The sequence below is a fragment of the Glycine soja genome, chromosome 7, assembly GCF_004193775.1.
Source record: "Glycine soja cultivar W05 chromosome 7, ASM419377v2, whole genome shotgun sequence".
Taxonomy (NCBI): domain Eukaryota; kingdom Viridiplantae; phylum Streptophyta; class Magnoliopsida; order Fabales; family Fabaceae; genus Glycine; species Glycine soja.
Window position 1 is genome coordinate 45,518,537 of NC_041008.1, and position 252,496 is coordinate 45,771,032.

The 252,496-nt window shown below is 32.6% G+C and overlaps 33 protein-coding genes, 1 non-coding gene and 3 pseudogenes across 43 annotated transcripts; 26 read left to right on the top strand and 11 right to left on the bottom strand.

Moving 5' to 3' along the window:
* The first annotated feature begins 577 nt into the window (after nt 1-577).
* On the top strand, nt 578-1,598 carry LOC114420138. The gene has a single exon (XM_028386013.1). It carries the CDS (start codon nt 891-893, stop codon nt 1,344-1,346), a length of 456 nt encoding a protein of 151 aa, XP_028241814.1. The 5' UTR covers nt 578-890; the 3' UTR covers nt 1,347-1,598.
* A 1,268-nt stretch (nt 1,599-2,866) lies between these two features.
* Nucleotides 2,867-5,417, top strand: LOC114420137 (probable E3 ubiquitin-protein ligase LUL4). 2 transcript variants are annotated; one of them, XM_028386012.1, is made up of 3 exons: nt 2,867-3,528; nt 4,025-4,508; nt 4,783-4,956. In XM_028386012.1, the coding sequence occupies exons 1-3, from the start codon at nt 3,116-3,118 to the stop codon at nt 4,813-4,815; spliced, it is 930 nt and encodes a 309-aa protein (XP_028241813.1). In that variant the 5' UTR covers nt 2,867-3,115; the 3' UTR covers nt 4,816-4,956. The 2 variants fall into 2 exon arrangements, with proteins under 2 accessions (XP_028241813.1, XP_028241811.1); XM_028386010.1 differs by lacking the exon at nt 4,783-4,956 and adding an exon at nt 4,977-5,417 and having other exon boundaries at nt 2,870-3,528.
* Nucleotides 5,418-11,928: 6,511 nt separating this feature from the next.
* Nucleotides 11,929-14,487, top strand: LOC114420139 (heavy metal-associated isoprenylated plant protein 33-like). The gene is made up of 3 exons (XM_028386014.1): nt 11,929-12,345; nt 12,531-12,606; nt 12,804-14,487. Exons 1-3 carry the CDS (start codon nt 12,316-12,318, stop codon nt 14,168-14,170), a joined length of 1,473 nt encoding a protein of 490 aa, XP_028241815.1. The 5' UTR covers nt 11,929-12,315; the 3' UTR covers nt 14,171-14,487.
* Nucleotides 14,488-32,256: 17,769 nt separating this feature from the next.
* LOC114420140 (dual specificity protein phosphatase 1-like) lies at nt 32,257-35,164 on the bottom strand. The gene is made up of 4 exons (XM_028386015.1): nt 34,922-35,164; nt 34,710-34,845; nt 33,969-34,089; nt 32,257-32,648 (listed from the first exon to the last, which is right to left on the bottom strand). The coding sequence occupies exons 1-4, from the start codon at nt 35,006-35,008 to the stop codon at nt 32,483-32,485; spliced, it is 510 nt and encodes a 169-aa protein (XP_028241816.1). The 5' UTR covers nt 35,009-35,164; the 3' UTR covers nt 32,257-32,482.
* A 4,673-nt stretch (nt 35,165-39,837) lies between these two features.
* Nucleotides 39,838-41,155, top strand: LOC114417686 (annotated as a pseudogene).
* Nucleotides 41,156-43,364: 2,209 nt separating this feature from the next.
* LOC114420141 (gamma conglutin 1-like) lies at nt 43,365-44,994 on the top strand. The gene has a single exon (XM_028386016.1). The coding sequence runs from the start codon at nt 43,453-43,455 to the stop codon at nt 44,695-44,697; it is 1,245 nt and encodes a 414-aa protein (XP_028241817.1). The 5' UTR covers nt 43,365-43,452; the 3' UTR covers nt 44,698-44,994.
* Nucleotides 44,995-46,304: 1,310 nt separating this feature from the next.
* On the bottom strand, nt 46,305-47,478 carry LOC114420747 (annotated as a pseudogene).
* A 16,610-nt stretch (nt 47,479-64,088) lies between these two features.
* LOC114420142 (stem-specific protein TSJT1-like) lies at nt 64,089-68,198 on the top strand. The gene is made up of 5 exons (XM_028386017.1): nt 64,089-64,369; nt 66,826-67,066; nt 67,162-67,282; nt 67,443-67,552; nt 67,953-68,198. Exons 1-5 carry the CDS (start codon nt 64,167-64,169, stop codon nt 67,983-67,985), a joined length of 708 nt encoding a protein of 235 aa, XP_028241818.1. The 5' UTR covers nt 64,089-64,166; the 3' UTR covers nt 67,986-68,198.
* A 714-nt stretch (nt 68,199-68,912) lies between these two features.
* Nucleotides 68,913-74,005, bottom strand: LOC114420143 (ATP-dependent (S)-NAD(P)H-hydrate dehydratase-like). 2 transcript variants are annotated; one of them, XM_028386018.1, is made up of 12 exons: nt 73,905-74,005; nt 73,394-73,638; nt 73,231-73,307; nt 72,952-73,061; nt 72,747-72,861; nt 72,012-72,074; nt 71,743-71,906; nt 71,253-71,314; nt 70,806-70,872; nt 69,561-69,626; nt 69,311-69,439; nt 68,913-69,234 (listed from the first exon to the last, which is right to left on the bottom strand). In XM_028386018.1, exons 2-12 carry the CDS (start codon nt 73,614-73,616, stop codon nt 69,207-69,209), a joined length of 1,104 nt encoding a protein of 367 aa, XP_028241819.1. In that variant the 5' UTR covers nt 73,617-73,638; nt 73,905-74,005; the 3' UTR covers nt 68,913-69,206. The 2 variants fall into 2 exon arrangements, with proteins under 2 accessions (XP_028241819.1, XP_028241820.1); XM_028386019.1 differs by lacking the exon at nt 73,905-74,005 and adding an exon at nt 73,823-73,903.
* A 1,520-nt stretch (nt 74,006-75,525) lies between these two features.
* Nucleotides 75,526-79,562, top strand: LOC114420145 (protein trichome birefringence-like 10). The gene is made up of 4 exons (XM_028386020.1): nt 75,526-76,343; nt 77,426-77,815; nt 78,473-78,631; nt 78,809-79,562. Exons 1-4 carry the CDS (start codon nt 75,895-75,897, stop codon nt 79,164-79,166), a joined length of 1,356 nt encoding a protein of 451 aa, XP_028241821.1. The 5' UTR covers nt 75,526-75,894; the 3' UTR covers nt 79,167-79,562.
* Nucleotides 79,563-81,207: 1,645 nt separating this feature from the next.
* On the top strand, nt 81,208-84,711 carry LOC114420146 (NEDD8-activating enzyme E1 catalytic subunit-like). Its single transcript, XM_028386021.1, has 9 exons — nt 81,208-81,426; nt 81,498-81,661; nt 81,734-81,936; nt 82,328-82,560; nt 82,631-82,693; nt 82,792-82,848; nt 83,055-83,176; nt 83,244-83,361; nt 84,221-84,711. The coding sequence occupies exons 1-9, from the start codon at nt 81,334-81,336 to the stop codon at nt 84,506-84,508; spliced, it is 1,341 nt and encodes a 446-aa protein (XP_028241822.1). The 5' UTR covers nt 81,208-81,333; the 3' UTR covers nt 84,509-84,711.
* A 1,318-nt stretch (nt 84,712-86,029) lies between these two features.
* LOC114420147 lies at nt 86,030-87,334 on the top strand. The gene is made up of 2 exons (XM_028386022.1): nt 86,030-86,438; nt 86,745-87,334. Exons 1-2 carry the CDS (start codon nt 86,310-86,312, stop codon nt 86,973-86,975), a joined length of 360 nt encoding a protein of 119 aa, XP_028241823.1. The 5' UTR covers nt 86,030-86,309; the 3' UTR covers nt 86,976-87,334.
* Nucleotides 87,335-89,472: 2,138 nt separating this feature from the next.
* Nucleotides 89,473-90,827, top strand: LOC114420149 (NADPH-dependent aldehyde reductase 1, chloroplastic-like). Its single transcript, XM_028386024.1, has 4 exons — nt 89,473-89,663; nt 89,739-90,115; nt 90,208-90,566; nt 90,640-90,827. The coding sequence occupies exons 1-4, from the start codon at nt 89,538-89,540 to the stop codon at nt 90,660-90,662; spliced, it is 885 nt and encodes a 294-aa protein (XP_028241825.1). The 5' UTR covers nt 89,473-89,537; the 3' UTR covers nt 90,663-90,827.
* A 691-nt stretch (nt 90,828-91,518) lies between these two features.
* Nucleotides 91,519-94,569, bottom strand: LOC114420148 (E3 ubiquitin-protein ligase RHF1A-like). The gene is made up of 8 exons (XM_028386023.1): nt 94,278-94,569; nt 93,471-93,517; nt 93,290-93,352; nt 93,077-93,188; nt 92,656-92,924; nt 92,444-92,551; nt 92,011-92,347; nt 91,519-91,774 (listed from the first exon to the last, which is right to left on the bottom strand). The coding sequence occupies exons 1-8, from the start codon at nt 94,425-94,427 to the stop codon at nt 91,748-91,750; spliced, it is 1,113 nt and encodes a 370-aa protein (XP_028241824.1). The 5' UTR covers nt 94,428-94,569; the 3' UTR covers nt 91,519-91,747.
* Nucleotides 94,570-96,877: 2,308 nt separating this feature from the next.
* On the top strand, nt 96,878-102,190 carry LOC114420152 (DEAD-box ATP-dependent RNA helicase 58, chloroplastic). Of its 3 annotated transcripts, XM_028386027.1 has the most exons (10): nt 96,878-97,166; nt 97,253-97,346; nt 97,417-97,530; nt 97,663-97,785; nt 98,949-99,053; nt 99,487-99,645; nt 99,721-99,789; nt 100,017-100,106; nt 100,914-101,054; nt 101,847-102,190. In XM_028386027.1, the coding sequence occupies exons 1-10, from the start codon at nt 96,907-96,909 to the stop codon at nt 102,108-102,110; spliced, it is 1,419 nt and encodes a 472-aa protein (XP_028241828.1). In that variant the 5' UTR covers nt 96,878-96,906; the 3' UTR covers nt 102,111-102,190. The 3 variants fall into 3 exon arrangements, with proteins under 3 accessions (XP_028241828.1, XP_028241829.1, XP_028241830.1); XM_028386028.1 differs by lacking the exon at nt 100,017-100,106; XM_028386029.1 differs by lacking the exon at nt 96,878-97,166 and having other exon boundaries at nt 97,251-97,346; nt 97,421-97,530.
* An 831-nt stretch (nt 102,191-103,021) lies between these two features.
* Nucleotides 103,022-109,713, bottom strand: LOC114420151 (glucose-1-phosphate adenylyltransferase large subunit 3, chloroplastic/amyloplastic-like). The gene is made up of 15 exons (XM_028386026.1): nt 109,353-109,713; nt 108,430-108,543; nt 108,012-108,185; nt 107,712-107,804; nt 106,912-106,995; nt 106,752-106,807; nt 106,277-106,370; nt 106,089-106,201; nt 105,866-105,938; nt 105,710-105,790; nt 105,371-105,457; nt 104,940-105,044; nt 104,298-104,404; nt 104,166-104,226; nt 103,022-103,303 (listed from the first exon to the last, which is right to left on the bottom strand). The coding sequence occupies exons 1-15, from the start codon at nt 109,569-109,571 to the stop codon at nt 103,202-103,204; spliced, it is 1,563 nt and encodes a 520-aa protein (XP_028241827.1). The 5' UTR covers nt 109,572-109,713; the 3' UTR covers nt 103,022-103,201.
* LOC114420748 lies at nt 109,667-114,255 on the top strand (annotated as a pseudogene).
* A 1,725-nt stretch (nt 114,256-115,980) lies between these two features.
* Nucleotides 115,981-120,029, top strand: LOC114420150 (beta-glucosidase 46-like). Its single transcript, XM_028386025.1, has 12 exons — nt 115,981-116,253; nt 116,382-116,448; nt 116,560-116,618; nt 116,935-117,010; nt 117,120-117,194; nt 117,292-117,379; nt 117,547-117,799; nt 117,983-118,098; nt 118,844-119,081; nt 119,167-119,269; nt 119,337-119,445; nt 119,602-120,029. The coding sequence occupies exons 1-12, from the start codon at nt 116,056-116,058 to the stop codon at nt 119,882-119,884; spliced, it is 1,665 nt and encodes a 554-aa protein (XP_028241826.1). The 5' UTR covers nt 115,981-116,055; the 3' UTR covers nt 119,885-120,029.
* A 2,481-nt stretch (nt 120,030-122,510) lies between these two features.
* LOC114420154 (beta-glucosidase 46-like) lies at nt 122,511-127,119 on the top strand. The gene is made up of 12 exons (XM_028386030.1): nt 122,511-122,781; nt 122,922-122,988; nt 123,088-123,152; nt 124,658-124,733; nt 124,823-124,897; nt 125,117-125,204; nt 125,294-125,552; nt 125,643-125,758; nt 125,845-126,100; nt 126,187-126,289; nt 126,367-126,475; nt 126,689-127,119. The coding sequence occupies exons 1-12, from the start codon at nt 122,650-122,652 to the stop codon at nt 126,915-126,917; spliced, it is 1,575 nt and encodes a 524-aa protein (XP_028241831.1). The 5' UTR covers nt 122,511-122,649; the 3' UTR covers nt 126,918-127,119.
* Nucleotides 127,120-133,371: 6,252 nt separating this feature from the next.
* Nucleotides 133,372-135,306, top strand: LOC114420155 (cytochrome P450 77A1-like). Its single transcript, XM_028386031.1, has one exon. The coding sequence runs from the start codon at nt 133,495-133,497 to the stop codon at nt 135,007-135,009; it is 1,515 nt and encodes a 504-aa protein (XP_028241832.1). The 5' UTR covers nt 133,372-133,494; the 3' UTR covers nt 135,010-135,306.
* Nucleotides 135,307-138,300: 2,994 nt separating this feature from the next.
* LOC114420156 (adenosine deaminase-like protein) lies at nt 138,301-141,300 on the top strand. The gene is made up of 11 exons (XM_028386032.1): nt 138,301-138,462; nt 138,539-138,609; nt 138,913-139,004; nt 139,100-139,159; nt 139,246-139,485; nt 139,568-139,644; nt 139,732-139,801; nt 139,879-139,992; nt 140,313-140,379; nt 140,814-140,918; nt 141,010-141,300. The coding sequence occupies exons 1-11, from the start codon at nt 138,386-138,388 to the stop codon at nt 141,126-141,128; spliced, it is 1,092 nt and encodes a 363-aa protein (XP_028241833.1). The 5' UTR covers nt 138,301-138,385; the 3' UTR covers nt 141,129-141,300.
* A 1,813-nt stretch (nt 141,301-143,113) lies between these two features.
* Nucleotides 143,114-152,750, top strand: LOC114420157 (phospholipase A I-like). 2 transcript variants are annotated; one of them, XM_028386034.1, is made up of 18 exons: nt 143,114-143,913; nt 144,397-144,544; nt 144,934-145,012; nt 145,088-145,241; nt 145,324-145,533; nt 145,615-145,860; nt 145,943-146,105; nt 146,194-146,454; nt 146,556-146,677; nt 146,976-147,137; nt 147,273-147,465; nt 147,581-147,717; nt 148,239-148,377; nt 149,098-149,301; nt 149,391-149,859; nt 149,955-150,171; nt 150,264-150,353; nt 151,967-152,750. In XM_028386034.1, the coding sequence occupies exons 1-18, from the start codon at nt 143,353-143,355 to the stop codon at nt 152,408-152,410; spliced, it is 3,999 nt and encodes a 1,332-aa protein (XP_028241835.1). In that variant the 5' UTR covers nt 143,114-143,352; the 3' UTR covers nt 152,411-152,750. The 2 variants fall into 2 exon arrangements, with proteins under 2 accessions (XP_028241835.1, XP_028241836.1); XM_028386035.1 differs by lacking the exon at nt 144,397-144,544 and having other exon boundaries at nt 143,808-143,913.
* Nucleotides 152,751-156,124: 3,374 nt separating this feature from the next.
* Nucleotides 156,125-157,178, top strand: LOC114420158. Its single transcript, XM_028386036.1, has one exon. The coding sequence runs from the start codon at nt 156,185-156,187 to the stop codon at nt 156,575-156,577; it is 393 nt and encodes a 130-aa protein (XP_028241837.1). The 5' UTR covers nt 156,125-156,184; the 3' UTR covers nt 156,578-157,178.
* Nucleotides 157,179-159,649: 2,471 nt separating this feature from the next.
* On the top strand, nt 159,650-162,484 carry LOC114420159 (cardiolipin synthase (CMP-forming), mitochondrial). The gene is made up of 8 exons (XM_028386037.1): nt 159,650-160,187; nt 160,264-160,330; nt 160,426-160,500; nt 160,565-160,616; nt 161,092-161,177; nt 161,270-161,344; nt 161,978-162,072; nt 162,149-162,484. Exons 1-8 carry the CDS (start codon nt 159,799-159,801, stop codon nt 162,237-162,239), a joined length of 930 nt encoding a protein of 309 aa, XP_028241838.1. The 5' UTR covers nt 159,650-159,798; the 3' UTR covers nt 162,240-162,484.
* Nucleotides 162,485-166,500: 4,016 nt separating this feature from the next.
* Nucleotides 166,501-166,572, bottom strand: TRNAW-CCA. Its single transcript has one exon. It is a non-coding gene; the product is annotated as a tRNA-Trp (tRNA).
* A 1,810-nt stretch (nt 166,573-168,382) lies between these two features.
* On the top strand, nt 168,383-173,083 carry LOC114420160 (tobamovirus multiplication protein 1-like). 2 transcript variants are annotated; one of them, XM_028386038.1, is made up of 11 exons: nt 168,383-168,532; nt 168,602-168,692; nt 168,774-168,826; nt 168,923-169,015; nt 169,189-169,260; nt 169,888-169,960; nt 170,109-170,154; nt 170,274-170,337; nt 171,378-171,431; nt 172,385-172,462; nt 172,548-173,083. In XM_028386038.1, the coding sequence occupies exons 1-11, from the start codon at nt 168,473-168,475 to the stop codon at nt 172,638-172,640; spliced, it is 777 nt and encodes a 258-aa protein (XP_028241839.1). In that variant the 5' UTR covers nt 168,383-168,472; the 3' UTR covers nt 172,641-173,083. The 2 variants fall into 2 exon arrangements, with proteins under 2 accessions (XP_028241839.1, XP_028241840.1); XM_028386039.1 differs by having other exon boundaries at nt 168,416-168,532; nt 168,616-168,692.
* A 1,583-nt stretch (nt 173,084-174,666) lies between these two features.
* Nucleotides 174,667-185,223, top strand: LOC114420161 (abnormal spindle-like microcephaly-associated protein homolog). Of its 4 annotated transcripts, none has more exons than XM_028386040.1 (22): nt 174,671-175,449; nt 175,547-176,015; nt 176,124-176,209; nt 176,411-176,524; nt 176,635-176,823; nt 176,938-177,003; nt 177,332-177,388; nt 177,938-178,060; nt 178,140-178,256; nt 179,211-179,318; nt 179,412-179,547; nt 180,115-180,246; nt 180,634-180,810; nt 180,897-181,732; nt 182,056-182,233; nt 182,314-182,543; nt 182,985-183,048; nt 183,168-183,406; nt 183,713-183,902; nt 184,322-184,547; nt 184,645-184,800; nt 184,911-185,223. In XM_028386040.1, exons 1-22 carry the CDS (start codon nt 174,796-174,798, stop codon nt 185,035-185,037), a joined length of 4,674 nt encoding a protein of 1,557 aa, XP_028241841.1. In that variant the 5' UTR covers nt 174,671-174,795; the 3' UTR covers nt 185,038-185,223. The 4 variants fall into 4 exon arrangements, 3 of the variants coding, with proteins under 3 accessions (XP_028241841.1, XP_028241842.1, XP_028241843.1); XM_028386041.1 differs by having other exon boundaries at nt 183,264-183,406; XM_028386042.1 differs by lacking the exon at nt 177,938-178,060.
* A 653-nt stretch (nt 185,224-185,876) lies between these two features.
* LOC114420162 (polyadenylate-binding protein RBP45-like) lies at nt 185,877-189,761 on the top strand. The gene is made up of 6 exons (XM_028386043.1): nt 185,877-186,314; nt 186,668-187,139; nt 188,783-188,838; nt 188,913-189,043; nt 189,149-189,245; nt 189,338-189,761. The coding sequence occupies exons 1-6, from the start codon at nt 186,057-186,059 to the stop codon at nt 189,515-189,517; spliced, it is 1,194 nt and encodes a 397-aa protein (XP_028241844.1). The 5' UTR covers nt 185,877-186,056; the 3' UTR covers nt 189,518-189,761.
* Nucleotides 189,762-191,540: 1,779 nt separating this feature from the next.
* On the bottom strand, nt 191,541-192,722 carry LOC114420750. Its single transcript, XM_028386557.1, has one exon. It carries the CDS (start codon nt 192,720-192,722, stop codon nt 191,541-191,543), a length of 1,182 nt encoding a protein of 393 aa, XP_028242358.1.
* A 5,845-nt stretch (nt 192,723-198,567) lies between these two features.
* Nucleotides 198,568-199,241, bottom strand: LOC114417832. Its single transcript, XM_028382868.1, has one exon. The coding sequence runs from the start codon at nt 199,126-199,128 to the stop codon at nt 198,775-198,777; it is 354 nt and encodes a 117-aa protein (XP_028238669.1). The 5' UTR covers nt 199,129-199,241; the 3' UTR covers nt 198,568-198,774.
* Nucleotides 199,242-200,946: 1,705 nt separating this feature from the next.
* On the bottom strand, nt 200,947-201,790 carry LOC114417667. The gene has a single exon (XM_028382766.1). The coding sequence runs from the start codon at nt 201,594-201,596 to the stop codon at nt 201,210-201,212; it is 387 nt and encodes a 128-aa protein (XP_028238567.1). The 5' UTR covers nt 201,597-201,790; the 3' UTR covers nt 200,947-201,209.
* Nucleotides 201,791-205,293: 3,503 nt separating this feature from the next.
* On the bottom strand, nt 205,294-206,024 carry LOC114417701. Its single transcript, XM_028382791.1, has one exon. The coding sequence runs from the start codon at nt 205,875-205,877 to the stop codon at nt 205,497-205,499; it is 381 nt and encodes a 126-aa protein (XP_028238592.1). The 5' UTR covers nt 205,878-206,024; the 3' UTR covers nt 205,294-205,496.
* Nucleotides 206,025-211,750: 5,726 nt separating this feature from the next.
* Nucleotides 211,751-213,654, top strand: LOC114420163. The gene is made up of 2 exons (XM_028386044.1): nt 211,751-212,004; nt 212,096-213,654. Exons 1-2 carry the CDS (start codon nt 211,867-211,869, stop codon nt 213,299-213,301), a joined length of 1,344 nt encoding a protein of 447 aa, XP_028241845.1. The 5' UTR covers nt 211,751-211,866; the 3' UTR covers nt 213,302-213,654.
* A 10,415-nt stretch (nt 213,655-224,069) lies between these two features.
* On the top strand, nt 224,070-225,110 carry LOC114420165. Its single transcript, XM_028386045.1, has one exon. It carries the CDS (start codon nt 224,090-224,092, stop codon nt 224,729-224,731), a length of 642 nt encoding a protein of 213 aa, XP_028241846.1. The 5' UTR covers nt 224,070-224,089; the 3' UTR covers nt 224,732-225,110.
* A 6,562-nt stretch (nt 225,111-231,672) lies between these two features.
* Nucleotides 231,673-236,161, top strand: LOC114420166 (calcium-dependent protein kinase 2-like). Its single transcript, XM_028386046.1, has 8 exons — nt 231,673-232,507; nt 232,818-232,961; nt 233,084-233,236; nt 233,652-233,767; nt 234,652-234,819; nt 234,929-235,056; nt 235,528-235,627; nt 235,701-236,161. Exons 1-8 carry the CDS (start codon nt 231,802-231,804, stop codon nt 235,773-235,775), a joined length of 1,590 nt encoding a protein of 529 aa, XP_028241847.1. The 5' UTR covers nt 231,673-231,801; the 3' UTR covers nt 235,776-236,161.
* A 4,810-nt stretch (nt 236,162-240,971) lies between these two features.
* LOC114417707 lies at nt 240,972-243,587 on the top strand. Its single transcript, XM_028382793.1, has 2 exons — nt 240,972-242,514; nt 242,837-243,587. The coding sequence occupies exon 1, from the start codon at nt 241,051-241,053 to the stop codon at nt 241,738-241,740; it is 690 nt and encodes a 229-aa protein (XP_028238594.1). The 5' UTR covers nt 240,972-241,050; the 3' UTR covers nt 241,741-242,514; nt 242,837-243,587.
* A 2,428-nt stretch (nt 243,588-246,015) lies between these two features.
* On the bottom strand, nt 246,016-248,332 carry LOC114420167 (peroxidase 42-like). Its single transcript, XM_028386047.1, has 4 exons — nt 247,992-248,332; nt 247,674-247,862; nt 247,270-247,435; nt 246,016-246,826 (listed from the first exon to the last, which is right to left on the bottom strand). The coding sequence occupies exons 1-4, from the start codon at nt 248,223-248,225 to the stop codon at nt 246,405-246,407; spliced, it is 1,011 nt and encodes a 336-aa protein (XP_028241848.1). The 5' UTR covers nt 248,226-248,332; the 3' UTR covers nt 246,016-246,404.
* Between the last annotated feature and the right edge of the window lie 4,164 nt (nt 248,333-252,496).

Genomic DNA, 252,496 nt, shown 5'->3' on the forward strand with positions numbered 1-252,496 from the left:
AATAATTTGATTATAATTTACAATAAAAAATCATCACATCATTTGATTCATATAGTGAATTCTATCTAGTGAAAGATCTTTGGTTGCTGTGGTTATTGTACATTTATGAAGCAAAGTATATAAATAATTTTATATAGAAAGAAATTATTAGCTTAGCAATGTTAATAATTTTGTACAAAGTCTGACAGAACATGACTGGCAGCAACCAACACTAACTACCCTATATATCTATATGTTTTGTTCCAACCGACAACAACAGCCTCAGGTCATACTCGTTACCAGGTTCCTTTTCTCACTGAGTAATAAATAAAGGTCAAGAACTTGACCCAGGAAAGTAAAAAGAGCTCAATGCACAACTAAGACAAAAGAAAAACATTTCTTATCAAGGGTAATGTTATTTATTCAACTTGGATTAAATCAAAAGCAACCCGCCCTCGCTATAAAGGCGAGGCAACATCATGAGACCTCATCATGAATCTTTGAATGCGTACTACTGTTGCCAAATGCCAACAGCATCTTTTTTACGTTCCCAAATAAACAAAGGAAAAGCAATTCTAGCAATTTTATATAATTTTGTAATTACCAATAAGCTTTTCCACTGTCTTCTTGTTGAATCTTGGCGTCTAAGGACCGTATCACTTCCTTGATGGAAGGGCTAAACAATATTCTGTCCTTGTGAGTTGTCTAGTGTGCAATGCTACTACACATTCTAGTCCATAGTCTCAGAATTGAGAGACCCCTTGATTTTGCGAAGTAACTAAACTTTATCATAAAAAAACATAGTTTATGTGTTGGTTATATTTTATTCCTAGTGAAGTTTCTATACCACAAAAACATATATTGCTTGGAAGTTAGTGATCAAAGAGCAAGAAGCAGTTCAAGTATCCCTCATGGGGAAAGTGCAAGGCTTTAGCCTTCGATCCTTTGGTGGCTGCTTTGATAGTTGTCGTGACCATAGTCAAGGCTCTGGTTATGGGACAAGGATATGGAACCTCAGTGATCGACCGGTGGAGCTGCAAATAAGGGTGGGATCAATACTGAAGAAGATTCACACGTTGAAGCCGGGGTCTTCTAAAAGACTGAAATGTAAAAGCATATATAAGGCTTATATTCCTGGAGGGAGTGGCAGTGTTGGTGGGAGCTTGAAGAGCTTATTGTATTACTATGATGAAACATGTCAACCTTATATTTTGATTCGTGACACAGGGTGTCAATCCTTAAGGATGGCTAAGCAACAGTATATTAGCCTTGAGGATCTGAGGGATTCTTCTGAGATTAAAGTCTTCTGGGATCATCTGAGAGGTTCTATATCAGTTCGTACGAGAACAAGGCCGGATTTCTGCTGAATTTGAATTTCACTCCAAGCTTATTTTTCAAGTTTGTTTGTCATGAGTTAGAAATTCAAGTTTTGTATCTTGGTTTTTTATTTCATTCTGGGTTTCTACTTTCTACCTCCCCACACCCCTTTCTTCCCCATATTGTGTGCTACAATGGGTCATGATCACGCGTTTCATTATCGTATATTGATACCAATAAGAATGAACTTCCTGATCACACTTGATGTGGTTTTTGTTAAAATGTAGTTCTTTTTTTCTGTTGTTCTGTTTATCAATAGGGGAATGTTACAGATTGAAAGAAGACGATTTGATAGACATGAAACAAGATCAACGAATAATTGCTGAAACTGAAATATTAATTCATATATTGCGCCGATGTCTTTGTACTGTAGGCAGAAATAAGAGATTGAGTAATGAATAATGACACTTGTATCTAGTTGTATGTTAATTAAAAATTTGACTTAGGATTTCTAATCACTTTCTTACTTTTGTAAATTGGTTTGTTTAAAAATAAATACAGATGGGTTTATGGACAACAACAAAGTCTTATGACTCTTATCTCACTAGGTGATTGGCTAAGATAGGATATATGTTAAAAAAGTAAAAATTATCAGCAAGGTAATTTAAATGTGCCTATGAAAATTTAGTAGTTATTGTAGTAATGAAGAAGATATATGCGAATTGGAAAAAGTTAAAGGCAGATATATACTCATACAAAACCAGCCCAAATAATAATTTACAATATAATATTAAGATTTGAGTTTGGTATTGTTGTTATATAAATAAGGTATGAAACAACATTCTCAAATTTGGGGATCCCGGCAACTATTCCCTGATTTAGTTATCACCCAAAGTTGCAATTATTAAAATTAACGTGCTTAAGATAAAAAAAAATGGATTCATTCATCGAATTAAAAAAAAATAATTCAAAAAAAATAATCAAATAAATGGGCATTAAAGTCAATATGCTCAATCACTAAAATTATTATTATTATTATCACTATTACAATCACTTTCACCATATTTTTTGTTATTATTATTATTGTCACTATTGTCAAAAATTTATTATCATTATTATTATTATCTTGAGCGTGGTCTTTTTCAACAAAAAAATTTACACAAAAAATCAATAGGTAATTTATGTAATTTAGATCTAAGATTTGAAATTAAAATGTTGTGGATAACTATTTTTTTTTATTTAAAACAAACAATCAAGCATAAACAATCCATTTTTATTATTCATAGGTAATTAGTTATTGAAAAACAAAGCATAAAAAAGTTATTTAAAATATGAATTCAATTGGTGTGGCTCAATTGGTAATAGATATTAAGCTTAGAGGAGGATGAATTCAATTTTCACATAACATTATTAAAGAGAGAAAAAACTTTAAATGCAACTAAATCTTAAATCAAATATTAATCCCATAGTCTATATGCTTGGTTAGTTGGTTTACTTTGCAAATAAAATATATTCAAACTTAGGCTTACAAAATCCAGATGCACATTAAAAAGGATCAAAACTTTAATCTGAAGACAAAGTGTTAATGAAGTAGTTACAACAAAAACGATTAAAAATACGGATAGGTGGAGTTGTATATGATCCAAGCAAAGAAGGTAAAAGAAAGTATTAAAAATTGGTGATTGGTTGAGGAGAGAATAATGTGAATGGTGGCAGCAATGGCGGCTCCTAAGAATCATCGGATCTGCAGCTGACACCTACTCTATTGTATCCTTGTTTCTCTGTTTCCCGAAAACAACAACAGCAGTTTCTGGTTAGGATGGGAATTTCATGGAGTAATAGTAACAGTAACAGAAGAAGAAGAAGAATAAATACTTACTTTCACCCTCCACATCTTCCACCCCCATACTATTACCATCCCCCGCCACCGCCACCGCCACCGCCACAAGGTTACTTTATTGCCTCAACCAACCCTTATGCTTCCACCACAGGCTACGTGGGTCCTCCTCCTACTCAGTATTACCCAAATGGTGTCAATTCTGTGATGCTTCATCAGCAGCCCTTAGCAAGTGGAATTCTTGCTTCGCCACCACCCTATGTTGATCATCAAGCTACTAAGAAGATAAGGAACGATGTCAATTTGCATAAACACACTCTGCGCCTCCACCTTGATCCTAACAATTCAGATCACCACTTGATTTCCTTTGATTTCGATGCCCTCTATGATGGCAGGTAATCCCACTTCTCTCTCTCTCTTCCTAAGTATTTTAGATGTTTCCTACGTTATTTATTTAATGTCTTGTTCTGGGGTGTCTGTTAACCGTGTAGTCAGAGTCCCGTGTCATTCAAAATAGTGTCGATTTACTTCATGCGTGTATAATTCATTCTTTTATTTTAGTTAGCTCATTGGCAATTTACTTACCTATGCATCATTCTGTACAACAACATTCACAATTATAATTGTGTATGCTTTGATTATGACAAGTTTCTTTTTAAAGTATCAAAAACAATGTTGCATTGTCTGACTTAAACTAACAAATTCACATGCCAATGAAAGAACTGTTTGAAACCACAATGTATGGTTTAGAGTTGCAATCTGTTTGATTGATTATTTTAAATTGATTGCTCTGAAGAAACTATGTTTGAAGATGGAATGAATATCAAATGTATATGATGTAAGATTTTCGGCTTGTTTAACCTTTATACTCCTTTCTTTTGTAACGGGCAGCATTACAATTTTCTACTTGGCCAAAGAAGAAGAAAAATGTAGGTTTATTCCACTATTTCCTGATGTGTTCGAGCCAATCACATTCCCCTTTCAAAAAGGAGCTGGCCAGAAATTTTGTCAGCCTTCTGGAACAGGCATTGACCTAGGTTTTTTTGAGTTGGATGATCTTTCTCTGCCCTCACCCGAAGAAGATGTGTTTCCCCTGGTTATATGTGCTGAAACTACTAGTAATTCCGTAATAGATGCATCTCCTCACATGCAAATTACTCAAGCTGTCTTAGAGAAAAGCAATGGTATTGGTCCTTTCCAGGTAAAAGTAGTTAGGCAGATTCTGTGGATTGATGATATTCGTTATGAGCTGAGAGAGTTATATGGAATAGGAAGTTCAACAGTAGCAGATTTTGATGATAATGATCCTGGGAAGGAGTGTGTAATATGCATGACTGAACCCAAGGACACTGCTGTCTTACCCTGCCGACATATGGTATGATATCTTGTCAAACCAACTTATATGTGTTGTTGAATGTTGATACTCAGCTTCAACTTTCTAGCAATAAATACATCTTAAGGTCATAGTATTATGTACGATGATCCATGCACACAACCTTACCATCATTCTGTATCTGAAAATAAAGGTCGTTGTTAATATTTCTAAAACACTATCATGGTTTTCCTGTTGATCCCTGTATTACCTGAAATTTCTTTTCTTCCTCTCCCTAGTTGTCATCTGATCATTCATGTATTGTTTAAAACTGTAGAATGCAATGTTATTTGTCTGCACTCTGCACTAAAATACTTGTTCAGATGGTGAGCAGGAATGTAATACTTGTTCGGTACAGATCCTTACAGAGAGAGTTGTTAATTTCACTTCATTTGTTTGTGTGTATTATGCTGCATTATATTCATTTTACTACTTTGATTATTCTCGGATTACATCTGTTGTATTTTCCAGTGTATGTGCGGTGATTGTGCCAAAGCTTTGCGGCTTCAATCAAATAAATGCCCTATATGTCGTCAACCAATTGAGGAACTAATAGAGATCAAGATAAACAATGGCAACGAGTGACAGGTTTTTGCCTGATGCGAAGCTGAATTTCATGGTATTTTTATTTTGTCTTTGTAAATTGCAGTCAATAATCTGTTTATAGTTCATATGTTTGTGATCAAAGAGAAAAAAGATCATATGTGCTTTTACTATTATTGAATGCTACTCTCGTGTCATCAATATTGTACAGATTATTATTTTTTATTTTTCTGTGTGAGTGATATTTAAGATAGGATCATTTGTAGGTCTGATTTGGTTAGCCGGAAAACATTCATTATGTATCTTGAGGCTAAAGGTTCCTCTAATGAATTATGTTTGAAAATTATATATGAAGGTTAAATTTAATCACATAAAGTTATAGTGTTAAACGTTCTTGCTCTTCCTTTATGCTCTTCATCTTTCCAGGGGTTTAAAAATTTAGAACGTCTGATATTAAGTTCCTTTGATGAAATAGTTGGCTTATCTCATGAGTGTGACGTAGGGAGTATAAAGAAAAAAGAAAAGATTCTAGGTGTTGGATTATTGTTCTTCTTTTCACTATCAAGAAGAAGAAAAAGGTCAAATAATATTGCCATACAAGGTACCGTTAGTAGATGCAAAATCAGAATCTTTGAAACTTGGAGAAGGCTTTCAGACATGAACTTTTGAACAAATGAAGATGTAAAAGTAAAACCGATGTAACAAGTCATTTTATTTGTAATTTATTTGAGATCAGTTTTCTATTCAGCTTTCACTGTTCCAGTTCGGCTTTCACACTGCAGTACATTATATGGTATTATAGTCAAGTAGCATAAACCAACTGCTTATTTTTCATACCTTTACATAAAGAGATAAAATTAGAATCGGTAACTAAGTGAGTAACAGATACATTCCAGGTATAAATTCTGAACTGCAGATTTGCTATGATTTTTGAGATGGGAAATTGAAAACCAGGGAGTCAAATCAAACGAGTAAATTGATTTTTTTTTTCTTTTAATTTCCAGAAGGAGACTGGACTCTTAACTTCATGTTCTCCAAATTTTCATCACAAATACCTAGAATGAACGGAAATCCTGCAGCGGGCCAGATACAATAGAAACTGCAAAGAACGTATAAATCGTGAGGCCCATAATTTTTAACAAGTGTTTATAAATTTTATAAATGTATGAAATACTAATTTTGTACACTTGAGATCGTCTATTTCAACTGCAGAGGATCATAACTCATAACCCGCCTAGATGTATAATTGTATATTATAAGCTTTAATCATTATAACTCATTCATTCAACATTTCAACTGTTAAAGCTGCGAACGAGGAAGCTGTGAATAAGTTAAGATAGTTTCTGACCAAAAAAAATTTTGTTTCAAAATTCCTACGCATGTACATTCAGTTTAGAAATGATAACAACTGAAGATTTGAGCGGTTCAAGAAACATATGGTTGTGGGCATCATAATCATGTTCGATGCCCACAATACTCATTATTGCGTGGAAAACTGCCTTCCTTGCAGTACACTTCTCAACCTTAAGTTAAGGTGGTTTATAAGGCACCACAAGTTTGTCTCTAATCATCAATTTATCTACAATCAGTAGCAAAAAAATTGAGATTAAAGGAGAAATGAAGCCCAATAAAAGGTTTCCATGGATGATTAACAGTTTAGCCTAATTGCCACTCATTTGATTCAGTATAAAGAAACTTGAATTTATTTACTTATTCCCTATGATAACCGAGAGAAACAAGGAAGTCTAAACAGCAACCTTACGCTGCCAAACCTTTATTTTTCTTTTCTTTCAGAGAACAGTTTTCACTTGTGGCCTGATAAGATTTTCTGTGAAATATTCCTTGGATATTGTGGTTAAATGCAAGAGCTTTTTCTTTGTAAAACACATGCTTTCCTAGTACGTGCTATTAGTTCTCAATGGGGACAAGGCCGGGGGGGGGGGGGGTGACCAACACTTTTACATATACGAATTAATAGACCTTTTCAGAGCTGTGGTCCAGCAAAAGAGAAAAGTTAAAAAACCAAGAAACCGAGTAAGGTACCACCATACCATCCAAAGTTCATCAAAACTTGCCTACAATTTCAAGACACCGACTCAATGTATTTTGGTATCTTCTGCAATCTTTTACGAAGAAAGAACCAGAAAGTTAACCTGGTCCAAGACCTCACAAAATGCCCTGAATATACAGACCAAGGAAAATGGATGCATCTAGATATTCATATCTGTCCTTCAATTTGTTTGCCTGCATTTGCTTTCTTGTAATGTCTAACTGTTTGGAATAATAGTAATAATTAAAGTGTATGCATTGCATGATCTCTTCCAACTTGCGAGTAAGTAGAACAAAGGGTTGAATAGTACAAGAATCAAAACTTTCCCTTGTGGTCAAAGCTTCTCAGCACCTACACTCCATTATTAATTTCCCATATCACACTAAAATCTAAAGCTATAGAAAAAGAGGCCATGTGTGAGATGCAACTAAAACTGCCACTGTACTCTTTCTAGGTGAGGTTCAATAAATACTCCCTCCTCAACCCACTTCCTCTCAGTGTGCAAATTTTTAATATTCTCCTTCTCTCTTATCAATCACTGTCCAAAGACCATGTGGTCGATCATGTGAGGCCTTCGGCATAAATATGGTAATGGCTTTTTGCAAGGCTGCCCAAGTCATTCCCCAATCGAACTCTTGGTGACAGAATCCGTAAAACCCACATTCCAAATATAGATACCCCTATTAAACTCTCAAAAAATTACCCATCATTCCTTCACTTATATAAAAGTTACGATATCATAATCGTGCCAGTCACAATCATAAATACGAAAGTTCTTTTACATTTTTTTTTCCTGGTGGGATGAATTTGGTGGTGTTTGAGGTCAGAAAAAGTCCACAATAGATCCACCATGACCATATATCAGCATTTTATGTTCAAATTAAGCTCTTGGTGCTTCTAGTAACACTTAATAATAAACTATATGCACAACTGGCACTCGTAAAAAGGCCTATGCCTTGTTATAAAATTAAGTCTGATGTCTCTTTCTTTAAACCAAGGGTGAGGAAAACCAATTTGCTATGTTTCCTTTGTCTGTCTCCACCGTTCTCTCTCTGAAGGGTAAAGTGACATGTTCAAAGAGATAAAGGGAAAAAAGCCACAAGGACTTGATCACGATTTAGGCTTTTAAGAATGGCAACAATAATTTGCTAGGGAACAGAATGAAGAAAAAAACAAGAAACCCGGAACGTGATTCAACGAGAGCTAGCTAGTTTTTGGTTGCTTTCTTTCACCTAATTTACAGCTAAAGTAGTGCTTGCATGATTTAATCAGCTTAAATTTTTTATTATTAGTTGCAAACATGCATGACCTATATTTGCTTTTTAAAAGCCCATAAAACGTGACCAGCTACAACTCCATTTTCATTTCACACAAGTTTGGCTCCAACACAAAGGAAAAGGGTCCATAAATTCTGGCAGTCCCACGCTATTCCATATGCGGCGGTTTTTACTTTTCCTGCCAAACATAATTATAACACTCATAATGTGTATTTCATTTTTCTCCTTCCAGAGTAACATACATAACTGTCTTCCATTAGGTTGAGGCCACCCTTCGGATAAAACATAGCAAATATAAATTCACACTGAATATTTCCTTCATTTGTTGATAAGCAAGTACTAACAAAGGACACTCCATGTTTAAACATTTAAACCTTTTTTTTTTCTTTTGGTACGTAACATTAATTAGATTCTTAAAACAAGGCGCAGTTGCTTTTGCAGGTCTGCTCATTATAAATTGAGGGAGTACTGTAGTTAACTCATTTTAAATAAATACTTATTTATTATAATTAATTTGTTGAAAGAATTTTCTAACAGTAAGTGTTATTTTTCTTGCACAATATAGATAGAAGTCTTTTACTATGCCAAAAGATATTTACATGTTTAATTAAAAACATTTATAAATCGCTTTCCCAATGTAAGGATTAAAGAGAGAGACCCAATCGAAGGCAGTTAATGGATGGCACAGATTTCGGAATGAGTAGAAAAACTAGTTAAAGCCTAAACTAAAGTATAGACAAAAAAAAAAACGCAGTTAATGGATGGTAGAAATAATTATGTATTATTTGATCTTTGATGATGATGTTAGTAAATGTGGAAATAATTAAGTATTTAATGTTATTTCAAGGGGAATTTAGTACAAGTGTCTACTGGTGCCTACTAGTGTTTGATAAGGATGTTAATCAGTTAAAAACGAGTATCTATGATGTATTGCGGATGTGTCATATCCTTCATGTTCAGTACCTAACCAATAATATCAAAAGGGAAGGTCAAAAAATGGTTTAAGTAAAAAAGTAACAGCCATATGGTGAATGTTAATCAGACGGATTTTGTATAGGATAATTCCGATAAATTACTAATTCCCCAAAAGATAAATTACAGCAACCTATTAATGGAGGTATACTGTTTTTTTTATAATTTAAGCTTAGTTGGAAATATTTAAAGATAATAATATTAGAATACACAATATGAAAAGAATAGTTTAAACTAAAAAATTAATTCAAATAATTGATATTTAAAAAAATGATAAGAATTCAAAATTAATTAAAAACTAAAAGTATAATTTTGTATTAATAAAAAATTATATAAAAATATCATAGTACATCCATTCATGTTATTTTATATTTACCGACTACTTCAATATATAATTTTAAAAAAATATAATTTAATAAGTTAACTTAAAAATTTTCAACTAAATCTTTTTAGCTAGCTACTAGCTAATTTTTTAAATTTTAGTTATTTTTTAAAACTTTTGACTGATGAGCTATTTTGTCAAATAGTAGTATAATCTTTATGTGTGCTTTTTCAAGTAGGAAGACGCAAATCAAGCTAATTTTAATCACTATCGACTCTTTTATTAACAAAATGGACAGGAAGTTTTTTCTATTTATTAGCTTTATAACTGTGTGGTTAATTACAATTAATCATAACGATTTTTTTATGAATGTAGCTAATATTAATTATTGTATTTGATATCTTTGTTGAATAATTTTAATTGATAGAGAAAGTTTACTCATAACCGATAGAATGAATGTAAAAATAGAGGTATACTTTAGTTGACTTTTTAAAGTGAAATTAAATACTGACATATTAAGAAAAAACACGGACATAGAAATGTCATATTTTGGGGGGAACATAATAAATATCATGGTCATGTGTAACATGACACTTGAAAATATAAACTTTGTTCAATGTTTTTTATAGAAAAAATAAAATAAGGAAAGACATGTTCCTTTTTAATGTTAAAAAAAACTATCAATCTCAACAAAAAGATAAATTTATAATAAAATTTACATATCATTTGTTAATAAGAAAATACGACAGTCGAACTCAAGTCACAGTTCATTTGAGCAGTAAGCTTGACTGTATGTGACATCTCTCCTGACGCATACGGTAATGCTGTTACATATCATATCATTTTCAACATATTATTGTATGAAGGCAATACTATGTGTTTAGAGTATTTATAATGATATTAAAAATTATACACACATTTTTTTATTCGGGTGGGTTAAAATAATTAATATACAATTAATTTACACTTGGTTTATCCACCGGACAACTTTAAAAAAAGTGGTGAAATACTACTACTATTTCTAGTTGAGTGTTATATTGTTTCAGATAAGATAAGATGAACAGATCCCCCTCATTCTTTATAATGCATTTCCGTTGTTTGTCAAAAATAGAACTTTTGTTAGGCGAATTGAATATGGAATTCAATCTACAATAAATAGATATACTATCTAACCGAAGCAATAAATATACATTTTCTGATACTTAATTTATTTAGATTCATGAAATAATATCTGGTTCTTATAACTTTTTAAAGTTATTTTAATAATTTTATGTATGACATGAGTTTATTTTAAAAATACGATAGGAGAATTTATTGAATAAACTATGAACCAAATTATTTATTTAAATAGTATGTGTTTATTTTAAATTAATTTTTAAAATTATTCTAAACAAAAAATTATGAAGAATTATTAAAAGACAATATTTTTTTAAAAATGTTAAAAAACAAACCATTAATTACTTATTCACTCCCATATGTTTTTGCCTATTTTACAAAACAAAGATAAATATACGTTAATTAGCATTCTAGAGACATTAGTTAAGAAATAGAAAATAAACATATTGTTTTTATTACAATATACAAATTTTAAGATAATTTTTAATACATTACCCATCTAGTATTTAATAATAAAAAATATTACTCAAGTATTAATTTCTTAAATAATATACTTAAATGCAAGTTAATAAGACTTTTAAAGAAATGTTAGACCGGATGGAGATTGAAAATAGACAAATTCTAATGTTGTTGTTTAGCTGAAAAAATCACTAATATGCAAAAAATATTTTTATACGGGAGTAACTAATAGGAAGAAAAAAAGCTCCCTAGAAAAAGAAAAAAATACTGTATAAGTTTAAAGAGTTCAGAATTGTTGGATTAAATTCAGGGGACGTTACAGTTTAGTTTGAATCACTAACCTTGAACAACTAGTGATTACTTTTATAATTGATTTTGGATCTATAATTAATTTTATTCTTAACTTAATTTTATTAAAAAAAACATTTAAATATAAATGACATGACTTCATAATTAATTTTATCAAAATACATCCCACCAAACGTTAACTCGCAAGAAAATACAGAGCAAATTGAGCTAAGTTTGGAGAGAAGTTGTGCAAATGTACCAGAATACAGTTATAGAAAAAGGTAGCCACTCCCCATTATATGTGATTAAATTAATTGTATGATCCCTAAATTGGGTTTAAAAATCTGACAAAGTTCATTCAAATTTGGTGATAATTATTATACGAGACTTTAAAAAAAAACAAATCTCAGATCAGATATACTCGCGCACTCTCCTTAACAATTACAGAGTCTTCTTCGTAGGTAGATTTTCGTAGCAAAATACCAATAAATAAAGGCACCAAACAAAGATCAAACGCTTGGAGGAAACATTCACCATTTTTCTCTTTTCCGTTCTGTTCTGTTCTGCTTTGCCCCTCTTTTCTCCCAATGACTACTCACCATTCTCTCTCTTTCCAACTCCTCTGAGCCTCGCTCGTTAGGTTCTCTGTCTCTTCTCGGAGACCCACAAAACAATTTCTTATTTATTTCCTTCTCAAACAAAGAACCTCTATTTCCCCTTGGCTGCTCAGATCTAGTATTCCTCAAGTCACAACCTTTTTTTGTTCCGTTAGCGGTGTGAGACATGAGTAAAGAAGAATTCTTGAAGATACAGGTAACCAATCCATCGTCGCATCCTCCATGTTTTTGGTTCCTAATTGGTGTGGTTTGTTTATTTGCCCTTGTGTTTTGGACATTTGTGATAAAGTAACTAGTCTTGTCACGTTTCAGTTTCTTTTTTGTTGAATATGAAACCTGTGTTTATTCTGTTTCGGATTGTGGGATTGCTTGTGCATGCAGAAATGTGTTCTTAAAGTGAACATACACTGTGACGGGTGCAAGCACAAAGTGAAGAAAATCTTGCAGAAAATTGATGGTATATCAATTACTAACACATTAGTCACTCGCCCTTTTGTGATTTCACATTTGCTTTTCTATTTTTTCTATTACAAAAAAGAAGAAAGAAAATCGGTGCTTTTCATTTATTATTATGTGAAGAAAAAAAATAAAATCTCATATCATGTTGTCAACCAAGTCTTGAATATGCGGTGTGTTTGTTCGTTCGTTCACCAGGGGTGTTTACCACAGAGATAGATGCTGAACAAGGGAAGGTGACGGTTTCAGGGAATGTGGATCCCAACGTTCTGATCAAGAAGCTTGCAAAATCTGGGAAACATGCAGAACTCTGGGGTGCACCTAAACCCAACAACAACAACAATAATCATAATCATAATAACCAGAACCACCTTGCCGACCAGCTTAAGAACATGCAAATTAACAACCATCCCAAAAGTGGTGGTGGTGGTGGAAACCACAACAACAAAGGTCAGAATCAGAACCAACCCAAAGGTGGTGGTGGTGGTGGAAATAGCCAAGCCAAGGGTGGTGGTGGTGGTGGTCAACAACAAGGACCAACTCCTCAACAACAACTTCAGCTGCAGCTCCAACAGCAGCAACGGCTTCAGCAACAGCTGCAACAACTTCAGCAGATGAAAGGGCTTCAAGATCTGAACCTTCCTCAATTCAAGGACCTGAAACTTCCCCCTCACAATCCCAACCCCAACGCCAAAGCCGTTAAGTTTGATATCCCAGAGGAAGATGACGACTACACCGACGACGAATTGGACGATTTTGATGACGATGATGACGACTTCGACGACGAGTTTGATGATGATGAAATGGACGACCTTCCTCCGAGTAAAATGAAACCACCGCCCATGATGATGGATGCTCCTCCCAAGGCTGCCAACAATGGCGGTGGTGGAGGCAATAACGGGAGAAAAGGAGGAGGTCCTGTTCCTGTTCAAGTGCATGGAATCCCCGGCAATGGAGGAGGAAAGAAAGGTGGTGGTGGTGGTGGTGGAAACAATCAGAATCAAGGTGGAGGTAACAAAAACAATGGTGGTAAAAGTGGAGGTGGTGCCCCGGAGGGTAAACATGGTGGTGGAGGAAACAAGAATGGTAACGGTAACAACAACAACAACAACGGGGGTAAAAAAGTCAATCCAATGGGTGGAGTTGGGGTTCAACCTATGAACGGTGGATTCCAAAACATGGGTGGTGGTCCCCACGTTATGTCTGGGCCTAATGTGGGGCCCATGAGCATGCCTATGCCCAACATTCCCGCCGTTCAAGGGCTTCCGGCCGGCCCCGTCAACGGCGGTGGGTTCTTCCAAGGCGCAGGTCCGGATGCGATGCCCGGTAACCCTTTCCAGCAGCAGCAGCAGCAGCAACAACAACAACAGTTACAGCAACAGTACATGGCTGCTGCGATGATGAACCAACAACGCGCAATGGGTAACGACAGATTCCAGCCAATGATGTACGCGCGGCCCCCTCCTGCCGTCAATTATATGTATCCTCCTTACCCTTATCCTCCTCCAGACCCTTACACCCACTTTTTCAGCGATGAAAACACCTCAAGCTGCAATGTTATGTGATCGATGGTGGCGGTGCGAGCTTCTGATTTCAGATCTTCTAATATTATTATTATTATACCAATGCAAATGAGTTTTTAATTTGTAGTATCATTTTCCATTTTTCTTTCATCCCTTTTATTCCTCTTAAGTTAAAATTAGGGGTTTTAGTTCACCATAGGGGACTAGTTTATAGATTTTATAATACTATCATTATTATTATTACTATAAGATTTTGAGTAGTAGAGGTAGTAGTAGTACTGTGATAAGGTAATATGTCTATATGTGTTTATATGTTGCAAACAGAAATAAAAAAAATTGTTTCAGAACAGTAAAAAAAATATAGAGAGAGAGAGAGAGAGAATTGGATGGATGTTAACGCAATTCCCATCTCTCTTTTGCTCAGTTATCTTCGGAAGCACTTTTTATTTATTTTAATATGTCTTATCTTCTGGCAATGGGGCATGTGTGTGTGGAAATCATGACCATTCACCGTCAAGGATTTTACTAGGGTATTTGTTTTGTTTTGTAATGCGAATGGGAGGAAAATCATGGATGTTTGTGTGGTGCGGTGCAGAGAGTGAGTTAGGCAATTACCCATTCGGGGCTGGACCCACACCAATACAGTATTTTCTAATCTATTGTGATTATCAATTGGAGTGGGTGGGGGGCCACAAATTGTGATTTACGATAGTAAATAGTGAGGGAGAGATTAGCATTATTAGGTGCAGAGCATATAAAATGTGGGGTTGAGCAGTGTTGTGTTATTTAGCAAACTTCACCAAATCTATTGTAATGTAGTGAGAGTGACGTAAAAATGTGGTAATGGTAAGTTAATGGAGTGTTAGGGTGGCTGAGTCTAGTCTAGTGATGAAAGTTGAGACTAAACAATGCAGTGTCAGAGAAAGAGCCCGGAAGAAGGTAGCGACACAGGAGTATTGGTTGTGTCCTGCGTGCGATATTATCCGGAAGCGTAACAACACGTAGCCGTAGCCGTAGGAGGCTTTCTTGATACAGACAACTTAACTACTTTATATTTCCGAATATCTAACGGCGTTGACACTTTGCCACCAATTTTGGGAACTGTATAGTCTTTTCACCACTGCACTGCACTCACAAGGCGGAAAGGAAAAGGGTGTGAGCCGCGGGTCCCACTCCATCATCATGTGGTTGGTCACATGATGATGATGATGGGGTCATCCCATCCATCCATCTATTCTCCTTCATGTGGGTTCTACATTCAACTTTAATTATAATTTTAAGAATAAATATATTCAAAAGAGTATAATTAGATAGTGTTTCTCAATGTAGCAATGTTGAGTATTTGATTGATGTTAGTTTAGTTAATTGAAGTGCTCCACTTGAGACTAGAGTTGTTGGGTGGGTGGGTGAGGTGTGAATTGGATGTGGCAAGGTAAGGTGTATCTGGGCTTATCTTATCTTTCAATTTCAGTGTTAAAGCGTGTTCCATTAGATTATAGGATTTGGGTGTTTGGTGTGCTTACGCCAACTAGCGCTACAGACGAGTGCTGCTGCCTGAGAGAGCATTTAATGTGGGGTACCTCTCTCTGCTCATGCTCGGGATCCAAAATATTTCCCCCCATTTGTTTGTCTACAAGGTTAGGATCATCCACGTTTGGTTTAATCCTATTCTTCTTCTCGTTTGGGTTGGGATGAGGAGTCACATGAAAAATGCACGCAGATGAGGACACGACACGAGCTATATGTTGGGGCAGGGTCTGGATCTATGTGGACGGCGCACAGTTACATAAAAACCTAACAACATATTGCCTTTTACATTCCATTCACACATAATTTCTAACTTCACCTTTTGAGTTTACATCACATTTTTTGTGTTCGTTTCCTTTTCTTTAACATGAAAAAAAAAAAAAAAGTACCACATGAATTTAATTAATCCTCACATGATACGTAATTAAGTTTATTAACATATATTCTTGTAAACTAAAAAACCATATTATGTATTATATAAACATTGATCTAAACCATGACCTAATCATTATTCTAAATTATGTAATAGTATCTTGAGAAATAAACTCTACTAAAACTTAAAAAACACAACTAAGAATGTGTTTGATTTGGTCGATGATTACTATTTCTAGTGCATTTTCAATATAATATTTCTTGCACAATAGATTGATATTGAATATGACCAAATATGCTTTCAAACACATCATACCTTGATGGAAAAATTAATTCAACAAATCATATGTAGGTGTTGGAAGCAGTAAAAAAAAACAGTATGTGCGTTGGAAATGAAACAATTTTTTCAACATCATTAATGTGTGAAAATATCATTGTTTAAACATTAAGCTTACATAACCAACAAAAGTTGAGTCTAATCGAAAAAACTAGTCTTGCATAACATGGTGACATCTAACGTTTGATTGTGTCAGAAACAAGATGATCACGGAAAAACATTAAACATATAGAGATAATTTTTTTTTGTTTTGAATCAATTAAAGATTATTTGAGAACTAAATTTTAAAGTTATTGTTACAAACACTAATTATTTTACAATATATGATTGATTGCATGCAACGTAAAGGATCTTTTTGTATTATACTAAATTTTACATGACTAAGTTTTTATCTTTTTTAATTAATATATACCAAAAACAATATATCTTGCATTCAAAGTTTTATATACTTTCTTCAAGGGCTTATTGTTTGCTATTTGAAATTTGGAATACTATTATCTTTGCTTTGATCCATATGAATTAAGAAATGTATAAGGAGTTTTATAGCAACTCGAACACATGTTAAATCGAGTTATTGCTTATTCTAACTCTGCTTATGCTATCTCTCTTATCAATGCTACCAATATTTTTCTCATGTACTCCAACTTATTAACCCTTTGAGAGAAGAACTTTGAATGGGTAGTTATTAACATAAAAATTCAACATATTTTTCAACTTGAATGGGTAGTTCATCTTTGATGTACCCTTTGAGAAAATAACTTTTCTGCTTAATTTCTAGCCAAAAAAGGTTCAATGCAAGATCTTACTTTTGTCTGTTGGTCTTCAGATTATGGGTCAATATCTGAAAATGCCTAAAATCCTTAAAACTCGCGTCGACCCAAATATTTGACTAACCTAATAAAATACCAAGATAATACACCTGCGAAACATTATTAAACCGGAAGTCTAAAATATATCAAGTAATGATTCCCCATACGCATCCTGAAATGTGAAAAAGTAGTGTATCAATTCATTGCAAATGAAAATGAAACCACCAGCCAATGAATGGAACAGTATAAAAAGAGTAGGGAACAAAATTATAAAATAATCACCCTCAAATTTTCTCACCTCTTGACTCACTCCCATATGTACTTAAACGTCGAAGTTCTTATAAATAATACTCCTGTCATATATATAAACCATAGCAAGAATATTATTATTCCTAAGCCTACTGTCACTCTGACCATCTCTTTCTTGCAAAGGAGTACAACCTCACGAGTCATTAAAATTGACGAGGAATCTTCACTTCCATGGGTTGGTTGCTGCTATTGAACTCTTTTTAATTACTTGTTGACCAGCAAGTAAACTAATCAAGTGAATGTTGGAGACTGAAAAATATGGGTGGAGATGTATTTTTTATTCATAAAAAACAATTAAGAAAAACTAAAATTAAATTTAAGATATTTTTTTCCAGAAAAATCCATTTTTTTCTTCAATTCAATTTTTTATATATTTCGAATCAATTCCAAGACAATGATTAAGGAATAAACAATCAAACTTTTTTTTTAATAAAAAAAAACATATTCGTGATATATTAAAAAAAATACTGGTATTTTGTTAGGAGTTTGACAAGTGTATCAAATGTCCAAGTAATAAAGTCTCGAAAGTCTGAGTGTTGAATTCAATAGAGATTTTGTGTTATACTTATCTTGGATATTTTTTAATTTATAAGAGGAAAAAATAATAAAACAGAGGGGTAGGAGAAAGAATTGAAAGAAATAATAATGAATTATAAAAAGCAAAAGAATTAAAAGCAAAATAATTCAAGAGGAAATTCAATGGAATGCAAGTGTTAGAACCTAACATGCCCTATCTGCCTAGGATGTATGATTTTATGATTTTTTTTTATCAATTTAGGTGATTTTATTTTACCTACATCTATTCATTTACTTGTCTCTGATTTCTCACGATGACAACCTATTTTATTTATCTATCTCTCAAATGCCTTTGAAAAGATTAACAAATAAAATGCATGAAGTCTGAATTCTAGATGTTTTGCAAAAAAATGCATGGACATAAAATTATCATTCTATGTCTTGCAATGACTTTTTTATGAAATCTTTTCTTTTTGTTCTATTAAAAGTTACTCTCTTTCGAGCATCTAACACCTAAAACTAATGCATGCGTATTTTCTTTAAATCTTATTTAGAAGTTACCTCTTCAGAGCACCTAACCCCTAAAGGAATGAAAAGATGGATAATGCATGAAAAAGATAAACAGAAAAGATAATAGGGTAGAAAAAATCTGGTATTGCATTGATAAATAGTGAGTACATCATGCATTGCTTGACTTTTAGGCCTGTCAAACCCTAACTAAGGGATTAGTCACTCATGACCATGAGGGCTTTACAATGAGAGGGGTGAAAGAAAGAAAAGAAAAAATGATGAAAGAGAGAAGAGAATTCCCTAAAGAAGAGTTCTCAAGCTCTAGGTAGTATTGAGAATGTTGTGAGACTCGGTGTCATTTCCCCTTGGCCTGACTCTTTATTTATAGATGCTAAAGTGGGCTTTGGACCTCCCTTGCTTAGCATGTGTAGATTGTGCGCTTAGCGGACTCCTCGCGCTTAGCGCGTTCAATTCTGTTGGATCGCACGCTTAGTAGGCTCCTCTCGCTTAGCGCGTTCTGTTTTTGTTGCGTGCGTTTAGCGCGTGTTGCGTGCTAAGCGCAAGTTCTGACTCTCATGCTTAATACCTCGATTAGCACCTGTGCCTCCTGTCTCGCTTAGCGACACACTGGATTGGGCCTTGTTGTTGATTCTTCATTTTTTTCGTTATTTTTTTCAATTTTATCTTTTAGCACCTCTAATTTTTATGTATGCAGCCAAAATTAAATAAAACATCAATTCTTAACAATTACACGTAAATAATTGTTAAATAATTATTTTTGAAGATAATTTTATTTTATTTTCTATTATGAAAGTACAATTAATTATTTGATAGTTATCATATTTTTTTATATTTTTCCTTAACCGGAGCACTAAAAGTAGTTATTATCATTTGCCTGGTAAAAGTCATTAATGTAATCCACCATCTCATAATTGATGATTACATCATAAATCCAATATTGAATAATTTTTTTTACATGGTAATGCCATATGGAATTTTAGCGTCAAAATATTTATCCTCACTTGCTCATAATGGCTTTTATAGATGCATCTAAATTAAGCGCATTAAACTTAAGCTTAAAGAACTTATTGATATTTTTTATCTAATTTTTAATGATAAAAAGATTAATTACTCGCATTAATTTGTTTTGCTGTAAGAGCCTGAACTGAAGACTCAGAATTTATCGGTTGCATTATTTATTTATTGCATGTGTTTCAGCTGTAGCCATTAATTGCCGAACATGTGTTTGTGCGTGTCTATAAAATGGAATGGAATTTAGTGCCAGTTGCCAAGTACAGATGAGAGCACACCTCACCAAACCGTGGCAGTTAAACTTAATTAGGCCCATACTCCAATCAAGATAAGGGGACACATACCCTAAATTCCGAGTCTCTGTTCCCAACTTCTAAGCAACCAAACCCATGATGAATGATTTGAATATTTTAGTGGGAAATACTATAATTCTTATAAATGAAAAGAATAATTCTAAATCTTCTTAAAATATTTTTAACTAATTCTTCCGTTAAATATTTTTTACGCTCTTTGTTTCATTATAATTACTGTTGTAAGTTATTTTACACAAAAAAATAATAATTTTATAAAACTAACTTTAAAATCATTAATTAATTTTTAATCTTTATTGTGGAATGATGTTTATAGTATACCCACACGAACCTAAGTAATCGAGAACCCAGTAACCACTTAGGTTATTCCTAAGCAAACCACCAAACCTATAATGACCAGGGTTTCCAATGAAATTGTCATCAGTATTAAGCTTGAGAAATGACTCCTTGGGAGCAATTGGAGAGCACTTCAACTTGATTTGAGGTATTCCAGCACGACCAAATATCATCTCTAAAGACATGTTGCACCATCAAAGTTTAACAACTTCCAAGTATGTGTAGCTGCAAGACAATCTCGCAAGGTATGGATCCAAGTATCCTCCTTCGCTCCACACCTATGTCAAGAAAAACATGTCTTCTAAAAAGAAAGTTGTTAGTGGCAAGGCTGGCATGGCAAGTCATCCAAATAATAGTATTTGATATTTTTAGATAATTTCAGGTCCCAGACCCAAGATCAGCTTCCAGCGCATGAAAGATGAATGACAGGCTAACAAAGAAGTCAACAGTAAATACACTTAGTACTCAATTGTTTCTTGTACAAAAGAAAAAAAAACTAAAATATTTAATATCTTTCAAATATTAAATACTTTTTTTTTACAAAAGAAGTAAGAAAATGCTGTAAAACATTAAAATTATTCTTTCATTTAATACTTGTTTTATAAGGTAAAATAGGAGAATTTGTAAGAAAATTAATAAGAAATAAGATCATCCACATGCAAAATATATATCAAACAACGTGAATGTGCCAAGCAGTAGTTTTTACAAGAATGGTATAAAAAAATACTTTGAAAAGAAAATAATTTTTAATTTTGGTCTAATTATTCTAGAGTTTATATATTTTTACCAAATTTTTAATTAGATTCCTGGATTTTTATTTTTTTAAACGGGACACTAGACTTTTATTTATTTTTAATTGAATCCTCTCATCTAATAATTATTCTGAAAAAATTAATTACAAATTCTTAATTAGAGGTAGAAACAATGAATTTATGTTTTTGAAATGTGTTATTTTTTATTGACAAATTAATATTAATTTGTTATTAGTTGGAAATTTGAACCCGTGATGTGATCTAGCCATCCTCTTTTCTTCTTTCGTGCTTTTTCAATCACTAGACTAATTCCCTTTTTGAGAGATTGCTAAAAATTGCTATAGAAATCAATTCAACCCAAGTATTATTCCGGATCCATACCTCTCTCACAATTATCTGACTCTTCAAAATGACTGATATTGCGGCTTTTAACCATATTCCAAAATTTATCTCGTATTTGCGGTAGAAGCACAATTTTATAATTGCGTTTATTTTACATGGGGGCAAAAAGAATGCATTTGTAATTGCATTTGAATATTTAATGATTTTTTCTGAATATTTGAATATTTAATGGCCAACTTAATAAAATAAACTAGATAAACGAAAAGAAAGTATAGCGCTCTTAAAAAAAAGGAAGTATAACGAAGAAACATATTATTTTTATTTAAATATTCTATTTAGATAAACTTAATAAGATCTCTTAATTAACACAACTGAGTATAACATCAATGACATATTGGGGTTATCAACGTAAGCTCACTTAATTAGATGATTATTTATTTCTTTCTTTTTCATCTATCCAAAAGAAGGCTTTTTTTTAGAGAATAACCATCATCCAATGAAGTTTTTTTTAGAAGACAAATGACGTTAACTAGTATGCAGAAGAAAGCTTTTTTATATAGGAGAAAATAATAAAACAGGTTGTTAAACCACATACATTTCTTCACCCACTAAATATGGAAAGTTTTTTTTTACTGTTACTCTTTTTGGAACATTGGATGCCAAAGTCTAGAATGACCGAATAACAAAAGGTCAAAAATCAAGAAAGTAAAACAAAACTGAGTAAGAACACTCGCTTTTCAAAGCAAAAATGTCTCCAATTATATCAATGATACTTGTAATAATATTCCAAACCAGATACTAATAGTTCTTGGTGTGTTGACTGTTGAGTGGTGGATTATTTGTAAATTATGAGTAGAGATCAACTTATTTTAAGAGTATTTTTTGATAAAATTGTTTTATTTAATATTTTTATGTATAAAATAAATTTGTTAATATATATATTAAACTAATTATTTTATTAAGTATATATCAAGTCGACATCTTTCAATGGAATTCTTGGCCATTTTATATATGGCTTAAAAGGACTTGGAACTAGGGATTTAGAGGACTAAAAGTGTTACAAAGACTCTCAACTGACTATTAATTTGATCAATCATATCTTGATCCCTTCTAACCTTTCCATGAGTGTGCCATTATTCTTCAAAGCATCCATGACAGATTGAGTTCATGCATGTTGGCAAGTAACCCTTCATCACACTCTTCGCGAAGGCAATCATAGTGCAAAGTTCATACTAAGGATGTGTTTTCTTCATTCGTCTTGGTGTTCATAGTAGTCTGCTAGCAAACAACATAGGCATGATTATTGTTTTCCCTCGCCTGTAATTTTTGTTTTTTTTGTTTCTGTACTTCCCATTACAAAAGAAAAATAGTTGTTTCATTTTTTTTTCTTCTCTTTTTTGTAAGAAAAAAAAAAGTTAATTGTCGCACAGAACTTTTAACTTTTTTTTCCTGTGACACGGAGAAAAAAATAACATTATTTTAAAAGAGCTTAATAAGTTCTGTAAAAAAAAAAAAAGAAGAAGCTTAATGAGTGTATATTATTAGTATAAAAATTATACTATCAATCATAAATAATTGTTTTCAAGACTTTTTAAATCATAAATAATTGTTTTCAAGACTTTTTAAATTGTTAATGTATAGTCAATAAACTTACTATTTTCTAATTTCAAAATCACAACTCTTTTGTGTCTTATGTATGCGGACGTGCGCAGATGTGTAGCAAAATTTATTTTCTTTTATAACTCGTATTCTGTATAGGTATTTTAAAAAAATAACTTCTTGTTTTAAATTAATTTTAGTAACATGATACTTATAGATCAAAGTCTTAAGAATAAATTACATTTATACCATGCACCTAGCTTTTTTTAGATTGCACATAATTTTCTTGTTTTTTTATTGATTACAACAACTTTGTTTGTAGGAATAGAAGATCTAATATTTTTTAAATAATTAAGAAGGAAAGTGTTGTATATAATAAGTGTCAGTATAATGTTTTCCAAATAATTAAAGAGGTTAGTGTTAGGATTGAAAAAGAAGAAACTTCATATGCATTTTAAGAAAACAAAAAACTTCAAAGATGTCAGTGTAATTTTTTTTATCTATTATAATAATATGAAACATTTATTAATTTTATTGAAAATCTAATTTAGGAAATCTCTCATCCTAATTACATTTTTTTCGCTTACAAAATTTGAATTCAAAATATTGCTTTAAGAAATTGAGTTTAATATTAGTTGGTTTCTCAGCAAGAACTTATATGTAAACGTTAGTGTAATATACTGGAATTTTAAATAACCTTTTAATCTTTATAAATGTTTTTAAAAGGAATTCTTATATATATTTTATTGTTTCTTTATTAATTAGTAAAATTCCATATTAAATTACTAACAATATCATGATACAACAGCAGTACAAGTCAACGAAAATTTCAATGTTAGGCATACAGTAAGTATACATATGCTTAATCATTAGTTCGCCCAGAAAGAAAGAGTTCCTGTACGGGAGGCCCATGAAAAGAGAGCATGTTCGTCGTTTTGTTTGTGTACACGTGGCACGATGTTCGGTGTTTTCGGCGTCATGCGCGGAAACGACGGTGTGCTTAGCAAGTGTGAAGTCGTTTTATGTCAGAATATGGCAGTGGCTGACCTAAGCTTTTTGGGTTTTTGCATTATATGTATATGTATCGCCACTCGCCCTTGTTATCTCTATAGTACATCACTACTTGTGTTTCTCTAATGATTTTATTTTTTAACTAATTTTTCATTTGGTAAATGAGGATTAATATTTTAAATGTTTAAAAGTTTTTTTTATTTTTGTTTGATATTTTTTCTACCAAGTACTATATGAATATTTGAGAATTATATATATATATATATATATATATATATATATATATATATTCTTTTTTTAGATACTCAAAAACATGTTTTTCTCCTCTGCTAGTATGTCTGTTTACCAAAAAAAAAAAAAAACAATATGCAAGGATGATTTATAAACCCCATAATTAATTGATTGGAATACATGGAAATTTTTCGGCAATCAGTGTAGTTTGAGCATTTGAGCTATAGTGTATTATTGACAAATTTTGCTATTTTTTTAGTGTACAATAATAATAAAAATCGAACTTAAATCTTCATAGATAGACCAATCCTTAAATATATTTATTTGCTTATTGAAAAAAATACATAGGCCAATCCTAGTGAATTTGAAAAAATTTGCTATAGCTTCCTACTTTTGAGTAGAATAATTGTATTCATAAAATAATTTTTTATAATTTTTATATAATAAAGAAAAAAAAAGAAGAGAAAACAGTATATAATATAATAATTAACGTGATAAAAGTTTCTTATCTGTGAGAGGAGTGTACGAAAGTTCTGGTTGAATTTAATATATTTCTAGTCTAATTTGATAGAAATAAAATGAAAATAACTATCAGAATAAAATGTGCATAATTTTTTTTGGCAGCCAAAAAATGTTTTTTTTATATATATATCTAGTTCAAAGAAACATTAGTTTAATTGATGAGCTATTAATAAAATGACAGAGAAACTCTTAGTAGTAATTTGGTCCGATAAGACCAGAGCTTAGTGCTAATTATGTTATTACTTGAGAAGAAAAGAAATGGATGGTCCTAATCCTACTAATTGTAGCTATGAAAGAACACTGGTTCACATGTGCTTAATCAAGTAAAGTAGTCAACACTAAACAGTATTTGGTTGAAATTCAATCACCAAAACATCAACTCACAAGTCACAACCCTATTGTTCCTTAAACCATTTTTGGCGGGTTCTCAGTCTCACGACAAGGTCGCAGGTAAAGTGATTGAGATTTTGAATACAAACTAAATTAATTTATTAGGTTTGGGTTAATTTCGTAAATTTGTTTCTTTTGTTTTAAATTTGAATTAAATCAATTATGAATAATTTTGATTCTAGTTTTTAAAATCTTCTTTTACAATTAGGTTTGGATTATTTCTTCTTTGCAGTCTTCTCTTTTTTTATATATAATATTTGTAAGCGTTCTAATTTAGTTATCTTTATGTGATATTTTTTTATTATAATTTTGTGATACACAAATTGATTGTTATAGAAAAGTTAAATGTTAAATAAAATAAATAACTAATCTTAAAAAGATACTATATTTTATTTTGCGTTAATATAAATTTATAATTTATATAAAATCGGTAATAAATAGAGATAAAAACTTAAAAATATAATAGCTTTTTTTATCATAATTTGATTAACTGAATCAAACCAACATAGCCGTAATTAAATTAACTAGTTTCAAAATAGCTAAAAAAAATCAAAAAAAACTTAAATCAGACCAACTAATTAAATATAACCATTTAAAATTTAATTTTTTTATAAATCCAAACCAAATCAATCCATCCACAGCCAAATTGATATAGTACAAATAAATTTTAGTTTATTAATTTTGTTAAATTTTAATTGAAGGAATTTGAACCTACACATTCTTTTCGATTTCTTCTTCCTTCATTTTTCTCTTACTATCGGATTAAATTTATATCTCATAAATATGTATGATTTACACCCGACTTTCCTTGTTAACAGTAATCATAACACACTTTTTAGTGTGAGTTTTATAGTTAAAATAACTTAAATAAATATTTTAACTTAATAATTTAAAATTATTTTTATTCAAATTTAAATGGTCTTAAATCTATGTTGAATCGAATACACCGTTTTCACGTCATGTCATTTTAAATAGAACGTAGATAAACTCAATTAAAATTTAAGTCTAATAAAGAAATAATCAAAGATGATTAAATATACACAATTTACTGGTTGGTAGAATGGAAATAAATGGAAAGAAAGAGAAATGAGTTATTTTTTTAAATTAAAGTAAAATATAAAAATATGAGTTATTTTTTTAAATTAAAGTAAAATATAAAAAATGTTTCTTAGACCCAATAAAAAAAACTGTTTCTTAGACACTCGTGTTAAATTAAAAATTACAAAATAAAATGGAGAAAATAAAATTACAAATTAAATAACATAAAGAGACTAAAATCATGTTTGAGTCTAAAATTTATTCAGACTTTTTATGTTTTCAAATTTAATTGTACTTTATCTCTGTGGCTCTTTGTTGACCCGCTTTAAAGATTTTTATTTTTTAATAACTAAGATCTTTCTCCGCAACCCAATTCAATGATTGCGAATAATAATTATTACAAAATCACGGGTAAGCATATGGGAAAAAATGGAGTACCAAAAAAATAAAAAAAACTGCGACTGCACCGTGCTCACTGCTCAGAATTAAGCCATCTGTTTGTTTCAAAGGAAAAAAAATGACAATAAATAGAAATGTGAATGGAAAAGAAAATTAAAAAGTTTAAATTTTTATTCATAAAAATATGAATTATTTTCTCTTTAAAACAATTCACTTGCTTTAGCTATTATGAAAATTAATATTTATTATATATGTAAGTTTATAATTGAATAATAACGTAAAAAAGTTATATTATTACATACATTATACTTTTAAAAGTTAAAGAATCTATTTTAATTAATTGAGTAGGAATATATAAATTATTATAAATTCTTTAAAATTATGTTCGATTTTCATATATAATACTATTCTTTTAAAACATTTACTCGCTTTAGCCAGTTGCTTTTATTTTAAGTTTTTACTTTTATAAAAAAATGAGTTTTAGTCTATGCACACACATAAAAGTTAAGTTTTAGTACTTAACATTAATACAAAATAAGATTTTCTGACTTAAGTATATTTTAATTCTTATAATTTTTTTATTTTTAGTTTTTATAAATTATGTTTTTTTTTTGTTTTTTTGTTTATAGGATAATATTTTTTCACTATCGAAAGTATTATGTAAAATGTTTTAATTTTAAGGATTAAAAATAAAATAAATATAATTTAAAAAAATTATAAATAAAAAATAATTTTATAAGAAAAAAACAAAAAATATTAAATTATAGAAACTAAAAATATATTTAAACCTTTAAATAATAAACTGCCGTACAAAAGTGAGGAGGGACTAACATGTTTAATTTTCTCGCAGAGACTAAAACTAAAAATGAAAAAATTTAGAACCAAAAGGGTAAATTATTTTATTTTTCAGATCAACCATTTTGCAGGCATATATGTATCAATTGGGAGTAATAATTTAGAGAAGGGGCTGTGAAGAACAAGAATGATAGCAGGTTCCAAGACGAAGATGGAAAATGATATGATGTGTGAGAGTGCTGCCCAACAGTTTCTTTCATCATGCTAATGATAAAGATGAATTCAAAAAGGGACGATAGTTTTTGACTTTCGGCTCCATTTTTTGTTCTTTATCCAGTACCAAATACTATATTAAATATATCGATGCAGTAATATCAGATACAAAAACAAAAGTTAAAAATCAGGACAGAGAAATGAACAAAGATGCAATAATTCCACCAAGATTGGTAAAATCTTAAGCACCACGAAACCAAGATATTTTATCCATTGCGTATTTTGCACTTTCTTTTTTTGTTTTAAAAAATCTTGAAAAGATCCTCATTTTTGTCTTACAAAGTTTCACGCGTAGTGGCATTAATCTTACTAAAATTTTACTCAGCAAACTGGTTTTAAAAAAGTTTAAAATATTGCTACATTAATCTTCTAAATGACTGGCCTCAATTTGATTGTCTAAAGATATACCATATCACTAATTTATATTAAGTAGCGATAAAAAAACATTTTAGAAATTAATTTAGTAACATGTGACATCTTTGGCAGATTAATTTTGATGACACTTTGGAAAATTACCAATTCTCAAATGTCCAGGGAACTTATTCTAAAAAAAAAAGTCTAAGAATTTTACTTTTCTTTAGGTAAAATATTTAATTGAGTTTTGTAAATAGAAAAAATAGGTATCAAGAAAAGAAAAGAAAAACTTAAATAGGTCCAATTGTGTGGTCTAACGTCTCTTCTTAATATTGAGTTAAAATAAAAAATTTAAAAAACTAATACAGTTTAAATTTTTTAGAAACCTTACGACGACCAGAACTTTTAGAAGACTAATATAATTATCCATTTAACTTTAAAATATATCAAATTAAGAATTTTTTATTTTTCCATAAAATATATAGGCAATGTAAAAAAAATAATGTGAAAAATATTTTCCTTCACATTATGAGGTTAATTATGAAAGATCGGTGACACAATTTTTGATATTGTTTAACAATAAGGTCACACCATCCAAACAGTAGAGTTTCAAATTATAATTGTAATAGTCGAAATTCTTTAATAATTTAGTACCATGTAATCAAACAATAACATAAAAAATTACGCTTAAAAAGTTAAGATTAAATGCGTTATTATATACTTATATTATCACCCGTGATATGCCGAGGAAGGAGACATTTCATTTATCGACAAATCAAAGGGGAATAAAACCGAGAAAAGAAGTAAAGGGTTCAATCATATGGGCTTTGATTTGACCCAAATAGAAATAGGAAGGGACGCGTCTTCTTCAAATGATTTATAGGAACACGACAAACTTTGGGCCAATATGTTTAAACTTGAATGTCACAATTACAGGATGGTGATGTAATGGAAATAGTTGAGTTGTGCAATATAAATAAATGAAAAACTTAATTATAAGCATAGTCAATTATTCAATAATTTTTTTTTGCCACAACTAGTTCAAACATCAGTGCTTGGGTGCAGATGTAATGATGCAGCATGTTATGTTTTGTAATGAAACCTAAAAATTGACCCTGACCCAACTACTGGCAAATGGAAAATCCGTAAACATGATTTTGGAACCATTACCTAATATATAATATGTTACAACCTGTATTTTTAAATCTTAAAACGTTGATTTAAGCAACACGTGTATGTGGTAGCCATTTTTTTGTTTTGGGAGAAGTTTAAGTCTTGAGATTTTATTTAGGCAAAGCACGTGTATGTGGTAGCCTTTATTTTGGAGGGTTGGGTTGCGAAAGTTTTGAAACGTTTCATGTGTGACAACTTACAATTTTAAGTCTTAGAATGTTGATAGGGTAGGCTAAAGGATAAAACAAGTGAAGTTCGAATTTTAACTTTTAAGTTTAATAATAAAAAAAAATTAGACAAAATAGATCATATATGTAAACAAAAAGACTATATAATTTATTTTAGTAAAAGTAAAAAAAGTCTATCAAATTTTATTTTAGGTCTTATTTATTATTGGACTGTTCCTAAATGTTGACTTAAGCAATGCATGTGTATAAGATAATATTTTTTGTTTGTATGTGTGTGGAAGAAGGGGGTGGGGGGTTATCAAGAGAGGTTTAAGTCTTTTCGTTCATTTAGGCAAAGCTTGTATTTATGGTAGTGTTTATTTTGAGGGTTTGGATTGGGAGAGATTGAAAATGTTTGATGTGGTAATAAGGCTTCCACAAGTCTCTTGGGTTGTTACAATTGATTATCGCTCACAATAACTAAAGGGTGACTTACAATTTGCAAAGATAATTCTAAGAAGAACTATAAAGAAAAGTTTGGATTTGTTTAGCTTGAAGAAAATAGAAATTAAAAAAAATACAAATAAAGAATATTTTTTGGACTTTCTTTTTTAGAAAGTAAAAACGCAAAAGAAATTTAATTTAATTCAAATAGAGTATTTAAGCCTATTTTAAAATTCATTTAGGATAATTTTTAAATTTTTTTGGATAATTTGCATTTTAGGTCCTCGTGATTTGATCGAATTTGATTTTGATCTTTCAGCATTTTCTTAATTTTTTAAATAATCAAATATCTTATGAATTATAATAAGTTGGTGTTTGCTCCATTACCTTCAATGTTAAGAGTGTATTGATATATATTTTTTTTATCCTAATTTGATAAAACAAAATAACTATCTATATGTTCAAATCATATCATACGATCAACAAGTTATTGATCTCTTCAAGTAAGATTTTGGGTTCAAGTCTTACAGATGAAAAATACGTGATGGATACTCATACCATGATCATGGTAACAAAAAAATCATATCATACATTAAGTTAGGATTTATTTTTAATGGTATTTTAAATTTTATAATTGCAAAAAATTCTTTTTAAAATTTATTTCAATTTTTTAAATATTAAATATGAAAATATAAAGTATAAATTAATAGACAGCAAAAGTAATCCTAAAAGTCATTTAACAATTAAAAACAACAAGATCCTAAACAATAAGTCATAATCTATTCTATATAACCTATAAGGTGAAAGTTACAAAATGGTACCCATTAAAATATAAGACACGTTGGAATTTACCTAAAATTCTATATTGTTTGAAATAGAATTTTTTAGCAATGAATTTTTTAGTTTTTATCATTTGAAATAAAAATCACTTTAAATTTTGTGTGTGAAACTTCTATTTTTTTTTTCTAGAAGTCAACAACAACAACAACAACAACGCCTTATCCCACTAGGTGGGGTCGGCTACATGGATCAACTTCCGCCATAATGTTCTATCAAGTACCATACTTCTATCCAAACCATTAATTTCGAGATCCTTTTTTATAACCTCTCTTATAGTCTTTTTGGGTCTTCCTCTGCCTCGAATTGTTTGTCTTCTCTCCATCTGGTCTACTCTCCTCACTACAGAGTCTACCGGTCTTCTCTCTACATGCCCAAACCACCTAAGTCTATTTTCCACCATCTTCTCTACAATAGGCGCTACTCCAACCCTCTCTCTAATAGCTTCGTTTCTAATTTTATCCTGTCGAGTCTTACCACACATCCACCGCAACATCCTCATCTCCGCTACACCTACTTTATTCTCATGTTGGCTCTTGACCGCCCAACATTCTGTTCCGTACAAAATCGCCGGTCTTACCGCAGTCCGATAAAACTTTTCCTTTAGCTTGATCGGTACCTTTGCATCACATAACACCCCCGATGCTTTTCTCCATTTCATCCATCCTGCTTGAATGCGATGATTCACATCCCCTTCAATTTCCCCATCATCCTGTATTACAGACCCAAGATATTTAAACCGTGTGACTTGAGGGATAATATGGTCTCCTATTTTCACCTCTGAGTTAGAAACCCTCCTTCTTTTGTTGAACTTACATTCCATATATTCCGATTTGCTTCTGCTTAGGCGAAAGCCATGTGTTTCTAGAGCTCGTCTCCAAGTTTCCAACCTCTCATTCAACACCTATTTTTTTTTCTAGAAGTCATTATTCAAAAATAATTATTTATTAAAAATTTGATATTTAAATAACTGGAAGGAAAAAAAAAGTTATCAACCATCCCTTTAATACATTTATGAATCTGTCATTGATGGAAGCTTAATTCTTTATGGATTGAGATCAAAGTGCATTTGACACTTATATTTCTACTATTTTCACTATCAATATTGCGTTAATTGGTTGTGAAAAAAAGATCCTTGTCCAATTAATAAGATCGTGTAATGCCTAATATATTCGTAATCATCTAATGGTTTAATGGTAAAACAATTTTTTTTTTTTTTAAATAGGTTAAACACCTATTACAATTGTGTAGAAATGCAATCTAACTAAAATAAACTAAGATTATGTGTTGACTAGAATTAGGTTTCAGAAGTCTAATACTTTTCGGTTATAAAAGATTACTAGAAATTTTAATATGTCAACAGGTGAAAATAAAACATTCCCATATATAATTGATTGTAAAATTACTAAACATTCTCGTAACAATAAACAATTTATTCCTAAAAAAGTTGAATAATAACTCAAATTTTATAAATTTCTGCAGGAATCATATTATTAAATCTTAATATCCCATTCCCAAAAATAAATAATTTAGTTGGAAATAAAGCAGTTTTTATTCCAAAAGCCGCCTATGCTTAATCATTCATAAACGTATAACGAGGTATCATCGGTTCATCGTTAGTTGAAGTATATGTGATTGTGTGTTATGGTATGCGAAATGTTTGGCAATTAGTAACAATAACGAATAATTGAAGAAAACCTCTTCACTTTCTTTATCATGCACATTCTACTAGATTAACATAGTGTACAAGTAAACTCTTCTAGTTTAAGCTATCATTACAAATTTCACTTCATTACATGAAAGATCTTTCACGTGTAATTTTACAATTGTAAATGTGTATCTTGATGGTTTCAGAGGTATATCAGTTCAAAATATATTTAAGACGTAAATATATACCATTTTATGTAGATGATTTATGATATGCGTTTATAAATAATGCACCAAGCTAGGTTGCAATTGAAAATAAGACTAATGCAATTTATTGGCACCTTGAAGAGACTTTTCAAAATCCTGCAGCTGACAAATGAAACCCTGATTGGGACCTGCTGCTGGTCGTATACTCCTTACATGTTGCAGAGCTTCAAAAAAGCTCATTCCACGAGTCTTCATCAGATATGCCACAACTATAGTCACACTGGAAGGTGCAACATTATTAGGATCACTTTTGTCCAGTTCATCATATGAAAAGGGAAATAACCAAAAGAGCAATGAAAATGCCAAGATCTTTTTTAAGAAGTTCAGATATGGGCATTAAAAAAGTAGTAAAATGCTGGCATGAGTTTCACGCAGAACTGAAGTTACGGAAGATAATTCATCACTCTTGAAATTCAAGCACGTCCTTAATTCTCTACTTTTCATATGCTAACAAAGTTAACGTCTAAATTAGCTTCTTACTGATTAAAAATTTGATAGCATTTCACAAATGGAAGTCAGAAAAATAACAATTTGATTCAACTCATGCTATATTGAGTTTTGAACTTCTATTTCACTGGGAGGATAGTCAATAACCTTGAAGCATGCACTTTTATTATTCTTTCAAATTTTCAATACATGAAACTGGAAAAATCCACACAAAAGAAGATTCCGGAAAAAAGAAAAGAATAATGAAGCAGGGAAAACAAATAAATGATACCTATAATTTTCAAGGCTACAATCAATTTACAAATTTCAATATGAAAACAATTTCACATTTAGCACAACAGTCATATACTTAACTTCAAGACAGCAACACATATATGATAACAATACTTATTCAAAACTTCGTTTTCTTTTATCGACAAATGATAGTTGTTAATTTGTTAGTTTTTTGTTAGTGGAGAGATTCAAACCCATGACCTCTTCCCCCTCCCTTCTCCCTTCACCACCAAGACAAACTTTTAACTCTTTATTCAAAACTGTGACAATAGGTTTCATGAAATATTGTCATATAATTAGATACGTAGAGATATTTCACAAACAAAATGAAGATTAGTGTCATGCCCAGTTCAATCTTTGTTACAAAATCATACGCTTCACAGATGTTTACCAGACTTTTCAAGTAAAACTTGTTACTTCGACTCATGGGCATGCTATTTTCTATGTTATTACCAGTAGAGGAAAAAGGGTGAGCCTTGGAGCAACCTTACAGTAAGATTGATGCCTTATGACTTAGGGATCATGGGCCCAAATCCTAGAACTAGTTTCTCCACTTGTGGGATGTAAGGCTGTGTACATCTACCCTCTCCCCCACCCTTCAAAAGAGCCTTGTGCATTTGGCTACCTTTTATTAACTGGTATAGGAGCCAGCATCCAAAGGCTGTTGGATGATGAACTACACGTTACTTCTAGTTTTTTCTCTCTTGAGAAACAATACTCCAGATAATTTAAACCAGAACACAAAAATGCATGAAATTATCAAGAACAAGAGGTGATCACATGTAAACAACTAAACAAGAGAGAAAGGAATGGAAGTTACCTCCTGGATCTTCCAGCAAAACAGTGAACCAAAACACCTCCATCGTGTCTTTTGGCTTCATCAATAAAATCAAAACACTCATTGAAGTATTGTTTTAAGTCTTCATCATCTTTGTCAACAACTGCCTCAATTTTTCCAACAAAACCATATCTTTAGTATGGATGCAGTACTAGATGCTCAAGGACAATAAGCATCATGCTGTCAGTTCATTCAGTAGTTTTAGTAAAATGCATATTAAAAAAAGCACGTGAAGCAATGTTACAAGCAACATGGTTCGCAAATGCGGTGCAGTCTCCTTTATTAGAAAACAATACTATATCATACCCAAGTCAGTTAAAAGACACTTGGCATTCAGAAATGTAACATTTCTGATATGAAGCCATCTGGTTCTATAAAACACAATTTCTAAGATACAAGAAACAAATTATTGTCCCCTAAAACTGTTAAGACCAAAACATGAAATATTTCAGAATTGCAAACACACAACTGTTATCCTAAAGGCTAAAGGCGCACAAAGTATACATGCTTCAATTCCAGCCACGAGTTTAATCCCATTTATAGTGAACTCAATTACAAGTCATGAAGCCCCTTTTGATAGCTATAAAATGAGATGCTCCCCAAAACCCAATCAGAATAGCCCTATATCAATGTCAAAATCCGTTTATTGATCATCAGTCAAACACATTTGTAGATCGACATGAAAAGTAAATAAAAGTTTGATTTCTATGAAAATTATCATACCGTCTATAATTTTATAGACAAAATCGTGAGGATGTGCAGGTGGTATTCTACCAGCCACAGTCAAAACGTGAGTAATATTACAGTCTTTCAAAGCAGGCTTGTTAGCTGCAGTGGCAATCGAACCCAAATAGAGACCCTGCTTAATGCAAAACAATAATGGAATAACAGCCTTAACATAAAATGAATGCACTGAATCAACGTGAGGATTGTACCTCGTCGATTTTGCACGGAATATTGTCCTCTTTGTAGGATTGAAATAAATGCAAAACTCGCGCAATTGCTTCTACTTGCTTCTTCATGCAATTGTCAAATTGTTCCGTAACCGCTGATACCCTCTTACGATAACAGCGGAAGAATGTGATACAGAGCTTTGCGAGAAGAGAAGAACTCACCAACGAAGCGTGGAATTTGATTGCAGCGAAATAATTGCAGTGTCAAATAGAAACTGATTATTATTTTCGTTTTGTATTTTTTTCCTTCCTCTTCGAAATAAAAATAATATATATATATATATATATATATTGGGCCTCGATGGTAACGGGGCAGGATGGGCTAATGCGATAAGTCTCTGTGTTATTTTTCTTACACCTAATATATTTTAAGAAAAATTAATTTTCTTTTTTTTTTTACTTCTGTGTTACACATAATATATTATATCAAAATTAAGTTTTACAAGTAAATTTATATGCGTATTAAATATATATTAAAAATCATAATGTTATATATAATGATATTAATTATTTTTCAACATAATTAATTTATTAATTCATTTAATTAAAATGACATGCTAATAATAGATTTAAGACCAGGAAAAAAAAATCTTATAAACAAGAAAAATGATGACAGTCTCTTAGGAATATTGATAAAAAAGATTAAAGCAAAAATATTTTTATTAAAGGATACAAAATTATATCATTTATGATTATTTATGTTTTTTTATAATTTATATAGTAAATATTTTTTTAATTTTTTAATCAATGCCGTAAAAGATACTAACTAGCGAGCTCCTATAAATAATTCGCGAGACCAGGGCCATTAATGTGGATATGATCCTTAAGGAGTAGCGTTTATAAATTGCTCGTCAATTTAAAAAATCAAGATCAACTCTTAAGGAGGAACTAGTAGTCATCTTTTAACCCGTTAATTTTTTGAGGTTTGTGTTGTGAGTAGTATTATCTTTTCTTGACCAACTAAATGTTTTAGAAGAAGAATATTGAGAATACACCGCTCTATAGGAGGAGAGGAGAAGAGATTGACTTACGATATTTGATTCGCCATAAAGTCAATCTAACTTCAAAATCGAATCTTTCAACGTTGTGATTCGTCACATGATAGTTATCTTTGTTGTCACTTGAAATTGTACCTTTCACATCTTACAATATTATCATAATTTTTATGTCAATAAAGTCAATCCAACTTGTTGACAACAAAGATGTAAAAGGTACAATTTAGTTGTTCGCCAAACTAAGATTCTTTAATGTTGCGAATTGTATGTAAACATCGAGCGCAATACAGTTTCCACCCTAAAGCTTGAACCAAGACCTTATCAACCACAATATTATCCTCTGTCCCATTATTCACAATTACCATGTGCTACCCAAGACACTTTACCTTTATCCCAACAAGAACAAAATATATTTGAATCAAACATATCTTATTTCACCCAACTTTTTTCTACCCCATTTTCCACCAACTTTTTTTACTCAACCATTTAACGCTACTGAGGATCTTCCACACACATACTTCAGTATCCTTGTAATAGAGCCTTTCTCATCAACCCAACCAAACGAGCTTGAGTTCACAGCATAGTCAGGCTTACCTAATGAAGAACTTGGTCCCTTTAGTGAGGACGAAGACGAAGTTCTTCACAATCAACCCTAAGAGGAAGATAATGAGGAAGAAGCCCGACCTGTCTCACCAATCACAACCGTACCACCATGCTTCATACCACCCCATATGCAAAATTTTGAAGAATCTTATTTTCAAGATTTTGAATACGGGCATAGCTTGAATCGTGAAGAAATCCAACATCCAGTGAGGACTCTCTTCGAAGGGATGCATTTCCTAACAAAATAAGATGTACAAAATGCTTTGTAGCAATATCATATGAGCAAAGGATCTAACTATAAGACACAACTATCAAATCCAACAAAGCTAATTATCATTTATAATGACGATAATTGTGCTTGGAGGTGTAAGGCATCATACATCCTATCCTCCAAGCAATAGGAAATAAGAAAGCTCTAAGAACCCCACACATGTGTAAATCCTTCAATCTCACAAGATCATGCAAAGTTGTCGTATTCGTTGATTAGTAAAAGCATCCATAACCTAATCGAAAATGATCCATCAACTTCAGTGTCAATCTTGATAACACACATCAAAAGCATTGAAGGATACACCACCACATATTGCAAAACAGGGTTGGTAAAACAAAAAAGCTATTGAAGACATCTACGACAATTGGAAAAGATTATACCACGATCTATTGAGATTTTTGCAAGCTATGCAACAATTTCTTCTTAGTATGGTGGTGGAGAAAGAAACATTGTTAATGCCACCACAAAGAGGTCAATCAATAGAGGGTTTCATCACGTTCCATCATTTTTTTTTAGTTTCAAACTATGTATCGATGGGTTTCAATATTCCAAGCCCATAGTGCATGTCGATGGAACATGTTGTATAGTAAGTACAAGGAACCCTCCTTGTGGCAGTTGCATAGGATGACAATAATAAAATCCTTTCGATAACCTTTGTTGTTGTCGAGAATGAATCAGTAGGAGCATGATTGTTCTTCCTCCGAAACCTAAAAAGGCATGTCACCCCACAATATGATCTGTGTTTTATTTCAAAAAGCCACAAAGTCAATCAAAATTGTCTATTCAAGATGTGATAATGGGTGGGCGACACAAAATTTTGTGCATGTGTTCTGTATTCGACACATTGCACAAAATTACATTAGAAGGTACAAGAAAGACAAACAAAAGAGGTGAGAGAAGCTGCAACAATACTTGCATCTGACCAATTTTTTGCGAAAATACTAAACAAGGTCATTGAAGACACACTTAGAAAGGCAAACATTCACAATATTTTTGAGTTTGATCGACGCGACACATAGTTCTTGGTCCAAGGAACAATAAACTTGAGAGGGATTAGGCCCGTTGGAAATTTCACAGTCGGGTTGGATGAAAGGTGGCAAATTCCAAAAGTTACACATACATTGTTCTTATGTTGTTGCTGCTTGTAAGCATGATCATCATGAATATAAAAATTACATAGATCCTATGTATATGTTGGAAAGTGTGTCCAACGCATATAGATGATTGTTTGGAGAATTGCGCAAAAAAGCCTATTGGCCACTATGTCACGAGCTAATGATTTCCCCTGACCCCGAAAAAAAAAGAAGTACTAAGAGTCGTCTTGTCTCCACTCGTATTCTCATAGAAATGGATATTCAAGAATTGGGTCAACCACATCGATGTTTTGTGTGTTGCATCGCAAGTCATAAAAAGAAAACTGTCCCTCATCGTGTAGGCTTAAACCAACAATGTTGAATGTATGCCATATTGTTTTTATTTGTAAAATGTTATTGTATTAATTTAAATTTAAATATTTTACTTCAATTGAATTTTTTTTTCTATATTTTTAATCTTCTTTTAATTGTTTGCTACATGCTCCTTCTCTTTTTATTATCATTTACATTTTTTTCACTTATTTTTAATAAGCTAAATGTTTTTATTAAATTAAATTTTGAAAATCAAATGAAATTAATTTTATCATTAACTTAATTTTTTTTTCTAATTTAAAAAGTGACTTTTAAAATTTAGTGTAATGCTACTCTCTTCTGAGTAATTCAAAACATTTGATATGTATAAATGTCATAAATGATATCATTTCATAAGAAAAAATATTTGATGAACATTTACAATGTTATTATCAACCATCTAGGGAGAAAGAAAAAAATAATTATAAAAAATATAACTTTTATAAGATTTATGATATAATAACAAAACAAACATGTAAAAGAAAATATGTTAATAAGTAAGTAAAATAATGTAATGATTGAGTTTGGTCTATAATGGGTTATAGATTTTATTTTCAGCTTTGATTTAATCTATTTAAAAATTTAACTTGATCTATTAATCAATTTAAACATGTATTTTATATTCAATTTTTACATAAGTGAAGATAAATTATATTCTTTTAAATTAATATATATGTATATATATATATATATATATATATATATATATATATATAAATTAGTAAACTAAAAAAATTAAAAAAAAACACTCAATTTTTTTAAAAATAGTTGCAACAAAAAAATAAAATAAAAAATTATTTTAGAAAAACAAAATAAAAAAATGAAAAAAAACTCCTGACCTACGTTTTTTTTAAAATGCCTTTTTTAATAACAAAATATATGAATGAAAAAGTACTTATGTTTTTCAAAAGTATTTTTTTTAATAAAATAAACAATTTTTTTTTCTTATAATCTAATAGAAGTATTTTACGTTGGTTTGACCAATGTTAAACTTTTTGTGCATGGTATTACTTTAATATCAAGCATCCTTTGGATAAACATGTAGTTATCATCAGCTTGGTTGACACTAAATTTAAAAAATAATATTTTACAACTTAAAATTGGAAAAAGAAAATAAAAGAGAGATGATAAATCGGTTTGCGGAGAATCAATTTCTTACTTATATACCATAGTAATTTGTATTATGAATGTAAATAATAGTTGATTTATATCATTTGGATAAATAATAATTTTTTGTATTATTTATGTGAAAAATTTGAGAATGTGATGATAATAGAGACAGAAAAAAAAAAAGATGAAAAAAGTATTGTGGAATTAAAAAAAAAAAGGAACACACTACACACTCTCAGTACCTGTGAATCTGTGACGGAGTATACAAATGGCTTTTTCTTTTGGCCATGAGTTGCCTTATTTGAAAAGCGTGGGGACTGGACTCAGAGATTACGCGCATCATCGCTTTTGAGTAATTTATATTATATGGTCACATTTCCAGTAATCAAGATTAGATCTACTCTGCATCCATCTTCTATATAAGTCAGAAGTGAGAAGAATGAGTAATGCTACATATATACTACATCTTTCACAATGGCAACTTGTCCAGTTGCCCTAATAATCCATTTCTTCCTCTTTTCACTGTTGTCTTCTTCATCCTCCCCATCGAGAAAGACCCTGCAACCCTTCAGTACTCAACTTCCATCGACATGGGTACCCCTCCACTCACACTGGATCTAGTCATCGACATCAGAGAACGCTTCCTATGGTTCGAGTGCAGCAACCACTCCAACTCCTCAACGCACCACCCTTTCCGATGTGGGACTAACAAATGCATGCAAGCAAGCCAAGGGCACTGCTTGCATTACCTGCACCAACCACACTCTTAAAACAGGATGCACAAACAACACGTGTGGTGTCGATCCATTCAACCCCTTGGGCGCGTTCTTCGTAAGTGGAGACGTGGATGAAGACATCTATCTTGTCCTCCGTCCACTTTACACGTGCCACGCTTCATTTCTGCATGTGTTGGGGTTGATGGCTTTCTGCAAGACCTCGCCAAGGTCAAGAAAGGGGTCTTGGGCCTTGCAAGGACTGCTATTTCCTTACCAACACAACTCACACTTTGTTTACCTTCAACTTCAAAGTATAACAATCTTTGATGATGATCCTTCCAGTGAGTACTTTATTGACGACAAGTCAATCAAGGTTGACGGCAAAATTGTCAACCTTAACACCTGCCTGCTTTCTATTGACAAACAGGGAAATGGGGGCAGCAAACTTAGTACCGTAGTTCCTTACACCAAGTTGCACACTTTAATATAGCAGCCTCTTGTGAACGATTTAGTAAAGAAAGCAGCGGTTAGAAAAATAAAGAGAGTGAATCGGTGGCACCATTTCGGGCGTGCTTCGATTCGAGAACCATCGGCAAGACCGTTACAGGACCGAATGTGTCAACGATTGATCTGGTTCTCAAGGGGGGATTTCAATGGAGAATCTATGGGGCCAATTCGATGGTCAAGGTTGCTAAAAATGTGCTATGCCTTGCATTTGTGGATGGAGGTTTTGGAGCCATGAAGTTCCATTGCAACTTCGATTGTCATTGGTGGGTATCAGATGGAGGACAATCTTTTGGAGTTTGATCTAGTTTCCTCAAAACTTGGTTTTAGCTCCTCCCTTTTACTCCACAATGCTAGTTGTTCCCACTTCAGAGTTGTTTGGCTTTTTCACTTTACTATCATTCAGCAAAGTTTGATTCATTTGGTGATGACCGATGAATAAATTTTATTTGCCATTGTAATCGTATGGAATACGCCCTCATTTCACTCAAACTCAGTCTGTTGGGATAAACCAAACTTATTAAATTTGTTGTGTATTTCATTATAAACAGTAGTCAGTAAGCATTTTAGTTTCTTCCCATCCCACTTTTATATTAATCATTGTTTACCCTTACATAAAGTTACTAAGAAATTAAAATAGCTCTTAATTTTTCTCAATATGAACCTTGTGAGGGAGGTTAGTTGTCACCTTAGCTAACCAACCTACTGCATAAGCTAAAGTACTTCACCATTTAACAGTTTTTAGCTGTGAGCTATGGTTTTGTATTGCTTAGTTAGTGTGGTCACTGTGATCCATGGATACAGGTATGCCATTTAGTGTTAAGTGAACTTAGTTTGCAATTGTCATTATTTGTTATCTTTTCTCTCCATCATCAATAAGAAAATACAGAGAACGTTAAATAATTAAATCCACGGAATTTTTATATTTACAATGGAAGCCAAAGTTTAATGCACAAGGACCAAGGAGCCTAGTATGACTGTAGAGGCAGGGAAATTACATGGGTCAACGGCCCATTCTGGTTTGGGTTTAGGGAAATTACCGTGGTCATACTTTTTTTTCTAATCATTAGTAATAGATATATATTACTTTTTGAATGCATACATAAAATATTTATAAAAAAGTAATATATATCTATTACTAATGATTAGAAAATTATTAAATTATTTGTACTTCATTTTAAATTTTATATAATAATTGGAAGCAATAAAAATAAAATATTAAAAATGTACATTTAAATTTGAAGGTGATATTTTTAATTATCAATAAAAATGAAAAATCTCAAATCAAATAATTTTTATTAATAAATATAGACACTAATCATTGATGCCCGTCAATCTAAATTCTTATCACCCTTAATCTATTGCGACAATGAAACATATATTTTATATATGCACGTAACGTAGAACTGTCCAGCTAGTCTCAAAGCAAAAGCAAAAGCAAAGTTGTTAGCAGATGCCCTAGGAGTCTTGTTCCTGAGGCACTGAATTATATTTTCTGTTTCTATCCTTTATTTTTATTTCTGCTGCATAAAAAACATTAAAAAAAACACACATGAGGGATACAAAGTATTAAATAAAAGATTGCAAATGGGCTTTAACGATAAGGAATTAATTTAGTGGAAGAGAAGAATATTACCTTGGTCCTTCCCTAGCTAAAGGGAATGATTTGGGACGCGGCTGCCTGTAACTAGAGAAGATTAGATGTAAGGGGTGGATCATATTCCATCCGGAAAACGGTGTACCAACACCAACTGAGTGGCACACGTGCATACCCGTATAAAAAAGAAAGCATATTTTACCCTATTAATCACACTCATGATATGATTATGTTCAATAAAATTAATTGTTAAAATACATGAAAAGTGTTAATACCTTGTTAGGTAACTTCCTTTATATAAAGTAATTGATAATTGGCTGTATCATAAATCTACAAGAATAACTTTTCCTCTCTTTTTTCCCCCCAAAAAATTGTTGTTCAATCTTCTAATTAATTTATTTCTTGATTCCATAATACGATATATCTTCCATTTAGTCAAGTGAAACACATAATAAAATTGTATTTTAAACTCTTTTTGAACATAAGAAGGAAGCCAAATACGGAAATACCCAACAGTAAGTTGCATATAAATTTTTGAATGACGTATGAATACTTTTAATTTATACTGCTGTGAATTTATTCTAACCGGCCGTTCTATCAATACATCAAATATTGAGGATTCCGGTATGTTAAAAATAGTTTTTAAATTTTACAAACTAATAAATGTATCTTCAAAATACTCTAAAAGTCTGATTTTCTTTAAAGAAAAACTTATCTACACATTTTCTAAAAACAATTTGTTTAACGAAAAAGTGATTTTTTGCTTGAAAAAGATTAATATTGTAGTAGTATTTACTAATTCAAAGTTAGTCTGATTTTAAAATATAAAATTGACGCATGTTTTTTTTTTATATATATACCCACAGAGACAGAGCAAACACGCATTAGAACAATTACATGATGACATTTTTTATCATTGAGTAAATTCCATATTTTGATCTTTCAAAAGAAAAGAAAAAATCCATATCTTGTTGTAACAAGACAGGCATAAAAGTGTAATGTAAGTATTTTAAAAAGTAGGAGCAGGCCGTTAATTTTCTAGGGAGTGCATGCAGCAGCAATAATGGGAGAACAAAAAAAAATAATAACTTTAGTGACACTGGAGTGGCCCGCCACAAAAAGAAAGGCGACGTGTCCACGCCCACACAGACGAAGGAAGATAGAAGATAAGGACACCGGCCACAAAAATGCTGAAGCCAAGCAAAGCTTATTGAGTCTTCCCTCCTTTGCATAACAATTATTCCTCTCTCTTCTCTTCTCTTCTCTTCTCCCATGGCTTATTCCATTCCTCTCATCATCACCTTCTTCTTCTTCCTCTTCGGCACTCTCTCCCACGCTCAAGCCCCTGCATCTTTCCTAATCCCAGTCACCAAAGACGCTTCAACTCTCCAATACATAACAACACTTTCATATGGCACCCCTTTGGTTCCCACCCCACTGGTGCTTGATTTAGGAGGTCCTTTTCTCTGGCTTCACTGTGCATCACGCAACACACCTTCATCTTCTTCCCTCACCACCCCTCACCGTTCCCTTCAATGCTTCACTGCCAAAACCCACAAATCCACCAACTCCTTTCTCTCCAGCCCCGTCGACGAAGTCGACCAGTACCAACCATGCCAAGTGTTCCCCGAAAACAGCATCACCGGAACCATCGCCGCCGAAGGAGAACTCGTGGAAGACCTCATGGCCCTTCAATCAGCCAAAGAAAAAGGACAACTTGTGGAACACCAGAGCCGTTTCACGTGTTCCCCGACCACCCTCTTACACGGCCTCGCCAAGGGTGCCAGAGGCATGGTTGGTCTCGGTAGGTCCCGCAGCTCGCTTCCTTCTCAGGTTTTCGACAACTTCAGCACGCACCGAAAACTCACTCTCTGCCTTTCCTCCTCCAAAGGCGTTGTCCTCTTGGGCAACGTGGCAACCTACGAGTCCGAGGTTCTTAAATCTCTCACCTTCACACCCCTTGTCACCAGCTTCCCCACGCAGGAATACTTCATCAACGTTAACTCCGTCAAAATCAACGGTAAGAGGCTGTCCAACGAGCATGAGGGTGGTGGAGGGGTTTTAACTCTTTTGAGCACAATTGTGCCCTACACCACCATGCAGAGTTCCATCTATAACTCTTTCAAGACATCTTTTGAAGATGCTGCTGTGGCTATGAACATCACCAGAGTGGCCTCGGTGGCACCCTTTGAGCTTTGTTTCAGTTCCAGGGGCTCGCAAGTGGGGCCCAGTATGCCGGTTATTGAGTTGGTGCTGCAGAGTGAGATGGTGAAGTGGACCATACATGGAAGAAACTCCATGGTGAGAGTGAGCGATGAAGTACTGTGCTTGGGGTTCTTGGATGGAGGTGTGAACCCCAGAAACTCCATTGTGATTGGAGGGTATCAATTGGAGGATGTCATAGTGCAGTTTGATTTAGCCACTTCCATGGTGGGATTTAGTTCCTCCCTTGTCGCCAAAAATACCAAGTGTTCCGATTTTAAATATGCCAGTTCCATAACTGCAGACTCGATTTGAATATTTTAACCCACCGCTTTGAGGATGGGCTTTCTAGTACTAAGTACTAAGTTTTCTTGCTTGATTTTATGTTTTTGAAGCTTCTCAGATCTCAATTACTAAGTTTTCTTGTTTAATTATGTTTCTGAAGCTTCTCAATTTTGTAACAACTTGATTTTGGGTAGTTTTTTTTTTTCTTTTTCCTGCACTATTGGTTGTATATTTAAAATATCGTGATGAGATATTATGATCTTATGATTTGATGGCACTTTTGCGCCACTGTATTTTTGACATTGGAATGAAATACTTATCCCTATATTTTATTTTGGCTAAATTGCTAAATCGAAAAAAATATCGTCGTTAGATTCGTTTTCTCTCCCGTTCGATAAAAAGAGCATCTGATAGTGGGATTTGGACAGTAGTGAAAGGATATCATCCATTATGTACGTCAAAAAGAAAATGATATGGTTCACATAAATTCTCTTTTTTTTTTCCTTTCTTTTTATTACAAAAGCTTGAAGTTACTTCACCGGCTGAAAAACAAATACATGAATGATGATGCAACGTGAGAAATTATTAGGTGTTCTTACATTGGTGCTTAAAGTGGGAAAAAATTTTAGGTGGTTTGAAATTATTATGATTCTTACTATTTTCGCATGTGATAAATATTATATTTAGCTTGATAAATAAAAGTAAAATGAAATTAAGAAAGGGAAAGGAATGAAAAAGAGTATTATGATTCACATAAATTGGTTTTTTATTTTTATTACAAAAGCTTGTAGACACTTTATCAGTTAAAAGTATTGATCATGTATTTGGTAGGAGAAATTATTAAGAAGTACAAGATAATAGTCTATTAATTTCTACATGACAGATGTTATTTTTTGTTGATAAAGAAAAGGTAGAAAGAAAGAAACAAATGAAATGAAAAGATTTTTTATTGTTTTTTTATTTTGGACACGCTTGCATTGCTTTGCAACCAGAGATATTGGGTTTTTAATGGTATGGCCCAGTCTTCCATCTTTAAAGTTGTTTAGAACTAGAGGGTGATGCTTTTTAACCAAACAAAAACAAAAAACAACGAAAGAGTGATGGGCCTGAAAAGATTATCACACAAACAGTTTTATTAGATACGTACTGGGGAATTTCTCGTGCATCCAGATTTTTTTTTACATCCAACACTTTTTCGTTTTTTTCCAAAATTATTTCTACTCGTAATCTATAAGAGACCCACGGATTCGTAATCCATAAGAGTAAGCTTACAGATTCATAATCCATAAACTTATAGATTCGTAATTAGTTACCGAATCCGTAAGCTTATTCTTATAGATTACGAATCCATTTATTAGTAGGGATAATTTTGAAAAAAAATAAAAAAGTATTGGGTGTACAAGAAAAAAGTTGGGTGCACAAAGAAATTCCCTATCCTGTGTTTCATATGGACTGATTCAGTTCGGTTCAATATGTTTATTTTACTCACTCCTGCAAAATACTATGGCAAAAAAATCATGAATTGGGGTACAAATTATAAGTATAATTAAATTTTCAAGTCACACTACACGAGCCTTTATCATTATCATTCAACAATGGTAATTCATACAAAAATATTTCAGGGTCTAATAAAAGACTCAAACATGGGAACATATTGCGTTGCGGAGCAAAAGCGAGGAGCTGAAGCTTAACTTTGAGGAAGCCACATCAATGACCAAAAGATTGTCCTCCAATTGATTCCCCCCAATAACAATAGAGGCTTCAACAAAAGACATTTTTGGCTTCATCCCTCCATCAACAAATGCAAGACACGCCACATTTTTAGTTGTCATCTCACCATTGAATTGGCTCCATAAATAGCCACCGCACTCCCCCAGGTAGCACTAGATCAATAATTGGCACAGCTAGGCCAGTGACAGAATTCCCAATGGTGCTTATATCAAAGCATGCATCAAAGGGTGACACTGATGTCACTCTCTTTATTCTTCTTCTTGCAGCCTTATTGACAAACTCTTGAACAAAGGGTTTGTAGAGTGAACTATGTAATTCAGTCCACGGAGTCGCGGTACTAATTTTGGTACTCCCATTCCTCTTCTTGTCAATGGACAACAGAGAAGGGTTTAAGTTGACAACATGGTCATCAATCTTAACTGCTTTGACATCAATGAAGTATTCGATAGAAGGAGTGCCGTATATAGACACTGCACCGGTGGCAACGGGGTTGACAACAAGTGGGGTGGTTTGGAGAAACTTGGATTCAACTTGAGGATTGCCACCACCACCACCAACTCCAATGAAGATGTTACCAAATATTTTCAAGTTATTTGAAGAAGAGAAGCAGAGAGAAAACACGGGAAGAAGCTTATTTGCCAAAACTAGCTGTGAGGGCAATGCAAGTTTTGAGCTATGATCCCTTTAGTGGTTTTGGGTAAACCTTGTAAAGCATGGCCAGAGATGACATCATCCACCAAGTCAACGCAGCCAACAAGAAAGCCAAGGATGAATGTATGAGACAAGAATATGGCATCCTCGACCATTGGATAGCTGGAACTGAATTGAGCCAATGGGTTGGTTACTGTGATATCACAGTCGTTGGTTGCGCAGCCTGATTTATAAGGGCCAATGCAACCAGTGCCACTGCATGCAGCGCCTTTGGGGCATTTCTTATGACTCACAATCGACCTTACGTTTGGACGATGAATTGTAGCGTCTGGTACTGCATTCATGCCAGAGGTTTTCTCCTCCAAGATCAATGACTAGATCCGTGTTGTGTTAAGGAGTTTCCAATGCTAATTGTGGTGTAGAATATGTTAGTTCCTGGGTCTTTCCTAATGGGCAAGATAAAGGGTTTTGTTTTGGAAGTTGACTTATTTGGTAATGGTAAAAAGAAAACTGAGAAAAAGGTTATTGAGAGGAGGATGAAGTGGATGGTGGCAGAAAAAGAAGATGAAGCCATTGGAAGCATAAGCTAGAGGATTGCTCTATATATGCATGCAGTTCAGTGTGTGGAGTTTCATTTTTATTTGCAAGATGTAGCATATTAATCTTAATGACCATATCTATGACTCTTTGACCACACCGAGTCAAAAATGGATTGCCTCATTTGTGTGGCCTCTATTTTCTTTCATGAAAGAGACTGCTCTATGTTATCTATGTTAGACATTTGTCAAGTGTACCAAATGTTCAAGTAATAAAATCTCGAAAGTCCGAGTTTCGATTTCCATAGGAATTTTATGTTGTATTTATCTTAGATGATTTTCAATTTATAAGGGAAAAGAAAATAGTAGAAGAAAGAATAGGAAGTAATAATAGTGAATAGAGAGTAAAAAGCAAAGATTTAAGACATAATAATTAAGGAGGAAATCAATAGGATGAAAATGTTAGGACCTAGCATGCCTTGTTTGTCTAGGATGTATGAGTTGATGATTTTCTTTATCAATGCGATTAGATTTATTCTACCCACATCTATATATGTATTTGCCCCTGATAGCTCACGACGACAAGTCTATTTTATTTACCTATCACCCAAATGTCTTTGAAAAGATTCAATAAATAAAATGCATGAGGATTAAGTTCTAGATGTTTGCAGAAAATGCGTGGGCATAAAAAGTGTCATTCTATGTCTAGCAATGATTTTTTTTATGAAATCTTTTCTTTTTGTTCTATTAGTGGTTACCCTCTTCCGAGCATCTAACCCTTAAAACTGATACATGCATATTCTTTTTAAATCTTAATTAGTGGTTATCCTCTCCCGAGCATTTAACCCTTAAAAGAATGTAAAGATGAAAATGCAAGATAGAAACAGAAAGGATAATAGAATAGAAAAAACCTGGAAAAAATCCTTTTGCATTGATAAATCTGAAGTACACCATACATCGCTTGACTTTTTAGGCTTGTCAGACCCTAACTAGGAGATTAGCTACTCATGGCCATGATGACTTTACAATGAGAGGGGGAAAAGAAAGAATGGATACAAAAAGAGAGAAGAGAGGAAGAGTTCTCAGACTTTAGATAGTAATGAGAGTGCTCTAACACTCGGTGTGTCGTTCTCCTTGGACTGACTTTCTATTTATAGCTGCTGAGTGGGTTTCGAGTCTTCGTAGTCTTGCTCAGCACGACTACCCTCGCTTAGCACGTTCAGATTGTGCGCTTAGTGAGCTCTTCTCGCTTAGCGCGTGCTGCTTCTGTTGGATCACGCGCTTAGCGGACTTTACTCGCTTAGCGTGCTCTTTCTGTTGGATCGCACGCTTAGCGCGTGTGGTGGGCCTAGCGGGTTATGTTTTCTGTTGTGCGCGCTTTAACACCTCCAGTTTCCATATCTGCATCCACAATTCAACGAAACATTAATTCTTTAACATTTAAGTACGAATAACTGCTAAATAATTATTTTAAAGACAATTTCTCTTCATTTTCTATTATGAAAGTACAATTATTTAGCAATTATCACTCTAACATAAGGATAATGAAGAGTGGACTCCACTGGTATTGGATAAAAATTTGAGTCAAACAGAAGCAATATCCGTCATCCAGTCCATATACATCATTCGTTTGTTTGCCTGCCAACTTTGCGACTCTGAAAAGACTCTGAAAAGTATCCACGAAGATCAGCTTGTTCATTCAAAATCAACTCATGTAGCTACTTGATAAATACAAATCCCTTTTGGGGAAAGAAATATCAATACATTGCGTACACCTTATTATGAATTGAAATCGAAATAAAAAAACAGCAACAAAATTCCATCACACTCGAGCCTAATTGCCATTTATGATATATTCATATCATCCATCAAGATCTGCATATGCAACTACAAGTTGGTACGGGTACGGGTACGGATACGGATACAATCACTTAATATCATTTACTGATACAGGCCCCACACGAAAACATTTGGTTTCCTGTTTTGCAACCTCAAAATTTTAAGGCATAGGCCAAGTAGAGAGAATAAGTATCAAGAAAACATGATAAAAAAAAATGACATAATAAATAATACATGTTCCTATTTATAAATCTTATTGGTTAACCATATATATCTAACTTCTTAACTAACAAAACTATTGTCTCCAAATCATGATTTGAGGCTTTCCAAAAAAAAATAAAAATGCTAGAAGTGGTATTAGTTGGATCATGGCCCCCTCTGCTATGCGTGGTAAAGGTCCCGATAAGAAATTAGAATTCCCGAAGTGGTATATTTATTACTCAACCAGTTCAGCCTTTTCTTTGGTAACAACTCAACCTACCCACCTGTGTTTCATCAAAAGTGCATGGTCCCTCGCATAATCGCATTGGCTTAAGGCTAACATGCCATAAAATTAGAAGAGAGTAGACAACTTCACCTTATTAATTGTTGGGCTTGGGCCATTAGGCCACGGCAAAGTCAAAGAATTGGCTTTCGGGGAGTGGCCATGACGATCCAGATCCAAGCCAGCATCAATTCTAAGTGAGGTATGGTGTTTTTTTTTTTTCTTTTTCTGAACCTCTACAATAGAGCACAACCTATATATTTCTTCAGGCTATTTGTGCTTATCCATTGGGCATCATCCACTTTGATAGGGTGTGTTATAGAGAAAGAAATATCAATATGCACACAGAGCAAACTGTCCATACAAATCAAGCATTCCTTTGTATCCATAATGCATCGATTATTATGCATTTAGGATATAGATTAAACTGAGAGACAAAAACTGTCCTAAGAGAAGTTCAGCTTCCTGCCACTTTTCATCTCTGCAAAGAAGTCCTATGGTTGAACAAAAACTGGCCACATTTGGAACCATTCGACTGTGAACCATTTCATTGAATAGCCTAAGAGCCCTATAAGAGCTTCCTTCTTTGCAGTAACCGTGAATCATGGTATTATATATGACACTGTTTGGTTCGAGGTGCAGCTCACCCAATGATTTTAAGAGTTTTGACGCTTCTTTCATGTTACCATTCATACATAACCCATGAATTAGGACACTGTGCAAACATCCGAAACCAAACCAGACTTCTCCATTAAAGAATGCATCTCGCAAGTTTTTTTCGTATAATTTAGTCTTGCAAAGGCATCAATTAGAATTGTATGTCACTTTGGAAGGAGGGATGCATCTCTCTTCCATTTCCTTGACCAAGTCAAGAGCTCCTGCTAAATTCTCAACCTTAGAATATCCTGCAATCAAAGTATTATAGGTCACTAACGTAGGCGATAGTCCATTTGACTTCAATTGATTGAATAATCTAACAGCAGTGTCTATTTTTCCAACATCACAGAACCCATTGATCAGTATGTTGTATGTAACTATGTTAGGACTAAGGCCAACTTTGTTGACTTGATGAACTATCTTGACTGCTTCCCCAAACTTCTTCCCTCGACACAGCCCACCTATTATATGTTATAACCCCATATGCAATACCTTTCTCACGCATTTCAGCAAACACGTTTAAAGCTTTATCCACCATCCTAGCGTTACAATATTCACTAATCACACAATTGTAAGCATAAGCATTAGGCACAATTCCACTTGGCTTCATATTCTCATACATTTAAAACCCTTCCCTTTGAAGGCCTTGCTTGAAAAAGCCGTTCATTAACACACCACAACTATGGTGGTTGGCAACCAAACCCAACCTATCCATCGTGCAAAACAACTTCTTTGCCAGCCTAACATCTCCACTCTTGCAACACCCATAAATCAACGTAGTGTATATAACAACATTCAGAGAGAAACCAAACTCTTCCAACATGGCCAAAAGCCGAAACCCTTTCATCAAGTCACCAGCTTCACAACGACCCTTGATCATAATCCCAAAACTGTAGGCATCCATAACAACTTTACGCTTGAATTCATTAAATACCCACCAAGCTATATCGAAACAATTTGACCTAATGAGTAAGGACAAAAGATTATTGAAGGTGTTTGTTACATGCAGCGCTTGTTTACTGACTTCGAGGGTCAGCACCTCCAGAAATAAAGAGGTAGAAGGAGAAGATAAGCTGGTTTCGAGGGTGCCAGTGCCTCTAGAGGAAAAGGGAGAAAGGAAGCTTTGCTATTTTCATTCATATCCCCAGCAAGTGCCATTACAACGGATTATATAGCTACGAAGGGGACAAGGGCCCGACAAGCACTAACAGAAAAGATAAATACAAATCACAATATCCTGACAGCAAATATTCTGTTATTACACTACACATCTTCGAGAAGATACGGTGCTAGCCTAAGGTTTGCTGGTTTGCGCTTTCTATGTACTGATGCATGAATGCATGGGTCACAGCTAACCATATTGGGCTGAGGTTGTTGCCTTCCGTTTTGGCCTTATACTTCTTGCTTCTTGTAGATCCTTTGCTTCCTGCAGTACTATCCCTATCAGTGTTTGATCTAGGAACATGACCCCAGTGAATCATGTGGTGTAGAAAAGTGAGGGAATGAACATAAGCATTGAAAATTGCTTCATAGAGAGGAGTGTTGTAGGTTGAACAAGAGGTGAAATGGGGGTTGTATTAGTTGAAGCATTAAAGAGGAGGGTGAGATCATAGATGAGGGGATTCGACCAGAGATTAGGCGTAGGATGAGAGATTGAGCTTGGAGTAGCATGTCAGAGGAAAGGAGAAGGTTTAAGATGAAGGAGATGGAGTGGGGAGTGTGGTGAAGGCCTTGATAGGTTGCGGTGTTGAACAACAAGAGTGCTTTTGGTGGAGGCACTTTCACCATCTTTTGGATGAGAATCAGTGCTTCGTGCGACTGTGACATGCTTCTTCTCTGACCCCTCCGACATCTGAAAATCAGCTTCAGAGGAAATGCCAAATTGGTGACTTCTTGTGTGGCGGTGGCATCAACATATGGAGCCACACGTCAAAACCTTAACTAGCCCCCCATTATGAGAATATTTCATGTTCCAAAATTACCACAAGTGCTTCATTATAATTTTTTAAATAATTTGTACTAGGTCTTAGGTTCACACTATTCTCATTGTAAAAAAAAAGTACAAAATTAAATCAGTTATATTACAAAAGGAAATGCTAATTATCATTAGAGAACAATACTCGCCCTCGTGTATTTCAATGTTTAGATTTGTCGATAAAAAAACCGGCCCAGAGGATACAAACACTAGCCCAACACTAGCAAAAGCCATACACTGGTACAAGCCAGCAAAACGAAAATTCCAAACTACACAAACCAATCGTGTTGTTGACCAATAAAAGAAAATACTTAGATGTAGTTTCTATGTATCTCTTGATGTTATTTTCAAATTAGAATTCAAATTTTACTCAGTAATTTGTATAATATAGATTATCATATATTACAATGAACATGGGCAAGGTCGATCTATTGATTTTGTTTTGGTCAAGAGGGTTCATCTACAATGAACATGGGTATTGGTTGAAGAGAGAACTGGACTTTATGACCGACTATCACCTAGCATTCGAGTCCGAAACCCAAATTGTTTAATGAACTCATAATATCACTGATTTTTATTCGAATTGTGTTTAGGTATCATATGGAAATATTATATTATACAATTTTAAATGAACTCTTTATTTCTTAGCATCTTTAATGATCAATTTGTTGGGTAGGATGAAAATATGAATTCATTGAACTGAAGCTGAAATTGATTGCCTCGAAACTACTACGTCCCATTTTTTTTATAAGTTTTGGCTGGATTTCCAGGAGACAATAACATCACGGAGCCTCTCATACATTTCAGATCATTTTTTATTTGAGTGTTGTTTACTAAAACACTTTTTCCTATTTTTTTATTATGTTATAAGTAGAAAGTATTTATTGTCTATGTGATAATTAATTTTCATAAAATAAAATTTGACTAATCACTTTTAGAGTCTTATTTCTTGATCACATTTTTTATCCATAATTTTGATACCCCAAGCGTCCTTTCTCAAGTATAATTTTTTTACTTTACAACTGATTGGGAATTCTGTTTTTTTAGCTAATTAATTAAAAAAATATTTTTTGGGGGTAACTTCAGTGCATGTTGGATCATAACCTCAAATCAATGATATTATACTTACCAAGTAATGATGTCTTGCTTCAAATATAAAGTTAGTTTTAAAACTTGTATTTCTGCTACTAAATGTCTCCCTAAACAAATGCTTAAATCCTTCAACATTAAGACTTGTGATTTTATCTTTCATATCGTGATATAGTGAATCTTGTGATTAAATTGAAGAAAAATGTTAGACTGTTCGCGGATAAAGATTCCGTGATAGCAACACATAGTGAATCTTGATCTTGCAAGATTTCCGATAAATGAACAGCTACTAATCATACCTCCATTCCACTCCACAATCCTTTGGAGAGAAAAATCTAATAATTCTATAATTTGATATGACATGGACCCTTCAAAATTCAAAGAATCCGAAACCTATGATCGAAGTTAGGTCTTCCTGTCTAGTTTTTTATTCCCTTCATCTTTTATGCCTCTTCTTTGAGACCTCTTTAGGTAGGCTTCTCATCCTTACTGGGGGTCCATATTCATGCATAAATCCTACACAAAGAGCATCATTAAAAAAAACTAAAAAAAAAAAAACTCTACAGAACAATATGAACACTTTCAAGACTATACACAGACAACTGAAGAAGATAATTAAATGTCATACTCATCCATCGTTTCAAGCGCAAGGAGTGAAGAGAATTAGTGAAACATGTATTTCTGAATGATGGATTTAATTTATTTAAATGGCCGAAGAAGCAAATCAAACAATGATGCTACGTACGAGTGACTCTTTGCTGTCATTAGTCAATCTTGAAGTTTTCTTTATACAGAACAACCACTTTTTTCCTCCAATCATATTTCTTTCATAATCACACACAAGGCCAAGTATACGCGAAGTTCAACTTTGCATATATCTTAAATTTTTAAAAAGTTGATTAAAGTGATAAAGACATCAATAAAGTAATATGAGTTTGTGATCAAGATATGATATCTTTAAGTTCAACAACAGACATTCATATATGCTGTTTAAAAAAGAAATCAGTTTAACTATTAATCTGGTTGTATTATATTTCACTCATCTTGAACCAACTTTGTCTAGTTCTTTACCGTTGTATTATATTAATCTGGTTGTACGAATTAAACAAGCCAAGCATATAATCGACTCACAATATAGATATCTCAGTTAAACCAACAAGCTTTTTCATCAATTTGATATCGTTGTCATCTCAATCCCAAGCTTCCAATAAATGAGCATATTTGTGGATCATTAGAGTACAAAAAGAAAGAGCTGGAGTTCCTTTCTATGCTGAGTCAAAAATGAAATTAAGTAATGAAGTTGAATCCCCAAGTTACGAAATCAGATGGCTACTTCATTTGGAGTACAAAACAAACCAATTTACCAAATCCTGCTTACCAATTCACAATATGATTAATTATTTAATTATTTAACTAAAAACACGAATTTTATAATATGATGTAATTATTTCCTCTTTAAAATCATTTTTTCGAAGACAAAGTTTAATTATAAACTGTTCGTCTTAATTAAACTTTAGATTTGAAGCAGGGGCTGTCTGAAAGTTCACAAATTCTCACCCGTATATGCTAGAACTATATAATGATGGTTGAACCACATTCAAACGTGCCGTGATCAATGAGTCTTATTTAAGCATACAAAAAAAATGTTTTTATTAACAAACTTGACTTTCGTCTTAATTAAGAGCCCGCTAAAACCGTTTGTGTTTTCTTAAGGAAAAATACTTTTAAATTTTAAAACATATTACGGTATTTCATTCTTATAAGTTTATCATAGTTTATTTTTATATGAAACTACCAATATTTTTTATGAGACAATCTTATTTTACCTCGTAGGTTTTAGTTTAATTTTCTATTTTTTATTTGAGTTATTCTTCTACTTATTTTTATTATGCCATGTTTGTTTCCCCATTAAAAACTTCTATCATAACTGTAAGAGTACAGTATATCTTACTGTTAATTGGCTGAAATCTCATAAACAACTTATTAAAGTCAGACTCGATAATTATTCTGCCCTATCTTTACATGAAAAAATTTAGTGATAGGGTGTTCTAGACCTATGAATTATATGATTATGGCCGGGGCACATGCTAGAACAAGTCACAACCGTGTTCGGATTTTTGTTGTGGAAGTAATCACACACTCTTGATTAAAGTTTGGATTAATAGTCACACTCGTGTTAATCATAATGCTAATTTGAGTATCGGTATTTTTTATGGGCATAATGATATCCTCCGTCGTTATCATCGCTCATAGCTACTAGCAGACACGAGCGAGACTAGTCATAAATCACCACCCCCACTATCCAGTCCAGGTACTACTGAACACATAAACAGGCAAAATGATTTTCAAACAGCATTTTAAAAGTTTAAAAATTTCCTGATTAATAATAATAATAATAATAAAAGTAGACTTATGCAAATAGTTGCTAATTTTTGTGGGAGCATATACGTCATAAGCAATTTTTAACCAGACTAAAAGTTATAAACTCAAGATAAATAATTCTCTAGAAAAGAAAAAAGAAAAATAGTTCCTATATGGGTTGGTAAGAGTACGACGGCATCTTAGGTAGATGAAATTTGACGTTGTCTTCTAACTATATAAACTCTCGCACTATAGTTAAACTCTTCTTTTTAGTACGCTGATAAGAACTTAACTCTTAATCGATTTTTTTTATATATAAAAAAAACAGAATTTAGTTCTTAACAGTTTGTATGGAAGGTAAAACTTTTTTAAAAGGACAAGAATCACTAAAATACTTCAAAATATTCATTTCCAACTATCAATAAGAAATCCTCTTATTTAATATATAAAATAAAAAGATTTATTTAGTGACTATATATTTATATTTGGCACCCTCCAATGGCCTTTGAGCTCAGATTTGCATATATTTAATTTCTTTGGCCTACTAGTACTTGAGGATCAAGAACTGTGTATCTTTCAGTATCTTCCAATCGCCTTTGAACTGAGACACGCACATATTTAGTCTCTTTGTGTTATTAGCGCTTGAGGTTAAAGGATTTTGATTTTTATTAGGTCGATCTGTCCCAGGCTCATTAATCTGGATTGTCTAATGATTTAACTCAAATACGATATTATTATATACCTTATACTAGACATAGAAGGAAAGACAAATTACACTGGAATGCTTATGATCTAGGTCTCTTTTCATCGAGATACAACTTAATTAGTAACAGGAATAATATTTAATGGAATTGCAGAAAATTAAGGTGAGAATATAAATAGCGATCATTTTTGGATATCCAAACAAATAAAAAATTTCAATTTAACTCCTTTAATTATTTTTTTATCAATTACTTATATTTTTTTCTCTTCGTTTCTTTAGGAGTAGACAGATCTTAGGTATGCAAATGTTTTATATATATATAAAGTGATAGATATTTTTAATGTGAAAGTGAAAGATTGCTTAATTTCCATGATAAATATACTCTACTATAAAAGTCCACTTAATTTACTTGATAGGGAGATTGAAAGGGGGAAAAAATCTGGCAAAACTGAAAAGAGACAATCAGCAGTGATTGAAACCGACGACCGGGAGATTTTCTTCCATACACCCTGGAAGGACGGCAACAAATCTCAATTTTGGTCCCCTCCACTCAACCACTCAACAACTCTATTCACATCTCACTTTCAATTTTCCTCTCTAATTAACAAAATTCCATATTAACAAATTCATCGTGTGTCTTTCGTAGTGATGCAATTTATCACTTGTTTAGTCTACCGGAAGCCCATTTTAGAGGTTTCGGAAATAAAGTACTTTGATCTCAATTTCTGAATTGCGTCAATTGAGTATCTTTTTTATTGAGTTGTATTCCTGTAGTCTACTACCGTCTACCAAAGATAAAATAACAATCTTTGCTTATACTATATATAATTCGTTCTACATGTTAACATGTTGATAAGTGTATTAATTTTATCACAAATAATAAAAATTAAAATGAAAGTTTAAGTGTCAAATTCACAGGAACTTTAATTTAGGGTAAATTTGGAGTAAGGCAAAGAAAAAGAAGAAAGATAACAAGAAAAATAAACAATAATTTAAATGCAAGAAAGATAGAATCAAAATTGCAATTATTGTGGGACCTAACATACCTAATTACGCTTGATGTAATATTAATGATTTTCTCTCTTAAATGTTTTTCCAATTTTCACCCACATGTTCAACCCAAATCCCTCACGTTGAAGAACCTAATTTATGTATTTTCTTTCCCAAATTACTTTGTAAAGATAGAATAATAAACAACATTAAGTATAAAGATGTTTGCAGATACACAATAAAATAACTCTATTCCTAGAAATACAATGTTGAGATGTCTTTTCCCAGTTCTTTAGACATTACTATTTCCCAGTGAATAATCCCTGAAAACAAATGCATGAGTGACCAAATCACACAATAACAATGAAAAACAGGAAAGAACAATAGAAATTGAGATTGAAGATCAGTTACATTTCAAGGGGGCTTTGGCTGAAATAGAAATTGAGGGGATTTAATTTCTCATTGTCATAAGAGACTTTTACACATTAGAGGATTGATATGGATGATGACTAATAACGAGAAAAGGGAGAATAGCTAAAGAGAGTGGATTTTTCATGAGAGATAGATCTAGTGTGTAGGTTATGTCTTTTTCTTCTGTTTTCTCCTCCTTATATAGGCACCAGATAACTTATTTTTCACGTTGACTTCGCGCTTAGTGCGGGCTTTCGCGCTAAGCGTGCCTTTAAGCTTCTTGGTGGGTCTTTTTTGTGCAGGTTAGACTTGTCTTGCGTGCTAAGTGGACTTTTCAATTCTTCAAACTTTTTTCTTCAAGGTTTTTTCTTCTAATTTTTGCTTCAATTTTTTCTCTAAAGCGCTTGAAATTTTCTTCTTTTGCATTTTACTAATAAAAAATAGCAAAGATGTTAATTTCTTCATTATGTCATTAAAAATAATAATAAAGTAAAGAAATTACACTCACTTATTAATCCAAATTAATTATCAAATTAGTTTATATTTTGTAGTTATCAACACACGATATCTCCTCTCTTACCATTTAAAACAAATATAAATATTTTTTTCTCTCGATATTGAATATTTTACGTGGGTGTGTATTTTACTATTTTTAATATATAGAATATTACACTTTCAGTGTGATGTAAGCATGTTGATTTTCAAACCAATATTGAAGTGGAGGTCTATTGTACATGGTGTCAATTTGAAGAAGAACGCATAACCTTAGCTTCTGTGTGGACGTGAATTGAGTGTTCCATGACGTAATTAAACCAATTAACAGGCACTCAATATAGCTAGATCAGCCTGACCCATGATTTAACTTGATTTCTTGTACACATTTTTTTATTCTGAAAGCATTTACGTAAATTAAAATAAATCATTTTATATAACTCTTTCAATTTATAAACAAGTACAATAAATCTATTGCAAGTCGAAGCCATTACGAGGTGATAAATTCAAATTTTTATAATGAAATCCATTCAAGTCAGCTCGATCACTTTGAATTAGATTAAATTTGACTGGTTTTTATTTATCAAATTTAGATAGTTGAGTAAATTAATTATTTGAACACTTATTTTTATACCAGTGACATGTCAAGAAGTTCCGAAAGTGGAAATTATGTATCTTGTCCCATCCTAGAGGTGTTTTCAGACTAATTACATTGATATTACAATATAATGAGCAATCGATACATCCATGGTCAATGGAAGAGAAAGAAATATACGTGGCTACGACCCTGCCTCAATAAAATGAGTTGAAGCTCTCCGCAATGGTTTTTGATTTTTTTAAAACTAGGACTAGAGCTAGTGGTTATGGTAGGTTATAATAAAAATGACAATTAGGTTGGTGGAACAGAAGGAAATAAAATCCATTTGTCATTGTCGCATGTTCTTCATCTCACCTTTATTTGTTTGGTTATTTATAGTTGCTTTGCGTAATTGTAGCCCACCACGGCGTGTTTGTTCGACTCTTCATTCCTTTGAAATCATCGTCACAATAACTATTGTCTATTGGTAAAGATCCAACGTGAAATGTACACCAATAGGAATTCCAGACACAAGAAAATATTTATTGTGGTATTGATATGATACACGTATTTATATCAGATGTTTTAAAATGATTGTCCTATTTCTATTGGATATGTATTTATATTAACAATTTTATTATTTGAGTATTAAATAATTAATATTATATTGTGATATCATGGGTCTAACATTTTCTTCAATTACTACGGATCAAAAATAAAATTTATAACAATTTTTATACATAAATTTTAAAGTATATCTTTGATAATTTATGGGATTTTTTATTATTATTTCTAAGGAAATTTTAAGCCGCCTACTTTAAAGTTTTGTTCATTTTTTTCTTAAATAAATGAATTTTAGAATATTAGAATATGGAATATGTCATCTGTTTCATTTTCTAAAATTTGATTATGATTTTTATTTTGGTTTGAATATGTTTTTAAATCATCTAAAATTAACATATTTTGATTTTGATTCCTATAAAAAAATTATTTATTTTTCATCTCTTTAAAATTTAAAATTATTGATTTTAGTCCCTATAAATTAATCAAATTTTAATTTTTGTCCCTATATAATATTTTTCTTTGGTTTTAATCCCTCCAAAATTTAAAATTACTATTTTTATTTATAATTCTTTTAAGGTATTTGGTGTCAACATTGTACCATTGACACCGGCCATAGTGGGTTTTACTTAAGATGGTTACTTAACCTTCATCTAAATACATAAGTTATTAATAAGTGTCACATAATAGTTGAAATCAAAAACAAATTTTCGATTTTAGGGATGAAAATTAAAGAATTTTTTTATAAGAATTAAATTAAAATTTGCTAATTTTATATGGACTAAAAATATATTTAAGATCTTTATTCTTTATTTGAGTTTTTATTTTTAGGCAATAAAAAAGGAATTTTATAAGCTTTTATATATATGTGTGTTAAAGATAATTTTCAAACAAGATCAAGATTCCTTATTTCAACATCAAGTGTGAGTTCAACCCATTATAAACACACTCAAATCAAAATTCAAGTCCTAAGCGGCCGGATAATGTTTTGTAACTTCTTCTCTCTTATTCATTAGTAAAAAGGAATAAGTAAAAATGCTTTGTAACTTCTTCTCAAAAAGGAATAAGTAAAGTTTCAATAAAAATTATTTTCATTAAAAATTAAACTCAAGTATTAATGATTCAATATTAACTTTAGTATATTAATTACTTTTACCTATTCACTTAATTAGTCGAAGTACCCTTTGTGTCCACATATTAATATTTATTTGCTGATTAAAAAACAATTCTTAAGTCCAAACCTATACTAATTAATAAATTAAAGATGAGAGATCAAATTATTGTAACATTAATTTTATAAGAATGATTCTTTATCTCTGTCTTTCATTTTTTACTAATATAGTGATACTAGCTAATTTTTATCATACATGAATATTCTGATAACGTTTTTTTTTGCTAGTCATTAATCATTAGTGGGATATTATGGTTCAACAATTCAACAAATAAATAGTAAGTTTTACTTTATTTGTTTGATGAATTTTGATTTTTTTTATAAAGTTTAAAATAAAAAAGTCATGAAATAAAGATTAAATATAGTACCATATCAGTAAACTGTATAAAATAATTTATAAAGTTTATATAAAGATTAAAAAAGTTGATGTGAGATATAGATACGTTCCCCCCCTAACGTGATGACTATTTCATTAAAAAGATTAAAATGTAAAGAAGAATTCACGACTAAAATGCATTATATGTAAAGCATAACACACGCTAAATAAAATTCTCAACAATTCAATTCCGTAACCTTTAATCTGTGGGGCATCTGAGAAACCGTGGGCGTCTCCTTCACTAGAAGTGAAGAAGAAGAATTCTTCGATTAGAATATTATAAAATGAGGTGTGTTTATCCAAAGAGAATAAACTTTCTTAGTTTTTTATTCGACTTACTTAATTTTAACAGGACCCAAGACTCGTTCCTTTTCCACGATTACTCAACTACATCATTGACAATGCGCACGTTCCCACCACGAGACTTCACCATCTTTTCTTTACCACACACAAGCATGCTATGAGATGGTTCTCTCTTTTCATTTAAATTTTTGGAATAATTAATTTTAAAATATTAAGCGTGATTCAAAGATATATAAATAAAAATTAATTTCAATTATAAATTTTACGTTAAAACATATATTATGGTTTGGAGAATTGATATTAAACTAAAGGAGCACTTAATCAACCTTATAATTAAATATTAACTTCTTTTTCATGGAAATGTTATTTTCAATCATCTCAGTTGAGGAGGTGAGGTAAATAACTAAATATTAATTCCATCCAATCTTATACTTATTCATCCAATATTTTCTTACGGCTAATGTGAATAAGGAAGTTTTTTTAGTACAGTGTGTTGACAAACTTAATTATTGATGTATTTTAAGATATTTTTTTTATTATAACTTGTCCTATTAAAAAAAAGTGTGTGTGATAACAAATCTCACAAGCATTTATTAAAATATACACTCTTATTTTTACTATAAGTGTATTAACGAATTAGGTTATTGTGTATTTTAAAATATTATCTAATTATATCTTATTAATGCATTATTAAAAAAAAAACAAAGATACATACGTTAACAAAATCCTATACGTTACATTAAATACAATTCTTGTATTGTAAGCGATGAATTTTAATTTAAAGATAGTCTAGTAAAAATGAGAACAAATTTGCACAAACAAAAATAGAGGATCAATTTAGTTTCTTAATTGACTTATTTACTGATCATCAGACAAAGAATTTTAACTTGATCTCATAAACTGGGGAAAGTAACCATAACTTTTTTTTTTTAACTAATCTCGTGAAAGCCAGTATTATGTTTTTGAAAAAATTAAAGAAATATTAATGATATTCTTTCTAATACCTTTTTTTTTCAACACTTGATATGTGATTAACTAAAATTTATTAAAAATATCAATTTAGGTTAAATTCATTTATTATTTAATAATTTTCTCTTTTGATTTAGATATGAAATTCACCAAAATTACTAATCATTATCAATAAATTCTAACCAATCAAACATACATTATTGAAAAAAATTGATAAAGAGAGTGTTGTTAGAATTTATTAAAAAAAAAACATAGATGACTCAATTGCACGAGCTCCCTTAAGAAAATAAACAAAGTTTATCTTCACATGTTCAAGTTAACTAAAAACAAGTAAGAAAATAATAGATTATGTTCGCTTGAATTGGCATAATTAGTATTTAGATTATATAACTGAAACCACCAAGGGCGGAAATCAATATTAAATAACATAATTAAAGTATTAAAATATTTTAAATTAAAATAATTAGATTATTTTTAAGTGCATAATTCAATTAACTAATATTTTATTATTTTATATAAATAAGGCAATTACACATAATTCACTTTTATAGTTTATTTATAGTTTTTAATATATTATGAAGAATAATTTTTATTGTTTAATATTATTCTTATTTTTCATTGGATAATTTATTTTTAATATATTACTTTTGATATTATAATTTGATTTTGAATGATTGTAATGTAATTTATTTTTTAATATATCACAAATAGTAGTTTTGTCTCCAAAGACAAAAATAATAAAATTATTATAAATATGTTTTATATTTAGGCCATCTAAAAATATCGTTGTCAGCATCTAAAAATAACTTTCATAAGGCTTGAAGCTTAAATGCGGTGCTTAAAGTTGGAAGTTTAAAGCTTTTGAAAAAGAATGTGAAAGTTTGAAACTTGGAGGTGGAGGCCTGAATGCACATGGATCTTAAAGGTGGGAAACTTAAACTTGAATATAGAAGTTTGAAGGAGAATAATGGTCGCATGGTTGTTGCAGAGGTTGGTTAGTGGTGGCGTGAAGGTAAGCAATGGAGCAATGACAAGATAATGTGGAAGCTTAAAGGAATCTTCAATTATAAAAAAATATATTTCATATTTATTAAAAAAATTGGTTAACTTTATTGTATTATGTTATTTTAATTAAAAATAACCATATTTTTTAAAATTATTATTTATTAAAATTTAATATCAAATTTCAAATATAAAGAATATCTCTAATCTTATTAAATCAAAGATATTTTAAAGAAAATATTACTAAAAAAACATAAATAATTAAAATTTGCTTATAGTAATAATAATGATATTCAAGAGCGGAGTAAGTAGGGTAAAGGAGGGTAAGTTGTCTTGGTATCTTATGAAACATGTGATTAAAAAAAGTGAATGAATGAAGCTGGTGGGGTCCACTCGATTGACGTTGTCCGATTCCATTAATCGCCCGATGTGATCCCACGTGTAACCTGTCTAAATTCCAGAATTCTGAAGAATTATTATCATTAGATTACGATTGAAATGACTAAATTGCCCTGGTTACATCCCTCTATAAAATGCAATCCTGGCTCCGCTTTGTATCCCATTCCTTGAGAAGATTATCGTGAATGCGTATAAAAGGAAAATAAAGAAATTAGCGTCAAAATGTTGGGTGTGTTCAGCAGCTCCATAGTGTCGCCGCCGGACGAGCTCGTGGCCGCCGGCAGCCGTACTCCGTCGCCGAAGATGACGGCGGCGGCGCTGCGGAAGCGGTTCGAGGAGAAGAACCCCTCCGCCGTGTCGGTGGAGGTCGGAGAGCATGTCCAGCTCGCTTATACCCACCACAACGAGTCGCCGTTTCAGCCCAGGTAAACTAATTGACATCAACATGATACCATTACACCCTTACGACGTCGTTATGTTACACGTTATCATCCTTCTTTCTCTCTGGAGTAGGTGAAATTTTTTCGTGCTTCAGTGCTTGCTAATCACTGAACTTAAATAAGTAAAAAAAATATTATTAGAAATTTTAGAAGAAAACAAAATTTAAATATATTTTTATTCCTTTAAATTTGTATAATTATTTTTTTAGTCTTTCAAAATAAAATAAGTTTTTATTAATATCTTAAATTTTGAAAAAATATTTTTAGTTTTTTCTTATACTTTTCGTTAATAGTATCATAATTTATCATGATTTTTTTTCCGTCAAAAATATTTTTTAATTTATTTTTTTAAAATAATTTGTGACAAATTAAAATAGTCAAATAAAAAGATCTTCACAATATTAATGTTTTTATTTTTTATTCTTTAAAACCGTCAAAATACTTAAGAAAATCTCATTAAACCATATCATGAGATAAATATTTTGACAGTTTAAAATCAATAAAAATCATTTTTTATAAGATTAAATTAAAAATAAATAAAAGTAAACTTTTGAAAATTTGAGATATTAATAAAAAAAATTAAAAGACAAAAAAGCAATTACGCGAAAATCATATATAAGAAAAAAAAATATAAATTAAGAAAAATTGTGGTACGGAGAATAAGGGAAAATGGAATTACCGTGAACGTGTGATGGTTGAGATTCAACAAATCGGATCGTACGGTTGATGATGGTTCCCAATCAGTGTGGCTGGTTCTGGTTGTCGTGAGTCGTGACGTATAGGAATATTCTTAGGGAGGAAGGGGTCTCCTTATGTTATGTGGCTAATTTTACAAAGGGACCATATGGCATAAATGATGGTGCAGATCCTTCATGACCAAGAGTGTAATGTTCTCCACTTTATTTTTATTTTTAGAAAGTAATAGTATAAGTAATGTAAATTGATAAAGCTAAAATATAACCAATAAAATATATATATATATATATATATATATATATATATATATATATATATATATATATATATATATATATATATATACTATGACAATACTAGTCATTTTTGTATCAATAAGTAAAATATGTAAAAATAATTTATTATTCTCACTAAAAAGAGCGAAATCATTTTTTTAAGGAAACAAAATCCAACGTACGAAGTAGGAACTAATATTCGGAAAGTATCTATTTAATCCTGGTGGTGATTAGGCTGATTTGAGTCAGGCACTTAGCTCAGGTTAACTTCTTTAACGTTTTTTGAAAAAGTTTTATAATATTGAATTTATGTTGATTTATATTAAAATAATTTTAAGAAATATATAAATCTAGTGATTTAGTTCGCCTGCGTTACAAAATTCACACTCAAGTGATTTTTTCGGATCTATGTTTTGTTTTTATTCAGAATTGACAGAAAACATCGTATGGATTTTTAATTTTTAAAAAGAATGAAAATAACAAAATTTGATTTTTACAATTTTTTTTATAACATCTCCTGATAAAAAAAATATAACAATAAGATAATATCTTATAATTAAATAAAAGTACAGTATATAGAAAATAAAGGCCACTTAAGATTTAATTGAGAGTTTATTTAGATCAACTCATTTTTAGAGTGAATTTTTAAAAATTATTCAAACCATTTCTGATCATGCATTGAGTGAGTTGTTTGACAATGAATGGAATTTAACTATAGTTTACGGATAGTTTTCGATCCAGTGAACCTGACTCAATGAGCCTTTCTGAAGTTTTTGGTTTCTATCGTCGAGAGAATCCTCTAGTTTAAATGGTTCTTATTTGACCCAATGAAAGTCGGGTCTAATAATTATTGGTCAATTGATCTAATGATTTTTGTGATCCGATATTACATCGGGCAATTCAGACGAGCCCAGTGGATCTAGTGTCCTTTGGGCCCGAGATTATGGCCCAACGTACTTTAACTAACAGGTTATTTCCTTTGGGTGAGTACACAGAACAATGTTTTAGCGCCTGGATAAATTAATTTAGGATGGTTTCAGCTTAACTAGAAGGATTATTTTAGCTTAGTAAGTGATTTCGAGTTGAACAAAACAATGTTTTTATATAGTTTTCTAATCAAGATTAGATATTTATCTCAGTAATCTACACATTTATACGAAATTATCAAATGAAACTTTAATTTTGATTGAAGATTTTGTCCTTAAACTATGTCAATGCAGTCTCACCAATTTAACATATGGTTTAGTTTTTTTAAACATTGTAATGAAAACATGAGAAGATAGTTATTAACTTACCATGAGACAGGCTTTATCTGACGCAGCGGTTGTACTTAGTGGTAGAGTAACCATGGATGTCTGACATAGTAGTAATTAAGATCTGTGATGTCCTTATTAGCTAGAATGCAGTGTGCAACCTTATTAATTTCACCTGACTTACCTTGTTATCTAAATATTGAGTGTATAATGGCAGATCCTTTGCTGTCAAGGATGAGGTGTTCTGCTTGTTTGAGGGAGCCCTTGACAATTTGGGAAACTTGAGACAACAATATGGACTGGCCAAGTCAGTCAATGAAGTATTGTTGGTCATTGAGGCTTACAAAGCTTTGCGTGACCGAGCACCCTACCCTGCTAATCATGTTGTTGGCCATCTCAGTGGGAGCTTTGCTTTTATAGTTTTTGACAAATCTACTTCTACCCTCTTTGTGGCATCTGTAAGTAATCATAATCCTACCTACCAAATGTCATGATCCACCACCATATAAGCTTTCATTTATTTCTCATTTTTTGCATGTATTGTTCTTGACAGGATCAATATGGTAAGGTACCTCTGTATTGGGGAATAACTGCTGATGGCTACGTAGCATTTGCTGATGATGCAGAATTGCTTAATGGTGCTTGTGGCAAGTCACTTGCTTCTTTCCCTCAAGGTGGGTTAACTTCTATTATGTTAATGTGTTTATTATATTACATAATATGTGCTGCAGGTTATGTAGGGCAGAATAAGATTTTACAATGACATTAATTGTCTCAGTTTTGTTTCTTTTTCACCTAAATCATTGTTGACATTTTTGCTCTCTAATTGGACAGGATGTTTCTACTCTACAGCTGTTGGAGGATTGATGTGCTATGAGAATCCTAAAAATAAGATTACTGCAGTTCCTGCTAATGAGGAGGAAATCTGGGGAGCCACTTTCAAGGTGACAAAATGTAACCTAGGATTCCCATCTTGTGATGTCACGGTTCATAAATTCTCAAAGTCTTTTAAAGTTAACCTTAGAACTCATTTGAACGAAATTTCACTGAACCAAATGGTAGTTGTCCTATAGAATATCTTTAAAACTAGAGTCATATAGGATGCCACCAAGATTGTAATTAAATTCCATTTGGGTAATAATCTCAGGGAATCATCCTCGTGCTCACTTAATGTCCTTTATTTACATGTAGGAAGCGCTTCTATTGTCTTTTAATCTAATTAATTTCTGTTTAATTTTCATACCACTTGGTTTCCAGTATTTCTTGCATGCATAATCTTGTGTATTCAGCTCTCCACTTCCAATTACTTTTACTGATTTTCAAATTGGTGAGATGATATATCAGGTGGAAGGGCCAGTTGTCGCAGCCAGACAGTAGACTTTCCTTTCTGCTGGTGAGATGCTATATGATGATTAGTGGAGACTGTAAAAGGTATGCATGAGGGGCAATGTAATTGAATTGGCACGGGGAGTCATCACTGGAATGGGGATTGTAGGGGGGTAACTCTGTTCATCAGATAAAGGATTTACTGTTTCTATCAATGTACAGTTACGCTTTTCAATCTAATAAAATCTGGTTTTGGATTCTCTACCCTCACTCTGTATTAAAATTTTCAAATCAACAGACAATTAGGCTGATAAAAATCAATTCCATAGAACGCACAAAATAATGAACTTCGTCATGAGTCATGAGGAACTCTCTCAACCACTTCTTTGAGATTCACACCAAATCTCAGTTTCCATAAAATATACATAACAAAACAAGTAAAATTAATTAATTTTCTTTTGCAAATTAAAATAAACTTATACTACATCAGTACATCTTTATCTTTTTTTTAAATTATGAAGGAATTTATATTTGGTCTCCCAATTTCTTAAGTTTATCCAAATTGGACTTACCTATCCTTCACTTTCGCTATCATCTTACACGTGAAGAGATTCGTCATGTCTGTATAACATGAAAATTATGTAGGTTTGGCAGGCAGTTGAGAATGCGACAAAGCGTGATATTAAAGTTACATTCTGTGATTTTTAAAAATGGAACAAAACAAAAAACGAGACAAATAGAATGGTATATTTTAGTTCCGAAGAGAACAGGGTAAAACATTCGGTTTTAAAAAAAAATCTTGACAAAAATACCATAAGTTAATTTTCTATTTTCTCCTCGTAGTCGCACACTTCTCTCTCCCATCTTCTCCTTTGGCAAATTTACTTGTGTTACAAAAATAGTGTACCAAAATTATAGAAAATCATGGACACTTTACTTTTATATTATTAAAAAAAAACATACCAAATTACCAATGTATTGGTATTAAATAACTTGATGCATTATGCAGCTTCAACGAAAAATTTTAACTGAGGCTATTTTCGGATAAACTCTGTTCCGCACACTAATACTTTAAATCTTTAATAGAGAGTCTGTCATGGCACAACAAACACACTTTACATATTCAAAGTAGACTATGCAGACCAAACGGGGAGAAATGAACACAAGAAAGGAGAAAACTCAATAAAGAAGGAAAACAGCCAAAAAAAAAAAAGATTCTCGTAGGATATGTAGATTTGGTTGCCTATCTGTAGACCAAAGGCTCAAATGGAATTAACTTGCAGGAGAAATGTCTTCCAAACTGCAACAAAGAATGCAAAAGCTTAAAAATAACTCGGTCACAATCATGCAAATAATTTAATTCCAGAATACGCTACCTTTTGCCCAAACATTCAATAATGTCACCAGTGACTGTGGATCTTTTCTTATTCGAGAAAGCAAGTGATGCAGCCTTCCTCAATATAGCGGACCCGGCTATGCATCCCAAAACTGTTGGATTTTTAAATCTGAAACAAAAATATAATTATGGATATAAGAACATAAACGGTATTTAAATATGGGCCTGCATAATTGAGCACAGAACAGAAAAATATTTATCGTTGAATGTGGAAAGTTGTGACTCGGAACCTGATATTCGAATTTGAATCAGCAGCCAAAATATGTTGACGTGCCCATGACAAGAAGACAGCTACACTGCACCAATTAAGATAAGCATACTTAAGAACATTTCATGTTGCGCTTAGTGACCAATTGGTCTTGGACTCAAATAGAGAAATAATCTCTTTGCATATGCAAGAGGAAGACTGCGTAAAATTATCCTCCCCATACTTTCACAAAGCGAGGAGCCTCTAGCACTGGGGTACTTTATTAGTTTATACTTAAAAACATTTCATGTTTCAAGTTTCAACTGAATAAATTAATGGTCAATGACTCGGAGAAGAAAAGGTATATAATGGAGTAGAATGGGAAGAAATGGATTAAAGATCTCACACCCTTGTCTGGATATCCAACGAGGAATGCAGTGAAGTACTCTCTTCAGTCTCTTGTTAGAAACATAATTATAGTAGAAAAGAACTGAATAGTGAGAATTATAAACTTTTGTTCCCATATTACCCTTACCTTTAATACACTAAACATTGAAACTCACTCATTGCTATTAAGGACAAATTTATAATTTAATTATATTCTATTAACTAAAATGTAAGTGGGTTCCATAATCCCCAAATTTTGTGGTAGTAGTGGGGTGTGGGACGAAAAGGATTCTACTATGTTTCATTTTATTCCATCTTACTTTTGAAAAACGCAAATAATGATTGATAGCAATGTAATTTCATTTGCTCCCCATAAATACAAACATTACCCAGCAGCACAAGTACTTGTACACTTTCTATTTTCTGCCAATCAGTAATTGAGTTGCTTTATTCTAATATCAATTTATCTCAGAGCAAAGGATAGTTGAAAACTGCAGTATGCATTAACAGCATTACTATCACAATTTCCTTCCTAAAGTATTTTTAAGTATTAGATCATGAGCCTGTTTGGATACAAGTCACAAGTGCTTTTGAGATCTTTTCTACTAAAAATATAGAGCTTTTTTCAGTAGAGAAGCTCTTAAAAGAGCTTCTAGCCTTGTATCCAAACAGGCTCCTAGTTGAGTCCAGCCAAAAGATGATCATAGAATTTATTCATTTAAAGACAAAATCAATATTCTACTTGAAAGTACATCAGTGAACTATGCAACACATAAATAAATGATTGAAAATAAAGAAAATTCCATCTCACAAAGAGAGGAACCCTCTAAACATGTAGCATAAAATATGCTGGCAGGAAATTTCAGACCCACACACACTCAAAAAAAAAAAAAAGACTTGCCTTCCAGAAAGGATATCACCTTGGCCACCACAACGTCTAGGAGAACCATAGACGCTCACTGATTTGACTGCATAAATGATAATATGACCACAATCAAATGATTTCCTAACATTTGCAATCTCTATTATAATATTCTTTATACTGGTATAATATATATACTGAAGTCTATTGTACCATCACTAGATTTTTGGTCATGCTTAGTAGAACATTTCTGTTTGTTCCAAAACCTAAAGGCCTAATCAATTTAGCTGTAGGAGACACCCGACATGTAAACCAAAATAGACAAATTTGGAATGAGAGTTCTTTATTGCAATTGCAATATAGTATTCTTCAGGCAAAAGAAGGATGAACAAGAAACTAAGTTCATCTTGACACCCCCTATTCCCCCCCCCCCCCCTCCCCCAAACAAAAAGGAACAAACAAGACTTAAATTTGTGAAAGACCTGCCTGTGTCACCATCGCTTATGAGATCAGAATTTCCTTTCCTTAGGATAGTAACACCACCAATCCTGCCCATTAACAGTCCAAAATTGTCATGAAAATGGAGCATTGAACGCATATAATAATGAGAAATAAGTAAGCGTTTGGGATAAAAGCAAATTACTTAGTATTATGCCATTATCTAATTTCTTTTATTGCTAAAAGATGCTAATTTTCTTTTCGAAAAACATCAAAAGGATTATCATTTGTTTTTACATAATCTGATTATAATATGCTTTGACACAGCACCTTGAGAGTTGAGCAAGGAAATTTCAAAACACAGAATGGAGACAAGCAACAGATACTTGTTTACTTCTCTAGTACAGGTGTGGAGGTGCCAAATTTGCATGCTCAAACTGACTATCTAGATACACATTTCATAAACTTCAGAATACACAAAGATCAATTGCTTGAAAGCATTGACAAAAAAACTGGTAAGTTGAAATGGGGAACTTACTGTTTGGCAAGAGATAGTAGTTGTTGAGGAGCATCTATGTCATTTACTTCAGAACTTAGTACTTTCTGAACAAGACGCTTATATTCATTGACATTTGGTGTTAAAACAGCTAAGGCATAGCCACTAACAAGTTCAAGATTATTTGTAACAAGAAAAAGTCCATCCTGAAACAAGGCCCAAAATTTTATCAGAACAAGAGTGAAAAAGTTAAAGAATATGCACATGTTAATCAGACCTTGTGCCAGATGTCTAAAATTCTATATACATACCCCATCTATAACTATTGGGATATTTGACTGTCTTGCATGTCTCATGATTTCACTCACACAGTCCTGACAATATAGTGCAAATATTAGAATTAAAGATGGTGAACATTGGCAGAAAGAAAGTCACAAAAGCATACAAAACAATGTCATAGAACTGAAATGAGAAAAACGAATTGTCTGTACCACAAGTGAAGGAGAAAACCCCTATTATAAGAATTACATTGCAAATTAGAAATGAGTTTCAAGAATTATGTTTTATCACATTTTAAGCCAAATGAACTTTCAAATTTGTGACAACAAAAATCTTGGGTTCTTCTCCAATAGCTAGTTTCCTTATAAGACAGTCTTCTAGTCATCACTATCCCATAGTTTTTTCTATAGAATAATTCATGGTTGAATTTAACATTACATGAATAGATTAGATACATGCTTAATGAAAAAAGAATGGGTGTGGTTTACCATCCAACATATTAACATGCTGCACATATGAGGGATGGTGTAAACTATATTTTAATAGCTAATCCCCCAACCTAAGGTCAAATCTCGTATGGTCAGAAAAAATATAATGAAGAGACTCAATGCATATGCCTCTGTTAAATTTAGAAAGAAAAGTTAAGGATTTAAGATAAAATTCATAATCCTTGAGTAAGCACAATACAGTAAAGATATGCAAAATATATCCATGAGTGTAACAATAACAAAAATGGTACTCGGTGAAGCATTAAGGAGAAAGCATACTAGAAGAAATGGGTCTCTGCCAAGGCCTGGGCCAACAACAAGACAGTCAAATCTTTCCAACCATTTATCAACTTCAGCAAGAACCTTGCTTGCTATGGAACTCTTGTGTTCCTCCCTGAAATTAGTCTCTCACTAAAAAACATCGACTTGGTTTGAAATGTTCATACCAATAGATGAAGATTAACTAGAAGACTTGAAGTTATACCCAACATTATAAGATTCTTCCAAAACAGGGTGCACAATCAACTCAGGACTGTAGCTTTTGATGACAGGAGCAGCATCTGTTGTACAAAAAACATGGGACAGATCTGCACCCTGCACGGGTGGGAAAATAATAGGATAATTTTGTTTTTGAAAGTGAACAATAATAATAGGATAATCTGAATTGACAAAACAGTTTTTTTTTTCTTTCTTTCGTGGTTTCATGTAGAGAATTCAGTATGAAAGGGAAAAGGCTAAATATGAAAGTTGTGCAGGTACTAACAATTTTTAAGGCCGAAATTGCAGAAAAATATGGAGCACCTGTGTATTCACGGCAACCTCCAATAACAGCTATATTTCCTGATTTAAAACATAAGTGAAGGAAACATTAGACGTTTCTTCTTTATCTTGAGCCCAAAAATAAAAGAAAGGATCATATGTTATACCTGCCTGGCCTTTATGTCTGGTAGGATCAAGGGCAGGAGTAATTGCTCGAATAATACTCTGAGAGTCAACCTCAAGAGACCTTAGGGCTTGCATGTCTCTTTGATCAGTGGAGCCTCCCACACACCTTATCAAGAATTGTTGCCTTCTGAAAACAGGAGAAGAAGCCAATATGCAACTTTTTGCAGCGTCCAGCAATATACGGGAATTCATGCCATCTCTCATTAACTTGAGCAAACACCAATCCCTATCCACAGCACAAGCAGGACTATCTCTTAGATATTCGGATGAGTTGAGAGATTAATTTAAAAATGTTCATCTCATAAGCACTGAATTGCGATGTTAATTCCTTCTTGATGCCACACGCAAACGAGTAATAGTAAGCAAGTCGATATTGCTAATTTCTTCGACTAACCAATTCAATTTCTTACCAGCAATGTTTCAGAAACACATAGTTTGACTGAAGCGAGATAAAAGGTTTTGAAATTGACGCAGACTTAATAATACCATTACCTGCAACTCCAACTTTTGAAGATTCGAGGCTCAATCCCACCGTTTTACATTTCATCTGGCTTCGCTTCGATGACTATGGTTATGACTGAGCTCATTATTTAGATTATTAATTAATTGGGCCTATGGAATTTTGAGTGGAAAGACTATTCAAACCATCTGTTTTCTCTTCACACCCCTAAGGCGGAGTTTGTGTCATTGTGTATTTTTGCATTAAGAGGAATTATATTCCTACGTAGACCATATTGCCCCCATACTTATGGGAAGGATTAATCGCTTGGAGTTGAAGGTGGTTAGCCATGGGAGCAAGATATTACCCTAACATTAGCATGACCATATTGCCTCTTATACATGCATGTTATTGCATTGTAGACAAGAACATCTTGCTTGCTTTTGTTGAGCGATAACACAAGCACACCAACTTCTTCCGCCTTCCACCTTCTATGGAGATGATCCTCACACTAAATAATGTGTCATCTTTCCTACATTCACCTATAGTAGGGAAGCTATGGAGATTGATGTTGCACCATGTTGATGCACACGACTACATTCACCTGTAGTTATCCCCAATGTTGCACCATGTTGATGCACACGACTACATGATGTAGATGCTAGATGTGACTTTCGACTAAGCATACTTTTTTTCGATATTTGGGGATAACTACAGAAAACCTAAGGCGCTACAAAGCGCTTGAAAACAACACCCCTAGCCTCTTCTGCCATAATCAAGCGCAGAGGAGGGGAAAAAGTATCAATAATAGTCACTGCAAAATTAGTCCTATGATCGAGATTAGCAAGGAAGTCTGTTTTTCTATTGGCTTCCCATACACATGAACCAGTGAAGAGAGCAGCGCACGTGTAATTGGCCTATGTTGAGGGGGTTTATCATGTAGAAATTAAGGCTAAAATGTCATCTTTGTAGTCATAACTTTTTGCGTTATATTTGATTGATTGCACGATATTTGTTTACAATAGTTTCCAAAGGTATAGATATAATTACTAATTTGTGTAGATTTATTTTAACAATATATAGTATTTGAAAAACTATACTATTATTAGCTATATAATAACTTATAGATGAGATATTTAATCTTTTAAACTATTTTTATCATATATTTTACCATTTATTTAATAATTTTTATAAAGAAAAAAAAGTAAGACTAGAAAAAAATAATTTAATTTAAATAGTTTTAAATTATTACAAATTTAAATTTTAAACTAAATCAATTCAATAATAAATTAAAAAAATAAAACAATTTAATTAGATAATTTCTTTTCTTTAAAATTGATCTAAAATAATCTGCTTACATCCGTTTTATATAAAGACTAAAATCTCAAATAAACACAACTATAAAGGAAATCAATAATTTTAACCTAAAAACTTGTTGATAGCATATATTTTAAAATTGATCTAAAATAATCTGCTTACATCCGTTAAAACGAAGCCACGTTAGACCTTTTTTCGCGCGTGTGTTCACGATTCAATATGACGGACGCCAATTTTTGTACTCTCTCTTTGAAAGTTCAAACGAACGTGGGACCGTGTCCTCTCTACCGTTACCGCATTTTCCTTTTAATTTCGATAGTGGGTTGAACTAGTTGAGATTTTTTAGGAGTCCTCAGTTGCTAGAAGCAGCAGAGCAGACCCTGATTGTGTTAATCAATCAATACGTCACCAAATTTCACTTTGTAGTGTAGAAAATAAATTGAATGAATGCTCCTTTGCTTCCTCTACACCCATCCTTTTCTTTAGGCTGTTCCTCATTGATGGTATTTACACCAAACTGACCTACCAAGCAAAGTTAACAAAACATGCTTCTTCTGTTTAATTGGAATTGTGGTGCGTGGCATGAATGCTATCTTGCTTGCATGCCACCCTTCTTCTGCTATGCGCTTTTAAGTTCCCGTTTTTCTCTCGGTCTCGTCTCGTTATAAGTGTCCACCACTGCGACCGTTAAAGCCACACTCAGAATCTAAAATTTTGAATTTTTTAATGTCTTCTCCTAAGAGCTCATCATCACAGCATGAAGCGGAATCAATGTCAGTTTTTGAAGCTATTAGGAAGGCTAAGCGATTAAGGTTGTTTGAGCCGTCTCTGGGTGTTCTTGGGTTTGTTGTTGTAACTGTCTTTGTGATTTGCTGCTTCTTCTATTCGGATAACGGATACCTTGCTTCAAGAGTTGGGTTCTTTGAGCAACCACAGAGGTTTGCTTGGTTGCGGATAGAAGGGTCTACTGCGCCACCCAGAGTTGAGTTTCTTGGAGAAAAGGGTGGTGGGTGTGATTTGTTTGATGGGGAATGGATTTGGGATGAGAGTTACCCTTTGTACCAATCAAAAGATTGCAGGTTTTTGGATGAAGGTTTTCGGTGTTCTGAGAATGGACGACGTGATTTGTTTTACACCAAGTGGAGGTGGCAGCCTAAAGGTTGCAACTTGCCCAGGTACACGTTTGATGTTTCATGTTTGTTTTTCCATGGTTTCATTTAATACTTTCCAAGTTTATTATGTTGTTAATGTTTTTCTTCAGTGATCGTTTAGTTTCTGAGAAAATGTGGATGGAGATGGTAAATTCAAATGCTGGCCTAATAATTTCCGTTGAATTTTTAAGGAACAAAACCATTGGTTATCACGCTGCCGGCAAAGAATGTTCATGCTTAATTTTTAGTATTTGGAAAATTGGAATGATAAAAGATAAAAAAAAAAAATACTCGTTTAATCCGGCATCTTGACAGAATGACAGCGACGGAACATTTGGTTGCAATTGGCTATCCGATGTCTCATTATCTCCCCTTTGTAACTTTCAGCTATTGGGACATGCAGCTCTTTTTTTGTACGCAATTTCCACGCAGAAACTTGAGTCTTTCATGGATGTCTATATTGAAAAGCATGTTGAAATGTTCGATTCCTGTTGTACTTGATATTGCCTTTTATTTTCCACAACATTTTCATTTTTCAACATATTTTTGGTTTGTCTTTTCCTTCTTTTGGAGGTAAACCATAACCCTCGTTTTATTTGTTAGTCTTGATCGCTTCTCTTTTGCATGGTAGCTGGAACCCTTGGCCTTTAGTTGTAGTCTTAAACTACATTCCTTATGTGCCCTTTATACATGTTGTGTTTAATTTTACTTAAGAGTTTAATTTGTATACATTGTTAGTATTAAAACAGTATTAATTCATTTTATTACAAAGCCAAAAATCTTATCATATATAAACTATGACTGGATGACTATGTAACCGTGTCAACTATCTAACCATATATATCATATATGACTATCTATAATTGGATGACAATGTAAAAAACCTTTAGAATGTCAATCCATCCTCATTAAATTCTTTTTCTTAATGCTGCCGGCTTGTATTTGTGATATGTATGTTTGTAATGTTGGTGAATTTCAACAATTTCATTTATACTCAGTAGCCTACATTGCAGTGTTTTGAGACTATATAACTTTGTTTTTTTTCTGTTTAAATATAAAGTAAATGAAGTAAACTTACACCTTTGGTTTGTCCCAAATAAAAACAGATTCAACGCAACATTGATGTTGGAAAAACTGCGAAACAAACGCATAGTGTTTGCTGGGGACTCAATTGGGAGAAACCAATGGGAATCACTCTTATGCATGCTCTCTTCTGGAGTTCCTAACAAGGAATCAATCTACGAAGTGAATGGAAGCCCAATTACAAAGCACAAGGGGTTCTTGGTGTTCAAATTCAAGGATTTTAACTGTACAGTGGAATACTATAGAGCTCCATTTCTTGTATTGCAGAGCCGGCCTCCTACTGGAGCTCCTGAAAATATTAGGACAACTTTGAAAGTGGATACAATGGATTGGAACTCTAAGAAGTGGAGAGATGCAGATATCCTGGTTCTTAACACAGGGCACTGGTGGAATTATGAGAAAACAATAAGAGGGTATTTCAATCCTCCCCATATTTTTATTGCTTAAACATTTCCTGTCACTAGGTTAGCTTGAAAATGTGAAAAAACAAATAGAAAAAAAGTTCAAACAGGATGATATTTAAATTTGAGTTGCATCGGGCGTCAGCTCTTCCTAGTGGTAATTCAGATCTATAATCTCTTAGTGGTAATTAGACAGTTGCAGAATGGTGACAAAGGGAATTGAAATTAGGATGATGATTAATTGATTTTGGGAAAATGGTAGTTTTAAACTTATGGTTATAGGAGGATTTTTTTTTCCTGTATTGTGTTTGCTCTCCCTTTTTCCTGTCCGTCCTTTCTTCGAGAGTTTGTGCTATTGTTTTTCAAGAGTTAAGCTTACCCTTTCCTTTGAGCTGAATTCAAAGTTCTGTTGGTTGGATTAGGATCCCCAAGACGTCTCTGATTTGATTTTCTGCTGATATTGATTGTTGTAAGATATAAAGTGTATATTTTGTCAGATTTGAATTAGACCAAATCATGGCATTAAAACTAACCGTGTGCTTTCTTAACTATAGTATTTCAGTGATGCCTAACTATAGTATTGGTTGCATCACTCTTAAACAGTATGTGCCATTTATCTGTGATTTTTGGCCAGGAAAAAGGAATATAATTTTTTTAATATTTTTTCAGGGGTTGTTATTTCCAAGAAGGGATGGATGTTAAGTTGGAAATGCAGGTAGAAGATGCATACAAACAGTCCATTCAAACAGTGTTGAACTGGATACAAGACACGGTGAATCCTATCAAGACGCGGGTTTTCTTTCGTACTTTAGCCCCGGTGCACTTCAGGTTGGTTTGACAGTTCAAATGATGAGTTCCCTGCACTTTAATTATATGACTTTACAATGAAGCACCACTACATTGGCATTGTCCATAATTATATTTCGCAAGTATCTTGTTCAATACTACAAATTATTCCACAAGCTTGCATGCCTTTAGAAACTAAATTGGCGAGATATGTTTCAGAGGCGGGGATTGGAAAAACGGTGGAAACTGTCATTTGGAAACACTACCGGAGCTTGGATCTTCATTGGTGCCTAATGACAACTGGTCACAATTAAAAATAGCCAATGCTATCTTATCTGCTGCACACACAAATATTTCTGAAACAAACAAGTTCATGGTGTTAAATGTAACCCAGATGACCGCTCAGAGAAAAGATGGGCATTCATCTATCTATTATCTCGGTCGTAGTGCGGGCCATGTGCATCATCATCGCCAAGATTGCAGCCATTGGTGTCTACCTGGTGTACCTGATACGTGGAATGAGCTGCTTTATGCACTGTTGCTTAAACATGAAACTGCTCACAGAGGGAACTTGTAACACGCATCAGTATGATTTGCTGAGAAATTGTTTAATTCTGCGCAAGAATATGCCAAATCTTTCCTGGAAAAGTGTTACACAGAAACAACAGGATACATTTTACATAGGAGATCTGCAGCCAGGGACTAAAGTATCAGATTTTGTTGCTGCCAATCACCAGTGACTGAGAATTATGTGTCTTAAGAAAACGTTCTGGGGACAATAACATGGATTTCAGTTTTCAAATATAAACCTGCTGGCAGCAGAAACCATTAGTTTCTCACTTTTGGTTATCTTGTGACTAGATGAGGGAAGGAACAATTGTATCATCAAATTCTTTTGTAAGGTACTATGAACACATTTTTTATGCAAAATCAAAGATTATTTAAGGAAAATGCTAAGTTCAATTTTGTTCTCGGTGAATTTTTAAAGATACTTTTTATTTATTTAGTATATAATATTCGGAGCTCCCAGTGCCTCTTGACCATTCCCGCTCACATTGCATATGTTAATATAGTTGTTTGATATATAAAATTTTGCACTAACTTTTTTTTTTTGTTTCGTGAATCTTATGCACACTAACTCTGATTATGTGTCTATTCAGAAAGAGAATGAAGCAGTTTGTAAGTTAATTAATTAATTTATTTGACTAAGAACAAGTTATTAATAATACTTGATTAAGGAGTTATATATATATATATTGAAAAAGTTGTTGGCTAAAAAAATTTCTGATTTGATAAGCTAAGAGAAATAGAGCATGACTTATACATTAAGAGTTACCGAATTTTTCTTCTAATTTTATTGATGTTAATTTTAAGAAATTCACAATCTTTTACCTCGAATTATGTACTGAAAATAACACACTGGTATTAAATTACAAACAGTAATTTCTTATTGATTGGCAATGTAAAATACGCAAAAAAAATTTATATTGATAGTATATATTTTTTCATCTTTTCCTATTTGATTTTCTTCATTTCAATGAATTATATCCATTTTTATTTTTTTACATGAAATATACTTTATATAATAGTAATGAATTTAAATTTCTATATACATTTTATTAATATTGCAATTACTGTACATAAAAAAATTTAACATTATTTTTTTTATATATACATTGAATAGTTATTAATTAGTTTTATCACACGCTTCTAAATTTATAAATTTCTCACATTTTTGTTTCATATCTCAATTTTCCAATTTTTGATATTTTTCAACTTTTAACTAAATTTTAAAACTGAATACTATCTATTATCTTAAATCATTGATTAAGAAATTTAAAATAAAAAATTATAATAGAATGTTATTAATACACACTTAAATCGTTTTCTCCAAAAGAGCAACTGAGTTTATGGAATAAAGTAGTTTTAATGATTGATAAAAACATTAACATTTTTTTTTGACAAAATAAAAGCATTAACGATTAACATTATTATGTATATATGTATGATAAATCAATATTAATTATTGATTATTTTATTAATGATCGAGGTTAGTTACTTTACTCTTTTTTTCTACTGCACAGTTACTTTACTCTTATTCATCGTTAAATAGTCATTTTTTTATACACACACCATCACTCTTAATGGCAGTTTTAATTAATAAAATAATTATCAATTATTTATATTTATTTAATAATTTTAATGTTATTTATATATGATCAGTTTATTAATTGTTACAAAGAGAACCTATCATGACTTCTAACATATTGATATTGAAATTTTTTTTATATTATTAGTTCATAAAAATAAACTCTTAAATATATCTATCTTGGTGGTTTAAAATGCATTTTCACACTTTAAAGAATAAAATAAAACACCTTTAAAAAATAAAAGATAAAATAAGTATCCATATTTTAGAAACCTGGTTAAAAAAAGAAGTAAAGAAACCAACAATTGTAATCACGAAATTTTATAATTTGTTTTATTAGAATCACGAATGTCAACTTTTAAATCAAACACTTATTTCCATCAATTTTAAAAGTAATTTGATCGAAATAAATAAAAGGCATGGCCTAGGCATCCAATACAATTAAAGCTAGCTTAAAATTAAAGCTAAAAGAAGAAAAAGAAAAGGAAAAAGCTGCGGCAATAGAGAGTAGAGAGTAAACAGAAAATCTGAGGCGCGAGTGGCTGGTGAAGGCAGCGACTGCGAGGGAAGGGAAGCATCTTTAGCTCCAAATCCAATGGCGGATACCTCAAGCCGATCAAGAGACCTCGACAAGCTCCTTCTCCGCCCTGGCAATCTCGTCGGTCCTAGGTTCGAACCTGGCCCTGAGGTACCTACTCCTTCATCTATTCCTATTCCTACTCTCTCTCTCTCTCTCTCTATACCTTTTCTCTGTCGCAGTTGCGAGATGACCTTCAGGCCTTCGCCAAAGTGTTGGTGGTTGGGGCTGGTGGCTTGGGTTGCGAATTGTTGAAGGATTTAGCCCTCTCTGGTTTCCGAAACCTTGAGGTCATTGACATGGATCGCATAGAAGTTACCAATCTCAACCGCCAATTCTTGTTCAGGTTAACTTCATACATTTCTTTTTTACAACATCATCTACTGCTTTTGTTGTTGTTAACTTGCTTTGCTTGTAGACTTGAAGATGTTGGCAAACCCAAAGCCGAGGTAGCTGCCAAGCGTGTCATGGAGAGAATTAGTGGTGTGGAAATCGTGCCGCACTTTTGCAGGATCGAGGACAAGGAAATTGAATTTTACAACAATTTTAACATTATTGCCCTTGGTCTTGATTCCATTGAGGCCCGCAGTTATATCAATACTGTTGCCTGCAGTTTTCTAGGTCTGTTTTCTTTACTAACCCTTTTACTTACTCTCCTTGTTATTTGCCTTTTATGATTTGAAATTGCGGTCGTGGTTTCATTGCAATGTTATAGGAAATTGTGCTTAAATGCAGCTGATGAGGCCACAATTGCAGTTGCATTGCAATCTCAGACACCACAAAAACCTTTATGTTGCGGCCGTAAATGCGGTCGTGGACTGTTTTTTAAAACCTTGGTTTTATATATCCCGCATGCTTGTTTCATTACTTGAATTGTTGTCCTGCATTGGTGTTTTTAGCACTATATGACCCCTATTATGTAGAATTTCCATCTCTACATTCAGTCCCAAAGATTTGGTGCAGACTGCTTATGCTAATTTTCAGTTTCTTTTCCTTTTACTGATAAATCTAGAGTACGATTCTGATGATAATCCACAAGAAGAGACAATCAAACCTATGGTGGATGGTGGGACTGAAGGTTTCAAGGGCCATGCTAGGGTTATCATGCCAGGGATTACACCATGCTTTGAGTGTACTATCTGGCTTTTTCCACCTCAAGTGAAGTTTCCTTTGTGTACCCTGGCTGAAACCCCTAGAACTGCTGCTCACTGTATTGAATACGCCCACTTGATTAAGTGGAATGAGGTAAATCTTCGTTCATTCTTTCTGTTATTTTTTATAATGTCCATTATTTCAACCAAAATTTATTGTACAGGTTCATGGCGGAGTGGCTTTTGATCCAGATAACCCTGAGCATATGAAATGGGTCTATGACGAGGTAACCACTATTTCATTGTGAGTTTCTATTTCTAGACAGTGTAATCTACATTTTTAGCCCATTGATCAGTTACAAGTTTAACTATTTATGTTTTACAGGCTGTCAAGAGGGCTGAGCTTTTTGGCATTCCTGGGGTTACTTATTCTCTTACCCAGGTATGTAGATGATTTGGGATGATAGTTAATCCGTAGCAAAATTCATAGTTTTTGTGTGGCGTGTATAGCTTTGTTCTTTGGTTTTCTCTAAATGATGAATTCCTATGAATTGTTTGATGTTTATCTCATTTATTGTGTTTTCCCTTGTGAGGGTCAACTGTATTTTCATTTATTCCTTTTTCACTAAAAATTAATTGTTTTAATAGGGTGTCGTGAAGAACATCATACCAGCTATAGCTTCAACAAATGCAATTATATCAGCAGCATGTGCACTAGAAACATTAAAGATTGCAACAGAGTGCAGCAAAACTTTGTCGAACTATTTAACGTATGGCCTTTATCTTATTATTATTTGCCTTTTGGTATAAATATTATTGATTGGTTAATACCTGTAGGTATAATGGATCAGAAGGCCTCCATACTGAAGTTGCAGAATTTGAAAGGGACAAGGACTGTCTTGTGTGTGGTCCTGGTATACGAATTGAACTAGACCCTTCAATCACATTGCAAAAGGTTATTTTTCAATTATTAACTCCTCAAGTTCTTTTTTTTTATGTATATAATTATATATATCAGTTTCTGATCAGCTATGCAGAAAATGTCAATTCCTTCTGTCTTTAGAGGGTCCAAATACTCCTTGATAAAGATTAAAGAATATTGGAATTGTATTTTTAAGTTGTTTTGGTTGCTAGCTCTTTATAGTTTATACTTTAAAGCCATACTGACCTTGAAAATGGCCATGGATTCCTATTGCATACAAGTCTCTTCAGCTCTCACTAGTCTTCATTTGGTTTTATAGTCTACAGCCATTATATTGCATTTTAAAAACTTATCATTAATTTTGTGCTCTTGTGGAGAATTTACAATGATATTTTGGGGAGATTAAAATTTCTGTGTCAATTCTAGAAGGTTTCATTGTTAGTTTATTTCAATCCCTGTTCCCACCCTCCTTTTCCTCGTTTTCCCTTATTGGTGGCTGTACAAGAAATTGTTAGAATGTCGAATATGTAATAGGAAGCATTAATCTTTGGAATTCACTGTGTGAAGAGTCCTTCCTTTTACTGGCAGGTCCTAGCCTTTTTTTTTTATCAGCAGGACCTGGCTTGTTTATTTCATGAAATGCACATTCATTAGGAAAGGTGCAATAATCTTTTTGTCACCTATTAAATGTTTTGCGTCTTGACTTCAGATCAGTGAAATTAGTGCTGTATAGAGCTAGTGTGTTTATGATATATATATATATATATGTGTGTGTGTGTATTTCAATGAGTGAACTGATCTGTGTTATTTGTGTTTTTAAGCAAATCATATCTTGATGCATCTTTAGCATATTCCTTTCTGATGTGTTTTCGAATCAAATTGTGGTTAACAGTTCATGGATCTTCTGGAAGAACATCCTAAGTTGCGATTATCAAAAGCTAGTATTACACATCGAGGAAAGAATCTGTACATGCAAGCTCCCCCTGTATTGGAAGAAATGACTCGATCAAACCTGAATCTATCTCTTTTTAATCTCATGGGTAAATTGCCCAAGGATGTTGTGCATGTGAATGGTACAACAATCAAGAACGACCAAAAGTTTTCCTGTTTGAGAAAATTACGTGTTGTTTTCAAGGGAGTTGACGGGGTTACAGATATGGATACAGCTGGAGGAGCATAACTTACCACATCCAAACATGTTTTGCTGCTAGAATTTTTTCGGCTCTATATGCATAGTTTATGTTAGATATCATAGCTTGTTTCCAATATTGGTCAGGTAAGGTTTTACAGTTTCTACCTGTCAAAGTTATTCATAGACGAGCAAAACTGTAACACTTGATACCTGTTTCACTTAATGATTCGTGACCTTCTCAATGCTCTAAATCTCCAAGGTATCATTAAAACTGAAAATTTCCTTGAACAAAACTCTAGCAGCTCAGACGGATAGAGAAGACCTTCCCAAAAAGTGCTTGAACAACTAATTTTCTCTTCAAAGCCTTGTCAATGTAACCTGGTTTATCTATCCATCATAATAAAATACGAATAGGACCTTTATCTAGCACAATTCGTCGTGAAATTTTTGCTAAGTCATAAATATAGCGGCAATTTTATAAACGGTGGTTTGTCTTGTCACTCCGCAATTGGTGCAGGTTCATCGAAAAATTGAATCTCATTAACTGGAAAAGGGGGAAAACCTTAGTTGAATAGCCGAATCTTCCATGGTTTCACTTACACACTTGTACTTGTGTGATGAAGTCCAAAAGAACAGAGGAGTATTAAGAATAAATAAAAAATGATTGTCGCTTAAAAACTGTCGTGTCATTAATACCAATTATGAAAAATTTAAAACTACATGGATTTAGTTAAAAGTTTAAAATTATCAAAAACCTGTTTAACAAAGTTAAATATAATACAGCAACAACAATTACAAATGCTTTTTTTTTTTTTAATTTATTCATAATTTCTATAATTGCAACGCAACTTTAGACGTAATTTAAAACTATGAATAGGGGAAAAAGAAAAACACACACTATGGCTATTGCCTATTATGAAAACAACCCTCACATGGACCAAAGAATAGTAGTGCTTCTTCCACATAATCAGGAAGCACATTTCCTTTGGTCAGGGGTAGTTGGGCGAAAAATGAGATAGATTAAGTAGCATCCAGATTATAGAAATTGTAAGACTCACCGATCTTTTACTTATGATGTTCAATAAATTTGAACCAATTATAATGTTAGAAAGAGAGTGTCACACAGACTATTACTAGTATTTTTTTCAAGGTTTGATCAAGGGCAACTGTCTGAACAAATTGACCTGCCTTGTCCTCTATATTATATCTCTGCTTAAGTTGCGACTTGCGACGGTGACCCTTATAGTAGTATAATCGATTAATCATACACATTATCCTTGTCCAACTATTACTCGAAAAAAAAAAGGGTAGCAAATACACTTTTGATACTATTTGGGTCCAATTGCAAGTTGTTTGAGATGAAGATCCACTGACGGTTACATGCAGGATCTGTCTCGGTGGTTCAATCTTAACCAAGAGCAACCGCTACAAGCATACAAAAGGGATAAGAACCATTGGGGGGCAAAAATTGATTGTTTACTGAGCTATGAATATGATGAGCCATAACATAATATAACTTTATAGGATATGAGGGTGGACCATTCACAACCAAGTATATATCATGAATCTACAAATCTTGGATTAGATATCTGGACAATAGTTGTTTCCTGCTGTTCCTCATCTCCTTTAAGATCAACCGGATAAAATCGCAATACACTTGCATGATTCTAGTGGGCCTTAGCCAGATTGGCCAACTGTGTCTGTGCCCATGACCCCACCAACCCACATGCCCATCCCTTTACATTTCATGCTTGCCCTTTTCCCCCTCTATTAAACCCCCTTACTTTTGGGACAACAGAATAAAAGACACATCAAAGTTCAACTCTTGATACTTAATTTAACTGGTTTCATGCTTATGGAGGTTGCTGTGGAACTGGAAGATGACCTATTTTTTGCAGACTTGAGCAAGCAAATTTCTCAACTAATTATGGATGAAGATGAAGACCCCCTTCCTACTTGTCCTCCTGATTCTCTTCAGGTTTTTCACTACTTCCACTTGAATCTCCTCAAACACACCACACATGCATCTTTCTTTTTATTTAGGTTCTGTTTAGATGAATTTCTCGATAAATATTTATAAAAGAAGAAAATAAAAAATAAACACGAATTAAGATTCTCTCTTAACTTAAGTGTATAACTTATATACTTTGGAGAAATTAAAAGTTAACTGTGTAACTTTTATGGAAACATGGACTTAATTTTTTCTTATTACAATTACATATAGCATTTTTAACAGAGGTTTTACTCATTATGCATGTCCATGGTCATTTTATCTAATTTTCAGACTTTTCCTGGATCAATCTATCCTCCTCCACAGTCTGGTTTCCTCTACGAGCAGGCTTTGATAAGACAAAGCAAAGGGACAGGGGTGTTTATCCCCCAATCTACACAGCCTAGAAGGAAGCACAGGAAAGGAAGATCAAGCTCAAACGCTAAGTATCAAAAGCAGACTCAAGATACAAAAACGGTTTCTCAAGTTCCTATAACAAGTTCTTTCAAACCCAAAAATGGTTGAGGATATATATATTTTCCCACAAATTAAACTGCATAAGTTCTATTGATTAATTACTTTGCCAAGTTTAATTACTTACGGGTCTAATTCTTTAGTCTTTAGGCAATAATGTGTGGTTATATAGTTTGAAGGATTGATGTATAGGTCAATATGCGTTGACTAATGAAGTGGACAAATTAATGTACATAATTAAGTGGGGGATAACCCCTATCTTGTGAAATAGTTTTCGGAATTGCCATATATACTTGCTAGTCTTTATAGCAAGGTTTAGTCAAGGTCTTGTAACCCTTCACCGTGTGCACAAGCACAAGCGTGATTTATTGTTATCTGGTTTGATGAAATTATCTTAGTTTTCTATACTATTTCTTTCGAATTTTCTTTATGTTTCGCTGTGTGTGTGTGTGTGTGTCAAAACCAATGTGTTTGCTAACATGGCAATAACTCAGAAACATAATACGTTATGCTTATGACTAGATATTTATGTTTGTTCACTGTTTCCTTAGTCCTTACATTTTTTGGATTTAATTACATTTGTCAACCTTGTTCTTGACATATATAGATAAGCTGCGCCAGTTGCCTTAAAGATATTGGCAATTTGATGACCCAGAGAACATATTTATTGAATTTTTGCTGAGATAAAATACTATAGTCACTCGAGCGTTAAAACATATCGATCAAAAGCACTTTATACAAAAACAGAAGCTTTTGACGTGAAATAATAGAGTCACTATATGAACAAATATAAGTGAAGTTACTCGAATCTTGGTGGGTCATTCTTCTTAAAGCTGTTCAACTTTTTGGTTTTGTATTAGAAATTTATTCCTGAATATACGGCTAATAACGTGTGTAAAACCCTTTAATCATAAGTAACTCTGGTTAAATTTATCAATCTCGAAAATTTATCATGAGAATAAATTGTAAATAAAAGAGAAAATAAATGTGAGAGAGAAGAATAAAGTAACTTAAAAAGGATTGAAATTGAAACGACTAAAAGCGTAAATCAAAAGTGAATATATCTTTTTTTCATAGTAAAAAAAGAAGAAAAGAAAAGGCATCCAATGAGATAAAACTAAAATTCAATTAATTAATTTTAATCTTGACCATCTATTTAAATTTTATATATACAATATATCTAATAAAAAAATAAGAAATTAATCTTAGTTATATATATAAATAAATAATTAAAACCATTTTAATTAATTTTAATCTTTGTTAGTATTGTATTCTCATCTCTTCTACCTTGCATGCTTCCTGCATGTATTGTATACTTGATTGATCTCATCACCGGTAAAGCGGTGTAAATGATTGCAATTGCATACGTAAGTTTTGGGCCATGGCAATTTGCCTTTAGTCATCAAGTGTCAATCAATTATTCTATTCATGCCCCACTCTCGGCGTTATGATTTATTTGCTGCTGTTTATTGAGCTTCATTACATTATCCTTTCGCTAATCTTTTTTTTTTTTTTTTTATTGACGGCTTTCTCTAATCTATTTAAAGTTGGAATAAATCTAATTTTAATTTTCTAACAGTATTTTTTATTAATCTTTTAATTTATTATTTAAAAATATTAATTTATTATTTTTTTGTAAGATATTTGGAATTAATCTAATTTATTTTTTTTATTATATAAATTTCTGCAGTTAATTTGGTTTGTCTTCGATGTTAGACTAGTTTACTTCACGTGACTTGTAAGTGGTTATTAAATAATAATGCTTAGGTGAAGTAAGTTAATCTTAAGTTAGCCAAATTAATTGCAAAATGTAAATGTTGAAGTATAGAAGAAAGTTTTTAGTCTCATAAAAAATAAAGCAAATTATTAGACATGAAATCGTCCATATAATGAATTCTGTGCAATTGAGCAAGCAATCCTCAAGAAGAACATACCATACCATTTGGATGGAGGACATGGCCTGGCCAGTATAGAGATGGGCGAATATTTATAAATAAAAGCTGAATAGATACATGCCCAGCTTGCCAGCTAGTTACTATTTAAGCTAATAATCAAGTTTCAAAAACTTGGAGCAATGACTGATTATTATTTAATTGATAAGTCAGAAGAACCTTAATCATGCATGTATACTCAAATTCTTAATTAGACTGAATAACGAATCAGTTTTCTTTCCATTTTTGTTCAGACATTCTTTCATTTACTTTTATGAATTTTCTTTTCGTTTAGGTAGGCAGTTTTATTCCACCCCCCACGAACCATCATATAATAGTGTACAAGTTCTCACCTTTGATCGTGATCTCTATCACACACACATATGATGGTGATGACTATCAATCACACAAGCTTCTGAATTCCACCGCTTGGTCCCGTGAGTTTGAAACGTTGGCAGACCCTCTTTTACGTGGCATGCCATCACATTTGACTTGGCAGCCATTCCTTTCCTTGGAGACATTACTCATCCCTACAAAAGTACACGTCCACTCATCACAACAGCACGTAAATATATTCCAACTCAAAACGTGTATATATATATATATATATATATATATCCTCATACCATATACAATTGTAGCACCGATCGAAAAGTTTCCTTGACAATCTAATTCTGCAAAAATGGCAAGCAATAAGGAGTCTAAGTTCCCAGCACAGAGCCAGAAAACTCAGCCAGGAAAAGAACATGTAATGAATCCACTCCCACAAGCCACAAATCCTGATCACAAGGCCGCCAATAAACTCCAGGTATATTTTAGCAAACACATTATTATGATGGTTACTATTAGTGCAAGTCTTTGTAATGCATGTGAGGTTATACAGGGAAAGGTGGCGTTGGTGACAGGAGGTGACTCAGGAATTGGCAGAGCGGTTTGCCTGTGTTTCGCAAAAGAGGGTGCAACCGTGGCCTTTACATACGTAAAGGGCCATGAGGACAGGGATAAAGATGATACTCTGAAGATGCTGCTTGAAGCTAAGACAAGTGGTGCAGACAATCCATTGGCAATAGCAGCGGATATTGGCTTTGATGAGAACTGCAAACAGGTCATTGACCTTGTTGTCAAAGAATATGGCCGCCTTGATGTTCTGGTCAACAATGCAGCTGAGCAGCATTTGACAAACTCTGTTGAGGAAATCACACAACAGCAGCTTGAGAGAGTCTTCGGAACCAACATCTTTTCTCAGTTCTTTTTGGTCAAGTACATCCAAGATAACAATTTTTTATTTTTATTTTTTACATTAATTAGACTAGAGTGAAACATATTACATATCCTGACACAAATGAGTGCAGGCATGCTCTGAAGCACATGAAAGAAGGGAGCTGCATCATAAACTCTACTTCAGTTAATGCATACAATGGGAATCCAGAAGCGTTGGACTACACTGCTACCAAGGGAGCAATTGTGGCCTTCACCAGAGGTCTTTCTCAGCAGCTAGCGAGTAGGGGAATTAGGGTGAATGGTGTGGCACCTGGCCCAGTTTGGACGCCAATACAACCAGCTTCAAAGCCTGCTGAGATGATTCAGAACTTGGGGTGTGAGGTGCCAATGAACCGCGTGGCTCAGCCTTGTGAGATTGCACCATGTTATTTGTTCTTGGCAACTTGTCAGGACTCTTCCTACTTTACTGGCCAAGTCCTCCATCCAAATGGTATTCCTCTTTATGCCTTTTACATTAACAACTCTGTTCAACTTTGCTTACACATTTTTGGACTTGCTTGCAGGTGGGATGGTCGTCAACGCTTAAGCTATAGTGTGCCTTCACCTATTTCCTATTGAACTGGTTTTTCTAGCTTACCCCTCCTGAATAAGCAGTGTTACGTTCGGATGCATATTTTACGTTGAAATACATTGTGTTTGTAGCATATATGCCTTGAGATGAATAAACCTTTACGTGAGTTATTTATCTTCATTTGTCTTCTCACAACCGACAGAGACAATCTGCTAAGTAACTGCTCATATTCTTAGTCTTCTGAAGAAGCCATTACATTTACTTACATCATAAAGGGCACTAAACCAATCAATTGAAACAACAATATGTCGAGAAACAACATATCTACACCAATTCAAATTTAGATCGAGACTTATTCTGTCGTTTCACTTAAAATTAAATAATATTTATTTTATTTTATTGAATTCATATAATTCTTTCCTGTTTCAGCATAACAAGCTGAGTTCAAATTTGAAAAAAAAATTCATATAAAATTTACATCGAGTTTAAAGCCTAACGAATTTTATCAACTCGTCGACTTAAGTCAAACCAAGTTTAACTCGTCATGTCTAACTTGAGTCATTTTGGCCATCTCCAATGGAATTTCTTAGAATAAAAAATGGTTCTTTTCTTTTGTTGTTGGACATAGTAGGTTTCTTAAGTCTTAGATGACATGGTAGGATTCTTAAGTCTTAGTATGAGTTTCTTAAGAATAAAAATTAATTTTTCAGACACAAATTAATTTAATATACTAAGATACTAAAAGTAGGTATCTGTTGGCCACCGGAGATGTCCTTAACACGTTCATTTTCAGTCTTTCAAATTAAATTCAATACACAATCTTACGTTTTAATATTAAATAATTTTAAAAGTTTACATAAAACGGGCCGTCTGGAATCAAATGAAAACAGAGAGCATCTATATTATATCATTAAAATGTATAGCGACAAACATGTAAAGAACAAAGCAGAAGAAGAAAGGCTGGCTCAGTAAACTACTTAGAATTTCTACAACTTATTTGACCAAATGCAGGACGCATACCAACAGCCACGTTGGTTATTATCAAGTCGTCTCTTGCATTGCAGGCCTCTTCCTTAATTAGTGAGACAACACCATCCGAGCTAAGTCATCACAGCATCATGTCCACTCTGAAGAAAGCATCACATGAAAAAATATTAGCCTCTTTTAAACAAAAAAATCATTTAAGATTTCAAAATTAACCCCCAACTTCTCTTCGTTTCATTTCTATGGTACCCCTCCCTTCTTCCTATCTAAGAATTGTTTTTATACTTTTACTGTTTATCTTGTGTACATGATAATGGACTGTGCCAAAAACATGGCATATAATCAGTTAAATTTCAAGGATTAAATGTATGAAGTAAACCTGAACACATGAAGGAGGAATTTCTACTCCAACAGCAACCAAGCTAGAATCGAGTGAGGCAGCATTAGATGTAACATCAGCAACCAAAACTCCACTCTCCTCTTTATTAGGAAACTGCTCAACACCATTCTCTTGGACAGACTTCCCTTTTACAGGAATGAGAGGAGACGAGGACCGTTTCGAGGTGAGATCAAGGCGTTCAACCATCCTTGCAACACCAGCAATGCCTGCATTCATCTCACGCTGAACACCTTTACTCAGCTCTTTCACTGAGGCATTACGTGCAATCAACTTCTCTTTAAGACCACGAGTATTTTTTGAAATTGATTCCTTACATCTGTTACAATATTTCATATACATACATATTAGCACCAAGGGGATTCTGAACATCTAACCAGAGCATGCAAGAATCCATATGCACAAACACGTTTACCTGGCTGAAGCAGCAGAAAGTTTGGATTTGAAGGACTCAGGGAAGGAGAATATCTCAGAAGTGTTTAGTCTCCTTGCATTCTCCGGTGATGGCTGGCTATAAATAACTCTGAACGTGCAAAGGAAGACAATGAGAAATCAGTGAGTGAATGGGATTACTGGTTAGGGACAGCAAAAGCTTCCTGGTAAACAAATGAATGCACTCCTTAATACCTGGGTTTGCAAGGCATGTCACTCTCAGAAGAAGTATTTGTTGTAACCATGCCAACAGAGGAAAAAGCAGATGTTGAAGGCACACCAGAAGATGGTGAAGTTGTAAGTGTTGATTGCATCCCTGACGCATGCATAGAAGAGTTAAAAACAAGAACCTCTGAAGGACCTGCTCCAGGGGATCTCTGCCTTTCCCCTCTGCAGATATAACGAGCTCTACTTGCAGCAGAAACTAGGTGCTGCGTAAGTTGTTCATCAAAATCAGAATCATCCTGCGACAAAATAATTTGCCTCACATCAAACAGTGATCATATATTTTCCTCAAAAATCAATGAAATGACATTCACATCAACATAAACTCTACAAATAAATATTAACAAAACAAAACAGAACAACACTTTCAATTCCTAGGTATATCACTCACTTGGTCATTGTTAAGCCGATGAAGGGGACTACGAGAATCAGTGAATGCATGTGAATATACAGTTCTTGAACTTAAGCGTTTTTCAGCTTCCACTGCATTTAGAAGCTCTTGGCTACAAAAAGATGGGCGGTTGATTAAAAGTTAAAATACAAGGAGACTATCAAAAGGTGTGAGGAGAAAGAAGAATGGAGATTTCCAACAAAAAATAAATACCTGGCAGGGTCTTTCAAGATAAGTAACTGCCAACATATTGGGCATTCTTTGCTTCTCTGCGACCTTAAGGGGAGAAAAAGAAATTTTTAGATGAAAGCAAACAATTCACATCACTTTCCAAGGCTTCAAAAAACTAAAGTTAAAAGATCAAACAAACCACCTATTGAGGGATTAGGCTTACCATTCAAGAATACAGTGCAGATGATATTCATGTTTGCAACTGGTAATCTGGAGTTGAAAAAGAAACATGTCAATGTTTATCTTCAGATGTTTATACTACTACCTAAAGACTACAAAAACTTCCTTTTGGCATTCTACAGACTTAGACATGGGATGAGTGCTTACGAAGTTCAACACATGAAAACAAAAGGCATCTCCTAGATTTAAAAAGGTTAAACACTCAATCACAGGTTTAAACAACAAACTTAATCCTCAAACTCCCAACTAGATCAGGAAGTTAAACTAATTGGTGCAAGAATGAGATAAAATAACACACTGCAAATATGCACATTGTTTGTAAATTCATTTCTTGTTTCTTCAACATTTATCATTCCTTATGCTGGGTTAATAAGCACCATGGCATGGCAAAACAGATCCACATATCACATATGAATCTCAAAAGAGTAAAATAAAATAAAAACACACATTTTATTAAAGAAAAAGGACCCACTATATAAAATGTTAAGTAAAGTAAATATATATGAAATTCCCAACCATACCAATCTTTTAAACCTACAGATTAGTAACCCATCAGACACACAAACCTAAAACCAGATCATGTTTAAAACCCCCCAAAAAAAAATCGCACGAAGCAAACCTATGACTCAGTTCCATCTGATGAAAATTAAAAAAATGCAGAACCAATAAGCCCAGGGAACGGGATCATTCATGCAAGTTTGTAACTTTCGGACAAACCCAGATGCACAAAGTGACAATAGAACAATTTGATGTAATGAGTGAGGAAAAAAAAAGTTGCGGTGGATCATACGGTGGCAGGGTCATGGGTGCTGAATGGCTCTAGACATATGCTGCAGGCATCCTCGGAACTGTCGTCGAAAGCCGCAGAAGATGACGGAGTTGAAATGTGTGACATAGTTAGAGTTAGAGGTAAGGGAGAAGAAGAGGTGAAATTCGCCATAAGTAGCGGAGAACAGAAGAGAAGAAAATAAGGAAAAGAAGCGTGGAAAAGTAGAGAGAGCGAGCTAGAGAGTGTCAGAGTGTGTAAAAAGGTCAAAGACAATAAATGTGAAAAGAAGAGAAAGGCACAAAATGAGAACGTAGGAAAGTTCCCATTCAGACGGTTTGATTTTCATGGAATCTAATCGATTAACCTTTATAATAATTGTGTGTTGTCTTTTTACATTGACGGTGATAACTTATTATTATTATTATTATTTGATAGCATTTTAATTAGGGTCTTAACTTACTCATATTTATGATATTTTCATAAATTTTGATTATTTGAGTTAATTACGAGACTAATTATTTAATTGTCTAAATCAAGTATGAAATTAATTATTAGTGAGAACTTAGTCACAAAGTTTCTTATTCTTTTTTAAGATTTATTCTATTTAATACCAGTTATACCCATTGGATATTGACGTGAATAATTGATATAATTAATATTTTTATTAAAATAATAAGAAAGTGTTGGGAGAATTTATCAAATATGTGTAGGATTATGAATATAAAAATGATTATAAATGTAAAGATGAGAGTATATAGGAGAGTCTAAATCACTTTAAATAGATAAGTTGTTGTGTACAAAGGAGATCCAATTAAATTTTTTATATTTTCTTTTAATCCTATTGCGTGTTAACTTTTTTTTTTAATTTTATGGTATTTTTTCATCATTGTTCGTAAAGAGATGTTTTTTTTTCAACAAGAAAATTTATTAAATTTGTGTAGGATTATGAATATAGAAATGATGATAGATGTAAAGATGAGAGTATATAGGAGTCTAAATCATTTTAAATAGATAAGTTGTTGTGTATATATGAGATCCAATTAAATTTTTTATATTTTCTTTTAATCTTATTGTTGTGTTACCTTTTTTTTTATTTTATGGTATTCTTTCATCATTATTCGTAAAGAGATGTGTTTTTTTTTCAACAAGAAAATTAACTTTAAAAACAAAATTAAATATATATTTTTTAATTTTCATATGGCAAAATTTAAAATGTTAATTTCTCTTGAAGTTTTTACATATCCTAAAATTTGTTTTTAATACATTAAAGGGTTATTTGAATTACAATTTCAAGTAATTAATTTTAAGAGATTTGGTATTTTAAAAAAGTTTTTTTGGTGAAGTATAATCATTTTGAAAATAACATATGTTGAGTTACTGAGAGTAAAAATTAGAGTATCCTAACTTCTCACTTACAAAAAATGATAAATTTGTAACTCTTCACAAGAAGGAAAATTAAACATGGGCATTGTTACATGCAGACTACTAAATGAAAAGGAAATAAAAGAGAAAAATAAATGTTTGCTCAACGATTTCGAAATCAATCTTGTTGAAAACAAGGAAAAGAGTGATGAGTATCGAGGTAGAGGAGGTTGAAGAAGATCAAGTTTCACACTAAAAAGATTAGATAAATTGTCACATGGATTTTTTGCATTTGATCTTTATTGAAATAATGTTTATTGCACGTTGGACTAAGGTACGAAATTATTGATTTTCGCATCACAATTGAAAAATTATTTCTAAGTAGTTGTAACATGGCAACCATAAATACGATTGACTAAAATGATATGCGTGAACGGCAAAAAATAAGAACCAACTCAGAGACATGTATTTTGTTTGGATTGACCAAATCAATCTACAGATAAGAAGGGTGCATGCCGATCGAGACTTGGGTAGTTGTTTTGAAATAAAATAATAAGAAATTTTCATTTAATTTAAATGTGAGAAAATAAAAAAAACATGTTATTAATAATGTAAATTAAATTTTGTCTTAAATTAATTCATTTAAAAATAATTATAATATTAAAAACACGTGTTATCAACCTACTTCACACTTTTAAATAATAAAAAAAACAAAGGGAATGGACCTGGTTTGTCTAAGCAACTTCCACCATTCCATTGTTGAAAATCAAATGCACGAACCACCGTCCAAGATTGAACCAAAGTCATCCTCAGACTATCCCTGAAGATCAAATGAGCTCACATTTGAAGTTTCTATCAACGATTTTTCCTGAATATATAATTTTTAACTCATTTAAAAGTTATTTAACCTACTTTAATTAACAAGTCATTAATCTGAGTGATATTAAAATCAATTTTCTTTAAAAAAATATCGATTTAAGTCTTGTAGATAAAAAAATATATAATAAGAGAGAAGCCTCCACAAAAGGTGGACCAATTAGGTTTTCCAATAAGATTCATCATCAGCAAAGCTTATAAATACTAATGTGAATCAAAGAAAAAACCTTCACTAAAAAATAAACTAATTTCAAAGGGGACCAAGTCAGGTGGGTCTTTACTGGAAGCGACTCGTTGCAGGCCGGAGGCCCACGCAAAAATAAGAGCAGCCCAGCCCATTTTGATATTTTTGGGATCAACTGTCCTAATATTGGTAGTTTGGGATAGGGGCGCTCATCATCATCAACAAGACATGGAGAGCAACACACTCTCACTGTTGTCGCCTCTTGCTACTTTGCGCGTTCTTTCATCTGAAAAGTTAGCTCCTACTAACTGTTACATCCTTCGTTCATACAACCATTTTCTCAAACACTTTTCCTCCTCCACCACTAACCTCAAGCTCGGAACTCCACAGGCCATTCTAAATACTTCTCCTATAGCCCCTTCAGAGGTCACCACTCCCACTCTCAGAGAATTATGCCAATCGCATGTTCCCGAACATATACTGCAAAGGCAAATCCAAAACCTCTCACTCCTCTTTTTTCTCTCCTAAGCTGCATTGCTTTGTGCTCAGAATTTGATAAATATGTTTCTTTCAGGATGGAAGAGATTGGTTATGTAATGCCTACAGATATCCAGAGGGAAGCACTGCCTTACCTTTTTTCCGGGCTTGACTGCATACTTCATGCTCAGGTTATTTTTATTTTGCACCTTTGTGTTTGTTTTATTTTTTATTTACTTCAAGTTCTTATTTCTTATTTAGACAGGTTCTGGGAAGACACTCACATACCTGCTTTTGATCCATTCCATCATCAATGCTGCAAAATCTTCCGTGCAAGCCCTAGTTCTGGTACCCACCCGGGAACTTGGCATGCAAGTAAGAATGTTTATGAGTTATTATGTATGATGTCATAGTAGGCAGTAGCATGTTGATTATCGTTAGTGCAACTTGTTAGGGTAATTCCTTGCAAAGGGTAACTACTGAGTGCCAAAATAATTTGATGACAAGGTCACCAAGGTTGCTAGGACATTGGCTGCAAAGCCAACTGGAGTTGATGGGGAGCAGAAGTCATGTTCCATCATGGCTCTGCTAGATGGAGGAACACTGAAAAGACACAAGACTTGGTTAAAGGTAGAACCCTTTCGTCTTGTTTCTTCAATGAGTTTTACTGTATTGTTTTTTTAACCAAATACATTTGGTGACTGACACATGGTTGCTCGCTGCAATTTTTGAATTCTACTTAACACTACAGGATATCCTTTCTTTTAATCTTTATGGAATTATTTGAGAGATAATGAATTTTCTTCTTGATTCTCATATTTTTCTACTAGTCTGATTAAGTTTTATTTACCCTTCTTTACAATATCTAATTATCTACTGTTGATGCAATTCATTCATACTCTAATTTCTTACTTTCTTATATTCTATTTTTTGGCAGCCACAAATATTTATGTATGCATAAAACTTTGAATTGTAGATACTCAGATGCCAATTAATTTTTGGGTTCTGAAATTTTGGTATATGACTACTAAAAATTATTCAACAGCTGAAAGTTAATTGAATTTGTTAAGCAGTTGTGATTTTTAAGAAACAGTTATTTAACGAGAGTAGTTGTTATCTAATCTTGTAGATGTGGCCAATTGGCCAGAACGAGAACCTATGCTCTTATGGATATTTTAAATCTTCTATTGACTCGCCTGTTTGGCCCAACAAATAAACTCTGAAACATACTAAAGTTTGTGAAATAGATCACATTCTCTATATGTTTATAGTACAAATGGTTAGTGGATGGGGGTGATGGGCATCACAGATTAGGCACCAATGATTAATTTCTTGTGTTTTGTTTGTATTTTTTTATACTTTAGACCTTTGTAGGGATTTGGTTTGATGTAGTCCTTAATTCTTATATATTGTAACGTAGACTATTTTATGCTTTGAATAATATAAATTTGTAATAACGGAAGTGTTTATTTGATCTTATGGACGTTGCTTATGACTTTCCTATAAGCTCTGTTTAATCTATTTTAATAAGCTTCACGGAAAAGCTTGTCAAAATAAGCTCTTTTTAGTCTATTTCAGTAAGCTTTAGTTTATGAATAAACTCTCGTCTGATAAAAGCTTATTGAATAAATTCTTCATTAAGCTGTTTTCCCAAATGCATCCCAAACCTATTACATATATGACATGATAATGACATTTCATTGATTTTTATATTCTCTTGAACTAGTCACTGGCATCTTTAAGTTGTATAGAGAAGACCCTTTTCCTGCTCATTTTGCTTTCTCAAATTTCAGGCAGAGCCTCCAACAATAGTGGTTGCAACAGTTGGGAGTTTATGCCAAATGCTTGAAAGACATTTTTTTTCACTTGAAACTGTGCGGGTGCTGATTGTTGATGAGGTAAATGTTTTAATCTTTAAAATTTAAATCAGTTAGTCTTTATGCATTTTTCAGTAAAATGTGAAAGCAAATTTCCAGAGTTGTCTTGTTTTCGTCATCTCCGTGTGTTTTAAAAGTCAAAACGTATGACTGAACCACCATCCAGCTATAATTGCTTTGAAAAAGTTATGTGGTTCAGGGCTCTGGCAAGCGAAATATATTATAGTTAGTTTAAAAGTGTTTTTTTTAGAATATTAGATTTCATTATTTTTGTTTCCACATTTTCACAAGTGGAAAACAGCATTCACACCTTTAGGGAATTACAAATTGTGAAATATGAAAATTACAAGACCTGGAATTATATAAGCCCTGCCAGCTTCTATTTTTCTTTTTGCCCCTCAGCAACTTCATAAATATTTATTTCTTATTTTTTTTTATATTATTATCTGTTTAGGTTGACTGCATTTTCAATTCTTCAAAGCAAGTGAGTTCTCTTCGAAAGATTTTGACTTCATATTCATCTTGCAATAACCGTCAGACAGTCTTTGCCAGTGCATCTATACCACAGCACAACCGATTTATTCATGATTCTGTGCAGCAGAAATGGACAAAGGTATGCTGATCTGATTATATGTTTGTCTTTGAGGTACCTTAAACTTTCTGTCTGACTTCTTTATTTGTTTTCCAGAGAGACGTGGTACATATTCATGTCAGTGCAGTGGAGCCTATGCCATCTCGCCTATATCATAGATTTGTAGTAAGGAATATTGATTATTGAAGAAACCTTGTGTATTTCTAATTTTCTACCATGTCAAAATTGATGTCTTTCTCTTTTAATGCTTTGTTTGCCTGCCACTCTTAGACCTTGGGAAGATGTATATAGAATTGTTTAAACTTCAATTGCATCGTTTTGGAAGTCACTTGTTTATTAAAGACATATCTTTGGTATTAGCTAATTTTTTTTAATGCTATTTCAATCATCAGATATGTGATACCAAAAGAAAATTACATACCCTGTTATCCTTGATACAATCTGATGCACCTGAGTCTGGCATTATATTTGTTGCTGAGCAGGTATGCATAGAACTTGCTTCTCCTCCTTCAATTAGTTATGCAATAATCGTTTTGCATCAATTGGATAATGCAATCAGTAGATCATGCCCTGGGAGTGGATGGAATTAACTTTAAAGTTTAAACATTTTACATTAGTGCATGACTTACTTTCCTTTACAATTTTTCAGAGCATTAGTCCCAGACATGAGAAGCAGTTATAAAGTGCATAATTAACATTCACTGATAAAATAATTCTGTCTGGTCTTGCATAACTATTATCCAATGCATACTTAACACGATGAATCTTTCCTATGTTGTATTGCTATTTTGTGCTGGTACTGTTGGATTAGTTATTTCTATTTTATCACTTTTGCCTGCATAACCATTTGAAATCTATACTCAAGTATTTGTGATTGTCATTAGTGCTTGAGCTGTTGAATAGTTTCTTGGATCAAGATCCTCTAAATTACAAGGTGCACTTTAGAGAGTAATTGCATTGCTGATGATCATTGATTGAAATTTTGCTTAATTATTGACAAAATACATGCACATGGATAACAGACTATAGATTTAGTAAGACTATATTTTCTCATGACAGGTTATTGCTTGCATTTTAGAGGATATAAATCCTTATTTTTTTATGATCATTTTCCTGAAACACTGCTTAAAATCCATATTCATAGGACTTGGTTGTTTGTATTGATCATTACTTGGCAGTCGGTGCCCTTCAAATGATTAGCCCATATATCTGGATTTAATGTCTGTTTGACTCAGTCAATGTATGTGAAATGTTATATATCATCTAATATTACATATTCTGTTTTGCAGTCTGAGAAGTCAAAAAAGGCTGGAAAGGCTCCATCAACATCCCTTCTGATTGATTTTTTGAAGACATCATACCAAGGTGATTTAGATATCCTCCTCCTTGAAGACAAAATGAATTTCAATTCACGAGCAGCTTCCCTGTTGGTAAGTGCCATTCAGTGGATTGATATTAGGAGGTTTCTTTGGTGACCCCCTAATTATCAGTCCTCCGTGCATTATGATCACTGTTTCTGCATCTAAATTCATTATAACTGTCATCCTTCAGTCTAACTCGTAGCTAGGTTCGAAATAAGTTTTGATTAACCAGTCAAACTCTTGTTCTGATAACCAAATTGTACTGGTTGGTCATACTGGATTAACTGGGAACCAGCAAGTATATTGGTCTAGATAACACAGTCAATATTTTAATAAAACCTTGGCATGAAATACTAGCAACACATTCTCCTTTCCTATTTAATGAAATTCATGTGAGTCCTACTAATATGTGTCTCTCATTCTCTCCATTTGGTGGTTCCCATTCCCAAACCTCTGGGACCCTCATGAATGTCAACTAATAGAAAAGAGGGTTGAAAACGGTGTTAGAATGTGTTTGTACCACTCTTCAACCTTGAAATCACTGCCTTGATCACCAGTGGGAAGAATTTATGATGAGTAATGGCTGATGATTATGACATTGATCACCAGTGGGAAAAATTTAGTGGAAGAGTTACCCCAGTCCTTTGCCTAAAATGTGCTAGATTTTTAATTCTTAATTTGACTGCTATTGTTGTGGAATTAAACCTTCTGATCAAAATTCTTAAGCCAGTACACTATCGTATGGCAGAAGTATGCTTGTTTGGACTTTGGAGACTAGTCTGTAGCATTGATTGTGAGTAAATGGCAAGTTAAGATTAAGGGGGAAATGGGTGGTAACATTTTGCTGTCTCTTTGATTCAGGAGGTTAGAAAAGGAGGTGGCTATCTTCTTGTGGCAACAGATATAGCTGCTAGGGGATTTGACCTTCCAGAAATGTCTCACATTTACAATTTTGATCTACCAAGGACTGCCATAGATTATCTTCATCGAGCAGGGCGAACTTGTAGAAAACCCTTTTCTGACATCAATTGTACTGTTACCAGCATTATAGTTCCAGATGAGCGATTTGTTCTGCAGAGATATGAAAATGAGTTGATGTTTAACTGTGAAGAGCTTGTTCCATAAACCTTGGCTAAACATTCACATATTTTAATCTGATCGACTATAATATAATGTGCCTCCGACTGACTCTATTTTCATAGTTACCTCATCTTTAAAATTGTTTTATATTCTGGATGATCTTCATCATGTTGACACCGATATAATATTAAAATATCAACAAGCTTCTAAAGAAAAGCAAAAATTCCGGAGTATACCAAGATGGATTGGGCGTGGAATTCCAGCCTCACTCTTAAGGAGAGAATTGAACTTTTAGAAAAGATAATTGTTAAAAGTATTTTTAGGATATGTTTGGAAGTGAGATTTTGGAGGGAAGGAGAAAGGAGGACCAAAGGTTTATTTTTAAATTAAGAGTTATGTTATGTATATAAAAATAAAGAAAGAAACTAGGACATTACACTTTGGAATGTGATTTATGGAAGAGTGATTTTGCTAAGACCGAAAAGAATGGGAAAACAAAATCTTCCTTTGTTTGGTCGTTTGTTGTTTGTAGGCAATGGAAGAAATTGTAGGAATGAGACTCACTTCTATTTTCTTTACTCTGACGTTGCGGTGGTAGCATTCGAACAAGAGACCACTTCATCATTCTCTGGTATGTCCTCATCTCTTCGTATATTGTTAGCCATTGGGGGAAACACGGAAAAGTTGTAATTAAGGACAAACTTGTCGTTTAAAAAAACTTTCTTTTTTCTGTTTTTACTAATTTTAAATGTATAATGCGGATAGTCGAACTGAGACATATGGGCTTTATACAGTTTGACTCATATTAAGGGTCCTTGAAGTTTAATCCTTTAAAGTTACCGAGACTTGAATTTAGAACCTGAAAGCTCATTCCTTCCTTCCTTTTGGTTCAGATTTCAGATAGTGTGAGACGTTCAAGTTTAAATAAAAAAGGTGTATATGTTTAACACTTACTGTATAAAAAATGTAATTGATTTGGAATATGATATGTATCATATGTGAACTTATCTCTATCCATTTCGGCAACACATTGACATTTAATGCCTTTTTTTACTAAAAAAAACATAATTCATGAAGGTCAAAACATTCCCATCCGCTCATGGCAAAACGGGGCAAACAAATCACGGGTGAATTTATTATATGATGAATCCATCTTCAATTACTGAGTTTTTCAATACAATGGTAACCCCAGAACGGATGTAAAACCCTTCCGAAGATCTATCAGCCTCTTGTATACCCTGTAATTAATTAAAAAAAAACAGATTTAGTACTTGTTTCATCATATAAAAATCATTGCCACACTTGTGGTGTCTATATAATTTATTTTTTTTTTTTTTTTTTGCTAACACTTTGAATTTTCTTTTATAAGTATTACTGAATTTTTATGACATCCCAGTAAAAGGAAAATAATTGCCTCACTTATTATTGTTGGGGCTGTAAGGTACAATATAAGTGAGGCTTAGTTGTTATACAGTGATTTACTGATTAATTGAGAAAAAAATTTAGGAGTCTCATAACTCTAAATAAAGTTGGGTATCAATAGATAGGTGTAGGAGTCACAATTAATCGAATTAACTCCAAAACAATTTGAAACTCGATTCGATAATAAGATCATTGAATTTGAGCTAAAAAATGAACCTGTTAAATAAATGAGTCAAATTTGACCTGCATATAATTTGACTCGTTTGAATCATGAATAAGTTATATATATATATAATTGATTGAGTTTTCTATTATTTTATATATTTTGAGATAGTTATTTTTATAGACTTTGGTTGTAATTATATTTTTTGTCTTTTTAAAAAATTTATACCTTCATTTTATCTAAAATCTATTAATATATTTAAAATTTGAAATGCTTAGAATTTAAAAATTTTGACTTTTGATTCATGTGATTTGAGCTAATGAGTTGAATTGATCTTCGTGAACTTGAATCGAGTTGAACAAGAGCCTAAAAAAAATTCATTTCAAATTAGAGCTCAACTAAATATTAACGAATCGAGTAGAATCGAGCTCCGCTCAACCGACTCATTTTCAGCCCAAGGTAGGTGTATCACATAGTTCTTTTTGTAATGCTATAGAATAGTTTTAAAAACATACCTCTGAGTTTGCTATTACAACATTCTTTCCGATTCTAGCGTTTTTGTCAATAATACAGTCCCTGCAGAAATGTGAGAAGTGAGCAAAGTGAGATAAAGTAGTGATTAGGAGAGTGAGAATTGCAATTCATACTTGATTTTTGTATTTTCTCCTATTCCAATTGGAACTCTTCCTTCAGCTAAGAGTGCTGCCACTTCTGCATCGGTTTCATAATAATCAGCACCAAGCATCACTGTATCCTGCATATAAGTGTAATGCGCTAGAAGTTATAGAACTAGATGAGGGCACACGTAAGAAACGTACCAAATTTATGTTCCACCAAGAATATTATTATATTTCCACTGAAGAAAAACTATTAAATGTTTAAACTACAAATTTGAGATTTGCTACAGTGCACAACAAATCAGGTATGTATGGCATTATAATGGCAATGTTGACAACAATATGCATTATCATCTTCTATAATTATTTGATAGTGTTTATTATCTTTTTACTCCATAAATTTTTTAAAACTTATGTTTTTTAGCTCCTGAACTTTTTTTGACTGGTTTTAGTCCCTTTATTTTTTTTGTCCTTTTGATCCTTATTAAGTAAAAGCAATGACAAAAAAAGTTAAGGAATTAAAAAAAAGATTGAAAAAAATGTTAAGAGATATTGATCAGTCAAAAAAAAGTTAATTACTAAAAACAGAAGTCCTAAAAAGTTTAGGAACTAAAAATAATAGTAATCTCCATCAAATATACATGGTTGTATGGTGGAATTGGTTCACCAAACCTTTAAGTGAATATTTGAGTTTATTCTGGATCTGATTCCAACAACACTGTGCTCTATGAAGGAATTATTCAAGAAGCTTCCATGTGATATAATTGAATCAACAATCTGCAGACAAAAAAAAGAGACAAATAACAATGTTGTAGTTTGAGATTTGAAAGTAGAAAAGAGCTGGTTGTCTAGTGTGGGATGGGGATACAGCAGGAAAGACAATTAAATTGTAGAACATCAACCTCTGAATTCCTCAACATTATTAGGTACTGCGTTCAGCATATGATGATAATATAGGCATGTAATAGTATAATACTAAATAAATGGTTATGGTTGTACACCTAACAAATTAAGTTCATCCTTCCCCAAGTAATAAGGCTTTGGTACTTCTAGTGTGAATTACTTAACAAAGTTTTTCACAGGAGCAAGTTTGAAGGACTGACCTTGCTATTGTCAATCTTTGATGGTGGTAAGTTTCTCCGTGATGTATACATTGGTTTGGCTGCATCATAAAAGCTAAACCTGGGTGGCTGAAAAAATTACAGAAGTCAGCTTTTTCTTTAGAAAAATAAGATTTTCTCTCTCAATCATTGAACAAGGAAAGTAGTTCTTTGAAACTAAATGAAAAGAATGAAATGAAACAAGTTTGTAGTTCAGTAAGTTTTTGAACTTTTAAGTTCAATTCATTTCTTATGTTTACCTCTAGCACAACCTTCCACTAATTACTAATGAACTCAACACATTCAAATCATCGAAGCTCAACAAGGTGATTTGACACTCACATGCTCAGTGAGGGCAAGATTTGCCTCAAAGAATGATCTGATAGTACCTATGTCTTCCCAGTAATCATTGAATAGATAAGCCTGCATACAAATTGTCACACCGTGGGTAAATCATATGCAAAAAGATTCCTTTGTAATGATCTTTTCCAGTCATACCTTCATGTAAAATTCTCTGGCTGAGGCAGGAATAACCTCTGATCCAAAGTCATTAGCCGTTGGAAAGCGCCATCTAAATTAAATTAATTTGTAGCACTTAACAAACAAGCTTTGCAATATCAATGTAATCTCAGTGCATATTTCTGTATTTATATAAAATATATTAATGGATGAAGTGAACCAAAGGAAAAAGCCTAAGATTTTGCTATATAATAATCAGTACCTCAATAGATTAAGAAGTATCTCCTTCTTGAAGACGTACACTCCCATGGAAGCAATGTATGGTTTCTTTTGAGCCTCGTCCTTTGAAAGGCCCAAAACGGTTGTATCTACTTGCTAAATATAAAGCAGTATTAGCAGTGAATATAATTCTGGAAACTTTTTTAGCAGTATAATAAACATGATGCTTACCATTGCTTTCAGCTCTTCTCCTTTGGGTTTTTCACTAAACGAAAGGACCCTTCCTTTATTGTCTATCTTCATTAGACCAAAATCAGAGGCACGGCTATCATGATTGCACAATAGAGTTTTAAAAAGTAATATATGACAAATAATTAAATATTATTAAAACTCTAATTCAGTCGTGGGCTTTATCGTAACAAAGCTTTATAAAAAGTGCTAGTTTCTAAATTCTAATTCAGATTTAGCTTGCATATATTGATTGATTTGAATGTCTCATTCATTATATTAGAAAACACAAAAGACCTCTCAAGTGCACAACAGGGTATGTTTGTATACTAGTCAGGTACAAGAAAGATAAAATAAGCCATGGTGATTTCAAGCTGTACATGTTGATGATGATGCATATCGAAGCATATGGGTATTTACATCATTTTTTGTGTTGTTGAAATAATTAAGAAGTTACAATGCGTGGCAAGCAACCTACCTGTCATCCATTGGAAGACAAGAAAGAGTGATATCTGCACCACTCTCCCGATGATTCTGGATATGAAAAGGAGTCAAAACATCTGAGAGTCAACAATTTGAATGCATCAACTGAATTGAAAGGGGGGAGAATTGTTTGATTGGATGGCACAGTGCCTTACTTGAACAAAGTCCATATAGTCCATTCGGTAGAGGTGATCCCCGGAAAGAATCAAGACATCCTCAATATCCTTACTTCTTGGATCCTACAACATAGAAGCATATTCTACATTATCGCATTTAACACCCAACTAGCATTTAGATTCTTCTTGGCCTTTTTTATGATGAGGAAAGAAATAGCAAAAGGAAAATAAAGCATAACAATAGTCTATAAGTTAAACCATGTTATTAAAAATGGAAGTTTCAATATTCAGTGTAAATTGGCTAACAAATCAGCGTATTATGAAAACTTCTGCACGAACATAATGTCCCGAGAAAATCATTTGGTGTAATTTTGTATGTTTGTATATTTCTCAATATTTTCAACCCTTTTAGCAGAGTTGTGGAAACTCATTATTTGACTACTATCAAATTAGAAAACTAGCCATCCGCATTGTAACCTCTTCCCCTAGAAAAAGAAATACATTTAAATGTTCCTTGATTGATTTGTATGTGTCACATGTCAGCACTTTAATTAAATTGTGAACCAAAACGACTCTGGAGTGGGGTCGGGGCAAATCCAAGATTTAACCAAGCAAAGCCTGGGAAGTTTGAGTAATCAAATGAATTTGAACTTTGGTAATCTGAAAAAGAAAACTTAATAATTTGTCATAGGCTCAATAGATGACAGGAAAGTGTTTTTCCTCATCGCTGACCTATCTCCAATCTCCACTTCCCAGAAGTAAAATAACATAACCTAGATCATAAAAGAGAGATCCTATATATACATTTTCTAGTAACTTCAATCACTGTAACTTAATACCTCAAAGAGCCAGTGGAACTGCCTCACAGCATCAGCAGTACCTTGAAACCACTTTTTACCTGCCTCCCCTGGAGTTTGGGTTGCTGCAAGAACCTGAAATAGAACATGCACTCTTTTATAACCTAGAGGAGTATAGTTCTTTGTTTACTACATACTAGTCTATGTTCTGAAGATTTTTTTTTGGTCGGCTTATTTGATGAAGATTATTAAGAACTTCACTCATAATTGTTTATAAGCCATACACAAATAAGCTGACTTAAAATGCAAACAAGTAAAAAGATGGGACATGATGGGAGATACCTCTACATAGCCATCTCCAAAGGTGACTCCATTACCAGAGTTGTAAGCGCGTGCAATGTGCCTGTTGAGTGAGGCAGAGTTAAACTGGGTGAGGATATACACCTTGTTGATACCACTGTTGATGCAGTTACTCATTGGCACATCAATGAGCCTGTAAGCTCCTCCAATAGGAACCTACCATAGGAAAGCCCATATGGCTAAATTCATATATGTAACAGGATATAACTTTATGTAGTTGAAGTGCACTATATATAGCATGGATCATGATATGGTTTCCCACTAGACACATTTTTCATTTCCTTATTGCCCAAGGTATTAAAAAGTAAATTTTAGAGGGTAACCAAGTTATAGGCACCATTATGTTTATAATTGAAAGAATAATCAAGAGAATGGTAAAATAAAAGGAAAAGAAACTTACAGCAGGTTTGGCTCGTCGCTTAGTAAGAGGGAAGAGACGGGTTCCAGCTCCTCCACCTAGTATAACTGCCAACACTGTCCTTGGGTTCCTTCTTTCCATATCTAGGTCTCTCAACTGCACTACCCCATATTCCCATTCATCAGGTGGAAAACGTTGCATACACTAACTCTCACAAATTATGCATAAACCCACATGGCTGCATTAATATTTTTTTTGCACAACCTTTATTTTTTTTTTTTGTCAAGTTCATATGGAATCACATGAACACTTGTTACAAAATTTGTACATAGTTTAAATATCACTACACTTTTTTTTGAGAGGATCACTACACTTCTATGCATCGCAATCAAGAGTTATGCGGGAGTACTACGATTAAATTTATAAAGGTTATTGGTTTCATTTCCATATAAATCAAAGGGGCAAAAAAATGAGCCCCGTTACATATGCTAAGGTTGGTGATGTGGTGGACCAAGTAGACCACCATACCATTAAAGTATGTATGGGTCACGATATATTGAACAACTTTCAATTTAACAAATACTTTGTTTCTGACAACCATACATTATGAACGCATGGTCAAAACAAGCAAAAAAAAAAAAACATGGGCATGGGGCAGAGACCTGCTATCTATTTAACAAGAAATCCTTGGCAAGAAAATTTATTGTGACATTCAACCTATTGCACTAAAATTCTTCTATCTCTCCTACCTTTATTGACATGCTTCAACTTTGATGTTTTCTTTCTTGACTGAGTGTTCGTTTGTACAAGGATGGCTAAGAAATTATTAGATACTGGGAAGACTATCATGTATTGGTAGTCTCAATTAGTCAAAAAAATATAATAAAACTCAATTATGTGTTATATAAAGATTAGTTTAAATAATAATAATTTAGCCACGAAGAAGAGAAGAAGCAAAGGTAAACCTTAGATTCAGTGGACACATCAGCGGTGAGAGACATGCATATATGTTGTTGTTGGCGCTTAAAATCCTTAGTGCTGCCACCACCATTTTTTAACAAAAGCTTACGTCCCATGACTTCCCCATTACAGAACTTCACAAGCTTCCAATTCCTATTACAAGTCACTCCATGTAACTGGACGGTTGACGAGAGAGTTATCTGGCCGCCGGCAGAGGCTGCCATTTTTCCAGGGAGAAAATCGGAATTTATGTACTTGTGTGTGTTTTAATGTCCTACACAAGAAGCAGAAGCAACGACCTATGTGTAGTGTATGTACTATGTACAGATTTGCTTACATGCATATCCGGGTATTTTGGAGGAGTGAGCCACGTTATCCAAATTCAACTGTATCCACCAATTCGGTTTGTGTTTGTTATTATTTATTATTATTACAAAATAAGTACACGTGTCAAATGACATTTTAGTCCTTGGAATTTGTTTGGCATGCCCAATTAACTAATGTTCCATGGGTTTAGCCCTGGGATGTAGATATATACCTGTTAACTGTGGAATGATTCCTTGTGCTCTAGTTCTGTCCACACAAGTTTCCAACTTCAAATTTGGTTTTCAGTGCCAAAAATTGCTTTCCATCTGCCTCTTGTAGTTCATGCAAAATTAAGGATCTGATCATAGAAATTATTACCCCAATGATTTGATTTTGTTTTCCCTTTTTGGTTTTTTAAAGTATTGAGGAATTCACATGTTAAAGCAATCAAATTGGAAAGATTGGCTTGTGAACCCTACCTTTTATGCCAACCCGTGACTGCATATTTAGTGAATTGGATACTTTATAGAAGCGCCAACTGATCATTATATCTCATAATACCGGCCACGGGTGCTTCATCATTCGATTCAGTTTATCACTAATCATTTCAAAGCATGACACAGGAGTCTTGTTTCATCGAAAAAAAATATTAATTTTTGAGGGAACATAGTCATAATTGATTGCAAAATGAATCAAGTCCCACAGAAAAAAGTTTTGCTAGTATTTGTGTGGAAAGTAACGATTGCATTACTTTTTTAAAATAAAAAAACTGATGTTATATACAATTATCTTCATGACTTTATTCATTATTGATAATGGTACATAAAAAAAAATCTTTATTCATTATTTTTTACACATACATCTTAAAAATACATCACAAAATTTTTTATTGTCTCATTTTATTGTTCAAAGAACATTTTACATGCTTTTAATGTGAGTTGTCAAAGTGGTTAAGGATCTAGAGTTAATTTTCATCTTTTAGATTGTTTTATTTTTCTTTAAAAGCATTTTCTTGGGAACTTAAAAAAATCCTAAATTAATTGATTCCTAAATAAATAAGAATAGTAATTGTCATGACGACGAACATTGACCCAAACAATGTTGGATCCCTGGAATCTAGAGCCCGAAAAACCCATACCCAGTAGTAGTCCAGGATCCATTGTTTTAACTTGTTGAGAATTAGACCAATCTAATTCTCAACATCAGACATCTGGCCGTTGTTATTCTCACATTCCTTTTCACTATTCTCACTCCTTAACTATTTTTTTTTTGGTTTTTTAATATAAAAATATGGCTCTGATTCTACAGAACAATCCAAAGCTAGTTTCATGCTAGCAGTCTTTATCTACTATTATTTTGTAAACAATCTAGCATCAATAATATAAATTAACGCCAAGAAGTAATTTTTGTTGAACTAAATCATTTATATATATAAACTCGCTCGCTCGCTCCTTCCCTTTTCTTTCTCTTACCATATCTTCCAACTCCAAGGTAACCAACCTCTTTTCCCTCGCCACTGCTTCATCTTCATTTCCCTTCCTCGCTACACTCGTTGTACTCCACATTGTCTCACTTTAACCTCCAACAAGCCAGCACATTAACACTAACACAACACATAAATCTTATCAACACACATTCTTTATTATTCTTCCCTTCTCTTCTCACCTTCAAATTCACCTCTTCTTGTTTTACACACGCACCCAAGCCAAGCCTATAGCATCATGAATATGATGTCCTTAGTGAAGTACACACCATTGCCTCTGACATCCCTGCTTCCTCTAGTCATGTTCCAAGGCCTCAACTCTGCACGTTACCTTCTATCCACAATGTTCAACAAACCACCCTCTCTTCCCTCCAACCTCCTTACATTTCATCCACTGAAAACTTTGCATTGTCACCAAAACTCAGAAGAAGGAGGGTTCCAGAGTGCCGGGCCTATGAAGCAGATAGGTCACAGCCACTTGAGCTTAACATTGATGAACAAGCAGGGATAGAAGCGACTCAGAGGATCAAAATTGGTTTGTATTTTGCTACCTGGTGGGCTTTGAATGTGGCCTTCAACATATACAACAAGAAGGTTCTCAATGCCTTTCCTTACCCATGGCTTACTTCCACTTTGTCCCTTGCTGCTGGCTCTCTCATCATGTTAATCTCATGGGCCAACAAGGTTGCTGAGCTCCCAAAACTTGATTTCGAGTTCTGGAAGGCCCTCTTTCCTGTAAGCAAAATTTCATTTTTCATTTTCATTGCTTTCCACAACTAATCATTATATTATGTCTAGATAAACTTTTATAAGAAGGCTATAGAATTAACTTTGTACATATAATTTTTATAGAAGCTCTTTCTTCAAACTTCTTCAAAAGTTGAGGTGCATAATTTGATTTTAACTTGTGAAAATAACTCGATTCAATTTATCTTGTTCTCTTGTGGGAAAAAATTGTCTAAACAGGACCATAGTCTTGGATTTGCATTACATTAGGCAAAATAGTAAAGAGATTAGGGGGTAAAAGAAATCATAATCGTCAAGCATTAATGTCAATTAGTACTCAATGGGGAATTTGAAACTTTGGGAGTGCAGGTCGCGGTGTTACATACAATTGGGCATGTTGCAGCTACGGTGAGTATGTCCAAAGTTGCAGTTTCATTTACCCACATCATCAAGAGTGCAGAACCTGCATTTAGTGTCCTGGTATCAAGGTTCTTGCTAGGGGAAGCATTCCCTGTGCAAGTTTACCTTTCACTGGTGCCAATTATAGGAGGTTGTGCGCTTGCTGCTGTGACGGAGCTCAATTTCAATATGATCGGTAAACCTATTTAATGATTTAAGTGATTGCATGGTTGAAATTTAGATGCTGACAAATAGTGACTATGTTTTATTCTAGTGGATAGGATTGATAGGATGTTGAAATTGTAATTAGTTTAGTTCATCAAATCCTTGTGAGAGTTCGATGCTTTAAGAAACCTCTTCACATGTTTCAGGGTTTGTGGGGGCTATGATTTCCAATTTGGCCTTTGTCCTTCGGAATATATTCTCAAAGAAGGGAATGAAAGGGATGTCTGTTAGTGGAATGAATTACTATGCTTGTCTTCCTATATTGTCTCTATTGATTCTCACGCCTTTTGCCATTGCTGTGGAGGGCCCAAAGATGTGGGCTGCAGGCTGGCAAACAGCCTTGTCTGAAATTGGTCCCAATTTTGTTTGGTAAGTATAGTAATCTACAAATTTCAGCATGTATGTATGTATGCATAGTTGGATTTATGTAGAACATAAATAAATATTTAAGAAAACACACACTAGGCGCACACTAGTCTCAGAACTGGCAATTGGAAACCGCTTTCTAGAATGAGAAACATTCTTTAATAAGAAATAAGCCATTCATTCTACAATGTCATTAATGTGTGATGAGCAAGGTGATTTACTTCTAACAAGTCAAATAATTGACTATGTCCTAAAGAATTGCTAATGGATCCGTCGTACATTTTATTATATTGATATTAGCAAATTTGGTTCACAGCCCTTGAATGTCTTTCTTTTGCCTTAAATTTATGATTGCTTTGTAATGTTCTATGGACCCAAATTGTTCTCCTGTTTTGATTGCCTGCCAAGTTAAAACCAATCACTTTTCTTCATCAAATGTTTAAAATTAATTAACTACTGGTTTTTAATTTTTACAGGTGGGTAGCTGCCCAGAGTGTCTTCTACCACTTGTACAATCAAGTCTCTTACATGTCTCTTGATCAGATTTCTCCCTTAACATTCAGCATAGGGAACACAATGAAGAGAATTCGGTAATTGTCTCTTCTATCCTTATCTTCTACACACCAATTCAGCCCATCAATGCTCTTGGAGCCGCCATTGCAATTCTTGGTAGCTTCCTCTGTTCACAGGTACAATGTCGTTTCTTCTATTTTTGTTTACTTATACTGTATATTATCTGTCTGTTTGAAACAAATTGAAGTGATTGAGAAATTTTCATATCTCTCAACAAGGGAAAATGGCAATCACGATTCTTTAACCTATTATAAGTGAAAGTTATAGCATTTAATCTATTCTTGCAAAGTCAATAATAGGGTGAGCAGGAGACCTTATTTGTCCTTCATCCGAAGAAAACTTATATGTTCTCGTGTTTTTTATTATTAACTTTATGAGGAAAATTTGAATTTCATGAGTGAGTGAACACAAACTTCTACTACTATTGCTGCTTTGCAAGTGGGTATTTCCATTATTCAATGTCTAACATGTGATTGGATGAATGACCAGAATCACCAGATTATTATTGTTTATGTTTATGAGAAATGCTACCAATACACACTCTTTTTGAACACTTTCTCTCTTATTGTTTGAATTTTTTTGAAAATGACAAAATTTATTGGGTTCCATATCATATTTAATTATTTTCAATATTAATTTTCTTTCAATAAATTTTAACTTATTAATAATAGTGTATTGAAGGAGTGTCGTAAATAGTGTGTTCGTAGCTCTTCTCATATGTTTATTTATACTATGCTCCTCATAAATAAAACTGTCTACTTCTCAATTAGGATAACATTATAGATTTCTGTTGATTTTTTGAGCAGGCTAAACAGTCAGGTGTAGTTTAGAATCTGTTATCTAACACCAAGTAACTCATGACTGGAGCTCCAGCTGGTGTCACTGATGAGTGATCACAATTGATGTTACTGAGAAAGTACATGCATAATGTGGTCAGCAAGACTAGAAGCTGCTTCCTTTGAGGCCAAAGTCATAGCATTTCTAATCACCATTTGATCTGGTTTTCAGTGTAGAATAGATGAGCTTTTTGTTTCTTTCCTATAATCCGAGGTTGCGAAGAATATATTGCAGTAAATAAGAATGCTACGACATAACTGTCAAATGCTGAGGTTAAGGCTGGGCCTGGGAGTATATGAAAGGTTTCTCGACTAATTTCACAATCTCGTAGAGTAGAAACTCGCATTCATGAAATACTATCAAACACCAATAATGCTTTAGATATATGTCGAATTGTTGATTGAATGAGGCCAAGATGAAATTAGAAAAATACCATAGTGCTCCTAATTTAGCATTTTTTGGTCACTAGAAACATCTCTAAATTTGGATTGAAATGGAATTTAATATTTCAATTTAACAGAATTTAATACTTTTACTGTAATTCAAATTTCAATAGAGGTTAGTACTTAAGTGGAAGAAAAATAAAAAGAAGTTAAAGAAGTTTAAAATTATAAAATTAAAATGTAACTTATTTTTAAAAAAAATCTTATTCCTGATTTATTCCCAAAAAATTCATTTAAAAATAAAACAATTTTCTTCAAAACGTTACAAAAATAAAAGGGTTAATTTTTCAATTTAAAATTTATATTTGTTGTTCCCAATTTTTTTTGTATTGGTTTTAGTTTTTAAAATTTTTTTATCCTTATTTTTAGTCTCCGTGGTGATGAAAATAAAAATTAAGGAATAAAAAAAATTAAGAAACGATGATCAATTAGTAAAAACTCTTTGATAATATTTTATTTATTAATTAATATTTTTTTTAATTAAGAAACGTCGAATTCCATATTAATTAAGATTTTTTTTCGTCATGAATAGGAGGGCTACCAAAAAAAGAAAAAAAAAAAACCTGTATCATTTCAATGCGTTCGGTTATTCTGGAAAGGTTATAAAGGGAATAAGTGAAAATCCCCGGGCCCTATCATTAACTTTTGTAAAGGTAATAAAAAAAATCATAATGGCAACGTCCCTTCATTAATTTTCTTGATATGCAGGATTAGCTCCATAAACTAATCATATTATCCAATAATATTATAATAGATAGTAATAATACTTGTGGTATTCAACTAGCTATTAGTATTATTGATATTACTTTAATTCAGTTTTAAATTATAATATAGACGACTAATGTTATTTTAATTTGGATCAGAAGGATTTAGTTCGGCAGAATATGAGTTATTCTAAAAAAATTGTATCTATATTCAATTTTTATGATTTTTTTTAAAAAAACAATATGAATAGAAGTGTGTTCCCATATAGTTAAAAATCTAAACATGAAAAGATAAATTTTACTAAAAATGGTCGTTAATTTTTTTATATTCAGAATAGTTATTGATAAATTCATTAGATATTTGATACTTATATCATAATAAGCAAAAAAACGTATTATATTAACAATAAGCAATTAACACGAGTTCACCCTAAAAAATTAAAAAAATATTAAAATTACTTTATGAATTATCATTAATGTAAGTATAACCACTTAAAAACTAAACTAAAATTACTTTATAAATTTTTTTAGAAATAATGGTTTAAAAAAATTATTTTAGTGGTGGGTGGGAGTTGTTGGTTTGGCCCCTTTCTCCATCCATTTTGGCTTAGCAAGTTGTCTGGGCCATATCACACTCTGTTAGCATATGGAGAAGAACACTCCATTGTTGACATTGAGAAGAGAAGAGAAGCAGGAGAATGCAATGGGGGCTTTGTACATGTCAGTTATGGAGATACTCTTGTTCCTCTTCATATTCATATGCTCTCTCACACCAATCTCACAGTCACAGGGATTACATCAATCTCCCCCTTTTCTCTTTGGCACTTCTTCTTCTTCGTACCAGGTTTAATTTCCCATCATCTTCATGCCCATGCTTATCTCTGTTTCTTTTGTGTTCACCAATCACTATTCCCTCATTTCGGAGCAGCTGTAAGAACTTAACTGAAGTCTTAATTTGTGTTCCAATCATAGTATGAAGGAGCTTATTTGAGTGATGGCAAAGGGATAAGCAACTGGGATGTCTTCACTCACAAACCAGGTGATCAGATCAACACCTCACAAACCAGTTTTTGTATTCTAATTGTGATTTTCTTTTAGTTTTACATTTTTTCTGTTCAAGCTCCAACTTTCCTAAGTCCATATATTGCAGGTAGTATATCTGACGAAAGCAACGGTGATGTTGCTGTTGATCAATACCACCGGTATCTGGTATACATAATAAAGTTCAGTTTTGTGGATCATATTTGTAAATCGTGTTTAGTTATGCATAAAAATTTATATGTACTGTGACATTTTTTGCACAAAAATTTTCAGATTAAAATGCTCCATACTTTAGAAAGAGATTTATAAAATTGCAAATTCCAACACATGACATATATCAAAATATATTGCATGATTAATATTTTCTTACCGGTTTAATTTTTTCACACACCAAAAGATAAAATGTGCATTGGATTCTATATTTATTTGAGCGCTAGAGCAAATTTCAATTGATGTTCTCAATTTCAATTTGTAATAAAAACAGGAGGATATTGATCTAATGGAAGCTATAAAAGTCAATAGCTACCGGTTTTCAATATCATGGGCAAGAATTCTACCAAGTAAGCTTCTAGAATTAACAAAATCTGACTGATATATCGGCTTAGAAGATACTCAGTACATGTACACTGTAGTCAATTTACAAGCAGAATTTCCAATGATTGTGAACAGAAGGAAGATTTGGAGAAGTAAACTTGGCGGGTATCAACTACTATAACAGACTTATAGAAGCATTGCTACTCAAAGGTTTGATTCCATCATTTCAATTTTCCTGTGCTACGACTTGCGAGACACAATTTCAATTTCTTTTACCTGCATTTGTTCTCAACTGTGCAACTCGCAGGGATCCAACCATTTGTAACATTATTCCACTTTGACATCCCTCAAGAACTTGAGGACAGATACGGAGGTTGGCTTAGTCCCCAATCACAGTAAGCAACTACTTCTCGGATTCATTTTGCTTAGATTTCAATACAATTGCCATAGTTCCTCATGTACTAGATAGCTAACATCCTGATTGGCATTTGTTTTTCTAGGAGATTTTGGCTTTGAATTGAAAAACGAGACAATGGTACTAAAACTATTTTGATATTTGTAGGGAAGATTTTCAATTATTTGCAGATATCTGTTTTAAATCCTTCGGTGACAGAGTAAAGTACTGGGTAACCTTCAATGAGCCAAATTATCTAGTCCCACTTGCGTACCGTTTAGGTATATTCCCACCATTGCGCTGCTCCAGCAAATTTGGGAATTGCAGTGAGGGAGATTCAGAGAAAGAGCCCTTTGTGGCAGCCCATAATATGATCCTATCACATGCAGCTGCAGTTGATCTTTATAGAAACAAATACCAGGTAATTTGATTAGAAGATTTCACTAACCCCTATAAAAAAATTCCAGCATTATTGATAGGGATTCAAATCTGTTGAATAACCATTTAAGCCTACGATGCTGGTTATACAAATCAAAGTGGAAAGTTGTATGGATCACTCATCCAAAACATTATAAACTTGCTTTATTATTTATGCCATATCCAGACTGAGCAGGGGGGGGAAATCGGCATTGTCCTACACTGTGACTCATTTGAGCCGTTGAGCAATTCCACAGCAGATAAATTGGCTACTGAAAGAGCACAATCATTCAGCATTAATTGGTAAGCTTTCATCGTTGATTAATTACAGAAATTAGAGATAGATAGATTGATTTCGTAGGTTATAGTTAGTAGTTAGTTAGTTGGACTCTTGTATGTAAAAGTAGGTGGATTCTCAATTGTGTTTTCTTCCTCATTTTATTAATAATAGAAGTTCTGATTTTCTCTCAAATTCTCAGAAATCCTCTCTTCTTGGGCTTTATCATGTTTCTCAAGTCAACATGGTATTAGAGCCTTGACATTTACTGATATAAAAAAAGAAAAGCCTTGACATTCAACATGACTTGAACATCTATTCCTTCTGAATTGAGGGAACTCGTTTTCTCTCACCTTCTATTTCATTTCTTCACTTTCTAAGTTTCTATCAAATTTTCCCGGATTTTCTCAGATGATATTTTCCAGAAATACAGATTTCTCTCTCATTTTTTCTTGCTCAGTTCCATTCCCCATCAAACTCAAAATCAGAAATATTATCATTGATAAAACAAGGAAAAAAAATTGAGAATCCATCTAGCTTTATATACGAGAGTCCAAGTGTCCAACTAACCACTAACCATCTATCTAATTACTTAACTAACTATAACCAACTAAATCAATCTCTATAAATAAATAAAAAAATAAAAAACTAAATCAATCTCTAATATCTGTAATATTGTTCACTAATCACAGCTAATTCAATTCCCATGCAAAGCTGGTATGACATTTGATTCTATCAGATAGAAACAAATATTCCACTGTAATAATGCAGGATCTTGGATCCAATCTTATTTGGTAAGTACCCAAAAGAGATGGAGATGATTCTAGGAACCACCTTACCTAAATTTTCCAGTAATGACAAAGCAAAACTGAGGCAAGGACTGGATTTCATTGGCATAAATCACTATGCAAGTTATTATGTACGAGACTGCATATCATCAGTGTGTGAATCTGGGCCAGGAGTTTCCACAACAGAGGGTTTATATCAACGAACTACAATCGGAGAGCTTGTAACTATTTCTACCTTTTCTAATGATCCTCACACTTTAATCTTTGCATAACCAAGCAGGTTCTAAAACTTATATTGTTATGTAGACTCCGTTTGATTGGCTCAGTGTTTACCCACTAGGCATGAAGAGTATTCTTATGTATCTAAAAGACAGATATAATAACACTCCAATGTTCATTACCGAAAATGGTACGCAGAGCACGTTCAAATCTTTTATCGAGTCTATGAGCGTTTCTGACTACCCAAACTTTTGCAGGATATGGCAATTTGTATGATCCAGATCTTACCGAGGAAGAATATCTTAATGATTTTAAGAGAATAGAGTTCATGTCTGGTCACTTAGATAATCTAATGGCTGCAATAAGGTACAAACTCTATAAATCACTAGAAATATTTCCTCCCATATAAGTATAACACTAGACAAATATTTTTAGACAAAAAGAACAGATAAATCATCCCATTCTTGTTATTTTTTAACCCTTGAGAATAGCTGAGGATTTCTGTGTTGGTCATGTGATCAGGGAAGGAGCAGATGTGAGAGGTTACTTTGCCTGGTCTTTGCTCGACAACTTTGAGTGGCTATATGGGTTTTCAGTGAGATTTGGACTTCACCACGTAGATTTTTCCACGCTGAAGAGAACTCCAAAATTATCAGCAATTTGGTACGAGCATTTCATTGAAAACTATAAACTAACTGATAGCATTGTGCCCGAACATGGCAGAGAAAAGGGAATCTGGAACAAGCCAACTACCCAACTCAGAACCTTAGTAAGTCCAGAGCCTAGAATGAATAACTTGGATTAATTTGCAATGAAATACCATATGCTTTCTCTTTTGAATCTTTATATTTGATCCACCACTTTTCGGACTTGAACAAGATTGTTAACGACAACTAAGTCCTTTCAATCGTTCTTAGCATTTTTTAGTGTATAAATTATACTAATTATGATTAAAATGTTATATAAATTATATTGTAAATTTATAATAAACAATATATATTATGATATAAAATTATTTTTAAATATTGATCATTTCTTTTAAAAAAATATTAAAATTCAATTTACCTGTCTCATGTTCAGTAACTTATATTAAAATGGAATATTCCCTGTGTATACGTTAGTTAATTTTAATCTTACGGTAGTAGTGTGTTACAGTTTACATATGATAACGATCTTTTTATGTTTTCTTATGTTTTTTATCAATCGTATTAGAGTAATATTTAAATTTTAAATAGTTTATATTGTAGAGATATTTTTTTTTAGAATTATTGAAAATAAGCATTGTACAGTAAATTGGCTTTTAAATTATTCTTAAATATTTTAAATTTTAAGCAAACAATTTATTTATAACATTTGAGAATAAAGAGGAATTACTGATTGAGTTGCAGAAAAAATTATTTTTTAATTATAATTTATTCACAATAGAAAGAATTGCAAGAATGGGACTAACAGAAAAAAAAAAAATCGCAGGCATGATAGAGTGAAAATTCAAGAAATGGAAAAATGAAACAAAAATATTTTTTCAACATGTATGGGACCACTTAAATTAATAATAATAATAATAAAGAAGTAATTAGACAGGATTATATTATGAAAATATAAAAAGTTTAACATGATCATCAAATCACATTTTATTATCTTATTATGTATAATAAATTTATTAATTTTTAAAATAATTATTTTAAAATAATTTTAAAAAAAGAATATGTGATTAGATGTGACAGTCGACTCGATACATATGAAGTAAATCACTATTTTTGTCATTAAGAAAGTATAATACTAACACGAGTATCTGAAAATAAGAAAAATTCAAAATTCAAATAAGTATATGAATTTTTAGTTGATTTATTTATGTTTTTAAAAATTCAAAAGTATCAAAAGGAATTCTGAATTTATTTCCTTCTTCATTGAATTTTTATTAAATTACTCATTAAAATATTCTTAAATTTATGAAGTTGGGATTTAACAAACATAGTTATGCTTTAAAATATATTGATTCAATAATGGGTTCATCTAGATCTATTCATTAATTCAATTCAAATAAAATAAGTCTAAATAGTTATCAAAAATGAATGTGTAATTCATTAATAAATGTATCCTTAAAAAATAAAAATACAAAATTTAGTTCTCAAAAATATAAAAAGTACGATAAATATATCTGATTATTAACTTTTGTTTAATACCGTTAATAGAATAGTTTACGTAATACATATGGACGAATTTGTCATTGAAATGATAATCAATGTAGTCATATCTAATTGTTAACATATAAACATATTTGTAATATAATATTTTCTTGTATTATAAAATACTGACATTTTCGTCAAACAAAAAATGACTGACATTTACGTTCAAAAATGATATTTTACTAACGTTTTTGTCCAAAATGACCATGTTAGTGATAAATTCATCATTTGTATCAGATAGGTTATTTTATTAACGATAACAAACATTAACGATAATGAATGAAAGTTAACGATCAAATATATTTATTGTACTTTTCACATTTTTAGAGATTAAATGTTATATTTTTATCTTTTAAAAATATATTTATCAATAAATTATATATTCAAAAATAAAAGTAATTATTTATTGATAAAATAAACAGTTAGCATAAACATTTTTGTGCACGTTGTGCACGGGTTTATTAAAACTATATATTGTATATTAGCCCATCATTGAGACGTTGCCGTCCATCGAGTAGCTCTACTTGTAGGGCAAAATCACCAAATTTGGTCCCTTTTACAAATTAATTATCAAAATGGGTCTGCTTCATTTTTATTTATCAAGGGGGTCTGTTATTTTATTACAAAGCGCTTACCTGAGGGCGCGTTCCACCATAACGCGACACGTGGCGTGACTTGACAGGACGATGAGACAGGGGTGGAAGTGGTGGTCTGTCAGGCACGACCACTAGTGGTGGCCTGCCAGACACTACCAGTAGTGGTGGGGCCCCAGGCGCGTCCACTAGTGGTAGTCTGTCAGACGCGTTCACTAGTGGTGGGCCCATGCATGTCCCTCTTTCCTATAAAATCCCTTTCCCTCCATTTCATTTTCACACAAAAATGTTGAAGTGAGCTCAGTTGAAACATGTTGAAGCGCTTTATACCGGTTAGAAATAACATACCCCTTGATAAATAAAAATAAAACAGATCCATTTTTATAATTAATTTGTAAAAGGGATTCAATTTGATGATTTTGCCGTACTTGTAGTGAAGGTGATAACGCTGCTTCCTCTCTAAAATGATAAAATTAGTACAAACGCTTTTCTGCACGCTTTACACGGGTTTAAAATTATATATTATAATATATCAAAACTCAAAAGTTGTTTAACAAGTAATTGACAGTTGAGTTCTTTAATTAAGATTTAGGTTTGTTTTTCGATTGACATAAAATTAGTTGTAATTGGAATCTAAAGATATTACTTTATCTTATTTATCCTAAGATGACTCAAGCTGTGGGGAAAGGAAAAAACTTGATATAACTCCTTGTTAAACGAAGAAAAAAAAACTATATATTGATGTATTAGTCCATAGTTTTAGTGTATCGAGAACTAGAAGCGTAACAGCAATGGAGCTGTCTTCCAGTGCATTTGTGGTAATATTGTTGGCAGTCGCAGCTACAGCAGTACTCTCAAATGGGTTGGATCTATCTTTCTTGCCCAGCGATTTCCTCTTTGGCATTGCTTCTTCCTCTTACCAGGTTCACCTTCTCTTCATTTTCATGAGTACAAACACTCACTCCCACTTACATTAACAGCACCCAATAAGATTCTATACACTTTAAACATGACTTTTATATAAATTACTACGAAATATCAATCATTCATGATTAATTTACAGTATGAAGGAGCTTACAAGAGTGACGGCAAAGGACTGAGCAACTGGGATAACTACACTCACGGACCAGGTGTTAATATTATTTATTAATTCACTTTCGTATTTTCTTTTATCAGCTCATCCTTTGTTCAATAAAATGGATTCTTTCTTAATCAATGACTATTCGCAGGTAGAAGTGTAATAATGGATGGAAGCAATGGGGATATCGCGATTGATCATTATCATCGCTACCTGGTATAGTATCAGCCTATGATTGAGCTTATTTTTGGTACCCAATATTCCTTTATAGAGTATATAATTCACAACTTTTCTTTTTCACACTTTACTTTTTTGCATTACCTCCGTATTAAGAGGACAGAAAATTATTTAACATTTTCTGTATCATATAAACGGTATTAAAAATGGGTTGCTGATTTTACATAATTAAAATTTTACAATTTTCAATAAAATAATTTTTGCATTAAAAATGCAATTAACACTTTTTAATTTTTGCAATTAACACACTGTAAAAGAAATAAGGGATAAATATTTTTTTATATAATTTCAGCAACTTTTATACTAGTAAATAAATTTTGATAACACTGATTAATTGAGAGCATGATACTGCTACTGGTATAGATCACCAAATAATTTTCCATGGAATGTTTAAAATTAATGAAATTACTAAAAATCATTATTCTTTTATAATTGTCCACTCTCCACTGGTCAAGATCAAAATCATTTTAAAATATTAATTTTTTACAAAACGACACAATCCTTGCGTTCCACGTGCGTCGTTATAATATGCAAAGTCGCTTACACCAGAAAAAAAAAATCAAAAAATGCGAAGTCGCTCGCCAAAGGGTCTTTTTAAGATGGGTTATATGACTTATATATATCTTACATGTAATCTTCTGTTTATGAGTTTGAGGCTTTCTTGATATTTAATTTAGGCCAAATTTCCTTATCTTATTTTTTCCGGGAAAAAAAAATATATGTAACTGATTTTATGAACTTGTTCACAACAAATATACAGATAAAAAAATTGAAAAAAAAAATTACTACTAAGTAACTAGGTACTAACGATGTAAAACTATGTAGAGAACTATGAACCGTCGGGTTTAAGCAGGAAATTCAAAATGCTTGATCACTGGCATTTCAATTTAGTAATGAGTTTAATTTCATTCTCTGTTAATAATATTTTTTTTATAATATTAATTAATTTAAAATCACTTTATCTAAAAAAATTAAAATAATTATTATGAAAGCCAATAATTTTATTATACATAAACTATAACTGGATGACATCACATCAGTGCATTTTATTTAAATTTACTAATAATTTCAAAATAATAAATATCAAGTCTTAATAACATATGTACACCAAAAAAGAAATCTTAATAGCATAAAACATTTTAAAGGGTCTTTGCATTTCTAAAGGTAGTAAAATCTTTAGTTAAATCGAAATTTTCTAAACAATAAATACCTTATCATAGATAATTTTCTCAAAATAAAAAAAGGGCAATACCAATAATGACTTTTTAGGAGTTTGAGAAGAACGAGAGTTTCATTTTATGTGTTCTAATTTACAACTATCCAAATTGAATAATAATCTCTAGATACTCGCAATTAACACATTTCTCCTTCTCCTTCAAATTTACATCATGTGGACCTAACGCGATAGCCTATTGCATTTGAATTCAGCGTAAAATGCAAAAGCAATTATAATTTTCATAATTTCAATGTGGATTTTGACACAGGAGGATATAGATTTAATGGAAACTTTGGGAGTAAACAGCTACCGGCTATCCCTGTCATGGGCAAGAATTCTACCAAGTATGCTCCTATCCTATGCATTATTAAAAGTGAAATAAACATTCCAACTAAGATTGTAACAGATTCTTGGTATATATGATTTTGAACAGAGGGTAGATTCGGAGAGCCCAACCATGCTGGTATCGAGTTCTATAACAGACTAATTGATGTTCTACTACTCAAAGGTAACTCTCAATTTTTTTTTATTTTCATTAGAGATATGATTGTTACCCAGAGAATTTTCCTTGCACAGCTCACCAGCAAGCAAAATATATAATTAAGTAGTAAGTTTGAGAATTGGTTAATTAACACTGAGATTAGTGAGGGAAAACCCATGTAACAAACATTACTCTTTTTCTTTGAGAATAAAAATTTATTGGACATGGATCTTCTTTTCTCAACAGGGATCCAACCCTTTGTAACTCTTAGTCACTATGACATTCCCCAAGAGCTTGAAGACAGATACGGGAGTTGGCTAAGTCCCCAGTTACAGTAAGCAACCAGTTTTCTAGTTTACATGAAGAGGTTTCAATACCACATTGATCATACGAGCTCCTAAATTTCATGTTTTTAATGAGCAGGGAAGATTTTGCTTTTTATGCGGACCTATGTTTTAAAACCTTTGGTGACAGAGTTAAGTACTGGGTCACATTCAATGAGCCGAATTTCCTAGTGTCACTTGGTTACCGTTCTGGTTTATATCCTCCATGCCGTTGCTCTGGCCAATTAGCAATGGCTAAATGCAGTGAAGGAGACTCAGAAAAGGAGCCCTTTGTAGCAGCTCATAATGTTATCCTGTCACATGCAGCTGCAGTTGATATCTATAGAACCAAATACCAGGTAATGTGGATGAAAACTTTTTTGAAAATCCAATTATTTGATCAATTTCAATTTTTTAATAAAATTTGTACGTTGTGGATGAAACAATAGACTGAGCAAAAAGGAAGTATTGGTATAGTCCTTCAACATGAATGGTTTGAACCAATGAGCAATTCAACAGCTGACAAATTGGCTAGCGAAAGAGCAAGAGCATTCAACTTCAATTGGTATAGTTAATACTAGTTCTCCCTTAATAATAGCATTTTCTATTGTTCACTCAACTCCCCCAGAGTAACACTTTATTATAATGCAGGTTCTTGGACCCAATCATATTCGGAAAGTACCCTACAGAGATGGAGAACGTTCTTGGAAGCCTCTTGCCCAAATTTTCCAGCTACGAAAAAGAGAAACTCAAGAGAGGATTGGATTTCATTGGCGTCAATTACTACACGGCTTTCTATGTCCAAGATTGCATGTACTCCGCTTGTAAACCAGGACCCGGGATCTCCAGAACAGAGGGTTCATACAAGAAAAGTGGAGAAAAGAATGGTGTCCCAATCGGTGAACCTGTACGTGCCCTCAAACTCATTACAAAGATGATCGATCACCTTTTCTGCCATGCTTAACCAATTCTGAAGCTTCTAATTTTTTGCAGACTCCATTTAGTTGGTTTAATATTTACCCAGATGGCATGGAAAAGACTGTAACATATGTGAGAGATAGATACAATAACACTCCAATTTTCCTAACTGAAAATGGTAAGCAACACATATTAAACTTCTTTTTTTTTTTACACACATTCTGTTCATTGATGATAATGCAAAAAATTTTATAGGATATGCCGAAGAAGTTGATCCAAATTTCACTTCGGAAGAACATCTCAATGATTTTAAAAGAATAAAGTACATGGTGGATCACATAGAGGCTCTGTTAGCAGCAATAAGGTAAGAATATAAAACAGGATAGGAAATGTATAAAACCAATCCCAAGGATTCCAATTATCACTATATTGTTATCTATTATATTCATATAGCATCTTACTATAATTTTATTTAACCAATTGCTGGAACACCATCATGTCTGTTTACTTTGAGACTAATCAAACATATGAGAATAAAATATATTTGTATTTCTCCCCAACCCACTCTTGGTTCCAGGAAAGGAGCAGATGTGAGGGGATACTTTGCCTGGACCTTAATCGACTCGTTTGAGTGGATATATGGATATACGGTAAGATATGGATTCCATCATGTGGATTATGCGACGCTGAAAAGAACTCCAAGATTGTCAGCAAGTTGGTACAAGCAACTCCTTGTTCAGTACAAGAAAACCTTTTTATTAGGCACGAGCATGACAGGGCATGAAAAACTCGTACAACACACTTGACGCAAAAAAGCTTATAACCCTAATGTAGAACCTTATCAGCTACAATTCTAATAATTTATGATATATTGTGGGTACTTCTGTCTTTAATCAATACTAGGAGAGGAGATCCTATATTTTTGTTTTCAAACTTATTGATTCATGACAACACTTTGAGCAATCGAGCTCATTCTTCATGCCCAAATCACCATATTGTTATCTATTATGTTCATCTAGCATCTGATTACAATTTGATTCAACTAAATGCTGGAGCACCATCATGACTACACTTACTGCGACTTTATTATTAGCAACTATTAAAACTTCCACAACCTTTGAAAGTGCAATAACAAATTGTATCAGAAAGTCTGCCAATTCTAATTTCTTACACTAATTTTCATAACAGTATGCTTCCCACAAAAAGAAATTTTTTTCACTTATTTGCAAATAATTTCAAAGCATACACTAGATGAAAATGTGTTAAATGCTCAGAGTGTCTTGCTTTCAAGTCAAAATTTTCTCATTTCCTTCTCCATATACTCATCAACTTACAAATTAATGAAGTTACTAAATACCAAGACACAGGCTATAATTACTCATGCCAAAGGCAAGTCAAAAGCTGAAATTGTTGTGGCATCTTGCACCATTCGAGTCACCCAAACAGGAAAGCGGATAAAACTTTAGTATAACTATAGTTGGAAAAAAAGTAAATCGTTGCATTATAATAGTAATCATTGTAATTCTATTTGTTTTTGGAGAAACTGAGAGAATAGTATAGAACCGGCTTACTCAGTGATTCTGACAGAATACAGAAAATTGCTACATGCGTACTCCGAAGATACAAACTTGGGCCGGCAACAAAACAACAAACACAAAACTCTGTTTACACAAAGATCATTAGCATTAGCAACTTTTAAAGTTAAAACCAAAGGCACTACTACTCATATTATTGAGCTAAAGAATGCTGAAATAACTTTTGGTCCCCCTATTTTGTCAAATTCGTAATTTTGGTCCCCCTATTTTAAAACAAGAAAAATTGAAGATTAGACAAAAATTGCAATTTGAGCAAAATGGAGATATTCAAATTACATTTAAGCCTAAAATGAAAAGTTTTTATTTAGGGTGTATTTTGTTCCTCCTCTGCCTTAACCAACAGTGGAAGAAGAGGAAAGAATCAAGGAAGAGATGCAAAGAAACAACGATCATTTGTTCACAATTACATTACTACTTCAAGCAAATGGTGTGCATTCTGAGATAAACACACAACTACAACATAACAAAGCTTTGTAGACACCACACCAACTTGTTAAAATGCAAGATATAATGTTGAATCAAAAGCCTATTAAGAATTTTAAGCTGTTGTAACATGTTAATAACCCATTCTTGTAAAAGATGGACCTCTCTGTGTCAAATGCTACAATTTCGATAACTAGGCTAGAGACCAATGCATAACCTCCCTATGAGTGCCATTATTAATGCAAGATTTAGATTTTAGAACCCACATAATGTGCTTTCCCTAAGCAGCTATAATTTGGCATGGAAGCCCAGATTGATAATACTGACTTCACAAAATGTCATGTAACCTAAACTAAATTAATGGTAATACTGACTTCACACCTTTAATGATAAAGATCTATTCAGTTTATATCAATAGTGTCATCAGAATTCAACTGATTGCCCCAATTTAAAATCCAGCTACATACTTACCATGCTAGCAATGCAATAAATTCACTATTAAGAAGGATATAAATTCAAGCAATAAATCGGTAATATCGTCATGTTGGAATAATCATAAAACAGAACAAAAATGGAAAATATCAATTTCACCGTTCTGCTTATTACTTTTCATGCTTTAATACACAAGTACAATTCATAAATTATAATATAAGATGAGTATAAAAAAATAGTAAAGGTACCATAAAATATTTCACAACCTAATTTTTCTTGTTGGCTGTTGTGAATAATCTTTTACACAGCTTGCTCACTGTCATAAGGGAGTGATAGTAGAGACTCTCTATAAAGACGGGCCCGTAATCAGCATTAAAATAGGATTGATGCTCCCCCATCTGTCTCTTGTCATTGCATTTTGTCAATCCACTTTTGTCGTCATGTCCAACAATATCACCACTTTTTTAGAGCAAATTGGGTGGAAGTATCCAATAGGAACGTCATCAAGAGACACAACAATAGTCTTAGCCCAAGATGACTGCACTTTTACTCTTCCATCACCCATATTTCTAGTGAATGGTTCGACAGGCACCTAACAATTCTCCAAGTGCCACCAAAACACTAAGTTGATCTAAGTCATACTCAAAATTAACTGGCGTAAGTATCTCTACAAAAATCCTTTCTTTTAAACCAAAGGCAAACGATGAGCCAACCAATGAAGAGCACCGTTCAAAAAACAATCCGTTTTTGCCTTCAGAAAAATTTATCGGTGTTCGTATAAGACAAAATGTTTGTCTCAATTTCTTTCCACGCATTTGCTCTGAGTGAGAAAATCTCTGCACGAACTGTATCATCATCATTATCATCGCAGTACGCTTGAATCACCAAGTAGTCATCTGTTGATGGATCATATCCAAAACCCCGGAGAAACATGTAATCCGTATCGAACGACTCAATGGGGGAGGAAGTAACTTGTCTGTGACATATAATCACCAAGTAGTTGACGTGACTATGTTTCCCTAATCCCTACTGATTAGGGAATATTGATGAAGATGAAGCCTACTAATACTATGAACATGATGGCTCTTCTCGTCTGCTTCTGACTTCTGAGTAAATGGTGGCATAGATGTCACACTCACACCACCTTATAACTTATTCTTCAAATACCCTGCATCACCAAAAATAAAATATAACTTCATTATATTTTAATTTTCCGTCGACGCATTCATCGTGGCTTGGTCCTTCTCGCTGGCTCACCACCGTTCTTCATCACGAGGTCGTGGTCTAACGGAGTCGCGGTGAAGAAAATGGCCGGAAAAGGCATTAACATGTGAGTGTGTGTGTTTTAGATTCTAGTCGATTTGTTTTATGATAGCACTATGTTTCAGACAAGGTTTCAACAGTTCAGGATTTTCGTGATGATCAGTCGTTCGAAACATGCGAGTTCGCATGTATTATGTAAACCTTTACATTATGTGTCCTTTCTAAATTAACAAATTCTTTCAAATGGTCCTTACTACTGTATAAATAAACATATTAAGTATGCCTGATTAATATTTAGAGCATATATATATATATATGTAAATCATGTCCACTTTATCTGGCCAAAGCCAAATCCACATCATGTTTGTTGCATGGTCACAAGTTCCCACATGATAACTCCAACACTGTGTTCGTAAGATTTTTCATTAGAGGGCTATCCATGAAGAAATTCTGGATCCACTAAAGCTAAAAATAAATTCATGAAAGTTTCATACTTATTGAGAGCAAGGTACCATTAAGAAAAAGTGCAACCTATGAAATACTAAAAAGAATGACCCAAAACCAACGCAAGTCCAAAGACAAAAAAAGCAAGTCCATTTTTCACTCTGATTTGAGGAAATTATCTCTGATTGTTTTTCTCTTTTTAGAATCTCCTTTGTAAAAAGATCTGACAATAGAGTGGCAGATGCTTTAGCCAGTCTAGCCTTTAGTTTCCCGGACAATTACTGGATTGAGCCATTGAGGAAGCACCACATCAGACTGCTCAGCTCCTTTTAGCGGATGTATAAGTAAATGCTTTCAATTCTAATGAACTCCAGTTTTTGACGTAAAAGAAAAAGCCTTCATTTTTCACTCGCACACACCTCCCATACAAAAAACGCATCACATCATCGGTTAAAAGAAAAACTTAACGATGGAATTAAAAAAAATCAAACCGAAAAATAATTTGCAAATTAGAATTGATCAAATTTTGATTGAGAGACTTAAAACAAAACAGTTGAAACTTGAGAGACTAAAAATAGATTTTGTCCAGAATTTTTTTTTCACAAAATAGTATGAAACTGTAAATCAATATCAAACATAATTTCCATAAAAAGAAATTTTAGCAATATATTTATTGACACGTTTTCTTTTAATACATTTCTTATTATTGGTTAAAATTTATTAAAAATAATAAATCTTGATGATTCTCATCTTATATTTAACAACTCTCGTTATTTTTTTGTATTTTTTGACAAATTTTAACCAATAAAATAATGTGTTAAAAATAATATATCAAAAAATGTGATAATAACCCTTGAAGAACAAGACTAACTTGTTATTTCATCGTATTTTTGTTGCACTCTTACTATTTGGATTATATCGAAATATATTTTTGACCAATGCAATGTACAAGATAAACATAGAATTCGAATGTGTTTATTTGGATTTAACGAATTAATGATTAATATGTAACGAAAAAAAAATAATGGTTAATATAAATTACGGGTTGAAGACCCATCTATATGCCGAAACTGTGCGAACAGCCAACGTTGTTGTGTTGTAGCTCTTGTTTGCTTGCATACCCTGTTAAGAGTATGTTATGTTATGCTTTAGCAATTATAATCTATTAATGAACAAATGTGGGCACAAACACAAGCATATATTTTAGAGTTTTATTTTGAAAAATTGTAGTACAATTATTTTTTTATTGTAAACAAATTAAAAAATATTTTAAATACATAGTAATTTATAATTAAATAAAAGTATCAACATATGTTAAATAAATTCATTTTTTTTACTAAAAAAAATCTTCAAGAACGGAATACCGAATACAATGCCTAAGTGTGCCTACTACTAGTACATGTGAAGTCGGAATAAATTAGGAAAATTATACTCAAACATGCACCTAACAACATCTCTGATATCTATAATTTAAGTAATTTATTTTAAATTTTTTATCTTCTATTATTTACACCCAATAATATCACATCATATTTAATCAACTCATATAAATTTATTCCATCAACTTAATTTTAAGCAACTTCTAAATGACCCACACTTTTATATTTTTTTTATTGGCTTAAATTTGTTGTCTCTTAAATTCGTAAAATATTTTTTCATTATTTTTTACAATTTAAATGTATTATTTATGATGTTTTTTTTAAGACAAGAGAGATTAAAAAAATACTTTACAAATTTGAGGAACTAAAAATATATTTTCAATTTTAAAATATTAAAAACATTTTTTAACCTTTTTATTTATACTTATTTTTTGTTTCAGTTAAAACTTTAGTTCAATTATTTATGTTGAGGAAGATAATATTTTTTTTAATCATAAGCAACTCTTTCTTATATAAGTAATGAAATTTAATTTTAAACAATGTAATATTTGTGTATATCTTTTAAAATAAGTAACTTATTAAATATCTAGCAATGATGATTAAATGTGCTACTAAAGAAAAAAAAAGTATTAATATAGATATTTAAATATAATTGTTCTATAAATTATATTTAGGGTACAAATTCCCCAGGCCGAAGAACATGAAAAATCCAGTAGGTGTAGCGGTAGAAGGTCAGTCCATTGTCCAATTGCAAATCCATGAATTTTGCTATTGATTGCAGCTCTGCAGTTCTATCCAATAGCTCAACTACCACCTTTCCATCACTGCCACCATGGTAAAAAAAAAGTCATAAATGTTCCCCACTTGTAATTTTTGTGTGATGGAAGCTGATAATATATATTTCATTATTAAATTAAATTTATGTAAGACTGAAGTCTTTAAATCAGGAGAGTTTTCTTTTCTATTTAATATGATTTACATAAAATATATTAAATACCACACAGTATAATTATATTAAAAAGAATGTATTGAGAAAGAGAAATGAATTTTTCAATATATTTTTTATACATTTTTTTATATGCAAAAGAAATTTTATTGAAGAGCTACACTTCACACAAAAGCAGTGATGCATAGTTCTTACAAGAAAATATCTATCTTTTTGTAATTTTTTTTTACAGAATCTTTTTATACATCTTATGCTTTGAAAAAAAGATTTATCTTTTTTCACTTTCATAATATTTCACCTATATAATATATATAGTTTTTTTAAAAAATAAGCACAGAAATCCTATCATTATATAACAACTTCACATGAAATAGTGATAAGTTTTTATCCATTTTATGCACGTATATTTACAACTGGAACGCGTCAGGTTAGTTAGATCAATTTAATACTTTAAATGTGGTCTGTTCTATGTAGAAAAACAAAATTAAAAAAAAAAAACCTCTGCTGTGGTCAATATAAAACAAAGACCACTGAACATCGTTTGGTGGCATATGATTTAATGTTGTAAAAAATCAACTTGTTGGAATGGGAAGAGTGACGGTTTACTATGAGACCAAGATTACAATATTAGTTTAGAAATTTAAAAAAAAAAAAAAAGAAAAAGGAAAGGTGGCCCCTCATGAAATTCACTGCTTGTCGTTGAATACCTGTCATGATCCAGAATACACCGTACTGGCAGTAATTACGTCTGCCCAAATTATTCAATACTCTTAACCATCCTAGACCAAACTCATTCACACATGGTGTCCTATGTATGTCTGTGTGCCACCTTTTTCGTCTTATATAATATAATAATCTCTTCAGATGCACCACTCTTCCCTCACACCCTTCACTACTAACAATGCAGGTAACAGACGTTATTCTACTGGGCCTGTGCTTGCTCTTCCTCCGCTGGTGGTGGCGCCGATGGTCCACCACCGGCGGAGGCCCGAAGAACCTCCCTCCAGGCCCGCCCGGATGGCCCATAGTCGGGAACCTCTTCCAAGTGATCCTGCAGCGCCGTCATTTCATTTACGTGATCCGCGATTTACATAAAAAATACGGCCCAATCTTCACCATGCAGATGGGTCAGCGCACGTTGATAATCGTGAGCAGCGCGGAGCTCATCCACGAGGCGCTGATCCAGCGAGGCCCATTATTCGCGAGCAGGCCCAAAGACTCCCCCATCCGGCTGATCTTCAGCGTGGGGAAGTGCGCCATCAACTCCGCCGAGTACGGCCCTCTCTGGCGCACCCTAAGGAAGAACTTCGTGACCGAGATGATCACCCCTCTGAGGATAAAACAGTGCAGCTGGATACGAAAATGGGCCATGGAGGCCCACATGAGAAGGATCCAACAAGAGGCCCGCGAGCAAGGGTTTGTTCAAGTTATGAGCAACTGCAGGCTCACCATCTGCAGCATCCTCATCTGCATCTGCTTCGGCGCCAAGATCGAGGAGAAAAGAATCAAAAGCATAGAGAGCATTTTGAAAGATGTCATGCTCATCACGCTTCCCAAGCTTCCAGATTTCTTACCGGTTTTCACTCCGTTGTTCCGCCGTCAGGTGAAGGAAGCTGAGGAGTTAAGGAGGAGGCAGGTGGAGCTGTTGGCGCCGTTGATAAGGAGCAGAAAGGCTTACGTGGAGGGAAATAACAGTGACATGGCGAGTCCTGTTGGTGCTGCTTACGTGGACTCCTTGTTTGGTTTGGAGGTGCCTGGACGAGGACGCTTGGGGGAGGAGGAGCTCGTGACGCTAGTGTCGGAGATTATCAGCGCCGGCACGGACACAAGCGCCACCGCGCTGGAGTGGGCGCTGCTTCATTTGGTTATGGATCAAGAGATTCAAGAGAGGCTGTACAGGGAGATTGTGGGGTGCGTGGGGAAGGATGGTGTGGTTACGGAGAGTCACGTGGAGAAGATGCCTTACCTGAGCGCCGTCGTCAAGGAGACTTTCCGGAGACATCCGCCGAGCCACTTCGTGCTGTCGCACGCCGCCACGGAGGAGACGAAGCTGGGAGGGTATACGGTGCCGAAGGAGGCGAGCGTGGAGTTTTACACGGCGTGGTTGACGGAGGATCCGAGTATGTGGGAGGATCCGAATGAGTTCCGACCCGAGAGGTTTATGAGTGGGGATGGGGTTGACGTGGACGTGACGGGGACGAAAGGGGTGAGGATGATGCCGTTCGGTGTTGGGAGGAGGATTTGCCCAGCGTGGACAATGGGGATTTTGCATATAAATATGCTGCTGGCTAAGATGGTGCATGCTTTCCACTGGCTGCCCAATCCCAACTCTCCACCCGACCCGACTGAGACCTTCGCTTTCACTGTTGTCATGAACAACCCTCTCAAGCCACTTATTGTGCCACGATCCATTTAACTTATACTTATAGTGCTCCTTCTCTGCAAACTAAGGAATATATCTGCTTCTAAAATAACATATGAGCACAAGGCTTTTTTGGAAGATTGCTGATTGCAGTTTGTTGCCATCGAATTCCAACCTTCGTTTATCGCATAAGATATTGCACAATTTTATTGTAATGGAGCGGAACTCCTTCCAATGTGCGTCTCGTCCGGTCTATATTAGTGAAGGTGGTATCTATATACTTACTCCTTTTTTTCTTCTTTTTAATTGTCGGATTTTCAAACAATTTCTATTTCTATTTATTTTTATTTATAAAATTTAATATCACATTTATTATTCATTTTATGAATTATGCTTCTTTTTTTTTAATTAATTTACACATGTATTTAATGTAGAGTAAAAAAATGTGTGAAATAAATTTTTTTATAATTATTTTATTAGAATCCATAAAATTTATTACATTTATCGATTTCTACAAAACAATCTTAAAAAAAAAACAGATAAAAATGAACGGACGAAGGTAGTGAGATATCAATTTTTTTATGTTTGCATTATTGCATGTGAGTTCATGAAAATACGAGGTAGTAGGGATATTTAATTCGTCTTCGATTTTGAAGACAAAAATTTTCGTATTTATATCTATTGCAATATGAGATAAGAGGTTGTGTTTGACATATCAACATATATAGTATATAAGATATGATTAAAAAAAGGCTATATTAGAGGGGGAAATTGTGGAAAAAGTGGTATACATTTGTCCTGGCCGGGTAGTTTAGGCATGTACATAGCATAAGCATTATAGAAACCTTGTAATAAAAACCAACTAAAAGTAGATAATAAAAAGAGTAGCTCAAATGTTTAAAGGTGGCGAAAAAGATTTGAGAAAAACTATATATAGTAAATTAAGATAATACTTAGGAAGGATTTAGATGTTTATAATTTGTATATAGACATGATTAATGACAGAATATTGTGACATAATTTCATATAATTGACCCTCTACCTAATGGAAAAAAGCGTGACCCCGTTTTTATTTTTTGCTTATTTTTGGCAACACAAATTTATATAGCTTAATTGTGAAGTGGTTTAATTTAATTTTATGAATACTTTCTTTTTTAGACTAGAACTAGAATGCCATTTTAACTAGCCTGATACTCAACTTATGGATCCTTAGCTATGTAATGTAGAGATGTTAGGTTGGGGTACCAAATTAAAGGAGGTGAGGCTTCAATCTGGGTATAGATGGAAGAGTAAATAAATATTAATAGTATCACCACTAAAGAAGAGCACATGATGAAACAGCCCACAAACATACAAAGAGTATGATATTGGAATGGTAGTTGGGTAGTAGCTGCAGGTGAAATTATTATTTGCTAGTTGCTACTACTGTGACTCTCAACTCTGAAGTGAATTACACTCAATTGTTTGTAAGGACCGTCTTCAATTTGCCCAGCAAATTGTTCATGTGTAATACGTACGTCGGTCCGTACACTAGCAACAAGTTAGCTAGCACTCGTTGACTTCATGCTATAATGGTGCAAAGGGAGACTACTATTATTATTATTATTTGTTTTTCGTGCAAAGTTTGATCTTATGAAATTTATTTGGAATTTATTTAAATCAAAATAAAATCTTAAGTTAATTGTCTGTATGCTGAGAACTTTTATTTATTTTTAGAGAAGAAAAAATTATGTACGGTAAAAAGTTTTATATAATTATTCAATTACAATTACAATTAATTATATATGATAAATTAAATTTATTAAATTTTAAAATAATTATTTTAAAATAATTTGAACGCTTATTTATAATTAGATATATGCATTAAACTTGTTTTTATACAAGAAAAGGAATGATAGACTGATAGTGTAAATAAATAATTATATACAGTTATTTAATCATATATGGTAAATTTATTAACTTTTATAATAATTATTTTAAAAGTTATATTAGTAATAAATTATGATTGAATGATGGCGTAAAATATTTTACAATGTCATTAAACTTTTTTTATATACTAACAATTTATGAAAATGAAACACATTTTGTATATCAAGTACCGACGCATATATACATAAGTACGGATGTTCATTTTTCTGCCCTAATTATATTACAATAATAAAAAAGCAACTAATAAAATATTAACATTGATAAAATATGAAGATGTGAGTTTATTTGTGAGACCTGTTTATTATTTAGAAGAAGAAAAAATAATGTTGCCAAATTAAAGAGGAAAGTTGCTTAAGTTGTACAAAAGTAAAAACAAATAATGTGCAATAAAAAACTCACTCATGCTTTGTTTGGATGATCAAATATTTTAAGAAGAGAAAAGTATAGTAGAAAGAAGCAGATGAGAAGAGAGAATGACTAAAAAAATGGATAGAATTTTAAGTTATTGAGATTGAGAGAAGTATAAAAGAAGTAGAAGAGAAAGATGAGTGAGTGTATATTATAAAGACACACGTGTTCATAATAACATTTACACAATACAAAACATAAGGTTAAATGTGTCATTCTATTATTTAAATAGGCCTCACAATCTTTTGTTAAACAAACAAGGATAGATTTTTGTTTTTGCGTGTGAATCTCACCACACTTTTCTCAAAAAAAAAAATAATTCTCTCACAGACTTCTTTCTCACTTATCTCTTCCTAAAACTTAAATAAATGATGCATTAATTAATATATGTAGAAAGTAAAAAAAGGAAGACATTGGTTGGAGGAATTCAATTCATCTATGCCAAAAGTGAAAAGTGTCTTTCCATTATTGTTTCAACATTAAAATGTACTTTAAAATATTCACTTCTATTTTTCAAAATTTTAAAATTATCCTTAAACAAAAAAAGTATTTTAAATAATACATTTTTTATTTGAAAATGAGAATTTTACCGATCATAGTTTTATCTAATTTAAATAAAATTGTCTCTGGTAAATAAATTTCAATCTATATAAATAAAGAGGAAGAAAGCATCATAAATTTCATCGTTAAAGTATTATTATCTATTAAATAATTCTTTTTTTATTACAGCTCTCTTAAATAATTCTTAAAGTATATATAAGTAGTCTCACGCATTAGAAATCCTATTAAATATTGAAAAAAAATTCTTTTAAACTAGTCTTTAAACGGTAGTAAAATATATCAATTTGTAAACTAATTTAATGAATATTTAACACTTTTAAAATTATTTATATAATTTTTTTATTTAAGGACTATATAAAAGAAAAAAATAATATTGAGAGATGAAATTGAAGATTTATTAAAAGAAAAAAAAAATACTAACATGTAGGTATAAGATAGACTTCAATTAACGTGTACTGGTGCTGAGTGAGTGAGGGGGCATTCTGAACAAAGTTGGGGCTGAAAAACAGAGTCTCCGACCCAGTAAGGAGAAATGGACTGGTGGGTGTCAATGCCAAAGATAGAACTGCATGCTCACCTCAATGGATCCATTAGAGACTCTACACTTCTGTAAGTTCTTTCCTTTTTATTTTAACCAATTCGTATTAACTCCGACATTCTGAAATTTTGCATTTTTCTTGCTCAGAGAACTCGCTAGAGCTTTGGGTGACAAAGGTGTCATAGATTTCTCCCAAGTCGAACATGTTATCCTTAAAAGTACGTTCCTTTTACTCTTTCAACGGGCACTCTTTAATTATCGTTGTTTTACTTGATATAAAGTTTAGATTTCATTTTGACGCTCGAGTTTGTGTTTTGTTGCCCTGCTCGATTTTGTTTGTAAAAAAGGGCAGGAAATTCATGTCAATAAAAAGGGGAAAAAGAATATGACAATGAATAACACTAAAGGGATAGAACCTGCAATTCAAAAATTTTGAACTTATGGAACTGTTCCTGAAATTCAATTTTTTTCCCATATTTGTGTTTTAAAGCTTAAATCTGATTATGGCTATGTAAATACAGATGATCGTTCATTAAGTGAGGTATTCAAGTTGTTTGACTTAATCCACGTTGTTACTACTGATCACTCAAGTATTACGAGAATTACCAAAGAAGTATGTTATTGTCTTCTTGCCCTGTGCCTACCATTTGCATTTTGTTATTACAAATTTATTGCCTTTGCATTTATGCAAGCAACTTCTACTAGCAGGTTGTTGAAGATTTTGCATTTGAGAATGTTGTGTATCTGGAGCTGAGGACTACACCAAAGGTAATATGTGGAGCTCAGTTGGTTATTTTGTGTGTGCTTTTTTCCGTTGACTTGATGAAGAAAAGTGTTTTCTTAATTATGTGTAGAAAAATGATTCCCTAGGAATGAGCAAACGCTCTTACATGGAAGCTGTACTGGAAGGTTTAAGAGCTGTCCGTTCAGTAGATGTGGCTTTCATTCCTTACAGCGAGGAACCTAGAAATCTTTCAAGTCCATTACTCTCGGACGCAAGTGAGAAATGTAATGGAAACACTAGAAAAAAAATCTTTGTTAGGCTTCTATTTAGCATTGACCGTAGGGAGACAACAGAAGCGGCAATGGAAACTGTAAGCTACTAATGCAAAAGGATTTTGGGAAAAGTTAAGTCTGTTTGTTATTGCCTTCGAACACTTTACTTCTTTGCTGCAGGTCATGCTTGCATTGGAAATGAGGCATTTTGGGGTTGTTGGAATTGACCTCTCTGGGAATCCAGCTGTTGGTGAATGGTATATGAGCTTAATCTTGGACTCTGGAGTAGTGACTTATTTTAAATTTTAAGAATTGATGCTTAAGCCCAATTTTATCTTTTGCAGGATTACATATTTGCCAGCATTGAAATTCGCTCGAGAACAAGGTCTTTATGTAACTCTTCACTGTGGAGAGGTGTGTTAATCTTTTCTTGTACCTTTTACACTCGGTCTTTCTCTGGCAGGTTTGCTTTTCTGATTTTGTGGGTTTAGGTATCAAATTCAAATGAGATACACAATATGCTTGAGTTTCTTCCTCATAGGATTGGACATGCTTGTTTCTTTGAGGAGGAACACTGGAGAAGGCTGAAGTCCTCTAACATTCCGGTTAGACTTTGTTAGACCTTTACTTTTGTCATATTAATGATAAAGCAAAATACTGGTAGTGTATCATGATTTGTGTGGTTACAAGCAGATGTCTTTTGTTGGTAACCAATCAATTAAAAGGTTATACTCTTTCAGGAAATTTCTGTCAAATTTAAAGTTGATTGATCTGGAATTATTGGAGCCCGTAATTTTTTGCTTTCACTGATCATCCCTTGTGGGATTCTGAGTTCTGACTGTTGCCAAGTTTGAATGCTTCATGTCATATTGTCTCTTCCTGATTTATGAACAGCTGACTTATATATCATCTTCATCATTTTCAGGTTGAAATCTGTTTGACGTCAAACCTCAGGACATTGTCTGTTCCAACAATAGATGCACATCATTTTGGTAGGTTCTTTTGTTTATTTTTTGAAGTTGATGATCCAAAAATAGGATAATAAAAGAACTTTACTGTTTGTTCAACTTTACAGGAGATTTTATAGGCTTGAAAGTGATTTTAGATTTTGATTAGCTTTTGTTCTTCTTTGAAAGACAATTATTTTTTACTTTTTGTTTATAAAGGAGAGAAATTCTGGGGTAGTATAAGTTTCGGTTCTGAAACAGAAATACAAGATAGAATAGATGTTGCTTTCAGCTTCTTTTTTTCCCCTCTTGTAGCTAGCTTTCCTAAATGAGCCTTGTGGATCCAGAAAAAAGTGCCCCTTTTTATTTTCCAAGAGAAGCTGATCCTTTCTGAAGTCATTCCATTGCATATTATTGGCTTTGATCAGGAAATCAGCTTTAGGCAGCCTCTCTTAACATCATGCTTTTTGTTGATGCAGTTGATTTATATAATGCAAAACATCCTTTAGTGCTGTGCACCGATGACTCCGGTGTATTTTCTACGAGTCTCTCCAACGAATACAAAATTGCTTCTTCTTCATTTGGTAGGTTTCACTTTTCTCTTGCAGCCAGTGGAATTCATTCAAAGTAATGGCTAAACTTTTCTGACTGCTTGTTGGTTTGGCTATTATCTAGGCCTTGGACAGAAGGAACTGTTTGAGCTATCAAAGAATGCTATCGAGTTTATGTTTGCAGACAATGTAGTAAAGGAGGATTTAAGAAAAACTTTTAATTCAGCAGCAAAGAATCTGTAATTGTAGGTAGAGTTTCATCATGGTAGTAAGTATTTGAATCGATTAACTTCTATGTTTTACCGGGTACTTGATGGACACAACTTATGGTTGTTCCTGTTATATTAGAGAATGAGTTGACAAGTATATAAGTTGATCAAATTTTGTTCTAAATCAGTCATTCACGTGATTCTTCGAGAAGGGTTCAATTCAGTTGATGAAAATGGATACGGTCAAGTCATTAGGTATACATTGATCAAATGACTTCTGTGATCTAATTTTATATTTGACCATTTGGCATGGGCGGCTATGAACTAGTCCATTATGCCATTCAATAAACAAAAATACTTTCCTGGAGGCTTCAATCCAACTTCCCAATTAAGTAGGCAACAGCCTAGGCAGTAATCGACCGTGCCTGTTAAGTTGATAAATATATGAAAGGTAACAAATTGACTACGATCCTTTGTCAGTTTGTCCAATGAATTTTCACCCTTAGGCTCAGTTGACCAATAACCCTTTTAAATCACGGCATCTTTGGAGTTATTTATATTTATGACAATTAAATTTGCATTTAATTCTGTAAAGTGTATAGTAAGTTCGTGCTTACAAGTTACAATGTGAAGAATTAAAATTCTTTTAGCAAAAAGATGCAATTAAAGTAGAAATATTTTTATTGGGAGTTACAAAATTATACTATCTATAATCTTTTTATGCTTTCCTATGGTTTAAAATAAAAATTATAATGTATTCAGTACTAGGATAAGTATAAACTATCTTTACTGTAATTAATTTGGAAAGTAGAAGTGGAGAATTGTTGTGAAAAATTGTAACATTTTAATTTAATATTATTAATACATTTTTATCTGGATATTTAATAAAAATTAGTAAACTGTAAAAATCAAACTGTTAGTAACGTTTTAGGTTTAACTATGTAATAATGGATACCAACAAACTCTGACCGATAGAGATGTGATTAATTCCTAATCAGACGGCTAATATTTTCCCTTCAATCCTTTATTAGCGGAAGAATACATAAGTATGGTCAAAGTCATGGCTTGCACAGCAGTGGAAATATGTCGTGTTGAACTTGTTCGGAAAACTACTACGAGTAGCAGTTTCGAATTTATATTTATTTGTGACGCTTAAAATAGTTCAATTAAAAAAAAGTTATCAAAGGAATAACTCAATGCATTAATAATATGTTTAAATTCATTAATTAATATAACAATATGTTATTTAATGATAATGTGAATTTTTATAATAACGTTTCATTAAAATTAAACTCTAAAAAAGCCAACGATAAATTTATTTATTTTTAAATTGGGAATCCAAGCCCAACATAAGGCAGTAAGGAACATTTTTTATTGGATAAGATAATGATGACCTAAATCACTGCTTATATTTTTTGTTATAACTTGAATCAAGGTCCGATGTATTCTTAGAAAAATATTTGTCGAATAATAAGGTTCTCACGTCAGAAATTTCAACCTACATTTCTGCTGAATATGAATTCGACTTTTCCTAATTGGATCAACTTTTGATTATTACTAATATTTTTTTTCAAATCAAATCAAATTTTAAAAAAAAGTTTGGAAAAATTAGATTAAATGTAAAAAATCCAAATAAGACTTTTCTCACCGCCTCACTGCAAAATAATGCATTTCTGTGCACTCTTATCTTCATTTCCCCTTTGTGTCCTATGGCATTGAAATAAATTGAAACAAATAAATCAAACCAGTTAGGCTCTTTTCTAGTAGTTTTCCACCATTGTTTGCACTTCGCGGTATAGCCGGTCATGGTTTCTTCCTTCCTTTAAATGCACTAAAAAAAATACAAAACAAGCCAAAATTAAAATACAATAGCCTTCATTCAATAATTCAATCTCTATTTTTCAAACTTGTCATTTATGAAACGCATATACATTAATAATTACATCATTTATTATTTTCCTAAACTACCTTCTTTTTTTTTTTAGAAAAAAAAGGAAGAAAGGACACTGAATCTGAATTTTATGGGATATGTATATTTGTAGGTTGACGGGTAACACAGCTTCGGCTCGTCCTGTGTGTGTGATTACATTACATGCGTGTTCTGTGTTCCGAGATTTGTTGAACCCATCAATCAGCATTCAGCATTGAACCGTACGATCCGATTCGGATCGAATGCGGCACCGTAATGTAGAGGTCAATTCTCAAGAGTTTAACGTGAGCACGTTACTGAATCTTGAAATTTAGATCGCAAATCCACAATGTCTTGGGGATTGGGTTGGAAGAGACCTTCGGAGATCTTCCACCTCACTCTCAGCTATGGCATCGACGATCCGCCGGAGAATCTCGCCCGCACTTCAACCTCCTCCCGCTCTTCCTCTTCTTCTTCGTCCTCGTCGTCTTCGTCGGGTTCTATTTCCTCAATCCTCTCGCAGGATCAGGACCTCGGGTTTCGCATTGAATTGGATTGGTCGGCGTCGGACGACGAGGATCAGGTGGCGTTGAAGCTTCAGTCCCAGCTGATGGTGGCGTTGCCGATGCCGCAGGACACGGTCGTGGTTGAGTTGAGGCCGAGGGACGATGATGAAAGCGTGGTGGACTTGGGAATGAAGGTTGTTAAGCGAAGGGAGCCTCTCAGGGCGGTCACAATGGCCAAGGCCGTTGCCTCCGGTCAGCAGAGCGACGGCACTGGTATTTTGATACGCTTGTTGCGCTCCGATTTGCCGTCCTCGATGCCGCCAAACGTTGGAGATGCCGTTGCCGGTTCCGGCCACCACTGGACTAGTCTTGCTGCGCTCAGCCTCTGCGGCTGTGGCTTGTCGGTGAGTGTTGCTTACTCTTTGATGGAACTGTCACTCTTGTGGTACCTTTGCTATTTTGCGTTTCATGGTATATAGTTATAACTGCTGCCAAGTGAGTTTTGTAAATCTGCTGCCAAGTAGTTTCTGAAATTGAAGGAGGGAGTTAGTGATTTTGTTTGTTCTCTGCTATATTCTACAGTAACATATGAAAAATTTTGGATAAAAGTTGGAAATTTCCTTTTGAAAATATCAATGCATGTTCCTGAATTTCAAGGGACCAGATGAAGTAGGAAGTACTCGTTGCTTTGAGAATAAAAGTACTTTTGAACTTTCTGATTGGTATCCAAACATACACTTAAACTGTATTATTATGTTTGCTTGCCTTGCTTTTTTTCCCTCCCTGGTGCTCAGGAAGTGCGTTGGATTTTGTAATTTTGGTGGAGTGGAAATCAAATACTATTGAGTTGGATTGAGATGTTTTAAACACATTATGACTGTGTACAGGTATTACCAGTAGAGCTTACACAATTGCCACACCTTGAGAAACTCTATCTAGATAACAACAGGCTAACTGTTTTGCCACCTGAGCTTGGTGAGCTAAGAAGCTTAAAAGTGCTCAGGATTGACAACAATATGCTTGTCTCGGTGCCTGGTAAGCTTTTTGTTGTCTGACCTACTACCATTCGAGGATAGTGGTACTATTTTTTTCTAGTGTACCTAGCAGTGGTGGAAATAGTTTTATATCCTCTAAATAAGTATACTGGACATTAGTGAGTAATGTTAGATTACATGCAGCTTCCAACTTAACACAAACTTAGAAAGCATGATTGCATTGGCTATGGGAAGTCCTAGCCCCACTTACTGCACCAACGCACTTGATTAACCTTGTGGATTTGGGGAGCAAATCCAATGTTCATCCCTGTATTATTTACTGTTGTGATATTTCCTTAAGTAACCGAGGTATTAAGATCAGTGTTTTTTTTTTTTTTTTTTTTTTTGTAAAATAGCCCTTGTATCTAATAGTTTTTATTTTTTGAGCAGCGGAACTGAGACAGTGTATGCAGTTGGTGGAGTTGTCATTGGAACATAACAAGCTTGTTAGGCCACTTCTTGACTTCAGGTTTTTGGTTTAGATGATTTTGTATAAACTAGACTCCACATATTCCTCTGGTCTTATTGTTACCACATATGGCAGGGCTATGGCTGAATTACGGGTTCTTAGGCTATTTGGAAATCCTCTTGAGTTTCTTCCTGAAATTTTGCCCCTCCACAAACTTCGACACCTTTCTCTTGCAAATATTAGGATCGTGGCAGATGAAAATTTGAGATCAGTGAATGTGCAAATAGAGGTAGCACTTTGTAAACTAGCTAGACTACCTTGCTGACATTATTCTTTCGAAACATATCACATGCTTTTTCTGGTCATTGCAGATGGAAAACAGTTCTTATTTCGGTGCATCTAGGCATAAACTCAGTGCCGTCTTCTCTCTTATATTCCGATTTTCTTCTTGTCATCACCCTTTACTAGCATCTGCACTAGGAAAGATAATGCAAGACCAAGGAAATAGAGTGTTTGTAGGTAAAGACGAGAATGCAGTGCGACAGCTTATAAGCATGATAAGTAGTGACAACTGTCATGTGGTATGTTCTATGGGTCTAGATATCGCAATTTTTTAGTTCTTCTGCTATTTGGTGGTTGTGATTGTCCTTAATATTTTACAGGTTGAACAAGCCTGCTCTGCTCTTTCATCCCTTGCCTCTGATGATTCCGTAGCATTGCATCTGATGAAAGCAGACATCATGCAACCAATTGGAACAGTTCTAAAATCTGCAGGTCTGGAAGAGGTAATATCTGTATTGCAAGTTGTGGTCCAGTTGGCTTTCACATCTGATACTGTGGCTGAGAAGATGTTGACCAAGGATATTTTAAAATCATTGAAAAACTTATGTGCCCATAAAGATCCAGAGGCAAGTTAGTTTCTTCATAGATAGTGACTAAATTGGTTCCTTATATTGCAGTCCTTTGAATTTTAGGTTTATCCTTCTATAGGTACAAAGGCTAGCTCTGTTAGCTGTTGGGAATTTGGCCTTCAGTCTGGAAAATCGTCGCATACTTGTTTCTTCTGAAAGCTTACGAGAACTTCTCTTACGTCTAGCTGTTGCAACTGAGCCACGTGTGTATAAAGCTGCAGCTCGTGCTTTGGCAATTCTTGGTTTGTGTTCGGATATAAAATTCATCTATGTTTGTCGGGATGTTTTATCCTGATTACTTAATGGGGTTATTCATTTTTACTTTTGTAGGAGAAAATGAAAACCTGAGGCGTGCAATAAAAGGAAGACAAGTGGGTAAGCAAGGACTTCGCATACTCTCAATGGATGGAGGAGGAATGAAAGGTCTAGCAACTGTACAAATGCTAAAGGAAATTGAAAAAGGAACTGGAAAACGAATACATGAGTTGTTTGATTTAATATGCGGCACATCAACAGGAGGAATGCTAGCTGTTGCACTTGGGATTAAGTTAATGACTTTGGAAGAATGTGAAGATATATACAAAAATCTTGGTAAGGATGTCACTTAAGAATGGCATGTCATTTAGTTATTTTTATCAATCTGTTTATTTGTCCTACAATTCTACATAAACTGATCAAACACTCGGAATCAGGGAAGCTTGTTTTTGCTGATCCTGTTCCCAAGGACAACGAAGCTGCTACTTGGAGAGAAAAATTAGATCAACTTTATAAAAGTTCATCACAGAGTTTTAGGGTTGTTGTTCATGGATCAAAAGTATGTATTTCTTTCCTTTATGTCGGTGTGTTGACATTTTTTTCTGCTTCCCTATATATATATATATATATATATATATATATATATATATATATATATATGAAGCATGTGTTTTAGAATATCTAAATGGAAATAGGATGCTTCACAATATCAATGTTTATGTTGTGCAATTTTATTCACATATGTAAGATAGAGTGCATGATGCATTATTGCATTCTTTTCTCTGAGCTATTTAGCTATTTTGGGTGTTTGAATTTTCTCTGCCCTAAATGGAGTATTATGACTTATTGTCTTGCAGCATAGTGCAGAACAGTTTGAAAGGCTATTGAAGGAAATGTGTGCTGATGAAGATGGAGATCTAATGATAGATTCTGCTGTGAAAAATGTGCCCAAAGTTTTTGTTGTATCAACCTTGGTGAGCATGATGCCTGCACAACCATTTGTATTTCGCAATTATCAGGTTCGAAGCTAATACTGTTTATTGGTATTTGTAAATAATGGCTATTAAATTACATTTATTCATGATTGTTAATGTATTTTTTCTTTATAATATTTAATTCTCTGTCACTCTTTGTCGTTACTATCTATAATGCAGTACCCTGCTGGAACACCTGAGGTGGCTCTTGTTGCAACATCAGATGGCTCTGGGATCAATGTATTAGCTTCACCTATAGGTGAACAGGTTGGCTATAAGCGTAGTGCTTTCATTGGAAGCTGTAAGCATCAAGTATGGAAGGCTATCAGAGCATCATCTGCTGCTCCTTATTATCTTGATGATTTCTCAGATGGTACTGATTACTCTGCTGTTGTTTGCATCAATTAGGCTGTATTTTAGTTTTAGTTATTTCCATTTCTGTATTGTTATTTATGTGTATTTATTTTCATCCTGCAACATGCCTTAAGATGTCAACCGCTGGCAAGATGGTGCGATAGTGGCTAACAATCCTACAATTTTTGCCATAAGAGAAGCACAACTTCTGTGGCCAGATACAAAAATTGACTGTCTGGTTTCAGTAGGATGTGGTTCTGTTCGAACCAGGGTAAGTAATCTTCTCTGTTTTAGTTCTCTAATAATATTCTGTGTTCAAAAAAGAAGATCAAGGGCTTTGATAGTTATTCATTGTAACACTTGTTTCATAGGTCTGTAAACATGAAAATTAAAAAGAATGTTGTTGAAATTATAGGACTTTAGGTATAGAAGAAGGTAAAGAGATATAAGAGAATGAAATACTATATTGATATTAACTGAGATGTTTTACAATGTATTGATGTGTTTATAAAACTTAAAGTACTAACCCTTGTACTGATCATAATCCTAACTAATTTGGAAAACAAATCATGATAAGGAAATGTAGTAATTAATCTTAAGAGGTAATGAGGAAATACCGAAATAGGGAAACTAATCCTAGAGGTTAATCTAAATTATTATAAGATATTTTATGATATTTCCATATATTCTAACAAATGTGATTAATAATTTTGATTTTAAGAGACGTGTCATTGACTATTGAAGTTCTGAAGTTACTTTTCTTTTTATTATTGTGTGTTTATACGTTTGTAGGTACGAAAAGGAGGTTGGCGGTATCTGGATACGGGGCAGGTGTTGATTGAGAGTTCATGCTCTGTTGATCGGGTGGAGGAAGCTTTAAGTACATTGCTACCCATGCTTCCTGAGATACAATATTTTCGTTTCAATCCAGGTATTTGATAGAGGGTTGATAGCTAACACTACCACTACTCCTAAGAAAACACCATTAAAGGCTAAAGAGAAAGCTATAAAAAAGATAAAATATAACAACTCAAACTTTTCATTCATTGGTGCTAATAGGTAAAGATGAATACATTTATATAGCCCTAAGTAATGTCAATCAATGGATAATAATTATCCAAGTGTCAACATCATATTTATTTTTGGGTCTTAACCCTTCGGTTCATCAAGAGAAAGAGATCTTGACTAATTTGGAGTTTGACTGAGAGGTAAGTAAAGCCCGGCCAAGAATTGTTTCCGCTAAGGATCGAACTTGGGTACTATCCGAACGATTCAATCTTAATTTTAACACATTAACCACTTGTGTCCAATCACTTGGTTATCAACATCATTATTTTAACATGAGTAAAATAAAAACTATAACTTATAAAATACATATTTAACTCCACCATATATAGTCCTTAGACCATTTAATTTTGGGCCTAGAACCCATCCTATCAATGTCATGTTTATGTTTGTGAGTTTGGGAATGGAAGAATCTTTCTTTGCCTTCTAATTCTATTCGTATGAATTTTCAGTAATTTCCTATTTGCTTTCAATTTAACTTCATTTATTTTCCCTGTTTGATAAAGAAGTGTACTTCTAGAGTAGCTAGCTATTCATGGAAAGAACTTTAATTCTGAACAAGTGTTCTTTGTGTCTTTCCTCACAGTTGATGAACGCTGTGATATGGAACTTGATGAGACAGATCCGACTATCTGGCTAAAGTTGGAATCTGCGATTGAAGAATATATACAAAAGAATCATCACGCATTTGAAAATGTGTGTGATAGATTGCTTCTTCCTTTCCAGCATGAGGAGAAGTGGTCAGAAAATCTGAGATCTAAATTACCCAAGACAAAGGAATCACTTGAGGGTATTGTGGATTATATGTTGTCTGCACTGTAAAATTTCACTTTCATTTATCCCCTTAAATGTTAAGATTCTTTTGTTCTCTTTTATCAGGTGCTGATGGCCCCACCTTAGGGTGGAGGCGTAATGTACTACTTGTTGAAGCTTCACATAATCCAGATTCTGGAAGAGTGATCCACCATGCCCGGGAACTTGAGTCATTTTGTGCTCGTAATGGCATACGTTTATCCCTAATGCAGGGTTTGTCTGGGATTGTAAAAACAGTGCCATCAACAACATTCCCAACTCCATTTCAATCACCTCTGTTTACAGGAAGCTTCCCTTCGAGTCCCCGCATGTTTAGTCCTGATCTTGGTCAGAGGATTGGACGAATTGATCTGGTCCCACCTTTAAGTTTAGATGGTCAATTAGGGAAAACAATTGCATCACCTCCAATGTCTCCTCGAGGACTTAGACAGCTCTCTTTTCCCGTGAAATCATTGCATGAGAAATTGCAGAATTCACCGCAAGTGGGTGTTATACATTTGGCTCTTCAAAATGACTCGGATGGCTTAATTGTGAGGTATTTGCTACAATGTTTCATGAACTCCTATTCATTGCCAATAGTTATTTTTGTCCGTGTGGATGGAAGCCTGATGCTATTGTCCTTTTATTTAGTTGGCACAATGATGTATTTGTTGTGGCTGAACCTGGAGAACTCGCTGAGAAATTTCTGCAAAATGTTAAATTCAGTTTGTTGTCAACAATGAGGAGCCATCGCAGAAGGGGCGCATCTCTCCTGGCCAATATTTCTACTATTTCTGATTTAGTTGCCTTTAAACCTTATTTCCAAATTGGAGGCATTGTCCACCGTTATCTAGGCCGTCAAACCCTTGTATATCATCTCCCCCTTGTGCTTCTTTATAAATTTTTGAAATCAACTTAATATATCTTTTAGAAACTTGAGTTTGGATATCTTTTATGTAGGTTATGGAAGATGATCAAGAAATTGCTTCATATATGTTTCGTAGGACTGTCCCTTCTATGCACTTATCCCCTGAGGATGTACGATGGATGGTATGTGCTTTGCTCCCACTTTGATTTTATTATTGTTGCTATGGATGTACTTTTATGGAGCTTCACTCAAACTATTAAGATCTTTCTTATTTGCTGTTACCCAATGTTCACTATCATCATCTGATCTGGAGATTTAAGATATAGAATGATGATTGGGTGTTGATCAGTTTATTATAAATGAGTCACTTTTATACTCTTAAAAAAGTTGGAGGTTATATCATAAGAATGATCATCACCTTATATTGCTCTAGGTCCATTTTTATATGGCTTCATTTGTCTCTGTTACTTTCCTCCTTTAGGGATTCTTTAATCTGGCTGTGTAAAGGGATGATGCCTTGTATAGGAGAATAATGCATTGGGGACAGAGCTAGAGTCCATTTCATTTTTTTTCTTAAAAAGAATTTTGTGCAATCCCACTATTTGGATTAAACTTTTACCGTGACAGTGGCTTTGACTGATTTTAAGCATCGGAACTATATATGCGGGCACTGTAAAATTTAAAGATCATCTACATCCATTATTTTGACAGTTAGGGTGCCTGTTTTTATTTGTCAAAGAAGGGATAAACTTAGCTTTTATTACATATCTAGAAAATAATGCCCTTTTGGTTTGAAATTTTGAATAAGAGTGGCAAGATCACAATTATGGATTTGACTTCTTTAAAGTGAATATTTTTTATGGAGGTAAATTATGGAGATATAAAAACTTGATTAAAAAGTCAATGGTTGATATTGTAATTGTAATAAAAATATAAAATACATAGACATGTGTAATACACTATGAAGTTAAGGTTATTATTTATAATCCGCACTTTACCCTTTGTTGTCTGTCTCTAGACTACACTAAAGTAGTTAAATCCCAATATAATCAGTTTCTTATTGGTTCCGAATATAAATCAGAGCCATGCTTTCCTTGTGGATGGTTTCAATGTAAGATATATAGACTATATAGTGTTTGGTTGGAGGGAGGGAGAAAGGAGGGGGGGTTTATGGAAAAAGGTGGATGATATGTTGTTGTAAGACATCTCTGTTCTCCAGTACGACACTATTTTCCTGGTGTACCAAGTATAGGGGAAAGAAATTTCTAGTCAAATCCTGTCATATTTGTTGAAATGTTATGACTCATTTCTTTTTTATTTTTTTTTAAAGCCAAAAACTAATACTACCAAACCATGATGTGCCACAAAACAAACTACCAAACCATGATGAACTCATGTTACAAGTTTCGTACCCAGCATCTATAACTGAGAAATTGTAACAAAATGATTGGCAGAGCAATACCAAAACACCCTGCGACACATCTTACCAACCTGTAAATCATACATGAAGTATAAAAAACTATCCATCAATCCATGTAATGCATATTATCCCCCTCTGTATATGCACATCCTACATATATAAGCAGATCATTGTTCCCGTCCCTCACCACTATTCCCCACCATGCTGCTGCATCATGCAGCAATAACAGACCGGGCCTTTATTACTCCACCTTCATTTTCCTTCATTGTATGCATGGGCAGCACATACAGTATTACAATTCATTGTATGAACTCATGTTACAAGTTCTGACTCATTTCTTGTTTTCTCCTTTTATCGGTATCTTGAATAACCTAGGTTGGAGCTTGGAGAGACAGGATCATAATATGCACAGGGACATATGGACCTACTCATGCTCTTATCAAGGCCTTTCTGGACTCTGGTGCCAAAGCTATTGTTTGTTCTTCAAGTGAACCTCCAGAGTCTCTGTCGACCACTGTTGATGGTTACATAGAGTTGAATGTGATGGAAAATGGGAAGTTTGAAATTGGGGAAGATGAAGCAGATGATGAGAATATACCCGCCAGTCCAGTAAGCGACTGGGAAGATAGTGACGCTGAGAGAAATGTGGACCACACTTTTTCTTTTTGGGACGATGATGAAGAGGAACTGTCACATTTTGTTTGTCAATTATATGATTCATTATTCAGGGAAGGTGCTAGTATCAATGTTGCTTTGCAACATGCTCTTGCCTCATATCGAAGAATGAGGTATGTGTGCCATCTCCCCGGCGTACAATAATTTTGTTCACTTAATCTTTCACAATAAAAAAACACGAAAATAAAGGATGAGAGGGGGGGAAAGATGAGTCTGTGTGAGAGAACATGTTCTTATAAAATTATACGGTCGATAACCAATTTTGAGGCTTATAAAGATGTGCATTTATAGTTGTTTCCGATGTTCCTTACTATTTTATTTTGTTCCTTGTACTTGTTCAGTTGTTCCTACTGTGATGACATTCGGAGGATTAGGGCTTCGGAGTATCTGTATTATAGTCGTAGATTGCCATACTTTTTTTTTTTTTTGACGAATCAGGTTATTTTAAGACTCAGATTTAAAAAATAATTTACTTTCCGATGTATATTTTTTCATATGTAGATTATAATACCTTGCCCACACGAATTTATACAACTTTTTTTTAAAACCTTCACGATTGTAGCTGTCTTTGTACTTTAAAGCTAGGCTAGGGTAATATTACACGTTAAGATTAAGAATCAATGTTTCAACAAAAACAATTTTGGTTGCAACGAGCCAACTATAAAGAAACATGATAATCTTTAAAATGAATCTTTAAAGTAAAAAATGAATTAATTTAAAAATAAATATATTCTTATTTTACATTAGGGATACATTTACTTTAAAATTATTTCTTTCCTAATGATAAAACTTAAGTAAAAAATTTTGTTTGCTTTTTATAGTATTTGCACATTTTTAATCCGTTTTAGTACCCATAGTCCAAAATTATGGATTAAAATTTTTTAATCCATGAAAGTTTTCAACATTTGATTTTACAGAGCAACATTATTTATTAAGATTAAATTTCTTAATCCTTGATTCACTGTTTATCAATAGATAAGTTTGTAGCCGTTCTTGCTAATCCTTTATTTGCAGTAAATAATTTGTAAGTAACAAACTAAATTTTGTAAAACGTTCTCATGTTGATTGTTTTTCCCCGCGTTTTAAAACTCGGATCAATTTGACTGGTCTGGGCCATGACCAGGTGGTTGAATCGGGTCGAGTCATACATTCGATTAGTTGTGCTTTTCAATATAGAGTAATCCGATCGGATTTGCAATCAAACTAATGATCCGTTGACCCAGACTGAGTTACTTATCCTTTTATTCCTCCTTGCAGCTTGAAACGGTGTCGTTTCAAGTCATTTAGAAACCCTCTCAAGTCTTGACCTCTCCTGAGTCTCCTTCCTTTCATAGTCTCACGACGCCTCGGTCTCTCCAAGTCCAACAAGTCTACACCACCACTACATTATCGTGCTACACTGTCAAGGTCGCCCTCACAACCTCCCATTCTACCTTTGCCCCCGTTGCATCGTCATGCCACACCAACATCAAGTTGTCCTTGCATAACGCCGTCAAGGTCACCCTCACGACCTCACCTTCTACCTTTGTCTCAATGAGTCTTCCCCGCTGCTACCGTTGTGGCGTCAGGTCATCCTTGCACAATGCCGTCGAGGTCGGCCTCACCTTCACTCGCACTGAACGTCACCAATCACCCTCACCCTTTACCTCTCCATTCTAGAACAAGGTATGAATGACCGTGTGATGCTATTCTACTCTTAGTAATTTCTTAATTAGTAATCTATGTAATTATGTATTGCTTTGTTTCAAATTTGTATTGATTGGTTAGATTGCAATGTTAGTGTGATACTTCGGTATTGATTCCTGTGACCGGTAGACTACATTCAGTGCATTGGTATTTGCCTATTTGGTGCTTTGATATTGATTTGTTTCAATTTTTGTAGGTTTATTAGTCATATACATATGGTGTGAATTTATTTTGTAGGTTCATTAGTTGTATACATATCTAATAGCAGATTAGCAGTCCTAATTTAGGTTAATTATTAAGTGTTTAATTTGTATCTTAGATGGCATCTAGTGAAACACCAACATCCCAAGAAACATCTACTTAAAATTCAAGGCCTAATATTAGAGGAAAAATGACAATGACTTAGTTTCTGCCCTCTGGCCATAGAAAAAAGTTAAACTTTTTAAGAATATATGTTGAACTTGAACTTATTTAGTTATTTATTTATGTTTGTAATTTTTGTTATTTGTTTGAACTTGGACAATGATGTTTTTTTTAACATTTTGGTATTTAATTATCTGTTATGGAATTATATTAATTTATAATGTTATCCTTAAATATTTTTAACACAGATATAAAAAAATATATTTTTTATTACAGACGGGATCATAGGGATTAATTAATAACCACCGATTCGTCTATTGATCCAGTAATCCAATACCCAGACCCACTGATTTTTAAAACTGGTTCTTCCTTTCAAAATGTAATGCTGAAATCAAGGGAAAAAAACAAGAAAATATGGATACATACAAACGGGGTTTATGAGTTTATCAAGCGATAAATAATGGTTAATTGTGGAATATAATAGTAATTAATAGAGACACAGATACTGGATATAATTTTCATTATGATGTCTTTAATTTTGATTTACTGTGTTGGCACTCTTTGCCCCACATGCTATTGAATTTCCTTGCTGCAATGTGAGTATCCTATTGCATTTCCAGCTGATTATGTTATTTCAATCTCTGGGTGAAGGAATGCGCCCAAAGTCTTCTTTCCCAAAAGGCCAAAACAATGCATTTGTTCATTTTTAGGTGACGTTGAATAAGATATTTTAATTAATTTTTAGTTTTTTTATTAACTGAAAAATTTATTTGATAAATAAGTTTTTTTATAACTTTTAGTATTTTTTAAAATTTTATTTGAAGTAACATTTTTTGAAATATTAACTTCTAATTTTTTATATATTTTTTTATTTTTATTCTTAATATATTTATTCAATTTCCTAATTATCACTTTAAATAAATTATGATTTTTTTATTTTATTTTATACTTTTCAACAACTTCAACTATCGAACACTTAGCTTCTAGCTTCCGATTAACTTTAAGTTAATTTTACTAAACATAACCTTAGATAAATTTAAGAATAGCCGTTAAAAAAATATAAATTTAAGAATAGATTGAAATTAATTTGTATTTACTCCGATTATTAAATAATAAAATACAATCCAATTAAAGAGAAAAAAATTACGATTTTTATTAAATAAATACCTCCCATAATTGGTTGTGAGATTTATTAAAAAATTTGTTTTCTTTTAAACATAATCGTATCTTGTTACTCAACGATAAAAGGGATGAAAATCAGACTATAATTTAACGTGAAAAAAGAATCATCCAACAGAGGAATCATCAGCAAGTTACAAGGACCCCCGTACCCAAAAGGCACACAAGCAAGACAATGAAAGATCAACCTCTTTCTTTCTTTCTTTCCTTTAGCCTAGGCATAAAAGGTGGAGATTGGAGAGTAACTTTTGACTAACACTCTAACAGCTATAAAACTAAAAAAGTGAACCATTGAGTTTGAATCTGTATAAATTTTAAATTTGTCAATATAGCAAGATTACAGAAATCCATTTCATACGTACTATATATGATCAATAGATAATAATATAGTTTTACATACTGACTATAGTGTGCATTACAAGCAAGCTATTATATAGTCTAAGAAGTCAAAAGGATAAAGCGTGATGCCGGGAAAACAAGCGAGATTTTATTGCAGACATTGCAATAATATGATGTTCTTGTTCACTTTATAAAGTTTCAATCATGGAAGTTCATGCTTTTCATAAAGCATGTTATTATCTATCATCTACTAAAGGAGATGCTCCAAATTTAAAATTAAATTTAGGATGATGACCACGGCTATCTTCATCTAGAAGCCTCCTTCATGAATCCATTTTAACAGTAGATTTAATGAAATATAAAAGCAGTGTCACTGCCATTTCCATCAAAACCATACATCTAGATAGAATGGCTGCTCCTACTCCAGTTGCTATTGGCACAAGGGGCACAATTGGATCTCTTGTAAAGAAGGAAATTGAATACTTCTCCATGTTTGAGTTGGGGAACTCACAGAGGCCTCAGCCACACTTTGTGAACATTGTTTCTGGAAGAGGCTATTCCACTTCCAGGTCAAGTTTCTGGGTCTTGCTAATGACAGGGAAGAGGAGGAAGCGAAGAGATAACAATGTGTTTCTCCCAAAAATGTGTTCGGTTGCTGAAGTGGTAGAAAGCAATAAGTGGAACAGGGTTCCTGGTTACAGCTACAGGATCCTCAAGGATGATATCAACAACTTTCAGCTCTGATTGAACACAGTTTCTTGAATTAGTCTGAACTTGTATCTTGAGTGACCAAAGACTTGCAAAATGTTCATGTTATTTTTCACCTTGTGATGCCACATTGGACAGTTTTATTTTATTTTTTATTTTGGGGTTCATGTTGATTTCAAGTTCTCAGTATTTCTGATGCCTTTGGTAATTGTGCTGTCCTGCCTTTTGTTGCTTTCAGCTCTGATGTAAATTCTGTGTTCTATCGCTTGCTTAAGCAGATTTGACCCAATGCAGCTCATTGGTGGAAGGAAATATGGTGCAGCCAAGAAGATTAAGGACCAAATAGTATATGGATGCCAACATATAGATCTGTGACCCTTTTGTATTTCTGAACAAAAGGTTCAAGCACAAGAGTTCTTATTTATCAACATATTTGTAATTGTACCTACATGTCTACATTAATAATTTTGGACTTGGACATAAGGTTCTTGTGGTGAAATAAAATAGAAACACAAAGTGCAGATAAAAATAAAACAAACAGATGTAAGCGTTCATTGAGTCTTGAGGTCTGTCTTAGCTATGTTGAGAGCCTCCGGGACCCAACTCACCTAAAGTTTTTTGAATAAAAAAAAAAAAAGTAAAACAAACAGATGAATATTCATTGTGTGTAATTTAAACCTGAGTGAATCTGAGTCACCCTTGTTGAGATATGGTCTTGGCTCCTGTTGGACCGTCTTAGCAAGTCCAGAATCAGAGAGCTTTGGATTGAAATCTTCTGCGTATTATTTACTGGTTAGCTCAACAGTGTGTTATGCTCAAAGAAGAATAACGCCTTTGAAATTAATGGTTTTTTAATATCCTTTGTAGACAACCCTGTTGCCTCAAGTCAAGGCAATCAAGATTCTAAGTATCAGTTGCAGCAGCCACCGGCAAGTTCTTGATGTGTGAATACTTCAATCTAACATTATTGTTTGCACCTCCATATTTTAGTATCTCTCCGTGCTTTTCTACCTGCAATTGACAACATGCATTTTTTTTACAAATTATGCTTGATCCGAAGCTTTTTTTTATTATTTTAAAATATCATGCTACTTATTGTAAAAATATTTTATTAACTCTCAGGGACTGATTGAATGAAACGAGATAAGATCTCAGATCCAGTAAGCTACAATTCGAGCTCTCTTTTATCTATTATAGTCTTTTACATGATATGAATGTAAATCTTTTATAAATAACAAGTACTATTTTTTTCTGATCACTTCTTTTTAAAAGTTGTAAAGTATATTAAACATTTTCAAGCGTATAGATGCTTAGAAGATGTGGAGTTGTGGACTACCTGATCAAGAATACCATAGATATACGCCTTCAGATTCGGCATTTGAGAAGTTGTGGAACATTCAACTAGAGCGGTTTAAATGACAGTTAATTGTCCCGTTTTCCCCTCTCTCTTTTACATGTCTTAACTAGTATTTGACCGGCTCACCTAACTTATCCAACCGGGCCAATTTTTGGGTCTCAAATTAATTATCTTAGTCCGACCTAGCCCAATCACCAGTTTGACACGTTAAGACATGTTAAGTCGGATCAATTTTGACAATTCTACATTCAACTAAGATTGTGAAGTATCTTCTCCTTTCAAACCATTTAATTGAGAAACTTGGATTATTTTATCGAAATGGATAAAAAAAAAAAGTAATATCATGTTTAGATTGGTGATGCGATGATACAAAATTATTGTTTTCAGTGTGAAAAGAAACCAGCTTTTCTATCAAAATTGCTTAAAAATAAAAATTAATTATCATAGTTGGTTAACAAAGTATTTATGGAAATGAATTATTTTTGTCACGTTGGAATGTAGGAGATGTCATCATGAGTAATTTGTATTTTTTGTTTGTCTTTCAATAGAAAACGTCATCTTATCACGCTAAATACATGTTTAATAATTAGATTTTCACTCTATTAAGTATATGTCTAGTTGACATAAAATATAGGAAAATTATAATTTCAATTGTAATAGTGATTTAATTATTATTTAACTTTTCACTATATAATTATATTTTATTGTAAACTTTGTAATTATAATATATTCTTTCATTTTTTTTACTTATATTTCATAATCTTATCTAAAAATTGAAATAAAGATTAACAAAATACATTAAAATGAAAACAAAATGTGGGTGAATTTATTTAAACTTTTTTTTTAAAAAAAGTGTTTCTTAATGAAATAAGCAGTGTTCTATTTTTCTTTTATATAATCTAAAACAAGTATTTTTGAGTGAAAATATGTGTATAGATCTAATCATTATCCATGTTAAATAATGACAAGATGAAACAGACCAAAGTGACGTCTTTTGTTATAAGAAAAACAAAAAGCATAAAGTGTTACTCAGGGTGACCCCTTCAAAATTCTTATGTGACAAAAATCATTCATTTTGATAAATACTTTGTTGACCAACCCGTTATGATAATTAATTTTAATTTTGAACCCATGTTGGTAAAAAAAAATCCGTTTGACTATTATTTTTTGGTTACCACCACGATTTCTCTGTGCCCAAACATATTAGTATACTTGCTAAGTAACTATAAAATAACTATTGCAACCGATGTATTGTACAATTATCTTAGGGTCAATAAGGCTTATTGTAATATCCGGAACGAATCACATTAGAATGAGAGAGATTCAAAAACTATACAGGTATGAGACTGTACAGTTAATGATAACTAAAAAGAATTAATTGATAATACTTATACCAACAAGACGTATCTACTTTTTGATGATTTATCACTTAAAAATTTCACAGTTAAGCATGCTTGACTTGGAATAGTTATGGGATGAATGACCTTCTAGGAAGTTTCTTATAAAGCATGTGAGTGAGAACAAAGCATGTTGAAAAGTTACGTGTTGGTTTATGGGAACAATCAATCATCTTGAGAGTAGTCAAGTGTTGGTTTCTGACGAACAAGAATGTTGAGTGAAGTGTTGTAATATGAGAGCCGATGAATCGACAAAGGTAAAAAAAAAAAAATCATTTTGAAAGGGGTGCAAGAAATAATTTGAAGGTGCAGGAAGCAAGACCTTATAGAATGATGATGGCTAAACTAAACTTATAGAGTAGGCGAATGAAATTCAACGGCGAAGAAAGTGTGAGGTCAGGTCGAACAGCAAGACGAGGAAAACGCACGTAGCGTCACCGCCATCTTCCATCTAAAACCCCAAAACTTAACATGCCCAATCTGTGTCGAAAAATGTTTCAATAATGGTTCTGTTCCGCAAGTTCCTAAAACAAATACTCGTCGACAACACCCAAACCAAAACAAAAGCCCGAACCTTTTTCACCTCAACCTCAACCGCAACCGCATTCCCATGGTGCGCGCCTCACCATAACAACCGCCTCTTCCGGTCCCCAGGCCCAGGCCCAGGCCCAGGCCCTCTCTTCCTCGCTCGGCCTCCATGGAAACTCTCTCAGTCCGCCACCCCTCTCTATTCGCACGGAAACGCCTTCAATTTGCTTCGCTCCACAGCCCCTCTCCAGTTCCCTGATCCGGTTCCCTCCCATTCCAACAAACCCTCGATTTTCCACAGCTTCGTCAATCTCCCCAACTTCATTTCCTTCACCCGATTACTTTCCGGTCCTCTCCTCGCATGGTACCTTCATCTTTTCTTCCCATTTTCTTAAATATTGTGCTGCTTTATTTAATTTTGAATTTTGAATTTTACTCAGGATGATCTCCAACGAGTTTTATACTTCTGCAATGGTAGGGCTGGCTCTCTCCGGTGCCACCGATTGGGTGAGTATGAAAATCGAATGTTTATTGCTATCTATGCTGAAACTCAACATTAACAATCACATGCTAAACGTTTGTTTGTCGTTTTCTTGCTATAGCTGGATGGATACGTGGCTAGGAAGATGAAGATCGATTCCGTAGTGGGTTCCTACCTTGATCCCCTTGCTGACAAGGTATTCTCCACTCTCATCTCCCCTTGCATTTGCTTTTTTGTTTCATCTTCGTTCCTTAATGCAGGTCCTTATTGGTTGCGTTGCTCTTGCTATGGTGCATAGAGATCTACTGCATCGTAAGTCCTTCTGCTTGCTGCTTCTGTTTTCTGTATATTTGTGGTTGTGTGGGTTTTTTTTAAACAGTAATTGGCTTAAGCATTTATCATTTTTATTAAGATTAAAAGAAAAATGAGAATCACATCCTCGGTTTATCATAGTATTAGGCCATAGCCATGTGATTGTAATTTAAAACCTTGGCCATAGTTACAAATTTAAGACAAGGATGTGCACACATCTCTTTCTCTTTGAATGGCAACATGTGTAGATTTTTTACATAAGATGTTTCAATGTGAAGCTGGCAATCAGATGCAATTTTCATTTAATTATATGTTACTTGGGGCTTAAATAGCTTAGTGATTTCAGTGGCTGAAAGGATGTGTTGCTTTCAAATATTGTTGCATTATTCGGCATTTATGTTTTGAGAACACTGATATTACTTTGTACTCCATCTATGTTGTGTAAAACTATTCATTTTGGTTTTTCATTTTGAAGCTGGACTTGTTAGTCTTGTTGTGTTCCGGGACGTCTTCCTCGTTGGTGGCGCAGTATTTCTAAGAGCAAATAGCTTGGGTTGGAAGGTATGAACAATCTGATTCTCAAGTTTTCCATTTTGCTTGAAAAATTGTGTAGTGATCAAGATGAAACCCTTGATGTTGTGTGTTTCTCTCAGTGGGAAAGCTGGTTTGATTTTTTTAACCTTGATGGGACCTGCCGCCAAAAGGTTGAACCACTCTTTCTAAGCAAGGTAAGCTTGATGGGTGTTATGAGTTTATCATACAATGCATGATGCTGTCGTGTTGCAGACTCGCTTATGTGTACTACTTGCATCACATGCTTGTCGTGTTGCTCTCCATGATGGATGTTTAGGGATAAGATTCATATGTGCATAGATAGAACATTTAAGAATAGTGGACTTTGATTTCTTAACATGTGCAATGAGTCCAAACTGTTCCTTCAACTAAACGAAATGTTGGAGTTGATTTCTTTTAACATGATTGATTAGTGTAAGCATATCCATTAAAGTAATTAGAGGAATTAGAATATTGTCTATCATCAGCTACAGGACAAAACCTTCAGCCCGTGTGGTCTCAAATTACATTCCCTACCCCTCTTGCACACATACAAAAACAAATAACCCCCCAACCCCTGGATAATCCACAAGATTTTTTAAGCATTAGTCACTTTAATTTCTGACTTTACAAAACCTTTACTTTAGTCCCTAACTCTGCAAGACTCCGTTCACTAAAATGCATTTAAAAAGGAAAACGAAAAGCGTATCTAGTCATAGATTAGAGAAGTAGATTATTCTGATTTAGAACCTGTTAGTAGTTTCCCTTCATCTATCATACTTTTTGAGAAGGAATACAAATTTGAACAGGTGAATACAGTGTTCCAATTAGCACTAGTTGCTGCAGCTCTTCTTCAACCAGAGTTTGGAACCCAGGAAACTCAATTATATGTTACTTATTTGAGGTAATCTTGCGTGAATTTTTTATTTCCCTTCTAGCAAGTCTTCCCAGATGTGAACTTGAACCATTTTCTGCTGCAGCTATTTAGTGGCTTCAACAACTGTAGCATCTACTGCAGCATATGGAGCACAATATTTTAGGAGACTGGCTGTAGTATCAAACTCGGTCTAGTTAAGTTTCCATTGAGATGCAGAGGGATCAGGGATCGGCATGAGCAAGGACTTATTGCACAGTAAATTATGGCTAGATTGCACAGTCTTTGTTTTCAAACTTTGCCTTCTAACATAAGCATTAATGTTTCAAATGTTTTCAAGTAGTGGCTGACAAATGTTAGATTATTTTTCCTGCAATTCTATGTTAGAGGAACGTATGAAACGTGTCTTTCTCTTTCATGCCATTTGAATTTATTTGATCAAGTCACACAACCCAAATTATAACCTGAACATAAATTGCTACAGCGCTACCTATTCTAACAATTTGAAAAGCTTCGATAAAGTCGTACGTTACCAAACTTGACAAGCAACTTCAAACGAAGAATGTAATTATTTTCGTAATGAAATTTATAAAAAAGAAAGAAAGAAATATTTTTTAAAATAGATAAAATACTGTCATTATTTTTTAATAAAAACTATAAAAGAGAATATTTTCACAAAAATAAGAAAGTGATTAATGACATTTAAATATCATTTTGTTTACATTCAAGATATTATACATAGTAATGTTATTATAAAATTTTTTTTTTTGGGGGGGGGGCGCAATCCAGTACATAAATTCCTTTCTGGTCTCATTACGTTAGAAATAATACTATAGTTTGTAGGAGAATTGTATAAAGGAAAACATTAATCATCAGTTTATTGTCATTTTCAACTCATAAGGTATGCAGCTAGCCAAAACAACACTGTCTTGCAATGGAGTTCTGTTTCTTGTTTTGGATCTATATATTGAGGGTGTAAAGGGTTTTGGACCACATTTTGTTCTTGGAGGTTGTTCTCTTTATCTGAAGAATTACCACGCCGAGGTCTTCTTCTCTGGAGGTCACTTTTCTCGTTGAGATGATAATGATCTCTTGTTTCTGAAGGCAACGATTGTGGACTCTCATCACCATCCATCAGCTTACTAAAAAAGCTTCATATGTTAGCAGGCCACCTGAAAAAGGTTGAAGTTGTGAGGGACTTATTTTGCTCCTCTCATGTTCCTGACGGAATAGATTTATGAAAATACTTCTAGCAGATTTTCCTTCATTAACAAGAGAAAACATTATGTGGTCATTCAAATTTTAAATGATCACTGGTAAATTGATTGCCCAAACTAGTTTCCTTCCTGTTCAGTTACCTGATAATTTGTTGTTTTGAGATAGTTCTATGATTGTCTGAATTTATTGTTACTCATTGAGATGAGTTATAAAACTTCAGAAATTTATTGTTCCTGGAAGTTACTCCATAGAACATAAGACATACTAGTACAGTCAGGACCAACGCGTTTTTGGATTATTTAGATATAAAGAATTAATAAAAAAAAAGATATATTATAGCAACTGAAATACTGTGAAGCATGAAAGAACAAAAATCTATTTTTAGTTGTAAAGCAATAAAAATATACCAATAAATGAAGAGGTGAAAAAGAAAGAAAAAAATATGTCAGTGATATAGAATTTTAATATGTAAAGATTTATGGGTCATTTCATGAAAGATAGTGCAATAAAGTAAAAATCTAAATTAATTCATATATATATATATATATATATGAATTAATTTATAACGTAAACAAATTAAGAGTTCTGAATCAATAAAAAAAAATAAGAATATTGATTAAAAAAACAAATTAATATTTGAAAAAAATATTATTAATTTTTAGATATGAGAAGGACTGATCTTGAAAAAAAATTTACCTTGTGAAAAACAAAAAAATTACGTCTTTATTATTGAAATATTATTGATCTTAGAAATATTTTGTCGCATAACACCTATATAACTTATCTCTCTTAAGTGATCATCCACTTTGCCTGTGGTCAGGACAAGCATTGAATACAATGAGTGGTAAAACTGTCTTGAGCTATGATTAGTAAATAACATTGACCAACACGGTAGTTCATTATAGAAGTCCCGCGAATCTTGTGGCCCCCACACTCCTAAGTTCTCTAATCTTGTGTGTTTGCCACTGCACAGCAACCGTGCTTGGTTTGGACTTCCTTTCTGTTGTGTCAAGATTAGAGACGAAATTACACTGTTTTACTTACGTGCCCTTTCTATATGTGTTTTTTTATCATATATAAGGACAAAATGGTATTTTGAGTAATAATCTATTTTTTTTCGTCTCTTTTTTACTTATTTAACAAACCACCTTAATTTAAATATTTATTCTTCATTTCAATCTATTTCTTTACTACCAAACAATCTACATTCTATTTCTATTTTATTTCTCTTCTTTTCTTTTCTGACTTATCTACTTTCTCTCCCTCTATTTTATTTCTCTTCTTTTCTTTTCTGACTTATCTACTTTCTCTCCCTCTATTTTTTCTTCTTCTTATCAAACACAGCCTAATGCATGCTAGGCAGCTTTCTTAATGAATAAACTTATATTAATTATTTGTAAAAGATATTGTTATATTCAATATATATTTTTATGCAATGTTTATATGAGTAAATGATATAGATTTCTCTCAAAAATTTGAAAAAATTACACATATTTTTTTCTATTTTTAAAACCTACAAATATTCTCCTAATTATTTACTAAACGTTACATTATCTTCCCCTTACTCATTAATGACATTTAATTTATGTATAGAACCGAATCACACACATATCACATGAGTTTTAATGAAAATTGTTTACAAAAAATCTTCAACCTTTACACTAAAAAACTAAACTTTTTATTAAAAAAAAAAAATTGTGGTGCCTGATTTCAGTCAAAGCTTGAATTTCATTTTGAAAAGCTTTGAAATTGGAGTTCACTCGAGAGAAAATGGTAAATGGGATATTTTAACAAACCCTAAAAATAGGGGTGTAAATGAGTCTAAAAGTTGAACTCTAGAAATTTAAGCTTGTCTTGTAAAAAAAATAAAAAATAGATGACTCTAGTTTAACTCATCTATTCAAATAAGCCCAATCAAAAGTTTGAGTTTAACTTGTTTTAAAAGAATTAAAGCTTGAGTTTGACATGTTTAGCTGAATTAATTTCTAACTTTATCAATTTATTATTTAATTAAATGTTTCAATACTAATGGATAAGTAAAAATATGTGATTTTAATTTTTTATGATATTTTTTATACCAATGACATTCATGCAAAGAATCTACTAATCTTGCCCATGACTAATTTTTGTTGAGAAATAATTAAGTACCTTGGCTTATTTACCCCTAATAAAAAAATCATGAAGGCGAAAGCATAAAGGGATGGATATATGGACCTAAATTGGTGGATTGGTTTGTTAAGCCTACATACCTTGGGAATAATAGACTTTTTTTAAACTCACATAGTTATATCGAGTTTCTAAGTTCGACCCATCAAGCCTACTGACCTAGTGAGCTTTATCAGTGAACTTGCAGACTACCGATTTAACTCACTTAAGTCAAATGTGCAAGTATTGTTAATTTATTATGTTAGGATTTTGATCATTAATTTAGGTTGTTATTTTTAATTTGTTGTGTTTAAAATGTTGTATATTTTAGTGTGATAGATTTTAGCTTAAAAATAAAATAAACTTTTTTTCTTCTAATCTTGTACATTTTTCACTTTTTATTTTTTTTAAAATTATTATTTGGACTTGTTTATCGGGGAAATTTTGTGAATAAAATACAAAATCTTAAAAAAAATCCATTTATTTCATGATCTAGTCTTATTCAATTAATCTAAAATGCGAACTTCACATACCAAGTCTTAAATGTCTTAAATGGATCAAACCAATTTTTATATCTACCCAAAGCACAAGATAGCGTGCCTTACCATTTCATGTCTCTTTTCTCCTTTCATTATACCATTTTTTAGAATACCTTTCATTAAATCTTCTATCTTATTTATTACTTTTCTTTTCATTCTATCTCTCTCTTTCATCTCAATGCCCCATAGAACTTGAGTATGCTCTCAAATTTTTACATACTTATCTTCTTATAAATGGTGAATTGAGATTTGAACATCAGAGTTTTTATAAATATACTACCAAAGCATTATTTGTATAAGTGTACCTATGTTGAAAACAGGTTAACATTATAACTCAATACTAGAGGCAATAATTATTATATTATGCATTATTTTTCAATGCCTTATGATGATATAATATAGCGAGACACTTGATAATCTTCCCATGAAACATGAATCAACGTGCCACAAATAAAATGAGCTAGCATATGTGTACGTGTTTCATGAATTAAAAAAAAAAGTGTACGCGGAACAAAGACCAAAAATACCAAAAGCAAGTTAGGACCCTCACAGGATTTGAACCCGACGTGAATCGAACACGCAACCTTCTGATCTGGAGTCAGACGCGCTACCATTGCGCCACGGATCCTTATTGACAAATCTGTATAGTAAAATTTATTTATTATAAACAATCAATGAACCACAAATCTATTGTGAGCAAATGTGGTATTCTCTTTGTATAAAGACAAAATTTAATTCATATAAAAAAACTATGTATAGAAACTTGCTAGTTATGTGAAACTTTTATTTAATGTAGTAAAGTTGATTTTAAATTATGTCATTTAAGGTAACACATACATTTTTGAAAAATTATTCATTATACAAATTATTTCAACAGAAATATTGAGTTGTATTCTTTAATTAAGGAATTACTGTTAAAAATTTGAAATATAGTTGTGAATAAATAATATTTTCTTAATTTTCTAAAAGAATAATATTAAATAATTTGGTAGAAAAATATGAAAACATTAATAAAATAATAATAGTCTAAGGGGATTAATTAACGTTTTTATTTAATATAGTAAAAATAAATTCATTAATCAAGGAAATGAAAAATTATGTGAAAATATTTACTTAAAAAATACAACTACTTTATTAAAATCTTATAAAAGTCAATAAAAAGTATCTATCTATTTTAATAAAATAACCCGATTCACTTGTGTACAAAGACATATTTAGACATCACTTGGTGCGGTTAATTTTAACAACTAAAGTTCTTTCGGCTCCTACTTCCCCATTTGTCGTCGCTTCACTTGTGTTAAAAAAAAAAAGCTTCATCAACGTCGCAATACGCCAAGATCTTATGTCATATCGTTATCTCTTTAATTCTTTATCAATACCCTTTTTAAGTTATAAAAAGAAATTATTCTTTTTAAATTATACATATCTATGAAAAGGAATTTTTTTTGAGCGAAAACCATTTTCGGTAGTGAGATGGGGTTAGTTATTTTATCGTAAGTTCTCTACACACAAAATTTAAATTTAAAAATTGACTGAAAAAGGTATCAAATACACATGAAAAAAAATCAAATAAAATAATAAAAACAAATACTACTATTAAGTATTCTCAAGAAAATTTTAAAAAATAAATTATTTTTTTAATAATATCCTGTATTGATTAAAAACATTGACTACAATCTTATTAAAATCTTTTTAATTCTCAAGTCAACCTTTTTAATGATTACTCATTAGTTAGTCATATTAATACTATTATTTATATTTTCAATATAAATATTTTGTAAGTAAAAGGAGAATTTATATAATTCAATTTGGCACTTATGATAATGATAAGGATAAAATATGTTAGATTTCATTTGAAAAATATTAATTTGATTCTCATAAAGATTTTGTATTAATTTGATTTTTATAAAAATAAAATATATTTATGATGATTCTTAATGATAATTTTGTTAGATGTTCCTTTGATTATTTTTTTTTCTTTATCTCTTTAAACATATTTAAAAAATACCAAAATTTCACTATTGCTTAATTTTTTTCCTTATCTCATCAGAAACTAGAAAACTGACTAAGAATTAAGAAAAAATTATAATTTTTGAAAAAAAGTTTTTAGTTACAATAAATCGTTTAATTCATTTTAAAAAAATATAATAGTGATAAATTATTTAATTTGTTTGTAATTAAATTAGATGTATAAATCTATTAATCAAATGAAATTATTGTTTAATAGAACTATTACTAAGAATCACAAAAAAAAATATTTTATTTTTACATAACTTAAACTAATAAGTTTTTTAAAAAATTTAGGGCGACTTAATAATTTTTTAGCCTAGTGATCCACTTGCAATGAATAAAAAAATAATTAGGGGCGGTGTGGTGTGCGAGTGAGGTTGAAGAAGCTTAGTTGAGAGTTAGAGCGCGCGAAAGTTGATGCTGCAAAGTAAAAGTGGGCCACAGACACATTCTGTTGTGGACTGTCTGGTAAACTAGCTATTATCTCTCTCTTCTCACACTCACCCTTCAGACTCAGCATGGACGCTGTTTTCTACTTCCTATGCGCTGCTTATGCTCTCGTCTCTTCCATCGCTTTGGTACATACATCTCCTCCTTCTTTAACTACTCACTCTTTTTTGTCTTTTTTACTCTATTCTGCACTGTAGATTCAATTGGTCAGAATTGAAGTTAGAGTACCTGAGTATGGCTGGACTACGCAGAAAATTTTTCATCTCATGAACTTCATTGTCAACGGAGGTTTGCTCTCAATTCTTCCTCTTTCAGGATCTCTGTGTGTTTGATTCGGCGATTTATTTTTTTTTATTTTTTATATTGCAGTTCGTGCTGTGGTGTTTGGATTGCACAAGCTAGTTTTTCTTTTGCATCCTAAGGTTAGTTAGTTTTGCACCTGTGTTGTGTTGTATTTGCCTAATGATTGTAAGGTTGGTATGCTCACAATGACATAGTGTGGCTTCTTGTTTGATTAGGTGTTGATTTCGGTGCTATTAGATCTGCCAGGACTACTTTTTTTCTCAACATATACACTTCTTGTCCTTTTCTGGGCAGAAATTTATCACCAGGCAAGTCACTTCTCTTTATTCTTTTGATATTATTTTATTGAACGAAATAGAACCACCTCACAGTAAATAAACAAAAAGTAATTACAATAATAAAAGAATTATCTGTCTTCGCATGATCATAGAAATTCTTTTGTAAAGAGGGAAATTCTAATTTTATTCCAATGACTGAACAGGCAAGGGGTTTACCAACTGATAAGCTCAAGATAGTCTATATTTCAGTAAATGCTGCCCTGTATCTTATCCAGGTATCTATCTTATTTTCTGGTCTGCACTATTATGGTATGATGGTATTTTCTTAGTTCTCATCAGTCATTTCTAATACACTCGATTAAAGCATAATGACATCTTCCCTGCAACTGTAATATGGTTGCGCTTCACTGTTTTTTCTTCCTGCATATTCTGTATTTTTTTCATGGAAAAGTGCTCTTTATTTTGGTTTTTATTGTCACATGATGTTGGGCAGACACCATCATGCTGCAGATTCTCATTTTATAACCTGCTATGGCATCAACATTTAGACGCCCAACTCCACCCACTTTGTTGAAACATAACAGTAGTGGTCACTAGTATGGGAAAAAAGAACAACCGTTTTGGGTTGAGAGCTTTGATTTCTAGAAATATCATTGCATATGAATTTTCAGGAGACTTGTATGTGTTGATTGTTAACCAAATGTTCAACCTTAACTTATTTGATTTGGAAATTATTGACTTTTAGAAGGACAATCATTTTTGTGCATTAGTTATGGATTACTATGTCTAGTTTATGCAAGATGCTTGTTGCGCAAAGCATAAATGTTTCAAAACAAACAAGAACACTTTCTTTGATAGTTGATGTCAATAATCATAATACTGAAGTGTCGCTTTGGATTTAGGTTTGTATTTGGATATACCTCTGGATAAATGACAACAGTGTTGTGGAGTTCATTGGAGAGTCATTTATTGCAGGTTAGCTTTATAATCAAAGGTTGATTCTGTTAATATGTTTCACACTGACTTGTGAACTCCAGAATGAGTTTTTCCACCTTAGAATAATACATTGCTATATGCATAGACATTTTTTAACAATGTCCCCCCCTCCCCCTTTTTTCTTCAGTTGTGTCTTTTATGGCTGCACTAGGCTTCTTGATATATGGAGGAAGGTAAGGCTTCTGCATTTTGTCTATGAAATAATACCTCTGAGGTCTCTGTTTCATTGTAATTCATGGTTGTTATGGGTAACCTTTTTTATTTACCTGTGGAACACTTTAAATGTTTCTAGATTATTTTTCATGCTGAGGCGCTTCCCAATTGAATCTAAAGGAAGAAGGAAGAAACTCAATGAGGTATGAGCATTTTCTTCTAAGTGTGTCAATTTGATAGTATTTTTAGGATGTCTTTGTACTGTTGTGTCACTACACTACTGAAAATCTCATTGAGACACAGTTTACTCCCCTCCCTTCCTTTTCTGAAAAAGGGCATTATTCATAATGTATTCAGGTTCCCCAGGATATTTTAGTATATTGCCAATTTGAGCCATGTACCAGTATTTCAGTAGCAATTGTTTGTCCACTTCTGCTGTCTCTTCATTTCTATTCTTTTAATACATAGATCCTCCAAAGTCCAAACATACACACAAGATACAAAGGTTTTGGTGATGGGCATGGGAGAATGTTTGCATAAGTTAGTTATTTGACTTATTACTTTTATAGGAGAAAAGGATTTTCTCAAACTTGCAACAGCTAAAAATCAGTAAGGAAACATAGCTATTAAATGTTCTGTTGGTGTTTGGATGCACAGGGTGTTGGCTTTGTATAAGGAGATCATTGTCTAAACTTTCCCATGTCATGAAGAGTTCCTTTGTTCCCTTCATTCATGGAATCATGGTCATATTTAAAGGATGAATCGTGGGAACTCTTGTACCTCCTTTATTGATTTTTCTATCTCGTGCCTAGCTTTTCCCTTATAAAATTCAAATTGTGCTCTACTGCCAAAACTTCAAGCAAATGCTGGAAAGGAATCAGTTGTGCATTGTATTTTCATGCAATTATTTGTGCTACAGATGTAATCAGTTTTAACTAGATTGCTTTTCCTATTTTTAAATCACAAAAAATCAACATACTTTCAATTTTAGGTGTAGGCATCTTTATTCATATATATTACATTTCTGTAGTCGATGGTCTATAATAGTACCCATTTTAAACAATAAGGTCAAGTTCTGTGTGTACCCTTTGAATTAGAATTAGTTTTCATCATTTTGTGAACTGAGAAGAACCCCTTCTGGCTTTCTTCTGTTACATTCCAAAACTATAACAAAATGAAATTGAAAAACAATTGCTTATATCAATATTGCTTGTATTTATGTAACACAGGCTGGGTATTGCAGGTTGGATCTGTCACAACCATCTGTTTCACGTGTTTTCTGATAAGATGCATTATGGTAACTTCAAATATGTCTTTTTAACGTTCAATTAAACATTTTCATAAGCTTGTCTATGTAAATATGTCATGTAGAATTTCATCCTTATCTGCTTGTCTTCTGCACATTATCATGTGGTGTTACTCAGTTAATATGATAGTCTTCTCCCCTCTGCTTTAGTGCAGCAGTAGACATTTGATATATTCTATGTGTGTCATATTTGGGTTTCTTAATACATTTAAATATAAGGGTTTACTGTGTACTTATGTTGTTTAGATTTTTCCGTACACTTATACTAAATACCTTTTGTTGTATAATTCATGGAAATGTAATTTTTTATTTTGACAGTAACAATTGAAAATGTGAGTTATGAGTGGACTTTGGAGATGTGTGGGAGTAAAATGGAAATAAATTTGCTCACAAGACTTCAAATATGACATTAATTAGTTGGATATGTGTACTTATGTTGTTTAGTTTTTTTCCCGTACACTTATACTAAATACCTTTTGTTGTATAATTCATGGAAATGTAATTTTTTATTTTGACAGTAACAATTGAAAATGTGAGTTATGTGTGGACTTTGGAGATGTGTACGAGTAAAATGGAAATAAATTTGCTCACAAGACTTCAAATATGACATTAATTAGTTGGATATGAGAATCTTATAATGTGGGTTTCGAGTGCAATACTGTTAGACATGCTCATAAACAATTTTAGTTTGAAAAGGAGTAAGAGGGAGTAGATGGAATGATGGAAATTGAAAGAGTACATAAAACTCTTTAGTGGTTAGCATGATAAGAGTGATCAAATGCAAAGTATGTCCTATGTGGAGACTAGTTTTAGGGAAAAAGGAAGGCAGAGATTTTAAGTCTTTGATGTGAGAACTAAAGCTGTAGAGTTAAATAATGGTTTTTATGGTAATATTCTTCAAGCAGAATACCTTCTTTCTTAATCACAATTTGATGTGCATGCAGGGTTTTCTGTCTGCATTTGATTCAGATGCATCTCTAGATGTTTTGGATCATCCTATTTTGGACTTGATTTATTTCATGGTATGACGCTTAAGTATTCCTTTTTGTTTTTTGACTTGTCACTTTCTTAGCATTTGGAATTTACTTTTCGCTTTTCAAAATACAGCTGGTTGAGGTCCTACCTTCAGCTTTAGTCCTCTACATCCTGCGCAAATTGCCCCCAAAGAGAATATCAGCCCAATATCATCCCATCCGTTAACTGCTGTTCATATTGGATCCTAATTTATTAATTTACCTGCCCATTGTTTATTATTTCAATGGTTCTTGGTTAGATAGATACTTTTAAGCTCATCAGGAAAAACAGATAAAGAAAAAGGATCCAGATAAAAGTCTCATGGCAGCAGTTCCTATGTGTGTGATACTCAGCAGTTGCTACCTGGGAAGGAAAATTTGGATTCAGGTTTTGTACGGTATACATGCAATGACAAGTCTCAAGAACTTGAGTTATTCTCTGCAGTTTGGATGCTGTAGTGTTTCAGGCACAAGCTTGTCAATGACGCATCTACTTCAACGTCATACAAAGTTGATTGTCTCCTAAATATTCTGGATTTGTTTATTAGTCAGAAATAGTTCAATTTGAACAAAATGAACATTGTCTCTTGAATTATATTATGGGGTGTAACTTGGAATCTTTTGAGTTCTTGATTTTATGCAACAAAACTAAAAACTAAAATGATGTGCTTTTTTAGGGGTAAGGGAAAAAAGGAAAAGTTTTTAAATTTAAATTACTTTATTTTTTAAAATTAAAATGTAGTGACAATATAATTTTTTTTACACTATTATCTAATTATAAATTTGTTAAAATATTTAATTTAATTTTTTCTTCTCTCTTCCATTGTTACTTTCCTTTTTTGTTTCTTGCATTCTTATATCTTCTCTACCTCTTTCACTCGTTTCTGTTCCATTCTTCCCAGAACTTGGATTTTCTATAGTTAAAAATAACAACTTTTCTCCTTCTTCCATTCTTCCTTTCTCTCATTTCTTTATCGTTTCTTTCTTTCTCATCCTTCTTCCCTTATCCTTGGTTTGGTCATGTACAAATTGGGAAACAATGAGAAGAAATTTTTAAAATTTTGTGTGGATTTCACACTTTACTATACTACTTTAATTTAATTTTTTTCTTTCTCAATTCTCTTATCTTTCATTTCATTCCAAACAACCAAACTCACCTTTGGTGCTAAAAATTTGAAATTTTAAAAGATCCTAGAGCCTAGTGTTTGAGTGAAAGATAGAAATAAAGAGAGAAAGAGAGATGGCAGAATGAAATACAGGAATAGAGAGAGAAGAGAAATAAAAACTTAAATATTTCATTTTAATTCTTGATGACGTGAACAAGTGGTGGGACAATTAAAACACTAGTAACACTTACTGTGTCATATCAACGTTCTTAACAATGTTAGGAGACAAACATCATCCAAGAACTAATGTGAAAGATGGAATGCACTTTTAGTTTTTCTTCTAAAAAATAAAAATTCTTTAATTTAGAGAGTAAAGTGAAACTGTTATATACTTCCAAGACTAAAAAAGGTAGTGAGTTAACCTTTAAAATAATGAGTTTAATGGTCATATAAAATATTTTTATATTATTGTCTAATTATAATGTGCTATTAAGATTATGATTAAATGACAGTGCAAGTATACTTCTTAAAATATTATCCTTATTCCAATTTTGTTTGTTGTTGTGTAGATTTTTCTTTTGTTATATACCTTTTTCTCTTAAAATATTATCCTTAATTTCAATATGAATTCTTTTAATGAAAAAGCTTGATGACATAACATTTAATTTATGAATTGAGTTTAATTTTTATGTATTGACGATGTAATTTTTTTATACCAGTTAAAAATTATTATACATTTAAAATATTTAATACAAAATATTTCATGACAATGTAAACGATATATATGTTTAAGTGTGTTATTGTAAAAAAAAAAGTGTGTTTTAAAAGAATAAAAATAGAATATATTGCTTAAATCAAGCTTAATGACATAATCTAACAGTGAGAATGACATGTTTAGTTTTAAAAAGAAAAATAATATAGGAAATAAATTTTATACTTTTTTATAGGATACATATTTTTACACTTTACTTTAATTTTAAAAAAATTCTTCTATTCTTACCCTTTAAATCAAACACTTTCTTAACTTGGTGTCATTTTTATTTTGGTGTAATGTGTACAGAATAGGCTGATAATAGTATAGTACAAAGTTTAAAAATACAGTAGACGTGCTTTAGATGCGAAAGCAAAAAGCAACGGTCACAAGATATGAAATTCGAAATTCAAAATACTGTGTGAACAGAATCGTCGACTTCTTTGTTTCACTCACTTCCCAGTTTCCGACCAACATACAGAGAAATGGGTTGCAACGAACCTCCCTCTCCCTACCCCGATTCTTCGTCGCTTCTCAAAGACATTTCCAACTTCACCACCCCCAGACGCCCCCCTTTCTCTCTCACCTCCGCCAAATCTCCCGCCACCCAATTCTTCACCGCCTCCAAACACAGCACCTCTTCCTCCTCCTCCTCCTTCCACCGCCGTCCCAACAAATCATCCGCCGCCGCCGCCAAGAAGCTCAAGGCCTTCCAATTGGAGCAGTCCCAGTCCTCCCGCAAGGCCCAAATCAAGAGAGAACACTCCCTCAAATCCCTCGCCAAGTCCCTCTCCGTCTGGCTCAACTTCCTCCTCCAAAACCCTACCTCCTGCGGCTGCCACCTCTCATTCTCCAATGCAGCCCCCGCTCCCGCCACCAATGGCAAGCGAGACGGCCCCCCGGGAACCTCCGTCGTCGGCGTCGATTCCACCTGGCGAACTCCCAAGCGCCAGAGGAAGACCTGGTCCACTAAGGAAAATGCGGCCACTGCGGAGGAGGTTCATGATTCCTCGTTTTCGCAACTCAGAGATTCTCTCAAGGATGTATGCAGTTTCGACGATTTGAAGCAGCGAATGAGAGTTTATCTCAGCCTCACAGTTTGTAAAGAGATCTTCCAACAAATTAATCGCGTCACCAAGGTTCGTTTCTCTTCCATTAATTGCCATTGGCTTCACATCAAATTTGTTTCCATTTTGGTCCTTAGTTATTCAACTATTTGTCTATTTCCTTTCTTAGACAATTGACGAAGGAAGGCTGAATATGAAGGCGCATTGCCCTATTGTAACTGATGTAGGCTTGAAGGAAAAGGCCACGAGAATTCTCATGTGTTATAATCCAATTTGGCTGCGAATTGGATTGCATATACTTTTTGGTGGTGAATCCTTGGTGTTGAATGGTGATGCTGATTCTGATCAAGATGTTGTGTTCTTGAAAATGGTCATTAACAAGCTATTTTTTTCACATGAGAATTTAGCTAAAGCCTATGCTTATAATAAGATGATTGAAGGTGTTTATCGGTTGGGTTACTATAAGAATTTGGGGAATGTGATTTTGAAGAGAATTTTGTTACTTGTGCTTGTCCTGGATAAAGCTAAATGCCAGAGTTACCTCCCACTGGAGTACGGTATTGATGGGTTGGATGGGGGTTCCCCTTTGTTATTCAAACCAGAATCCTGGATTAAATCAAGTAGTCAGCTGATTCATGGTGGGTCTTCTTTCATGCTTTAGTCCTATTTTGTGTTAATATTTTTGTAACAGCAGCTTCTACATTGTAGTTTGACTTTTCTCTCTCTTTTTTTTGGTTGGAAATTAGAATTTCTGTCGTCTGATGTAATGCACGGAGAAGGCAATCTTCTAACACATTTAGTGATTTTAGGTTACAAATTATCTCATCAACAGGTCAGTTATTCCTTCCATATGCTATGCTCGTTATTTGAGTGAGGTTTTCTGCAAGTGTGAGTAAGTGCGAGCTTGCACATGGATGTGGGCAACTCACTTTTGGCTGTCTTATGCATTATATAACAATAGTAGAAGTGTCTTGGGCAGCTCACTGTATTAAGTTCAAGGTATGTTTTATTTGACTGATTTGTGATTTTGTAGGAACCTATTGTTGAGTATGATTTTAGGGTCAAAGATTTATTTGTAGATCTCCAAGATGGATTGAAATTGTGTAGAGCAATTCAGCTCTTGCAGCACAATTCTTCGATCCTCATGGTAGGTTGTATACATTTTCATATGCTGGAAATGAAACTAGCATATTTGACACTTTTGTCTAGATAATCCGATTAATTAAGAATTGTGATGCATCATCATTGTGTGGACAGAAAATTGTAGTTCCCTCTGATACTCCAAAGAAAAAATTGGCAAACTGTGGTCTTGTCCTACAATATATTAGGCATGCTGGTGGATCATTACTTGATGAAGATGGCATCATGATTGTGGCAGATGATATTGTTAATGGAGACAAAGAACTTACACTTTCCTTGCTGTGGAATATGTTTGTTCATTTGCAGGTGGTGGCTCTGTTTTACCTTATTTTTTAAGTTTCTACACTTGCCTTAGGTTTTGATCACTATTAACTTATAACCTAGACTGCAATGAAAGTTTTGATGCCACTGAACCTGCAGCTACCTCTTTTGGTTGATAAAACAAGTTTAGTTGGGGAAATTTCGAAAATTCGAGGGTTTGGCACGGTATGCTCCATGTTAGATGAGCTTTGTAGTTTGATTTAGTTATAAATTATAAAAGAATTGGCTCCTCTAAATTGAGCAGGGGTAAAGTAAGTAATCTGAATCGTTGATGAGAAAATCAATTGTTGATATTACAACATATCCATGACTTGTTATGCAAGTGCATGTAGTATTGACCATTCATCTTCTCGTATATGATTGCGATACCCACTTTACCTAATAAAGTGAGTTGTTCACTTTAGAGTAGCTAGATCCATGAAAGAATATCGACACTTTCTTTTCTTCTTTAAGCTCACAACTTCTGATATACTTGAGTTGTGGTTTTTTACAGGATCTCATAAACAGTACGAATTCTAGTTCTATGGAATTGCTTTTGAATTGGATTCAGGTACATCTTAGAGTACTTTCATAACAGTAATTTTCCTAGACGTTCTTGTTTTTGCTTTTGGATGAGGTTAATTAGTATTGTTGAACATAATATTTCTTTCAAATTCATCTCAATGCTTGTATTGATTTGGTCATTCGTTGTCAGATTATATTTTATTCTCTTATTACTAGATAGCAATCAGGGATTTAGTCCTTATTGCATTATTAGATTCAGACTAATTAACGTGTGTGATGTGTCTAAATAATGCTGTGTTGGTGGGTAGTTAGATAAATGCAATTGTTTTGTTTAGCTGCATACAGACACAGTTCCATAACTGGTTGTTCTTTGATAGTGGTCGATCTGCTACACTTTGTTTCAGGATTTTAGTTTTATTTTCTTGCTTGAGCTTCAGATGGTGCATCTGTAATTTGCGCGATCTTGGTATTTAATTAAGAAAAAAAATCCTTATGGTTGTTACAATTATCCTTGTTGTTGGCAATTTGTGACAATTATTATTGTGCAATTTGTGACAATTAGAAAATATTTAATCTTGCTCTTCCTATTTTGCAGGTAGTTTGTAACAATTATGATTTTGCAATTGTCAATTTTCATTCCCTTGTTGATGGCAAAGCCATCTGGTGCTTACTTGATTATTACTTCCAGAAAGAACTTCATAATTCCAGTTCATTGAAGGTCTTTAACTTCTTTAGCTTCCTGATGACTGCTGATGATAACATCTTGTTCATAAGCTTTATTTTTCATTAATTTACAGGAAGTTAATAAGAAAAGTGGCAAGGCATCAATTATGTCGGTGAATGAATATTCAGATGCACTATATAATTTTATATTATCCCAAAAGTTGACAAGGTTACTGGGGAACTTCCCAGAGGTAAATACCCTAATTTGTGTAAATATCTACTTGCATGCATGCTGAAATTGTTGTCGGCACATGGTCACATCTCTTTAAATTGAAAACTGTGAATAAAAAAATATACTTTTTTTTATAACTGATCATTGATGCACTCTAATATCTGTTAGTGATTCAGACTAATTAATTTTTTTGAATAATACGTTTTGTGAAGAACATTTTTTTTGTATATCTAACACTCGTGTTGAACAGTTGAAGCCTGTTAGGATTAAACCTGGACAAAGCACAAGCTGCACAAGAATATGTGCTAAAATTTGATTATAAATTGGGTGTGGGAAGTATCAAACTTTGGGCTAGTTAAGGATAATAATGGTCATTTTCCTAGTTATGCATGCATGTGAAATATGCTTAATATGCCTATAGTCAATAGTGTATAGTGTATACAATGCATTAATACTTGCAAAAAATACTGGTATGTGAACTCACGTATGAATTCATCTCAACTTTTCAATATGAACTCTTATAGTATAGTTGTAGACTTGTAGTTGATAGAATACAAGGAACACATACTGGTATGTGATTTTTTTTAAGAACCAGAAATGGAGCCTGAACTCTTTATAACCTGAACCAGAGCCTCAACTCCTAAGAGAAAAGTGTTTTTCTCTCTATAAAACAAAGCAAAAATGCATAACCTGTATTCCTGTCCTGCACCCCTATCCATCATGCTAACTCAGCATTCTCCTAATTCTCTCCCTCACTTGTTTTCTTCATCTTACAAACATACATTCTCCAAATTCTGGTCCAGCACTCTATCAATAGTGAAGCTAACTGTAGAACATTCAAATTGTGTCAAAAATCCCAATTAAGATGGTTGAACTTGTGTGTAACCGAAAGCAAAAAAGAAGAATTATAAATGTGCTTTATCTCACTTGATACCATGGCAGTATAATGGAATTTCGGTATATTTTTCTTCAGGTGCTTCAAGTTAGTGAGCTACTTCAATATAATGGTGCTTGCAGTGATCGAAGTGTGGTGATTTTGTTGGTTTTCCTAGCAAACCAATTATTTGTTAAGAAAAATTTGGTAAACAGAATAAATATTATGGTCACATCCTGTTGCTGTTGTACTCTGGCATTTGTGTTGATTTGTATCTCCCTTTCTTTTCTTCCTTTTCAGGATCACTTAAATTTCCATAAGCTCTTGGGTTATGACTTCCAAAGTCCAAACCATAGACATTTGAGGATGCTGCAGTGCCTTTCAAATTCTGAATCAATACAAAAGCCTGATGCTTCCGATGTGCATGGAAATGAAGGTTTGTTGCCTCTAGTGATGTGAACTTTAATTATTTATGCATGTCATTTGTTTGTGCTTATTGTTCTACTTCTATGTATATATTAATTAATTTGATTTTGATATTTGGAATGAATTTTGCATTTATAAAGGCTGATATCTTTATCAAATGATTCTGTTTCCAACATAAAACTACTTATTAAGATCTTATTGTGATGATAGTTGTATTAGTTGGATTTCTATGACTCTAGTATCATGAATAAATGTGAGAATGATTCTTCTTGATTTAAAACAGTAGTAGGATCAGTTGGGCTTTATCTTTAAAATATATGATCTCCTTTTATATAGGTTTTGTCCAGGAATTAATGCTAGCTCATTTGCAGTTATTTCATTGCATGATAGTTGGCTGAGTAGACAACAGTCTGCCACATGTTCTGTGGCAATATATTTTTGATGTGATTATATTAGTGTCCCAAAACAAAACATCCCAGATTAATTATAAAAATGGTATGGTCTTATTCAATAAACAATTAGTTTTCTTTCTTCATTTCATGAAAATCATATCAAAATCTTGTTATTATTAACATAGATGCTGCAAGTAAATTCAAGGCCATCCAAGCTTGGTGGCAAGATATGGCTGAAAGAAACTGTATCAACAAACCTGCTGTTTCTAATTTGCAGCGATCCACTACCACTGAATGCAGCACCAACATTAGAAGAGGTAACTAATAAGACTTTATCTAATTGATTGCTTCTTTCTTGATTATTATCCCTGAAACACTCAAAAGTGAAAATAAGAAGCAGTGCTTAGCTTAACTCCCATCAATCCTAATTTGTATTTATTTACAATGGAATTGGGTGGGTATTTGCAATGATAATGAACATATTTGCAATAGAATTCAAACAGGATTTAGACTTCTGTGTTTTTAACATGGAAAATACAGTCTTTGACCTTTTTCTTTCTTCCGGCCACTGCTTAGTAAAAGCGAGTGGCATGATTGTTTTCGACTCTATATTACATCTTATTAATCTGCTGTGATTGCATGCAAAACTTGTGCTGTCGATGGTATTTGTTTTCTTGTTAACAATTGGTACTTCACATTTTCAGAAAATGCTGCAATAACAATACAACTGCATTTCAGAGGATTGGTTGCACGGCGCAAGTTTCTGAAGATGGTAAATGCTGTTACCCTTTTGCAAACTGGTTTCAGAGCTTGGCTAAAAGTGAAGCAAGGGTCAGTCTGCATGATATTATCTACTGTTCAAGTCTGTGACTCTTCATGTGGTATGCAGTTTATCACTTTGTCTCAAACATTTGTCGGTTTTATGTTTCATTACTTATCGGCATGTCTTGCTTATTCAATCAAGCAGAAATATTGAAGCAATCAGAAACATATAAGAGATATGCCATGCTTTTCATTCATAGACATTCTTTTTTGAAGTTGAAGAGGTCAGCACAGCTTATCCAGCAAGCAGTTAGGAGTTGGCTCTATCGGAGGCATCAGCAAGAATGTAGTACAAGTCCTGATCTTATGATTTCAGATATGGTGGCAGCTGCTATTACTGTTCAGAAATTTGTCCATGGTTGGCTGGCACGATCTAGATATATTCATCAGCTAGATCAGAAAGAGAAAGCTTTAAATTATTCCCAACAGAAAGTCACTTTTGATCTTCAAACAAATGCAGCAATTATCATTCAGCTTGCATGGAAAAAGTTCATATGCTGCAAGTCTACTCAGAAGCAACACCTGTTTGCAACTAAAATTCAACAAAATTTCCGAAGGTGGTTGTTGAGAAAAAGTTTTTTAAATCAGATTCAAGCTGTCATCAAAATTCAATCTTATTTTCGAATGTGGAGAAGTGTAAATGCTTTTCAGCACTTCAAAATTGAGTATAAGGCAGCTGTTGCCATTCAATCTTACTTACGGGGATGGTTTGCACGAAAGAATGCTTGTGTGCGTATGAATCACCTGTTTGCAACTAAAATTCAACGAAATTTCCGTACGTGGTTGTTGAGAAAAAGTTTTTTGAATCAGATTCAAGCTATCATAAAAATTCAATCATACTTTCGAATGCGGAGATGTGTAATTGCTTTTAAGCACTTCAAAATTGAGTTTAAGGCAGCTGTTGTCATTCAATCTTTCTTACGGTGCTGGTTTGCACGAAAGGATGCTTGTGCGCGTAGAAATCACATTGTTGAAATTCAAGTAAGACAGTGTCTTGCTTTTCATAATCATATTTATCTTCATTTATTTTGCATGACTTTCCAGTTTGGCATGAAGAAATTAATGAGTTGATGAAATGTTACTTCTTTTCATAACATTCTTGTGTACAGATGTTACTTATACAATGCAGAGTGCATCTTCAACCTTTTGTTGAATTGTCCTCAATGTTATGTTTCTTTTGTAGAAATTACTAATTCATATTTTAGCGTGATTTTTTTTTAATTTTTGAAAAATTCCTTGCATTTATTTGAAAGTTTTATGAATAGAATATTATGTAACTTGCTACTTTGCTTTAATGATCCCAGAGGCATTGCCGTGGTTGGCTAGTGAAGCGGGACTTCTTGTTCCGAAGAGATGCTGTAGTAAAGATCCAGTGTGCCATTCAAAGCTTGAAGTGCCAGAAGGCCCTCAATTGCCAGAAAGATGCCGCTTTGGAGATTCAACGCTTTATAAGGGGGCATTTAACTCGGAATCAGCTATTAGGTTATTATTTAATGTTTACCAAAGCTAACTTTTCTTGCTTTAGTTGTGGTTTCACATTATCTCATGTTTTGGTGATGTAGGTTCCAAGTCACACACAGTTACTCCTATTAGTTGCATTTCAAGACCATTTGGCTTTCGTAGTTTTCAACTGGAACTATTCTTGTTTTCGGTTGTGAAATTGCAACGGTGGTGGAAGGGTCTCTTGTTGCTTAAACTAAAGAATAAATCAGCCATCATTATTCAGTCATGTACACGTGGGTGGATAGCTAGGCGAAAGGCTACTGTTTTCAGACACCATGTTGTTATCCAAGTATGATATTCTAGTTGTTATCATGATATGCTATGCTGTAGCACCTGTGTATTTTGTTTGTTGTTACTGTGCACATGCTCAGGTTATTTGGAGTCAAATGATATTATTGAATTAAAGATATTGTAATTTCTGGGGAAATTTGAGCAGAAGCATATATGATATTTTATAGAATATATACTATCTTTGGTCCCTAAAAACAATGCTGCATTGGTACAAGCTTATGAGGTTCAAGCTTTTGTCTGAACTACAGTTTGGTTCTACAAACAGTGAACCAAATACGTGCTAAATCTTCTTTTTTTTTTTTTCAAAAAAATAAATTATTAAACCATTATGAATTTTATAATGCTGCTACTTCTTGTAACTACTGCCCAATTTTCATTTGTTTTCAGTTTTTTTTTTGTCCTTATATGTTACTAAAGCCTCTCAACTGCCATTTGCCAGGAAGATGCTGCATTGGTGATTCAACGCTATATTAGGGGGCATTTAATTCGAAATCGGAATTTAGGTAGATATTCATATCTTACGAGTGTTTTATGCATAATCTCATTAGGCTCGTACATGCATGATTTAGTTGTGGTTATACATTTACTGTATATACTATTATCTCTTTTTATCCGGATTTAGGTGGTGCTTCTAACCTAAGTGAAGTCGTTCCTGCTGACTACATTTCAAGACCTTTTGGCTGTCGTAGTTTTCAACTGGAACTATTTTTGCTTTCAGTTGTGAAATTGCAACGATGGTGGAAGGGTCTCTTGTTACAGAAATTGATGACAAAGTCTGCCATTGTTATTCAGTCTTGTACTCGTGGGTGGATAGCCAGGCGAAAGGCAACTGTTCAGAAACATCGTATTATTGTCATCCAAGTATAGTGTTTTATACTACACTGTAGTTATTTTGTATTTTTGTTTTTTCTGGTTGTTCACGTACAAAGATGTGGTAGATTGGGGGGAGGGGGGAAGGTGACAAATAACATTACTTTCCACTTTCACTTAATATTTACTTTTATGATGCTTATATTTCACTACTAGATGGACCAATGGAATTCTTTATGATGTTACTGATGATGATTGTAATTATTTTTTTTGCCAAATTTTCATCTCTGTTTAGTTCCTTTTTACTAGGTTTTTTTTTCCCCTTAATCTTTCTTCTTTTTCTCTAAACTTTTGTAGTCCTACTGGAAAGGTTACCTTGCACGTAAAGAGCCAAAGGAACAGTTATTGGATTTGCGCTTGAGAATGCAAAAGTCTGCCAGAAATGTGGATGACAGCAAGCGTCTCATAAACCGACTCTTGGCAGCGCTTTCAGAGCTACTTAATATGAAGAGTCTTAGTAACATCCTTCATACTTGTTCAACATTGGGTGAGAGTTTATTTACGTTGTTTTATTTAGATTTTGTTACTACCATTGTTATTTTTAAGATGGCTTCGCAGACCATGCCAGTTTAATTTCTTCAAATATGTGCTCTAATTCTAATTTGTATGACACGAATAAAATTTGGTATTTTAGAATTTATTAAGGGGGCCCAAGACATTAAAAGAGCCGATAGTAGTTGCATTTCGTTGCATTTCATGTGATTTACTGAATTAGAGTGTACTAATTCCCTTGCCTCCCTCTGTTGTACAAGTATTCTTTTCACAAATTACAAAAACATATAGACACGAGTTCTAGTGATGATACTGTTTCACTTCACTTCGTTATATAGCAGCAGTTTATTGGATAATTCCTGTCAAGTGATGATGCTCGTTCTTTTTGTCTTTTGTTTGTCTGTGTTTTCACAGACATGGCTACAGGACATTCTCAGAAATGTTGTGAAGAACTTGTGGCTGCAGGGGCTATCGACACCTTGTTGCAGCTAATTCAAACAATCAGCCGGAGTATACCTGATCAGGAGGTTCTAAAGCATGCTTTGTCAACTCTCCGAAATCTCGCCCGCTATCCTCATCTACTACAAGTATTGATCCAAAGTCGTAGTTCTGTACAGATAATTGTCTTGGAGTTATTGAGGTTGTTTCAGTACTCAGTTGTAATTAGCAGTTGAAATTTGGTGTATAGGATTCTTTGTGTGTCCTTATACTCTTAAAACTTTTAAAACTTCTTCCAGGAATAAAAACGAGGGCTACTTCGTTGCTTCTGAACTTTTGAAGAAGATATGTTCAACTCGTATAGGCATTGAGAGGATATTCAAGTCCCCTGCCCTGCTAAAACGATTGCACGGTCTTGTTGAGGACCTTACACGGAAGGGAATTTACGAGAAAAGGTCAGACTTTGCTTGCTTTGTTAGAGGAATTAGTTTTTAAAATGCCAAGTTTGTTGATGAAAATCTAACGGGAAGCTTGGGCTTTTCTATTATTTGTTGAGGCAATGCAGAAATCCTAGGGCTCCTAGCCTGGCTATCAGAAAAGACAGAGAGAGAAGATTGAAGGAGGCTGCTGAGATTCTGAAGCTGATAACAACGCCTGATTTTTTTTCATCAAGTTCTGATGTGAAATTGTAGAATATATGCTAGGATGTCAAAGTTTGTACGATTCTAATTTACATTATGTCCTCAACTCGTGGATTTGGAATGAGCTTTTTTTCTGTTTTATGATTAAGCCTTTGTAACTTGATACTCATTTTATCATTTCGTTTGAAAGTGTACCTGCAAAATGGTAGATAGGTAACTTTCTTTCAAATTCTCCTATGTTTATATGTGAAAAAATAAAAATTAAAAAATACTACTATAGAAAATCTACTAACAAATAAGTTTTTTAATTGATATTTACTTAAAAAATTTCTCTGTTGTCAATTACTTAGGGATATTTAGAAAGCCAGTGCTTGAAATTCAAAGAATATGTTTTTAGCGTGGAAACTGAAGGTGCACCTGCAGCTTTGGGGCCATATTCTCAATTAATAAAATCCAACAACCTTTTTGTTTATGGTGTTCTTGGCCTTTGAATGTCACTGTTGTATTGTATGATGGACATCTTATTGATACGATGTTCTTGGTCTTTAAATGTTATTGTTGTAAATTTGTAATGTCATTGTTTCTGGTGTTTTTGGCCTTTGAATGACATTGTTTCGGGTGTTCTTGGCCTTCATGGCTTTTATTCAGTGCAAAGGTTGAAGATAAGGGTATTTTTGTCTGAAATTTTCATTAAACATGCATGTGCTGTACATATGACATATTTGGGTTAATGAAAAGATATCTGTTACGGGATACGAGTCTCCGTGTAAGAGAGTTGTGTAGGGTCCGAGAAAGGTGTGGGCTGTGTGTAATAAGTCTCAAAAACAGAAAAGATAAAAAAAAAAATTGATAATTTTCAATATTTGGGTGTAGAAAAGATATTGTTCCATAAGAAAAAGTAAACAAAATATCCGTGGCAAGAGACAGAAAGAAGGACACTGTTCACGGTTAGGGTTTGAGTCTCAACCACTCTTTCTTTAAAGCACAGTCTCGCATTCCTCCTTGCCTCTTTGTTCTCTCTTTTTCTCTCTCCTTCTTTCTTTGTTTCTGTGTGTTCGAGATTGAAGAAGATGATGCAGGCTGGACCCGGCGGCATGGCCCAACAAGCGAACCAACAATACGCACAGCAACAGCAACAACCCTACATGATGATGCCGCCGCAGCCTCAGCCCCCTCAGATGTGGGCCACATCGGCCCAGCCTCCGTCCCAGTCGGTGGCTCCTCCGCAACCCACCAGCGCCGATGAGGTCCGTACCCTCTGGATCGGTGATTTGCAGTACTGGATGGACGAAAATTATCTCTACACCTGTTTGGCACACACCGGCGAGGTATTCTCTCTCTTTACTTTTAATCTTTCGTAGATTACTATCGCATGATTTTAGATTTATTAGAGTATATCGAAATCGAATTACTGTTCAGTTATGTGGACGAGAAAGGAGATTCATAATGTTCTCTTTTCTTTTTGAAGATGTAAATTTTGAGATCTTTTCTGATGCAGATTTGTGTTCTCTGTTGTCTATCTCTTGTTTTATGAATCTGAGATTTTGCTAATTGCATAATCTAGGAGAATTTGATTGATTTAGGTGGATTGTTATATTGCTAATATTTGAAAGTGTGCTGGTGAGTAAAAGAGGTCATTCTGAATATTAGGTTACTGATGAATGAGTATTGATTGCTTCAGGTGGCTTCAGTTAAAGTCATTCGGAACAAACAAACTAGTCAATCGGAGGGATATGGGTTTATTGAGTTTACTAGTCGTGCTGGTGCTGAGAGAGTCCTTCAAACATACAATGGCACCATTATGCCAAATGGCGGGCAGAACTTCAGATTGAACTGGGCAACTCTTAGTGCAGGTGAGAGGCGTCACGATGATAGCCCAGATCACACCATATTTGTTGGAGACCTGGCTGCCGATGTTACGGATTATCTTCTTCAAGAGACATTTCGGGCACGATATCCCTCAATTAAGGGGGCCAAAGTTGTAATTGATAGGCTAACTGGACGGACAAAGGGTTATGGTTTTGTTAGGTTTGGAGATGAGAGTGAACAGGTTAGAGCTATGACTGAAATGCAAGGGGTTCTTTGTTCAACAAGGCCCATGCGAATTGGACCAGCCTCTAATAAAAACCCTAGCACTCAGTCTCAGCCAAAAGGTTTGTCTCCTTCATAGTTGTTACGTGCTTGACATTTTGATGCAAATATCTGCTTGATATGCGGCTTAAAGATATTTTTTTTCTGTTTTCCTTCAGATGCCTACTTTTTGTCTGTTGCGTTAATGATACATTGATACCAGTTGGATTTAGTTCTTCAATTATCTAGTTATCTTTTGCATGTGTATCCCGAATGTTATTGTTCAATTTCCGATTCTTTTCAGTTTCACCCTTGAAGATGTGCAGTCCAAACTCATTTCTTCCTGTAATTTCCTTTAAAAATTTGGGCCAAGTAAATGATATTAAATAATAAAATCTTATAAAACTCCCGTTGTCTCAAAGCAGGGTGTCAAGAGGCTCTGTCATCTCGGAGCCTGGAACTGATTTCAGCTGAAATGGTTACCATTTTAGTGCATGGCCTTGTGTAGGTCAGTTATCTGTTTATGTATTGCCCATTATTTTTTGCGGCATTTTCTTTTCCGCTTCTAATTATATTTTCTTTTCATTTTGTTGCTCTGCTTTTTAGCCAAATTACGCAGCGCAACTGTTCAAATTACTTTCATTTCAGTCCTCCATTCTTGCTCCTTGCTCCTTTAGTTTACTCCTTTGAGATTACTGGAAGAACTACATTTATTGAGTTTCTTTTTTAGCTTTCCCTTGTTCTAAAACAAATCTTGTTTTACTTTCTACATTCTTTTGTTCATCTATCTGTTGCTATTAATTCAAGTATCCAATCTCTAGTCCATGATGAATTAAATTTGGGATGCCAGTGGTTAGTACTTTGATTTTGTAGAAGCTGCACTCTGCCAGATGGTTACGTTATCATGTCATTTTTTAGTGTCACAAGGGAAAGGTCTGTCACCATTCTTCCTAAATTTCTCAGCACAATACTTTGCAATTAAAGGTGTAATTTACTTTATATTGCTTAATCCTTTGGGCAGACCTATCTATCAAAATGTCAAGATGTTAAAATGACGTGTAAAGTTCTTATAGTCTGCAGTAACAAGCGTTTGACAGCTTCCTGGTTCACTCATTTCAGCCTCCATGGCCAACTCTGTTATGTTTTCTTTCTTAAATTCTAGAATTTTTGTAAGAAATAAGAAACAAGATATGCATATATAGATGGATAGTGACTTTCTCATTGAGAGATAAAGACTTATCATTTTCTGCATCCATTTTGTATATATATCATCTGCATTGCGTAATGCCAAAATTCCTGCCCTTGCATTGTGTGGCAACTATTTCAGTTGAATTTTCTCATATTTGAAAATTTATTGTGCAAGGCACTGACCACGTTATTGCTTGTGCTGTTTTTCTCTATACATGTCCTTCTAAAAGTGAGGTTAATTTCATTTCTAATAGTGAAGGGTGGTTAAAGCTTGTGGTGTATGTGTAAGGCACCCATGTTTGTTGCTTGTGGAATTTCTCTATATGTTTGCTTTAGAATGAATAATCTGGAGTTGAATTTGGAATATTTAAAGTTTCCTACTGAAAAGTTGTGCCTAAAAAAATTAAACTGTGCTTTTTATCTTTGAAACTCAATGTATTTTGTCGTTTTCTTTGTTTGGCATGTTTTTCCATGGACTGCTTCCGGAAATTCCTTGTTTAATGTCACCCATCTTTTTACTTCTCCTTTGAACATGCAGCATCATATCAGAATCCTCAAGGGGCACAGAACGAGCATGATCCAAATAATACAACTGTGCGTACTTCTTTGCAATAGAGAAACTACTCTTCTTTGTGCCTTGTGTTCATGACCTGAATTTTTTATTGCAGATTTTTGTCGGCAATTTGGATCCTAACGTCACGGATGACCATTTGAGACAAGTTTTTGGGCATTATGGAGAGTTAGTTCATGTGAAGATTCCAGCTGGCAAGCGATGTGGATTTGTCCAATTTGCGGACCGGTAATTTAGTCATTCAGATATTTGGTGTTTTATCTTGTGTTAAATTACTTTGTCTATATGTAGTGTCCTTTTATTGTACCATGAGGTTTCGTTTTCATGCATCAGGAGCTGTGCGGAAGAGGCACTGCGGGTTTTGAATGGCACACTTCTAGGCGGACAAAATGTTAGGCTTTCATGGGGGCGAAGTCCTTCAAACAAACAGGTTACTAAATTTACCGAATTGTTGTAATTCTGATCTGGCAATGTGTGAACTGATTTTGATAAATGAATTTGGATTTGTTGGATGATTTTCAGGCTCAACCAGATGCAAACCAGTGGAATGGTAGTGGTGGTGGATACTACGGATATGCTCAGGGGGGCTATGAAAATTATGGTTATGCCCCTGCTGGACAGGACCCCAATATGTATGGCAGTTATCCTGGGTATGCGAATTACCAACCTCCCCAGCAACAGCAGCAAATAGGATATAGCTAAGAAGTTGGGCACCAATTTTTTCCGTTTTCTTCTGTAATGCTATGCTATTGCTAAGATACTCGTTTTGGTTGCTTCTCTTTTATTGTATCGTGGAGAACAAACTTGGCTGAATACATTCTATGCGAATAGGATATAGCTAAGAAGTTTCTTATGACATTCTATGCGAATTTTATTTTGTATCCATTAAATATTGCTTGCTGAATTCTATTTGGTGAAAGCGATCACATTTGATTGTTATGTGTAATTCGCAGTACCCTCGAGCCGGTGGCATATTGTGTAGTGTATAATGAGTTATGTATGCAATATTGTCGCAATAGCTGTGTGGAAACCTTAATTCTGACTTTCGAATGCTGCCGATTTGTAACGAGATTTAGAGAGACTAATCAATGAAGCTTTTAAATAACGTAGAAAAAAAAATGTCTAAGTAGTCTTATGGTATGTTTGGGGTGGTCCTGCGGTGATGAAAATTCTCGTATTGGTTTTGTTGGACCATCACGATTTTGGAGGTATCCAAACATTTAGAATTATCAGAAATTATACTAAACAGAAGTGTTAATTATTTTTCAAATTAGTCTTATTAATAGACTAAATTGATGGATATTTAATATTTTAAGAAATATTTTAAGTAATTTTACTATTTTAAGGACTATTTAGAAAATTGGTAGTTTATTTTTCCTCAAAATCACAGAAGAAAAGCATAGCATTCTCATGTGAATGTCTTGCCCAATAATCCAACGAGTGTTTCACATGTGTTGTTACTTGTAGAAAACAAAAAATGCCAAACTGAGTTGGTTTATGAAAAACTTGATTGACAAAAATTCGAAAGTTTATTGCACCAATAAAATATGACCTTATCTCTTATTTTTACTGGCTGATCCAAAGTATTTCTTATCTTAAAGGAAGAGTAAATTAGACAACACATGATGTGTTTTTCTATATATTCCAATCTATATATTTTATAACAATTTTGACATGTAAGTTTAAAGTATATTATGAAAATATTAAAAATAAAAAAATATTTGAATAATTATAATTTTAAAATTTTTATATATTTTTTAATAATTTCAAGAAAATTAATTAGATAAATAAAATTAATTTTGTTTAATATTTAGGAAGCATTTGTTTCACGTCATCTTTGATTCTCGAAAATATTAGGATGAGAATAAATATTCTCATGTTTATTTGATGATCATGATAATATATTTTTGGGTATGTTTTATTTCTAAGAATGTTACCCTCACATTCTAAGCAGTTTTTATTTCCATCAGAAAAGGAAGAATAAGTCATATTCTCATGAGAATGAAAGTCAATTAATAACTACTTATTTCCACTATGTTCTTTTACCTTTTTTCACTTTCTTTTTTAATTTTTGGACATTACTTTTTCTAAAATTATTAAATACTATTAACCAAACGTGTCTATGAGAATATCATTCTTAGGTATAATAATTATGAAAATGTGATTCTTGAGGATGTAAAAATTATATCATAAAACAAACATCCTGATGTTATTTGGTATGCTATATGTTGTACATCTTTTCCTATCTGCTTATTTTACTTTCATATCCTATTCTATATCATAGTATGACAAATGAGCCCTTAAAATATCTTAATCAATGTTTTCAACCAAGAACTGACCAAATTTTAAATTATATTTATACAACTAAAGAGTTCATAATTTGCAACATCACCAACTAGCAACAGCCAACAAGTTATATTTTCTTCTTCATATATCAAGAGCTCAGTAACATGTACCTTCTCCCCAAATACCATGTATTCAGAAACCACAGGCAAGATTAAGAAGTATAGACAGTATAGGTTTATCATACGGATAACATAAAAGACTATTGAAAAGAAAACTTATTAAAAAAGTGACAGCAAAACAAAAGTAGAGCATAACGTAATACTCGGAAAAAAAAAAAGAATTAAAATTATAAATCTAAATGTCTACCGTACTGATTTATTCTCCAGCCTAATCTCCAACTATGGAAAACAACCTTCTCCATATTATCAAACTAAAATTTTCAAGTGTCTGATCCAATCTGCTCAGATTCCATTGACTTAGCTAAAGATTCAGTAGGTTGATTGAAATCCACCTTATTAATGTCACCAAAAGAGCTACAGTTCTGGGGATCTTCACTCTTCCCCCACAAATCATGTCCATCAGATGAGAACTTGGACTCAGAAGGAACAGATTTACCAATCTGTTCAGATGGCATGGCTTCCGGTTGGCTGGTCTCTAGTTTATGGTTCGATCCCACAACAGGAATGTTAACAACACTACTTGGTTTTCCATTTGAGTTTGAGGTGTCAACATTGCTTGAAGTCTCACTTGCAAGCTTTGTCTTTGTATCTTCTAGCACATCAGTTTTTGGCAATTCCTGCTTCTCCACAAAAACAGTTTTAGCAGTCTGCTCACATGGCAAGGCTTCTGGTTCAGCAGATACAGGGATCAGGTTGGATTCAATATTTGATGTATTTGGTTCATTCAGCTGATGCGCATAAGGCACAGCCTGCTGTCCAGTTCCGAGCTCCTTATTGGCGTTATCAATTGGTGGAACCAGGTTGATGAGTTCAGATGTTGCTTCTGAGACTTTTGTTTCTCCCCCATCAGCACTAGATTCTTTTACCTGTGTGGAGGCATCGAGTTCATGCAATGTTTCACTTTGTTTAACAGTTTTGTCATGATCCAACTCTGACATGATAGTAGACTGATTCACATGCCCAGGCTCTTGTGTACCCTGTGGAATTTCTTCACTGGAAATGGAATTTGGTATCAAAGTAGAGGCGGATTGATTCTCAAGTAAACTTGAGATGCCAGAATGGATCTCAGTTGGTAGCACTTGTTCTTCAGACATAGGCACCTGCTGTAATTCTGGCTCAAAAGATTGCTTGTTGCATTGTACTGTTGAGGGAACAGAACCATGTATCTCTGCCTGTGGGTTAACAACTGGAATTGGAATTTCTTTCCTTTCGATCATTTTGACATGTGGAGCCACATCATTTTCTACAGTAAGTGGAGGAACTTGTTCTGGTAGAAACACAAGGCCTTTTAAGAAAGCATCAGTGTCTGCCACCTTAACACTAAGAAGATATCCAGTTTTAAAAGTGCCATCAATGACACCAGTGACTTCCTTCCCAACCATTTCATCATCAGTTGTACCCGCTGTTTGGTTGGAGTTCAACACATTGTTATAACCAGGCATTACAGGCACATTCGTCCGTTGAACTACACTTTCTTCTTTTCGTGGTCGGCCACGTTTTCGTTTCATTGGAACATTGGATGGAGGGCCTGATCCTTGATTCTGTTGGTTCATTTTCCAGAAAGCCAAATACAGAGAGGTCTTTAGAAAATATCCCTGAAAAAGAACAATATTATTAATTGACCAAATGAAGTAGGTCTGATTATCAAATATTCCTTAATCTTGATGCTGGATAAAGATAAATAAGTGATTTCAGAAGAAATGTATGATGATGTGTGTCTAAGAGAGAATAATAAAAGAGAAGTCCAATTAAATTTTTTGGTTTGAAAATTATTATCATTTTCCTATTCATTCAAAAATGTATTTCTTTCTATGTTTTGATTATGAACAAATAACATCACCGTTATTAGAGACTTTGACATTTAATCCTCTGCACCTACCAAATTTAGTATCTATTACACAGATCAAAGAAAGTTCTATGCAAATCAATATAATCCGCATGAATACAAAATTATTAGGGTAAAAAATATAGGATTATTTTGCTACCACATTTAGTATCCATTACCCTTTATGTGTGTATCTTTATCCAGACTATGGATACAATATATTGTCTAATATCATCACTCTTTCAAAATGGTTAAAATGCTTCACATGTCATAGAGAGCTCTGCCATATTATCAAAAAGTTCAACAATAGGCTTGATATTAAAAGTATGGCCCACAGGCTTCATGTAAAGAAACTAATTGTAGTAAAATATGGTAAAAACATTATGCTTAGACGATTTATTAAATCACTATTAGGTTTTCAGTTATTAGCAATCTCCCTTAGTATGTAATTTGTAAGTACGACAGAAAGCCTTAACCAAAGCTTGTGGCATGCCCTGGCCTTGAAATGAGGTAACCTCCACTCCCCTAATCATCTTTAACATTCATGTACAAAAAAGAAAAGACAAGAAATTGAGAGTATTTAAGCACCTGAACGAACAAACAAATTTCTTGTTGGCAAGAATTAGGGCATAACCTCTGGAAAGATGAATCCCAGACTAGGAGTGAGCTGAATTCATAATGATTTGGAAGGGTAGTTGAAATGAGAATGAGATACTTGGGTACAATTCAGCAGATAAAACAAAACAAGGCTTCAAGAATCAAGGGCACAAACAAACAATATCACAATTTATAAAGCAATGCTATCATTTAAATGAGATCAATATGCGGCAGTGATTCATATGATCACAATTTTCAAATGAATTTTTCATTCCTGAAAGGAAACTTTATTGCATAACGTAAGATTTTGTATTCAAGGAATTTATAATGGATGTTTGATAACATGTGAGCTAGTGTCAATGCACAGAAAAAATCAAACCCATAAGAAATTACCAAGAATCATAGATGAATTCCCTGCTACTTGAACAACAAGGAAAAGGAAAACTGTAAAATGTAGGTTTGTTTCTTTTTCTTTGGGTACATAAACGTAAAAATGAAAGCAAGAAAAACTCACAGATGGATTGGGACAACCCAAGAAGAATGAATCTCGTTGTCTTGTAAAAGTGAAGAGTGTTGAATATAAATGGTGGTATTGTTGGGGTTGTTGGATTTACGAGTACATCAGAATCAGAGGAACACTCATATCACATCATTCCCTCTCTCCGACTCTTCCTTCTAAATTCCACCATATTGGGAAGAATAAAATTCCACACGTGACTGATTTTATTATGATAATAATAATAATTTATGATATTATTATTTTAAACAAAAATATTTTTATGAGTTAATTTGATTTTAGTCCTTCAAAAACATCTTTATTTGATTTTCATTTTACCAAAATTATATATATATATATATATATATATATATATATATATATGTTTTTTTTTAAGATATCATATATGACATGTCATGTATCACATACACCATTTAGGGATTTTGGATTTAAGAGAAATTACATTATTCGTTTCTTTTATTCCTAGTTTAAAAAACCAATATGCATATATATTAAAAGGTTGATTAAGTGGAGTAATATAATAGGCTCAAAGTCAGACTTGTATTATTTCTTAAGATAATTAAAAATATTTAACAGAACATATTAAATACTCATTACTATAAATCTTTTAGAACATTCATTATAAAGATTTTTAATTATTTTTTTAGAATAATTCTATAATTATTTTTACACCTGCACCCAATAATAGATTGCTATATTTTATAATAATTACTTTGAACCAAAAACTTATGGTAATTTTTTTATTTATTAATTTTAAATATTTATACAGACAATACATGAAAAATAAAAACTCTCCTATTTATTTATAGTTTATTGTGGATATAGTTTATGTTAAAAAAAAGACCCAGCATATTATGGATAAAAATATTCAATTTTATAGAAAAAAAAGTTCATAGTAAAAAAGGCCCGATAATTTATAAATAAAATAACCTACAAAATTAATTTATTTTTAAATTAAAATCAAAATTATATAATATTTTTTAAGAAAATTAAAACAAACAAAACTACTTAAAATTAAATAGCATTAAAAAAAACTATTGTATAAAAATAAGACTTACATAGTCCTTTAAGGATAATTATTTATTGTGGTTCTTAAAAAAATTGTTTTATTAGTTCCTCAAATTTTTTAAAAGTTACTCTTCATTCCTTTCCCTTTATTTCTTTGCATTAATGATGTTACAATTGTTAATGATTTCTCACCTTCAGATTCTTTTCTTAATTTAATTTTTTCAAAAAATATTTTATGGCAATTTAAAATTGTCAGAAAAACATGTAAAAAATCAATGCATTCAACATTCACTTTTTATTTCTTCTTTAAAATGGTCATAATGTAAAAAGACAAACACCAATACATATATGAGTCAAATATTTTGACGATTTAAAATCATCAAAAATTATTTTAAAAAATAAATGAAAAATTATTTTTAGCAATTAAAACTGTCCCAAAATTGTAAAATCATATACACAACGAATAAAAAGGAACTAAAAGTAATTTTAAAAAAAATTGAGAAACTAATAAAAATAAGTTAACTTGAAGGACTAAAAAAACAACTACCTAAATTTTAAAAATTAAAAATATATTTAAACGGTTTATTATATATGATGCCTCTGTTCTCCTTTTCATTTATTTTAAACTACTGTTGGGATCCTTAATTTTAGGAAGAGGATTGACGAATATGATAAAATTGAATCGGTCACTGACTCACTGTTATGCTTCTATTATATTCTATGGTTGGATATGAAAATATTTTTTTCGTACAATAAAAATGAAACAAACAAGCAGAAATTGAAAAAAAAAATTCTCCCATATATCAAATTAGAGCATTTTAGGAGCTACTATTTAATTTAACAACAATATTTTTTATAGTTCTTTTTAGTGAAATTTTAGAAAAATTTCTTACCTTTTTATGTGTCATCAATTTATCATTTTTTTAATCTTTATTTTAAAGTTAAATTTTCATTATTTTTTAAAAATGTCACTAGTTAAAAATAATCTTAACTATATCGTATGTTTATCATAAATTTAAAATATAATTTATGTTTAAAATAGGTTTTTTGTTTGATTGCTAGTACAAGGTTTTTTTTAAGTATATATATATAGATACAGGGTTTTATGATTTGTGAACAATTAATTAATACTGAGCAAGTGGTAGTCCCTACCCTACACAAAGACGAAGCAACAACGTACCAACAAGAGTTTTTGAAAATTTTGTCTTGTTAGAGGAAATAATATATATATATATATATATATATATATATATATATATATATATATATATATATATACTGAACAGCTGGACCAGGTCATGTTTCTCTGTTTCGCTACTATTGAATTATTACAGTACAATGACTGAGAATTATCTTTTTTTTACTATGTCTGATCATGTAAACATAATTCTTTCATTTTATTGTATGTTTTACAGAATTGATTCAAAAGATATGAGAGTACTTATAGAGTCATCCTATCAATGAGCTAGAAATTGATTAAACCAGCAATTAAATTAATAAATAATAAGTACTCCGCAAATATATATACCAGCTTCTGGCCGGAAAGGTTTATGTTGGTGTCACATGATTCACGAATAACCGTATAGTGCATCTTTAATTTGATATCACTTAATTATTCACTGGCAGAAATAATGAAAGGATCAATTACACTTAATTATTCACAGATGAATGAATGAAATCTATGATCAGATCGATGATTGCTTAAAATTCTTTGAGTATATGATGTATGTAAATATGTATAAAGGGTGATGTAATTAAGGGGAATGGATAATGGGAATACTGACATTATAATTTGGTACGTTATTCGCAATTGGAAAACTAGTTTATTTATTATTTAATTCTCAGGACGGGGTCTCATTTTCTTGCATGGAGATCGAAAAGGTGGCTTGACCAGACCAGATGCTATACATGATTTTAAACATGTGTATGCCGTGTACTTACGACTACGCCGTTATCTTCTGTTGCGAATGAAGGGGGAAAGTAATCTCTTTAGAGTGGCTAACCAAGTGAATTTGAACCTACATATGCTAATGAAATCTTTTCCTAAAGTGAACCGGCGTCAGGGATTAGTTTATCAAAATATTTCAAATCAAGATTTGAATCTATGTTAAGATTTAAGAGATTGAGATGATTAAAATTGTCTTAAAAAGAAAATACTCTTGAGAAACCAAATCAAATATATATATGTTTTAGATTATTATCTAATAAAATTTGTAGTTAGTTTTTGTACTTTTCTAATTGAATAATATTTTTTTGAGTAAAATTATATGAATACCTTTTTTTAAAAAAAAAAAAAAAAGAGTGATCCTATATCTTAAACACATTCAATGGAGAAAGAATTTATAATAAAAATTATAACAAAGATGATGCAATTTAGCAACATTATATTTTTATAAATAAATGCACAAATATATTAACGAATGAATTTCTAGAAATACACAGATTTTTATAGAGAATAGAAATTAGTGAATGAAAAATACGGAAACCAACTAATGTTCAAAATAAGAAAATTTCATAAACATGGTAAAAATCGCATAAAAATTAAGTTTCATTAGCAATTACGAAACTGGAAAATCTAATATTTTTTTAAGAGATTCAATCTCATTCTTAATCATAAAAAATTATATATTAATAACTTGCTGTGGAATTAAATTATTATGAGCATTTATAAAAACTAAAAATTTAAATTATTAGTATAAATGTTATAAGTTTATAATAAGAGAATGATACATGTATGATATTAACAACTTTTTTTTAGTATAAAATGTTGTTTTTAATACATTATATGTTAATATGATTTGTTATATTGAGAATATAATTGTTCATAATAAATATATTTTTAATACATTGAATGTTAATATGACGTGTTATATTAACAAATTAAATTTCATTTGATAAAAGACTATTCTAATAAAAACATTTTAATGCTTGACAATTTTTTATCCTTTAATAAATTATTTTTTTTATTAAATATTACTCTTCCGCGTGCAAATTACTTGTGGCCATGCACACACAAAAAAAAAAAGTGTTCATGTCAACTGTGAAAAGAATGGCGTTATCAATATCTCTCACATGTTGAAGCCCATGCAAATTAGTCACAGCCAACCATCAGTCCAAATTATTTTTGAATTCTTAGGCTATGTTTACATCAAAATTTGGAAAGTACTTTTATAAATTCTAATGAACAATAACCAATTTTAATGTATCAAATAAAACAAGAAAAACGTGTTGCTTATAAAGTAATTTTGTTTTAAGCTCTTCCAACTTTAATCCAAATATTTCATTTATATATATAAAAGATGAAATATTTGCATCAAAAAGTGAGAATATTTAGGGGGGGGAAAGGCAGTAGGTAAGATGTACAATTTTACAATAAATCAATGAACGGAATTAAAAATCCTCCAACCTCTATTTTGGGGGGGGGGAATGGTGGATTTCTTAGGTGTTCTATACAAATACAATTACTGATGCTAAAAACCTTCTCAATCTCTCTACACTTATATGCAACCCTTGAGCACCATTAGTTGATCTCATCATCATCAATCAACTAACCTAGCTCAGGAATACTCTCTAGCACGGGCCTCCACAATCTGTGACGAGTATCATGATCTCTGGCGTTTATTAAGCGAAGCAGAACTTGTTCTGCAGAAGCTCGCCCTACTTGCTTCTTATTAACCTGTTGTTGTTTTGAAATCTTTATCTTCACTTTCCCATTGGCATCAGGAGAAGCTCCTAGAGCTCCCATAAGCTTCTCCTTCTGTACTTTCCCTAAACTCAACCCATGACCATGAGTATGACCTTCGTCAAATACCTTGCTTGAGGTCGTCTTCTTGGACGTCAAATCACTCCAGTCCTCGCCGTCCCACTCCATTGATGATGCCGGCTTGCAACAGTTTCCCATATTTTCACAGATGAATGATAAAATATATATGATGAGATGATTGCTCAAAATTCTTTGAGTATAATGTGTGAAATTAATAAAAATGAAGATCAATATCTCCGGTAATGTATGCGTTATTTAAGTCTTATTAGAAAAGAAAGTTTGTGAGGTGGGAGGTTATAATATGATAGTTATATATAGGGGATGATGTAAGAGAAATGGATGATGAGAATAATCATTATTTGGTTATTCGTAATTGGATGATTATAATTTATTATATAATTCTGAGGACACGGAGAGCTAGATCTGGTCTCATTAGTGTGCATGGCAGCCAAAAATTAAGGTGGCTTGGTTGACCAAATATGTCTCGTGTACGACTACGCTTTATGTGTGAAATCGTGAAAGTTGGTGGGGTATGCCCGTCAATATTTATTTTATCAACAAAAGTTAAAAGTTAGTAGTTAGTCGTTAATAAATCTCTACTGGTATACATTTTTCCTAGCGAAGAGACCTTGGGAAGAGTGAACACATACTCAGTGCAAAATATAACGTACAAACTTACAGTGACACCAAGTAGTAAACTAACACGACTTATTAATATATACAAGAGATAATACAGTGACACCAATTGGTCTTGTCTTGGAGTTTGAAGTTGGCATGAGATGGGTGTTTAAGGCAGTACTTAGCCTGAAGCCATGAACTATATACGGATCATTTTCAAATTGGTGTTCCAGTTCAGTGGGGGAAACATTACAATTTGCTAGCGGCTGACTGGTATTTTCAAAGTTATATATATGCCTGAATGCTTTTGAATGGGCTGCAACCGTGCCAGAACTTGGATATGAACTGAGGTTTCATCACATAGGTTTGGAAGTGTCTTTTGTTGCCGCACCACTCAGCATGGGTCACTTTCAACACATACATATGCAGATGCAGCAGCTGTCATCTTTTTTTAATCAGCACACTATTCAGCTGTCATATGCAAATTTTATTCCCAATACAGGGGGGGAATATAGTTTTGAACCTATACTCCTTTTTTAAAAAAAATTATTTTTTTTTATAACAAAAATTTGAAGTCTTGTATTAGAATTTATGTGCTTTTGACCTCCTTAAAACATGCTATAAATCCATCTGATAAAAATTAAAGTTATATCGACAACCTAAATAAATTAAAGTATATAAACTTTATGGACTCAATATTGATAATTCTTAAAAAAATTAATAGATATATTCGTATGAGAAAAGTTATAATTTATTTAATTATTACATTAACCTGATATATATATATATATATATATATATATATATATATATATATATATATATATATATATATATAAATTATCTTGTAATTACCATTTCAATTGATTCTAGTTTTCAAGAATTAATTATTTAAAACGAACCATCAATAATTTCTTTAAAAAAAAATCTACAATTTCTAACATCGATCAATTATTTCATTTATTTTAAATCATTTTAATGAATGTAAAATTATATTGTACTTTCATTTTTGCTTTATTTTCTAGTATAAAGATGGTTGCTAAATATTAAATTAATAAAAATTAGAAAAAACCAACATTCAATAAAAATAATAATAATAATAATAAGTTCAAGCTTTAAATTATACTTTAATCAATTAGTCTAGAGTTTGTATATATCGCACGTATACTTTAAATTAAGTACTCCGCACATATCCTTTAATAGCTTTTGGAAAGGTATATATGTTCGTGTCATCACATGATTCATGAATAACCGTATGATGCACGAAACATCTTTGATATGGTCTCATTTTCCTCACGAATCTAGCTTGGGATAAGTTAATATATTTTGGTTTATAACTGATCAATCATGAAGAGGAAACTTTTATATATATATTTTTGATCTGGTTTCACACACAAGACAAAGACAAGAACACTTATTCACTGGCAGAAATAATGAACTGATCAATTACAAATCCTCCAACCTCAATCCAGTTATTTTACATGAAAAGGTTGGAAAAGAAATGCTGGATTTCTTAGGTATACAAATACTGACTAATATATATATATATGTATGCAACCCTTGAGCACAACTAGTCGATCGATCTCATCATCATCAATCAACTAACCTTGCTCAGGAATACTCTCTAGCTCGGGCCTCCATAATCTGTGACGAGCGTCATGATCTCTTGCGTTTATTAGGCGAAGTAAAACTTGTTCTGCAGAAGCTCTCCCTACTTGCTTCTTATTAACATGTTGTTGCTTCTCCAACAATTCTGCCAACTCTTTCTTTGAAATCTTTATCTTCACCTTCCCGTTGGCATTAGGAGAAACTCTTAGTGCTTCCATAAGCTTTTCCTTCTGCACTTTCCCTAAATTCAACCAATGACCATGACCATGAGTATGAGCTTCTTCAAACACCTTGCTTGATCTCGTCTTCTTGGACGTCAAATCACTCCAGTCTTCACCGTCCCACTCCATTGATGATGCCGGCTTACAGCAGTTTCCCATACTTTCACAGATGGATGCTATCTACCTATGATCAAATTATTGTTTAAAAATTCTTTGAGAGTATGATGTATGTAATTAATCAAATGAAGATCAACATCTCCGATTACGTATCTGTTATTTGAATCTCAGAAAAATGAAGTTTGTGTGGGAGGTTTTAATTTAACCTTTTAGTGTGTGTATATATATAAGGGGGTAATGGATGGGAAATGGATATATAATGGGAATACTGACTTTTGGTTATTCTCAATAGAATTATTAGAATATTTATTGGAGCTAGTATATATAAATATAATATTTCACAACACGGAAAGCTAGATCTGGTCTGGTCTCATAATTCTTGTGGCCAAGGCTGGCTTCCGTGACCAAATAGTATTATATGATTTGAACCAACATTCGTGTATGTCGTGTACGACCAGGCTTTATCTTCTGTGGCGAGTGTGTGAAAAATGATGAGGGGAAGTAGAAGTAGCATCCTTATTCCTTAGGAGTGCTGACTAACCAATGCAACACGTGCATATATATATATATATATTTATGATAAATTTAAAATGGGCTCCAAATGTTTGTCGATCGTTTGCCTTTAATTACTTCTCCTCGTCTCACTGTGACTCACGCAAAGAGAAATGCACTCGGGATTACATAATGAAATTCGTATTTAATTAATTTGCTTTGGTACTTTTCTAACTGAATTATTATTTTTTTGTTTTTGTTTTATATACCTAATTAATGCTCTCGGGTACGTGATCTCTATGTTTCTGTCTTGGCTGTTTCTGTTATGCATGCATGCAACAACTCACTTTGGCACAACTTGAACCCAGTAAATAGCAAATACAATATGAATAGCGTGAGCCAATTAATTCGAAAATGAAAAGTAATCAACGTTACCAATCAATTGAAATCACCGCAAATACTGACTCTAGTTCAACAATTGAAATAAAATTCAATGGCATACAGTGCATCTAATTGAAAATAATGTACCAAATCATGGGCTACGAACGTAACATGCCAAATTCACCGATTCAACAATTATACATAATATAACAATATAATAACTGAAATTTTATTAGAAAAAAACACTAAGAATGTATTTGGATGGAGAAATTTAAAATTCTGAGAAATTTTAAATTCTAAGAATTTCAAATACTTTAATTGAAATTATTTTATTTTCAAAATTTTGCATTTGGATAAAAAAATTAAAATTATGAGAATGAAAAAAATGAATAAAAAAAATATGATTAATGTGCTAGTTATACGTGTTCCTATATGCTCACACTCAATTGATATTTTAGGAGCTCGGAGAAGACTCTAAGAAAAGAATTTCAATTTCTCACTTTTTAGAAGGAAATTGAAATTTCAGATTTTTAGTTATTTAAAATTCTGTTTTAAAATTCCAGAATTTTAAATTCTTCATAAAAAGCATCCAAACAATGAATTCTAAATTACAAAAATTCAAATTCTCTGATAAATTATTTTTCTCACTTAAAATTCTTTATCCAAACGCACTCTAAAAGTTTGAAAACTTTAGGCCATTCGTTAAACATTTACCGATTATTATTGTCCTTATTGTAAAATATATGTATAAAGATATTTTTTTAATGCGTTTACAGAAATCAATCAATGAATATATAGAAAAAGTAACCCTCGGATCCAATCAATGAATCTAACCGTATTTATCCTAATAATATAAAAGAATTCAATCATTGTCAAATGTACAATGTAAACGGCCTCAATAAATCCAAAACCTCTTTTCATATTTTTATATTTGTTATGTAAAATTTTCAAAATCTTTTTTCATATTGTTATATTTGTTAGGTAAAATTTGTCTAAGTTATATAACTTTATGTGTAGCTTTAATGATCAGATCTTGAGAAAAACATGAGAGCGCATTCAAAAATGATTAAAATGGGAATTAAAATTTGAAAAATTGAATGTGTCATGGAAGGAATCTATTGTGATTGAAATTGGCTACTTCGAGATTAGAAAACACTTAAAAGTAAGGTGTTTTTGAAAATTGAAATATCATTTGAAGCGATCACAAAAAAAAGTTAATAACATTATATTTATGTATTTAGAAATATTATTATAAAGTATTGAAATCATAGAATTCGATTATTGGTATTATAAATTTATAAATAAGATCTCAAAATATTAATTTTAAGTGGTTATATCACTTAACTCTTTAAATATCGACAATGTCTTGTATCAAAATTAACTACTCATTCAGAAGATCATCATGTATGAATTCATTTTTACCTTTTATGGATTTAAATCTCTTTATTTCAGTTTATATTTTTAAACTCTTTAGTTGTTCGATCTTTTTTTATTTCTGGTTACAATTTTTAAGGTCAACACATTTATTATTAGATCATTAACCATTAGTCATTAATAGACATTTTTCCGTTGACAAGAATATCTCATCCATATCACACATGGTAATCATATGAATCACCGATTCCAAAAAGAAATTACGACCCGCCTTTGTCATTGGCAAATTCTAAGTTCCTCTTAGAAATAATATTCACAAAGGAATTTAAGTTAACAAAAGGATAACTTAAGAAAGACCTCCAAACATTTGGGGTAAGTTGGTTGGTCTTGCGCGCCTTGAGGAGTTCTACAATATTTCTAATGAGCATTATGCACTTGTCTGGATAAGCAAGCTAGCAAATATTAGGCCACTTAGTATAACCATTACTAAAGCAAAGCATGTGTACTTGTCCTATTTTTAGGGTGAGTATCAGCATATCTTGTGCTTCATTCTCCATTAATTTGCACCTAGCTCCTATCAATAAAAGTTTTGCTTAAGAAAGAAGTATGTGATCAGGTTAGTATACGCTAATATTTTCCCACTTCATTTCTAAATGCTTTTTTGGTGCTTTAGAATTAAAATTCCACTGCAGACTATACACGAGTTTTCTGTTTTTCGATTAACTTCCTTTCTTATGAAGGTTTCTTATTGAAGCCCAGTTGTTGGTAATAGTACTGGCGCGAAAATTTTCAATAGTCTTAATACATCAATGACCAAATTATTAGTACCTAAGCAATTGTTATTTTTTTAAAAGAGTTTAACGTGAACATACTAATAGTAAAATTTTATATTTTCATTTAATTATAAATTATAATTTGAATTACGTACTTTAAAATAATTATTTTAAAATTCAAAAAACTTATCTTATATAATAGATTATGATTAGATGAGTGTGTAAAATATTTTATATTTTTAATGTATAACTTTTTTTCTTTTTAAAATTATAAAAACTATTAGTTGAATATATATATATATATATATATATATATATATATATATATATATATATATATATATATATAAAATGAATGATCATCTTACAGTAATATAAATTTAATAATTATTATAAAATTTTATAACTTTCAACTTAATAATATTTCATTAAAACTCATCGTTGGATCGAAAGTCTCTTTCACATAAATTACACATGTAAAAATTATATATTTAAAATTTTATGTTAATCTAAAATCATTTGGTATCTCGTTTATATAAATTAAAATCAACATAATATAAATATTTTAAAATATATTAAAATATGAATTATTTAATTTTTTTGTTCGATTTTGATAAAATTTGACATAAATTAATAAATTAACAATCTTGATAATATGTAGATATAATTCAATAATTAGATTGACAAAAATTGTGTAATAATTATCAAAATTATACTGATTAAATGAATTCTAATTATTTATTTATAAGAATTAATTACAAATCCCGTAACTCCTGTCCTATTATTTTACATGAAAAGGTTGGGAAAAGAATGCTGGATTTCTTAGATGTTCTATACAATTACTGGTGCAAAAGACCTTCTCAATCTATTTACACTTATACGCAATAAATCCTTGAGCACCATTAGTCGATCCCATGTTGAATCAACTAACCTCAGGAATACTCTCTAGGTCGGGACGCCAGAATCCATGACGAGAATCATGATGTCTTCTAGCCTTTATTAAGCGTAGCAAAACTTGTTCTGAAGAAGCTCTCCCTACTTGCTTCTTGTTATTAACATGTACTTGTTGCTTCTCCAACAATTCTGCCAACTCTTTCTTTGAAATCCTTACATCTGTTGCCTTACCATTGGCATCAGGAGAAGCTCTTAGCGGTCCCATAAGCTTCTCCTTCTTCTGCACTTTGCCATGAGCAAGAGTTTCGTCAAACACCTTGTTTGATCTGGTCTTCTTGGACGTCGTCAAATCACTCCAGTCTTCGCCATCCCAGCCCGTTGATGATGTAGGCTCACAACAGTTTCCCATATTTTCACAAAGATGAATGAATTTATTAAAGTCTCAAAATAATGAAGTTTGTGAGGTGGGAGGTTTATAACTTGTATAGAGAGAGAGAGGGTGATGCAAGGGAAGTGGATGATTGATTAGAGGCAATTGGATTATTAGTTTATCTATAGAGTAATATTGTCTAATTCTCACGGCGGCATCTAGAATGAATCTAGTCTCATTGCTGGTCATGGAGGCCCAAGCTAGGGTGGCTTCCTTGACCAAATATATAGTTTGTATGATTTTAAATAACACGTGTACGCATGTCGTGTACGACTAATTAGTTGCGAGCGTGAAATTAAGGGGTGAATGTAGCATCTTTAGGATTGACTAATCAAGTGAATGTGAACGTACATATGCCAATGGAATTGGAATGTTTGGCTTGTCGTTTGCCTTTAATCGCCTCTTCACGTGTAAATCACAAGGGTGATCTTTAGGCAAAAATAAATGTTCCGGATTACCTAATTAATGAGGTTTAATTTGTATTTATAATGAATACTTGAAGTTGCTTAACGTCTTTTTTTTTTCTTTTTCCTTTTTTTTTTTGACCGATAAAAGAATGTCATATTTAGCGAGCAATCAAAACTTACAAAATAGTTCCTTACATCATCATGCTTTGTGAAAATCATATGAATCACTGCTTCCAAGAAAAAGAAACTACCTACAAGCCACCTTTTTCTCTCTCACACACACACACACACACATATATATATATATATATATATATATATATATATGACTTAAATACATTTTTTTTAGTTTTTGTAATTTAGTATTTTTTTATTTTCGTTCTTATAATTTTTATTTTCGTTTTAATTATTATAAAATATATTTATTTTATTTTATTTTATTTTTCTTAAATGTTTTAAATAGTAAAAAACTAGTTTGAATGATAAAAAAAAAGCATTATATTACAGGGACTTACCTAACTTCATATGAATTTCTACTGCCTTTCACGGTTTTCTTGTCTTTGTCCCTCGATCGCTAGGGTTATTAGACTTATTCGTGTCTCAACTTAAATTATACACTACAAAAGATTAAAAAATTAGTGATTAAATTTAATAAAAAATTATTTTTTTTCATCATTATGTAATTCTGGAATCACAAAAAAATTAACGTCAAATTATTTCATCACTAATTTCAATTTTTCTTTTAATAATATATATTGCGAGACTTTTCAAAGAGTTCCCTCCCTAAGTTGAATAGTTTTGGCTTAAACTATAACACTTAGCCCACAAATTGCATGGAGAGAACGACTTGGTATGATAACGATACCATGAGTATGATTTGCGACGCCAACGAGAGCATGTCTCTTTCTATATAGATAAGCATCATTGGTTATTGAATTATTCTTTATTATTCTTATTCTTATCTCAATCCAAACATCATTCACCAATTGCCTCTGTCATCTTTCTATCCAAACAGATCAGGTATTACCAGTTCAACTCATGTATAAAACAGTCTAAACTTATGAGTTTTGTTTTTTTTAATAGTTATATGCTTGTATAAATGATAGTCATTCGTCGTAATATAGTGAACTTTAATATTTTCCAAATACTCTTCCTTTTCTGTAGTGGTCATCAATGATGAGCGCGCGCCTTAAAAAGAATTTGTCGGATCAATATAGTATATGAACTTATGATTAGTTTATAAAGAAAACGAAAATGAAAGTCTAAGTTGGACACTTGGATCACATATATAAAATGGTCAGTCAAAACGTCTACAGGCTTTCCACATGTTTTTTAATCTGTGATTTGTCTATTGAAATGACCTAAGTAAATAAAACGAAACTTGTACCAAGCATAGCTTAGACTGGAATATTGAGGCATGAACATAAATTTATGGCTGAATTAACGAACTGTGTGTAGTTACTTGGACGTCCTTCCATAAAAGTTTAAATTAAACATATACTTGGCTAAACTTGCAGAACTATTATTAGTGAAGCATAATTTTTCTAACAAAAGTAAAATCTCTCCCAAACAATTACACTATTCGTATGAGCGGGCTTAAGTTATAAATACTAATTTATACATTCTTCTCATATACAATATGTTTAAATTATATTGTCATTTTTTCTTAGAATATATTTAATTAAAATATATTTGATAAAAAAAATTACATTGTCATCTAATAATATATTATCATGTTGTTCACTTTATAATAATCACTTTAAAATGTAATACTTGGTGATGATTTTTTATTGATTGATTAAGTACGTAGAAATTAAACTTTTAATAAAAAAAACTCTATTAAGAAAAGAATATGTGCTAACTTTTGCCCATTTCAATGTGAACAAGTTTATTATGAGTAACTATTTAATTATAAATGAACTTTATAAAGGTATTTTGCATTTTTGCTTCTCCGATCCCTTTAACTTCTAAAGTCACCACGAACTAATTTTAAATTAATATTATATTCTTGATTAATTTTAAATATGATATTATTGATTTTCAGACTTTAATTAAAGGATGAAACGATTATCGACTCTGGAACTTTACTCAAAATATTCATTTTATCTTGTAAAATCTCAAAATCAACCATAAGGATTAATTCAAAACTAGTAATCAATAATGATAAATCTCGCAAATTAAAGAGTGATATTAGTTCATCAGCAGATTGAAATACACAGTGGCAATAGTGGTTATACTACTGTGAGTGAGAGTGATTTAAACCAGATAAATTAGCTAGAGTGAGCTTGTGGCCATGTTGCGCAGCGGAGCTTTGGTACCATCAAAGCATTTAGACAATAAAACCTGATATATAACGGAGAATTAAATTGCATAATTCGTCTCACAGAAAAACAAAACAGAGTGGTTCACGTGGTGTATATATACCACCACTAAGAGAGAAAACAACCTGACAATTAACAAACCTTGCTCACAGCAGCATACAGCACTACTACACTGAACAGAAAAAAGTATACTGCACTACGTACAGTGAACAGAGAAAATAAAAAGTATATGTATTTATCCATTCAATATGCTACGCATATAACCACTATATCCACTGTCTTTCATTCTAACATACATTTTAATACTCTGGATCCACAGGTGTGGGAACTGTCTGTAAAGTCTCGTAATATAATACAATATATTTGATTGTTTCTCGCATTTATAAGCAAATATATGGGCACATGGCAGAACCCAATAATCAAGCTGCCCGGCATTTATTTGGTGACTAGCAGAACCAAGTAGTCACCAATATTTTGGAAATAGCACAATGAGAAACTGATCTGTTTAGCTATATTTTGGGGTGGCACTCACCAAAATCATTTTCGCGTGCTTTAATTTCATCCCTTTCACTAAATAACCTGAACTTTATCAGTAATGCCAGGTATGGGAATATCCCCAAAGGACAGCTCCGTATATAAAGACTCTTCAACCCAAACCAGAAAACACTGAACACTTCACTGCATTACATTCAAGTCATATCGTGTGCCTTCTATCTCCATGTGTGGATTTAGCTCTCTAAAATAATATATTATACTCCATCTATTTTTAATTATAAGATTTTTTTTTATTAATTCATACTTTTTAAAAACAATAATTAATCATATTAAATATATTATCATTTTAAAATTATCTTTTTATATTTTTCTATTTATTTAATTATTTTTTTATTAATGTTAAGAAAAAGAATAATTAAATAAGATTATGTGGAAAAAAAATTAATACATCTAAAAATTAAAAAATAACCTTATAATTAAAAATAAAAAGAGTATTTATAGTATTATATCTCAAAAAGGCAATGCTAGTAATGTAATCCGTCTCCGTCATGTGTCAATCTGAATCTTCTGGAGTTAAATTTAACGACAATCTAGCAGTTGTTTCTGCGTCAGATATATAGCCTCTTTTGTTTAATTTTCTACCCGCTCTAGAGGCTATGGTGAAAATAAATTGAAGTAGTTAGCTACAATTAGGAGAAAGTAGGTGAGATCCCAAGTCACAATCACTCGCAAAAAAAACAAGATCTCAATTAATAAACACGTGATGGAAAGAAAAAATCTAAGATATGTTAACATTTTACTCAATATATATGAATAAGACGCGATAGATAGCAATATGAAAAGAATGAAAATAAGGTATATTCCTAGTAAAAGCCACATTTGGAAGCATGCTGCAATCATGAAACAAGTGGCAACACCATAAGGTATGGAAAGAGTACAATGAGATACTGGTTAGTTAGCAATACATTCGGGTTGCACTGATCACCAAAATCATAGGCGACTTCATCGCTATCAATAATCACAATAACACTGGTAACCCCTGAACTTTGATTTTCATTCATGCGAGGTATGGGACTATCCCCAAACGACAGCTCCATAAAGAACCTTCGTGTTCTTAATTGGCAATGGCCAACCCTTTCAACCCAAACCAGAAAACACTGAATACTTCAACTACATTACATTCAAGTCGTATAATATGTGCAGATTTAATTAGCTCTGTAATATCTCAAAAAGCCAATGTGTCAATCTCAATCTTCCGGAATTAATTTTAGCGACAATTTAGCAGTTGTTTCTGCGTGAGATACCCTCTTCTATTTAATTTCTACCCACTCCTCTACTACCGTCTACTGCCGATTATGGTAAAAATAAATCCAAACTAATAGCCACATGCAATTAGGAGAATCCCAAGTACACACACAAAAAGCATAATCTCAAAGAATTAATACCAAAGTTGATTAGGCTTGTTCACTCTGCCTTCAATTACACAGATGATGGGAAGGAAGGATCAGAGAAAGGTACACATATTTTACTCCACTCGATATGCATCAGAAAAATAAGATGCGATAGCTACAGGAAAAGAATGATATGCATGGTCCTTCGTGGCTGAGTATAGATTTCCTTATAAGACATATTCCAGTCTAAGCAAAAGTCAATAAAGCCACATTTTGAAAGGGAAATGTTTGGTGTTAGACACTTAAAAGAGAAACAAATATAATAAGATTTATGATGTGAAAAGAAGAATGAAAAATAAAAAATATTGAAAAAATATTTATGTATCATTATTTCATTTCAAAATTTACTATAATAATAAAATCAGTAATTACCATTTAGAATTGGCATGGGAGTGGGAGATATCTCTCTCATGTGTCTTTTCATTGAAAAAGGGAGAGAGATTAATGGTATGTTTGATAAAAATGAGAAAAATGATATTAAACAAAAAAATTCCAATTCACATCTTTTATATTTTACTTTAATTTTTTTAAAAAATATATTATTATCTTTTTTATTTTCATCCTTTAAATCAAACACATCTTACAAAATCGAAATTTTCTTTTAGACAAAGATAATATTTTGAAAATTTACATTTATTCAATCAAATTGATTAAGTACTTATAATTCAAATTGACGGCATAATAGTATTAAATATTATATTTATTAAATACAAGATATAATTAACTTGAACAATATAATTAACGGTTATACTCAATCAATATAATGTTTTTATTTTATTTTTTATTTTTTCATTCATAACAAATGGAATAGAATAATGTAGAGCCCCGCTTATTTTTTTTTTCATATTTCTGTCCTTTCAAACAAGAAAACCAAATGGAGAAATGATTTATTTTTCTACTCTCTTTTTTTTTTCTATATATCCAGAATATTTCCATTTTTGTTTCTTTCGTTCCATACAAAGTATAAGGGTCTATTTGAATTTCTTTTTATACTTTTTTATTTTAAAAATATTACTGATTAATAAAAAAATTATGTAAAATCTAGAAAGTCTTTAAAAATTTATCCTAAAATGAGAGATATTTTGTCATCATCTTGTTCAATTTGATAGTCTTAAGTGGAGGAAACGAGTCATCTGTAGTGTAACATGGTGAAACATGAGCTGGATGCAGTTGTGTACTTTGTTTTTCTAACTAGAATTAGAAATCAAAGCCATGTTTCATTTTATGTATAAATGTTAAAAAAAATAGCGCTTGGTCTGTTGTTGATTGTTGATGGGCACCACCACCCAGCGAAATGAACACTCGCAAACACCCAATTCCTTCAGGCCGCAACTTCCCTTCCGTCAATTTCCGCCGCACCTCCCCCAAAACTCACCTTTCCGCCAGGAAGCTTGCAGCGCGCTTATGGCACTTGCGCTTTTTCAAGCCCAAGGTATATTCTATTCTTCACTTTCTCAATATTAGTATTCACTAACACATTAACCTTACCTTACCATCTATCTATATATCTGCACCGTCCTCAGCTTCAATCTTCTCCGCCACGTGTCAAGCTTACAGAGCAAGAGGGTACCAAACGCGCCAACACTCCTATCCGGAAGCTTCTTAGAGAAACCAAATTAATAGGTGGTGACTCTGTTCTCCTCTCAGAACTCCTTCGTGCTCAAACCTGCATTAACAAGCTCAAAGCTGAACACAAGTTCTCCAAGAAAAAGCTTGAGGATGAAAAGCTTCTCTGGAAGCGTCGAGAATTCATCAAGAATCAAGCGCTGCTAGAGGACTTGAAGGATAAGTTAGCCAGGGAAAGGACAAGTAGAGAGAGAATGGAATCTGTGAATGCCAAATTGATACATGAGCTTGCCGAAGCAAAACTATATGCCAAACAATTTATGGTTAACTACAAGGAGGAAAAGAGGAAAAGAGGAATAATTGAGCAAGTGTGCAACGAATTGGCGATGCAAATGGGAGAAGACAAGGCTAGGCTGGAGGGAATTCGCGTGGAAATGGAGGAAGAGAGGAACATGTTTCGCATAGCATGGCTGTTGCGTGAAGAGAGCATCCAAATGAAGCTGCTCGACGCGAAACTTGCCCTGGAAGATAAGTATAATCACATGATCCATTTGATTGCGCATCTGCAAAGTTTCTTGAGCTCAAGGGGTCATGAACTGGGCGCCATGGACGCTCAGTTGGTCAAACAGGCAGCTGAATCACTCAATCTTGAACTTTCATATGACTTGGCCAAGTCAAATGATGTTTTTGATGAGATCAAAATTAAGGAGAGTGTGTTTAAAGTTGAACCCTACTACCCTTCCAATCTCATTGGCCCCTCATCCACCGTCCACATTGTGAGTCTTGACGAAGATCATTGCCTCAACAATAATGCTAACCAAAACATTCATGGATTAGAATGTTGTGAAAATGCAGAGGATGGTTGTTACGAGCACTCTGATTCTGTGCCACAACAAAAGTCACAAGATTCAAAAATTGGTAAGCGTAAAGGGAGACTCGCAAGAAATGCAGTTAAGAGCGGTGGGAAAGGTTCGGGTGAAAGTGGTTTCAGACAATGGGAATTATTGGGACAACCTGTGAATCCGCACATAACTCGTGGGATGAAAGGATGCATCGAATGGCCACGAGGCATTCCCAAGATCAATTCCAAGGTCATCATCCCTTTGGAAGAAAGAGTGCGAAAACAGAAATCTCAGTTACAACATATACTTAAGCCTCATTAATTTGTTTCAAAGAGAACAAATGTAGAAACAGATTTCGATACAATTCCATTTATTTAATTTTGTACTCGGTTGTTCGTGGACCAAATTTCCAAAAGAAGCGCCACCTTCTCACAGATTTTAGCTTATTTGTCAAAAATAACGTTGTGTTGTTGGTGATTGTCCTTCTATTCAGCCACTGAGCTACTGTAATCATGTTAGCTAGAGTCATATTAGAAACTAGATAGCATCATGTATGTTGAGTGTGGTTGATTCTTTTTTTGGAAAACCAAACCATTTTGATAGCAAAAGGTTTATTATTCCTTGACGGGTTTGATAGCAAAAGGTTTATTACCCTGCAATCATGTTATGCACACTTTTTTGGTGATCTCTTGACGATAGATAATAATTTGTTCAATTTCATGATCATTGTGTAGTGAAGCTATTGGTGCTCTACTGCTCTTACACTTTCTTTGCTGTGTCTAAAATTATCAATGGACAATTCGTTGCCTCTCACCATAATGGCGATCAGTCACAGAATATTTATTGTGTGAAGGGGAAATTATAACCCATTTCAGTAAAAACAAATACTAATCAGCACATTGATTAAAAAATTATAAAAAACATTTTTTTTATTAAAATATGTAAAATTACATTATTTATAATTTTTTTAAGACTTTATTATTATTATTTTCATAATAAATATTTTTTCTTTTAATTTATGAATAAGTATCCTACGTACACAAAAAACTTAAAAAACAAAGAAATCATCATTTGCCATGATTTACTTTCCTAGTGCTGCCTGAAACCCTTGTGCAGCAGATTCAATGATTAATTCTGACCTAATAAAGTCTTAAAATGTTTGCTAGGGCCTAAGAGGGCTAAGAATGTTGGTGGAGAAGAATCCGGCGTGCCTGATGATGCGCCTATAATTTTTGCTGACAGATATGATTTAGCTAGCTTGAAGATGGACCCGGTTAATCCATGCGAGCTTTAATTACATAATATATATGTAGACCCTACACATATATTTATCTTCATGCTGCTTCTTCTTGGCTCCTGGTAGGGACTCATCCTTGTGAAGTATTTTTATTCATTTGTAGCCACGTCGTTGAAGTTAAACTAGCAATAGCAGGTGTCATCCATTATAAGAAGACCAAGACGTCAGACAGAGCATGTACTAATAAGACACTGTCTCCTGTGAGCCCAACAAGAGACTACTTTCCTTCATACATATCGGTGATTTGATAGTTATTCGATCTCTCCTATCCACGATTCCTTTTCCATCCATCTGAATATGCTTACATAAAATTTAAATATATATATATATATATATATGCACATTTTTTTTACGTTTTCTTCATTAAGTTATTTATAACATCATATGCAAATAGTTAGTATAGGTTTTCTTAATCTCCATTGCTTTTTACGGCTTTATCTTTCAACTTCACAAAGGGCGAGCAAATAAGGAAAAGATATATAGCGGCACCTGGAAAAAAGAGTGGTCAGTCAGTCAGTACATTAATTCTGCAATGGAATCTGGAAAGTAAAATTGTGTAGCAGATTAAGGGTGTAAGCGGATACGGTAAATTTACAAATTCGTTTAACTTAACTCTACTCAATTATAATTCGATCTGTTGTATGAGTTGGATCGTGACTTTATATTCATTCGATCGTTTTGACTAATCATGTTATAGTCACATGCAAGTATTGGGTTGATAAGTTTCAAAATCGATACATTCAACTCAATCCAACCTATATCTAATATTAGTAATAATAATTATAATTAAATTATCTATAATGTTTATCTCATAGATACTCACTTATACTCAATCAAAATATTTAATTGGTTCAACAGTATGTATAAATCGTTTCTTTTTTAATTACCTAAAAACTCACATCACAAATAAACCTTTGGATGAGATAATAAGCTACTCTAGACTCTTTAAGGTAGTTTTTCTCTTATTTTTGTTTCTTTTTAACATTTTTAACCATTGAGATTCTCATTTTTTTTCTTTTTAGCTTTAGCTATGGAATGGTATTTTTAATTTAATATTTCATATTGTATTGACGTCATGCATTCGTTCAACTTGGATCATGGACAAATTTGAATTTGACGTTGAAAATGTTGTTATATCATGACAGTTTGATAGGTACATATTTTGAAGATATCTTAAGTTGTAAACATTGAAAAGTGACGAGATTATTGCTAAAATTTAAAGGATAATTTTATCTATAACTTTTATGAAGATATTGAGAGCTAATTTACCCAACTGAAGGGTCGTATAAATCATGGAGAATAGCATATTTTTTTTACTCAATAACTTGTTTAACATTGTGGAATTGACTTCTAATTGAGATAATTAACCTCTAATAGACCCATATTACGAGCTTAGGCTTTAGTTAATCATAGCAAAACTTTATTTAAATATTCTCCAGACTCAAATATAAACAAATGTTGAACTTAAATATAACTAATTTAATCTTATTTAATGATATTATTTCTAAAACATCATTTATTTAATGATATCAAGTTTTAATAAAGATCATTTTAAAAATAACATTATTTTTAATTAAGATTAGTAAAATTAATTAATACCAACTTATAACTTTTAATTAGTGTGAAATTAATTTTTTTTTTATTTATATTTGAGTCTAGTAGAGGGAATATGTCTTATAGAGTCCTTGAGGGAGAACCTCCATATCATTTTTCGTTTTCAATTGACATAGTTTCCGCTTAGATTTCATCTCTATGATTTCTCCCATTCTCTTTCCCTTTTTGATAATTTTGTGTGAAGACTCTATGGATTATGGAAGAATAAACATTTTTATATCAATTTTCTACTGTAAGGATTCTTTTGTGGGTCTTGAAGTTTTTTTAATTCTCAGTTTGATTTCTTCATCTTAAGAGACTACCAATATTATTTGCCTTTTACCGTAAGTTTTCTTATTGTTTGACGACTCGTGTACAGTCACAAATCAAGTACTTATGTCTAAGTTTTAACAATATGCAACAATATTCAATGTATTTATTGAAAAGGAACAATATTTTAATGTATAATTGAAAGAAAGAAAAAAGTAAGAATCTCACTCTCAAATTGCATATATACAAGTAGATTATAAGGACAAGAGGAATAGGGAAAAAAGAATAGCACGTAATAATTTTATTTTTTGATATTTTCTTATTCTTATGTTTTTGACATTTTATTGTATCATTCTTCTTAAAAAAAAAATTCTCAAGTATTTTATATATCTAATCAACTTATTTTATCCTCTTTATTTTTTATGACTTGTTATAGCTCAATTCAATATGACGGCACATTCTTAGTAATTCTGAAAATTAAAATAAGGAGTTCATACCGCGTTGGAATCTGAATAACGAACCTGATTGCAATACAGAGGTAGCCAAACAGGGCTTCAGATCAAGCAAGCAACAGAAACATAGGCCCATTATTTTTGTTTTTTGTCATTGCCTAGGCCTAACACCAAACAGAGCCTTTAATAACTCTACCAAAGGCAAAGAGTATCCTTTGGGAAGAGGTGATCCCGTAAGGTATTTTAACCTGAACTATTATATATTTTGTTTGAACTTAGCATTTTTTGAATTATGTATTATCTAATTTTGCTTTCTGATTTTTTTCCCGATATACTCCCAATGACAAGTATTAAGAAACATTAAATATACTCAAGTATTTTAATTATTTTAAAAATTAAATATTGAATAATATTTGTGTTTTATTTTTAAATATTTTTTTAGTTTTATGAATATCTATCTATTTTTTTATGTACAATAATTACATTGAGATTGGAACTTAAAGACCTCATATAAACTATCCTAACCACCCAAAACTAAGACGACCCTAGTGCGTATGAAAATACAAATTAAAATCAGTTTATTTAACAATGAAGAAAAAAGATAATTTAATAAAGATTAAATTTAATCTCATAATTTTTTAAAACATCTGATCCAAAGATTAGAACATCATGACAACCTCTGCTTAAAATTTAGAATGACACATGCAACTTATGTCACATGACTATCACAGTTGTCATGTGTCTTCTACATTATACATGTCATCAAACAAACTCACAAAGTTAGTAATAGAGATTAATTTTATTGTATTTCAAAAATAATGAAAGATTAAAAATGTTAATTTTAAACAAAGACTAGGATCAAATTTAATTAATTTTACTGAGATTAAAAACATAATTTTGTTTTGTATTCAAATTAATTTTAATCATAAATTTAATGTTATAACATGTATAAAGAATAAATATATGTACCAAATAAAATAAACACATATTTTAATATCCAATGTACATTAGCTACATGCATGCACTTGACGATTAAAAAAATGCATGCATTCATCTGTACATAACTTGTGTGTGTATATATATAAGAAAAATGATATTCATATTATTATTTTTTTACTTTTAGTGAGGGATTAGAAAAGAATAAAAATTAAAAAATGTGATAAATATTTTGATATAATAAAGAGAGAAATAAAAATAAAATGTAAAAATTTATATAAATATATCAATGACATTATTATTTTATACGAAAATGCCCCTGATCTACACGCCTAACTAACAAAGTTCTTCTGCCTGCTAGAAATACCCCTAGGACCTTTTAGTGATACTTTGATTTATAATGAGATGTCAAACAAATAGTTCATACTAACTCTCATTACACACATTCAAAAATGTACTTCATGATTATACCAGAACCCCACTTGATCAAAAAACTCACTTGATTATCACTCTCTACAGTCCACACACACAAGCACATGCGAGTGGGTGCTCTGGCTAGCTAGAGCAGAACACTTTTACACTTCATTTAGTTTGGTTCAATCCAATTAGCAAAGAAAGAAAACATGATGGTTGGTTTCCAAATTCTATTGTAGTCTCTATTGTTTGCAATAGGTGAAAAGAACAGAGAAAAAGTTGTTTCCATTGGTTGGGGCCTGCACTAGAAATCTTTTATCTGATATGGGGGGGAAATATTTCCGGAAGATGAGACTTCTATTCAAATGAAAAAAAATGTTTTTGTTTTTATCTTATTATAATCATTTAAATGTTATGTAGTTTTTATTTATTATTCTTCATCCAAATAATTTGAAAAATTATCTATTAGTTTTTTTCATACTTCGTTTTACTTTATATACTCTTTTATTATTTTTTTCTCACATTCAAATTAAGTATTTCTTTTTTATTGAATTCATTCAAATTGAGTATTAACCTTAGGATAATTATACATTAATTATATACTCAAATTTAGTTTATTTTTAAATGAAGCCATAAGATGATAATTTTGTTCGATTCACTTAAGTTTATTATTATTATCTTTATTTTAGGTTTGAGTAAATCAAATAAAAAGAAAGGAATATGGTGATTAAAAATTTCCAACTAGCCGACAAAAGCCTTCCTTAAGATCCTGTCCCTTCACCCTGCTAAAGTGCATAGAATGCACACCCCAATGCTAGAACAACAATGTTAACCTAATCATACAGTGCGGGCCTGCTTCCTTTCATCACTCAAAAAGGAATTCAGCTTTGTACAATCATTGGTCACGCCGGTGATCCAATTGTTCCAAACTAGTTTAGTACCAAAATAATACCATGGTACATCTAATCTAAATCTGCCAAGAACAAATATACATCATCGTATCTGGAAACCATGATGATACGTATCACATTCACATGGGAAGCACCAGGGTGGCTGCGCTATACATCATTTTAGATTCTGATTCAGAATTCAGATCGTGCAAAATTAAAAGATCCACTTACCTAGCTATATATGCATTATTACATAGAAGTAATATTAATATGAATTAATATATAGCAAGAGTATTATGATTTTGCAACATGGATGGAAGTATCATCAAAACGACTGATAGAACTAAACACAGAATTGTGGCAGTTTCTATAAAGTTAACAGCATAATAATAGTGGGTCAAGTTTTGGGAACTTATTCTACTTGCAAAGTTTATTGTATGTCGTTTGGGTATGCAACATGTCCTAAGATGTGGGATTATTTTGTGACAGTGGCCAGTGGGCCATCCCCTTATGAAGCCGCCATGCCCTAACTTTTTCGCTCATCCAATTTACCCACTTTACTCACATTCTTCTTTTTTTTAACTTACAAATGCCAAAGTACAAAGATGAGAGGCTGAGAATAAAAGCACAGCATGGGATGCTTGGTTGCACTGACGGACCTAGGGCCCATGGCCCACTCCTGCCAAATCCAACCATTTCCTTCGGGTTCTTCAGTCTGATTGGGCCCACTCCACAATCTAAGGCCCATAAAAACCATACTTATCATCACAGCTAGCATCATGCGTAAGTAGGGATGTCAACGGGTGTGAGGGATTTTTTTTCCCTGTCTATAAAAGAAATTGTTGTTGTGTTTGTTACTTGATGTGTTGTATCAGTATGTGTAATTGTGTATGCGTTAAGTAATTAAGTGTATTAAAAATATAAAATCAATCTTTAATATTTAAAATATAAAATAATAATTAATATAAGGATAACCATGTAATTTCCTTAGGCGAAAATCCCACAAGACGGGGGAGGGTGTGATTCCCGTCCCCGTCATGCCAACAGGAGAATATTTATTCATGTCCCCACAGGAAAAAAATTCTCATTTGTGGGGCCCATATAAGACAATCCTTGTAGGGATCCTCATTTGCGGGTCCAAATTGACACCCCTAAGTGAGGAAAGTATCACCCAAAGCAGTATACTCGGACCTAAGTATAATTGGTCATTTGGGTAAAGCTTTTAGACTTGTGCTATGCCTGGACATGAGGCCTGTAATTCTTCATTAATCTTATTAAAATTGGGGTTATTCTTCTTACACTAAAGGAGTTTCTTCTACACCCAACAATTTAAGTGAATTAGCAAAATTGTCCTTCATTTAAAATTGAAATACACTCATCCCCTCCATACACCCATCTCTTCCCTACACTCATCCCTTCTTTTGTGTTTCAGCATTCATTCTCCCTATTGCATCACCGTGAGTCTCTCCACTTTGTTCATCTTTACCATTCTATGGATCATCTTGTTGATGGTGTCGCCTCTTGTTGTCGTTGTGAGTACCTCTATCTCCCCAAATGTGTGTTTGTTTATTTTTACTATGTTAAACCCATATAAATTTGTAATCCATATGGTAATATAAATTGTTAATTCGTATGAAACTTATGAATTATCAATCGTAACTTTTATACGGATTGTTAATCTATATGTTTAATTGTTTATTATGACATAGATCCTTTAACTTGTAGATGGAAAAAATTTATCTCTTTTATTGTTACACCGCAACACCCCATTATGACAACCACAAACCGAAAATGAACCATTACAAAAATACACCTATGCCAAATCAACCGCAACAACTAAGGAGTTCCCCAAAACAGAAAATGATGTATGGAGAAAAAAAAACCATAGAAGAAGAAGGAGAAATAAAACATAAATAAGGTTAGAATTTATGTTAAGTATAGAAGAATTTGTATTGGATGCAAAAAGAAAAAGTCCTTATAATTGGCGGGCTGGTAATGTTCCTTGGTTTTCAATTCAGAATACGACAGCTCCACCTCATGTGGGTCCCAGACGGACCCCAACCTAATTGTGGACCGCTCAATGTGGCTCTCTCAGTCTGCTTGATCTGTCTCTGGATTTTGATTGATTTTTGAAGATGCCTTTTTCTAAATCCATTGGCATTCACGTCGTCACACTGAAGTGGGATTAGTTCAGCTCAGCTTAAATTAAAATCATTTTCTAATCATCACCGCAACCTTCCCAGGCCATCAATTAGTACCTACGCAGAGTGTTGGTTCATTCAATTCGGTCATTAATTCATTATCTTGATCCTTATTTTCGCAAATAATTAATTACAACCTGTCATTGTGTTCCCACGTGGAGGGGAAAGAGAATCTTACACGTGGTGAGTAGTAAGAGGTTACGGAAGAAGATAGTTAACATGCAGTACCCACGTGGAGGGTGGGATCTTCATTCGATGCATTTGAGTTAGTCAAATTGTACTATTACAGTGTGAAAAACAGACGTGGACATGCATTTATCCCTTCTCTCTACTCTCTACTATTCGTTAATCCTTCACAACTTTTTTTATTTTCTCTATGATTTTATTATATAATACTACTATATGCACAACTGCTCACTACTATCCTTATAGTTATTTTATAACTGCATAAATTATCTATAAATGTTCCTTATTTCACTAAGATAATTACATTATAAATTGCATGCAAACCATTGAATATATACAAACACGTTTTTTATGTAGCTATTTTTTCAACTCCTAGCAATTCATTTCACTGTTTGGCGGAAACATTTCTGTTAAAAATTTGAGATGCTCATCAGCAATTTAACAAAAATGAACGTCTATTTGTTTTTAATGTAGAAAACGTAATATACTCACATTTTTTTATAGTACTTTAAATAATATTTTCTTTTTTTTCTTGAGTAAGAAATTATGAATATCTCTTAATTCATTAAGAACTAATGTTATTCAAGGTCCATAACTTTTACTTATTCAAGAAAACTTTTTACATAAAAAGTTTAAATATAAATTTTTTTATTAAATAGATTATTTTCTTATATGTGAACGTTAGAAAATCTTACAGTACTGTATGAATCCTATGACTTAAAATAATATTGCCTTTCAAGAAAAACAATATGAAAAATAAATAAAATAATTGTAGAAAATGTAACATTAAAATTTCAAAAGTGATTTTATTATATATTTTAAATACTGTTTTAATTGAAAATATAAAATAAAATGCCTGTAATTTAATATTTAAAAAACATAAATTAAAAATTTTGATATGTATTTTCTACTAAATAGTTAGAATGATTATTAGAGAAACTAAACATAAAGATTTAGAATAATTGTTTCAAGTATATTAACGTATTTTTACAACAATAATAAAGAATTTTTTTTTATACGCAGACAGATTAATTTAGTGAGAAACTAAGTGGAATCACGAGGTGTGCTCACTTGGAAATAACAAAGGAATTCATATTTAACATTTTTGGAAAAATAATAGTACTAAACTACTATCATAAATTATGAGAACCTCATGAACGATGGTCTGGTTGACTAGAATGATGCCTTCAAAATTATTCTAATCCACTCACGAACATTTTAACTAAATTGCCTTTCGTTTTAAAATAAGTCATATTGCATTGGATGGCACATAAAAACCCGTTCATCCATTCACATTCCAAACCAACTTGTTATTCTTATATATAAAATTTCAGACTAGTTGAAGAAATATGTGAAGCCTCAAATGTCAATAGCAGTGACCATAAGTATAAAAGATATAATCTCTTTATGCGACCAACAACGAAAATAGAAAATTGATGGAAGAAGCGCACGTCGGTTAGCGGAATTGGATTAGTACATTCTCTTCTCTTCCTATCTCCCTGCATCCCTCTAATTAATTTGGCTGATTGGTCCCACACGCCATAATAATAGTGTTATTTCCAATCACTTAACACTTATTTTTTATGCACTATAAAATTTAGAGCCAAGTTAAAGAGGATTTGGATTTTCTCCTACACCGGATACTGTGAGAAAGAAAGAGAAAAACACAAAATGTTTATATTTTTCTCTCTAATCCCTCCTAATAGTAGTATCCAACAATACTGGAGACAAATCATGAAATATTTTGTCCTTTTCATCTTATTGGCAATATTCAGTTAAATGAGAGAATTTATTTTTAGTTTCAGAAGTTCATCAAAATTAAATAGATTTTAATATTTACAAAGAGTGTTTATAAAAGTATTTATATATTACTCAGAAATAATATCTTTATATTGTCAGAAGATTCAAACTCACATTTTTGAAAAATATAAGTTGGATCTTCACTGATTAGATTATCCTTAATTTATTGGTGTATGATAATTTGAATAGATTACATTTTAAAAAATAAAGAATAGATTACATTTATTATATCAAAATAATACTACTTATCTTAAAATTAATAATAACACTTGAAAAAAGGCTACTGAATATTTATTGAACACTATTTAAAAATACAAATATAAATATTTTTATCATTAAATATAATACTCCCTTCTTTTATTTTTATATAAGATGCCCTCTCTTTTCCTTTTTAATTGTTGGATTTTTATGAATTTTTTCTATTTATTAACCATTTGCAAAATTTAAGGTCACATTAATTATTATTTTATCAAGTATACTTTTATTTGTATTTCAATATTTAATTAATTTACACATGTATTTGTTGTAAAATGGTGACAAGAATGGGTAAAATAGAAAACCCCATAACTAATTTATTGAAATCAAGAAAATTTATTTTATTTCTTGGATTTTATATAAAAACACATAAAAAGGAACAAAGGGAGTATTGAAATCAATTACTAATTTTATAGTAGCTAATACATCTTTGAGATCCTCGACCACACGCCCTACTTAATTATTGTACCATACCAAACTCCTTTGTTATTGAATTCACCAGATAAAAAAGAGTAAAAATTCTATGTATAAAATATGAAAATGTGATATTAGTTAGTAGTAATTTTGGATAAAGAAGTCAAATTGAATTGTTGAAGAGGAGTAGGGCAATGGGGTGATGATGTTGTTTGAGTATCTATTTTGAATAATGGTTACATTAGTTATTTTGACGGTGATAACGTGACGGCTTCAATTTTAACCGGACGATGGAGAAGATGGAGGAAATGCAGACAAAATGAAATGAATGCGAAACTCAAATTGAAATGAAATTAGAGATAGAGAGAAAGAAAAAAAGCTATAAATACACGTCGACCACTATGCTCGCAGCTTATGCCAAAGCAAAACCAGAAGCGCCAATGGCCAAGGGTCGCAAATTCCCCACCACGACCGGAAGCGAGCGCTTCTTGGGATTGGGAATGGGAACAACAACAACAACCTACTCCTCCCAGGGCTCCGCCGCCGCCGACCGGTCGGAGTTCTGGGAAGAGGACGTGTGGTCCACGGCGGAACACCGTGACGGAGATGTGAATGCCTGCCCCGGCGAGTGGGAGGCATGCGCGCCGCCGCGGCGTCGGAACAACAGGGAGAACTGCAACGTGGGGGGTTTGTCGCTGGCGTTCGAGGATGGGTCCGGTGGTGGTACGAGGATAGTGCACCACCAGTACCGCGCGCAGCACGACGCCGTTTCGCGCCAACGCCAAATGGCCACGTCAGCGCCCGTGAACGTGCCCGACTGGAGCAAGATCCTCCGGGCCGACTCGGTGGAATCGCTGCACGGGATGGACGACGGCTTCGACGAGAACAACGAGTCGGAGATGGTTCCTCCGCACGAGTACTTGGCGCGCAGCCGCAAGATGGCGGCGAACTCGGTTTTCGAAGGGGTGGGTCGCACGTTAAAGGGCCGCGACATGAGAAGGGTTCGTGACGCCGTTTGGAGCCAGACCGGGTTCGACGGCTGACTTCCTCGCTCCGGTTCGCAACTTGTAATTCAATCGATAATCCTTTTTAATTTATTATGGTTATGGTGGTGGCGGTGGTTAATTAAAAATTTTGGGGAATTTTCAAAAAATGAAACAATAGGATTTAGTTTGTTATTTTTTTTTTCTTTTGGAGTTTGATTTTCCCTTTTTTGGGTTGTTATTAAAATTGGATGGGTGGACTCGGGTTAAGAGAGTCCGAGTCTGTGGCCAGTGAGCCTAAGCATATATATATTGGGAAAAAAAAAATGGAATTTGATCAAAATCGCTCTAGTTCTGTTTTTGGATAAATCTGTATTCCATTTCCAGATATCACATGAGGAAGGATATGAATATGATGCGATAAAATCTGAAAAGGAAATCACTATTCTGTTTTGGGATAAATTTGTATTCTGGTTCTGCTTGTTAGCGGTAAATCCACAGCTAACACAGAATTAGAAATGTATCATTCATTTAACTAGCATACAAATTCAAAAGGGGACAAAATTGAGGTGTAAATTGTAATAACATAAGCGTGTGTGAAGAATTTAGGTTCGATAAGATTCTTCCCATTCATAGATGAAGAGTTTTAAATATACTTTAAGTTTCAGACAGAAAATTAATTTGTTAAAAGATTTGTCCAAAGAGTTTAAAGTTTATGAAAATATTTCTCAGAATCTCATAGAAGTCAAAATTGTTACTGTAGAAATTTCATGATGTTGAGTTCAACTGCTAATGTAATCATTCATGCAATAAATTAAAAAAAAAGGTTGACGCTAGTTATTTAAGTAAAATTTTAATTTTAATTAAATAACAATATAAAAATTTATGAGATATTGTACTTAAATTTTGTCAACTAAAATATTTGTCAATAAAAATATAAATTATGCAGGTATTTAAAATTTATTTGATAAAAAAATCTTTGACAATTAGTAAATATTTTTTTATGTGACGTCTAATGTTCCACTGTTAAATAGTACTGTAGCATTTGAAAGTTGGATGAGAACCAGCCAAACCTGAAGCATGAAATATCATCTAATTTAAGAAAGTGCACAACGGAACTTGGGTTGGTTGGTTCTTATGCAAATACTGAGAATAACATGTATTCTCAAAATTACCACCTTTTTGAAACAATAGCCTAATTTTTATATATTTATTTTTTAATTATACACACACTCTAAGGGCTGAAAAGTCCCAAGACTGGGTTTTTTTATTAAGACCATTGCTTGTTTGGGAAACGACTCTAATTTTTAAATATGCATATTTTTTTTACACTCAGGTACATTAAATAAAATAATGATCTTCTATTTTTTACAGGAATTTTTTTCTATAATTAAAAAGAGTATTGTTATGTTTAAAATTAAATAATGATTTCACAAAAAAAAATAATGATGATATTTTATTCAAAAATTATATAATCGTTTCAATAATAAAATGCTTAGATGGATAAAGCAACATAATGCATTAATTGTATTATCAAATGCGGTTGGTATTTCTAAATTTAAGAAAATATCATACTACTTTTTTTTTACTGCAAAATATCATACTACTAGTAATATAAATTATGTATATAAACATATTGCTTAAGCTAGTAGGTAGTAGCAAATATTCTGTACATTCTATTTTTTTTCAAAAAAATTATGTAAAATTTAAATAATCAAATTAAAATATATGAGAGAGATGTTTAAAATCAATAAATAATTTATAAAAAAGACGAACATAATGGATATAAAAGTTTTAAGTTGATTTTTAAAAGAAAAAAAATGACATATGTCATTTTAAAAATAGTAAATTAAGAGAATAATTACTCTCGAAAAGGTAAATTCTAATTTATATATAAGAGAAAATTTGTTGTTTTTTTAAATAAATATGTCAAAATATTTACATACTTGATATATTAAAAAAACTTATTTTGACCCATAAAAGACTAACAACATGTTTGAGCAAGCTTCTTTGGAAGACAATCATTAAAAAAAAAGATTAATTTTTTTATAAATTAAAATGAACTTGTCATTAACTAACTTGTAGAAGTTCTCTCATATAATTTATTTAAAATATAATTTATTTAAAAGATGAAAAGATATTTACAAATTAACTAATGAATAATTCATTTTCTCCTAAAAGTCCTTATAAAAAAAACTTATCCAAGCAAATCCTAATTCAACTAAGCAAAGCTGACCATCAACACCTGCATTTTGCAATATGCTTTGATATTAGGATGAAACATTATTTCCTGTAGTAAGAACATTTGAAAATTCAACTGTGAAATGTAAATGTATATGTTTTACATTAAAAATCAATTAACAAACTAAAACTTATAAAGAAAAAAATTGTACCAAAAAGAATATATATATACTACTATTATCTTTTAATAACTACCTATTACTCTCATATTGTTAGTTATTTTTTATTATTCTTATTTTTTAAATTTTAAAGTTTTTTCCCTTTTTTTATTTAAAATATGCAGAGACACAAATCCTAGTTATATTATATATAAAGAAAAGTTTGGACTTAAACATATAATTAGATAAAAACGTGATAGTTAAATGAGTCTAATTCAATTAATTAATTGATAATATGGGTAAATTATTGTAAATTTCTTTACATTATTTTTTATTTCCACAAATTAAAAAGATAAAAAAAAATTAATATGAAGAACACATTTCACATTAACTCCTGATTATTTTAAACTCATATTCTCCGCATAAAATCTCAAACCTCTTTCTATAATAATATTTTATAAAAACTTTAATACCTTGTCAAATCAAGGGGCGTACCCATAAACATTAACTCAAATTACTATATTCCATTATAAAAAAAAATTGTGAACAAAAACATAGGGTGATCCTAGTGAGAGAGGGACACCAAATGCTTTTAATGGAAAAGTGATGGATGGTGCCCCGGGATTGGTACAGGTTAACTAGGGTCCAAGAGTGGGAGTGAGCAACATTAGGACTAAAGAGACTGAAAGCCAAGTTAATGGTTGCACCCTTCTTTTGCATGAAAATGACACAACTCATACATGTTGGGCTCACAATTCATGTGGCTTTATGACCACTGGTTTTGCATTCTTGGTGCCAAAGTTTGATAGAGATTTTGGTAGATATAGTTTGTGGCTTTGTGCCACACTTAAAAATATATACCACAATCATCGGTCATCATATTCAGATAAGCACTGAAGGCTTTGATCAATGGAACAAAGGATTAGCACTGATGGCCCCTTTCTTTAATAAGGTGGAACCATATTTTCAAAAATACCTTCATTATACATCCAAATGTTACATTAATTTAATTTGCCTTTACAAAGTGCTTCGATTAGAGAATCATAAAAGGGAAGTCAGTGCTTTAGTATGAGGAATCCCCATGTAAACTCAAAGTTTGATGCCCACGTTGATTAAATTTACGTACTGTTTCTACTATAGATGTATTTCTTTAATTTACACTTGAACAACTTTTTTTATTAGAATCGATCCAACAGTAAAATAATCAAAAGATTGCACATATTAACTAAAAAATTCCATGTATCATTCTTTGTTTTAAATAAAAAAAATCTCCATCAATTTTTATTTTAAGTCTCATTTTGGATTGATCTGATTTTCATATTCACGTTCCATGATTTTACAAATCTTATAATATATCATATATAATCTTTCTCACCCCACGAGTCCCTCCCTCTCAAGCATTCCTTCAATTCCTTGTCATATTATTTAGGGTAAATAGTTATTTTTATCCCTTAATATATAATTCATTCATAAATGTGTCACTAAAATATAAAAATACAAAATTTAGTCCGTAAAGTGTAAAAAGTACAAAAATATGTCATGCTGTTAACTTTCGTCTGTCACCATTAATAAAATAGCCTACGTGACACGAAGAGACAAATTTGTCATTGAGATGATTGCCAACTTGGATTGTCAGCATAACAGCATATTTATCATAATATTTTTTTTGACTTTTCGTCTTCCCACTCTGCTGATAAATACATTCCTGAAAGATGAAAATCCCCAAAGTATAAGAAGTGCAACAAACATATCCGGACGTTAATAACAAATTGTATAGGAGAGAAGCTATGAAAAAAGGAATTAAAAAATAATAAAATACAACTTAAGATTTGAACTCTTATACTTTGATTATCTATCTATTTATCCATCTATCAAATTGTTAATTAGTCTTTTAATTAATCAATATAACTACTTATTTTCCAAAATAAAGTAAAATTCCTTAGTTTTATGATATAAAAAAATTGAGTTACCATTAAAAAAATAAAAGCATTTATTTCTTGAAATTTTTTGTTTCTTCAATTAATTATTAATTTTTATTATGTATTCTACCACAGTATGTCAAATGGAATGCAAGGTCACTGCAGCACATAAATCTACGAGAGATACAACTCTACGTACCAAAGGCAAAGAATAATTCTTTGTATTAGTTTTTGTTTTGTTTTAAAGTTAATCTTTATATTAGTTTGAACTTTATTGTATTTTTTTATTTAAATTTATTTGAATTCTTTATTTGTTAGTAATTGTTTTCATTTCATTCATATCATGTATAATAAGTGTTGTCTTGAATGGAAACACATAAGATTTATTCAAGAGAGTCTTTCATATTTTATATATATATATATATATATTATTGATTAAGGAAAAAGACTTATAATTCTACTTTAGCTTTATCTAGTTAAATTTTGTGAATTTTTTTTTAAAAAATAGTTGATTAAAATCCTTTTTTAAAATAAATAAATAAATAAATATGATCTCGTAGTCGGTTGTGTTTTTTCTACTCAAAACTCCCTGACATATTATTTTCAATCTAAAAATAAGGGCACCTAAGTTGGAATTGTGATATGGAATAATTTTAAACATTAAAAGTGAGAAATTTATTAGAAATTTGATAAAATTATTAGATATAAGATAAAGTTTTTGTTTAACAGCAAAGATTAAGGTTTGACAAGGAAATCAAAATAATAAAAATATATATATTAAAAAGAAATTTAAAAAATATATTGCATAAGTATTAAACGAATAGGAACAGTAAATTATAAACACACAATAATAATAATAATAATAATAATTAGTCACAATCTATTATTAACGTCCGAATATATTTGTTGCACTTTTTATACTTTCATCTTTCAGAGACGCATTTGTAAGCTGAGTGAGAAGACCGAAAGTAAAATAAAAATAAAAATGACAAACATGCCCCTATGCTAGCAATTCACATTGGCAATCATTTCAGTGATAAATTTGTCCCTCCATATCACATAGGTTATTTTATTAACGGTGATAGACGAAAATTAAAGGCATGACATATTTGTCGCACTTTTTACATTTTCAGAGACTAAATTTTGTATTTTCATCTTTCAATGACACATTTGTGATCGAATTATATATTAAGGGATAAAATTGGCTATTTACCCTATTATTTATTATATAAAATTATTTATTTAACTTGAGCGTGAGTTTATTATGGTAATTAATTTTTTATCTAAAAATTAGATTAATATTTGTTGCATAATGATTTTATCATTTGAAAGAAATATCAGTGAACTAGAAATAGTTATGTTTAAAAAAAAATTACCATTTTTCTATTTTATTTATTTATTGCAAGTTTTGACCTTTTAAACATCTAACAAATTAGTCTTTTTTATGACTTCATTTGATTTCGCTGTTATTCTACTCGTTCTCGTTTATGTTGTCACGAACTCACCTAATTCACATTCATGGCCTCACCCTTTCTGCTGATGGAAGAACATTATTTTTTGAACCACTACAAGTCTTTTTTTTTTTTTTTTGTAGAGACAAGAAAATTAGTAAATTCTAAGGCCTAATTAAGGGAGTATTATGCATTTTCAATGGCAAAAAATCAATATATCAGGAGTGTTGATAACTTGACCATAAGTGACAGTGACGCCATTTTACACGAAGGCATGATGCAATGATGCGTAATTTACCGATAATATCAAAGCCATTTATAATAATTTAAGAAAGGCATTTCGTTTATGTGACAACATCATGTTATTATAGATTTATAGATTATAAATGACCAAAATCGTGGCAATAGTACATTGGTTACATCGACATATTTTGTTATCAATCAATAACAACTTAGCAATGGAAAATACCCTATTATTAGATCACTAATGCTATTTTCACCATTTTTATTTGCCCAACTCTTTAAAAATCTTGCCCAGGACAAAAGTAAAAAAAAAAAGAGAGGAGAAAATCTCAAAATAATCAAATAACTTATAGTTTTTAAGGTACATGTACAGAATATTTTACTCTTTGAAGATAGCATTGAAAATTAGCAATCCATAATTTACATTTTTTAAGATTATTTTTAAAGACATAATCAATGTTAGGTACTAGTAAGTAAAAGGTATTAAAAACACACACATACACACAAGAGTGTAAGAGTGTGTGAGAGAGAGAGATGAATTGAAGAAGAAGCAAAAAAAACTTTAGAATCCGAGAGCGTAGGAACTAATTGTTTGTAATTTTGAACATTTAGACAGAAGTTAGAGCCCGGTTATTACCAAAACAAAAGAATAATGAGCCCAGTTTTGCGGAAATGAAATTTTAAGCCCAATCTGGCCGGCAAAAATAAGATAGCAGCCCAGATTCAGTGAAATCGACATTGTCAAATCCAATTCAGGTCCGGCCCCATAAGAATGAGGAGCAGCAATAATCGTTTAGAAATAAGTTATATCCCCTAAAAAAAATTAATAAACAATAACATTTAGAAATAAGTTATTATAACATTTTATTTAATGTAAATGAAGATAACTTTAATTTATAATAACGACGAAACCGATGCAATAAGAAAAATAGCCACGAGGCAATTGTGAATAGTATTGTAGTACGGGCTAGTCAGATTTTGTTTGGACAAATGATCTGTAATCAACTAAAAGGAAATTATTTGGTTTTCTACGGGTCTAATCATGTATCCTTATTGGATTCTCAAATATTCAGGCAGTGTCATAATCGGTTGGACTTGGACACTAGCTGCTTCTTCAGCTAGCTCCGTTCCTCCTCCATCTCATTCTCATTCTCCCAAATCTTCATTCACAAGACAAAATGGGTTGTCATGGTAGCAAGGAGAAAAAATCAAACACTTCCTATGGATCAGCAGCCACTGGTAGTGGTAGTGGTAGTGGCAGTGGTGGTGGTTACAACACTGTTCAGCCATCACCACCTACTACCGATCAGGTTCAAGCATCAGCACAGACTCCAGAAAACCGAAAAGCTTCTCCTACAGTGCAGAAGAAAGCAGACACAAGCATCGTGGGGAAACCCTTTGACGACATAAAGAAATACTACAGTATAGGGAAGGAATTGGGAAGGGGCCAATTCGGGATAACGTATCTGTGCACGGAGAATTCGAGCGGGGGGACGTACGCGTGCAAGTCGATACTGAAGAGGAAGCTGGTCTCGAAGGCGGACAGGGAGGACATGAAGAGGGAGATTCAGATCATGCAGCATTTGTCGGGGCAACCCAACATTGTCGAGTTCAAGGGCGCCTTCGAGGACCGCTTCTCCGTTCACCTCGTCATGGAACTCTGCTCCGGCGGGGAGCTCTTCGATCGTATCATCGCCCAGGGTCACTACTCCGAGAGAGCCGCTGCCTCTCTCTGCCGCTCCATCGTCAACGTTGTCCACATTTGCCACTTCATGGGCGTCATGCACCGCGATCTCAAGCCCGAGAATTTCTTGCTCTCTACCAAGGACGACCACGCCACCCTCAAGGCTACTGATTTTGGTCTCTCTGTCTTCATTGAACAAGGTTCTCATTCCTTTGTTAGGATCCTATCTGTTTTATATTTCCATTGGTGAACCGTTTGTGTCTGACATGATCTGTGAGGTTTCAGAGCCTAAATGCCAATGCTTCCGACCCACTTGTTTACTTTATCCTCTATAGCTACCCTGTCTATGATTCTTGGATCTGGAACAAACGATTTTATACTCATAACTTATACTGATTTCTAATTGTATTTGACTGCTACGGTAGCTCCAAAGGACTTACATATTGTTACATGATACGGCCATTACTTCCGCAGTTGATAATTCATTGTATTTGCTGAATTTGATTTCAGGGAAGGTTTACCATGATATGGTTGGCAGTGCTTACTATGTTGCTCCTGAGGTATTGCGTCGTAGTTATGGAAAGGAAATAGATATTTGGAGCGCAGGCATCATATTGTATATTCTTCTGAGTGGTGTACCGCCTTTTTGGGCTGGTAAGATCTAACTGTAATGTGATAATGTTGCTTATTTATAATTTATGATTGTGTTTCTTATTTAAAAATTAACTCTTCAGCGTACGATTGGGTTAAGAATATGTTGTTAATATCTTTTGCAGAAACTGAAAAGGGAATATTTAACGCCATATTGGAAGGTGAAATTGATTTTGTAAGTGAACCATGGCCATCGATATCAGACAGTGCTAAAGATCTAGTCAGGAAGATGCTGACACAGGATCCAAAGAAGCGGATTACTTCTGCTCAAGTTCTTGGTACTGGAATACTGTTTCTGTTTTTGACTCAAGTAACTTTTATCAACACAGTATTTATTTAATCTAATTAAATTAAAAAGTGTTTTTTTTTTACTACTTTAGCAGTTTAATTGTTGTTCTCCTTTCAGTTTTTGTTACAAATTTTGTTAGTACTTCTGTTTTCTGCTTCTGCTTTACCAAGTTGTATAACATATAGGCAGCAAGAATATTTGATTTGTGTGTTGAACCGTAAAAATAAGAAACAACAAACAAAAATCCTGTCCAGAGAAATGTTAATAGCATACCAACACTAAGTTGCTATCAGGATATCATCAACTAAGTAAATTTTCATCAATCATTTGCATTAGCACTGTTTTGTCTATTTCTTTTTTTTGTCAAACTTAACCTGAGTAAGATTGATGATTTGTTTGGTAAGAACACCCATGGATGAGAGAAGGTGGAGACGCATCTGATAAACCAATCGATAGTGCAGTTCTATCCAGAATGAAACAATTCAGGGCAATGAATAAGCTCAAGAAGCTAGCATTGAAGGTATGGCATCAAACTTAGATTAAAAGCAACCACAGTCAATGTCCTTTTTCTTGAAGGTCCTTGAGATTGTTGAGGAATGATGATTTCTCTTTTGATTGATGTTCTTAAACTGTACACATACATATATACACTAACCAATTCTGTAATATGATTATGGATATAATATTATGAAAGTACTTTGGTGGGTTCTGTCTGGTATATATGTATGCCTCTGTTGCTTTCACTTAAAACAAGTTAATAATGTCTTTTCAACTGGCCCTTTGCAATTTCTTTTTCATCACATTTAGTTTACAGCAATGTTACCACAAATGAGGGACTTATGTTGTAAAACTGGTCTATTGAAGTTCTAAACTTTCCAGCAAAGAATTACAAACCCTCCAAAATAGTAACCTGTTGTGTCTAGCCAGTGTCAGACTTGTACCCTTGTTGAACACTTCAAATACTCCTTATTTCATTTTATTTTTTAAATCTTTCTTCCTATACAGATAATAACACAATAGTAATTAGATAAATTAAAACATTTTATTATGTCTATATCTATGATGACTAAAGCTCATCTTTATAAGTTCAATTCTATCTTTTGATTGAAGATTTGTGTTTTTTTTTTTTTAATTTTATATGTTATATTAGCTGTGTCTTGTCCTATGATTTTTTAAATTTGTCACATACTTGTGCCCACTTTGCATTGTATCAGTGCTTTTTATTTTTAGATACTACTTTCATTCTGGAAGGTATCCTCTATTGCAGTAATTATGGCTCAAATAGCTTTAGAATGTTTCCTATTCATTTCATGATGCCGAGAAGAATTTCATGAGTTACACGTGTCCAATTTATTTCTTCTCTAAATATTTCTCCATTACCAACATTGGTGGAAATTTCTCTAGGTTATCGCTGAAAATCTATCAGAAGAGGAGATTAAAGGTCTCAAAGCAATGTTTGCCAATATGGACACTGACAGTAGTGGCACCATCACCTATGAAGAACTGAAGACTGGCTTGGCTCGAATCGGATCAAGACTATCCGAGGCTGAAGTGAAGCAACTCATGGATGCTGTAAGTAGTTAGAAGTCACAGATCCCTACAAAAGCATAACTAGTTGAACATATGTGCATCATTGCATCTTAAACTCAGCAGGATTGTGCTCATGTAAATTTTTTCTCAGGCTGATGTTGATGGAAATGGGTCAATTGACTATCTTGAATTCATTTCTGCTACAATGCATAGGCACAGACTTGAACGTGATGAACATCTTTACAAAGCATTCCAGTATTTTGATAAGGATAACAGTGGGTGAGTTTTACAAGACTGGTATTTTAGTGTTTGTTCTAACTATTTGTGTTTGGACAACTAGATAATGGCTTCTGTTTAAAGTCAAACTCTCATCTTCATAGTTTTGAACTGTTTTATTCTCTGCTTTGTGGTGAGTTCTTCAATGTTAATGAGAAATTTGCAATCAGAATTTGTCCTTTGAATTTGTTTTTGGTCTCCCAAGTCCATATTAGAGAATAACATTGCAAATGAACAAATTTGACAGCCATTTTGGCCTGATAACCTGATGTTCGATAGCACATTTGGTACTGGCATGGAGCTTTTATCTGTAGTATACTAACATTTTTATGTTAAACTTCATTAGTTTAGTTTCAGGCTATATCAATAACCTGATGACCTATTTGAGGGGCACACATGGTTGAATGATTTGAAAATTGAACTTCTAAGTTGATTTAGGGCTGAGAATGACAGTGTCTTTAAATTCACGGACAGATATATTACTAGAGATGAATTGGAGACTGCTATGACCCAACATGGAATGGGTGATGAAGCAACAATAAAGGAAATAATCTCTGAGGTGGATACAGATAATGTAAGTTGGTTCTAGTTTGTTTAATCAGGGTACAAAATGTTGATGCTGTTACTAATAATTCTTAAACTAACAGGATGGGAGAATAAACTATGAGGAGTTCTGTGCAATGATGAGAAGTGGAATGCCACACCAGGGACAGCTACTTTAAATCCACTGAATTATCATTAATAATTCATAATGAAAGCCGATCGGTTGAGCAGTGACTTATTATTGTTGGGAAAAAGCATTATCTCCAGGAATGTGTGACAGGCCACTTCATGCATCGATGATTTCTATGCAATCCCAATTTTCGTACTAGGTTGCTATTGTGCCTGTCATGCTAAAAGTGGATTTCTTGTTCTGTACTTCTGTATACATTTAGTTTCCGGCTGTCACATTTTGCAAGTGTCTTATCGAAGCCTGAATTTTTATGTTAAAGATATAAGATACTCTGATATCGTATGGAGTTGTCATCTTTATTATGGCTGAGTTACCTGAGTAAATGAGTAATCAGGGAAGGGAACTATTTCCCTTAACCCGTATATGGAAGTGCAAGCTTGAGTGCCTAGTTCACATAATGTTTTGATAATCTAATCTTTTGTGCAAATGCTAGATATTCTTCTTTTTCCTTTTTTTCTTCTCCCTATTGGTTGGACTTGGGCTATCTACCGAGGTAAATCATCCCCTTGCTTCGACGTGTTAGTTGTTCAGGCTACAGCATATAGGATGAAAATGAGCCGATCGGATAAAAAAGTCAAACTTAAACTATAATAAAAACTTGTTAAACTTGACAATTTAAATAATAATAATAATAATTATTATTATTATTAAATAAAAAACTTTTAAAACTCTTCGGATTCTTATAAAATAATAAATAGAAAATAAAAGTACTTTTTAAGTTATATTGTAACCTATACGCATTTCACCCCTAAGCATGTCCGTGTATTTTTTAATATTATGTTTTTTTTTCATTTTTTTATATACTTTGTGTTTTAACGACTTGAATTCAATATGATTTTGTTTATCAATTATTTTTCAATTTGTACATTACTTATATGAAATTTTATAAGTTTCTTTTTTTTTTAATTAGTATTTCATTAGGTTTTAAAATAATTAATTGATCAAAGACCTTTAAGCAAGCTTCTAAATAGGCTTGTAGGCTAAGCTAGGCTTTCATGTAAGACAAGTCGAGACTTTACAAAAAACATATAGGTAATAAGCCAAACTCAAGTCTTGGGTATTCAACTCAAGCCGAACTAAGTCTAGTAAAGCTTGACTTGACTTGACTCATTTCCACCCCTAACAACAAATAGCCTATGCCTAATAGCAAATGCGTAAATGAGTTTATAGTTAATAATTTATAATTTATATCAGATTAGCTAGTTGATTACATTTTAAGGATTTGATAGTCCTCTTCGTAAAATTAGCCGTTAAATTAGTTGATAAATATGAAATTATATAAAAGGATGTGTGATGTTCTCTCTATATATATTTGTTATATATATATATATATATATATATATATTATTTTTCTAAAATAATTATAAATTTATATACTTCAATTTATTTTAAATTATTTTTCATCCAAAACATTAAAATATTAATTTTTTGTTTAAATGTTTATATTAAAATAAAATGAGATCATACCATTGAAATGCCATGTCCTTGAATTATTTTTATGTATAAATGTATTCCTTGTATTCTCATGCATTCCAGGTGTGTTCAAGTTTTCTTCACAAGTGGTCCTCTATACGTATTGGCGCTCCACCGAGTCCTTATCTTTTATCGATAAAATGTAATTGTGACCTGTCACAAGATTTATTAGTGCTAACTTTTAATTTTGAATATTAAATATGTATAATACTTATTTTGTTATGCATCATGATATTTTTTAGAGTCAAATAAGATTATTATAAATAATAATTTTTTAATATTTAATAAAATTGTATATTTAGAAATAAAATTTGAGACCAACTTATCAGTATAATTAAAATCACATAACAAAAACTATTATAAACCACACATCTTATAGAAATGCATTAGGAAATTGAAAATAGAACCACAAAATACCCAAAATAGTAACCTGTAAACACAGTAAAATAAAAATCAAAAGGCATACAAATCCTACAAACCGGAACCAACCAGAGGGGGTGGGGAGAAGGAACCTGAGAGAGGGAAATATGAAGAGTTAGGGCTTTTGTGTTTTATTTGGAGAGGATATAGGAAGACTTTCACTAAAATAGGAAAGGATAAACATGAGAGAAAAAAAAATTCCTTCATAACTCAAACATTATTTTAAGTTAATGAGAACATGCCATCCACTAAGGAGATAAAATTCATTATCAAATACCTTTGCTTAAGTCAAAAGAGCTTATCCACTATAAATCAACAATTTGACTACAGAGCCTTTGTGTACAAATATAAATAAGAATGCCACAACAATTAAATGAGGATTTTATTGTGTTTACAATGATTCATATTCATTTTTAAAACTTTGATTTTTTTTTCCCTTTTAATTTAAGATCTAGTCTGTTATCTTTGTCTAGAACATTTGATGACAACAACATGCAGTAGCCTACGCAGAGAACAGATGCACTTTATAATACTCCGTTGAGAAAAAGCATTGTTAGTAAATTATAGACAGAATCAAGCAAAAGAAACTAGAAATGCAGTGATCATAACATTTTTTGTTTCTTTCTTTCTTCTTCTTTTTTTTATAAATAACCCAGAGAAGTCAGGAGAATCGTGGGTCCGAAGTTTCATATATTTCATTTCTTGGGGTAACCTCAAAGTAAACTGGCTACAGCTACAGTTCCTAAGAATAATCAAAGGGCGCTCCAATTGTTGTAAAAGGAGAAATGCCTGACGCTAATCAAATTAGTTTAATATTAATAAGATGGTATCCAAGGTTTTAGCTTCATATTCCCCTGACAAAAATTGTATTAAGAGACAACCATTTAAGTTACTCATCCACATGAGGTTGTTTTTCTATACTAGGTATTATGCATCCCACTAAGTATAATATTATATGCACGTGCGCACGCTCTTTCTTTATATCTATATCTGGGAAAAACAAATTATATAACAACTTTATACAATTTTTTTTACAACAAAGAGAGAAATATGAATTAAGAGAAAAATGTCTCAGACTCATAAATTCATCTCTACATAGAGCTTTTGCCGTGTTGCTTTTACTAAAATTCTGAAAACATCAAAATGATAAATTTGTTAATCAAAGGGTTGTGCACCTTTTTATAGTTGAGTTAAATATAGAATATGATAAATGATAATGGGTATCTTAAAGGACATTAGTTAAGAAACCTAAAATATTTTTTTTATTGAAAAACGAAAAATTATGTTATTCATCATCTTTTGCATGTTCTTTTATAATTTGTATAATAAATATTTTTTTTTTAATTTCTTAAGATATCCTTAAGTTACTAGTTAGCAAGACGCATATAATAATATGTGAATGGATGCTCCAACGATGCTGTTAACATGGTAAAAGCCTCAAGCTTTAATAACAAGACAATGCAACAGTAATTAAAACATGACGGTGAGTTAGCAGAGCAGATTAATGCTTTGCCGAAAGAAAAATGAATCCAGCTAGCCATGGCTGCTGCTTAATTAAACCTTACCAAGTACCAAAGGTGCACATTCTCTTCAATGCTTCTCACTTGCATTTATTTTAATATATAGAACATGTAGCTAGTGCGCTGGGATTAACAAATAAAACCTTAAAATGAAAAATACGATTAAATTTTTTTGGAAGAGTTAGTAAAACAGAAACATTACATATAAGAAAAAAAACTTATTAGAAATATAAAACCATTGTTCTAATAAAAAGCTATTTCATTTTTAATTTAAGATAGATACACCCTTTGAGCCTAAGAGGCTGCTGTGTAAGTGTGACTTAAGCTTCTGGGATAGTCGATTATATTAGTGAGCCAAACCCGTTAAAGATTTCACTTTTCTACAATCTGAAGTTAACAGCAAAAGCGTGGCTCGGAATATAATAATTATAGAGAGAGAGAAGCGCACGTGGTCTAATGCATGCCTTACCTCTCGCTGTTCTCTTTTTCTTTTTCTTTTACAAAACTGAGAATGATATTAATCAAAACCCGAAACAAAAGGACTCCACTTGCCTAGCTAGCTTGCATCGAGATCACTGTCATTTGCCTCTGTCCATTAACATTGGCTAATGAGTTTAACTTCTCTTCTTGACCTCCACTGAGACTACTGAAACCTCTTCTCTTCTCAATATCCGTTTTTTGTGTCTTCCAATACACGTTTACCACTCAAATTGTCCAATATTTCTTAATCCATTTTTCATGCCAATAATGAACTGCTATTATACGTACATGCTTCGGTAATAGGCTTATATACCTTAACGTTATGCGTTTCCAACCATAGCAGTTCTTAACATAAGCAACCAAGTATTGTTTTACGTTTCATTGGTTTCTGCTCTGAAAGTGCATTTTTTTTCAGAAGATTTTGGAAGTTGAATTGATTTTATTCAAGGTTTTTTATTATTATTAATTAGAGGGTAAGAGGTATATATCTGTCATTTACGTGATCATTTAACTTAATTCCGAATGGTACAACTTCAATCCTGTGCTACCTTGGTCAATGCCTCGACATTGTGTGCTATATAGAACAAGAAGTGAGGGGAGATAGTGCCAATGTTGTTGCTGAGATTTCAGCTGAGTTAGAAAGGGAAAGGAAGAAGAATGAGGAGCTCATGGAGAGAATATCAATGCTCGAAGCTCAGTTAAGAGAAAGAAACAAGGAATCTCAAGTACGGTTAGTTGATTAATTTAGTTTTTCTTGTTTATAATTTTACTTTAGCTTAAATAAATGCTTGCTTGTCTAAATTTAGTGTTATTTATGAAAATTGAGTCCCTAACTTGATGAACCAGCTTCAAAACATTTTTATATATTATCATCCAGCATATACGCTTATACATCTCTGCACACTGCATGATGAAATCTAACTATAATTGGCTCACTCCCTTCATGGTTTTTATGAAGAGGGAGTATCTTGCTAGCTACATAAGGATTAGGATAATTCATTATGCTGAATTTTATTGCTTGATACTTCTAAGTTCCCTTGTTTATTAACAAGTCTTCAAGTTAATATTATAATATGGATTCAGACACTACGATCAATTATTTTATGCTAGGAATGTGGAGGAATGATATCAATATTAAGCGTATCCTTTGAACATTTGAGACTAATATCAACTGTATATCATGATGATCAACATTTAATGAAACTTAAACCTTATCACCAAGAGGTTCATTTAATTATAATTTGTGTTCCCTGATTGTTGAAGTTTTCATCTGTTTTATTATTAAGGTGAAAATGTCTCCCTTAATATCAGGAAAATCATCAGTATGCAGTTGTGAGAAGCATCAAGAATTTCAAAAGACAGAAGATACAAATGGTAGATGATGAGAAAAATACTGTGAAAAGTGAACCGGCCTCCGAGTACAAGCCTGGTACTAAAGGCATTGTTCCTAAGGAGATTGATCCACCAAAGCACTTAGTTAATTGGATGAGCATGGACGATGGCCAAAATTTGTATGCTGAAAAATTTAAAGACTGCGATTCTGTTGCAGATTTCAATGAAACATATGGTGATGATGTATGTGATGATAATTTTGATGATGATACGAATAATAATCGAAGACATGAGGAAAATGATTTCACAAATGAAACGGTTAGTGCACAAAAAGATTACCTTGCTGATCATGTTGACGAGGAATCAAATGCAACATGCATGGGAACATTTTCGGGTGATCCAGCGAGTAATGTGAGACAAGAAGATCATGAAAATCAAAAGACAGGTTGCATATTACTTGCTCCACTATCCAAGAAGAGTGAAGTGAAAGCACACCAAGACCAAGGGAAAGAAATTAAGGAGACTGCAACATTTACAGCACCACTTGATGTCCCTTCTTCAGGATCTGTACGTATATCACAGAATAGAAAGCCTCTGAAGGTAGCTTTCTGCCCAAAAGAAGTTAAAAGGATAATTGAATCTGAAGCCCTTTTGCAAAAAAAATGCTCAGTCCCACACTATAAGGAAAATCATAGTTTTTGCATCACTTGGCATAAGGCACGGATGTGAGGATATGTACGAGCTGGACTTCAATCATTTTAGCATTTTGAAGAAAGGAGAACCATATGTGTCTCCAAGGAACCCTGGGGTAAGACTTAAGTCTAATCCTTACTCTAAAAATATTAAGTGACTGCTAAAAGATGTAATCAATTTCAGCAACCAAATATTTTGCTTAAAATTTATAGTCTCTGAAGAATTGGGATCATCATGTTTTTATTTTAATTCCTAGTTGCGTTTCAAAATGGAGAATACAGCCATCAACCAAATTCTATCTGGAACCAAGCCATTAACCGAGTTGGTTCATAATCGCAGTGGAAGCTTGTTCTTCAAGGCATTGAGCATCACACTCCTGTTTATGGCAGGATTTCCGGATGATCTAGTTCAGAAAGAAACCAAACACCGCAACTTAGACTTGCTTCAGAAATATTACAGGTTTATCAAATTATATACGACAAGTTGTCGAAGCATGTCTAGTTAAATAACAGGCACAATTCTTTTAGGAGCATTGCTCTAAATCAATGTCATCACAGCAAACCTATGAAAATATGAAAATTTAAATACCAAAACATACATTGTAAATTAGAATATTCTTAGGAAAAAAAAAATATACCACCAATATATGAAGCTCCATTTCAATATAAAGAAAATTTGAGTATTTTGTTCCAGGAGACCTTCCTAATACACTTGTTTTCGTCATCTAACACATAATTTTCCCGTTACAGAACTGATGAGGGTGCTGAAGGGGAGTTGTTGTTTCTTCCGCATCCATTCGCATATGACAATGTAAGATTACAAATCCCATATAATTCGTGAGTCCTTTGTATCATCCACCTGCATGCTCTTTTTTCTTTCAAAACTGCAACAATTTCTCAAGCTTGTACTGCCATACTGGTATTCTAAAATTAATTTGACTAATCAAGATTCAAGAGTAAACTCAGCTAATAGTGGCAATTAAATAGTTCTCATACAATGCATTATGCAACATATTCAATATAATAGCTACAATTTTATCACACTTAATTGATTTTAGCGGCCTCAAAATAGCTCTTCTTTTTTGGTATCACCTAATAGATTGCTCTTTTAAGCTCTTGTGTTGTTCTGGCAGGGTACTCATGAGCCCCACAATTTAACTAAAAAGACACCTCCTGAAAAATCAAAGGGAAGAAAGCACACAAATGCCGTCATCAAGTCACAGAATTCACAAAAGACACAATCTCATCAACAGGCAACACCAACAAGTTCAGCAGCTACTCAATTTGGTTTAACTGGCTATTCATCAGCTTATACATATGCAATGGCAGCATTTCATTCAATGCCATCTCAGATTTCCTCCCAAGAAACTCCTCACACGCCAAATCCAGCTCTTTCCCCTTCCAATGCTAATCATCGTATGCTGCTGCTGTCACAGCCAGCAAGTACATTTGTACCTGTGATGTATTGGCCTCCACCAAATGCATTTCTTCCTGGACCCTATCCTTCCACATTTGGATACCATTCTTTTCCTTCTGCTGCAAATTACATGTCATTTCAAACACAGCCTCATTACAATCACACCAAGCTGTTAGAAGGCAGCGGAAAAAATGATTTAGCCTCAGATGAAACTGACAGTGACTCTGATAGCAGCTGTTCAGGCTGTAGTGGGCACAAGTAGAGACCTGCGTTCCACAAATAATGGACTCCTCATTGCTACAATGACACGCCATAAATAATTATGTACTTGGAATGTAATCATTTTTGTAGATGCTCGAAGTGGCACGATGCATAGCTTTTCTGTGCAGCTTGTAACTCAAACTTTACGTGTCTTAATATGATTCTGAATCTTTGATAAATTATATATTTCTTCGTGGATATACAGTCCAAGACTTGTTCCATTTTGTTATGGATTGTAAAAAGAAAAGTCTATTGAACTCCTGACGAATCAAACATTGATATTTGATTTTTCATTGCTATTAGCAACGTATAAGCTACTAAAGGCCACTGTATATAGTTGTTGTTATAGAATGGCTAGGTGATTAGTGTCTTTTTTTGTTTGGTGGGGGTTGCGAAAATATGGAACAGAAGGAATGGAACCTCAAATGTGAACATAATTGACACTATATAGAGCAATGGCAGACAGAAAAATAATTGCGCTCCATTTCTTCCTATAGCGTCTGCAAGAGCATTGATGGGCGTGGCTAGCTGTACGTGATGAAATCAAGTACCTTGTTTATAAGGGACGTCGTACTAGTTAGGATAAAGGGACTTAATCCACTCAACAAAAAATTTAAGCAAAAATTACACAAAATCCAAATTAAGAATATTAGGATTGTAACTGTAATACTTTTCTTGTTGGACAATTTATGATACAACAAAGATATTCAAAACGAAAACATACTCTTCACTAGTTTTTCTTTTTTGGTTCACATATCCTTTACCTGTAAAGGTTGCCTTATCCATTTTTAGGGAAAGGCCCATTTTCTTCGATCCTATTGTTTCGTCGGCTCAGCCAATTTCAATTTTAGCCTCTTTCTGGGAAGCATAATATTTGACTAGCCAATCTCATTCTTACATTGCGATTTACCAAATAACTTGCCAAGAATTACCAACAAGAAATCTAGACTTTTTCTTGTTGATATTCTACTGGTTAATTCAATCCAGTATTGTATTGTCATTTCTCATTTCTGATTCGCATACAATTTGTAGTTTTCTGTACAGAAACATAGGAATAGGCAATCTGAATGAAGATGATTTCATTTTTGGCATTTCTCTACAGTACGCTATTGCAAATAGTCATTCGGCCCTTAAAACAGTACCACTGCGCCTACCCAAGGAGAAATTATTATGAAATTGGTTTGGCCCACATATCTTGATCAATGACTACGAGTTCAATGGCCCACTTTTGTATACTTAATCGCATTTTTCTAGACTACGACTACCTACCTATCAATAATTAATTTTGTCCGCAATTCTACATATTGATTGCTTAATCTTTTTGCTAACCTTCAAATCAAATGAAATAAGGTTAATTTAAAATTTATTAGTTGTTTGTTTCTTCAAAACTTTATCCTTGTGATCATATTTACAACTATTATGATCTCTCTCATCTCAAATGACCCAGCTGGGTGCTTGTGTGCATCGCTATGAAGCTCTTACAGACCATGGTGTTTCGTAATTTATCCTTGTGATCATATTTACAACTATTATGATCTCTCTTATCTTTTTATATATTATTGGTAAAAGTAATAGATTTTAAATTTTCTTTAACACTTTATATGCCAAAAAAATATGTATTCCTCTATGTATATATTTTTCAAATTATTATCTAATAACATCTTAGTCCATAACTTTAAAAGTGCAATTGACACGGATTAATAATATTAAAAACTTCTCTTAAAAAATAATATTAAAAACTTATTAACTATGAGATGAACATAAGCATAAATAAATAATTAGTTGTATATTTGTTACGTTAAAATTTGCTTAATAATTTTGCTTGATTTTAACTTGAATTTTAAGGTGATTCAACTTAATTAAAAAATGAAAATTAGCCTTATGAGGAAAGTCAGTTCTGTGTAATCCAATTTCAGCTACATCAGAGCAACCTCTCCCCAAAAAAATAATTTTAGTAACGTGTTTAGATATTGATGACTGGCAACCCAAAATTGTGATTTGAACAAAATGAATAGCCATCATACTATTTTTTGAGAAACATAATATTGACAATATATATATGATCATATTTGGCTAGGCTTCATACTCTTGCAGCGCTATTTACAAAATAAACTTATCAAGAATCACCAACAAGAAAAGAATCTAGAGATAGGCTCTTTGTCATTTCTCATTGCTCATTCGAATACAAACGGTAGTTTTCCGTGCAGAAACATAGGAATAATAGCTAGGACAGCACCAGCTGATCCAACGTGATTTCATTTTGGCATTTTCTCCCTTGCAGGTTATTGCTAATGGTCATTTTCGATGAAAACAGTTAGTACTGCACTGCACCTAATCCAGTGCAAAGTTCCGCGTGTACAAAAGTTTTTTCTTATCTTTCAAATGTGAAATTGGTTTGGCCCACATCAACGGACCTCTTTTGTTTACTTCATCCTTCTTTTTGGCCCACCTATACTAGTATCTATCGGCAATTATTTTAGTCCGCAATTATACATATTGTTTGCTTAATCTGTTTGCCAACCCACACTTAAAATAAAATAACATTAATTTAAAAGATTATTCATTTGTTACTAGTTGGATACTTAAAACTTGTTTCCTCAAGTCTCTATCCTCGGGCCTATGCTAATACGAGTGTTAACAGTGTATAATGCCCATGGGCCATGATTTATTTATTTAGAAAGAACAACCTAGCTTTATGAGTATGAATATCATAAGCATTGTCACTGCCATCATAACAGCACTCACACGCATACATAACATAATTAACACCATGAACATGCCCTTCTACCCAACTCTAAGCTACTTGCATAGTACTACATATATAATATCCTTATTGAAATTAAAAAAAAAACAACAGTAACATCGGAAGATTAAAAAACATAGCCTCTTAATCCTCCCATCCCCATGAACCTGCAGTGGTCTCGGTTCATTGAACCAGCCCATTTAAAGGAAAAGACCTTAATTATTTTTTGCATAATATATTACAGATTTTCTTCCTCGATCATAGACAAGGGGAGGAAAATTCAAGGGTCCTGATCATGGTGCTTGTTGGCAACATTGCACTGCTTTCTGACCTCACCCTTTGTGCCAGTGAGAGGGTTGTTCTCTGAGAGCAAGGTAATGGCTCTAGAGAACTCCTTGAAGAAATAGTCTTGGCTCTTGGCCATTTTCTTCACATAAGGCTTGGTCCTCTTGTCATTGGCTAGTTGGTGATCCACTATCAAGAGACCCTTGCTGTCTAATATGTTTCTGTAGTAGTTGTTGTCTAGAATCATGGGAGTGCCACGGTCGTTTCTCACGTACTGCACCGCCTTAGGGTCTGGAATGGCATCAGGGCACTTCTTCAGAATGTGAGGGACGTGGTCAGGGTTCAGAGCTGGATCAATCTCTGGGTACAAACGGTGCACCAACTTCACACAATGGGTTCGACCAACACTGTGTGCTCCTGTGTTCCACAAAATATCTCATCTCAATCATTCATTAATCACAGCCAACAATGCCACGTGTACTTTCTTTTAGCATATCATGTACCCATGTAAGTATATGTGAGTGTTGCATCTTTCATGTATGTTGTATGCTTGCATTTTTTTTCATTGTTCAATGTTAAATGAAAATTTATGGTTTGAATTACTTTTAAGTTAAATATTTTAAAAGTCAACAAAATTTATGAGTTATGATTCTTGTGTAAAATTTTTAATTGAATAATCCTTTTTTTCTTTTATTATGGGCAAATGTGTGTTTGCATCTAGCTTTATCTCTGATTAAACATGAGGATCCCACATATATTTATTAAAAGAAATATACGAAGCTTTATGTAGATATGCTTTATGCCTGTTGTCATTTCATAAATGTATGTACATGGATGGGTGAGGGGAGAGTGTATAGTACCAAGCAGTGCAACGACGCCAGGGGTGTCAATTCCCATGGCACCAAACTTGTCAAGAACTGCAGAAATGGACTCATTGTGGTCTGGGAGGAACTGCTCAACCACATCAGCTCTGCTCCTTCTACCATCCCTTCTTCCAGTCTTAAGAGGGATATGGGGACCTCCTAGCTGCATGCAACAATTAAAGCAGTTAATTACTAAAACAAATCTGGACCAAATAAGTCTCCAACTACTCATCCTCACACTAAAAATAGACCGATCTTGCTAGAATTATGGACAGGGTATATGTACATGGACTTTAATTACCTTTCAAAAGGGAACTTTGTTAAAAGAGGAAACAAAACAGATCTAGTGGGAAACAGAACAGAACAAAAAAGAAAGGGACAAGCTGGGAAGAGTAAATTACCGAAACAATGCCATCTCTGGCAGAGAGAACGAGGATATCAGCACATGAAACAACTCCAGGGCATTCTCTTTCCAAAGCTTCTTTGATGGTCTCAATGTACCTGAAATTTCTCAACCCAAAGCTTCTATCTGTTTCCTTCTCAGACAAGCTCCTTCTTGTGGAGTCCAGCAACAGTGAAGCATCACAACTCTACCCTCACACACACACACAAAAATAAAAAGTAAAAAACAAATACTTTCATATATAAAAAATTAACTGACAAAAAAAAATGACCAACATGCACCTTGCAAACACAGAACAAAAACCAAGCTTAATTACCTGAACAGCACAGTCATGGAAGATGTTCCTGAGCCAGGAGAAAGCAGTGTTCTTGTGGCGCTTGTAGAGAAGCTTGACTTGTTCTGTGATGATGTCTTCAGCCTGAGGGCATGATTCCTTGTAGAAGTTCATAACAAGGCCATTATTTTGCCCTTCCCCCGCAACAGAAGGACTCAGTGACAGTGCTGAAACGCATATTAACACAGCCAGAAAGGTTAAACCCTTGGGAGCCATTCTCTTCACTCTTCGCTCTTCCTCACTCGCCTGCTTCTGCTTAAATAAAGTAGTAGTAGTAGTGCAAATAAAATATTACTGTAGTCTGTATGAGATATGAGAGAGCTTTGGTAGGGTAAAATTGAGTTTTAAGCTAGAGTAATATACTATATATAAATATTTCATTATTTTTAAACATCTTTTAATATTTTTCATTTTTTTTATGCTTCTCTTTTTGTCATATGATAAGTTTTATCATATTTATATTTTTTATTTTTCATTTTAAATGTTGTTTAGGAATTAAGGTGTCCATTAAACTTTTTTCTTTGAACTATAGGTTAAAGCGTGCGTGATGTTGATGCTTTCATCATGATCCAACACCACAAACAACTCACTAAGAGATAGGCTTTATGTCTCAATACTTTCTTTTTAGATGTTGCCTACCAATTAGGGTGTCCATTTTTTTACTGATATTTCTTATAATATTTATAATATAAATTATAAAAATAAAAAAATTAATGATAATAAATTTAATTTTATAAAATTATAATTATCCTATATTTATTTATTAATTTTTTTAGTTTGTATAAAATAATCTGACTACAGTAGACAATAGTAAAGAGAGAGAGAGAAGCATTTACTAAACTAATGAATGACCACGTGATGTGCCTAGGCTAGCTAAGGGGGGACTCGGCGCAACTTTTCTTTTCCTATTTTTGGTTACAAAACTTCAAATTTTGGACTCTGGTGCGTAGAAGCAACGGAAAATATAAGTGTTTGTGAATTGTGACGTCGCCCAACTAATTTCATGCGTCAACCAGTTAATTTATTTTAAAATAATTATACTTTATTAATTTTTTAAAAGAATTTAATAGTAAAGTTTTATTTATAAAATAACATAAACATAATAGGATAAAGATGCACAAATACTTCATATTATTGGACATATTTTAAAAAATATAAATATGATGAAGTAATATAATGTTAAGAGAAAAAAAAACGATTACTAACAACTAAAGTACTATCATAACATGCTACGGAACTTGCACAAAGATTTCAGGATTTCGGATAGATTAGATGGTTTTTTATTTTTTGGAGATATGGCAAAAGTTGTTTGCACTTGGAAAAAGCAACGAGCAACACAGCTGAGAAAGAAAGTCAGGCATTTCAAGTGGCTTGGCACAGTGCGGCTTGTGAAGTCATTTTCAACCTTCCTTCATTTCCTCATTCCCAGATTCCACCAAATTTGACTAATATGCGTAAACTTAAATTTGAGTTTCTAAAAATAATCCAGCTTCTACAAAATCATCAATTTGAACCAACAAATCATTAATCGGAATGATTTTAGACTTAGGATTTTTAAATAAGATTTTGAATTCAAATTTTATGGATAAAAAAAATAATAAAGAAAATATCTCACAAAAGATAATCAATCTAAATTTATTAATTTAAGAATATTACTCTCTCAAATAACCTTTAAAATAATAAAATTATATAAATAATCTCTAAAATATTAAATATTCATTAATTTAATTTTCACATTGACTAATGTTCAACGCTTCGGAAACTATGTAGTATGATTTTTAATAGTGAATGATTACTTGTATAATTTGAGATGGATTATACGTTTATGCCTTTTGAAATATTAAAAAAATTAATATTAACATATATGTGTGTAATTATAATACATGTGATGACATTTATTTCACTGTAAAAAAAATATTTTTTCTAATAGTTATTATATAATATTATTTTCGTTTCTTATTATAAGAAATAATTTATAATTTATTTTATACTATCACTTATTTCTTATAACAAGAAAAAGAGGTGATACAACACCATGCTTACCACACCCAAAAAAAAAGAAAAATATTATCACATATATCAAAATTATACATTGAGAAATGGATCTAGATTAAAAGGTTTGGGGTAGCTGCCCCTCAAGATTTTTTTCTTCCCCTTAATATAGCATGTATAAATTGTACCCATAAAAAGAATTAATTGATTCCCATTAAAAATATATGTGAGTAGTATTTCATAAAAAAAAAAATTGTAGTTAAATACGTAGTTAATAATTATCTCATTCATACTAAAGTAGTTAGAATTAATGTTGAAATAATTATTTTACATATTTGTAAATATTAGATATTAAAATATATATTGTTAGTTATCCAATCATATATTAAAATGCATGATAAAATTATTCACCTAAAAAATAATTGTAAAATTTGAGTTTAATTGACCGTTAATTTTGACTAAAAATGATTAAATTATTTTAGTTTATTGTTGTTTTCAATGAAATAATGAGAAATTTAATATTATTATAATTATTTATCAGCAGGGTTAAAAAAAGAAAATTTTAAGTAAAAAAATTGATAAAAAACTTAAAAAAAATTAAAAATTGGGACATATAAGACAGGTTCAACATGTATTACATATGGTAATGAGAGGCCAAACTCCATTGTTGGGAGCTTGGCAAACCAACTCTTATAATGTAACTCTTTCTTATCATCTATTTAATACAATATTATTTTTATTGTTCTTTTTTGTGCTTATTTATTTATTGATTGATTGATTATGATTTGATCTTCTATATAGTATTTAGGGGATAATGCATTGAAAAATAGTTATTTTATAAGAACAGGAAAAGGGCATCTAAATTAAATAATTGCTAGAAATAGATTGATATTTGTTTAGCCTATTTGATCTTAATGTAATTTATTATTTTTATCTTTACAAAAAAATTTGAGAGAGAAAAATAGATAAATTAAGCTCTTCATGCGGGAAACCAAAGATAGAATGTTTTAGTAGATATGAGTAAAAATTAGGATAATATTTGATAGAGAAAAGTATTAACATTGCATCACAAGTAGTTTTTACATGTTGGACTCCGACATATTTACATTTTGAATGAATCCATCTCTCTGCATCTAAACTATTTTTCTTGCTTTCTTTCCTTTTACTCTTACCCTCAAATTCTATATTTACAATTCTTTATCTATTCTCCTTCATCTAATTGCTTAAAAATAAAATTTACATCACTTCAAATACAACCAAATTCATGTGCATTCGACACTCAGACTTTTAAATATTTTACTATTTGAGAGAAATTTGTATATTTGACAATCAAGTAACACTTACTAATAAATGTGGAATAACTTCGTGTTTTGTTATTAGATTTTCATTTTTTTATATATTAATTTTATGGGTTTTTTTTATTTCTAATACTTGTTTACATAAGACTAATTATTAGTTGGTGGTGTACTCATGTGATTTACTCTGAAAATATTATTTCAGAAACTAAAATCTTCAATATTATAAAAAACCCTCAATCGTTAATTAAGTTTCCATTTAAAATAAGTTTATACAAATACAACTATTGAAAATTGTCTAATAATTAAGAAAAAATATCAATAAACTATTTTTACTGTATAAATTTAGTCACAGAATGACATGTTTGTATAATATTATAATTTTGAATAATAATCATATTTTATCTTTTAAGATTATATGCATTTTATTTTTAAAAATATTAATTATATAAATTACTGAATTAAAAAGTTTAAATTTAACAAAATTATTTCATTAAAATATTAAAATATTTAGATAATATATTATTAATTGAGCATATTATTAGAAAAATAATTAGCATTTTCTTAAAATAACACATGTTTTTTTGTTTTTTTTTATAAAAACGTTAAATGATTTAAAATAAATTAAAATAAAAAAGTGATAGATAATACGAAAACATTTTTCTTTTTTTTATGCCAATATCAATTTTAATTTTAATTACGTGATTTAGTATCATCTTGAAGAAAGCTTGATGGCTGAGGCTGCTGAAGCTGGCTCCGTGTGGGTTCATGCAAGCCTCTGTCACCACCGACACTCAGAATCAGTAATGGATTGACTCCATAAACGCCAAGGTGGAAACCCCATATCCCATGACCCATCATCCACATATAAATATATAATAGTGTCTTGTAAGTCCAGACAAAACTGTTCAAGTTTGCTTGTTTTAAATTGCTAGCATTTATTGTCTATTTATGGCCACAATTAACTAAAAATTTAAAGCATTTAGAAAAAAAAAGTTTAGGAACATAATTACTATTTTAATATAGATGATTTTTTTGAAAGGATATATAATTTTTTTTATGCTCTCATGCAAGAATGACTAAATCTATAATTAATCCATGACATACACTTTGGCAGTGCCTTCATGCAAATAAGTAATAACGTCTTAATGTAATCAATTTCTTCTTCCTTAAAGGGCCTATACCTATGCTTGAAAAGCA

What these genes read in the sequence shown, in the direction of transcription:
- LOC114420138 (XM_028386013.1), top strand. Translation starts at nt 891, where the DNA reads ATGGGGAAAGTGCAAGGCTTTAGCCTTCGATCCTTTGGTGGCTGCTTT.
- LOC114420137 (XM_028386010.1), top strand. Translation starts at nt 3,116, where the DNA reads ATGGGAATTTCATGGAGTAATAGTAACAGTAACAGAAGAAGAAGAAGA. An exon ending in GATGCCCTCTATGATGGCAG is followed by an intron (nt 3,529 to 4,024) that starts GTAATCCCACTT and finishes TGTAACGGGCAG; the next exon opens with CATTACAATTTTCTACTTGG. An exon ending in TCTTACCCTGCCGACATATG is followed by an intron (nt 4,509 to 4,976) that starts GTATGATATCTT and finishes TGTATTTTCCAG; the next exon opens with TGTATGTGCGGTGATTGTGC.
- LOC114420139 (XM_028386014.1), top strand. Translation starts at nt 12,316, where the DNA reads ATGAGTAAAGAAGAATTCTTGAAGATACAG. An exon ending in AAGAATTCTTGAAGATACAG is followed by an intron (nt 12,346 to 12,530) that starts GTAACCAATCCA and finishes TTGTGCATGCAG; the next exon opens with AAATGTGTTCTTAAAGTGAA. An exon ending in AATCTTGCAGAAAATTGATG is followed by an intron (nt 12,607 to 12,803) that starts GTATATCAATTA and finishes TTCGTTCACCAG; the next exon opens with GGGTGTTTACCACAGAGATA.
- LOC114420140 (XM_028386015.1), bottom strand. Translation starts at nt 35,008, where the DNA reads ATGAAGAAGCAAGTAGAAGCAATTGCGCGAGTTTTGCATTTATTTCAA. An exon ending in TGTCTATAAAATTATAGACG is followed by an intron (nt 34,090 to 34,709) that starts GTATGATAATTT and finishes AAATTGAGGCAG; the next exon opens with TTGTTGACAAAGATGATGAA. An exon ending in TTTGCTGGAAGATCCAGGAG is followed by an intron (nt 32,649 to 33,968) that starts GTAACTTCCATT and finishes TGCACCTTCCAG; the next exon opens with TGTGACTATAGTTGTGGCAT.
- LOC114420141 (XM_028386016.1), top strand. Translation starts at nt 43,453, where the DNA reads ATGGCTTATTCCATTCCTCTCATCATCACCTTCTTCTTCTTCCTCTTC.
- LOC114420142 (XM_028386017.1), top strand. Translation starts at nt 64,167, where the DNA reads ATGTTGGGTGTGTTCAGCAGCTCCATAGTGTCGCCGCCGGACGAGCTC. An exon ending in ACTTGCTTCTTTCCCTCAAG is followed by an intron (nt 67,283 to 67,442) that starts GTGGGTTAACTT and finishes CTAATTGGACAG; the next exon opens with GATGTTTCTACTCTACAGCT. An exon ending in TCTGGGGAGCCACTTTCAAG is followed by an intron (nt 67,553 to 67,952) that starts GTGACAAAATGT and finishes ATGATATATCAG; the next exon opens with GTGGAAGGGCCAGTTGTCGC.
- LOC114420143 (XM_028386018.1), bottom strand. Translation starts at nt 73,616, where the DNA reads ATGAGAGATGGCATGAATTCCCGTATATTGCTGGACGCTGCAAAAAGT. An exon ending in CAGACATAAAGGCCAGGCAG is followed by an intron (nt 73,308 to 73,393) that starts GTATAACATATG and finishes GTTTTAAATCAG; the next exon opens with GAAATATAGCTGTTATTGGA. An exon ending in ATTGAATGTTTGGGCAAAAG is followed by an intron (nt 69,235 to 69,310) that starts GTAGCGTATTCT and finishes TCTTTGTTGCAG; the next exon opens with TTTGGAAGACATTTCTCCTG.
- LOC114420145 (XM_028386020.1), top strand. Translation starts at nt 75,895, where the DNA reads ATGTCTTCTCCTAAGAGCTCATCATCACAGCATGAAGCGGAATCAATG. An exon ending in AAAGGTTGCAACTTGCCCAG is followed by an intron (nt 76,344 to 77,425) that starts GTACACGTTTGA and finishes AAATAAAAACAG; the next exon opens with ATTCAACGCAACATTGATGT. An exon ending in TATGAGAAAACAATAAGAGG is followed by an intron (nt 77,816 to 78,472) that starts GTATTTCAATCC and finishes ATATTTTTTCAG; the next exon opens with GGGTTGTTATTTCCAAGAAG.
- LOC114420146 (XM_028386021.1), top strand. Translation starts at nt 81,334, where the DNA reads ATGGCGGATACCTCAAGCCGATCAAGAGACCTCGACAAGCTCCTTCTC. An exon ending in TGTTGCCTGCAGTTTTCTAG is followed by an intron (nt 81,937 to 82,327) that starts GTCTGTTTTCTT and finishes TGATAAATCTAG; the next exon opens with AGTACGATTCTGATGATAAT. An exon ending in TGAAATGGGTCTATGACGAG is followed by an intron (nt 82,694 to 82,791) that starts GTAACCACTATT and finishes TATGTTTTACAG; the next exon opens with GCTGTCAAGAGGGCTGAGCT.
- LOC114420147 (XM_028386022.1), top strand. Translation starts at nt 86,310, where the DNA reads ATGCTTATGGAGGTTGCTGTGGAACTGGAAGATGACCTATTTTTTGCA. An exon ending in GTCCTCCTGATTCTCTTCAG is followed by an intron (nt 86,439 to 86,744) that starts GTTTTTCACTAC and finishes TCTAATTTTCAG; the next exon opens with ACTTTTCCTGGATCAATCTA.
- LOC114420149 (XM_028386024.1), top strand. Translation starts at nt 89,538, where the DNA reads ATGGCAAGCAATAAGGAGTCTAAGTTCCCAGCACAGAGCCAGAAAACT. An exon ending in AGGCCGCCAATAAACTCCAG is followed by an intron (nt 89,664 to 89,738) that starts GTATATTTTAGC and finishes GAGGTTATACAG; the next exon opens with GGAAAGGTGGCGTTGGTGAC. An exon ending in CCAAGTCCTCCATCCAAATG is followed by an intron (nt 90,567 to 90,639) that starts GTATTCCTCTTT and finishes ACTTGCTTGCAG; the next exon opens with GTGGGATGGTCGTCAACGCT.
- LOC114420148 (XM_028386023.1), bottom strand. Translation starts at nt 94,427, where the DNA reads ATGGCGAATTTCACCTCTTCTTCTCCCTTACCTCTAACTCTAACTATG. An exon ending in CTGCACTGTATTCTTGAATG is followed by an intron (nt 93,353 to 93,470) that starts GTAAGCCTAATC and finishes TCTCCCCTTAAG; the next exon opens with GTCGCAGAGAAGCAAAGAAT. An exon ending in TTCCTCCTTCATGTGTTCAG is followed by an intron (nt 91,775 to 92,010) that starts GTTTACTTCATA and finishes TGCTTTCTTCAG; the next exon opens with AGTGGACATGATGCTGTGAT.
- LOC114420152 (XM_028386027.1), top strand. Translation starts at nt 96,907, where the DNA reads ATGGAGAGCAACACACTCTCACTGTTGTCGCCTCTTGCTACTTTGCGC. An exon ending in GACACAAGACTTGGTTAAAG is followed by an intron (nt 97,786 to 98,948) that starts GTAGAACCCTTT and finishes CTCAAATTTCAG; the next exon opens with GCAGAGCCTCCAACAATAGT. An exon ending in GCCTATATCATAGATTTGTA is followed by an intron (nt 99,790 to 100,016) that starts GTAAGGAATATT and finishes TTCAATCATCAG; the next exon opens with ATATGTGATACCAAAAGAAA.
- LOC114420151 (XM_028386026.1), bottom strand. Translation starts at nt 109,571, where the DNA reads ATGGCAGCCTCTGCCGGCGGCCAGATAACTCTCTCGTCAACCGTCCAG. An exon ending in AGTTCCACTGGCTCTTTGAG is followed by an intron (nt 106,996 to 107,711) that starts GTATTAAGTTAC and finishes TCTATGTTGTAG; the next exon opens with GATCCAAGAAGTAAGGATAT. An exon ending in CCAGAGAATTTTACATGAAG is followed by an intron (nt 105,791 to 105,865) that starts GTATGACTGGAA and finishes ATTTGTATGCAG; the next exon opens with GCTTATCTATTCAATGATTA.
- LOC114420150 (XM_028386025.1), top strand. Translation starts at nt 116,056, where the DNA reads ATGGAGAAGAACACTCCATTGTTGACATTGAGAAGAGAAGAGAAGCAG. An exon ending in TGTCTTCACTCACAAACCAG is followed by an intron (nt 116,449 to 116,559) that starts GTGATCAGATCA and finishes CATATATTGCAG; the next exon opens with GTAGTATATCTGACGAAAGC. An exon ending in CAATCATTCAGCATTAATTG is followed by an intron (nt 118,099 to 118,843) that starts GTAAGCTTTCAT and finishes GTAATAATGCAG; the next exon opens with GATCTTGGATCCAATCTTAT.
- LOC114420154 (XM_028386030.1), top strand. Translation starts at nt 122,650, where the DNA reads ATGGAGCTGTCTTCCAGTGCATTTGTGGTAATATTGTTGGCAGTCGCA. An exon ending in ATCATTATCATCGCTACCTG is followed by an intron (nt 123,153 to 124,657) that starts GTATAGTATCAG and finishes ATTTTGACACAG; the next exon opens with GAGGATATAGATTTAATGGA. An exon ending in ATGGGCAAGAATTCTACCAA is followed by an intron (nt 124,734 to 124,822) that starts GTATGCTCCTAT and finishes GATTTTGAACAG; the next exon opens with AGGGTAGATTCGGAGAGCCC.
- LOC114420155 (XM_028386031.1), top strand. Translation starts at nt 133,495, where the DNA reads ATGCAGGTAACAGACGTTATTCTACTGGGCCTGTGCTTGCTCTTCCTC.
- LOC114420156 (XM_028386032.1), top strand. Translation starts at nt 138,386, where the DNA reads ATGGACTGGTGGGTGTCAATGCCAAAGATAGAACTGCATGCTCACCTC. An exon ending in AGCTGAGGACTACACCAAAG is followed by an intron (nt 139,160 to 139,245) that starts GTAATATGTGGA and finishes AATTATGTGTAG; the next exon opens with AAAAATGATTCCCTAGGAAT. An exon ending in TAACTCTTCACTGTGGAGAG is followed by an intron (nt 139,802 to 139,878) that starts GTGTGTTAATCT and finishes TTGTGGGTTTAG; the next exon opens with GTATCAAATTCAAATGAGAT.
- LOC114420157 (XM_028386034.1), top strand. Translation starts at nt 143,353, where the DNA reads ATGTCTTGGGGATTGGGTTGGAAGAGACCTTCGGAGATCTTCCACCTC. An exon ending in AGGCCACTTCTTGACTTCAG is followed by an intron (nt 145,013 to 145,087) that starts GTTTTTGGTTTA and finishes CACATATGGCAG; the next exon opens with GGCTATGGCTGAATTACGGG. An exon ending in TTGTTGTTCATGGATCAAAA is followed by an intron (nt 146,678 to 146,975) that starts GTATGTATTTCT and finishes ATTGTCTTGCAG; the next exon opens with CATAGTGCAGAACAGTTTGA.
- LOC114420158 (XM_028386036.1), top strand. Translation starts at nt 156,185, where the DNA reads ATGAAATATAAAAGCAGTGTCACTGCCATTTCCATCAAAACCATACAT.
- LOC114420159 (XM_028386037.1), top strand. Translation starts at nt 159,799, where the DNA reads ATGGTTCTGTTCCGCAAGTTCCTAAAACAAATACTCGTCGACAACACC. An exon ending in TCCGGTCCTCTCCTCGCATG is followed by an intron (nt 160,188 to 160,263) that starts GTACCTTCATCT and finishes AATTTTACTCAG; the next exon opens with GATGATCTCCAACGAGTTTT. An exon ending in AACCACTCTTTCTAAGCAAG is followed by an intron (nt 161,345 to 161,977) that starts GTAAGCTTGATG and finishes AAATTTGAACAG; the next exon opens with GTGAATACAGTGTTCCAATT.
- LOC114420160 (XM_028386038.1), top strand. Translation starts at nt 168,473, where the DNA reads ATGGACGCTGTTTTCTACTTCCTATGCGCTGCTTATGCTCTCGTCTCT. An exon ending in TCGTCTCTTCCATCGCTTTG is followed by an intron (nt 168,533 to 168,601) that starts GTACATACATCT and finishes TCTGCACTGTAG; the next exon opens with ATTCAATTGGTCAGAATTGA. An exon ending in TGGACTTGATTTATTTCATG is followed by an intron (nt 172,463 to 172,547) that starts GTATGACGCTTA and finishes TTCAAAATACAG; the next exon opens with CTGGTTGAGGTCCTACCTTC.
- LOC114420161 (XM_028386040.1), top strand. Translation starts at nt 174,796, where the DNA reads ATGGGTTGCAACGAACCTCCCTCTCCCTACCCCGATTCTTCGTCGCTT. An exon ending in GACACCATGTTGTTATCCAA is followed by an intron (nt 182,544 to 182,984) that starts GTATGATATTCT and finishes GCCATTTGCCAG; the next exon opens with GAAGATGCTGCATTGGTGAT. An exon ending in AAGGGAATTTACGAGAAAAG is followed by an intron (nt 184,801 to 184,910) that starts GTCAGACTTTGC and finishes GAGGCAATGCAG; the next exon opens with AAATCCTAGGGCTCCTAGCC.
- LOC114420162 (XM_028386043.1), top strand. Translation starts at nt 186,057, where the DNA reads ATGATGCAGGCTGGACCCGGCGGCATGGCCCAACAAGCGAACCAACAA. An exon ending in CACTCAGTCTCAGCCAAAAG is followed by an intron (nt 187,140 to 188,782) that starts GTTTGTCTCCTT and finishes TTGAACATGCAG; the next exon opens with CATCATATCAGAATCCTCAA. An exon ending in ATGATCCAAATAATACAACT is followed by an intron (nt 188,839 to 188,912) that starts GTGCGTACTTCT and finishes TTTTTATTGCAG; the next exon opens with ATTTTTGTCGGCAATTTGGA.
- LOC114420750 (XM_028386557.1), bottom strand. Translation starts at nt 192,722, where the DNA reads ATGCCTGGTTATAACAATGTGTTGAACTCCAACCAAACAGCGGGTACA.
- LOC114417832 (XM_028382868.1), bottom strand. Translation starts at nt 199,128, where the DNA reads ATGGGAAACTGTTGCAAGCCGGCATCATCAATGGAGTGGGACGGCGAG.
- LOC114417667 (XM_028382766.1), bottom strand. Translation starts at nt 201,596, where the DNA reads ATGGGAAACTGCTGTAAGCCGGCATCATCAATGGAGTGGGACGGTGAA.
- LOC114417701 (XM_028382791.1), bottom strand. Translation starts at nt 205,877, where the DNA reads ATGGGAAACTGTTGTGAGCCTACATCATCAACGGGCTGGGATGGCGAA.
- LOC114420163 (XM_028386044.1), top strand. Translation starts at nt 211,867, where the DNA reads ATGAACACTCGCAAACACCCAATTCCTTCAGGCCGCAACTTCCCTTCC. An exon ending in TGCGCTTTTTCAAGCCCAAG is followed by an intron (nt 212,005 to 212,095) that starts GTATATTCTATT and finishes CACCGTCCTCAG; the next exon opens with CTTCAATCTTCTCCGCCACG.
- LOC114420165 (XM_028386045.1), top strand. Translation starts at nt 224,090, where the DNA reads ATGCTCGCAGCTTATGCCAAAGCAAAACCAGAAGCGCCAATGGCCAAG.
- LOC114420166 (XM_028386046.1), top strand. Translation starts at nt 231,802, where the DNA reads ATGGGTTGTCATGGTAGCAAGGAGAAAAAATCAAACACTTCCTATGGA. An exon ending in CTCTGTCTTCATTGAACAAG is followed by an intron (nt 232,508 to 232,817) that starts GTTCTCATTCCT and finishes ATTTGATTTCAG; the next exon opens with GGAAGGTTTACCATGATATG. An exon ending in TGTACCGCCTTTTTGGGCTG is followed by an intron (nt 232,962 to 233,083) that starts GTAAGATCTAAC and finishes TATCTTTTGCAG; the next exon opens with AAACTGAAAAGGGAATATTT.
- LOC114417707 (XM_028382793.1), top strand. Translation starts at nt 241,051, where the DNA reads ATGGTAGATGATGAGAAAAATACTGTGAAAAGTGAACCGGCCTCCGAG.
- LOC114420167 (XM_028386047.1), bottom strand. Translation starts at nt 248,225, where the DNA reads ATGGCTCCCAAGGGTTTAACCTTTCTGGCTGTGTTAATATGCGTTTCA. An exon ending in CCAGAGATGGCATTGTTTCG is followed by an intron (nt 247,436 to 247,673) that starts GTAATTTACTCT and finishes TGTTGCATGCAG; the next exon opens with CTAGGAGGTCCCCATATCCC. An exon ending in TGGCGTCGTTGCACTGCTTG is followed by an intron (nt 246,827 to 247,269) that starts GTACTATACACT and finishes TGTGGAACACAG; the next exon opens with GAGCACACAGTGTTGGTCGA.